The following is a 273,225-nucleotide window of genomic DNA, read 5'->3' on the forward strand; positions in this document are numbered from 1 at the left end:
CAAGTTTTTCATTTTTAATAAATTGTAATGCATTACCAAATTTTGTTATTGTTTCTAACATTTTAAATCTCAAAGACAACTTTGATAATAGTACGTTGAGATATTAAATAAAGTTATTTTTTGAAAAATAATTTTGTGAATGTCTGAAAAGATTTTTTTTGCTAGTAATTTGTTATTATTATTATAAAGTCTATTAACAAAACTAAAAGAAGAGACCGTCACCTAACCGCGAAGTTCAAGACTGAAAGCCACACACTGAGTCAGCACATACGTTAAACAGCATATCCAAGAAGACTTGCAGTGTGATGGTTTATAGCTTATATATTCACCGTATTTGATGTAATACTAGCACTTTTTTACATGAATTTGTGACTTTTCTACTCCAAAAAATCTAAGAACAATTTTGATCCTCCAAAACTCAAGTAAAAATGCCAAAAACTATTCATAAATACTAAAAAGTTTAAAAAACTGTTATGATAATAACAATAGTTATGTTCTAAAACATGGCCGCTAGGCTAGGCCATGGAGTCTGGAGACACCAACTATTCGTGGATGAAAAAATCTTGTCGGAACTATACTCAATTGTACTAAAAATACAGAAAATATTAATGTCTCTATTTTTTTAACTGCTTGAAATAGAAGTGTAGACGTCAGATTTACCATTTTTATATTAGACATAGTTGAAAATGAAATGCATTTGGTATAAAACTAAAAATCAAGTAAAAAAAGATCGGCGGCTATAAATTAAAGTTTTAGAATTTCAGATCGCATGAAGAAGATGACTAGCAAATTTATTAATATACTTTTCATTAATAAATTTGAGGAAAAACCATAAAATGTAAGCCTCGATCGTAAGATATCAACAGTGCTTTAAAATACTCAAGAAATAAAATGTTTAAACCATCAAATGTAATTCGTTTTAGATTAAATATAATATTTAAAGATTCTAAAAACTATTTCTAATTATTATTGTATAAAATATGTTTTTTTTAGGCGCTAATCCATATAATTTTCGATTAGCACCTACTAAATTTTTGTAAAATAATTAATGCAGTAGTATTTTTGAAAAATTGTATTACAAAGAGTTCTTAAACCAAACAAAAAAACAAAAAAACAGTTTGTTCTTTGATAAAAAAAAAATTTGTTAGCGCGTGAAAAACACGTAGAGAAAGTAGTGGTGGAATAGCGCGTGAGGGAACAAAGAGTACAGAAAAAAGCCTAGAGACGTACCACACCGAATTATAAATGGCGGCAAATCCTAGGTTGCTCGCCACGTTACTTCTAGCTGTAAAATGGTAAGATTTTTAACAACCATATAATATGTATCTTTTTTTTACAGATATTATTCCTCTAATTGATTTAAGTAAATAGAAACAATTACATAACTTCCTCAATAAACATTTATATTACCTAAAATAATATCATTTGCTTTCAGATTTAGGAAGAATCATAATGATTATGATACAACGTATTCAAATTTGAAAAATAGCATTTATGAAAACAAAGATTTAACAGTTGTAGACTCATTTAAAGTAAAAAAACATGAGTACGTGACAAGTTGAAAATAGAAAGAGTTTAGAAGGACGAAATTACCCCCGACAATCATCATTAATTACTTATACATGTCGGTCAAAGCCAGTGAAGTGAGAACAACTAGTAGTAAAAAAAAGATTTAAATAAAAAATTTGTTGAGAAGTAGTAATTTGTTATTATTATAAAAAAATCTACTGATAAAAAGTAAATTAAAAAAAAAAAAAAACCGGGACCGGGTATCTTGGGGTCACGTGACATGAATCGCAAAGTTCAAGATTGAAAGCCACGCGCTGACTCAGCACATACGATAGGCAACAAGAAAGGGCCAAATATCTAATATTGACACGTGTCACCATGCGACTTGCTCTCATGAATGCGGCGTCCCGTATTTTTAAACACCGCTCGTATTCCGAAAGTAGCCCTGGTTTAAAATGAATAATATCGAAAATGCCACTGGTGGAGGAGCGGAAACCGGAAAAGAACAGAAAATTAAAATTAAAATATTAAAAAAATAATTACGGCTAAGACTCTCACAAACAAATCCTATAAATGAAGGTTACAAGAGTGAGCTTGAGAAAGTCTTCACATACTCTGCAAATCCTTTAGAAATCACTGTCTCTCCCCCATCAAAGAGAAAGCAATAGAAAATCTTTTCTCACTTTTCTTTTATCACTTTTACTAAATTCTCGTGATAATCTCTCACAAGTTTTTTTTTTTTTTGTGATTCTCTCGAAATCTCTTTCTCAACAACCCAGAACTTTCCTTGAATCGCAAGTTCTTCTTCCTTTATATTCTCTTTTTTCATTTGATGCGAATATAGAGAGATTACATTACAAAAATCAATTTTTTTTTTCTTTTTTTGATGGACGAATACATGGATTTTCGACCACTCAAGTACACAGAGCACAAAACATCAGTCACTAAATACACCAAACCGTCACCGGCAAAAAATCTCTCCGGCGAAACTCGACCTGACTCAGTGAGAACCGTTCGTGTCTGTGTAACCGATCCCGACGCAACCGATTCATCAAGTGACGAAGAAGAAGACTTTCTCTTTCCTCGCCGACGAGTCAGGAGATTCATCAACGAAATCAGAGTCGAGCCAGCCTGCAACAACAACATCAATATCACGGGGGGAGTTTCAATGAAGGAAAGGAAGAGACTTTCCGATGAAACTCAATCTCCGGCGACGTACCGGCACCGTCCACTCAAGGTCTCAGTTCCCTACGGCCAAAACGGGAGGAAGTTCCGCGGCGTTAGACAACGGCCGTGGGGAAAATGGGCGGCGGAGATTCGAGATCCGGAGCAACGCCGGAGGATTTGGCTCGGAACTTTTGAAACGGCGGAGGAAGCCGCCGTTGTTTACGATAACGCCGCCATTAGACTCCGTGGACCGGACGCTTTAACCAATTTCTCTATACCGCCTCAATCTCAAGAAGAAGAAGAAGAAGAACCGGTTATTGATAAACCGGAAAGCAACATTACAACAACGACAACAACAACGTCGAGTTCCGAGTCAACCGAAGATTTTCACCATCTCTCGTCTCCTACATCGGTTCTCAATCTCCGATCATCCGAAGAAATGCAACAAATACAACAACCGTTTAAATCAGCTAAACCGGAACGGGAAATTTCAGATGCACCGTGGTGGCATACCGGGTTTGGTACCGGTTCCGGCGAATCCGACGATTCGTTTCCGTTGGATACTCCGTTTCTCGACAACTATTTCAACGAATCTCCACCGGAGATTTCATTATTCGATCAACCAATGGCTCAGGTGTTTTCTGAAAATGATGATATTATCTTCAATGATATGTTCTTGGATGGTCAAAGTATGTTCTTGGATGGTCAAAGTATGAGCATTGGAGATGAGTTTTGTTCTTCAAGTATCAAAGATATTGGCTCAATGTTCAGTGATTTTGATGATTCATTGGTATCGGATCTATTAGTCGTTTAATATCCATGACCGAGAAGAGTAACCATCAGCAAAATATCTATGGTTCGACTGAAAAATTTTGATGTTTTTTTCCCTAATTTATTTAATGAGCTTTTTTAATTTTTAATAATATAGTGTTGTCAGGAGCTTGTAAAACAGTTTTGGAGAAATAGTGGAAAAATAGTTAATGAGTTTTGTTCTTATTCTTGAACTAATGTGTTATTAGTTGCACGAACGTGTTTAATATTTTAAACCCTATTATTTATAGCATCTGCATTTATTTAGTTTGTTAATTATTTAATTTAGAAAAGCCAAAGTGGCATTCTCTTTGTGAATGTCATACTATGAGGCGCAAATTACGGTCGTGGCCAGTGAACTGAGGGAGTTTTTGGGTTTGGTCTGATTTATGTGTTCGTTTAAGTAGAAGAGATGTTGTATTTTTACTCTCTTTTATTTTTATTTAATGTTGGTAAGTATATTATTATTTATAGAAAGTGTATATAGGATTTCATAAATTCTCTTTTTGATAAGTTGGGGAAGATACGAAAAAAAATATTACCCTCAAAAGTATCGATTAAATCAAATATATTATATATTTAAAGATTTTTCCTTTTATGGTTATCAAACAAAAGAAGAAATTTTTTTTTATGTAAAATATTTGCCTCATAAGAAATTCATATACAACCCAGCTAACATATATTTATAATTTTTTTCATTGAAATTTAATTTCGATGCAGTAAATTTTTTATTTAACTGTTGTTCTAGAAAATACAATATTATACATATATATATATTTTTTTTAAAAAAAAACAACTATCAAAATCCTCCTATAATCCACCATCATTAATTACAAACTTATGTTTTTTGTACTAAATAAATATTATGAAAATGTTCATAATATTTTAATAACACTTTTCAAAATAATTCAAGAATTCTTTCTAAAGTTGTAGACTTATTCTAAACATAATTTTCTGAAAATGTAAGAAAATGTATATGCTTGCTTATTAAAAGAAATTTAAAAATATATTTCATTCTAACTAGTAAACATAAACCAAAGCAACTAAACCGTTAAACCGAGTCTAATATGAAGAGAGCATAACCGGGATATACCTCTCATACAATGTTTGAGATCCTAACATGTTAAAGAGAATAATCAAAGATCTCAATCAAGTGTATAATCAACAATCTCTTTTCCTCTTTCAAATCTCATTTACTTTTTGTATATTCATTTACTCTTTCTAGGAAAGTATTATCTCGTAAATTTCCTTTTCTTCTAAAGATATCGTGTATGTAGACATTGCAAATCAATAAAAAATCATCACGAATCCCCTTAGCCGCTTTGCGTTTGTTCATCACAACTCAAATAGGACTAACATACATGCAATAAATAGAAACATAGTGCCAACGTTAAGAAATGTCAAGCACTGGCCATAAAAACAATGTTGCTCTCTTGGAATGCCAAATCGGAGAAATGATTTAGAGAGAATTTCTCTCCCGAATCTGTATTAAAAGTTTTCATGTGATATGGTGAAGTTATTTCAGTCTATATGCTAGTTCATATTAATGAAATATGTTATTGCAATGCTGAAGAGTCATCGGTGTAAAAACTGGCCGATGTCTATTTTTTTTTCTTTTTTAAAAATCTTTTATCGCTTCCATGCCTATATAATTTACAATCTGACTTATGTGGAGTTTTTCAAGATGGTATACTAAAATCAAATCAATATTCTTTGATCAATCCTCATTTTAAATACGACATCATACAATTCTTAATGAGATTATAAGTTAATGTTGCATTTTTCCCAACAAAATAACTGTAAACCATTGAGCATCGTAAATAAATCAAATTCGGAACTCAATTCAATAACAAATTACTACTGTATTTCATGTTTTCTTAAAAGAAAAAATGGTTGTTGCTACCCTTATATATAGCTATACATGCCAAATATCGAAAACATAGTTTTATCCACACCAACAAATCAACAATGGTGACATGCTCGGGAAAAAAAGTTGCAAACTACATTTTAGTCATCTTTCATATAATATGTTAATTATAAAGTCGAAAATCGAATTTGCATATATATAAACTTGATCCGAACTATAAAATCGACCCGATAAGTAAATCCGACCGGATGCACACACAATTTAACTAAAGTTGGACCAATTACTAAATCGATCCAAATCGTTAAAAAAATCTATCAAAAAACTAACAAGTAAGCTTGCAAGAAATCTAACAATTGATCCGGGAATTCGGTTTCTTCGTCTTTCGACGATTACCAGATAATCACGAGGCGGATCATAACCGTAAATTCTTTCGTTCAACTATTAGACCTCTAAATTAAGTAAATAATCACGCTTTATCAACCATCTTCTAACTTTCTTTTGGCTCAACCATCTTCTAACTTTCTTTTGATCTGAACTATCTTTGAACTTATAACAGCAACGAAGGTTCGGAAGTCGTTTTTTCTACTTTCGTGTTGGCTTGTTGGCTTCTTGCCGGTTGGTATATTTCTTAAAGACACAATAACGAGTGAAAAGTATAAGAGATTTTATTTGAAAATTCGGTCAATGTCGGAGAAAAGTAGGTGGTGACATGCACATAACATATTTCAAAAAAGTATATATATATATATATATATACGTGGATAAAAGTTAAGCTCACACATAGACATTAAATTTTAGATTTTAGATCACATTTAATACGATCTGTAATTTGTATATTTTTCTTCTCCGCCTAATATACGTATTTTCATTAAACATTAAAAATTGCAATACTAATATACTTATTATTATTTATTTTTTGGCTTTCGCTTTTGTAACGTGAAAGGACGTTGTCCCAAGAGGGTTTCAATAAGGTTACCACTTGGTCTGCTATGGCCGAGACAGAAACATCATACGTACGCCTTACTAGTCTTCATTAGGAATTATCATATTGTTCTTTATTCAGTTACATAAACACAGAAAGTAGTACTTATATTTTAGCAGCGTTTATTTTATTCAATAACATAATATAACATTGCTTTTATTATTTTATTTTATACCCATTTTACACAATATCTTGAAGTTAACCGCTCCACCCGTAAGCCTTTTAATTCGAATGATCACACCATCATTACCAAAATGAAATGGAAAAGCCATTCAGGACAGTGGCAACCGAAATTTGTTTCTAGAGATACATGGGATCACATCAGAATAGTTAGACCAAAGGTGAATTGGTATAGAGGTGTGTGGTTCTCCCAGGCCACTCCAAAATACTCATTCATGGTATGGTTAGCTGCACAAAACCGGTTGGCGACAGGTGACAGGATTCAACGCTGGAATACGAATGCTGATACAGCTTGCGTCTTCTGCAAGGATCCTATGGAGACAAGAGATCACCTGTTTTTCTCTTGTTCTTTCTCGAAGGCAATCTGGGAGCACTTGGTCAAGGGACTTTTACGACAACAGTTCGAGTGGGACTGGGAACGATGTTTGACACTGATCACTCAAGCTCCTAAATCCACTACAACGTTCCTACTCAGATACACTTTCCAGGCTACCATATACTCAATCTGGCGGGAGCGAAACAATCGGAAACATAGAGAGAAGACTTCGACGGTTTTCAGGATGGTGAGGATGATTGACAAATTGGTTAAAAATCAGATTTGCTCAATCCGTAACAATGGTGTGAGGAAGTACGAGGATGGCTTAGAGATCTGGTTTGCCTCAAGATAAGAGCAAAGTAGTTTTTCCCTTTGAAATGTAATAGCAAAGCTAAGCAAAGTTTGTAAAACGTTATTTTTTCTTTTGAGTATAATTTAACATTAGATTCAAAAAAAAAATCATTACCAAAATGAAACATATATGTATACATAATAAATATACATAAGTAACATAATCTATCAAAATAGTTGTAGTCTAATTACTCTATTTTTCTTCTGGTATAGATGGTCAAAAATGATGATTTCTAATAGATATATAACACATGATAAACATGGTGATCATAGTCTTTCGGCCTTAAAATCAAGTGTTTTTTTTTTTTTTTGATATATGCCTTAAAATCAAGTTAACAAGGAAAGTGAACTACTTCAATTAATTTTCTTATATGTCTTACATATATTGTCAAAATGAAAAAGCTAACATCTTGACCGATCGATTCCGAATGTGAATTCTGTAATCACTACAAAAAAAACATCATAATACATCATTTATTTTATTTATTTGTATTATTTATAACTGATGTAAAAGAATTTTACATCATTTAAAAAAATGATTCTGAAAGTGGTGATGCAAATACTTTATATCAGTTCATTAATAACTGATGTAAATATTTTAAATATTTACATCAATTAGAATAATTGATATTAATATATGTCAATTGTTTTAAGTGATATTAAATTTTACATCAGTTATTATAAATGATATTAATATTTGTATCAATTATAAATAATTGATGTTAAAAAAACTATTTTGGTATAAATTTTAATTTATTTTTAAAATTTATATAAAATCCCTTTTGTTTTTTTATTAATATAAATATATTTTGTGAACTCTTATACAATAATTAACTAGAATTATTATTAAAAATATTTTTTTTATGTCGAAGATTTTGGTTGAAGTTAATAAAATCATACGATTATTAACAATGATGAGTTTATTTTATAGAGGAACAATTCTCTCCTTTCAAGTTCTCCTAACCGATGTGGGACAGATAAGTTTTGATCAAATTAAATTAAATATATTAATTGTTTAATTCAGTTCTTTGTTGACATCACTTTTTAATTGCTACAAAATTTGCATTATTTTATTCAAGTGATGCTAATATATACATCAATTATCTAATGATGTAAAATTTGGTTTTGTATCAATATTGTTCAAGTGATGTGATTTAAAATAAATTAGTATCAGTTTATGCAATCGATGCCATATAAACTAATAATAACATCATTTGTATTAACTGATGTTAATACTGTATAATTTATGTCACTTGTAAATAAATGACTTTAATTAGTATCAATTATTTTTCTGATATAATTTATTTGATGCTATCAACACTTTTTTTTGTAGTGTCAGTTCTTAATCCATGTACTATTTTGATTTTCTTCGAAAATTTAGACGACTTTTGTTATAATTTTAGATTTTACTTAATTAACATCTACGTAATTTGGATTAAATATTCTAAACTGTCCTTTGATAAATTTAATTTCACTACCAGTATTCATATTTACTAAAAGAAAACATGAAGTTATACCATGTAACAGTCATGATTATTTCCGTTTGATCTTGTATTAAAACCCAACGGATTAAAACTAACATATCCACAAACGAGTGATTATGGCTGTGCTTGTGTGCTTGGTAAGGATAACTTAAATTAGAAGAATTTTGTTATAATTTCATATTTACTTAATTACCATCTAGCTACGTGATTTGGATTCAATATTCTAATTGGACTGACAAAAAAACTGTCCTTTAATAAATTTAATTTTGCTATCAGTATTCATATTTACCAAAGGACAACATGTTTTGAAGCTATGCCATATTGCCATGTAACAATCATGATTAATTCCATTGATCTTGAATTAAAACTAACATATCCATAAACGAGTGATTATGGCTGTGCTTATGCTTGTAATTAATTCATAATATTAATATATAAAAAATCCATACATGCACACATAATATATTAATATATCTGTACAATGATGCATGCTTGATAAGGATATCTTAAACTAGAGATAATTCAAGTGTATTATATAACATGGAAGCTAAGGAGTAAGGATCATGATGTCTCTCTACTCACGTGAGTTCGTGTTCGTTACATTCATAATTTTTCCTTTTCAATATGTATATGCATATATAGTTCCCCTTTTTGGAGTATCGAAAAAGTCACCATATATATGCAAGTTGGTTTCCCTTTAATGAACTGTATCTTAACAAATTCCTACACTTTGAGGTAACTTTCTTCTTTATTTTTTCACCTTTAGAATTACTTTGAGGCATTTTTAAGCTTTAAATTTTAGCCCTTTCTATGTAATTCTTATTGCTTACAATCGTTTGTATGACCGTACGTGGCATCCACAGTCATCAGAACTCAACCCGTTTAGGTGTGTGTAAGCAAGATAACACAATCTAATATTATCACACAAAAAATAATAATAACACAGTCTATATTCTGAAGATCCCAATTTCCAATCGAAACTGGTACTGGAAGATTTATATTGGATATTTCAAAAGAGTTTACTTGACCAGAAGATATAATATATTACTTGATCAAAGTATCACTACAAATCTGCAAATACAAAAAAAAAAAAAAAAAGAAACACACTAACGAAACTTGCTAATGAACAGAGATTTGCTAATGGACAGAGATTGGTCAAAGACTTTAAACCAATCTTATTTGTTGGCATGATGTGTAGCAGCACCTAGACCCCTACCTCATTGACCAACTTTGTAAGCTTTTGAAGCATTTCATATATAGCGGAACAAAGGAAGCAATTTTAACTTATAGTATATTTGTTAAAAAAAAACATAACTTATATATAGTAATATAGTCTAACCAATTGACAATTTCAGCCTAATGACAAAATATACGACATACTATATTATAGAGTAATAAGAAATTTAACGAATTTACAATCGCTTCATACTATATACTTCTATATTTGATAGTGGTAGTAACTTTATATTTGATCAAACAAAGCACATTTGAATTATAAAGCCTGATTCGGATTTGTTATTCAACTTGTTGGTCGAAGTCGAACAGTAGTCGTTTATGTCTTTAATTTTTTTGTCAAATTTGTTATCGTTTTTTTAAAACGAAATGGAATTCAAATCCTAATTAACAAATATAAACCTTTCATATATACATGAAAATCGATTTCTGCTGGCCTCTCTAGTTAATATAATATGTACACCAGCATATAAAAAATAACATTAATACGTCAAATTTCTATGTTACAAAAAAATCTTAATTATTTAAAATTTGAGGATAGGACACACTAGACATTGACAAACGTGAATGCCCCAACTGAGCTGGCCTCTTAGGTAGGCTCATATAACACTGCTAAAGAGGTACACAACTTTTGTCACACTATAGATTCATACAAAATCCAAAAACCATTAATTAAAATTATTTATTTTCGAATAACTATTTATATACGTAGTAAATATATGTTCTGGCCACATAGTTCCACCAGATATAGACAATAAACACATCGACCATCTAATTCTAACCTTTTTAATATAAGCACCGTACGTTCATGCATGATACATATATAATTATATAGTTTTACGGACAGTATACTATATGTACATATACGCATCTCTAGTTAATGTCATTTCGAAGAGCAAAGAAAGAGCACTTGTGTATAGGAAACTAAAAAACGATAATTGTCTTACCTGTCTAGTAATTTCCCCTTTCTTATCACCAACAAGTTCCAACAAATTTAAATCTTAACTTAACTCTGAACTCATAACAGATTAAATGGAACAAATTTTTCTTTGTATTAAAATTCTTCTTTATCTACATAGATAAAAAAATAATATATAAGCGTAGAACAGTGCATATATGAAATTAGCGTGACCTAGTCAATATTATCAACAGAAAAAAAAAAACTATACGATTTTAAAACATTAGCCAAAAAAATAACATTTTACGATTTTAATACACCTTTTGTTGTCTCAGCTTGGAGTTCACAGAGCCGTCTTGCTAGTTGCTATCTATTTCCAGCTAATTTGCCCTTTTTGGTGATTTACAAAAAAAAAAAAGAATAAGAAAATATTAAATCACGCGTCTTCATGTATGGTTTTTTTCTTGAACATTTGGTCAGGTATATTTTGCCAACTTTATACTTTTAGTTTATGATTTACGCGGAAAATCTAACAGAGACATTACTGTCGAGATTCTGACCGAAAAATTAGACATTCCATGCCCTCGGAGAGTGCTTTGTCGCGATCAAGGGCTCGATAGAAAGCTTGATCGATAACGACTATAAGGGAAAGCAAGGGAAAAGTAGACGCCAAATCATAATAAAAAAAAAAAAACTAGACCATATAAAGAGAGCCAACTTAAACAGAATTAAATCGAGATGAACTAAGTATAGAAGTTTTTCAATCATTGTAATAAAATATTTTTCAGTTCAGAATTATTTGATGTTTAAGTTTTTTGTACACAGGTTAAGAATTCATTTAATTTTTATTTTTTCTACATTAAAAACATTATTTATAATTCATTTAAATATAATTCAACCAATAAGAAAACAATATGCATAATATAAAAGGTCAAAACAAAAAAAATTCATTAAATTTTACATTAAAAAGTGAGAACATCAAATAATTTTGAATTAAAAAAAAAATTCTAAAACATCAAATAATTATGAAGAAAAGGAGTATAATAAAACCCTTAATTTCGGTTGAATGTAAAGAAGTTTAAATCTGAGATATACATATCTTAGTTAGAACATTAGTTAAATGTTATTTTGCTTCTGTCCTGATTGAGTTGAGCCGCAATTTAGTCTTCATGTGCATGGGAAATCACATAATTTGGTCTAACGAAAACACGTTGCAGCTTTCCACATGAATATTGCATGTCGATTTTTCTATTTTTCGACGGTCAAAAAAGAAAGAAAATAAAAATTCCAACGACGTAATAATAGGTTATAACGAACTAACAGGCTATAATGACTAAATAGGTTTGCATGTACAAACGCAAGGTGACTGTGTTTGTTTGTTTCTTTTGGCAGATATTGCAATAAAAAGGCAAAAAATCACAATAAGGCCTTCGTATTTTTTTTTCCTTTCCACAAGTGGGTAAATTTTAGCCGCAATTCATGGTATGATTTATTTTTGGTTTGAAACTGTTATGGTCCCCTATCTATTTCCTCCTTTTATCATAACTGCGTATCTTACATTTTTCTGTTATTAAAGATCTTCTGAAATTTGTACCTTTTTTGGTCGGTAATGGATGTATAACGTTGTAAATACTAAATAGTATACAATCTCAACAAAGTAAAAAGAAAAGAGATAGCCTTACTCTACAAATGATATACAATCTCAATAAGGTAAAATATGACATAACAGTCTAGAGGGGGAAAAAAAGACATAACAGTGTAACACACACTACACAGAGAACGTTGACTAATCAAATCAGCTACTGCGAATGTTAAAGCGAAACACGTGTCGTACTCTGAAGCCGTGTGATTTTGTTACCCTGAACGGCTGAACCAAATCACAGCTTCTGATTTAGTAAGTAGTCACACGATGTTTTTTAGTTTCAAATTTGATTTTTGGGGCCGACAAAATAAAATAATTTTTTTGGTTTTTTGGGGTTGTTGTCGAACACATAAGTGGGCCCATTTTATCAAGTAGAAACTGCGCCAGTTTTTCTCGTTCTTTTCTACAAACATTTCATTTTTAGTAATATTTACATTCTAAGCACACAACAAAGGTAACCATATTCCAACTAAACCAAAAATAACCAAAATGTTAAACCCACAACTGACTAGAAAATGTTGTCGAAAGTAGTGTGTTGGCGAGTTTGAACAATCAAATCTTCATCTGGTTCATGATTCTCGTTTCCGGTATGTGGAATATTGAAAACCGGATGAAGATGAGATCGATTGAACCACAAACTTCTTTTTGGCCCAGTTCATAAGAAAAAAACTACTCTCTCCGATCCGTCCAATCATATGGTCATGTGTTCGGAGTACAAGCATGAAGAATCGAAGTATTTTTAGAAAAACCTAACACCAATATCCCATAAACATAACACCAATATCACACCAAGGTGAATACAGAAGATGACACAGTATTAAATTAATATATCAATCACTAAAGCACTAAACTACTCAATTATTTTGTGATTTTTTAAACTCTTTTCGTCGTTAAGAAAAAGGATGTTGAGAGTACAAGGTCACGTGATGTGGTTATGGGCCCTGCAATTCGTAGTGCACAATCACATGATTCTAAAGTATAAATAGAAAAGCCCATCTGTTCAGAACAACGTGTCCAATTTCACCATCCACGTCAGTACTTAGGTTCGTTATTATGGCGAGACGTGTTTTTGATTTTTCTAAAATGGAAAAGAAAAAAAAAAACCTTTTATGGTTTTTGTTGGTGGAAGTATGGGTCGGATCATCCATAAAAGGCGTCTGAATGTCTGAATGTCTGAATGTCTGATTTTTTTTTTTAAAAAACGTCTCTCTGAATGTCTGAATGTCTGATTATTCGTAGATATTATCAGTTCTAAAGACACACATTTTAAAATAACTAAAAGCCTTATTATATGATCTCTACTTAGCATTTCTATGAATCTTATACACTCTAATAGTTACATTTCTGTTCTTGTTCAATCATTTTATCCTGCAGTTAAGAAACCGAATTTTATGCTTGAATCAATGTATGGTACATCAATTGGTTGAAAAATGAATTTTAAAAAAGAAATTATTTTTTCTACTACGATTTTATAGATGGTCAGTTGGTATATAGAGTATAAACGTATCAAATTACAAAAATACTTAGTGTTCACGGGCTTTTCAAGGTTAACATACACTTTGCTTATATGGATAACCCGATAATGTGTTACAACATCATATAATTGTAGAATATATGTGAAAAATTACTTCTAAGTTCTAATAGAATTATCATACAAATCTATGGTGCTCCACCACAATCGATTTGGCCATGTATCAAAATTATATTATATGTTGTTACATTTTTATTGTAGCTAGGGATGACACTACAGGACACACATCAGATTTCATACGTACGCGAACATGTAATTCATGTTCTCTGAGAGTTGGATCCAGAGAAGCTATCAATACTAGTCGGCCTGCTTCAAGATTTACACTGTTTATTTTGCTCGACAAGACAAGATTTACACTGTTATTCTTATGAAAGAATATATAGTGTGACCCATCTGTTAATAATTGTCTAGAAGTGGCAAAACACTTTCTACCCGCGCGTTACATCAGCTTTTGTCGTATCATTATGAAGCAACTTGGCTATTTCATAATTATTAGCTGGTCTAACCCCTCTCTTTTCAATCTATAACCAGCATTTGATAATGAATATCTAATTATATTATTTTCATAGTATCCCGTTTTATAAACTAACTACACACGAGCGATCATTGTCTTATCTTCTTGAACGAGTTAAAAACAGAAGGATTAAAAATGATAAAATACAACTATGATGATGTTGTAGGATTACAAGTATGACTTTGTTTATCATTACCATTTGTTGCCTTACTAAAAATAGTTTTCACTTGATATAAAAAAAGAAAGTTTTCAATTTTCAACCGTGAAACAGGGAGACAACGAATGTCACCAAACTCACAAGTGAATTCATATTTGTAAAGTGACAAATTGACAAATTGACGAAATGCGAATGTGATTTTCTAGTTTTTTCAATTACACAATCTTACAAAATCGTAAGTGATGTTTCTTTATATATTGTTATGCTATTTCAATAATAAAACTAAAAATGTTTTATCTTTCTATTTTTTTCAATTAAATGTGGAAATTAAAACATTTAGATTTATATTATCTTCTACTATGATTTATCGTATAATATTATGTAGTCTAAATGTGAAAGGTATTTTGTCTGCGGTCTCAACCATTGTAGACAAAAAAATATTGGGTTGACCTATTTACACAGAAAAACCGGAGTGACATTTCCCAAAATGCAAACCGGGACCTACAAATACTAAAACGATGTTTGCACGATCCGTTGGGTATAATTTATTTGTCTAATCACATTGAAAAACATATGTTTACAAAACGAAAAAGGAACAGCACACAAAGATAGAAAGAGAAAGAACAAATCATCTATAACATAAGAGTCTAATGTAAAAAAAAAAAAAGGGTCTCTCTAAAGAGAAAGCTATGTGAACCCAAAAAGAAAAAGGAAAAAGAAAAAGAGACAAAACAAATGTTAAAAGGTTTTTGCTATATTCACATTAATGTTTCCTTCATTCCACCAATTTGGACTCATTATAATTTTTCCCTTTTATCAGCTTCATTCATACCTTATCCCTCCTGCTTTTGTTCACATCACAAACTCAAATAAATATAACCAAAAACAAATCACTTAATTGTTTTTATGAATATACACGTTATACATCATGGATATTTTGGACCTTTGTGAAAATTCCCAAATAATTTCGAAAACACAGATCATATACAACCTCAAGAAAACGATATAATTTTTGTCCTATCAAAAACGAAACCGATATATGTTCATCCACTTTAATAACACCGTACGTAAGAGTGATGCGACATCAAAGCAAATGGGCCTATAATGGAACTAACTAGGGCTACATAGTTAAGGAAATTTAGACGGGCAAATAGTGGCCCAATACATTCGCCAGTCTTCCCTATGTCAACAAGAGAATTTGTCAAGAATACACGGAGCGATCCAAGAGAACCTTAAACAATCTCATTAACTTGTGATTACGAAAAAAAGCCTAACCACACTTGAAACCAACAAAACAAAACAAACAACCCTTTTAACCACAGTGAATTATAGTCAAAACGAGAAGGAAGAAAGGAACAACAATATTTGCATCTCAACGAAAGAAATATTAAACAAAAAAAAAACAAAACCCATTAGCTCAGCTCATAAAATTCCAACATTTCGCCTCCAAATTCTTATCTTTTTTGCTGATAACAACGAAACCCAGAAGATCATATGAGAGAGCAAACAACTATCTCTCCTCTTCTTTGTTTTCACTTTTTGTCCTTTATTCCTCTGCTGCAAGCAAATGTAACCTGAGTATCACGTGTTGGACAAGTTCAATCTCTGGTCTTAACCACGAGCCATCATCACGTCCAAATGGTCCAAACTTATTTCAGATGAAGCCATCTCTCTTCTGTATGTTTTCCTCTGCTGCTTTCTGTAAAACCTGTCTCCTTTCTTCTGTAGATGATGTTCACTAGTAGCCACTTGGTGAAGATGCAGCATTGCGACCATGCTAATGGCGAATATAGCAGCGTTCCCAAGCACGCCTCTCACATGGTTGAATCCAAGTGCTCTTTTGGCAAAACCCAAGGTCGAGGCAAAGGCGTTGATTACAAAGTTTGACTTGTTTCCATCAGAAGGACTAGAGTTTGCTCCGGTTGGGTTTGGAGAGTTGTAAACTTGATCAGGCGAAACGTAATGAGTTGCACTTTTAATGCTCCCAACAAATGCAAGAGCTTCCTCTAAGACTCCGTAGCTTTTCCCGTGGTGTTCAGCCAATCTCATTGCTAGCAATATCCTGCTTTGTTCAAGCCGAGCAACCGCTACATCTCTCTCTGTTCGTTGCTGCGTATGTATAGTCTGCAGAGCAAAGAGAAAGAAGTTTTACATAGTGTCTTTCATAGGTGTACCCAATGGTAAGATTTCAGGTTCAGGTTGTAAACGGGTACATAATGAAACTGACCAGAACTCTATTGAGTGGCAAAGCGAAAGGATATATCAGTGAAAGTCTTCTATATATGCAAAGAAACTTCTACAATCTTGTTCTTCCGAGTATAATAATCGCGAAGTGTCTATAGCGTTCTGCAATATGGATTCAACACATCTCTACTTCTTCTGGTCTTACATAAGACTATAGCATTTTTTCCAACCCCCTGAATCTAAATTTTATTGTCATTTCATCACCTTCGCACATCGATTAAAGGTTTGATTCCACGAACAAAGAGTCTGAAATTAGAAAATCATCAGAACCGCACTGTAGGATGATTTTCTGTCTACAAGAACGAAAACTATGCAACTTCATATGGAGAAAGCAATCGGCCATTGTTATTATAAGCAGGAGAGTTTTAAGTCAGTTAATGTTGCTAAGAGCTTTCATAAGAATCTGACAATATCTACCTGCAAACCGAGCTAATGACTTCATCAAACAACAAGCTGATACAATCAGTTTTAGAGACGTTGAATAGTCATTTAGCAGAAGGATTTGCCTGTTTTCTGTTCAGAAACCAGCTAAAACCCTAAGATAACAAGCTATTTTCCCCAAATTCCACAGCACCTTCGTCTATCGATTTTGAAAATATCAGGGAATCTAATATCAACTCAAATGTCAAACACAAATCAATTCCGAGAAAACGAAACTCACATGGAAAAACTCAAGCTGGTCTTCGAGGTTCTCCAAAGCGGTTCGAATTGCGTTCAGGCTCTTGGCCTCTTGAATCGTGGAGTCGTTATCGTCGACGGCGAATCCCTTGATGAAGACATAACCCGGTCGCTTTTCTTCGCCGGAATTCCCTTGACTCTTCCTCTTCTCCGATCTAGCTGTTGGTTTAACGGATTTGAGGAAGTGAGACCGCGAAATCAAGTGAATCTCGTCGCTGAGCTTGTCGTGTAGATCCCAGATTTTCTCAAGAACAGCTTCGATTTCTTCGATCTCCATTTCTCCCATTTCATGACCAAATAAAGTGACGAGCAAAAAAGAGGGAAAAGTAATAAAAAGGAAAAAAAAATAACTTCGTCTTCTTCCTGAAAATTCCCACTTTAATTGTGGACTGAAAATTAGCGCTCCGTTGAATTTGATTTCGGAAACGGGTTGAAATCCACCCGACCCGGAAACGCGAAACAAACAAATTTGGCACGGACTATGCACGTGTTAATTATTTGGGCTCTAGTGGCCCCAAAAATATCTTTCATGGCTTGTGTCTTTTCCCGTTGGTCTCAGACTCTCAGTCTCAGCAATGCATCGAAAGGTCACTCTCCAGTCTCCAATAAACATCCTCGTATGGCCACGTGGACTGTTAAAAGCCAACGTGTCGAGTTAAATAGCAACGTAACGGAACGGTATCATTGTTTTTATAACCGTTTTCTTATAAAATCTACAAGAATGCAAAAAAAAAAAGAAGAGAAACCAAAAGAAGATCGAAGAACTTTAAAACGATGCGTTCTTCAAAGGATGGTGCAACTATCTCCAACGTCTCTGTGGAAGAGCACTTTAGCGTCTCTCAGTCTACTTCTAGTGGACAGGTAATATATATATATATATATATATAGTAGACAGGTAATATATATATTCAACAAAAAGAAAAAAAAAATATAGGTTATTAAATGTTTGTTTTGTATTTTGTATTTTCTACGTCTAGTGTGTAGTAGTTTTAAAGGTCTGTTTTCGTAAATAAATGGTATGTTTTATGTCGTGTGTATTTTGCTAAGAAAACAAAATTCGAGAGCCACGAATTTTTTGCTAAATGAAAACATGTCGTTTGTGTTTGATGTATTCATTTTCTTGAAAATATTTTATAAAAGTGATATTACTATTTTTGAACAATGATACAACTAATGAAACTTTTGTTTCTCGCGTACGTGTAATCGCAAACGCATATTTCATATTTTGTATCATGATATACGAAAAGTTTGTAGGCTCTACAGAGCAATTTTCCACGGCAGCTGAAGCACTTGTAGGAAGATCGACGACCTTAACGGAGGCTCTAAAAGCAGCGGCTATAAATGTTGGCCACAAACCGGTGGAAACAACCGACGTGGCTGCGATAAAAGAGGTGGAAACAAGGGCTACCGGAGGCGAAGGCGGTGGTGGTGTAACGACGGTGGCGAAGGCGGCGGTTGCTCGAAACGAGAGAACAGAGAAGAAAGATGAGAAGACGAAACTCCGAGACGTCATGGCGGAGATTGATGTAAAGGTAACGAGAGACAGGGCAGTGACAAGGGAAGACGCAGAAGCAGCTGTTCAGGCTGAGCTTAATCACTCTCCTTTCAAGCATATTATCCCTGGAGGTGTTGCTGAATCCGTATCTGCAGCTTATAAACTCAATCGCAGTCCTTCTATGAGTTCCCTCTGAACAGGTTTGTATATATTGCTTTTTCTTTTGCCTCTCCTCAAGCTGTTTGGAAGTTGACGTTACGGTCCGAAAAGAATATAAATAATGTATGATGCGAAAACTGTAGTAAGTTTATAAGAAAATTAGTTAGATAAAGAATTGAGATAATTAATATCAATTGTTATTATGCTGATGAGCGGTGAGATATGCGTGAAAAAAATGCATGTAATAAGTGCATTTCTGTTCTCACTTAGGGGTGTCTTTGATGAAATATTTTGATTGAATTGAGTTTGTTAGTATGTTTTTTTTATTTTGATGATTTTAGGTGAATTTTAAGGAGGATGTTGGAATTTGTTTTAAAACTCTTTGATGGTGAAGCTTCTTGGAGGTTTTGTGTCTCATATGTTCTCTGTTTTTGGAAGAGCTAATAAGAGCTAGTAAGAGCATTTCCATTGAGGTATGTTAAAGGTTTCAGGAAACAAAAAATATGCAAAATATATATTAAAAAATGGAAATTAAGCTCAAATGTTGCGAGACCGCTTCTTAAGGATAAACCCGAAGGTTGGGGTTCACTGCCACATATCCTCTTTAAATTAGACGGAAAAAAAATGAGTTTTTCTTATTGGTTTTTTAATAAAAAAAATTAATTAAAAAAAATTTATGAACCCCAAAAAAAAGTTTATTGAATGAGATGGTCTAAAGCCCTTTATGTTAGCATTATTCCATTCAATGTTATATCTCAGATGAGTTTGGAAGAGCCTTGATCAGACGAGGGGGTGGTCTATGATCAATAGCATTGAAGACATATATATCATGAGTGTTAGCGTTGTTCTCCTCGAGTTTCCAGTGAACGAGCTTCTGATATTTAGTAAGTTTTATGCACTCAATTGTTATCCAATAGTCTTTATGTTGATTTCCTTTTGCTCCTTGGCTTTTCAAGATCGTCATCGCTTATCTTAGATACCGTGAGTTGACAAGTTTACAGTTATGTTGGACTGAATTTCGTTTGGATTTTTGGTTCAATGTTTTTATTCTTTTTTTTTTTTTTCATGAAACTAATCTCATAGATTATACTTTTTGTAAAACCAATTATTTGTAATGAATGTTTACAATTTAACAAATAAATTCACGTAAAAAAATTAGTTCTTTGAGAAAAATCTCTAAAACATGAATAAAATCATTATAAACAACGCCGATTTGAGTGTTGATTCGATACACGCATTGGAAGCCTGGTAACCGTTGCCAACTTAGCGACAGACTAGCAAGGTGGAGAAGCTCTCTCACAGCGACTTTAGCAAGGTGAAGAACAAATTAAGACTCTAGAACGACGTATTTAAACTAAACAGAAGATGTAAATCTAATGGCATTATAATATGCGCTGCATTCTTTCAAGCATTGCCTAATTCTATGCCTTAGTTTGTTTCATCAACGGAATAAGAAAGAGCCGTATACCAAATGCATAATAGAAACAGCACGTAGCCGAGGCGAGCACAAAGAGTATAACGATTCCTTTTTTTTTTTTTTTAGTTAATCATTACATTATTCAACAAAAAAAAGATGAATAATAATTATAATTACGCTGTTTCATTAAACAAGAAGAAAGAAATTACAAGAATAATCCAACCAACAAAAACAGAACAGAGCATGATGATGTCCAAAACCTAACTCCCTTTTAATTTTCTACAAATCTCACGTCACAGGTAAAACAAAAAACCACAAACACTAGAAAACAAAACCATTGTGGAGGAAGAACAAATTGAAGGATCCATCAGTTTAATGAATGAAATAAGTCAACGCCAAAGCCACCATCATTAGAACATACGCTATCCCCTGATCTATCGATGTTCCTGCCAAAAAGAAACCAAAAATCAAAACAATATCAATAATCACATTCTTTTAAAATGATTCTTTAGATCCAAAATGAAATTTTTCTTCTTTTAATTTCGTATTAATCGAAGATTATATATTATTATAAATCAAACCGTCGCTGGTGGGTGCGGGAGCTGGCGAAGACGATTGCGCATGAGCAATCGGCAAGAGAATCACGGAGATGATGATGAAGACGGCGAGAATCTCCGACGGAAATTTCAGGGACGCCATTCTTTCTCTTTATCTCCGGTGATTATTCCGGCGAGGGAATATTTTTTTCTTCTTTTTATCTGAAATCTCACCAGAAATCAAGAAAAAAAGACCGATTGATGGAAAAGCAGAGGAAGCTTAAGATTCGCTTAAATAGTTAAAGTCATGCCTCAAGTAATGTAGGGCCCACGCGGCTTGGGACCACATAACGCACAAATCCTCTCTGTCTCAGAATCACTCGTTTGGTTTGGTGCGTTGTCTTTTGCTAATTTGTTTTTAAATTATAAGTAATAATTTTTTAAAAATTAGAGGTTTAACGAGAGAAACGGTTAATTATGTTCTGTTCTTAAGCTGTGTATGAGATGGATAAAATAAAAAGAGAATCTCTCCAGCCTGTTTCTCTCTTACTTTCCTGGTTTTGCAATTTTCCGTTTCAAGATCGGTCCCTTGTAATAACCCGGTTTAGAGATAAACCGAATCAAACATTCCTTCATCAATAAAGATTCGCATCTAATCCAGACAATCTTATTCCATTTACACCCTAAAAGCAATTTCAACTCCTAATTCCATTGTATCTAAGAAAACCAAGATTCCTTTCGTCCAATACTTTGGTTAATCTCTGGTTTTCTTCTTAAACCGTCCTAATATTTACAGCCTCCCCTAACAAAAACCGTTCTCATGATAAACTAGTAGCTGTTGACTTATGCCACATAACTTATGGTCATAACGAACATGTCCACCATGAGGTTTATTACCAAAGTCATGGAGATGGAGGAGCAGCGAAGAACGGATCTTCTCTGTTGTTATAGATCCCGAAGAGCTGTTTCGAGTACCGGCCTGCTAAATGTTCGCAAATCTCAACCGCTCCAGGCTCGAAACTTCTCAATTCCTCCACCGATTTCTTCAAATCACCAACGGGATCTCCATCCGTCAAGAAATGTCCAATGCGACAGCCCCTAAAACCATCATTCAAAAACGTAAATCAAGAACACAAACAGGTCAAAAAGAGGGTTTGTTTAAAGTTACTGTAGTTCCTTGTACCTTTCCGCATCAAACTTGCTGAAACCTCGACCATTAGCGACATAACTTGATCTTGCTGCTTTTTCTTCTTCTGTTTGAAGCCTGTACAGAGCACAAACCGCTCTCATACAAAGCTCGGGATCTTTACCGAAATCTGCCTGCATATCTGTCAGATACTCCCATTTCCGTTTCCCGGGCTTCTTGTCCCTCCTTAACCTCGACATGATCTCCGCATAACCAGTTTCTCCATCAGATACCTCCTCCCGTACATCGCCCTCGGTTTCATCAGTCTTTTCACTTGCACTCTCATCATCAACAATAAACCCATTTAAGCTCTCACTCTCTAGCTCAGACTCTTCTTCTGTCTCATCATCCTCTGCGTTACCGGTCGTTGGGATTCCCACAAGTCTCTCTCTTAGATTTCTTTCACTTGAAGTAGAGATCTCTTCAAGAACTCTCTTTTTTCTCAGCCTTGACGACACTCGACGCTGTGACCTCAACCCCCCGGACTCATTCTCTTCTATGCTCGGTGTATCAACCAAATCTGACATCTCTTCGTTTGGTGGTTTCAGATTCTTGAGTATTGAAATCGGTATGTTGTCTTCATCATCATCATCGTCATTCTCTGAATCGCTGGTAACAACCCGTTTCCTCTTACGAGGAGTGCTTGTGTTAACTTCACAAGCTTCCACATCGTCATCTTCATAGTTCTCACCAATACTTCTCTCCTCTAACGCATCCATACCATCAGATTCCTTCTTGTTTCTCTCCTCTGTTTCGTTATCAGATAAATCATCTACATTAGTCGATTTGCTACCATCGTCTTCAAACACCAACATCTTACTTACTCGTCTACGAGAAGACAGGTCATCTCTGTTTCTCCCTGACATACAGTCTTTAACCGGTGTGGTAATATCAGGTGAACCTACATGTAAAGAAAGAAACAAAAACCACAAAAAACATAATTAAACACATTACACCAAAAAAAGCAAAGCACAAGCATTTCAAGTTCTACTCACTAATGTAACATATATTCTTCTCACCTGAAATTTGATGATTATACGCTTCACAAGATTCTGTTTTCTTTCCTATTGGGAGCTTGACACTAGCTAACTCCAATCCTAGCTTCACATTCTCATCTAATACCAATTCTCCATCTCTAAATGCACCAATTTCATCTAACTTTCGAACCGCTTCCGCGAGTTTCTCAAATTTGTTCTCAGCCAACTGTTTCTCAACCTCCAATGCTCCGTTCACCATCATCTGCTCAAATAAATCAGATTCTTTTAGATTCCTCAACTCTTCTTCCATTACTAGCTTCTCCGATTCCAATTCCTTAAACCTCAATTCAAGTGACTCAAACTCCTTGTTACGATTCTGCAACTTCGATTCTATATCAGTGTAACTCTCCTTAGCTTTCAAGACCCTTTCTTATAACTCAAGACAGCAACAGTTTCGCATCTCCTTCATCACCATTGTCTCATCATCTTCCATCGAATTCCTCTTCTCAAAACAATGATTTCAAACCCTAGCTAGAATCAAACAAGTCTCCGTAACACGAAAAAACCATACATAGATAGAGAACTCAAAACGTACCTCGAAAATTTTCGCTTCTAGATTCAGAAGAAACCGGGAAAAATCACGAATTCATCGCAGTTTTGGAGAGGAGAATTAGACTTAAATCGGAGAAGAAACAAAACTTTCTAATTTCCTCTGTGGAAACGGACAACTGTTCACAAACCCTAGTAAACGCAACAGGCGGGCCACGTGTACTGTCAGTGATCTACACGGGTGTTTAGATTTGCCACGTGTGATGATTGAGATTCCGCACTACACGCCGTTTTGAGCAAGATCAACTGTCACGCATTTCTCCTTTGTTGATAAGAAAAAAACGTCTAAGTGGGCTTAGTTATGGGCTCAAAGTATGAGCTAATTTATTTTCGGCCCATTGTTTAGTCAGGTGGGCGTTGGATTCTTTATGTAAATATTGACTGGAAACCTCTGGATCGTACGGAGAGTTTAAATGAAAACAAGACAAGTGAGTCACTGTAAAGGTCCACAATTTTAAGTTTCAAGCAGACATTCCTGAAGCTTTCTACAAGATTATGCTCTTCGAATTCACTTATTTTCGCTCTTGTCTCTTCAAAGTTGAAAAAGTTGATTGGTTTTTTACCCTTCAGTTAATTCCAAGATAGTGTCTGTTTATAATCTGACAAGACTAATGATTTTGTTACCTCTTTTGCACCAGTGGAGATAAAAATTTACAGAAACTTTTACTTGTTTTAGTAACTGGGCAAGTCAGGCCACTTTAATTTCTCGATTTTGCGACATTTGAAATTCTACAGTGGATCCGTTTTGTCATCATAAAGCAAGCAAGTGCGATTTCTATGAAACTATCTGCGAAAAAACGGTGAGAAACAGACGTTTTTGACTGTTTTCCATAAAACCATTGAAAATCTTTCGTCAAAAATTGTTTATGGTCAAAAAATTGTGAGATATTATTGACCAAAAAATTCTTCAGTAAAACGATCAAAAATAACTGTTGTAAATTTCTCTAAAACATTTTGAAATTATAGAAAGGTAATACGTAAAATATTTCTAATCATAGTCTTAAGAGATATATTTTTTCAGTTCATCGGTTCAATAACTTTGAATTTCAAGAGATATGTACAAATTATAATTAATTACACCAGAATGTAGAAAAATATTATAATTCATGATTGAATACCAAGAGAATTTTCATGTTAACACAAATCATTCCAAATTTTCGATTGAATACACTTCAAAGATTTTTTTTCCTTCTTCATGTCTTTTTATGGGGTATAAAATATAAATTATTTTGAAATAATTAAGGGAATTTTAGAAAACAAGGCCGGAGCTTAGACCCTTGACTTTCACTCTTTCAGAACAAAATTGACTTATTTACTCACTACAATAAGATAGAGTGCTTCGGTCTATAAATAACTTGGAGTCAGACTAATTAAACAACCTCTACTAGAGATACGAATTTTACAAATAACTAACATATATTTGGCTAGTTTATACATGAACCAGATTTACAAACCAAGTTTAAGGTTTTTGCTTACATTGATTCGTCGAGTGGTAGAGTAGAACAAACAAACGAAAAACAAGTTGAAAAAGATGCATGCACTACATCACAAAAAGGTGCATAACCATAACCACTCATTATGGTTTTATTAGAAGATGGGGACATGGCATTCACTTGTGGGCTCTTCAAATCTAATTTGCAATCAAAAGTATTATGGGTCCCCACATTTGTGGGAAGCCATTTCTTCTCCAAAATCTAGCCGTCATTATTATTTCAGCCAGGTTATTTAATACTAATAAAACAATATTTAAAAGTAATGATCATCACTGCTTTAACAAAGTATCCATTGACGAATAAAAGAGCATTATATCTTGCTTTTAACAAAAAAAAAAAGAGCATTAAATCTTGCTCTTTAAGGTCTTGGTCACACAAATTCGTAGCATTCATCAAATTGTTTTTATGGACTGTCTCAAGTCATTAATGTGTCTTACAAATTTAAACATTGGTAGATTTTAATGTAAGATCATTACTAGTGGTTGAAAAGCAACTGTGAGACTCCAAGGAAAATCTCTTGTTAATTTGATCTCATATAAACATGCATGGCATTTTGTATCATGCACTAACATGATTATTTTGTTCGTTGCAACGTTAATGAATCTTGAGATAATTAAAAAAAAGAAAAAAAATTATGATTGTACTTATTTTTTTGGCAAATTGCGTTTCAGATTGACCAAAGTTCACACGAATTTATTTGCAAACATGTAGTTTAAAGAGAATATGATAATAAATAGAAGAAAATCCCATAAGAGCATTTGCTATATTGGTCATTTTTATGGATTTGAAGTTTTGACTTTCCTCTATACTTTATGTTGTTTTCAATTATATTGAAAACTCTCTAAACCTCTCCCTATTACTTTTCTGAAACTCATTATATTCTAAAATAAGTTTTTTTTTTAAAGTACTTTATTTCTCCTTTGATCTTCCGATCTTTAAAAAGTACTATACTCTAAAATAAGTTTTAACATGTTTAAAAAGAAATAGATCATTTTCTATTACTGTAAATCGATAAAGAAAACAAAACTGAGCTCATTTAGGAAACCCATTCGTATTACAAAACATAATCATTACCTACGATATTTGTCTTTCATAGATGATAAAACTCATAATATGTAATCATGCAATATGGCACATTGAAATAAGAGAGAGGAGAGATAGAGAGAGAGAGAGCGAAGCGAGCAATAAAGCGTTGCTCATGTATTTCGTGGTGAGAGTAAATGATATTGCAGATCTTCGTAGTGATTAAAGTTTGAGTAGGTCCCATCTCATTCACCTCTTCAGCTACTTCTACATTTTTGGTTCTACTAGAATCGATTTTATTTTTTTACCCAAAAGAACATATATATTGAAATAAAATTATGATCATTCGAAAGCCTTCGATTCTGCTTCTAGTACAAAACCTTTGCCAATTTATGTGTATATTCACATTTTACCGTTGGTATGTAGTAACAGAGAGAGATGCATACATAGTTTTATACAACACCACATAGTCCTATCCTAGTGACTGCCGAATTACAGAGACGAGAGACGTGTGGGGATGTGATACGTAGGTAGGATGCAGACAGAAATTAAGGAAATTAAATTTTTGTCATGCAAATGTAATAAAGGCACATAGAAAGAGACAAATATGTAATAATATTAATTTTCATAAGAAGTTTGAATTTTAAATGTATCAAAGTAAAAGAAGGTAATGGTTGACTTCGAATCCAAGCTTATATCTTCTTAAACTTCAAAGTTTCTGTTCTTTTCTCGATAAAAATTTACACTTATATGTGCGTATCTGTAGATCATTATATATACTGTTATTCATTTGCTTATCTTTCTAGGGTTCTTCATTATTATTAATTATTTATCTCTTAAGAATCTCAACACGCGAGACCTTGATGAATCTCAAAGAACCATTTAATGCTCGATCGGAGCTAGAGTTTTAGAGCTGATTTTAGTTCAAAGCTACAAACTTAGGGTTTTGCTTTTTTTCCGTGTCTGAATCGAGCGTAGGATGTAGGTCTAGCATTTAGCTATTTAGGGCATAGTGTGTTTTGGTCCCCATTGCGACTCTTACTGTCAAAATTCACAACTACGTGAGTCGTCCCCATACACACATGCAAGCTCGTATACGCGTTTTACTATAACCACTACGTAATGTTTTTTTTTTTCCTTAAGAGAAAGAACACTACGTAATGTTTATATGTATGTGTGCATTAGAGAGTAGTCAGAGTACCTAATGCATATATGTGTTATTTGATGCGTGCTGTTTATAATCTAGACGAGATTAATTCAACTAATAATAAGTATGTCATTTGAGTGATACTAGATCTTGATTCTAGTCTACAATTTGAGAAGAAAAATCGACGTTTTCACATATATTTTTAAAATTTTGAACTTGGTTTTATCTAGAAAGATCGACTACATGCCAAATACCTTAAAATCATACTTAACAAAGGGAAGTTAAGAAATTTTGTTTTTGTGAATCGGGATGAAGTTTATAAATTTTGCCAGAAAAAAGAAACTAATCTCATATTTTGTATCTAATAAATGAATTCTGAAATGACTAAGTAAACACAATAACCAACATCTCTAGATCACATTTTAATTCCGTTTTTCATTACCATTTAAGATTTGGAACACAAGAGATCAAGAATCACATAAAATTAAAAAAAAAAAAAGAGAATCACATAAAATCAAGATGAATGGAATATAAAGATACCTTAGAAGATTTTTTAAAAATATTTCTCCAATAATTGTTTTGCAGTTTCGTAGATGAACATTGTTCATGCATTGACGTTTGTTCTTTTTTTTTTTCGTCTTTTTCAGCAGAATGGATAAAAATTTGTTCTACAATATTTTATTATAAACAGTAAAATCTCCCGTAATTCTATAATTCGGTTTTAAAACGTTATGTTTTGATAACTGAATGCAAGTAGATCAAGTTTCTGATTGTGATCTACGTAGGAAAAAATTAAACATTTAAAACTCTTCATCGCAACGGTTGCAAAAAGATTCATGTGTCAAAAACTCTATAAGAAAAGGTATCAGCCACAAGGTTAACTCCATTTGAAAAAAAAAAAAGGAAATGGAACTATAAATATTCTATTTTGTCCAAAAATAACATATGATTTTCGTTTTAATCAATGTTCATCATATTCGTTTAAGAAAATATACCGTCTTACTCTTACAAATGAGAGTCCAAAACTAAAAGATCCAAGATAATCCAATCTGTAAGACTGTAGTATATGCTATTAAAAATAAGTTTGAAAGTATGTTTGGTTTACTATACACGGTTTACAAAATCAAAACCAAACTGCAACAAGATCATGCATGATCATCAATGCAATAAGGATATATATGGTGCATATATATGTATATATATGTGTAACATGGATGCATGTATGCATGTGGATGAATGAAGAAGTAGAATCTCGGGCACGGAGACGGCGTGTTCGATCATTGAAAGCCGCCCACCATCTTTATTATATATGGTTCCCAAAGTACTAATTTCTGCTCAACTTGCAGATGCTTTGTTCCATCAGCTAACTATCTTTGCTCTCTTCCTCATTCTCAATTTTTATGATTAATTGCTTCGAAAGTCAATTATTATTTTTAAAAGGGCAATAAATTTCACTTATATTTATTCTTTTAGTCTGTCGTCGAGTATTTGTTTGTTTGTTTTTGATTAGTAATTATCGACGCCAACTCAGACTTCTTAATTGAGACTACAGGAAGAATATAATCAACGTTTTCGTTATATCATATGGCTCATTATCATACGAAATAAATTTATTTTGTTTTTGTCATAGTAATGTCAAGAGCAACGCTGTTATGGAAATGTTGATTTCAATTTAAGAAATAAATAGAGCAAGACAAAACTGTACGAAAATTAAAAGCATGTCATAGTCTCCATAAAAGGGTACTAAATATATCCGTATATTAATTTGAATAACCTCTTGGATCCGAGTCATATCTCAAATTAATACCATGCATGCACGCATAATTAAACTTTAGTGACATCTCTTTTCCATTTCTTGTGTTATTGTAGTACATTGGGTTTTCTCTGTTTGGTTACAATGGAACCTCGAATTATATATATATGTAATGTTCATGACAAGTAAAGCGTCTGAGATCATGATATAATAAGAAACAAGAGGTAGTAGATTTTTATTATTTCATGGCATATATAACTATAGAAGCATCGCATTAAAAAGAAATACACATGAATTCCTTAACTGATGTTATTCAATTATCGAACTCTGTTTTTTTTTTTTTTTTTTTTTTATATAGATCTTGATCTCTAATTAGTTTGGGCTAGAAACGAAACATAAAGGAGAAGAGACCCGTAACTAAAAAGACATGGTCAGGTAAACAATATCTGACATCCAACACATTAACTTCAAACCTAACGTCTACCTGGTTTTGTCTTGGCTCCATCTTCTTAAATTTTTCTTTTTTTTCTAAAACATTGTATTGGCTTATTGTCATTATAATATATATACGGAAAACCTATATATATATATATATATATATATTCATGTACACAATCTTTCAAATTTTTTGAAAGGGAAATTTCAAATGAAGGTTGGCTCCTCAAGATTCAATTTGATTTTGAAGAGACAAAATGAGGCACGACTAGTATGACATCAAGTATTTATTGCCTTAGATCTATCCCTTGTCTTTTATTTTCTTAAAAACAAATTGATGTTCTCCTTGTATGAATTTAAGGATGGACTTAAAAAAAAAGAGGAGTCTATAATCTTGTGAAAACATAATTTGCCAAAACTCAGATTTTGTTTTTTTATAGTTGCTTTTGAAAAAGAATTGAATTGGTATGTTATCTGATCACGTCTTTATGAAACGTAGATGATAGGGATCCATTTGAACCAAAAACTAACTTTTGAACAGACATTTTTTTTTCAAATCTTCAAATAAAAAAATATTCAAAGCAAACTAAGAATCCGGCTGAGATGAAAAACAACACCTAAGAAGCCGAATGGGGAGCGCTTTAGAGTACTTAGTACGTGAACTGAAAATAATGAAATGAAGGGGAACATAAAAAAAAAAACATTCTGAGAAGAAAACAGGAATGTCAAATAATTTTGAGATGAATGGAACTGACAAAAAAAATAAAATAAAAAAAAGCTTAAGTGTGAAAGGTAGAGTATAAGGAGAAGTGAATTAAAAAAAGTTTTTGAAATATTAAAATAGAATGAAAAATATTTTAAAACGGTGCACGCACAATCACCAAAATTGTAAAAGAAACATAGTTTGCGAAAACTCAGATTGATTACAGAATTGATTAATGTTGGCTGAAATTAGCGAATGCAAAGTACAGAGCGAAGTATATTCTAAGTAAACTAATAATAATAATTTGTTGACATTGTTATATGCCGATATGTTCGGTTTATCAATCGTAAAATGCATGTGTCTAAATTTTTATAGGTTAATTTTTATGAATAATTGATCCATAATGCGAAATTGCAAATGTACAACATGTCATTCAATTGAGTGTCTCACGAGCGAGGGCGCTAAAATAAATGTGAAATCAGTAATTTAAATACTTATTTCTTTCTTTCTTGTATATCTTTACTCGAAAACCGGGATTGGTCGGACATTCGCAACCCATATATATACGTAAATTAATTACAAAAGAACGTACATGTCCGTGTTTATGTGCATTACATGTTTGTGTGTACAAAAAAACAATTATACCGAGCTTGTGATTATTCAAATTTTTACCCCAAAAAAATCCATAAAAAAGTTTTCCTAAAGAATTTATGTATCTTTCCCTTTACATATATGCAACCTTTATCCCTCTAATATAAAGTATACAATAAAACGTACCCTATATATTTATGTATATTTATATCTAAAACATAAATGAGACACCAAAAAACCTAGATTCTCCCCAAATTTCATCCAACGGCACAAACCGCATAATAAATAACCCTATCAAAATATTATAATAAATATTGAAATTTGATAGCGATAGTTTAGTCCTCGATGAATGCGAGTCCCTCATATTTACTCCTTTTGGCATCCACTCTCATCTCTCTCTCTCAACTTGATATGTCTCTCTGCGTCTCTTTCTTTCTCTAAATCTTTCTTTTAATTTGCTTTTTGCCTCTTTTCTTTTTAAAAAGTTTAACCATAAGACAAAACGAACGAGGAAGAGAGAGAGAGAGAGATTTCTATTCACGATGCAGGAGATAATACCCGATTTTCTTGAAGAGTGTGAACTTGTCGACACTTCACTAGCCGGAGATGACCTATTTGCCATCTTAGAGAGTCTTGAAGGCGCCGGAGAGATATCTCCCGCGGCTGCATCTACTCCCAAAGATGGAACCACTAGTTCCAAGGAGTTAGTAAAGGATCAAAACTATGATACCTCATCTCCTAAGAGGAAGAGGCAAAGGCTAGAAACGGAGAAAGAAGAAGACGAAGACGAAGAAGACGGAGAAGGTGAAGGAGAAGGAGAAGGAGAGGAAGAGAATAAGCAAGATGGGCAGCAAAAGATGTCTCATGTAACCGTGGAACGTAACAGGAGAAAGCAAATGAATGAGCACTTAACCGTTTTACGTTCGCTTATGCCTTGTTTCTATGTCAAACGGGTAAACTTGATACATCCATATATTTCTTAGTCAGTACTTGGTATTTTGAGTTGTAGTAACGCCTGACTAATTAATACTATAAAACATTTGTTCAATTGATCTTTTTGGTATACCTAACTATATTTTATCTTTTCTTAGAAAATATCAATTACAACAAAAGCATCATATCTATGTTCTTTTTAAGAATAATGACAATTATATTGACGTTTGGTCCCACTAATTATCTCTTTTTCTTTTCTTCCTTTCATGTCACAATGTGATAGATAGAATGTCCATATTGGCTTATATTGTCTTTTTCTTTGATAATTTTAAAAGGGGGACCAAGCATCGATCATAGGAGGAGTTGTGGAGTACATAAGCGAGCTACAACAAGTTCTACAATCCTTAGAAGCCAAGAAACAACGTAAGACATACGCGGAAGTCCTGAGCCCGAGACTAGTCCCGAGCCCTCGTCCTTCACCGCCTATCCTAAGCCCGCGAAAACTGCCTCTTAGCCCGCGCATCAACAACCACCAGATCCACCATCACCTCCTTCTCCCTCCCATCAGCCCTCGAACCCCTCAGCCCACAAGCCCATACAGGGCCCATCCGCCTCAACTACCACTCATCCCACAGCCTCCACTTCGTTCTTACAGCTCATTGGCCGGTTGCAGCAGCTTAGGGGACCCGCCTCCATATTCTCCAGCTTCATCTTCTTCCTCTCCTTCAGTTAGTAGTAACCATGAGAGTAGTGTGATAAATGAGCTCGTTGCTAACTCAAAATCGGCTTTGGCTGACGTAGAAGTGAAGTTCTCAGGAGCTAATGTGCTGCTCAAAACGATATCGCATAAGATACCGGGACAAGTTATGAAGATAATCGCTGCTCTTGAGGATTTGGCTCTCGAAATTCTTCAGGTTAATATTAACACCGTCGACGAAACCATGCTTAATTCTTTCACCATCAAGGTACGTACGAATAATCATCCTAATTAATTTTCAGTGGCTTATGTTATTCAAAAAAAAAAAAAAAAATTTGTGTGATTCATACATTTATTTTTCTTACATAGTTATATGGTGGGGAGAAAATGGTAGGGTTCTGTAATAAGTAATATTCACACTCACATAAATTGGTTCACAGTATATAGAAATCTAAGAAATTCATTGTTAAGATACATACTTCTTATCAACATTGTATATATACATAAATGCACACAAACATAGGGTCTGTCAGATTGCTCAGCCTCACAAGCATACAAAACTAAACTGTTCTTTGTTTTATACTATTTTTACTAAAATCTCTTAACACATGCATTTGACTTTTTTATTATAAACCAAGGTGTGAATAGCACGTGTTCCTCCCATATGTTATCTACAAATTAATTCGTTATTCTATTATGTGAACATTGAAGAAAATCCTAAATCTTAAATTTCTATTTTATATATTTCACATTTATTCAAATAAGTCAAGCTGCTGTAGTTTACTGGTTGTGCTTATTGGTCAAGCTAGTTCCTATATCCGGTATATGCATATTTGCCAATAAAGATTTTGTTTTTGGAAGACTAAATTTATTTCTCGGCAAAAAGAATTATGTACAATAAGGAAAAAAACTTGAACAAAACAGAGCATATGAAGAAAAATCAGAACTGATATAATTAAGAGGAATCCAATAAAGAATTGATACAATGGTTGTAGATATAATATATATATATATATATATATAAGTGTCTTTTAAATATTGATAGACAATTATCTATATCTCTCTTTCTATTTTTCTTTTGATAGATTGGAATTGAGTGCCAACTAAGTGCAGAAGAATTGGCTCAGCAAATTCAGCAAACATTCTGCTAATAAAAGAAGGTTGAATACATCTTCGTATAAACCCTAACGAGAGACCAGTACGTACTCACTTTCTCTCCTTATTATCCTTTTGATTATCTTCAAACTTTCCTATAAAAAGTGGAGCTATTTTCAATAATATTGTTATTTAAGATTTTTAAAGGATATTAATTAATATTATTATGACTAATATAGGTCTAAATGAGTTTTTAAAAGTTGCCAGCTTAATATATAACAGCTTCGTCACATGTTTTTTTTTTTTTTTTTTAATTTTAGAGTTAGAGTCAGAGTACTTCTACACGTAACGTTATTCTTGTATTACATAAAGCATTGTAGCTGTATTTGAATATGAATGAACAACAGTGTATGAGTTTCTCATGAATAATAATATTGAACTTGCATCTTAATTTTTGGAGGGATAATATCTTCTGTAGATAGAAAGAAAAATTATACATGCCGCAGCAGATGTTCTACAAATCGAAAAGAGTGGATTTTAATGAGCGAAATATATATAGAGTTGATTTTATAAGGATGTAAAAATGTTCATTGAATTAAAATTTATAACTTCTTTCATAATAGTATGTATCTTGTCTCGGAGTTAAATTTTGAAAATGTACACGTGCAAGAACTTATATGTGAATTTTAAATTTGATTAGATTTGGTCTAATCGACACTAGATTATATTTAGTCTAATAAAAAAAATTTGGATTTGAAGATCAAGAGTATCTTTTGTTATGTCTATCCTGATTAAACATTTTAATAACTACTACTAATGATTATTTAATATAAAATTCTAATGGTATATTTTGTAAAAACACTAAAACATTTTTTATTTTTTAAATTTTCTCCCTAAATTCCAAAATATTATAAAGAGGATAAGAATTCAGCAGAAGTTCAACAATTAATGGAGATATTTTTGGGGGTTTTGAAATTCAAAAACTCATTATCTCATTCATTCAAAATTTTCAAAAGTTTTTTCCCTATATATTATTAAACTAGTTATGTGAAATTTTATTTTCTTTCAAAAATGGAAATTAGAATTTTAAACTAAAAAAACTCATATTTACATTCAAAATATTATAGTATCATTATATTGGGCTTGATTATTAAAAAAAAAACAAATTTTAAACCTATCAGCGAGCAATGCTTTCATCGTTTTAAACAGAGTGTTAATGCATTTCTTCATCATCATTGAAGTTATTATTATGTTAGAGTTGCAACTCTTGTATCCAATTTTTACAAAAAAAAAAAAAGCTCTTGTATCCAATTTGATATAAATAAATGAAGAAAATGTATCGTTAGAAAAGAAGAGGAAACATCAACCTACAAAACAGAACCATAAAATCTAACGCTACGTCAATTGCTTTAACGATCGATCAAACGTTACAAACAAGTTGATCTTATGAAACAGATCATGATGAAACTAAAAAAAATGAAGAAGAAGGCATAAGATTGATATCGGCCAAAAATCTACCAACAATTCATGATGACTTGTTTTCGTATCTTCAAGCTGATCTCTTAAAATCTCAAAGAAGCTCAAAGCAAAAAAGATGATGAAAATTACAGCAGACTAAGTAACCAACACGCATATAAACTTGGTTATATGTTCGAGATGCCAACCGATGTCTTAAACACGTAACCAAAACTTTGTTCTGATGGTTCACCTGATATATCATTCATCATTGTGATGTTTAATCTGGAAGCTGAAATCACCTCTTAGAAGGCTTCAACCTAATCACCACCATCAGAACAAAAGAATCGGTCCACATTTCACTCAACACACTGAAAAAAGCTTGTTTAACTTACAAATAGGCTGTGAAATAAAAAAAATTGAGCTTATGATATTTTTTTGAGAAAAAAAAACTTACAAATAGGCTGTGAAACCTTGACAATGACATGGGCTAAGCGTTTAGGCCCATAATTATTATTCTTCTTTATCAGCTCATATTTAAATTGGGTTAATCTCTTGAATAAACTTCTAAGTTGGCGGAAATAAATATAAAAATAAAAATTGAGCTTATGATATTTTTTGAAACACCTCAATTAGTTTTGGACCTTTGGTAGCTATGGGTTCGATTTTGTAACCATGGATGAAAAGCATATACTGATTGGTAGAGTGTGTATAACGTTATATATATATATATATATATATATATATATAGTGGAGGATCTAGAATTTGCTTTTATCCGGGCAAAAAATTAAATAATAGGACATAATATAATACATTAACATGGTTATTAGAAATCTTTAAGCAGTTACACTAAAATTTAAAATGTTATAGTCGGAAAATGCTCCTCCTTAACACTATGTTTCTTTCTTCAAGCTATATAATAAAAATGAAACCTAATATTATAAAAATGAAAATTACCACAAAAAGAAGACATGGATGATATAATTTCTTCAAACTAATAAGATACTACCTTTTTTATCAAAAAACAAAAGAAAAGGACTACTAGTACTATACACCACTGTTTTTCTTGTTTATTTTTTTTTTTCGGTTGGTCGGCATAAAAACAGAATAAAAATAAAATGAAACTAAAACTAAGAAGGATAAGTAGAAAAGCGTGGACGATGAGGTTTCGTATTATTGTGAGAAGAAGAGGAGTGATGAAGTTGGCGTCGTTTCTCAGCAAAGCCATCACTGTTTCTCATTATCCAATATCTCTCTATCTCCTCTGGTTGTCTTCCTGGCACTCTTCCTGCTATTAAATCCCACCTAAATAAAAATAAAACTCACAATTTACACTTTTATTTATTTATTTTGTTATCATCTAAATTTACTTTGTCAAATCTTATTCCACTTTAGAGCCAGGCAAGCATTTCATAGTACTTTTGTGGACATAGATGTGTATATGTGTATTATACGTGTAGGTATATAATGTAATGAACGTGATAGCTTTAATTCAATGTTTTTTAAGAAAATTAGTGGACGCCATGTGCTTCCTCTACAACATGGTACACTGTACAAACGTAAGTACATACCTAAATTAACGTATGTTAAGTTGGCAATGTACAAGCGAGCATATTAAATTATTTACCTACCAATGTATAAAACATTAAATATAAAATTATCTTTCTTTGGGCTGAGATAATAGAAAACAAGAAGACATTGTTACCTATCACCGACAAGTCTATACATTCGAAAGATGAGATCTTCTTCTTGTTCAGTCATATTGATAAACTCCCATTCTATACTGCTCACTTCTGCAATGGTTATATTCAACCAATTAAACTCGGAACAAATATTAAATCTAGCTAATTTGAAAATTAGTTGCAAAAAAAACAATTATTAAATTGACAAAAACTGGAATGATTTTTTTTGTTAAAAGTATAAACTAATCTTGGAACGTTCTTTCAGTTACCTAGCACGAGGCGTTCAACCAATTTAAAAGTGAACATATGAATCGTTATCTTAAATAAATCACTAAGTCAAATCGTCTCGAATTCAGGCATAGAAAATCGGATCCTAGATAAAACTAAATTTGAAGTGGAAGCCAAGAAAATGCTTTCAAGATGTGCAAAAGCATCTTATTTCGTAATTCTACCCATGAAAATTTACGCAACCAAGTAAAATTCGATGTGGAAAAGAAGAAAATAGGGATTAGAGAGGGACCTTCCGAATCATGGAGAGTAGCTTTTTGTTGCTTACGACGGCGACGACGGTCGGTGTTATTCATTAATATTGGAGTAATGGAAAGTAATGATAAAGGGAAGTAAAATGAAGCTTGAGGTTTCGTTTGGAGAATGCAAGAAAAGAAAAATGTGAGAGATGAGATTTTATAGGGAGAAAAAGAAGAAGAAGAAGAAGAAGAAGAGAGGAGGAGAGAGAGATAGAGATAGAGAGAAATGTCCAACGAACAGCCTTTGCAAACTAATAGTAAGAAGTGTTGTGTGGTCTTGTTGACCTCTTAGCCTCTATGTAGACTTGTCGTTGACACTCTCATATCACACATGGAGAAGAAGTCTTTTATTGGGATTTGTAAGTAATTGAAGGCTAACTTTGTTCTCATTCATAGACAGTTAGATACTAATAATTACAGTATTATTATTTCCATCATTCATATATATATATATATATATATAAAAGTTACTATTATTCAAATTTTCTGAAACTTCTTTCTTTTTATATATTTGATAATTGGTTCAGTTTGGTAATAGGTTTTATTGTTGTTCTTTCCAAATTTTTGTTTGTGAAGTTTTAATTTATTATCTAACAGTTGTCAGAAATTACTAGTTTTCTTGATTTTTACTAAGATTGGGCATAAGTCCAAAATAAACTGAATAAACCAAACTAAGCCGAATTAGATAATTTTAAATCGAAAGCATTATTGATTTTATTTTAAACTGAATGATTATATTTTTTTACCAAAGGTACTCAAAGACGAATCCAAACTGAACCTGATTATTTTTTTTTTTTGTCATCTGATGATTCAGGTTCACTTTGGTCAGAAAATGGTAATAACACAATTATTTTCATATTACAATTCAAATTCTCCGAATAATAACCCAGTTTTTTGTTTCTACTTTTGACGTATGTTTTAGTTTTAGAATCTACCATGACTAAGACATTACATATATATGACGCAGCATGGCAGCTCCTTATACAAGCGATTTAAAGTGATTCTGGAGAAAATTGATCTCATTCATATCATGATATAACTAAAAGGGAGTCCCTTGAATGTTCTAAAACAAACAAAAAAACAAATATCCCTTGTATTTTTATATTTATTCAAAATGTTTAAATTCTATCATAAATTTGAACCGGACCTTTAAAACGTAATAAATTCGAGTGTGAGACATCACATATAAGTACGTTTTTCAATAAATTTGGCAAGAACACGATTGTCATCATACTAGCATTCATGAGCATCCTCTGTGATTAGTTTTATCAAGACATCTTCCAAATTTGGAAACTGTACAGGTGGAATTCGAAATCTAGATAGTTTGTTATTTATTTATTTCTATAAAGTACTATTATTAAAACCCGTAGTCTTTTTTAGTTTGGATAAAAACAAAGAAATTAGCAGATTAATTCGCATGGCTAATGTCAAGAATTATATATAGATACACATTGATAAAGATGTGAATACTGAATACCTTTTGTTATATTGGGAGGTGTTCTAGGGATACTTTGGAGTATTCAAATTAAAATAATTAGTTCAACTTCATTTTCGGACGTCTTAAATATGGTATTATCAACGGCTGGTTCCGGATATATATCGGGGTAGCTAAGAAAATTATAAGAGAACAAATGTGATACTGAAACGAATTGAAACATGGTTGCAGCCGATGGTAAGTCACTTCAACTAACATTCTTTAGTCCGAAATATGCATTTTTTATCCGTAATATGAATCGTAAGAGTCCACATACAAGTGTACGAGTCCCTATATATATTTGTATATATTATATAGTAGTAATTTAAAAAATCTGTTATTTAAAATATCAATTAAAACCACATAGAGTCAAAGCTCGAATTAAATAATTCTTGTTTGTTGAATAGATCTTTGATTGGTTAACAATACATTGACAAGAGTTAGGGTGGTCCAATGAATGTGGATGTTTACGGTCGGAAATGCTATATAAAGAATGAGTAGATACTGTAGAATCATTTAACAACATATGAGTAAGTAGATCTTTTTTACACTCATCCATTAAATGGGTCAAACTCATAAAGTTATCTCAGTTATGAGCCTAAAGAAGCGACTCCAGTTGAATGACTTAAAGACAACGCAAATTGTGGTATATGTGACATGTTTAGTTTACATATTTCTAATCCATATCTATTTCAGAGTTAATCGGATATCATATGTCTGTATTCTTGTTTAAGTTTAGATATCTAACCAAATATATGGATTGCTCCATGAAAATTAACGAAAAACATCTTAATAAATTAAAAATATGAAAATAAGTTTACGTTATGCCATGGTTTTATCAACAACATTGTTTGTAACCACGGAAATGTATGGGCATCGAACACGAATTTCGAGATTATAAAAAAAAGTAATTAAAATATACCAATGCATATTTCTAATATGTATGTAATCGTTATGTCATGGTATTATCAACATGATCTATTTTTTTTTGTTTTTATTTTTATTTTTAATGAACACATTATAAAACAAACAGCACACAAAACCCTCCAATATATTACTGTAAGATGCATGGTGCTGTACATACTCGTGCACAATCTGGGAACCTTCAAACCATCAACGTATTAATGCTGACTACGAATCCCAACATCCCACAATTTGTGAGCTCTTTATTCCTTAATTATATAGCTAACCAAATTTTTTTATATCACCCTAAATAATTGAATGATGCCTGTGAATGATTTCAGCAATTATCCAAGATTTAATAAATGTATTTCTCTGGACTATATTATAGTACTCCAGATCTACTTGAATTAATTTGATTACCGATATTCTATATGTGCCATAAATCGCCAAAATGGAAATTTTTTTTGTAGTAATCTGCAGTGCATATACCAAATTTTCGAAACTTCCTTAAGTAATGAAATGACTGTCTGATTGTAACATTACTGTGTCCTAATTTATTATTGAATTTACGTTTTAGGCAAACATCTGACTTTCTAAAATTAGACCTCAACTACTTTATTCGTTAACCTTTGACCATGGCATTCTTTGACCAAACTTCGTCATGAAACATAATATATTCATATAAAATATGGTTATAAATTTAAAAAAAAAATAATTACAAAAAGCAAAGCACGTAGCCAAGGTAATATACAAATCCCATCTTAACTCCTTTCATTTTCAATCCTAACATTGACGCAAAGTCGCAAACACTACTCCATAGTCCATCCTCTACTTTTTTTTTTTTTTTTTGCTGATACATCGTCCATTCAATCAATTATATAAGAGGTGTCTACCTTGGCTTATGCTTCTATAATTGTTGTTGACACCCTTGAAATCCCAGCTACTTAGGCATCTGACTTTCACACATGTTGTGGATTTTGATATCACAATTACTAAAAGAAACCTCAATCTCTACATCTATCCCAAAGGATGCCTCTCAACCTTGACAACTTAACTCATTCAAGTTTTAACCCATACTGCTACTGGTTCTACATTTTTAAAGTAGTAGAGCATTGGGTAAAGAATATCATAGCGACTAGGAGTAGAGACAAACCCTTTGCTTCTCTAGATTCTTTAGAGGAAGATGTTTACTCAAACGACGGCTCAAACGACGATTCCCAACATGAGAAAAGATGAAATGAATGTTTCGATTCATAGGAATTTGAAAGACAATCCAATAGATAAAACATTCTCAAGGTTCAAGCTTCTTTTCACCTCATGGAGGAAGTCATGGAACCCATGGCCATGGTGAAAAAAAGAGTACGTGAGGGTTGGAGCTACCCATTAATCTACTTTCCCATGATTTCTCTATCGCTTCTGGTTTTAAATCAAAAGTGAGTAGCTTCTCCCATCAAACTTTTATCTCTAAACTTATGACTTTAAATACGATGTTTATGATTTTCTTAACTTTCATATGCTTTATAACCAACTGTACGTATGATCTAAGAATCATATATAGTTTCTAGCCTTGTGTGTTTTTTTTTTTTTAATTTAATGAAATTAAAATCTTCTAACAACAAAATTGTTTAGCCTTGCAGCCACAACTTAGGTATCTCCACACAAAGAAAAATAAGTAAAAAAAACCTAGACATCCACTACAGGTCAAATTCGTGAGTGGTCCATTTCAGCTGATCGAATGATATATATTAAACAATCCAGTCCACTGCTACTAGGACCAGATGTCCAGATGTTTGGTTGGATTATCCGTAAGTCCATTCCTACACTAAAACATTTTGGTCTCTTTTCTCATTTTGCTTTTTATAAATTAAAGTATACGTAGATAGTGCCTCGTGATATTTTACATTAACGTATAATCTAAATAATTACAAAAAGTTGTGTTTTTTTTTGTGGAGAAACAAAATATAATAAGCAAATATGGACACGAAGGAAGAGTGGAAGTCTCTGGTGCCATTTCCACTACGATTCCAACAAATCAAACAACACAGCCACACCTGCTTACGAAAACGTTATCTCTCTTGTCTTTATTTGGTCCTTTAAATTAAATATTCGATAGGCTTAATGCATGCATTATTGTTTTTTTGTTGTTGTTGTTGTTACAAGCATGCATTCATTATTGGTGATAAAAATGTATATATCTTGATAGAATAAAGATGCATTAATTTTTTTTTAACTTCAAATATGCATTAAGTTATTAAAAAAGTTACGCATGTACATAAATATTTTTTATATTATTACATTATTTTTAAATTCACCTAACGATATTGAAATATAACACTTCATTATAATTAGTTTGCTACCTTTTTAGAAACTCAAAATTGTTGCTACTACATAATTCACATTAGAAAATACATGCTCGGCGGGTTTTAGTTTAAAATCTGTTATATAAAGCGTCTGGTTAAAAATAATTTCCAGCTGAATTTTTTTTATTCGGTAGACAAAAAATCCGGCCCCTAAATACACATAAAGTCACTAAATATTTTTTTAGATTAAGTTTAATATATTAAAACAATTAGTATTATCTAAAGCTAAAGATTGAATAACACCAAATCATAATTTTCTGCTAAATTATAGAAGAGTTTATGTGATTAAGGATACAAGAACTGAAATGTTTTTTTTTTTTTTTTGGTAATCAGGAATTGAAATTTCCATTCAATAGGTAATGTTTATCCAACTATCAAGCAAAATGAACAACTAAGACCATTGTCGATCTTGGAATTCAAACAAAAATTTGGCTAAAAACCCAAATTTATTATTTGAAATATCAACTTAGATACAAAAATTTTAGAAGATTAACACCAATATGTTAATATCCCTGATAAAGGACACTAGCTAGTTAATTCGCTCTGTCACAGAAAGTTTCTAGTAACCGAGGTTCCGTTTTATCTATATCTATTTTCTCATTTTCTATTATACTTTCTATAAGCACTTAAACAAAATATTTCTGGGCTGAAAATAGCTCAAGCAAGTCCCCCAGTTTCCCACCTCCTCTTTGCGGATGATAGCCTGCTTTTCTGTAAAGCGGATATCGAACAAGGAGCAGAGATTCTTCGAATCATAAACACTTATGGAATGGCGTCGGGACAACAATTGAATCTGAGAAAATCATCCATCATGTTTGGAGATAGAGTGGACCCGAATCTCAAACGAAGTGTTAAAAATACCATAGGTATTTCTACAGAAGGCGGTTTCGGCATGTACCTGGGCCTACCTGAGCAAATCTGTGGATCAAAGAAGAAGGTCTTTTCTTTTGTTCATGAACGCCTAAGTAATCGTGTTAATAATTGGTCTGCAAGACTTCTTTCCAAGGGTGGAAAAGAGATTCAAATTAAATCAGTAGCTCAAGCCGTCCCCACTTACGTCATGTCCTGTTTTCTTCTTCCTAAAGGGGTTACAGACAAACTTCGGAGCGCCATTGCCAATTTTTGGTGGAGTTCAAAACAAACTAGTAGTGGGATCCACTGGATTGCCTGGGACAAGATTTGTATTCCACAGGACATGGGAGGCTTTGGATTTAGAGATCTAAATGATTTTAATCTAGCCTTGCTAGCAAAGCAACTATGGAGGCTCATTCAGTACCCTTCATCTCTTCTGGCTCGGGTGCTAAGAGGAAGATATTATCGTCAATCGGACCCGTTAGAGGATCGAAATGTCTACTCACCATCCTATGGATGGAGGAGTATGTTGGCAGCAAAACCGTATCTCAAAAGGAGACTAAGGAAGACGATAGGGTCAGGACTAAATACAAGGGCGTGGAGTGAGCCTTGGATCCCTGACGCCAGGGCCCGTCCACCAAGAGCAACCCCCCAGATCGGACTTCAGGACCCAGGAGTGTTAGTTTACTCCTTTATCCGACAAGATACGAAGCAATGGGATGAGCCTCTTCTAAGAGAATTTTTCCAACCTGAGGATGTCTCTCTTATCCTTGGGTTGAGACCTAGTAGGATCCGTACCCTTGATGGATTTGCGTGGAACCATACTAAATCAGGAATATACACGGTTAAATCCGGATATGACATGATTAGGAGAACAAAACTTGAACAAAATTTGGATGTCGTGAGAGAACCGAGTATCACAGCCCTTCAAAGCTATGTTTGGAAAGTACGGACGCCTGGAAAAATAAAGCATTTTATGTGGCAAGCTTTATCAGGATGTATTGCTACTTGCCAAAACCTAACCTACAGGCATATGGGAACGGATAAGAGTTGTCCCCGTTGTAGGAATCCTGAAGAGTCTATTAACCATCTTTTGTTTTTATGTCCCCCGGCCTTACAAGTCTGGGCGTTATCAGACTTTCCGTCCCTTCCAGGTCTCTTCCCGAGTATCTCTATTTATCAAAATATGAGCTTTCTCTTTTGGAAAACAAAAGAGTTAGGCATGACAGATCCTCAAAAGGATATTTATCCTTGGATCTTGTGGTATATTTGGAAAGCGATGAATGACAAGATCTTCAACGGGAAAGAAATTTCCCCGGTAGATACTTTGATCCACGCCAAGGTTGAAGCAGAAAGTTGGAAGATTGCAAACCAACCGGAAGAAGAAGAGGACGGATCAGACGAAGCTTCGCTCACTCCTTTGCTCCTCAGTCCTCTACCCGATGCCAAGAGGTTTCCGATTTGTCAGGTTGATGCATCCTGGATAGACAACGGCCTGGTTAGTGGGTTCGGGTGGAGTCTGAAAGAGGAGAGGGGTGGCGAGACTTTTGGCCTTCAGGGCTGTCGTAGAAGCCTATCGGCCCTTCATGCTGAATTGGAGAGCCTTTTATGGGCTATGTCTTGCGTGAAATAAGATAGACATATTTTATCTGTACACTTTCAAACTGATTGCTCGGATCTGGTAAGCATGTCTGAATCTCCATCGGATTGGCCATCATTCTTATCGGAGTTGGAAGCTTTCCGCATTCTCCGGAAAAGCTTTTTGGATTTCACTCTCTCCCATATCCCAAGAAGTTTAAATGTCCGAGCGGATAGTCTTGCAAAAGGAGCTCGAGCAAGATGATGTATTTTCTCCAAAATCATTCATACCAAGCCAGTTGAAGACGGTTTTCGGATCAGTCCTTTAACGGGTCAAATGTGATGTAATAGTTGGGTTGTGGAAAAAAAAAAAAAAGAACTTAAACAAAATCACCTGCTTTATTTGAGATTTCAGAATTTAGTGTGAAACAAACAAAATAACCAAAGTTTGTGTCGCCCATTTTAACCATCAGAATCGTCTCTTCTAGACGTTCATGTACCTCGTGAACCTTCACAATCTGTTAAATACATCCTAGATAAACCTTATAACGAATATATAGATTATGTCCAATAAAATTTTCTTTTATAAGAAATACTTTGCATATGCGTTTGTAAATTGTGATGGAATGGTTGCTTATAGTTTGTTGAAGCACATAATTTGTGTGATATATCATCCAAAGTTATGCGTAAAAATGTCTTGTATAATATGTGTGTGGTACACATTGTATATATGAAGTAAAAACAAACTATTTAATCTCCACACACGTCTAAAGTGTCTTTTAAATAATATAATGACTCACTAAACGTTTGATATTTAATATAGAAAACTTAAGACGTAAAATATTACAAAATTCTGATCGCTTCGATATGTAATCCACCATCTTTCTAGTTTTGCTTTTTCGTTCATGAAGCTGCATCCGGGTATGACGACTTTGTGTTATTCTAAAATTCTCGTAAAATTTATTTTGTTTGAGTTTTCAAAAGAATTTTCTAATCCAAACTTAATCCAATGTCCTTATGGCGTAAAAATTTCTTAAAAACTAAAAAATCACACCAATATAACCTTTGGAATAAAAAAATTTAAATTATCAAATGTCCCAAACTTGTGATCAAATTTAGAATGTCCCAAACTTGTGAATATTATTTTAAAATGAACACCAAAGACATGTTATTATATATACACACACATTATAGGCGTAACTCTTCTACTTCCTAACTATTCCCTAATCTTCGTTCTGCCGGCCAATCAAAATGGGTGATGATAAACTTCGATTATCCGTCGGAATTTTGGGTATCTTTTCTTTATTATTTTATGTATGTGTAATATTATATTTTCTTCCTCTGTTTTGGATTTCTATAATTTTTTTAACTTAATTTTCTGTCTAACACTATCAGAAACTTTTTTTTGATTGTAACATAATATTTACAAGTACTTCTTCTTGTTTCTAAACTTATTTATGGACTCCCCACAGGAAACGGAGCTTCCTTGTTACTCTATACAGCTCCAATGTGCGTAAAAAAAAAACCAAATTAATTTGAATTAACCAAGAAAGTAAAATATAACTTTTTCCCTTAATTGGTATGTAGATTAACATTTTCAAGGGTGTTTAAGAAGAAAAGCACAGAAGAATTCTCATGTTTTCCTTACGTTATGACACTCTTCAATTGTTTGGTTTACACTTGGTACGGTTTACCAATTGTGAGTCATCTTTGGGAGAATTTTCCTCTCGTTACCATAAATGGAGTCGGCATCCTTCTCGAATCAATCTTCATTTTCATATATTTCTGCTACGCATCGCCCAAAGAAAAGGTTCGTAGTTCATCATAGAATTGTACAATATATATATATATATATATTTTTTTTTTTTTTAATTTAGTAAGATAAATTTAGTGATATATATTCATATATAAACATTTGAATATAGATTAAGGTAGGTGTTGTATTTGTTCCGGTGATCGTTGTGTTTGGGTTAACGACGGCAATCTCAGCCGTGGTGTTTGACGACCACCGCCACCGGAAGTCATTTGTTGGAAGTGTTGGCCTCGTGGCTTCTGTCTCCATGTATGGTTCTCCTCTCGTCGTTATGGTAAGCTATGTATATATGAATATATATGTGCATCGTTGAAGTTAATGTCACAAGACAAATCTCCTTTTTTTTTTTTAACTGATGTGGTAAACTGTGTACAATTTTTTGAAAAAAGATTTGGACCATATTATTATTAAGTTTCGAATTCTCAAATTTTTGAAAGAGATTTTTATTTTTTAATATAATTTTGTGAATATATCAAATGGACATTTGAAACTTAAAGACCAAAATTATTTTGAGAAAATGAGGACCTTAAGCATGGGATTTCACAGTTTGAGGTGGTGAACTAGTTGCCTTAAAGATTACAATTTTGAATAATGGTAACGAAAAGCTGCTCTGGCCTCGAACTGATAGGATATATGAACCTAAGTCTATCAATTTTTTTTTTCAATCATGGCAACAATTAGGTAGAGATCTTATCTATACAATTATGGATCGGGCTAATAAATGTGAATGTGTGTACAGAAAAAAGTGATAGAGACAAAAAGTGTGGAATACATGCCGTTTTACTTGTCATTCTTCTCATTTCTGGCTAGCTCTCTTTGGATGGCCTATGGTTTACTCAGCCATGATCTCTTTCTTGCGGTTCGTTTTCTTAATTCTCTCACTTTCTCTAGTTTATTTCATAATTTAACATATATAGTTAATCCGGCCAAATAAAATTAAAAAAACTAATTATTGATTAGAAATTTCGCTGTTTTGTGTATTTAAAAAGGAAAATACCATTCAAAATATAACGAACGTTTCTTTGATGGTTAGTTTATATATTGGTTAATTATTTAGCTTTTATCTAGTCTACCTCAAAACAAATCTGATTTTAAATAAATCAACTGTGTTATGTGTTACAACGATTAAACCTTTCAATTTAACGGTCTAGTCTTGGTAATTATTGATCGACGGGTGACCAGCAAATTTTAGAACCTTGGTTACTAGTTCTTTTTTGTTTTTGACGGCGGGTTAAACTAGTCTAAGAAATCATAATTCTGTTGTATAACGATTCAAAGAGAGTCCATTACAATTCAAATGTATGTAATGCAATTAGAGAGATAAGTTGTTGAAAATTTCATGTGCATGGTTTTGATGATGGTGTCAATTGATTTTATAGTCACCTAATATGGTGGGGACTCCATTGGGGATTCTCCAACTTATCCTCTACTTTAAGTACAAGAACAAAAGGGAAGCACCAACAACAATGGTGATGGGCACGTGGACTGATGAGAAAAACAAGACCACACTTAATCTTGTAGTTGACATTGATGATGGTGATGCCAACGTGAAGAATTTGAACAATGCATGTTAGTTAGTTTTCAACGTCATCGGTTTATAATTTCTTGGATATGCTTTCCTCAAAAAGCTCTCCTTGTGAGTCCACAGAGATTTAATGTAAACTTCAATTATAGGTCTCATGGGTTGTGCTTTCATTACATGATGTTACATCTCTCTATTGTTTGATCGATCATCATGTGAATAAAACAAGAAGAGCTTTTTGTTTTCGACGAAAAAACAATCCATTGTCATTTAACAGAAGAAAAAAAGATTCCATTGTCGACAAAAAGTAAAAGAAAAAACCAAAGATCGAAGTGAAAAAATGATCAAAGTAAAACAAAATGTATTACTCAATTCACATTAAATACTTCCTTCTTTCTATTTTTCGGCAATTGATTTCAAATTAAATATACTTACTTCATTCATACATTTATCTGTTACCTATTTTATTATGTTGTCATTTTTCTAGATATATATCAAGAAGGTTTGGACTACTGGCAAGTTTTTGGATCCTTCAAAATATATGGGCTTTGCGTTTTTTAATAACGGGCCAGTAAAAGCGTAAAGCCTATTTATATATTGGTTTGGTTTTTAAGTTTTTACCCAACAACAACGAAGACGCTATTAAAACAAACGGCGTTTGAAGAAACCGCGAGATAAAAAGGCAGATTTGGTTTCCGCTATTCCTCCCCAATCCCTATCTCTTCCCTTTCCCTTCTTCTCTCATACATATCTTCTTCCCCAGTGCGAAACCCTAATTTCTCTTCAAATTCCCAATCAGAGATTTTTTTTTGCCGGAGAAAATTTTTCTTCAGGTAAATACGATGTCTCCTGATTCACCTTCTTTCTTTTCTCATTTCGTATTCATAGTAATTGTATTATGTGAACTTCGCTGGTAAATAACTCGTCTCGTTATTGATTTCGATTATTTTCAACGAAGTTGTTGAGATCTAAAGAGTTCTTGATTCGTATACTACGTGTCTTGTGCTGGTTCCATCGAGTACTGTTAACTGTTTTCGCCATTTATAATCTTATTTACAGCTCTAAGATCGTTGGTACCAATGTCCTCCGTTTCAAGCCAGCCACAGTTTCGTTACACGCAGCCTCCTTCTAAGGTTCTTCATTTGAGAAACTTGCCTTGGGAATGCACTGAAGAGGAGCTAATCGAACTCGGGAAGCCCTTTGGTACAGTTGTAAATACAAAGTGCAATGTTGGAGCCAATCGAAATCAAGCTTTCATTGAGTTTGTAAGTGAAAGAGAGATCTGTTTTAAAAAAGCTTAATCTATGTACAAGTTTTGATTTTTATTGGATTTTCTTGCATATATGATGCTTCTTCTTCTCAGGAGGACTTAAACCAAGCTATTCAAATGATTTCCTACTACGCCTCTTCATCGGAGCCTGCTCAAGTTCGAGGTAAAACTGTCTACCTCCAGTACTCCAACAGGCAAGAGATAGTGAATAACAAAACGACAGCAGATGTTGTGGGAAATGTCCTTCTGGTGACAGTCGAAGGAGAGGATGCTCGCATGGTCAGCATTGATGTCTTGCATCTGGTAAGTGGATCACGCACCTTTCTCCGGTTTCGGTTTCGGTTAGAAGAAGTAAACACATTGCTGAAATATGTTTCGGAGACATTCTGATAAATTAGGTTGTAGCATGGTTTTGGAAACTTTCTTTTGACGTGAATGTGAATGGATCAGCAGGGCCATGTCAAGGCAATATCTTCAGTGGCAGCCTAATGCATTAGGAGAAAGAGCACATGTGTGTTTGTTTCCTTTCTCCTTTCCCTGACACTGCCTTTCTCTTCTTCCCTACTCTTTCTCCCTCAAACTTCCCTTTTATCAAATTAACAAATACTCTAGGATTTGGAAGATTTGGTCTTACATAGGTTGTAGTTATTATTTTTGTTTGATGATAGGGTGCAGCCTGATCTGCACATCCTTTTCGATATAAAACTGTACTAAAATGTAAAGATGTGCAGCTGTGATGAATTCTATCTAGAGGTTCATCAGTCTGCCAACCTATACAGAAGTATCTTGTTTCTAGCATGATTGTTTTATATGCTGGAAGACATATCTTTTGCCTTCCAGACGGTTTAACCTGGCATAAAACTTGTCACGTCATATCATGTTGCTATCCTAACTTTTGTGCTGCTGTGTAAATTTTATACATAAAGAGTCTTAGTCCAAACTAAAATTTGTCTTGGAATGTTCCTGCAGTGCAAAATAATTACAAATTCTGCACTGGAGTCTTTAAAGTCGAGCTTCTGGGTTTTCTGTTGTTATTATTGTTCTAATTGCTGGTTTGTAATGCAGGTATTCTCAGCCTTTGGATTTGTCCACAAGATTACTACTTTCGAGAAGACAGCTGGATATCAGGTATATTACCTAGCCATTAATTGCTTTGTATTTAGATTTTTGTTTTTGGTTATAGTACTCATACAGTCATACTGCTTATTGTCTGAATTGCTCTTAGGCACTGGTTCAATTTACTGACGCGGATACTGCGACCTCTGCAAAAAATGCCCTCGATGGAAGAAGCATCCCTAGGTGACAGTTGTATTAGAATTTTTGACACGGTATTTAGTCTAACTGGGAAGGGCTGTATAGTTTTAGATATTGCGTATTGGGTCTGCCATTTGTTAACCTTCCAAGCGTCCATAGGTTTTTCTGTCATCTGATGTCAAACTTGCTCAAGTCATGGATGGTGATGATAGATGTTGGAGAACCAAATTTGCAATTGGTACTTTCGTCTATGAACCTGAGAATACTATTAGGCATCGGTAGATATGGGAAAGAGGATTTTTGTTTTTGCATGTGGGATGCTTGGCAATATCGTGTGTTTATTTTATTACAAATTTTATAGGCTTTGCGTTACAAGATTTTGTATATATATAAGGTATACTTATTACTGACGTCTCTTTCTGGGCATCAGGTATCTACTCCCTGAGGAAGTGGACCAGTGCTCTCTGAAAATCACATATTCAGCTCATACAGATTTGACTGTCAAATTTCAGAGCCATCGGAGCAGGTATGTGTGTTCACATCGTGCGTTGCAACATGTTTTGGTTTACTTGGTTCTGTGATCATATTTACTAATTGTTTTCCCTTTAATATGTAGGGACTATACTAATCCTTACCTTCCTGTTGCTCCGTCAGCCATTGATAGTACTGGTCAGGTAAGCAAGTTGGGAATAGTTTTATTTAAAAAAGCATTTATGATTGAACCTCTTGCTGGTGATGTGTTACAAAGAGATGCATGAAAGTACACACATCGTTTAGTGTTCTAAAACTAATTTGAAAGATTAATGTGTGTCATTCTGACTAGGTGGCTGTGGGTGTAGACGGGAAGAAGATGGAGCCTGAAAGTAATGTTCTTCTAGCATCGATCGAGAACATGCAGTATGCAGTAACCTTGGATGTTTTACACATGGTATTTCTCTCTCCATGTTGAGAATCCTCATTGGATCTGTGTTACTGAAAATATTAATTCTCTCTTCTCCTTATTCTTATTTACGAGTAGGTTTTTGCGGCCTTTGGGGCTGTTCAGAAGATTGCAATGTTTGACAAGAATGGTGGGCTACAGGCTTTGATTCAGTACCCAGGTAAACTATAACATCTTATATGAATCTACTCTCTGTTTCATTGTCGTTGATCTGTAAGAGCAAACACTCAAAATGAACTGGAGGGTTTCATTCAGATGTTCAAACGGCTGTGGTGGCAAAGGGAGCACTGGAAGGACATTGTATTTACGATGGTGGGTTTTGTAAGCTACACATCACTTACTCACGCCACACCGACCTCAGCATAAAGGTAATTGGTTAGTTACTTACTTGGTATTCTCTCTTTTAAACTTAACCTTTTTTAAACACCAAAGTAAAGGTTTCTTTGGATTTGGCAGGTGAACAATGATAGAAGCAGAGACTACACAATGCCTAACCCGGCAGTTGCAATGGCTCAACAGCCCGGACAGAATCCATACGCCGGCGGCAATCCACAACAATACCACGCAGCAGGTGCGAGCCACCATCAGCAGCAGCAGCCGCCACAAGGTGGATGGGCCCAACCAGGAGGAGGTCAAGGTCACAATCCCTACATGGCACCACCGTCTTCCGGGTCTATGCATCAAGGTCCCGGTGGTGGTCACATGCCGCCGCAGCATTACGGTGGTCCTGGTCCAATGCATTAGTAAGGGAGAATTTGAAAGAGTCCTTTTAAAGTCGAAGACGAAGTTGTTTGTTTTATCACTCTCTTTATTTCTCCTAGCTCTGTTTTTTCTTTTCTTTTCTTTTCATGGAACACTTGACCACTTGTGTCCAAACACGATCAGCTTTATAAACCATTCGGTATTATCATCAATTTGCCTCTCAAGAACTTAATCTCTCTGTCTCACTATATCATTTTCATTATCCAAAACTGTCTAATCGTACGATTATTGGCCAAGATTTGAGTAAAAATTGAGAATCTGGATAAGATTACTAAACTCAATTGACTGCACAAATCAATTTTTACAAAAGAGTGAGAAAAAAAAAAAAAAAACAGAAGAGAGAAAGATAAAAGGATCTTGTGGTTCCCAAGTCTCCAAGTAAACTCTTTCTCTTTTGTCTCTCTGAATAAAAAAGGAGAAAGAGAGGAAGGAGGAAGAAGATAAAGGAAATTCAAAAAACCCTAAACTAAAACTCCAATGTCTTCTTCTACTCTTCAAGCTTCTCTTCTCCTTCGTCCTCCTCTCCATTCTTATTCCTTTACACCTCATCGTCCTCTCTTATCTTCTTCTTCTCTACGTTTCAATCCTCAATCTCTCTCCAGTTTCTACCGTCTTTCTTCGACTCTCCTCAACTCTCGATTTCGTTCCCTTCCTTGCTCATTGCGCCAAGACAATGTCGCTTCCGACTCCGATTTTCTCTCCAAGGAGTCTCGGAGCGGAGATACCGACGGGGAGATTACGGATTCAGCAGAGACTAGATTGGTTTCGGATACGGAGGTTACGGAATTCGAGACGACCGATAGATTCTTAGGTGGCGAAGAGACGAGTGAAGGAGGAGGAGACGCGGAGGTTAGTTCTAATGGAGTGACGGAGGAAGACAAGAAGAAGAGCAAGTTTCCGATTGTGGTGTTGCTGATGGGTTTATGGGCAGCTGTGAGGAAAGCTATGGAGAAGGTAATGGAATGGGAGTGGCTAAGCTTGTGGCCTTTCTCTAGGCAAGAGAAGCGGCTCGAGAAACTCATCGCTGAGGCTGATGCCAATCCAAAGGACGCGGCTTTGCAGGGAGCTTTATTGGCTGAGCTCAACAAGCATATGTATTGCAAATTTTTAATCAACCTCTGATTTGATTCTGTAGTTTATGTTGTAGTTGAATCCAATTGCTTTTAATTGATTCTATGTGTGTGGTATGAATTGTCTTCTTTTGCTTCAGCCCTGAGGCTGTAGTTCAAAGGTTTGAACAAAGGGAACATGCAGTGGATAGCAGAGGAGTTGCTGAATATATTCGAGCTCTTGTCGTTACAAATGCTATTGCGGAGTATCTTCCTGACGAACAAACCGGGAAGCCATCTAGTCTTCCCACACTGGTACTCTTACGTTTCTGCTTCTAGAATCTGTGGTTTGGTTGGTTATCTGTTTTTTTGGTGGTCTACACTTCGATTGCCTTTGTTTCGAAATTAGTTTTGTTGTATTTTAATGTTAGAATGTTCCTGATTGTCTTTGTTTCGAAACTAGTTTTGTTGTATTTGTAATAATCATTGGTTTATGTGAAGCTGCAAGAGCTGAAGCATCGTGCATCAGGAAATATGGACGAGTCATTTGTGAACCCTGGTATATCTGAGAAGCAACCGTTGCACGTCACCATGGTAAGCTTCTCTTAGGTATCCTAAGTGCGGGTTTTCATAGGCTCAAAATAGTGCCATCTATATTAAGTTCTTAACGTGTTTTTGCTTTCTTAGGTTAATCCTAAAGTTTCGAACAAATCAAGATTCGCGCAAGAGCTTGTCTCTACAATCTTGTTCACAGTTGCGGTGGGATTAGTGTGGTATGTATCATCTATACTCTAGTTGAGAATTTTTTTATGATAGATCAATTTAAATAGCACAGGCAGTAATGTTGCTTCGTATGCGTAGTTGAACTTGTGATTGTCTCTCCATATTGGTACTGTTATTTATTCCTGTTAAAATTGAACTTCTTTGTTTAGGTTAATGGGTGCAGCTGCTCTGCAAAAGTATATTGGAAGCCTGGGAGGAATTGGAACTTCGGGTGTTGGTTCAAGTTCTTCATATTCCCCAAAAGAGATGAACAAAGAAATAACGCCGGAAAAGGTAGAATTCTGACACAAGTGATGTTGATGTTCTTCACTATTTACAAGTAGTCTAAAGTAGTTGAAGTAGAACTGCGAAGAACTCATAGCATTTGTTACACTGTTGAACGTAAGTAAGAGAAGCATATGGCATATTAGTTGTATGAGAAGTACTGTGTTCTTAGATTTTGGGTCCTCTCTGTATCAATGCTAAATTACCCAGTGCACATTCTAATAGCTCTGTTCATCTATCTCTTGAAGCCAATAAATTCCTAAGACTGGCGTCATTGTTTCTTTTCCTGACAAGTTTGCTTCCTGCAGAATGTCAAAACATTTAAGGATGTAAAGGGTTGCGATGATGCAAAACAAGAGCTTGAAGAGGTGGTAGAATATCTTAAAAATCCATCAAAGTTTACCCGCCTTGGAGGAAAGTTGCCAAAGGTACTTGGCACCAGGTTTTGTCCCTTCTTCTTAAGGATAATCTATTAAAAAGTTAGTGTTTTGCCTTGAGACATTTCTTAAATGTTTGCTTCCAGGGAATCCTTCTAACAGGGGCACCTGGTACTGGAAAGACATTGCTGGCTAAAGTAAGTTCTCACATAGCGTTAAATTGTCCTCTCTTGTTGAATCGGATAGGTATCAAAGGCTGAACTATTTCATTTGTGTGTGTGTGCTCAGTCACATCCCCACTTAATCAGAAAACTCTAATTAAGCTACCGATACTTTGATTGATTGCAATTAGCTGACACAATTTAATTTTTTAAGGCGATTGCTGGAGAAGCTGGAGTACCCTTCTTCTATAGAGCTGGATCTGAATTTGAAGAGATGTGAGCCTTCTACAAGTTTTCTTGAGCAATATTATCATGAACTATCTATCACCATCAGGTGGCTTCTTCGGTAATGGATAATGACATATGATATCAAATTTTCCTTGATTGACAGGTTTGTTGGAGTAGGAGCTCGGCGTGTGAGATCCTTGTTTCAGGCAGCTAAGAAAAAGGTCTGACTCAACCTGTTGCTAATAAGATATGTCAAAAAGAGTTATGTTTGTTTGGCCTTAAAGCCACTTACCATGAGTGAAGTTCTATTTGCTGATAATCATGTGTTGCAGGCACCCTGTATCATTTTCATTGATGAAATTGATGCTGTTGGGTCCACTAGAAAACAATGGGAAGGGCATACAAAGAAGACATTGCATCAACTACTTGTTGAAATGGATGGTTTTGAGCAAAATGAGGTACTTTTTGATGAGGGATAGTGTACCTTGTGATTACTTCCCCTAATTTGCTGCAACATAATAGTACTTCGCTTCTTCTTCTTTTATTCTGCTATACAGGGAATAATAGTTATGGCTGCAACAAACTTGGCTGATATACTTGATCCAGCCCTGACAAGACCGGGTAGATTCGATAGGCATGTAAGTATCCAGCTTCTTACGACTCTTCTCTCTGTTTGTATCAGTACTGAAGATGAAGAAGTGATACCTTTTTTTCTTTTCTTGAGATACTCCTCTTTTGTATATAACTGTCTGAGGATTTTATGTTGAATGTAGCACATTAGGTACAATTTGTTTCCATCTGTCTATTTTCAATCATAATTTAGATAGGTGTGCTGCTATGTTAAGAAAATTGTTCCGGATCTTTCCATAGGAAGAGAACTTACTGACAGATTTTGTTATAGATTGTCGTCCCAAGTCCGGATGTACGTGGACGCCAAGAGATCTTGGAACTCTACCTCCAAGGCAAACCTATGTCAGATGATGTGGATGTGAAAGCAATTGCTCGTGGAACTCCTGGATTCAATGGTGCTGGTGAGTATCTTAAATCTATAACTATAGTTTAGTCATCCTTAAATTCAGTCAAAGTGTCTTCTTTTGTCATTGAGCTATGAAGGTTCAACGACCCACTACATTTTCCCTGATTTCACCAAAACAATTTCCAGATCTTGCAAACCTGGTTAATATTGCTGCCATAAAGGCAGCTGTTGATGGTGCTGAGAAGCTATCTTCACAACAGTTGGAATTCGCAAAGGACCGAATAGTTATGGGCACCGAGAGGAAGACGATGTTCGTATCAGAGGACTCAAAAAAGGTATATCTAATACGCGTGTAGAGTAGTGTTGGGATTTGGAGTTCAAATGCGATGTGGCCTCTCACCCTCTTCTTTGCCTTTACTAGCTCACTGCATACCATGAGAGTGGTCATGCTATCGTAGCTTTGAACACGGGAGGTGCGCACCCGATCCACAAAGCAACTATAATGCCACGTGGATCTGCATTGGGAATGGTTACGCAGTTACCTTCAAACGATGAAACATCAATCAGCAAGAGGCAGTTATTAGCTCGTCTTGATGTATGTATGGGAGGAAGAGTCGCAGAGGAGCTCATCTTTGGCCTGGACCATATCACCACTGGAGCAAGTAGCGATCTGTCCCAGGCCACAGAACTTGCACAGTATATGGTAATGTCCTATTACAACTCCCATTAGTAGATACGTATGCCTCTCTTTTCCTGTCAAAAGAGATTAGTTTTCAGGTTTCAGAGAGTTGGTCTCTGAGATCCTAAATGTTAACTTACAAGCTAATGGCGAGAAGAAATCTCCACTGTAGAGTTGTAGTAACAGATCTTTCCTATCGTTGTAGTTATAGTAATGGTTTTGGGTTTTAATGTGGAAGGTGTCGAGTTGTGGGATGAGTGAGGCAATAGGACCAGTTCATATAAAAGAAAGACCAAGTTCTGAAATGCAATCACGCATCGATGCAGAGGTAGGGATTCTCTTTGTTCATTTTTCTTGTAGTTAACCCGTTCAAAATCTCATTGCTCCTACGTCTGATCATTCGTGTTCGTGTTGATCCTTTTGGTCAGGTTGTGAAACTTCTCCGAGAAGCATACGAGCGAGTGAAATCTCTCTTGAAACGGGTCTGTTTCTGCCAAGTTTCTTGCAAATCACAGTTTTCAATTGATCAAAACCGTTTAACGAAGTTTTTTTCTCACTTTTTGTTGTTGTTATATTTGTGTGTTTCACCAGCATGAGAAGCAGCTACACACGTTAGCAAACGCACTTCTAGAGTATGAAACGCTAACCGCAGAGGACATAAAACGCATTCTCCTTCCAAACCAAGAAGAAGAGAAGTTACAGGAGCAACAACAAGAAGAAGGAGACTTGGTATTGGCCTAATCACATCATTCATTATCCATAAACACACCTTTCTGGGTGAAAAAAAGGAGGTTCAAAGCTTTTGTACAGAGTAAATCTCCCATAGCTTTTCTAAAACAAACATACAAAAAAAAATCAAAACAAAAAAGCAGGTGAAATTATCGATCTCTTGTTATAAGTTAATGTAGTTTCTATTTCGTTAGCTCATTAGTTTCATTTCGAACTGGAACTTTTTTTTGTTCCTATTTGACATTCTGTTCAATTTATGAAAAGAAAAAAAATGTAAAAGTAACAGTGAAAGGAATGTAATAATTGTAGTCTTTTATTCTCTAATGTGATTTTTTAGGCCAATAAATCTTATTATAACTCTTTATGTTTTAAGCGAAATTGTCTAATAAAAATATAAAGACAAACATTATAAATATTTATTTGTAATGATATTGAAAATGGAAGCATTGTTGATCGAGCTACCTGTCCATGTGAGCGATTCGTATACAAATTTAGTTTCATCATTCCAAATGGACAAACGTATAATGAACTCATCCACTATTGTAAATCAAACCCACCGTAAAGAGAAAAAAAAAAAGGAAATAAACACAAATCACAACACAGAGAACACTTTGGTAATGTAAAATACTAAAATAAAAAGGAAATAGCTTTTACAGCTAATGGAGCTAATGTGTGTTTCCTCAATCACACAAGTCAAGACAAAATCTATAAACTATATACAAGAAAGATCCCTTTCCTTAATGGTCCTTGTGGAGATCTTTCACATCCCACAAATGCTATTGGTTCAATAAAGTTACTAGAAAACAAAAAAAGAAATAAAAAAAGACGGTGTGTGACCTTTATGGGTGCAGCTAAAAGTGTTACAAAAAAAAGGGGAAGAAAGAGTGGAACCCCATGATCACACTTTTAACATGTCTCTGCAAATTGTAAGATTCCTGCAAGTGGCAAAAGCCAAACTCCAAAATTATATTTTGGTTCTATAGAGAAGAAACCAAAAACATTCATAAAATTAAAAACAAAAGGGAAGAAGTGAAAAGAGACCCCCACAAAAAAAAAAAAAAAAAAAAGTAAAATAAAGAAACTTATTATGTAACGGTAAATGATGATTACTTTATTTCCCTGTCCAATCCCCAAAGAGGACTCTTCTATTTTCCCTCTGAAAGCTTTCATCCAGGGAAACAAAATCTTTTCACTTTGACTCCATCTCCATTTTTTCAATAGTTTCTTTCTTCTTCTTCAATCTCTCTCTTAGACTCTGTTCATGGACTCTGTTCTGTCTTGAATCGCAAGACGTTCAGAGATATCAGCTAAAGATTTAAGATTGCATTTGATTAGAGCCTCCACAAAGTAACAAGTCTCATCCTTTGTGTTCCCTTCTGGTACATCCACCACAAAAGACTCAATCACAAGTGTCCCTATTCTTCCTCCTTCTATGGTCTCAGGGTGAAGAGATATTATTGACGAATAGTTCTAATCAAAACAGAGACACTTAATTAGTCAAAAAAAAATGGGTTTTTTGATTCATTATAATCAAAGTTGATGTGTGTTTATTTATACCTTGAGTCTATGATCACCACCAACGATTCTGATGCTGAGAATATGCTCATTATCATCAAGCAACTCCAATCTCTCAGTACTTCTAGTTGCTGGTAAACCTGATTTCACATCCACTTCTCTTACTGTACCAATCTCCATGTTTCCTTTCACCACACATCTGCTAATGAATGGCTTGTATTTCTGTGGCTGATCGAATCTTCTCACAAGAGACCACACCTAAAACCCCAAAACAATCAAATTAATCCATTTCTCATGATTTTATCAAACATTGGATTGAGAAAATCATCATAATCAGTTTAGAGATCATCGAATCAGTAAAATATAGACGAATCAAAGCAGAAGAGAGGATTGGATGATAAAATTTGCTACTGATACACAGTCAATGGAAAGCTTCTAAAAACGCACTCCGAATCATCACAAAACCAATCGATACCTCTTCTCACCGATCGTCTTCCTCGAACTCGAATAAGATCAACAAATCAGTAAAATTAGACAAGAGATTTCGACATTTCTGGATTGGACTCGGAAGCAATTGGCTCAAAATATAAGCATCACGACCTAATTAGAGAGCGCATGTAGAAGAGGAACAAGCTTACGATATGAACAGGAGCTTTGATGTGCTTAACCAGCGTTGAGCTACACTGATTCTCCACAAGCTCGTGCTTATGATGCCTCCTGATATACTCTCTCTCCGGATTCGGCTCCATCCCGTTAGCTTCCATCTTCGTCTTCTTCCACGTTTCTGAATCTCTACACCACCGCGTCGGATTTGGCAAAGAGAAATAAACAAACAAACACCAAAACTGTAGCGCAGAGAGAGAAATATGAGCAGGAAAGTGGAAAGAACGAAAAAAAAAGAGGTAAGATCGAGCTTCAGAGAGCTGATCCTTGCAGCGATTTGACTCGTCGGAGATCTGATCTCGGAGAAAGAGTTTTCCGGCTAGATCCTCCGATAAAAGCGTTAATGCGAAAGAAAAATGAAGGAAGAAGAAGATAGATTTCAGTCGCCGTCTTTAGAGGGAGATAAAAGAAGAGAGAGAGAAGACTCCTTCCAACAAACTTTTCTCTTTCTCTCTCTCGATATTTTTAAAATTTTTTAATTTAATTAAATAGGCTCACTCAGCGGTTTTTAAATAGTAAAAAAAAAACACATTAAAATTGATTGATTGGATGGACTAAGGTCTTTTTCTAATTTCACTACTCTCATTGGACAGATTGTGAAAGAGATTGTAAATTATCCTCCAACATGTAGATTATTTTCACAGAATGCCATCCTTTGTCGATTTCTGGGTTGTTATGTTTATTGACGATTTTACCCACTTATGTTTCTGCGGTTAAATTAATTAAATAGGCTCACTAAGTGTTAATTATTAAATGTTGATTGGTGAAAAAGAAAGTTCAAAACCAAAAAAAAAAACGATTTTTTAAAGTATTGTTTTTAGTCTATATAAGCGCTGATATCATAATATTATAGTTCAAGCTTTTTTAATATGATGTACTCTTCGGTTCAAGAAAATTTTAAACCTAGGAGTTAAGAAAATCAAATGCTTTTGTAAGTACCATACAACTTGGTTCTTTTTTTTTTTCGTGGAACACAACTTGGTTCTTTAACCAAATATGACTATGGTTTAGCAAGAAATATGGAAATATTAAGTAATTAAATGTACTGAAATTCCAATAATTACATATCCGATTTGACTTATAGAGTTAGAAAAAAAAAAAAGATTTGACCGGACAAATGTAATTGTTTCTAAAAAACAAAAAAAAAGTACAAAATGGCATATTGACATATTGTTAATATATGGAAAAGTGTTAGAATCTCGCATAAATAAACTAATACTAATATATATGAGACTTAGACCTCTCTATTTATTGCCAATTAGTTTTGAGTTGGAAGTCCAAGAAACTTAACATAATATCAGAACTTCGTTTGTTGACCCAAAAATGATGGCACAAGAAGAATTTATTTATTAGCGGTCTTAAAATGAGATTCGGTTCGAGATGGACTGATAAGAATCATCATCTCGAGGGGTATGTTAGAATTCCACATCGAAAATTTAAAAAAACTAACATTAATATATAAGAGACTTAAGTCTTTCCACTTATCGCTAATTATTTTGAGTTGAAAATTCAGAAAACTTAACAAGAAATACCGAACTAGTACCAACCAGTTATGCGTTTATACATCTATATGATTATTTTGATACACACTTGATGTTTTATCAGTACTTATCTTAATCAATAAAATGTATTAAGTGAGTTTGGATTTGGATGACGACACATCTAACATCTGCAACATAAATCATTATACTACATGTTCTATAGTCGTTTTACCCGTATAATTATAATTTATAACTCTATATTGTAAATCTACTTCCAAATCAACAATTCAATAGCTCACACACAAAAACTATAAACCTCCTAACATATATTTGCTTAACATTCAGATAAGATCCATATAACATCGTAAACAGTTTTAACTTTTACATACATGACAAATTCAGAAAATCCAAATAGTTTGGTTTTTTTAAAAAATTACGACTATTACCCACTCATTCAATGTAGGCTCATAAATTGAGTCGAACACATCTTGTGGGTTTTGTTTTTATGTCCTAGTGGGTTATTCAGAATAGTTTATTGTAAATAAGCGAGCATAAAGAATTAGATTTTGTAAACAGTGTTATTAGGGTTTGCTTTACGTCCTTAACTTTCCCTGACTCGAAGAGCCAATCTCGAGAGAGCGAATGGTCCCACGTGCTTTATCCAACACTCTTTATTTAAAAATTCCAAAGTTAAAAAGCTTTGGCTCCTATAAGTCATATCTAAGAAAAAAGAAAACTCATTGCTAGCTAACTTTGTAACGTGCCAAAGTATTCTCGAAGATACTACTACCTCAAGATTATATGCACACAGATTACATATCCATTAGTGCTTTTTGATATTGGCTCGTTAGTCTCTAAGGCAACCACATTATGATTTGTTTTTGCATTTAGACAATCACGTATCTTTGAATTGAGATATTTTCATATATAAATTTACAGAAACGTATGAAACTATTGAAATTTTATCAATTTATGGTGATCCAAATGTTAAAAACTGTGAAGTACATATTTTTGATATAGATATTATCTTCACATATGTAAGAACTCCTGTCATTGTCAATCTCATACTCCATCATATTTCGTGTAATTACGTTATCTTATTAATTAGCTATCTTTTTCTTTTAAAAGAATATACTTTTCACTAAAACCTATAAGGTATTAGAGCACATTAATGATTCTCTCAACAAACAAAATTTTCTTATAAATCCTTGAAAAAAGTTCAAAGGCAAGTACTTCTTTTTCTTCCTCTTAATAATTTCCTCTTTTATTGACGCTAACTTCAGCCGCCATGGTAACCAACAACAACTCTATACTACCCCTCACCGATTAAAGCAGTCACCAACTTCAATCCTTCTGATGCTCTTAACCCACAATGGCAACAATAAACCATGCATGTCCAATGTTACTAAATTAATTGATATCCAACAATTCTTTTGCAAAAAAGCTTGCTAATATATACTTATATCTCCTTATTATGCATCAAAATTCAGTAATAACTAGAATTTAACCCCGTGCATCCGCACGAGAATTTTTTATTTTTTTATTTCTAATATAAATTGCATTTATTTTTTTTGTTTAGATATAATTAGTTTTTGTTATTTATTTTTTTAATCAAAAAATTGTTATCATGTTTTAATTTTAAACAATAAAAATTTGTTTATTAGTAGAATAAGAGTATGCATTAATTAAGTATACATTGATCTAATGTTAATTATAAACTTTGTTATTATGTGAATTTAAATTTACACATAAACAATCTATATATCTATGAATTTGTTAACCCGTCCATTTAGTTGTTTTAAACCATTTTTAATATCTTACATGTTTGAAAAAGAAGGAAAATCACTTTGATCTCTTGTTTCGGAGAAATGACAAACTAACACGTATAAAACTATAATTATAAATGTATAATCTTATAAATATTTACTAATATTGAATATTTTGACCAATTGATTATGAAAAAATATAATAAGATATTTATTTACTATTTGCGCTATTACAAAAAAATATATATATATAACTGGCTAACATGTTAGTTTAATTGTCTCAAATCATCTTAATATCTTACATATTTTAATAAATTAACTCATACACTTTAAGTATATATATATATATATAACTTTAACCAGCTCGGTCATATTATTGTATAATATAAATATTTATTAATCTAAAATATTTGATATTTTAGACCGATTGATTATGATAAAATATGATAAATATTTATTTACTATGTATTTTTATGAAAAGACTATTTAAATTTAAAATTTTAAATTAAATCTAATAGGTATTAAGGAATTCTAAAGTATAAATTATTAATCTAAATTTTCGTAATAAATTTAATTATAATTTTTTTTTGAATTTTTTGAATTTAAATTAATTTGAATGCAGATTTTTGTAATTAAATTTAATTATCATAAATTTCCAATTTGAAATTTAAATTAAAGATGACCTGGATTTTAAGAAATCTAAAAATATCTAAATTAATAACTAATTTTCGGAAATTAAATATAAATATAAAACAAAATATCATAAAAAAAATTTGGGAATGTTTGGAAGCAAACACTAAAAGTGCTTCTATTTTAATATAATAGATGATCTACATACAACTTATCTATATCAATGACATTTTGTTAATTAACGGCAGTCACATGATCACATTTTTACATGTTTTGATATGGTTATTTTCTTTTAGAAAAAAATTGACGCATTATTTTATAAGTAATTTTTTGTATTTTTATGTTAATTATCACAGATTCATAATCATTCTTTAATGAATTTAACACAATTTTATAATATATTTGTCTACTTTATTGAATTTTTTAATTACTAAAATATTTGATATCCACAAAAAAATTATTTACAAAATAAACGGATTATCGTTTAAGAAAATAAAACTATAAAAGACACGGTTGGGGTCCACACTCTATAGTTTGGATAAAACGCTTTAAAGTAACGTTTTCTAAAGATTGCGTATCTTATATTCACGATTTATTTTTCTTCTTATACATTTTTTAGTCTTCAATCGTTGAACCAACATTCTATTAAAAAAAAAAAGTCAAATGATGCAATCATCTTTCATTATTATACTATGTTATTAACTGAATTTAACATAGTTAGAATGAGCCGATGTCGTGAACTAGGGGCGGGCACATAGATGAAACTGTCAAAATCCTTTAGAAAAAACTATTTAATATTGAAGTCATAATTTTTTTCAAAACCTATTTTGAAAGCACGATGAAACAAAGAAAATGAATAAACGATGTTTTTTCGAGAAACCTTATTTGCTAATATAATATTAACTCTGTTATTTTCTTTTCTCGCATTCGAGAGGCCTTACCCTGCTAATACAGAATGCTATATACAATTCTATATAGTATAAAAAAAGTGTTTGTTGTTCTACTATTACAATTGGAAATTATTAAAATTCTTTGATCCTTTCAGTTCGAACTTAAATATTTTGAGCCACCTCCTTTCATTTCTATTTTTTCATAAAAAAAAAAAAAACTTCTTTGACTGCTGTCGTTCGAGAACCTTAATATCTTATATTAGGACAAGAAGTAAGTGTCTCATAAATAGCAAGTCTATTGATTGGTTAAAAGGACAATCACCTTTGTAGAGTGGGAATGTTTAGATTCACTTCATGCGTCGATATTAGTATAAATAGTATGAAAACGACGATTACAAATTATCCAAATAAAGCTCATTAAAAAAAAAAAAAGAGTGGACCCAAAACACAAAGGCGTGGAAGAGATGAATAAAGAAAAAAAAAACAGCTTATAAAGAGAGAAGCGAGGATCATGTGTTTTGCAACTTGCATCTATCTTCTTTTGACAATTTAGCTAAATGAACGTGAACACCATCAATGACTTATGAATAAAAAATCCCACACTTCTCCAACTTCGTTCTTCACATACATGAGAAGAAGATGATGTGAGACCCATCAATCATCACATTAGTAAAACCTTCTCACTACACTTTCTAAGACCCTGATTGTTTTTAAACGCAGATTTTTTTTGAACCTTTTGTTTTAAACGCAGTTACTACGTAACTTTGATAAATGATTTTTTTTTTTTTTAAAGTTCTGCAATTCGTAAACGCAAAAACAAACAGAATAAGAATGATATATATATATATATATATGTTTGGAATTTAAGTCTACACTCAAACAAATGTTTTGCTTAAAATGTTGAAAAATATGAGTCTATCTCCTTAAAAACATATGAATAAATGTAATGACAAAACGTAAAAGCAAACAAACAAAATTGATGTCTAAAATCCGATAAGATATTGACACGTAACAAACTTGAACCAACGGCTTTCAAATGGAGACGTGCAGGGTCATGGCGGATTTGATTTGAGAGAAAGTGTTTGCAAAAGTAACTCAAATCTGTTCCGGTCCGTGCCAAATCCGCCCGCCCCACACTTCTCCATTAAGAGGCCCAGAGGTTTCTGTTTTGGGCCAGGGTAACCACAAACTGAACACCTTGGCCCGTCACAACAACTATACCACTCAATAAGTTTTAGATTCACTAGACTTGTACCCGTGCATACGCACGGATTTTGTTTCACATAATATTTTTAAAAATATATGTGTTGATATATATATATATATATTAATTATAAGAATATGGTAATTTGTTTTACGGTGTAGTATTAGGTTTTTTAAAAATAAATTCTTTATAAAACAAATAACCTTTTTTAAAGGATTGGAAGTATGGTAATTAGGAAAATTATTCTACTATTCTAAAAATTATAAACATGATATGAGTAAAAAAGACATAGATAAAAGTCATATTTTCTGGTTGAATTACTTGAAAAAAGATAACTACCTCTGATTTTTAATATTCTCAAATTTATGACATGTACAATTGCCTTGATTCTGCAAGAACTACCCCATACTTTATATTTCACAATAAAATGCAGCTATAATAATATTATATTTGACCCATAAAAATAATCAAATCTTTGAATGAAGATAACGCTATATCTTTACATTTTTTCATATAACAAGCTTCGAAAAAAGTGTTTATAATGAGGATAAGTCGGAAGAAAAGTATCAAATTAGTATAAAAAATATTTAAAAGTTTTTAGACGAATACCAAAAAGTTAGAAATGTTTTTTATTTATTTTTATTAAGAAATTGAAAAGCCTTAATATTAATGTAACTTAATAGTTATGAATATAAATATATATGAAATAAACATTAAATATAATAGTTAAATTAGAAGTATAGTGGTATTAATTAGTTTTTAATTTTTTATTTTAAAATTTATAATTTATTAATTAGATGAAATGACAGATGTCCTCCATTCAGATACTGATGTGGCAGCATGATGGAGAGAGTTCACCTAAAATCATAAATATGATTCCTATACCCATAACCACCATATATATTTGATATCTCGAATTGAGTTCTTACAAGATTGTCTGAGTAAATACCAAAAAGATGATACATTAATATTCCCAAAAAAATTGAAATACTCGGCCAATATCTCCGGTATAAATAGTTTCTTATGCCAAAAACAATGAAAAGGTAATAGAGTTCAAATATTTGGGTCAGCCATAGAACCAACAAAAGAAAGAAAAAAGGAAAGACAAACCAGACTTGATTAGTACTGTGCCCTAATGATGCCATATGACATGGATGATATGTTTCTTCCTCCATTGTACACTGTACTGATTGCTACTAGCTTCACACCCTCCCTAATCCATATTCATACCCACTTCTTCCTTTGGAGTTGAGCTTTTCTCACTTTTGTCAATGTCTTTTTGAGATGAATCTTTCGCCTCAGCCTTCTCTGAAAGTAATTCACAAGGAGTTGCAGCCAGGTCTGGTTCTAGACAACCTGCTGGTATGTTATCAGCTTCTTCCCCTGTGAGAATGTAGTGAGGCACTTGGTGAGAGAACCTAAACATTTCTTCCTTTGGAATCTTTCTCACATCGACTGGCCCAGTCTTCTTTTCAACCTCATTCACCTTGCTAGTCATCTTGCTCGTCGCTTTCATGCTTTTCCTCTCTTTTTCAACTGCTTTCACGTCCTCTGCCATTACAGAGATCATCTTCGGAAGTCTCTTAAATATAGCTTCCTGAGCCTTGTTCATAAGCGCTATTGTTATTGCTGGTATATGAGTAGCACGACGAGAGCCTATGATGTTTGGCATTTCAAGATTTCCTTTGGCAGGATTAGAAGGAATGCTAAAACTTGTTTCATTCGAACTCTTGCCTGAAGATGGACCAAACATATGGGAATCATCTGTCTTCGGCTTTTTATGATTCCTCAGATCAGAGTTTGTGAATCCTCTAGAAGCATCCCTTTCTTGTGACACCCCAAACCCTCTTTTCACTCCATCTTGTTCAGGCGGAGTTTTTTCAGCTGCAATGAAACCCTCACGACAGTTTGGACAAAGCAAGTTCTTGTTAAGATAAACCCTCTTGTACTCATATTGCATCTTGCACCTGTTGCACATTTTCCAAAACGTACTACTCTCCTTCTGAACCGAAGCAGGCGAATCCATGCAGGATCTATCCATACGAGCAGAGGGCTTAGCACTTGAAACCATAGACTCTTTTACATTTTGAAACACGTTAGGGTTTGGTGGGCGAGTTGGAATCACACTCAGTGTTGTTGTGGTGAATCTTTGTGGAGCATCTTTAACAACCTGCCTCTTAATGTTATATGTGAATCTCCTAACCTGGTCAGATAGTATACTCCAAGCTTCAGAGAGCAGTTTAAACGCACCTTCTGCTCCTTTGCATTTGTTTTTATCAGGATGGAGCATAAGAGCTAATTTCCGGTACTGTTTTTTCACTTCTTCATCATTAGCCGAAGGATCAACACCAAGGATACCATACCAATCAGATTCTCCATTGATTTGTTTCTCTCCAGAGATATAAACATCAACAGTCATCAACAACTGTTTCAGACCATCCAAGTCAGGATACAAGTCTTGTGCCTTGTTAGCAAACATTTTCGCTCCATTGTAGTCCTTTTCAGCAATCTTCCTCTCTGCGATATCCATTGCCCTTTTCGCTTCTTCCTTGTTGCATTCCATTTCTTAGAGGAGCAAAACAAAAATGAGAGTAGATTCAGTGGAATATATATTTTAAGAAGCATATCTGATGAAGTTAAAGTAGTGCACATATATATCCCTAATAGCTCAATATCTCAAAAGATTTTAGATTTGTTTCCACATGAAGGTTTAACTAGATACAAAGTAAAAGAATTTTCCCATGATTTGATATAGATTCATATCTGATCCAAATGGGTAAATCATAAATGCAAATTAATCTTATCTAGTGGCAATGGTCTCAACCGGTACAAGTACCCCCAAAACCCGGTTCGAGCCTCGTAACGTAACTTTGCATTTAGAAAACAAAAAGAGAACCAATCCTTTGGCCATAGATTATGAAATTACTATATCAACACTATAAACAAAAAAATATGACAGAGAATAAACAAACTCATAAAGGAAAAATCATGGGAATCTAGTGCCATCAAACATCTTTAACAGTGAGTGAGAAGCAAAACTTAAATGAAGACACACAAAATCTAACAACATTTCAGCATTGATGAAGAACCAAATGCATTCAAAGCTCAAAACTCAACAACGATCACATATCTTTAAACTTTAACTTAAGAGAAACCTATACGACAATTCACCTACCCACAAAAGTTTACAATCAAAATCCATAAAATTTCAAAGCAGCATTTGCATCTCCTAATCACTGCAAACCCAAAAACCCTAATTCTCGTTTAAATCAATGTAAACAATATAAGCAGAATCTAGTGAAATCAAACATCTTTAACAGTAAGTAGAAGCAGAATTAAATGAAGACCCTCAAAATCTGACAACATTTCAGCATTGATGAAGAACAAAATGCATTCCAAGCCCACCAAAACTCAACTATCACAGATCTCCAAACTCTAACTTTAGAGAAACCTAAACAACAATTCACCTACCCACAAAATTTACAATCAAAATCCACAAAATTCAAAGCAGCATTTGCATCTCCTTATCACTGTGCACCAAAAAAACCCTAATCCACATTTAAATCAATACAAATAATCAAAGCAGGATTTAGTGCAATCAAACATCTCTAACAGTAAGTGAGAAGCATAACTTAAATGAAGACACTCACAATCTAACACATTTCAGCATTGATGAACAACCAAATGCATTCAAAGCTCAAAACTCAACAACGATCACATATCTTCAAACTATAATTTAAGAGAAAACATATACGACAAAACCCACAAAAGTTTACAATCAAAATCCACAAAATGCAAATCAGCATTTACATCCCCTAATCACTGCGAACCCAACAAAACCCTAATCCACGTTAACCCAGTAGAAATAATGAGACCCGTGAAATTCAAGCCAGGTCAAAAAAAAAAAACGAAAAATGTCAAATGGATCTACAGAGAAACGGTTCAAATCGACTACCCAATATCTATCATTTCAGGGAGTTTTGTGTAATCAAACGAAACTGAAAAATCCTAATCCATTACTGTAAATTAGAGGTTCTATAAAACGTATTGTCTGTAAATTAAGCGAAAAGCGAGAGAAGAAACATGAAATAAGGAGAAAACGTACCCAATTGTTGGATCGCAAGCTTCGAGGATAAGAATATTTTATGAATCAAACAAACTTTTACTACAAAGAGACTTGTTTTGTAAGATACCCTTCTACAAGCCCTACTCAGATTTTTGTTTTTTGTTTTTCTCCCTTAGGATAAGACTACCTCAATTTTATACTGACAGGAAAAGAATGGTATGCCTTTTTAGGGAGGAAAAGATTTATGACTCAAATTTATTATTTTTATCTATTCAAAGTTAAAAAAATTACTCACTATACTTTTTTTCCTAACCATGGTTACTTAATCATAGTTACTTATCCATATTAAATTTTGACCAAGGGTTAAAAATCTATAATTTGGTTAAGAATGAAACAGATTTTTATTGTTTTTTTTTGTCAACTCACACATGCATATTACCAAATTTAAATTACTTATATTGTGAAATTTATTAAAGAAAGTTAGAATACAAAAAAAAAACCACATATGTTTGGGGTATATTAGCTAGATTTCATTTCGTTTCAGAAGAAATTATCAGCCACATCAGGATTTTGATACAAATCTAAAAATACCTGCAAACGAAGCTTGATTCTTGCAAACAACAGGAAAAAGTGACTGATATATTGGCGTATGATATACTTCAAAACAACAACTTATTAGCGATGTGAATAATTGATAATATAATCCGAGGATTAATAATGGTATGACTGATGAAACAGCAAATAAGCGAAAACCCAATTTAAAACTTATGAAAAATTGTCTTTTTCGACAGAATTTTAACATTTTTTCGGTAGTAGTTCGCCGATTTTCTTGTATTGTAGTTAATATTTTATTATGGTTAAGTTTTGACGAAGGTTGAGATTTCTCGGTGGTTAAGCATGAAAAATACTTTCTTAGTTTTTGAAACAGTGATCACGACTGTCACTTGTATCAAAAAAGTAATATTTGTTTTCGACCATTTCACTTTACTAATATCTAGGTTTTCTTCATTTTTTGTATACGATTTCAGTAGTTTTAAACAAACAAAAACAAAAAGATTTGAAACGAATCCTAGTCTCCATGTCGAAGAGAGTAGCTAGCAAGATGAAAACATAAACATTAAACATAGAATATTTTACGAGGAAACATAAATTCTGTTGAAACTAACTAACAAGATATTGCATAAATAATAATAATATATATATACTGATATACATGATCAGTATATATATGATCAACTCACTTCGCCAGTGAAAGCCACCCTTCTACAAAGAGATGATGTAACGTTGGCTCTAGAACATCGTTGTATTTTGCTCTAAAACTTAAAAAAATTTAAGATCTTTTCGTCCAACAATTTCAGTCTTGTAACTTATCTTTTGTGGATAAATTAATTTAATATTTCAACAATTTTTTTTTTTTGGTATGTAACATACAAGATGCAAATTTCAACTTTGGTGATAACACAACTACAACATTACCACACACTGGTAGGGTAGATGCTATAGTCAGTCGTCATGATAAAATAAGAAATCATTTTTAATTTTTTTTATAATTTGTATTCATGCAACCAAATGATATGCATACCATAAATAACATCTATTGATATGGACAACTGTTTTACCATAGAGAGAAAGATTATGAGAGAAATGTTTCTGAAACTTCATCCAATTACATGTTTCCACAACTGTCTTGGAAAATTTATTTATTTATTAATTAATTATTATTGAAAATAAATATGTTATTATAAAATTTATAGTCTATTCAGAATAGTGAATTCATAATATTTTATATTAAAAGATAATCTCCTTCTTATTAAAAAATATTGGTTAAAAATGTTTTTTATTAAAAAATATTTAAGTTCTCTAAATGGCTTAGAATTCTAAACTTATTCGAATTTTTTTTAACATTATTCGAACAATTTTTTTTGGTCAAAGGATATAACATTATTCGAACATTTTGGGTAGTTATCATAATCAACAATTCTTGTACCGTCGGCAACATTGTAGACATCCTTTGTGTATGCTGAAATTAAGAAATAAGCATGTAATGATTCAAACATTAGAGAGCTGACAAATCTACGTAATAGAAACAAAAGATCAAAAGCCTCTTTGAACATCGGTTTGGTATTCTTTAAGAAATACCTAAATGCTCAAGTCACTACTTTTAGACAACGGGAAGTTGCTGGAAGACTCGGAAATCAGTATTTAGTGGTTAAGTTCTAAGCTAGATCTGATAGAAGGTCCGTCCGTAGTTTAATCTTGTTGAACTTCACTCTTTTAAGATATGTTTTCTTTCACTCTCTTTCTTTTAAGATCGATATTTTTTCTTAACATTCATCTTTTTCATTCATTTCTCTTATTTTCATTACATTGCACTCTCTTCATACATATAGGTGATATCCTCTAACTACTCTTACTAACTCTCATCATTACTACACCTCAACTCTAGGACTTTAGACTCTCTTACACAACTGTTCTAACTTAGACTTCTAACAACTCTCATTACTACTTTAGCTACTCATTCTTAGAATTAATGATAACAAGTCCTACACTTACACACAAACTCTTATTCCTGTGTTCTTTTGGGCTTGTGCAGATCCGCAGGCCCATTGACTAACCTTAGCAGCCCAACTTCTTCCTTTGACTAATCTTCAATTTGACTTTTCTCTTCTCCTTCTTCCTTTCCAAAAACACGATCAGCTCCTTCTTCAATTCTTCTTCTGATTGCTTGTTGCTGGTTGATGCTTCTTGTCTTTTTTTTTTTTTGCAGACATACTCAAAGGATCAACACTCAACACTCCCTCTTGAGCCTTTAATAGTTTCCTTGATTCCAACTTAGGGTTTTGTAGCTCGATGTCTTTGGTTCTTCTCTCTTCATCACCTTGGTCTTCAGAACATCAGCATAGCTTCTGGGTAAGTTTACTTTCTCAATTTCTTCCTTGTTCTGTGTTTTTCCGCACTCAATTTCTTCTTTTCTTTTCAATTTCGTTTTTCTCTCTTGAACCATTTTCTCGTCAACTTCAATTGATTTTTGCTTCTCTTCTTTCTGCAGGTTCTTAACTGTGGAGGCTCTGCTCCCTCCGTCCTTCTGCATTTCACGTCCAGGTAATTTCTTTACCTCTTCCTTGTTTGAGCCTTGAATCTTCTGTTTCTCGTTGGTGCTGTTCTTGTTGGTGGATTTCAAGCTTGGATAGTTGAATCCAATGCTGTCAATTTCTTGGATCAACTTCTCTTTCCATGGTGTCTTCTCATTACCCTTGTTGAATCTTCCTTGAGCCATTTTTGCATTTCTGCCGATGATTCCATCAATCAGCTTCTTCTCCTTCTCCTTCAGAGATAAGTTTTCCTTATGTTGATTTGTATCACTCTTGATCACTGTCTTAGTAAGTCTGGTTTCTTGCACAACCTCCTTGGTTTTCTTAATCTCCATTTCTCTTTTGTTGAACTCAGTTTTCCTCTGATTCTCAACATTGATCACTGGCTTCTTCTCCTTTCTTGTTGCAGGTTTCTCTTCAGGTTTCCATTGCAGAGATATCATTGAGCTTGGGGCTTCAGCATATCCTGATCCCTCATAGTCGGTTTTAGCTTCTTGTTCAGACAAAACATTCATCGCCTTCTTGCTTAATGGCATATGAAGGTGAAAGCTTTTCTTTGCCATTTTCACTTCTGCAATCTTCTTTCCAGCTTGATCCAGAATGATGCAGCTTCTGTGTTTGAAGGTAACAATGTATCCATTCTCAATCATTTGAGTAACACTTAGGAGATTTTTAGCAATGTTAGGCACTAGAAGCACATTTCTGATTATCCTTTTGCCTTTAGTAGTCATCACTTCAATGTCTCCTTTTCCTTTGGTTATCAATGCAGTTCCATCACCAACTCTGATTGGTACTCTAAAGCTTGTATCAAGTCTCTTGAATAGCTTCTCATTGGGTGTCATGTGATTGGTGCAGCCACTATCAATGAGCCAAATGCTTTCTTCGGGTATCTTCTCTTCCTCTTGTCTTGCTGAGAACATGTGGTACTCTTCTTCTTCCTGAGTCGCTTGAGCTTGTTCAGCTCTTCTATTTCTGCAGTCCTTGGACAGATGACCTACTTTGCTGCAGGTGAAGCAGCTTCTTGTGTCTCTGTTCCTGTTGAACTCAGGTCTACCTTTTCCATTCTTGAAGTAACACACTTCTTCATTGTGTGTATCTCTTTTACAGAATCCACACCATCTCTTTTCTCTGTAGCTTGACTGACTTGAGTTGCCTCTTTCATTGTTCTCGATTTTCAGGTTTTTGAATCGAGCATGAAATGCTCCTTCACCATTATCTTCATCTGGGAAGTACTTCTTCTCATGTGCTTCAAGGGACCCTATCAGCTCCGCATAAGTAACTGTATAGAGATCCTTATTTTCTTCTATTAATGAGGCTAGACCAGCATAACTCTTTGGCATAGAAGCTAACACCTTAACTACCAGGTCAAAGTTTGATCTTTCTCCTCCTAAAGCTCTCATTTGATTTGCTATAGCTTGTATCCTATCAGAATAGGCTTTAACTTTCTCCCCTTCTTTCATTTTCAAGTTTTCAAACTCTTTTCTAAGAGATTGCAATCTAACCATTTTTACTTTTTCATTACCTTGATAGGAATGCTCCAGAAGATCCCAAGCCTCTTTTACAGTTGTTGCAGAGAGGATTTTGTCAAAGATAGTATCGGCTACAGCATATTGGATGATTTGGAGTGCAGCTGTATCTTTGGCTTTGAGAGTCTTCAGGTTTGTTGTCTCCTTTGATTTGTCAGCTCCTGGTGTTTCTGGTGACTTCGAAGACATGTCTGGTCTTGACAATCTCCCATAACTCCTTATTCTTCAGAGTTGTTCTCATTCTTGCAGCCCAGAACTCATAGTTCTGGCCATCAAATACAGCCACCGATTGAGATGTCTGTAGGTTTATCGCCATTTGATCTTTCTTGTTCTTCCTTTCTTCTGGTTTCTTCTGATTTCTGCTTCTTGGTTTTCTTGTAACAGGTCACACAGACAACTATAGCTCTGATACCATGTTGAACTTCACTCTTTTAAGATATGTTTTCTTTCACTCTCTTTCTTTCAAGATCGATATTTCTTCTTAACATTCATCTTTTTCATTCATTTCTCTTATCTTCATTACATTGCACTCTCTTCATACATATAGGTGATATCCTCTAACTACTCTTACTAACTCTCATCATTACTACACCTCAACTCTAGGACTTTAGACTCTCTTACACAACTGTTCTAACTTAGACTTCTAACAACTCTCATTACTACTTTAGCTACTCATTCTTAGAATTAATGATAACAAGTCCTACACTTACACACAAACTCTTATTCCTGTGTTCTTTTGGGCTTTGTGCAGATCCGCAGGCCCATTGACTAACCTTAGCAGCCCAACTTCTTCCTTTGACTAATCTTCAATTTGACTTTTCTCTTCTCCTTCTTCCTTTCCAAAAACACGATCAGCTCCTTCTTCAATTCTTCTTCTGATTGCTTGTTGCTGGTTGATGCTTCTTGTCTTCTTTTCTTTTTGCAGACATACTCAAAGGATTAACACTCAACAAATCTTCAGTGGTTGAATTTATATGTGGGGAAGTTCACCTGCGTTAGAGTTATGCATACAATGCTATATATATACAGTAAAAACTCTATAAATTAATAATGTTGAGACCATGATATTTTATTAATTTATCGTGATATTAATTTATATATAAATTAATAATTATTAATTTATAGAGAAAATTTGCTTTTTGTATATAATTTTTTTAAAATTTCTTTGGAATAATGTTATATTTTAAAATTTTAACAAATCTTATGATATAAATTATGATTAACAATCATAACTATCATAATAAAATAGTTTTTAACACCAGATTGGATTTTCCATGTAAAAATATATATGTTCATAAGTTTAAAAATTATAAAAAAACAATGGCTACTATCAGTATTAGTGATGATAAAATTAAAGATAATACTACAATACATTTAAAAATATTTACATGTAAGAAAATCAATTATCACATCAAAAAATTATCATAATTTTGAATGTATATAGTAAAACAGCAATAAGAGCTACTGATATAATAATTGGAGAGATGAGAACCAATGAGATTTCAACTCTAAGTAAAAACAAACACATTAGTCATATTTTAAAATATTATATTTAAATATATTTACATAAATTTATATAATTATTAATTTATGTTTTTGTTGGAACCAAATATTTATATAAGAATTTCGAAAAAAAATTATTATCTCATTATCTTATTGAATTTGATGGATTTTTACATTGGCCCCGACTTGGGTCCATCAAAATTTATTAATTTATAATGATTATTAATTTATCGAGTATTAATTTATAGAGGTTTTACTGTATATATATATATGAAGTATGAAACATGAAGCTATTAGGTTTTTGGCACGTAATGTGTAAAAGAGAATGCTTTCAACAGTTTGTTTTACGATTATAAACCACTAGCTTTTTACGTGACCAAACCACTGTAATATTATATATACTTGCAAGTTGCAATCTACAAACAAACAACACACAGACGAGACGAACGTGGAAAACCAAAAGATGGGGAGGAATTGCAATTTCATTATAAGCAGCCTATTGAATCGAAGCTCACATGTAAGATTCTGAGTTTTATTACTTCCATTCCTTATGAAATCTTAACCATGGATCAATGCTTATATGCAGAATGATTAATGTTTCTTCCTTCGGTAATTACCCTATGCATCGAACAAAACATACCATTCGTATAGCATTTTAATTTTTAAATTCGTAAAGCCAATGGTGTTTAGGCTTAGGGCATCCGCAACGCAGAGACAGGCTGCGTTTTTAGTAGAAACAAAATAATAAAGAAGTTGGGCCGTGTCTCTATTTGGCCCGAGATGTTTCTTATTTCGGGACATTTGAAGACGTTTCTCGGGACAGGTGGTGTTTGATGATAGGCTCACGTAATTGGGGAAAAAAAAACTTGTTGCTTCGATTTCATTTTTCCCCGACCACTTCTTTCTTCCATTTTCATTTCCTCTCCGACGATTATGAGAGATTGTTGGTGCTGCTTCTCCGATCGATCGACTTTCCGACGAATCGCGACGTTTGTTCGCATCATCTCCAAAATCGGCGACCACTTGTCAGGGAAAGGCTTCAGATAAGTCATTTCTAACCCTAAAACTCCTCTCTTATTGTTTGTTCTTTGGTCGATTCCATGGTATTTTTTTCGTTTTATTTCAAAATTGAGGACTCCTATGTTTTACGGTTAGATTCTCCGTCTTCTTATTGTAATGAGGATCAGATTGTTCAGATTTAGGGTGATTTGCGATGAAACCCTAATTTGAAAATTGGGGGTTTTCGTTTGTCATAAAATTTCCATGTATAGATCGTAATATCGGGTACATTAGCTTGCAGTATGTACTATTTGAACTGGAAATATACTTTTGATTCACGAATTGGTTGATTCTCTCTTTGTCCATAATTTGCGAGCAAACCCTAGTTACTGAAAATTGGGGCTTTTGTATTATGATGAAATATATTTGTTTTGTTCGTTTTTTCTTGTTAATTAGATGATATCTGAAGAAGAAATCTATGGTTTAGGTGATTTTGAGGTTGAGTGATTCATCGTTGCCATGTCCATTTCATCTTAGACTTCGGTGAAGATATGTTTGGCTGGTTTGTGGGATTTGATTTGTGCTTTTGGTATGTTTGTTTGACCTTAGAGTCTATGTGCTTTTCATTGGTGTGTTTGATCTTCGACTCTGTACTTGTATGTATATTTTTTTGTGTGTTATGAAAACGTTTTATTCATGTTATTTACAGACAAATGCCGATAAGCCATACCAACAGCTCATCGTTCAAAGCAAGCTTTGATAGCGGATGTGCAAAGGCTGATGGGGACTTCGGGATTCCTGAACGATGCTAATGTGGGCTTCGTTGTAGGCTTGAAGAGTCTACAGCTCCAGCAACATTTGGGAGGAAGTTTTATTGTTGTCCTGAAAGACTGGGCGAGGTAAGATGTTATATGTTTTCATTTAATGTATAGTTATATTCTAAGAAAGTCATTAAGGATGATGTCTTCAATTATCTAATCTGCAGGATAAGCCGGATCACATCTGCAAATGGTGGGATGAAGCCATTGAAGAGCAGCTCACCATTCTCCAAATTCGCATTGACAAGCAGAGTTCAAGGATGTTTAGTGACAACAGAACAGCCCTTCTTCAGTCGTATGAGAATCGGCTCTACGCTTTGGAGGATCGCATGACCTTAGTCGAGAAGACTGTTGCCGAGATCGAGGAGTTCATCGGGTACATTCAGAGTGAGATTGCTGGTGTGAAAGAAACACTTGAGAATCGAGGTTCTGATTTGCTCCTTGCTGTATTTTTAGTTATCTTTGCTATTATCACTTGTGTTTTCATGCGATGGGATTTAGCATATTGACATTCGAGTTGTTTAGGCTGATCACTGAATGTTTGTTATCTGACTTTGTTGACTATGATGGTTGGGTTTAATGAATGTTTGCTATCGGATTACTGTGTCGTTTGTATTGGTATTTGGAAATCTATGTTTTGCTTGTCTCATATATCGAAGTGTAGTCTGTGAGTTCGAATGACAGGATCCTAGCCATTTTTTGGGATTACTGAAGCAGATAAGTTCTTGTTCTCTTTATCTTCTCTTTATCTTCTCTATTTAGCTGTTCTATAATAGTCGCTGACAGTTTTATTCTTTTATATGTTTGTTTTCTTATCAGCTGATCGTGTGATGCTATTGGTTCGGGTCTAACTAGAAGCTGGTTAAACAAGAGTCTTTCTCCGACTTCATTTCTAATGGTAAGTTTGGCATTTAGTTTACTCTTTGGTTGTTGTCATTAGTGATTAGAAAGAAATGGGTTTGGCTTTTAGGTTGTCATAAATGCTGATTAGATTTTGGAATTAAAGTGATATAATGGTGTTCATTGCCTTTTAGGTTTGTGTCATGTCGAACTTGTGTGATATTTTGGTAGGTCGTTTGCTTTAACTTCCTTTAATTTTGTCATTAAGTCTACCACTTCTAAACCCTATTTATCAGCATTCTTCCTCTATTATTCCTTATTCTCTTTACTTTGGCTCTCGCTTTCAGTCTTCCAAGTCTCTTTTACCTATCTCTTTCACTCGTTTCTATACTCTTTCATTCAGCCTCTTTCATCTCGCTTCCATATCTCTTTCATTCGTTTCTAAACTTTTTCAAATGGATTCATATCCATATTCGCAACCGGCTAACTTTGTTGACCTACTAAATAGTCAACAAGAGCCATCTTTCAATGATGGCTTTCCCTCAGTGGAGCAACTCCCTGTATTTAGCACGCAGTGTTCGTAACCTGCTTCCCTTCATGAAATTCTCAGTCAGCGCGGTGATAGAAGAACTTGGGCACCGAACGAGGACGTCCTCCTCATAAGCGCTTGGCTTAACACAAGCAAATACCCAGTTGTGGGTAATGAGCAAAAGTCTTGCGCATTCTGGAAGAGGATCGCACTATATTATGCTGACAACATGAAAGAGGCGAAGCTGGATATACCACGCGAATCAGGGCAATGCAAGCAGAGATGGCACAAGATCAAAGACATTGTGTGCAAGTTCTGCGGAGCCTTTGAAACAGCTACGCGAGAGAAGACCAGTGGTATGAATGACAATGATGTGCTCAAGCTGGCTCACCAAATATACTTCCAAGATCAGAAGAAGAAGTTCAACTTAGAACACACATGGAAGGAGTTGCGAAATGACCAGAAATGGTCTGAACTTTCTACTGCAAAAACCGATGGGATTTCAAAAAAAAGAAGAACTGATGCTGTTTCAAATGCACCGACTGCTGAAGTGGAGGAAATAAGGTTCGGTGAACAAGGACAACCTAGCACTCGGCCTATTGGAATCAAGGCGGCAAAGGCGACGACCAAGAAAACTAACCCTGAAGGGAAGACGCTAAGTGAGTTCGAGGGAATGTGGGTCATCAGGGAAAAGGAGATGGCCATGCAAGAAAGGCTTAACGAAATGGCACTACTTGACACTCTAATGGCGAGGAAGGAGCCATTAGCTGATTATGAGGAAACTGTGAAGAAGAAGCTTGTTCAAGAACTATTCTCTGATTAGTTAGGTTTGTACTTGTGATTGTATGATTATGTCTTGCTTTGGTTGTTCTTATGATATTCGAGCATTATGTTGTTGTTTTCAAGTAAATATCTCGCATTATGTTGTTCTTATATTCGACCATTATGCTTTCTTTTCTTTTTCAGGGAATATTTGGGATATGTATGCAAACAGCAATGCTGAGTCAGGGATGCGTTGGACACAACTATTTTCAGAGTCAGGGAATCGTTTGAGTGGACAATAAAGCAGTCCATTTTATGTCTTTTAGTACTTTTTTGTTGTAGACCACAAAGGAATTGTTCTTTTTTTTTTCCAAACCTTTGAATGTAACCGAGACAATGTTATAAAACCATTGCTTTCCTCAAGTTAGAAAAACACTTCTTCATAGTTTCTGATTTTACTCTATTTCTGCTTATATTCTACTTCTTCTAAGTTTAGTTTTTTCCAACTCCTTCACCTAAACCCTTTCTTTACATATTTTTAATCCCCGCAACCAACCGGATGGCCTCATCATCAAATAATCCAAATGATAACCCAGAAGATAACCAAAACGATGGTTATGGTGAGCAAAATATGGAGACCTATATGGGCAACTATATGGGCAAAATGTTCGAGCAATATTTTCAGGAAACTTTCCAAAATATGTTCAACAGTTATGGAGAGGACCAAGAGACAAGCAGACCTAAACAAAGAAGGGCTTACGTTGAAAGAGATCGTCAGGAAGGCCACAATCGTCTGTGGAACGATTATTTTAGTGATATTCCTACATATCCTGCAACTTATTTCAGACGGAGGTTTAGGATGAACAAGTCTTTGTTTGTCCGTATTATCGAAAAACTTTCCAATGAAGTTAGATTCTTTCGTCAGAAGAGAGATGCTTTGGGGAAACCAGGACTCTCTACACTACAGAAGTGTACAGCTGCAATCCGTCTGTTGGCATATGGTGGTGCAGCTGATACGGTCGATGAGTATCTTAGGCTCGGTGAAACAACTGCTCGGTCTTGAATCAATAATCAATTTGTACGGGGATGAGTATCTGCAGAGACCAACATAGGAGGATCTAAACCGTTTACTATACGTTGGAGAAGAACGCGGATTCCCGGGAATGATAGGAAGCATAGACTGCATGCATTGGAAGTGGAAGAACTGTCCAACCGCTTGGAAAGGACAATATACTCGTGGGGCAGGAAAACCAACTATCGTTTTAGAGGCCGTCGCTTCATATGACCTTTGGATTTGGCATGCTTTTTTTGGATCTCCAGGTACACTAAACGATATAAATGTTCTAGACCGTTCACCCGTATTTGATGATATCTTACAAGGTAGAGCCTCGGAAGTAAATTTTTCTGTCAACGGAAGAAATTACAATCTGGCATACTATCTCACCGATGGTATATATCCAAATTGGGCAGCGTTCATCAAATCAATTCCACTTCCACAAGGTGAGAAAGCTACTTTATTTGCTGAGCGTCAGGATTCCGTTCGAAAAGATATCGAACGTGCTTTTGGAGTTTTGCAATCTCGGTTTGCAATTTTTAAAAACCCGGCTCTTTTCTGGGATAAAGCTAAAATAGGCAAAATTATTCGAGCTTGTATCATCCTCCATAATATGATAGTTGAAGACGAGAGAGATGCACGCACGCAAAATAATTTTTCGGAATTTCAACAAGGAGAAGGAACTAGTAGTTCACAAGAAGCTCAGTCGTACTCAACAACTATGACAACAAATATCCGAAATCTGATGGATAATCGGTTGAGAGTTCGTGATAAAAAAATACATGATCGGTTTCAGGCAGATTTGTTGGAGCATATTTGGCAGAAATTTGGATTCACTCAAAATATTACTTAAGTTTTTCATAAAATTTGTATGTTGTATGTTTATTTCTCCCATTTCAATGTATTACATGAGTTTTATTGAATAAAATGTACTTCTTATTAAAACATATTTCTTTATTTTCTAAAAAAAAAGTTCTCTTAGAGACCCAAATGCATCTCTCCCATTGCACACATCACAAATGAGGGTTTCTATTCTACATACAGTTTCTAAATCCACTTTTTGATCAAATATTAATAAAAAATTGATTTGGAGACCAATGGAGGTCTCTACATTGAGGATTCCCTTATACGTGACATATAAATTATAGTGCTATGGACCAGATTTGAATAAAAAAGACCGACGTTTGAATCATTACGGATTTACAGTCAAAGAAAAAATATTGAATATATGGATACTTGGTCTAATAAAACTAGAATTTATGAAAGAAAAAAAAAGAGAGTTAGATAATCAATTTATTAAAAAATTTCTCTTTTATTATATAAGAGAGTCATATTTTAACGAAATATAGTTACATGATTAAATATTTCCATAATGATCTAGAAAAAGTCCAACGAGTACATACGATACGAGATAATAATCTTGATCCTTATATATTTAAAAACTATCTTATGCATTCTTTGAGCTCTTCTGGATTATTTTCGGAGAAGAGACATAGGCTTATGGCCCTTTTCCTCTTTGCGATTTAGAAGGCGGTATATAAATCGGAGGAGGTAACCGAGGAGGTAATTTGTTACCTACATGAAATTGAATAATTAAAAAAAAAAAAGAACATACATTATAAAAAATGTGATGACAAATATAATAAAAGAATGATATGTATACATGAGATGGCGCCCGTAAAGAGATCTATATGGTCATATATGCACGTTATTGCAGGATATGAACCTTGAAAGTTGAGAGATAGAAAATAGATGGAGATATACATAATTAAAAACATTTTATGATAGTAATAGAGTTTTTTTTTAGGTGATATTAATAGAGTTCTAGGTAATTTACTAAAATTTTGGATTAAACACTCCACTGTAATCCTAAACACCCTCAAAATTTACTAAATTTTCGGATAAAATACTCCACTATAATCCTAAATACCCTCAATCGTGGGAGGTCATTGAGAGGTTTTATGTGTATGCTTGCTTTTTAGATTGAGAGAATTGTGCTGGTAAAAGAAAAATGGAAATATGAGAACGCATGTAAATGAGTAAATAATACTCACCACGTTTGTGGCGTTTGGCTTCGGCAACTCCAACTTGAGAAGAGACAAGTAAAAGCAGAAAAAACAAAGAAAAAAGAACCGTAACCAAATTTGATGTCTTTGTAGCCATTAAGCTTAGCTAAGTGCTCATTCTCGCACTAGTTCTTATAATAAAACCTGGTCGTAATATTCTATAATTAAAATGTAGTATCATTCAAACGTAGGTTTGACCAACTATATATATATATATATATATATATATATTTGAATATTTCCATATTCAACGCTTTTACTTTCTACATCTCCAAAAAAAAAGTCCATTTGAAATTTTCAGATGAATTAATACTTGGTTCATATCATTTTCTTTTTCTTACGTTTGGTTTAAATGATATCTTCTACAACTTTACTCAAGTTGAAAATTAAATACATATACAAACCAAACAGCTATCTGAGGTGTCGTAATGTGTTTAATCCTTGTATATACTTTGATGAACATATTATCCGTAGATCTTTTAAGAAAGGACGATACTAGACTAATACGTTAAAACAGAATGAGCCGTAAAGCAAACAGCTTTTGTTCATGAACATGAAAGCGAGATCAATTTCATCTACGGAATTTATGAAACCCATCTATCAAACTAAACTACTTGACCATAAAGCACGTAATCTGCGAAGTGATGCTTTGAACCGTTTGTTTTATGATTAAAACAAAAGATGGGGAGGAATTACAAAACATTGGACGGTATTTTTTTTTAATAAAGATAGAAATTAAAGAAGTGGGAGAAACAGAACAAATGTGTGTGTTTTTTTTTGGTGTGGGAAGCACCAACAAACAAAATAGAACAAAATGAATAGACAAAAATCGAGGACAGGTCAAATGGTTGTCGTTGTCCTCAAGGCAGGCATGTGAATGGCAACACACAACCAAAACCAAAACACAAATCCCCACACACGTTACATGTAGCCACAAAGCACACAACTACTAAGCAATTTTATATTCAACTGTTTGCACATGGATTTGCACACCTTCCCCAGCTACTTTACTCACCCGGCTTCTCACCCTTGGTCTCTGGTTCGGTTTCTGGTTTTGTATCGGGTGTAGCTTCTGCTTTCGGTTCCAGTTCAGCTTTGGGACTTGAATCGGTTTCCGGTTCAGCATTGAGGTTTGATTCCGGTTCTGGTTCAGCTTTGGTGTTCAGTTCCTGCTCTGTTTCAGCCATGGCGATTGGTTCGGTTTTGGGAGATTCGGTTTTATCATGATGAAATTTAACAACAATGCATGTGATGTTGTCTGCGCTGCCACGAGTAAAGGCAGTGTCGGTTAACTTGCGGGCGGCTGCTTCCGGTTCCTCCTCGCTCTGTGCAAGCGATACCGCATCCTGAATCCGATACCGAAGATTAGAAACATCTAAATTCCTGATTAAACCGGAAACAGATACAAGATTGGGTTGAATCATACCTCATTTGGTACTACATCCCATAAACCGTCACTTGCAAGCACAAGTAACTCGGCCTCGTGATCTACTTCTAGATCCTGCAAAACATAAGCAGAGGTGTGTTCACAAAAACTCAGAGACTCAAAGGAAAACTACATAACACCCTTAGGGATATAGCAGTTAGAAGCGGTTACTTGTATCTCGGGTTCAGCAACAACGAATTGCTTCAGCATTCTGTTACCAAAGGCCCGGGACATTGCCAACACCCCACCTACTCTCCATGTTCCTGACAAGCAAATCCAGATTATATTTGTTTCAAGCCCCTGCTGATATAAAGATCCAGAGGAGAATACTAATTTTTCCCTCACAGTGGATGTTTAAAGCATGAATAACCCAACATATACAATGCCTCTCTCTAAAAGCATCTCCAGTGAATCAATTAATGAAGCTAGTGATCTAACTCAGGAGGGAAATTTATGCAATCTCATTATGTCATGTTCAGAAGAAAGGGACGATTTCTTTATAGTTTTAGATTACCTGCCCACATGATAACACCACCAGCGTTTTCAATTCGCTTCCTTTCATCGCTTCTATTCGGCTTATGGTCATCAGATAGCGCGATTGCTGCAAAACACAAAACAGTAATGTTGAAAAGGGCGTCCTCATGGAAAAAAAGCAAAAAAGGCTTGTGACCAATCAAAAGAAACCATTCACTACTCACAGAACACAGTTTTTACTGAAGCTTTTTTTAAAAAAAAATGAAAGACTGACCTTTTCCAGATTTAGAAACTATTGTCCTTGAGTCTCCGACATTTGCAACATACAAATGGTTCCCCACCAACACCGCAGCAGATGCTGTGGAGCCATCATCTCTGTATGTATCCTTTTCCGACTCAAGGAATGCTACATCAGTTTGTTTATATGTTTCACCTGCAAATTTGGTCAAGCTAGAAGGTGAACCAGTGACTTGTATCAATCTATGTGAGCTCATAGTTCTGAGATTAAAACAAATCTTATGTCAAGAGATATAGAGCGCACTTAATGCCAGCTTCGTGTCTGTCAAAAATTGTGGATGTTTCATAAGATTGTTAAAGAGGTGTTCCTTCAGGTACTCAGCAGCACGTGAACCACCATGTCCTGTGATGATTAAAGCTTCAGGTATTAGAAGAAGACAAATAAGGATCAAGTCAATAGCATAGGATTCTGCTGCTGAGTATTATATGAACGCATATTGATAGTTCAGCTGTGTAGTGCAGGCTTTAATATCCTAATCAGTCTACTATAAAACCCAGAAGCAGCAGTCAGCATGTACAAATACGGAACCCTACCTAAGGCAATTCAAGATCCTTCTTATAAAAGTAGACATAGCATATAGGGTGTGGCCAGTTTTCTAAGCTGGACTATGTTTTAGTTCAGCCACTCTACGATTCTACGTTGAGATAGATACAATGAGTATATGGCCAGTTGTAAACCAGACTTTAACACTGATCATATTTGTCCACAATGCAACACTAACATTTCCTCTTCGTTTATATCAATAAAAAAGGAAAACAAAACATAGAATCTAACCATCAAATATTCCAAACATGCAAACTGTTTGGCCATCAATCTTGGAAGCTTTGACATCATAGAAATCTTCCATCGTAGACCTTTTCCCTCTGAAACTACAGTACCCACAGCTCAAGCTTCCTTCATCACTGTCATTGCAAGCAACTTTTATTAAGGAATACTTTAAAAACAAATGATTGATATATAGCCTAGACATTTGCTAAGGCACGGGGATCTTACAAGTGAGATCTTACTCACTTTTTCCAACCACCACCGATGTATCCGCCATCATCAACTTTCTCAGGCGGCATATCAACTAAGGATACTCGTTTCTCTCCGGAACAAGAATCGACCATCATCTTTGCTGCACTGGTTCTAAATTCGATACCAAAACTAAAGGTCTTCTTACCAAAACTAAAGGTCTTCTTAATATGGCTAAACTGATGTCTTCCTTGAGCCAAAACCCCAATATGACCAGCCTGAACAATGACACTCCTTATGAAACTGCTGCATACCATCAGGCAGGTCTTAACTTAATCAGTTTCTCCAATGCAGGAGCTGTGTAAATAAACAAAACAATATTGATATATCATTAGTAAAATTGATCTATGATTAGATTGGAGGATATGAGCTACTTAAACAGTACAGAACATGATCATCGTCTACATATGAGCTAAGATAATCAAATGATGATAAACTCAACACAGATCCTGGATCGCTACGAAAACCAATTTAAGATAGCAAAACCTCATCGATACAGATACATTCAAATGAAGTTGAGATGATTCTGGCCTTGAATTATTCAATTAACTAGATCCTGCTTATTCAGCGATTACGATGGTAGAATTTAACCACCGAATCATGAACAATGACGAAACAAAATTTAAGAAGCGATCCAAATCTTAGTTCCTAAACAATCCGATTCATCAAAATCCGAACAACGAAAACGGATCAAAGTAGAGAAAAACTAACAGGCATCTTCTCGAATCGACTCGAAGAGGAAAAACAAAAAAATATATCAAATCAAATCAAGGATTCCTAGGATTCTCAGAGCTCTGACAATAGAATCGAATCGGATTTTAAGAAATGGATCGGGGAGAAAACGCGATTGTACCACGGATCCAGAATCTGAGAGTGAAGGAAAAACTGCTCCACGAATCAGCTTTTTGAAGCTTCCATGGAATCTGAGAGAATCCAAGAGAGAAGGAGATGGGGAGAGTGGGGAGTAGTGAGAGGAGAGAGAGGATGGCACCGAGCAGAAGCGGCTACGTGGCACTACTCATGCATCCAGATTTTTATTATATATATAGTTTGTAGCTTTTTTAAGGATTCTTTTTCATTGGATTACCTCACTTTACACAACTACTCAACTTTCTTTTTTTCTTCCTTCTAATTTCTAACAAACCATCTTTTTCACTGGATTATTAAACCTTATTCAAAATTTATATCCTCTCTAGCCTCTAGGTTATATACAGTTCATTGGATTATTAAACCTAATTCAAATTTTATATGCTCTTTAGGTTATATACAGTACTTGAAAAATTACACTTCAATCTCCACTCTTCTCTTGATTAGTCTCATCATTTTATAGACAGTATTTCGAATTACACTTCAATCCCACTCTTCTCTTGATTATTCTCATCATTTGATACGGTTAATATGTTAATTTTGAACACAATTATTTTCCAAAGAATCTCTTAATAAAAAAAATTACTTACAAAATCAAAAATATAATAAGAAATGAAGCAAAGACCATTAAATGATTTAAACCAAAAAAAATCATTAAATGATAATGTTAATTAGTTCTCCCTTTTGTTTCTTTGTTCTAGTATGCAGAGACAAAGAGCAATTCAAATAACTAGATATTGAAAAGAAAGCATTAGAACTTCGAACATATATATATAAGGTCCGGATATAACTAAACAATTTGGGTTTAAAATATATGTACATGAGCTTGTAATTCTAGGAGAATCTCTGAAAACACACATAAGTTTACTCAACCAGTCTGTCTCTCACATGTGTACAGCTTTAAATCAATGAACACGACAACAGAAGATGCTGCCAATAGGATACTCATCCTGTATAAGATAAAGCATCTAAGAACATGAGCAATGTAGTGCCAAGATATTGTTTTATCACAAGAGAAACCCAAATTGTTGCAGTGGATTTAAGATTGTTTCAGTTATCCTTTATCAATTGACAATTGGTGAGGGGAAAAAAATAACAGAGAGATCTTCGAGGTTGGTAACATATACAAAATGTCAAAAACCGTCAGCCCACCAATCCGACGTAGCCGAGACAAATCAACCCGTGTCCGGCCCACACAAAGCCCAATCATATGTTTCATAAATAGACCCACTCTATGATAAAGCAAGGGATCGAGGTTTTTCTGATAAACATAAACTAATCATAAACGTTACGTTGAAAGAACAACAAAATAACAAAGTCTTTGACCTGATATTTTTTTCTTTCACCAACTACCTGAACCTGATTTTGTTTAAACAGAGATTATCTTAGGATATAAATATATATAAATTATAAATACATTAAAAAAAAACACAAAGTCAAAACTCTCTTGTCGAATGGATCCATGTTGGATATATAATAGAGAACAGAGCAATACCACCAAAACCATCACTAGTTTTTTACGAGTGATCCTTTTTGAAATATTATATGACCTTATGCTAATTAAGGCTTCACATGCTCTATATATCAAAGCTTTGGGGTGAAGAGTATTTCCTAGTTACAAAAAAAAAAAAACAATGTGTATTTTTTTTTTTGACGTATTTTCTATATATATTAAAGCTTCAATCGCGCATCAGAAAATCGTCGGTGTCGAACAAGGAAGCATTCTCTCGATAAAAATGGTTTCGATTAGCAATCTGAAAAGAAAGAAAAAAAAAAATCTAGTAGCTTCTTGCTTTAACATGAAAGATCCTTCGATTACCAATGTATTTTGCTTGTGATAAACTTACAATAAAGATGGGAAGATATTTAATTAACCTGGTTTTTATTGAGTATACGGTTTTTCCTTTAAAAAAATTTGAGGAAAGTGACGGGTTGCATTATCGCTTCCGGGAGAACGTAACCCCAATTGTTCAAGGTACAGATGATTTTGAGGACTTAAAAAACAAATTATCTACCAAATATACGAAATTTTCATTCGCGCAAGAAATAAAAAAACATAGGTGTTATACCAAGAGAGTATTCCCATAATACAAAAGAAACAAATAAAACAAAATAGATTCATGGTAATGCGTTGACATGAAAGATCCTTTAATTACAAACTTTTTTGCATGTGATAAATTTTACAGATGGGAAGATAGTTGACCTGATTTTTAGGTTGACCATATCTTCCATATTCAATGGTCTTACTAGTTTGAATTCAATGTTAAAATTTTATTTATAATCAACTAAGAATTGAGTTGACTTTGTTTTTAAGAAATTTTGGATTATGAAATACGTTGTTGTACAGTTTGATGAACTATGACAAAATCTTGACACTGCTCTACAGATCCGACGGCTAAGAAAGAGGAGCCGTAAGATAAACGTACGACAAGGGACACGACACAGTCAACGGTCTCTATTTGCACTTAATTAACAATACTATTATTAATTAGCTGTCTAAAAATTTCCTGTTTTAGTTTCCAAACTTATATCGGTCTGAAATTATGGAGCACAAAATTTGGAAAAAAAAAGGAGAAGAAAAAGAGGAAGAGAACACGTGGGTTGGTTCATGAAATACTCACGGACAATGTCTTCTTTTATCACATTTCGATATTTTTAAGACAATAAACAAAAACAAAAACAAAACAAAAAACTCACCAGTACAAAAGAAATTTTAGGGTAATTTTAATTAAAATGTTTTAAACTTTCTAATAATTAACTATTTTTATATGAGATTTAAGTAACGCTATATCGTTCATGTCATTCCATCATCTTAGGAAATTTGTAATAAGCTCCGTTCCAAGCTCCCAATTGAGTTTCATATCCATAAATAGAAATATAGAATATATGCTGAGAAATCGAAACTGTGCCACAAAATTCATTGGTTTCATTTAGATAGAACAATGGGAATGATCAAACCTAGCATACCTTAAACTTCAATTATTTTTTTTTTTGCATATCCACGCATGATTAGACTACATGCATGCAAAATTGCAAATTAAGCTCCCATAAGTGAAAAAAAAAATCTACTAAAAATCTCGTATTGATAATTATGATTGTTCACACTTGCTCAAACATTATATATGATTTTTTCAATCAAGTGGATTTTCAAAACTCAAATAGGATATGTCTTTGATACATGATCGAGTGGATTTATTATAGTATTGCCACTTTAATGTCTGGGAGAGGTTATAGAACATCTAAATTATATTTTAAACATATTTGAAAGATTCAGTGTTTGTTGGAAGTGAATAGAGGCAACGACGATAACGCCAATTGAGAGATGATTTCTAAGAGGAGAAAGAAGTTTGATAAATATTGGGACCAATTAGTATTGCAATGTGTGTTGTTTTAGATCCTATGATGAAATTCAAACTTTTGAAGTGTTGGTATAATGAATTTGATCCACTCACTTCAATAGCAAAAACAGAGCACCTCAAATGTAACTTTATAAGCTTTTCAAAATATATACATTTTTTTACTCCAGTTGTAAGTTTGGTAAGATTACACTCTCGTGTTGCTAGGTGAAGAAGATGAAACTTGGGCGTGCAAGATGTAAGTTTCTATTTCTTTTTCTCCAGATCATAACATGTTTAAGTTTTGAATAATAAAGCATTTACTTAGATGATGTTTCGAATTACTATATTGTAGAAGTCGACTTTAGATATGTCTTTGGAGTATCAATGTAGCTATGAGAAACCATCCTAATTTCAATGTTTTGCATTACTAAAAAGAAAATAGTGTACATTGATTCGGTGCGCTAACATACATGGCAAATCACCACTATGGGTTCTTAATTTTTTTTCAATATTGGATCTCATGTGATAAACAAATATATAACATAGTCGAATTCTATACATAGTAATGTCCAAGTTTTATTATGTATTTGTTCTTGGATATTTGGTTACATGGCGGATGATGAAGGTATAAACACTATTTTCTTTTGTTTATCACAATTAAATTGTTGTAAATTGATGGTGAAGGTATAAAACTATCTCATGCATTACAAAATTATAATGGCGAATGCGAGATGGCTACTATTCAATCGGGTGCAAATGTTGTGGAAGAACACTATTTGGAAGAGGCCAAAGAGGCATCCACCAAACGAATAAGTCTCGATTATATCTAAAAACCTAATGTTTAGTTTTGAAATTTGAAATATTTTGTTTAGTGTTCGAGCAGAATCCTAAGTTATTGGAGAACTAGATGTGCAGAAGGAAACATTGAAGGATAGCTTTTGATAATGATTATGATGGCTATGCAATGTATCTTCGTCTTTTTTTCCTGACTTTATTTTTGGTGTTTAGGGAGACTTTGTCATTATAGTTAGCTCGCTCCAACACGTTTTGCAATATTTATATAATTTATTTATGCTCATTAATCTATTAAATTTTGCTTAGTTGCAGTCTCAGTTTCTTTATAGTGGAATAACGATCATATTTTCAATAGTTTAAAACTTGTGCGATGTGAAATTTTTTTTTTTTAAAATAGAAGTTAAAACAATTCTTTCATCAATCTGCAATTAGCTAGGTCACATGATTACGATTTTCATTTAATCAGTTGTTCTAAAATATTTTAAGGGTCAACTTATTATTAGAACTTATTATGAATTGTGTTAACCCATATTCCATGAAAACCTCAATATATTTGGAAATGAGTTCGTTTAAGTTGGTTTATCTATCTTGACATCAATATATCTATCTATATATCATAAAGGAAATAGAATGATGAAATTTATATATTAAGGTGAAGTATGTCTTTAAGGAAAAAATGTGATGAACATTTAACTACTCCCTCTCCCTCTGTTTTCTAAAAAATATTATTTTAGGATTTTATTTTTGTTTTAAAAAGATTGTCACTTTGTATTTCCAATGTAAATTATTAAACAAAATTCCAATTATAATCTTAGTTTTTTAGTGTATTAGTTAGAAAGAGAAAATTGTTATATGTATTAATAAGGGTTAGTATAGAACTATTACACATTTTCTTAATAGGTGTGAAATGTGTCTAAATAACAATTTTTATGAAACAATTTTTATGAAACAGAGAGAGTATTATTCATCTATTTACCAATTATATTAGCATATTCGACAATTATATTATTAATTAAGCCATGGAATTAATAAATAATCTAAAACGTATAAATTATAAAATATTCAGAAATATATGTTATATAACTACTTAACAAAAAATAACATATATTGGTGTGGAATCTGTAATTTTACAACATAATCGTCTACTATAAATCTTTAAGTTACAGGTCGACGTCAAAAACAAAGAGATATTACAAACGGACTCAGGTTTCTGTGAAAACTCATTTAAAAATGATTTCGTACTAAATTAACAGTTAAGTTCTTCAAATTTGGTCTCCAAATCTCAAAGGAGGTTCAAGGTTGCAAAGGTATAAGTGTCTTTTTGGATGACTTAAAATATTTACAAAAACAGTGAAAAATAATAGAAAATGGCAAAGAAAGAAAAAAAAATATATAAAAAAAAAATAGCCAAGTCTGTGACTTTCGTGGAAACTCCTCCGTCCTCTCTGTCTTCTGATAAAGGCTTAATTTTCATCATTCAGTATCTTCTTCTTCTTCTTCAATCTTCATCATCACTCTCTCTCTCCCCGATTTCTTCTCTGGTACGTTTATTAACTTCTATTCTTCCTCTTCTTTATAGTTTTTTTTTTTCCTATTTTCAGGCTTTTCTTCTGCTTTTGTGATCCCATCTTTCTCTCTCTTTCCGAGGAAAAACAAAATAAAGATTTGATTTTTCTCTTTTGGTGGGTTTAAACAGTGTTCTTTCTTTTCCTTTCTTGTCCTCCTCAACTCTCTTCGAATCTACTGTATTCTCGGAAGTGAAACACTTGTCCTTGTTCGGTTTGATTTCTACTTAGAAAGAGTTTCTTCTCTCTTCCTCTCTTTCTTTTTTTCCTGTTTTACTGGAATTATGTTTGTCAAATTTACTTTCGACTTGTTCATTACTCATTTGCAGTTCAAGTAGAAAAGTTTTGAAATTTGAGTCAAGTTTTTGCCGAATTGAATTTTATATACTCTCACTCATTTCGTCTTGGGTAATTTTGTGGAATCAGGGTTTCGAATTTCCCTCAAATTTTTACAAAGAAGGCACACGAAGTTGTGCATCCACAAATCTTCATGATAGGTGAAATCTCTGCGGTTTGAATCTTAATCTCCGACAAGGCAACAATGAGTTTCCGACAGGAGAAGTTTGTGAGGTCAGTGTTCTTAAAATTTGTCACTTCGAATATTATAGGTCTTGGAGCTTAAATTCGATTGTTTCTTCACTTCGTTGAATCAGGTTTCAGGATTGGAAGTCCGACAAGACTTCCGACATGGAATATTCCGGGAGAAACGAGGCTCAAAACGGGATATTCCGGAGAACAATAAGCTCAATCTCCGACAAGTTTCACAGAAGCTTTGAAACAAGCTCCGCAAGGTTCAAAATGTTCAGGGGAACTTACAAGTCATACTCTTTCAGAGAAACCGTTTCGAAAGGAATCGTCTCCACTCACAAAATCCTTGACCCACAAGGACCTTTCCTTCAAAGATGGAATAAGATCTTCGTTTTAGCTTGCATCATCGCTGTCTCGCTTGACCCTTTGTTCTTCTACGTGCCTGTGATCAACGACGCCAAGAAATGTCTCGGTCTTGACAAGAAAATGGAGATAACCGCTAGCGTTTTGCGCTCCTTCACCGATATCTTCTACGTTATTCACATCATTTTCCAGTTCCGTACTGGCTTCATAGCTCCTTCTTCTCGTGTTTTTGGGAGAGGTGTTCTTGTTGAGGACAAGCGAGAGATCGCTAGACGTTACTTGTCCTCGCATTTCATCATCGACATTTTGGCTGTTCTTCCGCTTCCACAGGTGTGATTTTATTTGTAACTCCAAAGCCATTATTAGCAAGGTTATGTTGTAAGAGTAAATGTGAGTAATTGATTCTTCTTCTTCTTTCTCAGGTGGTGATTTTGATTATCATTCCAAATATGAAAGGCTCAAGATCTTTAAACACGAAGAACCTGTTGAAATTCGTGGTTTTCTTCCAGTATATACCGAGGTTTATAAGAATCTATCCTCTCTACAAAGAAGTGACAAGAACCTCAGGCATACTTACTGAGACAGCTTGGGCTGGAGCTGCTTTTAATCTCTTCCTCTACATGCTTGCTAGTCATGTGAGTCCCTAGCCGTTTCTTGGATCAGAGCTTAAAATATATAATCTTTTTTGGGTTTAAAAAAACCGGTGAACTGTGCAGGTGTTTGGTGCTTTCTGGTATTTGTTCTCTATCGAACGAGAAACAGTGTGTTGGAAACGAGCTTGCCAGAGAAGAAACTCAATGCAAAACTCAATCTGCAATCTCAAGTCGTTGTATTGTGACCATAGCAATGCAGGAGACAATGCTTTCCTCAACGAGTCTTGTCCGTTTCAGACACCAAACGCAACGCTTTTTGACTTTGGGATATTCCTTAACGCACTTCAGTCCGGTGTAGTGGAATCTCAAGATTTCCCTCAGAAGTTCTTTTACTGTTTCTGGTGGGGTCTTCAAAACCTCAGGTATTGAGAATAGAGCAGCAAGTTCTCGCCATTTTGTTTTCATTTTGTTTTCAATGCAGAAAGAAAAAGAAACACGACAATAATAAGTTCTTGCACATTTTGTTTTCATTTTCTTGATCCAGTTCGCTTGGTCAAAACCTTCAAACAAGTACATATGTTTGGGAGATTTGTTTCGCGGTCTTCATTTCTATATCCGGACTGGTTTTGTTCTCGTTCTTGATTGGGAACATGCAGGTCAGTCTCTCATTTCATCAAAATGTGACATAGTGTTATTGCCAAATTCGAGTTTGCTTATTGTTTTTACAAATAAAAATGTGGCAGACATACCTGCAATCAACGACCACGAGGTTGGAGGAGATGAGAGTGAAAAGAAGAGACGCAGAACAATGGATGGCTCACCGTTTGCTCCCTGAGAACTTGAGAAAAAGAATCCGACGATACGAGCAGTACAAATGGCAAGAGACAAGAGGTGTTGACGAAGAGAATCTTCTTAGTAATCTTCCCAAAGATCTTAGACGCGACATCAAACGCCATCTCTGTCTCGCTCTTCTCATGAGGGTAATAACAATAACAAAATACATCTCCTCTCTTTTACTTTGCCAGCATCAATCTTAACCTGGCCACATGTTTCTATCTTGTTCTAGGTCCCCATGTTTGAGAAAATGGACGAACAGCTTCTTGATGCTCTATGTGACCGTTTGCAACCTGTGTTGTACACAGAGGAAAGCTACATCGTAAGAGAAGGAGATCCAGTAGATGAAATGCTCTTTATAATGCGTGGGAAGCTACTAACAATGACAACAAACGGTGGAAGAACCGGTTTCTTCAACTCGGAGCATCTTGGAGCTGGTGATTTCTGCGGTGAGGAGCTTCTAACATGGGCTTTAGACCCACACACATCCTCAAACCTCCCAATCTCAACAAGAACCGTTAGAGCTCTCGTGGAAGTCGAAGCTTTTGCACTTAAAGCTGATGACCTCAAGTTCGTAGCGTCCCAATTCAGACGTCTTCACAGCAAACAGCTGAGACATACTTTCAGGTTCTACTCGCAGCAATGGAGGACTTGGGCTGCTTGTTTCATACAAGCAGCTTGGAGAAGATATGTGAAGAAGAAACTAGAAGAGTCTCTTAAAGAAGAAGAGAACCGGTTGCAGGATGCTTTGGCTAAAGAAGCTTGTGGAAGCTCACCGAGCCTTGGAGCTACGATGTACGCATCACGGTTTGCTGCAAATATATTACGGACTATACGTAGGAGTGGGTCGGTTCGGAAACCGAGGATGCCTGAACGAATGCCTCCTATGCTACTTCAGAAACCAACAGAACCAGATTTCAATAGTGATGATTAAGTTAGCATATATGTATATGAATGATTTTTCTTATTAAAGAACAACAATTCATGAAAAGCCAAGCTGTTTGTAGAGCCAGCCAAATATATAAATAGAAGTCTTTAATATAAAGGAGTGAGCTTAGAGATACAAGCCTCCTATGATTTAATTATTATCCTCTTTTAAGAGTTCTACAGAGTTTCATATAAAATAAAGTAAAACCGGTAAGCCAAACAGAAAGTCAAGAAGCCATAAGTGAAGCCACTTCTCTCCGCAGGAATGTGGGCAAAGCGAAAGCTGCTCTGTGCATCTGTTTTAGAAGAAAAAGACAGATTAAGATCTTGTCTACAGTACTCAGTGGGGAAGTCACAGTTGTGTTAAAACTTACTTCCGAGTTATAAAACTTCATTTCTCGTTTATGGGTCATGGCACCGTCTAGTTTCTCGATAGGGTTGATAGGGTTCTTGAAATCAACAGCAGGTCCCTCGGTGGAGCACAAGACAAAACCAATCACGCCGCTACAATAAAGATTTTTTTGTTCACTTCACATATTCTTTCCAGTGAGACCATGGGAATGTGATTAGGAGAAAACTACAGTTACCTTGGATATGTTGGGACGCTGCTCCACGCATATTGAACGTTTTTGAATGTTTGACGGCAAATGGAGATCATGTCTTCAATAAGATGAGTATGGAGCCACATACTTTCTGCCATGTTACAAAGAATTCCTCCAGGCTTCAATGCTCTAGCTAACGTTTCAAAGAAAGGCTTCTCAACAAGCGCTTGAGCAGGACCTATTGTGATTATATAGAGTGAAAAACGTGAGTTTTGTATCTGAACCAAGTCATGATTCAGAATCTAAGGTAAAACACATCAACTACTACTCAGATATCCAAAGAGAATCATACCAACAGGATCTGAAGAATCGACAATAATGGCATCATACTTCCCTTCAGGGGATTTACGAAGGAACTCAACAGCTGCCAAAAGAAAGTGATATCAACACAAGGCAAATTTTCAGATAGTTTTTTTTAAACTGGATAAAAGTAAGGATGTTAACTTACCATCACCAATGTGAAGTTGAACACGAGGATCCTGGAATCCAACTGCTAACTCGGGGAAGAACCTCTTAGACACCTACAAAACCAAAGGAATCCCATTGACTGAGTTAAGAGCATAACCTAAAAACTGCTCAAACTAATGATAGGCACAACAAGACCATATATACTTACATCTATGACCATCTTGTCTATCTCACAAATGTCAATAACCTCAACTGAGCTGTGGCGAGAAATTTCCCTGAGAACACCACCATCACCTCCACCAACAACCAGTACCTGCAAATATTTATGCAGCCAAAGTCCAGCCTTACAAAAAGGTAACAAAAATGTATATGCTTGACACGCCGTAATCCAAGTTGATGTGAATCAATGTTTCAATGTATTTGAATGATCAACATTGGCGAAAAAAGCCATCTCATGAGATGAAATAGCAACACGTGATCTAAAACAGGCCATCATCACAAACTGTATGTACTTTTACTTCGATTGCAAGAGGCCACAAGATATTTGCAACCAGAGAGTCTAAACTTTCAAGGTGAGAAATTACATTTTTAGGTGAAGGTGTAGAGCATAGAGGCAGGTGGGCTATCATCTCCTGATATGCAAATTCATCTTTTTCAGTCAGCTGTACAATACCATCTAGAACAAGCACTTTCCCGTAGGTAGCTGACTGCAAAAACAAGAACAAAATTGAGGTTATCCTAAAGCAGAAACATTACAAACTACACAAATCAGTACACTTAGAAGCTGACAGATTCAGAAGATGATAAGAAAAGTCTAACGGAAAGTTATTTCAAACCTCAAACACTAAGACTTCCTGATAATCTGACTTGTCTTTGAACAGAACTTTCTCAACTTTCAGTGAATGTGCTTCACCTACAATCAACACATAAAACAGCAAAGCTGCATAAGTCACATGTACAAGCACTACTTAACGTAAAAAGCTTATCATATAAAACAAGCAGAAAAACAAGCAGCAAAAACAAGCCTATTAAGGGGTAACCTACCTGGCCACATAGGGTTATTGAAGTACACTGCTTTGCCTCTTTTCCCTACATCCCGTAAGAACAGAAACCAAAATAAGAGATATGAGAAAAATAGAGAAGCTTGACAAGAAAAGAAAAGTAAGGTAATATCACCAGAGCGAGGGTGAGGTTCCGAGAACCAGCCAGAAACAACAGTGGAGTGGCACTTAGCATCCTCCTCTGGTAAGCATGCCATGGCCTTGAGGCAACAAGAAGGTACAGTCTTCTCTAAACCATTCCCATTACTCGCCTTCCCATCCATAGTCTTCTGGCATGCCAAACCTTTTACGCCGTCTCCCTCCATAGACAATCCTTTTCTTCCCCAGCTCCAGCCTCTGTATACTACACAAACAAAAACAATCACACAAGAGAACAAAAGAACAAAAGAGAGTTAAAAGGTTTACCCTAGAACCAGATTAAGAAGGGGATGAAGGAAGAACAGATTTAGCATTAATTAACGAATCTTACAAACTGGAAAGTTGAACACTTTTTTCAGAAAACGATGGGTACGAATATTGAAAGTATATAACTTTAGGAAGATTCATCTACTCAAAAAAAAAAGAGGAAAATTTCGTATTGCACCACCAAATAGCTTGTATTTTGTAAAACATCTAGCAAAAAATTTGATCTTTTTAATCTGGCAAGAGATTTGATTGATTAACAAAGTGAATGAGAAAAGAGGATCGAAGAAAATCCACATAACAAATTAGATATAAAAAAAAGGAAAATAGGGTTTCCAAAAAACCCAGGATCGTCACAAAACCCAAACTTTTCAGGCAGCATCGAAGCAACAAGAAAACAAAAATCAGACAGAACAAAAAAGCCCAACAATCAAGTTTCATCCACATCGGAACAATCAAAAACCTCCGAGATCATGCAAGGAAGCAAAATCAAATGCCAACAAAACAGATTAACGGAGAGAAAGAGAGAGAGAGAGAATGAGACCTCGTGGTTAACGGCGGAGAAGAGAGAGACAGAGGGACGAATCGGAAGCTAAACGTGATCTGAAGAAGAAACAGTGAGCGGGAAAGATTTAAGTAATTGAAAAAAGAAAAGGAGGAAGAGAGAATTTGTTCTCTGTGTTTCGAATTTGGTCTCTTTCTCTCCTTTTTTTTTATCTTTCGGTGTTGCGTTTCCTCACTTCTCAGGCTCTCTCTCTCTCCGCTTTTTAAAGGTCTATTTGTTACTTTTTCTAATTTTCTTTTCTTTTATTCCCGTGGATGTAATATTTTTTCATATTATATATAAAAAAAAGGAATGGAGTACTATTTTTTTCCAACACGTATTGATGTATTATGTTGAATTTAGCACAGATGATGATGACACTACTACATTAAACTCTAGAATCCAAGATTGGTCATGATATATGTTTGATCTGTTGGTGAATACTGAATAGTGAGTAAATCTGATGGTGTTAACTGTTTAGAATAAGGAGCATAGATATGGCTATAGTTTTGATCTTATATTGTTGATAACCATGAGATAATCATATACTAAAAATTTGTTACTTTTTATCAATATGAATAAGAATTTGTTTATTTATCTCTAAACTCTTGTATAAATCATACAAACAAAGGTTATAGAGCAATAAATATGAAAAATAAACTGAAACAGTAATGGCCAAAAAAAGGCTATCATATCCAACTTACATAATTACTAAAACCAAGTGTTTTGACAACTTTTTATGGGAGTTTAAAACAACCCATAGAATAGAATATACATGCATCAAAATAGCCATTTCTCATAAAAGTTCACGTTAAACTATGTTAATTTCACCACTAATATTTTCTTAACACAATACTTAAAAAAAATATGTGGTTCCCGAGTAATTACATTCCAATCCGCAACCAATATTATAAGAATAGGATTTAGACTTTCTTTTTGGTCAATGCATTTTATTATCTTTCATTTTGTTTAGTGTGATATTGCTCTCTTTGTCAATTTCTAAAAGTCTCACTGTTATTATTCTTTGCCAATTGAAAATGTGCAACCAATAGGAACTGGTGGATGAAAAGTCATTATCATATACATAAAGATGTGAGACACGCGTCGTTAATTGAATTATATTCTATCTCTACAAATGTTTGGCAATTTTCATAAACATCAAACGACATAATAACAAGAGACAAAAAAATTTAAACAAAACTGAAAGAGGTCCCACGGGCACGGAGAATGAGTGAGAAAATGTCGGTGTCTTTAGTAATTGGACACATTTTCATCGTTCGAGAATCTTCACCTTTCGACTCCGTCCTGATCTTCAAACTAGTCGACATAAAATACCACATCAATCTCGACAAACATAAGAAAAACATCAAATCCAATTTTACTTAGACAAAAAAAAAATCAAACTTTTAAATTGCAAGTTCTCCTGAATGAATTTTCACTATAATGTATTGGTGGACCATCCTACAGTAGCTGAAAATTATATATAAAAAAAGAACTATTCCACTTCAAGGGAATAATGCTCTTTCACTTCAAATTACATTTTTTGTTTTAAGAATATGTAATTTTGCTCTCATTTTGATTTTGAGTCTGATGGTGACTCATGGTCATGGACCCAAAAAAATAATAATGTAAAAAGCGGCCTCTCGACCAAAAAAAACTTCAATATCTTAATATATATGATTATAAACTAACTACAAATGTTGCCAAAAAGAAACACGAGCCACTAACTAAGAATTTAAGTTCTCACTTGGAAGAATCTGCTCAGGAGAGTTCCGACACACCGGACAAGTGCCGTTTAATTTCAGCCACTCGTCGATACAATTGGCGTGAAAACAGTGTTGGCACGATGGTATTGTCCTAAGCGTCTCCTTTGGCTCGTACTCCGAGAGACATATAGGACACGTGACATCGTCTGTTTTGGGCAGCCTTTTACTCTCTCCCAATACTATTTTTGGGTACGAATCTATAGTCGGCCCATCTAAACCCATTATTGAAATACCAGACTGGTGAAAATGAGCTCGAGTGTTGTTGATTTCTGGGTGTGGGACGAGACGGTGTCGTTTGATGCAGCCGTTGATTTTGCTGTACACAAAACAGAAAAGACCGAAGAGGATTAAAGTTCCTGGGATTCCTGCACCGATTGCTATTGCGTAACGAGCTCTTCTCGGGATAGCTGAAAAAAAAAAAAGTTGATTAGAAAATATTGTAAGAAATAGAATTTTAGGCTTTTGATTGGTAACTTGTATAATGGCACGCAATTTTGCAAGTATTTTATCAATTAATAAAAAGATTATAAAATTAAAAAAATTATTTTTGCTTAAAAAATACAAAAAAAAAATTACTAAAACGGAAAACGAGTTTTAAGTATATTATTTTATTCCGCAAAAATTATTGTCATTCCGCCATTCTACTCTATTTTGTTCGTTCATTTTTTTTCAAACAAATTTGGGTTCATTTATCTTATAATTGAATCCTTGCCACTAGAATAGTAAAAGACTTCAATGGTTGGCCTCAAAATCTTCTGCTTATAATGTGGTTTAAGGCAGAAGCTTTATTGATCTTATGAAAAGGCTGGGGCCGACTATTGTTGATTTTTTGTTGTGTTATCATAAAAAGAACAAAATGTAATTGGTAGAAGAGAAGACTCTTAGTAAATGGGTAACAATTGAATGAGTTGACTAAGTAGGCCAAACAAGGCAAAGTAAGGCAAAGTAAAGTGGAGAGAAGTCAACACATCGGAGCTTTCATTATTATGGCAACGACCTCGTGTCCTCGTGTCCCACTTTACTGATTATCTCCCAACTTCTCATTATTCTCAATTAATATGTCTTCCTTTTTTTTTTTTTTGAGATAGTTAATGTCTTACATGTTATTGATATAATTAAGGAAGAATTTGATAACGATCAACAAACCATTTTTTGGTTTTTGTTACTTTTAGTTTTTTTTTTTGACGAATATAGGTTATCTTATAATCATAATAAACTTCTTGTAATTTTAAATAAATTTCAAACTGTAACTGAAGATTTGTTATGATAAAGACTTGCTACTATAAAAATAATATTATGTACCATGTACAGATATACTATCCTAACAAAATGATCAGTAATAAATTCCTGAAACTTCTTCCATTATTAGTGAAAAGGTTCAAACAAAAAAGAAGCAAAAGTGCTTATGTGAAACTTACAATTCGTTATTTCTCGTTCTGACTTTTAAACGTTTTAGGGGTTTTTTTCTGTCGTCAAAAAACGTTGCCTCTACTTTTCTAATATCGTAGGTTTATGAACTTTTTCTACTAGATTTGTTTGTAGAATATAATGAATATGCATGTGTACAGTGTGCAATATATATATATATATATACGTCTATTTATTTATTTATTTACATATTGATTCATTAGTCAATATATGTCGTGTTGAATCGTCTCATGTGGTTTTCGGATTTCAACAATTAGAACGGACAAATATATTTGGTTGTATAAACTCGTCGTTCTTCCAAATTTGTTTATATTCATAATTCTATATAGACACTGACACACACAAACACATGACTCATTCAACATAAAATTTCGTCATGGTGTACGTCAAATAAAACATACTCTAATCGTCTCATTAGTTGTATGTTTGACTTCATACTATAAAGAAATTTTGAATTGTATTCTAAATTCAAAAATCAAGACCGAAGATAATTAATCAGTGTAATATTAAAAGTTAAAAGATAATTTACCTGGTTTATGAGCATCAGAGCAGATGATTTCACTAGATGAATTACTCTTAATCCCACACTTACCACCTCTAATCTCACACCGGAAACATCTCGGAACCCTCCAAGTGAGCCAGAGGTTATCACTCAATTCCGAAAACGACACGGCCTGCTCATAAAACGGCCAACGAACTGGAATCTCAACGGTTTTCATTAACCGGCATGATTGAGACGACAGGTAGTTCACCACTCTAGGCGATGCAGTCGCAAACACCGTGCTGTTCTCATCGCTCAAACAAGTTATCGGGTTTAACGGCCTCAAAGGGAGATACTCCGACGTCGGGCAGTTAAAAAACGAGAATCGACGTGAGTAAACGCCACTAAACGGCGTAGACGTGAGGTTTAGCGTTAAGATCCGTTTAGGAAGACAGTTATTAGGGTCGTTGATCCAAATCTCTTGAGCAGCGTAATCGATCATCTCCACGGTGAAGTTACCGGAAAACGGCAGCGTTATGGTGGTTCTGTTAACGCCGTTAGTATCGCACGTTAAGTCGAATTCTTTGTCGTAACCGCAAGATTGGGACTGGTGGGGTTTTAAACGGAAAGGAAAACGGATAATCGGATCTCCACGGCGACAAACGGCGTTAGTGCATGTGGCAGTGATCCTCGTCGGGATTAGGAGAGAGAAAATTAAGAGCGAGAAAGTTATTATTTTTGTGAAATCCATAATTTTTTTTTTTTGTGAATGGAGTTGGTGTGTTGGAAACTAAAGCAGTGACCAAATCCTTTTTGTAATTGAGAATGGACCCATAATGTACGTAATCATTTTTAAAAAAAAATTTTTACGACAGTGTACGTAATCATTTTGATTATATAGTATTTAATATTTTATGGTCTATTTCGTGTATTTATTGCATAAAATATGGATAGAATGTCTGAGTCATAAAAACGATTTCGATTTCGAGTATATTCATGTCGACGAAAGGAGAAAATTAATTATGGTCTTATGAGGGAAAAAACTATAAAAATACTAACCAAAAATGGAAATTTACAGAGAACTATCGTAAAATCCAATGTTTTTGGCGTTAAATAAGAATATTGAATTATAGAAATGAGAGAAATATTAAATATACTATTTTTGTTAAATCCTTTCAAAAGTCAACTCTTTCGGAACAAGTAAGAGAGACTATGACCAAATTCCAAAGACTTTCTAGTGGCCATAATAGTCAGATAATGCTACAACATTGGAATTTTTTATTAATTATAAAGTCATTAAAAAAGTTTCCACAATTTACGAAAAGTCAAACCACAGATTTATTGTTTATTGTTTATGAATGATCCCATAACGACATTGTACTTGTTCTCCTTGTATAAGCTTTTCCAATGCATCAAGAGGAAGACCAATAAGCTCTAACGTCTTTTCCCAAACTTTGTTCGATGTTTCTATGTCCTGAGCTTCTTCTGAAGAACTTGTAGGTTGACAATTTTGAGATATGAATGCGCAAACGAATTTGTTATCGGTTTTTAACTTTTCACAGTATTTTGGAATTTGAGAATCTGTCGCCGAGAAAAGTGAGCTTCTACAACCTTCTTGTGGCGAATATATGAAATATGGCAAGGCAGAGTAAAGATGTTGAATAACTCTTGGAAGATCTCTAGTCTGCAAAATTTGAGATATGTCAAAAATGTTAATATAAAATGCAAATTACAACCACACACGGAAAGTGTGTTATCATTTGTGATTTACGTTTAACGTTTTTTAATTAAGAAACCAACATATTTGCGTTTAAATATAAATATAAACACAAACAAACGAGGCTTAATACTCACAATGTTAGTATGGACAACACCAGGGGATAAACAAACGACGCTAATGCCAGTTTCCAGAGGCAGTCTCTTGGAAAGAACATTGTTAAACATAACCTGACACACGAAAAGAACATTAAATTGTAATCCGTGTAAGATTAATTATAGAAAAAATTAAAATTTAATCAACTGTTTTTTCTGTTTCTATAAAAATACCTGAGCAAGTTTGCTGCTCGAATATCCAATCAAGCTTGAAAACTTTCGTTTACCAGAAACAACATTTAGATCATTCGGATCAACAAAACCAATATAATGCATCTACAAAACGAACACGCAGGAATTTTAACCATAAGTGATAAGTTCATAGAGATATATGAAGTATGTACCTAGTATAACTTTAGATGATGTATGATACTCACAACAGAGTTGACATAAATGATTCGGCTTTGAGAAGCTCGGATAAGCGAAGGCAAAAGGAGTAGTGAAAGCAGAGCTGGAGCTAAATGGTTCACTTGCAAGTGCTCTTCATTTCCATCTTTTGAGAATTTTTGTGTCCCTTTACAAAAATCAACATGAACGCTATCCAATTTAGCTGTTTTTTCCTTCCCTTGTCAAAGTTCCCGATTGTTTTAGCATATGTATTTGTGTAAAAATGAGCTAGTGAGAGAAAAAAAAAAAGGTATATTCATTTTATTTTTCATTTAACATTTCGGTTTCGTGAGTTTGGTTCGAATTGAAAACAATCCAAATTCTCGTTTAACATTTGTGATATCATTTGCATTTGCGTTTTGCACAAGCAAATTCTTTCATTTAGTGTTCTTAAAGTTTGCATATGCGCTTCCAAAATCTAAAAAAATTGCAATTTAAAAGTGGTTTAGACGTTTAGTTTACCAAAAAAAATTCCCATTAGACCTCCCAATAACCTTGGGCCAGCTATGGTAAGCACATTGTTATTATTTTGTATCCAAAAAATATCAACCTCGACATCGAAAGTCGAAACTACTTTGACAAAACGAACAATATTTGGATGACCGTCGGTAAATAACACTATGTCCCTACCTTAGTGGCAGTATGCAGAAAACATTGCAATCCAAATGTCATTTGATTGCTAAACAAATTCGTCCAACATCACAATAGAAGAAAATTGACTAACAAACCGCTCTATGAAATTGGAGATCCTAATGAAAAATAATTCTGTGGCCCATTATTAATTGATATATTTTCTTAAAAAACTGGAATGGAATTGTACGAGGTTTTAACCTCTACCTAAACACTCATTATGTATGCCATTAACCAAACCAGCTCTTGCTTGGACGTCATATGTGTTAATATGAGCGTCAAGATGTGCAGACGACATCTAAGTCTCTAACACATATGTGTTAGAAGTTTATAATGGCCTGGCCTGGTTTATAGTTATCAACCTCTAAAGTCTAAACCGTTAACCCATTGGACTAAATGGCAACATGAAAGTAAGATTAAATACTTATAATAACAGATAGAAACATGTAATATAGGAAAAAAAAAAAAAAAACAAACGAACCTCCCATGGTAAACATGCCGGCATTGTGCAGAGGGGCTAACCGTGCGTTCCACGCATTGCTAAATCTGACGACAGAATCTAAAGAGAGAAGATCAAGTTCCATCACCTTGAGAAAAAAAGTGTATAATTGTTAACAATCTGGATGTTATGGTAACAAAAATACACTGAAGTTTATTGTCACTATTATTAATCCAATTAATTAAGAGAGTGATCCATCTTAACATTAAAGCAAAATTAAACAAAAACTAGAGAGTGATCACTAGTAGTTCTTACATTTTTTTTCCTACTTTGTTAAACGAAAATTAGAATCTTCTTACGTTATACATTAATTCTTGACTATATCTAGTTACTCCAAGCTACAAATACTATTCTTTTTACACAAATGATATATATCCTTTCTACACTTCTCACACAAATATGTTTCACAAGTATTATTCTTATACTCCCTCTGTTCAGAATTATTTGATGTTTTATGAGGTTTTTTTTGTTCAGAATTATTTGATGTTTTCACTTTTCAATGTAAAATTTAATGAATTTTTATTGTTTTTGACTTTTTATTCTACAAATTGTTTTCTTATTGGCTGAATAATATTTAAATAAATTATAGATAATTTTTTTAGTGTAGAAAAAATAAATATTAAATGTATCTTTAATCTGTGTGCAAAAACCTTAAACATCAACTAATTCTGAACAGAAGGAGTACTATTCTTTCTGTCTTCTTTTTACACATATATAATGTATATGTTTCAATACTATCCTTTTTACAATTTTCATACAAACTGTAGCAAAGCTGAATAATCTAATAAATCCCTCAAAAGCAAACTCACTCTTGATATTATGTAATATTTTAAATAATTTGATAGTTGTTACTTGTTAGCTAGATATTTTCTTATAAAAATAACTTATAAAACGAGATTGTTTTTGAATCAAAAACGACATTCATTGTGAAGCGAAGAGTGTATTTATCAAAACATGTGGTGCATCCCCACAAAGAATTTAAAAACTGCTATGATCATAATGTACTATGAAGCTGATATATAGGAATTGACCAGATTTTACCTGAATATTAAGTGGGAGTCCTTTACCACTAGCAAACCACTTGGTCTGCCATTGTTGTATCAGCTCATGGGCAACTTTTATGTTCCTTACCGCCATAACAACATGAGCACCAGCCTCTGCAAGCTGCCTGCCAATTCACGCAACAAATAATCTATTATAAGATTCACATCTTTCTCTCGCAATATTGAAAAAATGAAAAACAACATCAAAAACCCTGAAGAAATTGTTTTGCTTTTAATTTGGGACCTAGTGGTCTCAGAGCCAATGCCACTAGAGGAGCCAGTGACAATGCAGGTTAAATGGTTTAGAGAAGGAAGAGGAAATGGATTGTGTAAGTGAGAAGCCATTATTCTCTGCAAAAAAATCTCTTGCAAAACATAAGCCCATCCTTTTAACCACACTATCCACCCTAAACCATCCTTCTTCTTCTTCAACGACACCGTTTCACTACTCATCTTCTTCCTATTCTTCTCTAGGGAGTCCACAACGCAGAGGTAGAGAAAGGCAAAAAGGGATTATATAATAAATTTTATTTGCGTCAATATTTAGGAACGTGATAAGCAATTCTGATTAGTTAAAGCCTGTGACGCCTCGGACTTGGTGGTATACGCGCGTAACCCGTCCTTGCCGTTACTATAATGATTAGCTGGTCATTAGTTGGCCATTATTAGTTACTTATCATATTTATTAATTTTACTACAAGAGAGCCAGCCTCTATTATGTGTGTTTATTATCTATGGTCACGTTAGAGATTTATTAATTTGTCTGTTTTATTTTAAAAAGGAACAACATTTCTATATTCTAGTTCTCTAAGTAAATTTGTTGTTATGCAATCATGTGTATTTAATGACAGTATAATAGTTTGCGAGTTATGGCAATGTGATCAGTAAGATAGACTGTATTTGCAACTATGCATGCAGTGTAATTACTAAGATATCAAATTTCCAAACAAAAGAAGATTGTAAAGCAAAAATACAGATTTATTTATCATAATATTACATGATACATACCAAACATAGAGATACTAGTTGATTTATAATTTCTATAAAATACATGAAAGCTATTTCCCTGAGACTCATCCTTCATTTTTGGAACGTGTGTAGTGTAGTACTATAACGGAGCTTTGAGGTCAAGTTCTAGAAGCCTCTAACAAGTATAAAATGGAGAAAAGAAGAGAGAGATTTGCCCCCAAAAAACGAAGAAGAGAGATATTTGTAAAGAAGCTATCACCTTGTAATAGACTTGTGAGCAAGACAAAAGACTTATTCCTGATAAGTCCCATAACGGCATTGCACCTCTTCTCCTTCTATAAGCCTCTCCAATGCATCAAGAGGAAGACCAATCAGCTCTATCGTCTTTTCCCACACTCTGTTCGCTGTTTCTACGTTATGAGCTTCTTCTGAAGGCTTTGTTTGTTTGCAATCTTGAGATATGAATGTACAAATGGGCTTATCACCGGTTTTTAGCTTTTCACAATGCTCTGGAATCTGAGCGTCTGTCGCTGAGAAAAGTGAGCTTCTACAACCTTCTTGAGGCGAAAATATGAAATAAGGTATCAGCGCGTATTGTACTTGAACAGATCTCGGCAGGTCCCTCGCCTGCATATTCAGATGTCAAAAAGGTCAAAATGCGATATAAGTTCTGAGGAAAGAGCAAATGGAGTGACACTTGAAGTAATATACTCACAACATTTGTTAGGACAATCCCGGGGGATAAACAAGCAACGCTAATGCGAGTGTCAAGAGGTAGCTTTTTGAAAAGAACATTGCTAAACATAACCTGACCAAATGAAATTGAAGGGAAATAGAAAGTGAATCCGTTAGTTTCCGAGATCAGGAATCAAGGAAAAAAAATGTAAAAGCTATTTTTGCGTTAAGTTACCTGTGCAAGCTTGCTGCCTGAATATCCTACAAGGCTTGTATACTTTCGTCTACCAGATACCACATTCATGTCATCCGGGTCAACAAAACCGACATAGTGCATCTACCACACAAAAAAGGTAGAACCAACAACTAATGACCTTGCATGATATGGGAACAACTGCAAACGATATCTAACGTTGTCATTCGTATTCAGATTCAATTAAAGCAGAAGTGCAGCAGAATTTCACAAAGATAAGTAAATGAAGTAACCATGTTACAACTTTCGGTTTGTTTAAGTTCTGTATACCCAAAAATCCAAACTTTTCAACATCATTACTGATGCCAGAGAGATTACAAAACTATATGACAAAGTTTTGCAGCTGGCCGTTAAAGTGATGGTGATACTTACAACAGAGTTCACATTAATGATTCGGCTCGGAGAGCCTCGGTTAAGCGAGGGCAAAAGAAGTAGTGAAAGCAATGCTGGAGCTAGATGGTTCACTTGCATGTGCTGTTCATATCCGTCCTTTGAGAATTTCTGTTCCTCTGCACAAAACCAAAGTGGCAAGAAACTTAGCTGGTATTCGGTATTCCTCGACATATATGCAGCAACTATAGTAATCTGAATGTCATTCATTACAAAATACACACTTTCAGACCAGTGAAGAAAGCAAGAACAAAGAAGCTACCAGAAGAATTACTAAATATACATGCAAATTTCACCAATTGGGTCCGTCTATCATGTCCAATTTTGCAAGAACCGTAAGCTCGCTAATTAGAGCTGAGAAAGCTCAAAGCTTTACAGATAAAAATGCAACAAAACCAACCTCCCATGGCAAATATGCCGGCATTGTTAATCAGAACATGCAAAGGGGCTGACCGAGCATTCCACACATTGCTAAATCTGACGACGGAATCTAGAGAGAGAAGATCAAGTTCCATCGCCTTCAGTAAAAGAAAACATAGTGTGTATCATCATCATCATCATCAGCCATTTGGATGTTAAAACCTATCGATTCTTATCTAATTAGATCACAAGTAGTTCTAATTCCATTCTACAAAAAGGGGAGAGTGTACTGTGCACATTTATTTCTCTATTAATCTTCTGAATTGCGCATTCTTGACAAGACTTCGTCCAAAACAAACATATGTGATCATCAGATTCTTCTTACCTCGATATTAAGTGGGAGGCCTTTACCAGACCAATCTTTCTGCCATTGTTGAATCAGCTCATGAGCTGCCTTTGTATTCCTCACCGCCATTACAACATGAGCACCAGCTTCTGCAAGCTGCCTACAATTCCAAACAAAAAGTAAGATTCTCACATTCCTTCACTAACACAAATATCTTTCCAATTCCGGAGAATTTCGTCAAACGCAAAACTGGGTTTCAAAAATAGGAAGAAATTGACCTAGCGGTTTCTCGACCAATGCCGCTTGTGGAGCCAGTGACAATGCAGGTGAGGTGATTTAGCGGAGGAAGAGGAAACGGGTTCTGTAAATGAGACGACATGAATCTCTGGAAGAGAAACTCGTGGAATACGCAAGCCCATCCTCTAAACCACTCCAACCACCCTAAACCTTCCTTCTTCTTCTTCGTCCTCCTCGACGACACCGTTTCACTCCTCATCTTCTTCTTCTTCTTCCTGAGATGCAGCGAGCGAGAGAGAGAGAGAAGACAAACAGAGTGTATTTGCGTGATTAATGGTTGGATTAAGATTTTGATTATTCATTCATTTATCTAAATCTAATGGACACGTGGCCTATTGTATAATTAACAACAACCAGGTCGGGTCGGGTCGAACCAGGATCAAAGAATACGACCCGAAAGGGAGATACAAATCAATTAATTTATTCATATGTTCTACAAGCTAAGACTCTGCTTGTATCTCTCTCTAAGCAAAGCTAGCCTTCTCCTAAACTTAAATTTCTCATCTTTCATCTCCAATTTCTCCAGAAAATGCATAATCTTCTGGAGAGTAACAATGAGTTCTTCAGCTGAAGACCCAAACTCTTTCTCTTGGATCATCAATACCCTTTTCAGCAAACCCAGTACTTCTCCATCGTCTCTTCCTAATCTCGCCTGGATCGATACCAGACAGTCCAGTGCCTCACCTGCATAGGGAAGATATAAGATTTAACAAAAGCTTGAAACTTTTATCCAGAGAAGTCAGCTTTTCAATCAAGTTTAGATGACATAGACAAAACAAGATTCATAAACATTGATGATGATGATGATGTTGTGGAGAGAGGAAAGGTCTATATACCAACAGGGAGAGAGTCTTTGCCAAATGCGTCCTCACGGATTCGTAGGACCTTTAATGCTACTTGCTCGGCTTCCTCATCACGGTTTAGTTGAGAAAGAGTGACTGCAAGATTCAGCATTGGGAAGGTTATGGACTGATCCTCTGAACCAACCGACTTCTCCATGATGTCCAAACAAGTTCTCAGCAACCGCTCGGCCTCCACATAATTCTTGGAGCGTGAATAAGATGCTGCAAGGTTTATAAGATGTGTAGCCATGCTTGGATGGTTTTTCCCTCTGTATCTCTCGTTTATTAATAAGCATTCTTCTAGTAGCTCTCGTCCTTCGTTTCCCCTGTGGACAGAGCCAAATGAATGCAAAAATTCTTGGCTTAAACTGAGTTCCTCAATCACAGGAAAGAAGATCAGAGGAATAGAAAAAAATTACCTTCCAACAAAATGAAGCAGCTCAGCAAGATCTATCCTCATGTTTTCTAAGATAGCATCGTCGATGGCCATATAATTTGAATCTTTGATGATTCGTAGAGCGTTTTTGTAGAGATCTACTGCTTCATCTGCATCTCCTGAAGAGAAAACCCAAGATAGATACAAGACCATCTTCTTCAACAAAATCTTTTGATCACCACATCAAGAGAGAATGGGAAATTTAAATAAAACCAACCTTTTGTGCACTTTGCATTAGCAAGGGAACACATGGCCATACCAACTCTTCCATCTTTCACTCCGTATGTCTTCTTGTATATATTTAAAATCCTAGAAGATGGAAAAGGTGATAAACCATATGGATCACATAATTTGCGAAAATAAGCTTTGACCAAAAGCTGTACCTGGTAAAAGGAATCTCTGCCTCATCTGCTTTACCTTCTTTAAGCAAAAGTTTACCGAGTGAAAATAAAGGCACCACTAGATCCTCACTTTCAGAGCCTCTATTCCGTTCCAAGATGGTCACTGTACGCTCGTAAACGCCGATAGCTTTAGTGGCTTTTCCATACGAACCAAAACTCTTAGCCAACCCAAGTAACGGTGTGACAAGTAGAGTACTGCATTCACCTAGCAGAGAAGTAATGCTGGTTAAGCACAAATGAAGACAAGACGAACGCACATACACGAAACACGGGTTTAGGAGATCCATTACCGAATCTAATCTCTAATATACTAACAGCTCTTTGATGCGCGAGTACAGCGTTTTCAAACATCCCTAGTGCCGAGTACATACTGCCAACATGCATAAGTACTGAATCCAAAAGAGGTTCAGTGTCCTTTAACTTATCAACAATCTTGTTTATCTGCATTTGTCAACTTAATGTTTAGACACAAATAAATACCGCCACAACACAATCCAGTTAAAGAATGGTTTTTCTGATAACAGACATTTAAACTGACCATATCAAGCAATGCCGGAATAGGGTTCAAGTCTCCAAGAACCATATACCCCAATGCAATGATGTCAAGAACAGCAGCTTGTTCGATACCTTTCAAACCCGAATCCATCTCTTCTTTCACAGCAACATAATTAGCTCGAAGTAGGTCCACTGCGTCTCTTTCCTTCCCAATCTTTACCATGGATTTGACTTCATTGAACAACTCTTGCAACTCCATCTCAAACTCTTTCATCTCTTTGCTATGAGTAGACCTGCATACACAGACAAAAAAACTCATCTAAATTCTTCTTTTTAAGTTTAATCAAAAGACAGCAATCAATAAATTTCTCACCTTTGAACCTCAGAAACACCGGAAGTAGTAGCACGAGTCTTCAGCTTCGTTGAATCAAGTGGAGTTGATAAGAAATGACGGGCGGGAATTAGGTAGAGCTTAGGTTTGCGTTTCTGCTTACGGAAGCAAACACACTGCCATGTCGAATCTCTCGAGGAAAGACCCGGCTGAGTACATATTTGATTCGCCCTGAAACCCAAATTCGAAACTCAGCAACACAGAGAGACCCAATTTTTAGCTGAGAGAGAAAGAAACGTTTACCAGTTGATGAGCAAAGTGGTCGAAGGGAGGAGAGAAGTAGAAGACACCATTAGTGAGAGAGAGAGCAAGCGAGGGAGTGTGAAGCTCTGGCCACGGTTCCGCCGAGTCGCCGACCAGAGAGATAACGCCGGTGATCTATCAATATGACTGAGATGGCCCAGAATAATTTAATCTTTACAAATTAGGCCCAAAGTTTCTAAATTGTGCTAAATAGACACCATTCACATATGTGGGCTTCTAAATAGTTGAACAAAACCCAAAAACTTATTAATTTCCTTATCCTTGTGTTCATACAAAATCCGAATCATGGTTTTCATTAAAACCGGATTAAACCCGGTTTACACAAAAAGATAAATTGCAACTGATTTGTGTCGTTAAACTACAAATGCTTCTGCAATTGTTACATGAAACAGATTGAAGTAGAGAAAAGAAAAACTATCAATGAAGAGTTTCTAAAGTTGATTAATGGCCACGGACTTTGACTTTGAGAATCCATTGAACAGTTCCTTGTGGCAAAGGAATAGTCTTAGGGAATTTCAAAGGCACCTCATACTCGCCAAAAGTTGCCAATGGCGTTGGTAGAACCACATTATCAGGATCGATCTTCACACAAAGCTGTCTTGCCACCTTGGAACAAAACCAAACACAATCACTGATCATGACAAGATCCTACTTACAAAGGTTTGCTTAACGTGTCATCTAGTTAAAGATGTTAGAAGGAAGAAACGATTTACCTCGGAGACTATCTCTTCCTTTGTCACAGGTGTTTGTACATCCGGTTTGTCTTCTTTTGAAGAGCGACTTTTGAACTTTTCTTTATCAATTAACTTCCTCAGTACCTGTTAATCAAACAAATAGATCTCATGTTACTAAATCCATACACAGGTTCTTGAATAATTCCCACAAGACAAAAATGCTCAAGTACACAGCTAAAAAGAGGGTTTAGTAAATAACCAAATTGGCATTGGCCAAGCGCTTTGCGGCCTTTTCAAACTCTTTTGTCTGGACTTCAGAAGTTTTGTGAACCACCTTAACCTCTTCCTTTTCTTCATAATTACGCATCTAAACAGATTCCAATCAATAAATCAGATGTCTATAATGAAAAGCATCCATAAGGTTTAGTACCACAACACTTATCAGGGCCTGTCAAAAGTATCTGCTTTGCCCACTTTACATCAAGAACTATGCATCATCAAGAACACAACCGAGGTACAACAACAAGAGCAGAAAACAACTAGAAAGATGCTACAGCCTAGTATCAGACAAGACAGACTAAAATCGATTTTGCAAGTTAAAAGCAGAGAAGAAGAAAGTGTGAAGTTGAAGTATATTACCTTGCGTTGCTCTCGGATGAGATGAGCATACTTGTCAATGTTGGGAACAGCAAGGAGTTTGGGCATAAGGTGATTCCTGAAGTATCCAGGAGCTACCTTCACCGTCTCGCCGGCTTTCCCAAGCTTCTCTATGCCCTAACAAAAAAAACAGATTCAGATGACGAAGAAACACAAATCAGAAACAAACCCACGATCTGAATTTAATTCAAATCCAACGAAATGAGAGAAAGGAATTGACTTTTGTTAACCCATAACTCAAAAATCAAAATGGAAAGAAAAAGAGAAATGCTTTTCTCCAGAATCACTTAAACCCACCGTTGTAAGGATAACTTCCAATTTTCTGTATCGAACTCCTTGACAGGCGAAAAGGAGAGGATGATGGATCGCATTTTCAGATTTGTGGAAAGCTGTTCCTCTAGAAACTACATGCCGAATCACGTTTCGGCTTTGCGCAACATGAGCCATTTTTTCGAGATTCTGCGACGGAATACAAGAGATTCAGCCACTAAAAGAGGTGAGCAAAATCCTAGAAAAAGACGGAGATGAGAGAAAAACAGAACCAGAAGAGAAGAAAAGGAATAATAACCAGTGACACGGCAACGCGACGACGGAGAAACGGCGACGGCGGGTGAGATGCGACGTCTCCTTTTCACGAACTCGAAGAAAGGGAAGTAGCCGCAGGCGAGGTTTTAGCAGTGGCAATTTTTGTAAAATACGACTTCAGATTTTATTATTTTTTGTACCCCTAAACTTTCTGGTTTAACAAAAGTAGCCCCTATCCAAATGACGTCAACTGAAATCTGAAAAGAAAATGCAGCGTTTAAGTATGTCTTAAACGACATGGTGTTACAAGGTTTAACCTCTTACGGAAAACACTAATCTCTATGTTCTTCTATCACTGAACAAATATGCATGAATATGAACAGACAACAAAGATTTGACTCTTTGATGAGTTACAATTTACAAAACAAGAAGAAAGTCTAATAGAAAATCATAACATAGAATTAGAAACCAAAGAGTGAAAGTTCAATAATATTCAGAAACCAAAGTAGCAAAATAACAAAAGCTAATAATATCATTATCACCTGACAACTTAGTAAACAACCCCCATGAAACTAGTAAAGCATTTTTCACTTTGTTTTGACACCAAAATTCATCTTAAAACCTCACTATCTTCTCTCTATTAATTACCAATCTAAAATTACGACTTCACATTTGGTAGAGCGTCTTGGGATCTTGCGGAGTTTCTTGATGAAGTCAGGTTTTGCTGAATGATGACCATGCCAATGCAGAAAGAGTTTCTTGAGGTTTGCCGAATTCTCCATGAAATACCTTACAACCTTCATTTCTGGAGCAAGTCGTGACCTTGGGACATCGAAATCAACATGCTCGAGAGACGATAGCAAACACTCAGGCACAGATGGAAGACTGATTTGATTCTTCTTCTCGATCTGCAGTTCCTCATTCTCAGCGTAGTAGCAAACCTGAGGAAAGAAGAGAGGATTAAAACGCAATGAAAAGATACGCCCAATCTTCATAGAAAGAAAACAAAAAAACAAAAGCCATAGCTAGGGGTTTAAGCTAGCAGAACATTACCAAACGGAGGGCTTTCAAGTTTGGACAGCTCTCAAGAAAGGCTGGTAGCCATTTCAAATAGGAATAACAGACGCCGCGTAGATTCAGGCGGGACATGTAACCAAACTGAGGCAGCAGTTCTAGTTTTGAGTATTCACAGAGAAGCTGGAACAAGAAAGGGTCAGAAACCATCTTGAATAGATATTGTACATGTTCAATACTGGAAATTGACATGCATATACCCTGAAAGTGTCTCCATTTGTTGTCATATTCCGGACCTTCGAAATCCTTAGGAGAAAACAGCTTAATCTATTTCTCTGAGATAAAAGGTTTGGTTCAACAAAACCCCTCACTACAAAGCCGAGAGAAAGACCGACATTGAAATCCATATTGGTAATTTTAAAGCTTTTTGATAGGTTAACTTCGATGATCAGAAAGCGTAGTCGAGGAGCATCAATCACAACTTCATATTCACTATAGCGCATTAATATAATGAGCTTCTCCAACGACTTAGAGAGCACACGAAACACCGGTGCAATATCATTGACACCTCCGATAATCTCTAGCTTTTCCAGGACAGGGCAGGATGAGACAAGTCTCTCGAAAGTGGACTGATTGAGATACCAAATATGTTTTAAGCGCATAGTCTTCAGAAAAGGTAAGGAAACAAAGCCTGCATTAGGCAAGTGCACCCCAAAGAGTTTTAAAGATACCAGTGTCTCACAGGTATAAAGGCTTAAGGGCATGGCAGAAACATAACCATGAACATGTAGACGTTGGACCTTGCGCTTAATCGCAGCTTCAATCCATGGCATGAGATTACATGGATATCTATATCTATCAGCGATTAGCTTGAGCTTGTCTATGCTGGAAACTCTGTCGGGATCGAAAAACCGGTCAACAAAACTCACAAATGTACTCGTAGATGAGAATTCTTCAGAATCCAACACCAAACGAGGAAGCCAAAGCCAGAGATTTCTCCATCTGGTGGATAAAACGCTTGTTCTTCCAGCTTCTTTGATGGGAAGATGAACAAGTATCTCAGATATCAAAGCATCTGGTAAATTGCTTATCCTATCTAACTCATTTAACCTCTGACTCAACTCTTTCGATTTCTCTCTACCAGCCATGTCTTTTCCTTTTGAGGTTAACAACTACTTACTCTGCATAAACAAAATTGAACCCAAAAAAAAACGATCTTGATGCCAAGTTGACTTATTTAAGAAAAATCTACATTTTTTGACCAGATGAAATGAAACCCACAAATTAACGGTCGCTAAAACTCAAAACATTCATCGCGAGAGAGACACTGAGAAGCTAGTCAGCCTAGGGTTTTTCGAACCAAGGAAGAAGAACCAAAGAGTGTTTCGACCGAACGGAGTGAATTCACTTACCGGAACTGTAGATCGTGATTTCGCCGACTGGAACCTTGAATTCGGAATCAGTCCGTCGCCGGAGCTGTGTTGCATTTCTCTGAAGAAAAAAAGAAGCGCATTTCTGTTTCTTAAGAAAAATCAAATGTTCGACGACAAAAAAAGAAAAGAAAATTCAAATGTTCTGTTTTAATCTAAAACGAAACTGGATTTTAAGATAAATGTCGACAATTACTTTTTTTTTATTTTGCATCACTAAATTTAGTTTGGGTCTTCAATGAAAGTACATTCGGATTTAACTTTGATGACTTTTATAAGTTACAAAACAATGGAAAAAAGAGACTGATAGACAACAACATAGTAGCCAAAGCGTGTAGCTCAAAATGTATTCATCTAAACCTTCTTCCCGTTACTGCTCACACTTGCACTGAAATCCTAATTACTCCACAATTCATACAAACACCACATTTCTCAGTTTCTTGATCTCATTCCTCTGTGTGTTATCCTGATGTTCCGTCCAAGTTCATGGTCCATCCTCTTGTACTGAACCAAATAATGGAACAAAGATCATGAGTCCTGTAGCTCAAAAGTATTTGATATTTAGTTTGAAAAGAGAGAGAGAAACTTACTGCTCAAGATGAAGCCTTGAAGCAAGCTCTGTGCTCTCTCTGCCTGCTCTGGTGTACCCGAGATTCGAATGATATTCTGTGTCTCTTCAGGTCGGTCTTCAACTAAGGTTACACTTGCTCCAGACCACTGTGATCAAGTTGAAAAAAAGAAGAGAATACAAGCCGTCAGAGATTTGAACTAAAGACATGATTTGCAACCAATCTACTTCTAGTTAATAGAGAGAGTTTCACCTCACTGATTTGTGCAAGCTTGTTTCTTGATTTCGTAACAAGCTTAGGAATAGCCTGGTCTGGTAATACAACTTCAAGAGTGCTCCTAGTAACAAGCGGCATTCTAGAAAACAAAAACAAAAAACAGAAACGAGAGCACTTGTTATATCCTAAGGATATATTTGTGTCTACGTTTCAGAACGAATAATTCTAAATTTGGGAGTTTCTCTACCTGCTGGTAGTGACAGGAACCTCATCCCGGTGTTCACTTTCACCCGCCTTTGCAAATGATCCTTCCTAAAAGAAACAGGAGAAAATATCTGTAAATACAAGAACATTGCACTGATGGACAATAAAGGTAGGCTACTTCCCGAGTATTCAAGTCAATCTGCATTGCCAGATTGCAATATTACATCGCTTCCATGTCATCACAGTCAATAAGCCGGAAACTAACTGATCATGGATGCATTTGTATTGACAAGATATGAGATATAAAACCTTAAATTGTGTAGCGATTGCGCTAGCTTGCAGCAACATCAGATTGGAACTGGTAAGACCTTCACGGGATTGAGTTGTGTTGTTTGATGAAGCTACCTCTATCACTCCTGCAACACCTTCAAGAGGGCCAGTTGTGGATGTAGAAGCCGGTGGTGTATCCTTTTGAGAGAGATGACTCCTCAATCGTAACGTTAATTCAACAAGTGCATCCCTAGCTGCTCTGATCTCGCCAGCAATCTACATTCCACATGAGAATTCTCTTGTCAGACCAGAACTAAGTTTAGAAATATGCTCAAAATCTAGACAAAACAAACCTGTACAACAACATCATTGATGGAAACACATCGGGGAATTTCTTCCCTGGCTAGGATCTGTACGCTTGCTCCAGTTAATCGTGATATCTCAGATACAGATCCTGCTTTCCCTTCCAAACATACTGAGTCTCTAGATGAGACAAGCAATCTCGTTGTTATAAGGTTATCTTTATCCGGAATAAGGTCTACGATCCGAGTTTGAATGTGCAACAAAGCTTCTTGCGCAGGGAAAAGCTGGTCATCAGGCGCCTAGGCAACATAAGAAAACAGAGGTTCAAGAACATGTAACAGACAATACTGAAGAGGATCTGGGGATATTTAAAACACCTCTTCTGAAGAAATGGTAATTATCTGTTCATCAGATCCAGCAACAGGTTCAGACACTCTAGTGTCCACGCCAATCTCGTTTTGAAGCAAATCTATTATTCCTTGTGATTCTCCAACAACACGAACAATCTTGTCAACAGGGCATAGAATCCGGAACACAAGCTCTTCGGTGTAGAGAGGCTGTGCATTCTCACCAACAGGAGCTGCTGCTGGAGCTTCTGCTGCATAGTTGGACTGACGAGAGCTGAAACTGTTGCTCCTGTAGTTGCCATGATGAAACCTCTCAGATGATTGTCTTCTTTGCTGAGGAACATAATCATCAGCAGGCGGCAAAGGCCGTTCTGGTGAATGCAAACGGCCTTGGAATTGACTGCGATCACGATGTTGACTCTCTCTTAGACGCGATGATACAATGGCTAAAGCGTTCTTCACTGCTTCAGGTTCACCTACAATCTGAAAGAGACAAACACAACAATCTGACCAAGGCTTAGACATTACTCTGAATTCAAATCAATACCATTTCATACGAACTCTAAAACCAGATTCAAGCAACTATTTTAATTTCTCAGACCTGAACAATCTCTTCAGAGAGGGAAACACAACGAGGTAAGTTACTTTCTCTAGGCAGGATCCTAATATGAGTCTTGGTTTCGATTCTCATCTGCTCGATAATCTTCCCACCTTTACCCAACAAGCAACCAACATGCATCCTCGAAACCACAAGCCTCGTCACAACTCTCCCTCCTCCGGGCCTAACTCCACCGTAATCCTCCTCCTCTTCCGGCGGCGGAGCAACACCGTACCCGAACTGAGCCTCGCTCTCTAGAATCCTGTCGTGGACGCTGAACAAAGCCTCCTGAGCAGGAGAGAACGACGGCATTCTCCCGTCGGGGTCACGACGACGGTTATCGGAAATCTCGATGATACGCTCGGCGTCTCCGGGAACTAGCTCGTGAACGTTAATCCACGCGCCGGTGTGCTGCCGTATCGACTTGATGATTGTTCCGGATTTTCCAATAACGCCTCCTGCTTTAGCGTCGAGGCAGAGGACACGATAAGTCGTCGTCGCCATCGTTTCCGGGTGTGACTTCGATGGCCGGCTATTTCCGCCGCCGCCACCGCCGCCACGGTATCTGTTATTTCCTCCGCCGCCAAAGTGGTAATTGTTGTTGTTGTTGTAGCGAGGTTTAGACCTGCCCATGGAATCTCCATCATAGTCTTGGTCATAGTGATAGTTCCTCTTCGATCTAGATCTCTCCATTAGAACTCAAAATCAAAAACAAAGTCCAATCAACTAATTAGTCCTTAATCATCAATCTCGCCGGGGAAAGTTCCGTCCCCAAATTCGAAGTCGAGGATTTCACAGACCCTAGAAGTACAGTAACCAATTACTTTCCTTTTTTTCTCGGAAAACGAAGCAAGTTTCCCGTCAATTTTCTCGGGAATTTGGAGAGGGGCTGCGAGAATATCCAAATCGGAGCAATGCAAAAGAGTTTCGTCTTGATAAATCACAAAAGGGAGGTTTTTAAAAGTTTGAGACGCTCCTTTGAGAGTAGAGAGACCGTGCAAAGGGTAGTGGTGAACGCTAATTACGGTCTTTGCTAATACCGTAAAACGGTATCGTTTAGAGTGTTGGAGATCGGAGAATTTGGAGATGCTTCAACATCCCTCATTGATTATAAATAAATGTGATATGATTAATACTTAATTGATATATACGAGTGTTGACTTCAGATAAACCGATTTGATCTTAACTTAATCCAACAAGTTTATGTATTTGGCAAAAATGGTTTTTTTCATATGCCTTTTGTTACAAGGATTACTAAATCTTCACATTAGCCCCATTTTCAATTCTTTGCAGGGATATGAAGCTGAACTGTAATGCTTAAAATTTTGTAAAATGGTAACGCCATTTATAGTTATCAACGGTTTTGCTTCTTTACTTTGAAGACTATCAGAAAATGTAATAGAATGGCGGATCTAGCGCGGAAACTGTTTATTATGTTCTAAATTATACTTCCTCAGTTTCGAAATAAAAGTTAATGTAGTTTTTTCATACTGATTAAGAAAACCATTCAATTTTCAATTTACTTCACTAATCTACTATTTTTATGTTCTCATTAATTAATTAGTTAAAAGAGTAGGGATAAAGTAGAATTGTTTTCAAATATTTGCATTAAAATCTGAGAATGATTTATATTTTGAAATAAAAAATTGATTTTAAAACGACTTATATTTTAAAATGGAGGGAGTATTATTTAGTGCTAAATTGGGTAACTAAATTATGAGGATGATACTTTTGTGTTGTAAAAGTGTTGGATTAATATACATATTGCATGTCTTACATACAGAGCCGTGCCTGAACACAGGCTGAGAGCCGTGCCTGAATACAGGCTGATGAAGCATGTGTTTCAGGTCGGTGACTTTAAAAATTATTTTGGAGCCAATTTTCCAAAACTTAAGTTAGTTCAGTTGGTATAATTTTATAGGGGTATAATTTTACAAATAAAATTAGATTCTAACCCCGTGCAGTTGCACGAGAATATTTTTTATTGTTTAACGAATTTTGTAATATAATTTGTGTTTTTGAGTTTAGATATAATTATTTTTATAAATATATTTTTTAATAAGTGAAAATATTGATTTTTGTGTTTAGATATATTTTTATAGTATTAAAATTAATTATAATTATAAAAATATAATTTTAACCCATCTGCTAATATTAATTCAAAATGAACTATTATAAAAACATAATTCTAAATTTTCCGTTTATATTACCGTATAATATAAATATTTGTTAAAAGTTTGAAATGTATTAACAATATTATTTAGCATTATAGTTTTCTAAAATTTAATCAACGAATGGATTGTACAACTGGTTTTTCAAATCACATTATAGTGTATGCAATAATTTTTAATTTTTTATGTTTTTATTTTGTAAGAAAAATATATTTTCGATATACATGTATAATTCAAAATTAGTGATTTTAGTTACCAAAATATTTTTAACCCGGTTTTTATATATATTTTTAGTTCTATGAATTTTAAAAAATATATTTTTAATATTTAAATTATACATTTGAATTTTATCTATTATTTTATTATTAGTTTGTAAATAAATCATAATCGTAAATATATTATATAAGCAACATAAATATCATATCATTTACATCATTATAAATATTTTATATTTCAAATATGACCATTATTTTTTATATGTGAATTATTTTTCAAAAATTTTAGATATTTTTGATAAAAATATTTAATAGTATAGAAATTATTTAAATTAGAATCTTTAAATCAACTCTAAATTAATATCTGATTTATTATTTTTAATCAAATCAAATCAAATCTAAATTACCTATATTTAAGGAACCTTAAAAATATTTAAATTAATAACTAATTTTCGAAATTAAATATAAATAATTATTAAAATTATTTTTAAACACTTATAAAAAAAATAGGAGTGTTTGGAAGCAAGTACTAAAAGTGATTATGTTTTACTATAATAGATGTGTTTAATGTTTCTCTTTAACTAAATTTGGTCTAAATTATTTAATTTGATATAATAGTGCATGTTTCCGTTTTCGTCTATATAACTGAAGTCGACGCTTTTGCTGCCATAGGAATTGCATTTGCCTGACATAGTCTTGTGGTCAAGCAGTTATCTTTGTCTTCAATTACTGACCTCAAAATAAATAATAAAATCTGAAAAATAAAATGGAATTAAAAATTAAAAAAAAACGAATATGAGGAATAATTCATAACAACATGAGGGTGATCGAGCATACCGACTACCGAGTCTAACTAGCAAAAATAACGTAGTTAAAAATTAGAGTAATTAACCTGTTCTGTTTTGTTTTTTATTTAAATAATGAAAACAGAGGATCAGGAACCTGTTTCTGTTACTGTTAAATTATGTTATAACTTAAATCAGTTTATTTGATAATCAGCTATACACCAAGTTGTATGCCAAAAAACACTACATCAATTTGCAATAACTTTTAAACTAATTCACAGTTTAATTTTATGTGTAATTGGTACACAAATTTTTTGGTTACTATTGGTGGTACACTTCGCTCCCTAGTTCGGACCGATTAAAGACCAAGACCGGGCCAATTGACTCTGGTTTACGATGGTTTTAACCGAAATGGGTCTGACCTGACAGCGCGGCCCATGAGAAAAAAGCCCAGCAACAAGAGGCGGTGAGAGCTGAACGAGAAGCCCTAGAACATCTCCTCGCTTATGTACTATAAATAGTAGAATTGTTACTGTAGAAGAGATTTTTGGGGACCCGGAGAATAGAGACCTGAATATTGTATCGAGTTCGTCGAGAGACCTCCGAACTGAACGAACTGTAATTGAGAACTTAATAAAATTTAATCAACTTAATCTTCTCCAAACTCGAATTACCGAATCGACCCTTGAATAGTTGAGAACGACAATCAACAATTGGCGCCCACCGTGGGGCCGATTCGGTAATCGACCTCGAAGACATGACGACCGATGGTGGACAATCGACCTCAATCCAGGTCGGGAGTCCGACGACCCGTGCAGACGGCGGACAACCGACCTCAGTCCAGGTCGGGAGTCAAATGACATGTGCAGACAGCCCCGTCCAGTTCGGAGGACATATAGGAAAAGACGACCGTAGTCCCGTGCGACCTCAAACTGGAACGCAAGAGATTAGAGCAGAGCCGAGCTCAAGCACTCACCAGGCTTCACCAGCTGCCTTCGATCCCACTGCACTCATGAACGCCTTCGCTGCTCAGATGCAGGAGCTAGTCCGCAGCAATGATGCCTAATTCGCGACTCTCACCACGCAGATCTCTAGCCTGCAACAGGAAAGCCCGCTCCGACGACGAAACCTCATCAGCGATTTCCAAGGAGAGCGAGACCCGCAGTGCACGGTGGCGCGATCGGTAATACAGCAACAGCAACAGTCCGAGAGCCCGTCCCAGCACATACGAGGTCAACCAATAGTATGTCCCCCCCCCCCGACCTGGAAATCGAACGGATGCAGGCCCAACTGCGAGAGATCAGTTCCAAATTTCACCAAGCCACCAGTTCGGCACCTGAGATCGACCGCGTAATCCAGGAAGCACAAAAAACACTGTTCACTTCCCGGATCACCAACGTCCCCGTCCCTAACCTGGAAAAGTTTAAACTGCGTTCGTACGAAGGGAACTCAGACCCAAGGCATTTCCTTACCTTGTTCGGCATCGTGATCAACCGATTGAAGTTCACCTCGGCCGAGCAGAAAGACGCGATTCAATGCCAGCTGTTCGTCGAGCACCTCGAAGGCATAGCTTTGGATTGGTTCTCAAGATTGGAAGCCGACTCCATTGATAACTACAAGGAGCTCTCGACTAAGTTCGCAAAACATTTTTCGATGTTCATTGGGCAGAAAACCCGTAACTCCGAGCTGTGGGAGATATCGCAGGGTGAAAACGAATCACTCCGAGACTTCATGGCGTGTTTCAAGCAGATCGTGGCGCATTGCACGGTGGACGACGAAGCCGCCCTCGAAGCTTTATACCAGAAAACATGGTACAAGTCACCCTTCCACAAAGAGCTTCGCAGGAACAGACCGCTCACCCTCGAGGACGCGCTTCATAAATCCAACATCTTCATCGCGGAAGAAGAAGAAGAGGCCGCCAAGGATCGGCAGTATTCAACGACAAAGCCCGGCCAGACTTTGACCGCAAAGGATAATTCGGAAACAAAAGTCCAGTCCGGCAAACCGCGCGGAGTAGTGAACCAGGCAGGACCGTCAAATCAAAAGTCAGGACGGCCGCCAAAATCTTGGAACACATGGCATAAAGATGACGATACGCCGTTAAGCGAACGTTTTTGCGAATATCACGAGCGATATGGGCATAGCACAGAGGAATGCCGACATCTGAGGGACTTCTTACTTCAACAGTTCCGCAAGGGCGAGATCGACACCGCAGACCTGCCTAAACCGGGACCACGGCGACCAAACCCCCGACCAAACAAACCCGGCAATCAAGAGACTACTAAGGCAGCCGACTCTGATGAAGAACAGGTTGTGCCCCCTAAGCGAGACCGCGAAACACCGAATAGAGAAACGAACGTACCTAAAACTAGGAAGAAGGTCAATATCAATATGGGAGCCCTCGAATCATGCAATTATTCCGTTCGAGCCCTCAAAGAGTACAGCCGGCAAGCATCGAGTTCGTAACCCCAGACAACGGTTACAATCGTACCACTGTTATTCACCGAAGCCGACCAGCGGGGAGTACATATGCCTCATAAGGATTGCCTCGTCGTGGAGCTTCAGCTCGGAGACATTGAAGTAAGCAGGATATTAATCGACACGGGTAGTTCGGTAAACGTTATATTCAAGGAAACACTCAAGAATATGGACTTTCCGGATTCCGAGATCAAGCCTTATATGGAATCATTGACCGGGTTCACCGGAGAAAAAACAAGGACAGTAGGAACGGTGAAGATACCCATATATGTCGGCGGGTCAGCCCGAATGATTAAATTCCTGGTTCTCAACAAACCGGCAATATACAATGCGATTTTGGGGACGCCATGGCTGTTTGACATGAAAGCCATCGCTTCAACGTTCCATCAGTGCGTCAAGTTCCCAACCCCGTCAGGAATTTTCACCCTCAAAGGAAGCCAGACCGCGTCCCGACTATGTCATCTCACCGAGTGCAAGCTCAGTCTCGCACGAACATGCGTCATCAGCCCCTTTTCGGAAGATCGTGCGGCCGCAGTAAGCTAGTTCGGTCGACCCAAACAGAGCCAGGTCGACCAAGTCTGCATTGATCCGACAGATCCAGAAAAATGTGTCGGCATAGGGGCCGAACTCGACAACAATATTCGGGAAGCACTCGTCAGCTTCCTCCAGAAGAACGTCTCCACATTCGCATGGAATATCAGCGACATGCCCGGAATCAGTCCAGACATCACTTGCCACGAGTTGAACATCGATCCTACATATAAACCTATCAAGTAAAAGAGGCGCAAGCTCGGACCCGAGAAAGCGCGAGCGGTCAACGATGAGGTCGAAAAATTGCTCAAAGCTGGTTCGATCACGGACTGGCTAGCAAACCCGATAGTCGTGAAGAAAAAGAATGGGAAGTGGAGGATCTGCGTCGACTTCACTGACCTGAACAAAGCTTGTCCAAAAGATAGTTTCCCACTACCGCACATTGATCGGTTGATAGAGGCAACTGCCGGCAACGAACTGTTATCTTTCATGGATGCCTTCTCGGGGTATAACCAAATCCTAATGCATCCGGATGATCGGGAAAAGACTTCGTTCATCACAGATCGAGGAATCTACTGCTATAAGGTCATGCCGTTCGGTCTCAAGAACGCGGGAGCCACGTATCAAAGACTCGTGAACCGCATGTTCGCCAGTCAGCTCGGAAAAACGATGGAAGTATACATTGATGACATGCTGGTTAAATCCCTGCACGCTAAGGACCACGTATCTCACTTATCAACAAGTTTCGACATTTTGAACGAGTACGAGATGAAACTCAACCCCGCCAAATGCACCTTCGGCGTAACGGCGAGCGAGTTCCTGGGTTACATCGTCACCGAGCGCGGCATCGAGGCTAACCCAAAGCAGATATCTGCAGTTCTAGACCTACCTTCCCGGACTTCAAAAAGGGAAGTGCAAAAACTCACAGGCCGAATCGCCGCTCTGAACAGATTTATCTCTAGATCGATGGATAAGTGTCTGCCTTTCTACCGGTTGTTCCGAGGTAACAAGCATCATACCTGGAGTGCCGAGTGCGAAGATGCTTTCAAGCAGCTGAAAACGTATCTCTCGACTCCCCCCATCCTAGCTAAACCCAAGAATGGCGAGATGCTGTTCTTATATATCGCTATTTCCGCTTCAGCGGTTAGCAGTGTTCTAGTCCGCGAAGATAGGGGGAAACAGCGTCCCATATTCTATGTCAGCAAATCGCTAAGTGACGCCGAAGCCAGATACCCGACTTTAGAAAAGTTGGCGCTCGCAGTGGTGACTTCTGAGCGGAAACTTCGGCCATATTTTCAGTCCCATTCAATCACAGTCTTACCCGACCAGCCGCTCCGAACCATTCTACACAGTCCAAGCCAATCAGGTCACCTCGCGAAATGGGCCGTCGAGCTAAGCGAGTACGATATAGAATACAAGAACCGAACTAGCGCGAAATCCCAAGTACTCGCCGATTTTCTGATCGAGCTCCCAAAAGAGTTCGTTGTCGAACAGCCGCCCCCCGAGCTATGGATTCTACATGTCGATGGATCGTCATCGCACCGCGGATCAGGTGTCGGAATCCGCCTAAAGTCTCCAAGCGGCGAGATCCTCGAACAGTCGTTCCGCCTTGAATTCCCAGCATCAAACAATGAATCTGAGTATGAAGCCCTACTTGCCGGACTACGATTGGCTAAAGGGCTCGGTGTGCGACATGTTCACGCTTTCTGCGACTAGCAGCTCGTCGCGAGTCAATTAAGCGGGGAATACACGACCAAAAACGAACGAATGGACGCGTACCTAACAACGACTAAGGCACTCATCTCGCAGTTTGAGACGTTCGAACTCACCAAATCTCTCGCGGCGAGAACTCGTCCGCCGACGCGTTAGCCGCCCTAACTTCTAGTTCCGACCCGCATATGAAGAGAAAAATCCCGGTCGAGAGTATCCTAGAACCAAGCATCAAGACCGCGCTAAAATGCAATGTTGCCACCCGACGACGGAACTATGAGGATAATCCGACCTCGTCAAAAACGCAACGCAAGAATGCCGAGCAGGTTCTTGAGGATAATGCCGAACAGACTCTCGAGGACCCAGCCGCCGATCATGACTTCGAGCACATAACTGAAGGAATTCATAGCCCATCAACCAGTGAAAACCAAGGGAACGAGTCCGCCGAAGATTGGACAGCCGAACTGCGAGAATACCTCCTCAACGGCATAGTCCCAGAAGACAAATGGGTTGTTCGTCGTCTTAAAGTTAGGGCTGCTCTCTACACAATGCATAAAGATAAACTGTACCGTTGGAGCGCATCCGGAGTACTCTTGGTCTGCGTCTCAGGGAACGATATAGTCGAGATCATGCGCGAAATCCACGAAGGATCAGGTGGTAATCACTCGGGAGGTCGATCCCTTGCTCTGAAAATAAAAAAAGCCCGCTATTTTTCGCCGATAATGAATGCGGACTGCGAGAAGTTTGTCATGAAGTGCGATAAGTGCCAGCGCCATGGTCCAATGATTAACGTGCCGACCGAGCTGCTGCAAACCAGTACGGCCCCTTACCCTTTCATGCGGTGGGCTATGGACATCGTTGGCCCTTTATGCCGATCAACAAGTCAAAAACAGTACATCTTGATTATGACTGACTACTTCACAAAATGGGTTGAGGCCGAAGCGTACTCGGAGATCACCGCACTGGATGTACAAAAATTCGTTTGGAAGTATATCATTTGCCGCCACGGGGTCCCGCACGAGATCATCACGGACAACGGACCACAGTTCATTGCTGGGACGTTCAATGATTGGTGCGCGAAGTTCAAAATTCGTCTTAGTTTCTCACCCCGCGATATCCGCAAAGCAACGGTCAAGCCGAAGCAACCAACAAAACCATTCTGGACGGCATAAAGAAGCGTTTGGAGGCTAAGAAAGGCACTTGGGTGGACGAACTCGACGGAGTCTTATGGTCGCATCGAACTACTCCCAGACGATCGACCGGACAATCCCCTTCTCCTTAGCATACGGACTTGAAGCACTCTGTCCGGCAGAAGTCAGCATCCCAACATTAAGATATTCCGTGCTCCCCGAGAACCCCGACCTCAACGACCAGATGATGCTCAACAACCTCGATAACTTGGAAGAACAGCGATGCTTAGCTCCCTCCGAATCCAGAACTATCAAAAGCTCGCTGCTCGCTATTACAACAAGAAAGTACGAGGTCGACATTTCAATGAAGGCGACCTCGTTCTGCGCAAGGTGTTCCACAACACCGAGGAGTTAAACGCCGGGAAGCTGGGAACGAACTGGGAAGGTCCTTATCAGATAATGAGAATCGTCAGGCCCGGAGTTTACGAACTCATGCAACTTGACGGAACGCCGATCCCGCGATCATGGAACTCAGCCAACCTCAAGCGATATTACTACTAAGTCCCAGCTACCGCGAGCTCGGACCATCCATTCTACCGCCACCAGCGATTCAAAGAAGAAGAAAAAAAAAAAAAAACAGTCCGGCTCCTGCCGAACTCACCCCTGTAAATTGAACTACGAGTGGCTTGATCCCTTGCAAAAGGGTACGTAGGCAGCTTGATTTCGAGTCCAGCTACAAATCCAATAAAAATCCATCTTTTTCGTCTTATCTCTAACTCCACATACCGACTCCCCGGCCAGGAGATCGAAATTAAGTATTCCCCATGAATACAATCTCAAAAGCCGAGATCTGTCTCGCCCGCACCCCCTTGGTGCCCACTATTCAAAGCCGGAACCCAATCCGCACTCACTCTTCCGAATAGTAATCCGCCGACTGTGATTCAAGTTCGGAGAATTTCCCGAGTTCGACCGCATCGTCACAATAACATCACGAACTCCAAATTTAATCAAAACAAGCCGAAGTCCCAACAGTTCGTAACGAAATATTAAAGGAAAATTCAAAGTAAAAGTCGAGATAAATAAAAACCATGTTCATTTCATTAAATATCCGAAATTGCCGAACTAGACGGCAACAAATACAACGCCTAAAAATGGCGACCAAAACGAATCGATAAGATAAAATCCAAGCTATGCGGGTAAGATAGTCTTTACAACAACAAAATAAAACTAAGGAAAACTAAGAGCATCATTGGCGAGCGACAGACGCCGGACTCTTGAGACTCGCAGCCCGATCAGCCGAGATGGACCTAGAGTTCGAGCCGAACTGGTCCAAACCCTCCGGAACCTGCATCCCCGGCGGAAGCACAATCCTGGGAATGAGATCGTCGTCACTCGGGAGGAGGAAGTCTTCGTTCTCAAACCGCGGAAGGGGGATATCATCGACCTCCTTCGTGCAGTTCTTGACCCTACGCGCGTACGTCTCCACGATGTGCGACAGGACGATCATATTGTGTTCCCTCCTTGGAAAGTCGCAGAAGCCGACCAGAGCAGTCGCCTGGTTAAGCTTGAGGAACGGCGCCTTTCTGAGCTCGAACTTGTCCATGAAGTCCTTCATCTTGGCGAGCTTCCCCTCGCACTTGCCCCTAAGCGCGGCCAGCATCTTTCTGCCCTTGGACTCGGCATCTCGGTACCTCCGCCTCTCTAGTTCGCTCGTCTTGAACGACTTGGACAGAGCATCCATGTCTCCCTCCAGTTCGGCAGTCCGCTTCCCTAGAGCCCCGGCCTGCTCCTTCAAGGCAGCGTTCTCCTTCTCCTTTTCAGTGAAGGCTAGCACAGCAGCCTCGTACCTTTCTTTCTCGTCCCGGTACGACGCTTCCAAAGACGCCCTCTCAGCAGCAACCTCGGCGTTAATTTTTCTCAGCCTCTCGACCTCGGAGTCGTACTCGCGAACAAGCTCGTTGGTATCACAGACGAGCTGAAAGTGGAAATCGAAATTAGACATTCCAAGATTAAGAAATATCTAAGTATTCAAGATAGAGAGAAGCTTACAGCAGAGGCAGATTTCGCGACCCGAGCATCAGACTTGGGGCGGAAGAGGTCCTTTGTCTCAGGCATCGGAAACTAAGCCGGCACGATCTGCCTAAAGAGCTCAGCGCAGGCAGTCGAGTCATCAAAAAAGGACCGGTCTTTGTTGTACTGAAGCCGGACTGAAAAAGAGGACGAGTCAGAGGTCCGACGCCTCTTGGGTGACCTCGGGTTTCCGGTCTCAGCTGCCGGATCCGCTGGGGGAATCTGAGTCAGAGTCCCCTCGCTCGCAGCCGTCTCGGGATCACCACCCCTCTTCCGAGACGATTTCTTCGAGGACTTGCCTTTCTTCCTCCAGGCACGGTCGGCAATGGTGAGCTCGTCCTCATCCTACTAACGAATTTCCCCTTCCTCCATTTGAGGCTGAGGAGTCGCCTCAGGAACACTAGTTCCCGCCACGTCGCCCTCCGGTTCCGCAACTGGGATCAGAGGGTCAACCGGGCCGAGCGGAACATTGTCGACTTCGTCCCCGATAGCGGCTTCAACGCCATCACCGGCCTCATTCCCGTCGAGACCGACAATATCGATCAGGGCATTATCTTCTTCCTCGTCAGCCCCAAAGTCCATCATGGGAATGTCAGATCTGTCGAATGCCATCTTTCTCCGACTTGACTGGCTGATTTTCCTCGTTTTCTTCTTCTTCGGTACCGGCCTCGACGAGCTGGGTTCCGCTTTAGTTTTGGCTACCAAAAAAAGACAAGTGTGTCAACCATAATAAAAAAAAAAAACTAAGTGATAACAAATTCAAGACGACCCGAGATCTCATACCTCTATCCTGAGCTCTCTTTATCTGGCGGTCGATCTTCTCCTGATAGGCAATGGGCCAACGGCGCTGTCCGGCGAGACTTAATTGCTTCGCAAGGTCGGACGTGAGGGAGTGTTGAATGAATCCTGGAACGTGACGATCTGCATAAGCAAAGAATTTTTATCAGTATCGACCAAGGAACAGGAGAGTCAACCATGAGATATGTACCGAAATCGACACTCTAGCCAGTCCGGAATGTGCTCTCCGGATTCTCAGCAGATGACGAGTCAACGCGAACAAAGAAGTAACTCTGATCCCAGTTCGGAAATTTGCTAGCCTTGTTCCCTGTGACCAGGTCGAACTTCGGGTTGCAATTCACCGACAGAAACCAGCTTTTGGCCGACGAGACCTTCATAATAAAGAGCTCCTCGAATTGGGCCACGTTGATGTGAGCCTGGACGTCACGCCCGAGCTGGAGAATCCCAACAAAGTTTACGATCGACGCCGGCTGAAGTTGCGATATCGCGCAGCCACGACGATTGCAGTAGGCGAACAACAAGCGGGGCAAAGGGAAAGTCAATCCGGCCTCACGGAAATATGCCTCGTAGACACAGATGAAACCCTTGGGTGCATCCCAAGGGCGCTCTTCCGGTTCAGGAACTTGAATAATGATTCCAGGAGGGGCTCCGCCGATCAGCATAGCAGCCCGAACCGTCTCCGGAGATGACAATCCACGATCAACATCATATCATCGTCGTCTGGATCCTGCGCTCCTCCTTCCCCGACCTCGTGCAATGGAGCGTCCTCATCTGTCTTCACATCAGGTTCCCGCCCCTGGACCAGGTCGGTAGGAACTTGGCCTTCGGGCTCGCGGAGATCTCGATCTATCCGCTCTGGAGCCCGAATTGGAACTCGGCTACCAGAGCCGACCTCGACGACACGGGAATTTTTGCGAACCAGGGAAGCGTTCGAAGAATGTTCTGTAGATCCCGAGCTCGAGATGTCAGTAGAAGTTACCTCCCTATGGTGTTCGGGAAGAATGGCAACCTCGGAATTGGAAGAAGAGTCGGAAGACATCGTCGGAGAACTCAAGAGAACAACCGTCGACGAGAGAGCACGACGGACGGCGACCGGAATTCTAGAGAATGAGAGAAGAAAATTTAGAGAGAAAGGAGAGCAAATACCTTGGCAGTATGAGCGAAAGTGAGAAATGGGGAGAGTTGAACCCTATTTATAGAAGAAGACTGAATCATTGCGACTTCTCGACTTCCGCACCTCGTAACGTCCTGATTTCCCGCCTAAACCGACGCGCCTTTTCAGTTCCCCGCGAGTGAAAATACTTAAATATCCTTGCCAGGACACCGGAGAAATGAAGAAGGGTGTAAGTCGAGAACTCGACGTCACCGACCTCGGTCTATAACCGATCTAGCTCCAATTCGGCAAAAGTCAGTCAGGTCCATTTGCCGAACTGGGGGGGACATCCTGTTGGTGGTACACTCCGCTCCCCGGTTCGGACCGGTTAAAGATCGAGACTGGCTCAATTGACCCCGGTTTACGATGGTCTTAACCGAAATGGGCATGACCTGACAGCGCAGCCCATGAGAGAAAAGCCCAGCAACAAAAGGCGGTGAAAGCTGAACGAGAAGCCCTAGAACATCTCCTCGCTTATGTACTATAAATAGTAGAATTGTTACTGTAGAAGGGATTTTTGGGGATCCGTAGAATAGAGACCTGAATATTGTATCGAGTTCGTCGAGAGACCTCCGAACTGAACGCATTGAGAACTTAATAAAATTTAATCAACTTAATCTTCTCCGAACTCGAATTACCGAACCAACCTTTTAGTTGAGAACCACAATCAACAGTTACCATCAGAGCGAGTGGGTAACGAGTAACTTGAAGTTTCGATTTTGCACAAATATCATTCGAAGAGATGAAGTTTTTAAGACCATATCCTCCTTGAGATTTTGGTTGTGGAGTATTACATTTCACACGTGCTATTTTTCTTCTAGACACAATATTTAATTGCCGTTTATAAATTTTGACCATTGACCTTTTTAGATATTACCCGCCACCCAGCCGACGAATCCTACGTGGCAGTCCTTACCTCCACCCGAAACCAAACCGAAACCAAACAAAAGAAAACCAAACCAAATCCATCGCCGTCCAATCTCTCCATAGAAAAGTCCTTTTCTTTTCTTCGTTTCCTCTTCTTTATTTCCGGTTGCTAAATCCGATCTCTCAGAGGAACATTTCGTTGAGAAAGAAAAAACAAACGATGCCGTATTGCGAGGTTGTGAAAGAACACGTCGACGCAGAAACGACGCTTAACAATGCCGGCGTCAAGATCTTCTACAGAACGTATGGTCATGGTCCTTCCAAAGCTCTTCTCATCATAGGTAGATATTTCTATGTTTCCTCTATTGAATTTTCAATTGGGTTTTCGATTAAATGCTCAAATTTTTCCCATTTTTTTTGTTCAGGTTTAGCTGGAACCCATGAATCCTGGGGACCTCAAATCAAGGGATTGACCGGAACGGAAAAACCCAACGAAGAAGACGAAGGAATCGTTTCCGATGATTCACGAATCGGCGAAGGCATCGAAGTTTGCGCCTTTGACAATCGTGGTATGGGTCGAAGCTCTGTGCCTACCCACAAATCAGAGTACACGTGAGTGAGAACCTAATTCTCTGTTTTTGAATTGGTTTTTTCTTCGATTCAACAATCACGAAATTGGTTTTTAATTAGCTTCGCTCAATTTTTGCTTTGATTTTGTGTCGCAGGACGACGATAATGGCAAATGATTCAATTAATTTGTTGGATCATTTGGGATGGGAGAGAGCTCACATAATTGGGCACTCTATGGGTAACTTTTTGTTTTGATCAATTCAAATTCCAGACAAATTTTGTTCGAGCAAAATTGTTTTGTCCTAAAGATACTTTAAGAAGTCTTATTGTTTCTTCTTCTTCTTCTTCTTCTTGGGTTTTTGATTAAACAGGAGCAATGATAGCTTGCAAGTTAGCTGCAATGGTGCCAGAACGGGTTCTTTCTCTAGCGTTGCTTAACGTTACAGGTGGAGGTTTCGAGTGTTTCCCCAAGGTACTTGAAACGAAACACATGGCGCTAATTTCTCGAATCTTCCTTCTTTTGATTGCTATGGACTTGTTCATATGTGTTGGATCTGTTGGTTTCTTACATGAAGACAAAGCTAGTTGTTTTTGTCATGATTTGTCGACAGGACTTGGATACAAAAGAGGAAAAGAAAAAAAAAAAACTTGAAATCTGATTGAAACGAAACACATGGCCCTTTTTCATGAATCTTCTTGTTTTGATAGCAATGAACTTGTTCATATGTGTTAAATCTGTTGGTTTCTTACATGAAGACAAACTGTTTTGTTTTTGTCATGAGACAGACACTTGGATACAAAGCAAAACAAAAACTTGAAATTTGATTTCAGCCTTTTGTTTTTATGTGTTTCAGCTTGACCGGCTAACGCTATATATTGCGGTACGTTTTTGGATGGCGAAGACCCCTGAACAAAGGGCAAAAGTTGATTTGGACACACATTATTCACAGGTGGGTATTTTGAGCTTGTTCTTTGATGAGCTAAAAATTCTAAGAACAAACTTGACAGAGAACAAGTGTTATTGTGTTGTTGAAGGAATTCTTTTATTGCAATTATCTTTCTTTGCAAAATTTGGTGTTGTTCGATCAGATGGTTGAATATGCTGAGAGATCGAATCATTCGTCTTGGATAATTATGTTAGTAGTGTAATTTGGTAATCCTAAGAGTGATGTATCACTGTCCAGAGGAAACTTGTGAGGCGATTACGTTCTTATGCTTTTTATTATACGCAGGATTACCTAGAAGAACGCGTAGGAACTGACAGAAGACGGGATGTGTTATACCAGGTGGGCATACTCGTTTTAATAAAGTTACATATTAACCATATGACTAATGATGATCTGAGGGAACTAATGTTTGAGTGATGCGATGCAGCAATATGTAAAAGGAATATCAGAAACTGGAATGCAGTCCAAGCACGGGTTTGACGGACAACTTAATGCTTGTTGGTTACATAAACTCACAAAACCAGAGATCGAACGGATCCGCTCCGCTGGATTTCTTGTCTCTGTCATTCATGGAAGGTATGCATGCGACATTGTCTTGAGTTTGTGTGATCTAGTATAGAAACTTTACCTTTACTCAATCGTTAACTTGAGTACGTGGTGAGTGATATGCAGACACGATGTGATTGCTCAGATATGCTACGCAAGAAGACTGGCACAAAAGCTATTTCCTGTTGCTAGAATGGTTGATCTTCATGGTGGTCATCTTGTAAGCCATGAGAGGACAGAAGAGGTACTTTTTTGTTGTTGTCTTATTTAGTTATGTCTTAACTTGGCTGGGTTTCTTGCGTGCGTCTGATGGATATATAAGACTTAATGCGTCTTTGTCGTTCCCTTAATCTCCTTTAATCTGCAGTAAATGTACCGTAACTTAACATACAAGATATCAGACAGAAATAGAATTAGACTATTCCGAAATTAAGAATAAGTTGACTATGAATTTGATTAACTTATTTAATCCATATATGGCGAAATGGTTAAGGCAGCCAATTTGAAAAAACTATCGACTGATGCAGTAACTGATCGACCATTATAAGCAATCATACTGTTACGTACCAGGCTTTTGAGGCCTTGTAGAAATAGCATTGCTACAACATGCAAGAGGGAACAAAGTTTTCTTTCTTCTTGACTGTATCACCACTACTTACTCAGAACCTGAAAAAAAAAGGATTAAGATACCACTTTCTACTCAATTTCAGGTTAATAAAGCTCTTATCGAGTTAATCAAGGCGTCAGAAATGAAGAAAACACCAACTGATTGGACTAACCTCACCATTGAAAATCCAGGTATAGAAGAAACACACAATTTCCATTGCTTCAGACCATTCTTCTTCTTCTTCTTCTTCGAAGGTTGTTCGGAGACTAACATCAATATTCCACTATTTGCTTGCTTTTGTTTCGTTTTCTCTCAGGTTATTTCAAGAGGAGGATAGCATTCATTAGAAGCTCATCAGAAGGCAAGAATGCTGCCTCTCCTTCGTATTTCCTCCTGGAAAAGTTTCATCGCTGTCTACTTTTCCTCTTCGGGCTTCTGGTTTTGGCTTTTGAGTATGCAAGAAAAGCTTTCAGGGTCGTAAAACCCGTCAAAGTTGGACCTTCTCTCACATAACAAAAAAACCCTTCACATATTTCAATTTGTCTACCAAGTAAGCTTCCTCACCGCTTAGTTATGTCACAATCTGGCTATCTTTAAGCTTTCGTTGAGTCCTCATCGACAGAGTTTTTTTTTACAGGCAACTATATTGCAGTTTCTTCAATGATCAAGCTGATGAAACAGAAACGCTCACAGAAGCTAGAGAAGGAGAGGCTGCTTTTAAAAATGGAAGAGAGATTACAAACTGTTAAATATACACATGTAGAGAGGATCATTACAAACATTTGTTCCACTGTACCTTGTTTACAAATGTAATATTGTAAAGACACGGCATATAAATCTCTAATATAATTGTTCTTTCAAAGTTTCTGCATAAAAGTAAGAATTACAAGTCCTACACAATTGCCTAAAATCATTCACTAGGCTGATTATTATCTCTGTAAAGGATTAAACGCGTAAGATTTTGTTGATAAGGATAACACTAGAAAACAATATGAATGCACTAGAAATCTTGGGTTTTGATTAAACATTCCAGGTTCCATGAATCACCATGTTATTAATACATCAAAGACATGAATCACCCTGTTATTAATTAATTAATCACCATAGTTTCTAGCCACGAAACAATCCTTATTATAAGATCATGAACAAATTAAACGAGCTAATTCTGAAACAGCTACAAGAAACAAAAACAAAAAAGATAAGAAGAGATGATGAGAAGAGGACATACCTGGTACTGCTTCTTCTGTCTGAAACCAAAGCTCAAAGATCTTCTTAGGTGAATGATGTTATTTAGGCTGGATTGTTTAATCTGCAAAACCAGAGAGAGAGATAGAGAGAACGAAGAAGTAGCAAAATGAGTAGACAAGACGAGATTCTGGTTTGTGCTCGAAGTAATATTCCTTCATGCAAAGATATACTCCTCGAATATACCCTTGACATGCCTTTGTTAACGGACAAGGGTATTTTTGTCAATTACAATCACTAGGACAACAAATATTGGGCCGGGCCGGTAAATAAGAAGCTTATTTTGGTAGCCCACTCAAAATCCTGCTTCTGTGTTTTTTTTTTGTTTGTGCTCGTCGGGAAAAAAAAAAAAGTTTCAATTTTTAGGCCGAAACCTCCATTGACGAAGGGAGGAAGCAGCTAAAAAATGGCTGCGACTGTTCCTGCAATTGCTCCTTCTAACCAAACTTGGGATTTTAGCTGGTATGTTCAGTCAATTCTCTTACTTTCTGTTCTACGATCATCTTCTTTGATTTGGGATTCTGTTTTTCAATTCTTCTCCTTTTTAGTGATTCAGCTCTTAGTTTGCGGTTGTTCGTAACGTTTTTGCTCTGTATCTGATGATAGAACATACGGAAATGATTATAGAAATCTAGGGTCTGACACATTTGATTTGATTTGAAGAAATTTCTTTGATCTACATTCCAAAGTTTCGATCTTTACTCACATTAACAGCAACACGACCAAGTTTCATGATCTCCGCTCAATTGGGTCAATTTGAAGTTATTAGACTTCAAATTTAGGGCTTGGCTTAGAGATTTTGATATTAGGAACACACTGTTATAGACTTGATTAAATTTGGTTTATTTTCAATGGGATTTTATGTTCAAAAGTTAGGGATTGTGGTTATCTTTGATGTAACAGAGTTTTTTGTTTTTGCCAATTTGCAGTATCTTGGATGTGAATTTTGAATCTGAAGAACATGCTTTGATTGCTTACACAACATTGGCTGTTGATAAAGAGGTTTGAAATCTCCCAAATCACACTTCGTTTTGTGAATAATTTTTAATTTCCATCAAAAGTAATCTGTTTTTCTCCATCTCACTTATGTTAGAGAATTTGACCATTATTGCAGTTGCAGCCTGATAAAGTGAGAAGAGTTATGTCTGTATCAAACAACAAGCTTTCTGTGTGAGTTTTCTCAAAGTCTTTCATCGTCTTATTTGATCGTTGAATCGCTTAAATCGAATTCAATTAGGCATCTTCGGGTCCATAGAACCTTAGTTTTGATTTTTTTTCTCACCGGATTATAGGCACTTTGAAGCAATAGAGGCAAGGCTTCTTCGAGCATCGTTCTCTGCGTTTGTAGACGTTCTTACGTTGGCCACAAGTACAATTCAAGAATTTGGGCGAAACTAAAACACCAATGTGAAAAAAAGAAGTTTGATTCTTTCTTCATTGCCCTTCAAGAATGCAATTATTGTAGTGTTAATCAAACAATGTATTAGTATCGTGTGACTGAATCTAGACAGATGATAACATTTAAACCTTTTTTAATTTGACTACGTTTTTTTTTTCTTATTCATATTTTCATTTACAAAGTGAACTATAATTAGCAAAGACTCTCATAAACTCTGAGTCTCTGACTATCTTCTCAATCCTCTTTTTCACATCACATGTATCTATGATCATAACATGTAAAACACATGCATCATCTAATACGAGATAACATAAACACTCCATTCATTTAATATCGATTATGAATTTTCACCAATTTAGATCTTATCTACTTTCATGCATTGACTTTGACCAAAGGACGAAGAAGGAGAAGAAAGTATAATCCTCAGCATCATTAAAGAAGCAACTAACTCACAATTCAGCCCCCATGATCACACAATTAATTAAATCACACGGTAATCTCTTCAACTAATTAATGATTATACCCTTTGGGACTCGTAACTCCCATTACATTGCACACAATTTCCTACGAACATTGCAGAGAATATATATGCCTTCGTCAACACACTCCTCTGTTTCTATCTCATAACTGTTCTGCTCTGTTTACTCTCACATCCTCTTCAACAAATGGATCCTAACTCTGTCCTCCCACTCGTTTCTATGAAAATGGAAAACAAGAATGATCCAGATTCGTTCTACGACATGCTCGATAAGTAAGTTGGAAACACATGAATCGTTTTCTTGGTAAACAAGTCATCATTGGTTTGCCCTAGTTTTTTTTGTTCTTTCCTTTGTTAATTGTTTTTCCATCTACAGGTTGCCTCCGCTTGAGTCTCTGCTAGAGACCGATGATTTGAAACTAGATGCAGCGTTTCATTTTCAGTTTCAGTTCAATGACTTTGGAAATTTCTTCGAAAACATTGAAGTGAATAACACAATCTCATCTGACGTGCTCATGTTGACGCAAGAACCCTACATCTCAAATGACTCCTCTTCACCAGTGGCCGTCCAAAACAAAGACTGTCTCAGTTCAACTGAGAGATGCGAGAAGAGAACACGGAGGAAGAGGAACTCTAGGACAAAGAGACAGGACAAGTTGGAGTTGTCTGAGATCAGAAAGTTCTTCGACAGACCAATCATGAAAGCGGCTAAAGAACTCAACGTTGGACTCACCGTGTTGAAGAAGCGTTGCAGAGATCTAGGAATTTACCGGTGGCCTCACCGGAAGCTCAAGAGTCTTAACTCTCTCATCAAGAATCTCAAGGTACAAAACATCATTTCATTAATTAATAACCGTTTCCTTGTGATTCAGTGGCGTTGTAGGGTTTATTACGTTCTTGATTTAGAAATTTAATGAAGATCGGATCAAAACATGGTTTGGTGACAGGGTGTAGGAATGGAGGAGGAAGTGAAGAACTTGGAGGAACATAGGGTCCATATAGAGCAGGAACCTGATGCTGAGCTCACTGTTGGAACCAAGAAACTAAGACAAGCTTGTTTCAAAGCTAATTACAAGAGAAGGAAGTCACTAGCCGCCAATGGTGATTACTACTGAATTATTTTAGTGTTTAATTTCTACAATTCTATCTTATGTCTTCATTTTATTTTAGACTGATGTTTTCTGTTTTTCTAGTGACCCAATTGGTCAATCTAGAATATCTAGGGATTTGTTTTTTGGGTATTTGGTCAAAAGAATATCTAGGGATTATTATTAACTTATTCAGATCCATTTATATGATGAAAATAAGTGGAACGCTTTTATAAATCATTTTGATGACTGAAATCTAGGTTTGGTGAGTTGAATAAATGATTATAAGTTGCCTACGATATAATTCACAAATGTCGTAGTATAATGATTGTATAGAAATGTCTGCTCTATAATAAAACTGCGATTTCCTAACAACTTTGACAAAATTTAGAAAAACTAGCGAAAGTCCATTATAGACAAAGATGTAATATAAGAAACTCTTATTCACCTTTTGTTTTCATCATTTCACATGAGAGAATCCTCTTTATTATCAGATGAGTAGTGATTTAGTGAACTTTTTTTATTTTATAATATTAATTAATATGAATTTTATTTCATTTCCAAATCATTCCAAATTTTTTTTTCATTTTAAAATTATAAATTATAAAATAGAGTAAGGCAATCATGTGATTCAAACTTTTAGAAATCTCCAGGGATTTAACAAACATCATATAAAATGAAATGTAAGGAAGATAAAAAGTGAAACCCCTAATTTTCATTGTAAATTGTACTTAATATAGATTGTTTCCTTGACAGATTGTATATAAATAAAGTATACACAAGATCAGACTAGTTAATTAGTATATTAATCAGTTATAGAATTAGAAGAAATTTTTAAGAGAGATTCGATTTAAATAGTGGAAGAATTCATCCTTTACAGATTCTCTTGCTTACGCCTCCATGGAATCACTTGCTTAAACCCTTCGTAAACCCTTGCCTGCATTTTTAAATATCGAATAATTGGGTTACACAATAACTTCCTCCACCCAAAACTCAAAAGATGGTACACTATTTTTTTAAAGTATATATATATTTTTTAATACTTTACTATGAAAATAGTCTCTCTCTTTTTTCTGTTGTTGTTGCAAAAAATGATATTTCACTGAAAGTTAATCTTTCTAATTCGGAAAATCTCACAAAGTTCTAGAGCTGGTTTGGAATTAGTAAATTACTTAATTAACTCAACTTAAATCGGAAACTGAAAAAGGTTTTGAATTTTGGGAAAAAGTATGTAACTTTGATTTTTGCCTAGCTGGAAAAATGAAACTTACCCAGAAATCTGACTTTGTTGTGTGAGAGAGATTAAAAAGGCTTCCTTTCCTTTTAACCGTAAAAAGTTTCACTTTTGTGCCGTCGTCGCCGGCGAAATAACCTCCTCCTCCGGCCCAATCCCTCCGGCAATCACAACCTTCGTCTCTGAAACGTGAAAAGTCGAAAATACCCTCCGAAGCCTCTTTGCATTTCCCAAAACTTCCCCATCTACTTGACCCAAACAATCTCTTTTCCTTCGCCGGCGCCGGAACACCTCTCAGCTTCCTAATTACAGACGCCGACCTCGGTAGCGACAGCGAACGGCGACGTAAATCGCAAGGACCATCGAGAACAGTCGTCGGAGAAGGCTCGTTCGCCGTCGACGATTTACAAGATTCTCCGGGCAAAAGCAGCCTCGGAGGAAGGTCCAAGCATCTCGCGGCTCCTCTTTTTTCTCCGGTTTGGTTCGATCTCGCCGGTTTTCTGATGGAAGAACGAGGCTTTCCCGGAGCTTCTTCCCATAGAAAAGGAACAGATCCCGCAATATTAACCGGCGGTGTAGCTAATCCCGGAGTTTCATATGCTCTGTTCATCGGATATGAAAACAGAGGAAGCTTAGGCGTTGAACAGAACCGATCTTGATCATTAGCAAAACCCATTTTTGTTTAGTTGTTAATGGAAACCCAATAATGTTTTTGACGTTATATGAAATGGGTTGAGATTAAATAGGCGAAAAGGAAAACCTTTTTTGGAATTGGATTCATTTGAACAAGAAAAAGGAAAAGTTAAGGAGGATGAATAATGGGGAGAGAAGACATGAAGGAGAAGAAAAGAAAATAAATAGTATAAATGAATTGAATTTAAATTGAATAAATAAAAAAACGCTCCTCTTATGAGCTTCTTGTTCACGAGGGATAACCCTTTTGTTTGTTTACTATTGAAAACGACTTGTAAAATTAAGTACCTTCACTATCAACAATTCTGGAATTATATAAATCCCATAAATTATCTGATGATTTCGTTATGCCAAGTTAATGATTAGGTCTCAAAACGTTAAATTTGTGGGCATTTTATCATAATTACTATTACAATATACATGCTTTGTATTAGGCAGTTTGGAATTTGTAAAAAGTAAAAACATAAAATATTATTGGTAAGAAATACAGAAAGGTAATCACGATGGACGTTGAGGAGGACGTGTTAATGGACAAACGGTCAATTTGGTTTAGGGTTTGAAAAAGTCAAAGGCAGCTTCTTTGTTGATGTTCAGTCTCTCTCTTTCTTTGTCGTTGCGTCAGTTATGTTTGTAGCGACTTTTGTGTAGAAAATGAGTGCGAAGATTAGGAGAATCATGCGAATCTCCTGTCTCTTCGCATTCTCTTACTTTCATCTTTCATGCACATATATTTGATGTATGTATATATGTCAGTTTTACTACATGTTGAAAGTTGAAACTGCTAGTATGTGTCTGTTAGAATCTATCCAAAAGTTAATATCACTTCTTTAATTTTTTAATTGTGATGATTCGTTAGGCATAAGGTCATACAGCAACACATTTTCGAGAAATGAAACGATACTAATTTTTAGAAAATCATACTCTTATAATTTTGTCAACACTTAGATTATGAGCCTCTCAAACACAAATTGACCTTCTAAACTAAACTAAAGCTTGGACCATTACCACGACTTAAATGATTGAGATTATTTTTACCCCTAGCACTCAGCTTTATCATTAATCGAGATTGCATAGTCAAAGTATAGGTCATATATTAATCTAGACTTTTCAAATTAGTAAGCAATAAACTTGAAATTGAATTCACACTTTGTTTTTTACCATAAATCTTACTATTCATTAATTATTTTTCGTATAAAAAATCTCATGTAGTGTTTTAATCTGTGTTTGGAGTTTCGGTTCTCTTTATATCTAAATTAAAAGATCGATAGGTTTGATTTTTCATAAACAAAATCAAAAAATTGTTTATTTTTTCCTCTTTTAAAACGAATTGGTTTGCTTCTTAAGTTCTTATCCAAGAGGGAAAAAATTACAAAACTCAAACGAAGGTCAAAATAATTTTTGGGGGGCGAATTTTAAGGTCAAAACTTGCGTTTAATTTTCAAGGTATTTGCAATGCTTATGTACACATTACACTCATGATTACAGATAGTATGATAAATATAATGATTATATAAGTACATAATATGAATCTAGAAAGTGAAAATGACAGGTGTCTCATGTTTAGTGGAATATCTTTTTACATTTCGGGTTTTATTTGGACACGGGATTATATTTTTTTAGAATTTGGTCTACGCCATACAAATTGAATAATAAAAGAACTGTGTTGTGTATAATAATATATTTGTAAGTAATATAAAAAAAAATCATGGTGACTCACTAAGAACTCATCTTGAAAACTTATAGACCATAGTTCAGAGTTTCAACCGTAATTTCAATCATCTTTAACTATTGTGATTATCTTAAAACTTAAAAGACAAACTATATCCAGCGATTTACATAGATTAGTATGAGCTTTTGGCTCAGATTTTCGTTATAAAAAATATACAAACAAAAGTAAGTGACGTTGGTAAGATGAAATTTGAGGACTGCTCTGATTTTAACATGTTAGGTTATGAGAAATTGAGAGGCCACTCACATTAGTCAAATGTTACTTTCTTCTCTCAACTTTGATATAAGATAATACTTAATAGCATATGAGATTCTATGCATCCGTTTAAGAAATAGAAAGAAAAAAACAGTAAAGGGGGAATTATAAAGATAACCATAACGAAGGCCTTTTTTTATTTTTGGCACTTGTGTGCTTTATAGTTTTTAGTTTTATCATAAAGCAATTTGATTGCGTTTACGAAACATGAAGTGTTTACAAATGCAATTTGTAAAGTTGTGGAGAAAACCTTTCTTGCTATCCGCCGGAACCAAAAGTACATATTTTAAATGTCATTTTGATTTTTCTTATGAATTAAAATATCCGAAGAGACCTAAAAGTATAATAATTTTTTAAAAAAATGATTGACTATTGTCTTAACGCATTAGTTATACCTTTTATCAAATATCTCTGTTCTTATAAATATCATATATATTAGAAAATCTTATCTTATGAAGATAATAATTACTAGACTCAACTACCAAACATTGTAGATTGAATAATGTTTGAAGCTTTAACAAAATAAACAAGAGCCAAAGCAAAAACACACATGCAAATGCTTTTTACTATCACTTCCAAAAGCGACATATACATCCAATTTAAGCCCCATCCGTAGCCTCATTATCTATCTAATTCTCTCTATCTTCTCTTTATAATACTTTTTTTTTTTATTTAGTGCTCTTCTAATTAGTTAACCAATACCAAACCGAAATTATAATCTGTAAACCAAACCAATAAGCAGATTGAGCATCTCCACTTTGTTATATTGGAACATAATTTTTTTGAGTAATGCTAGTGCAGAAGTTTAAACACAACCAATTTATCCCTGTATAAATAAGTGAAGTCTCTATATACAAAACCTAAAGAAGATCTGAGGAGGAATTGTAAAGAATTTAGTTTACACGTTTTGTAGCTTCTCATACTCGTTGCTCCATGTGACCCTTCGTTTCAAATGTAACATTCCCTCACGAGCTAATGTCCCTTCAAGATCACCTATGATTCGAGATATCCTAACTTCAAGCCCTCTCTGCACTTCCTGAAACAGACTTTTGATGCTTTCTGCAAAACGTTCTGGATCAAAGCAGCTACTAGAAGTGGAGGATTCAGTACTGATTAAGCCTACTAGAACCTCAACAAAGCCAGAAGCGATCTTCGATTGGATTTCCATCAGTTTCTGTCCTGTTGCCACTATGTATCTTTGAAGCTGAAATGTCTCATCTAAGAAATGCTCTAGTGATATTTTCGCTTCCCCATTTGCTCTGATATTTCCGCTAATCTTCTCTGAATCATTCACATGCTATATATATAAGACAAAAAGAATCAGTTTATGTTAACAGAGATAGTAATGTAATTGATATGAGCAAATGATTGTTTACCATTCTTTTGCACAAATCATCGATCTTCTCTTGTAGTGATTGATACCTAGTAACTTGTTTGTTGAGCAATGTAATGAGCAATAACAAAGCCCTTTTCCCGGTTTCACTGCTGCTTTTGTCAGTCTCTTGGCTCTCTTGTTTTCTGATATATCTCTCAAGCATCATAAGCTGTTGTTTCAACCTTTTGATCTTGAATGAAACTCCAAGAGCATGAAGATCCATTCTCCAAGGTGGATTGCGTGTGATTGATGGCTTTTCTAAGCTCGCACTCTCCTTACCATCTGCATTTTCTCTTTTGGTAAACTCATTCTCTGGTAAGAGACTTTCCTTTTCAGATTCTTCTTCAGCATCAGATTGAGCAGCCTTCAAAGTTAAATGTCTCAGTTCATCGGGAGAATATGATTCCCTTCCTTTATCGGTCGCAAGTTCACTTTCTCGCTCTTCTCGTGGTTCTGTTATTGTGTTCTTTCTTTTACAACTCGTATTGTTCTTGTGGGACACCAAGCTTCTTAGCTGTGTCTTGAATTGCTGCTTCTTCAGGGCAACCGGTTCTTCACCTCTACGGCTTACCAGGCTTTCCAGTTTTGTGTTATTGTGTCTCAACTGTGACATTTCTTGGCTCAGTCCTTCAATACAAGATCTTAACCGGTGTGATTCTAACTCAGAGTTCATCAGATGCAAACACAAAGCTTCAACCTTTTCATCTTTTAGTTTCAAATTCTCTGTAAAACCCTCTAGCTCTATCTCTTGATTCTTCCCTATCACTCTAATACAAAGTTCTTCCTCTCCAAAACTCAAATTCTCACGCTTCTTTACGAATCCATCGATTCCTTTTAAGATACACACAAAATGGAGATTCAGAAGCAATTTTAAATTTGAAACAAAAGCTATAAATGAAACTTGACTTACCTAGTTCACTTAGTTCACCAATAGAGTAGGAATCCATGATTTCTGGAATGACATCAGGATCTTGATTCGATTCCAATTGTTCAATGTGAGTAATGGAATCAACATTGTTAGTCTTACTCTTGCTTGTCGCTTCAAAAGCAAACATGCTTCTTAGTGACCGTCGCTCGTGTTTTCTTGAATTCGATCTCCATTTCTTTGCTTCATTTTCATCTTGTTTCGTTTTGGCCTCTCTATGTAATGTCTGCTTCTCGGTCATGTCCGGTTTTGACTTCTTCAACATCATTGCCAAGATTCGATCTTTCTGTTCCAAATCTTTTCGCATCTTAATGATTTCTAATGACAAGTCTTCAAGTTCATACCCTTTAGCCTCGATTTGCTTATGTGCACGACTCAGTTCAGCTTCAAGCTGTCTCTGGCTAGAAGCAAGCTCAAGGAATGTCTTCTTTTGCCTCCATAGCTCAGAAGAATGTTCTTGCACATCTCTCTCTTGTGTTTCCCTTAAATCTTGTACTTCTTTTTCTGCTTTGACCAGCTTTTCCTCTAACTCTACGCATTTACGCTTCTCTTCTTCTATTGCCTTATCTTTAGATTGCACTAAACCTTCTTTTTCTTTTAATCTTTCTTGCAACTCCGATAAGCTTTTTCTCTTCCTCTTCTCCATGTTCCTTAGTTCCCTCATCAGAGCTTCAATCTGCAGCCTAAATTTGTACCTTTCCTTTAGCCAAATCTGTTTTTGAGACGCGATAATGCGAACTACCTTCTCGTTAGCTTTTGCATCTTCGTTTCTCACTTTCTTCAACTCTGTAATTTCACTATTGGCGTCCTCAAGCCTCTGAAGAAGCTTACCCTTTTCCTCATCAAAGATTTTCTTAAACAGTAAACCAAATAGCATCATTTTGTTCCTCATCTCAATCTGTTTCTCATCTCTCATGGACATGGTTGTTGCTCTTAAAAAGCAACAACAAAACCAATCTCTGTAGAGATGACTAAATTTGAATCTCAGGATGCATTTTGCCGATTATCATCCATCTGACAGGAAAAAAAAACCCAAAGAACTCTTATCTGAGCAATTCCTTCTTAAAGAAATCCAATTATCCAAAGCAAAAAAAAAAAAAAAAAATCAGAGAACAAAATCAAATGCAAGAACTAAAAGGGCTCAAAATGACAACACAAGAAAGTTAAAGAAATCAGAAAAGAAGTTTCCTGAGATCTTACGCAAGATTTAAACAAAGGTGGAGTAAAAATACAAGCCGAAGCACAAGAAAACTGTCTGCAAGTTCATGTGATATGGCATGTTATATTGTTGGGTGGGAGTTACATAAGCATTTTTTTTTTCTTTCTTTCCAGATGGTAATGGCAGAGGAATAAAGTTTGGTGAATAAAATATCTGATACACATGTAAAAACACTGTTAAAGAATCATGTAATGTAGATCATCCTTACAGATAGATAAAGCAAGAAATGTATGCTTCTCCTGGTATTCTGTTAACACAAGGCCCCTAAATTGTCCCCACTTGCTCTCACTTTTTTCATTCCAATAATTTGTTTTTTTTTCTTTTTCTTTCAGTTACATTTTTCTAACAATTGCTTGTTATTGGGAGCAAGAACAAACTAGATTCCTTCTTCTTTATCATCAATTGTCAATAGAAGCCATCAAACAATAACTTAAGTTGGTAATATAGTAAAATCCATTTTTTTCACTAAAAAAGTCAGAATCAGATTGCCACTTAATGAGAACTTAAAAGTTGAAAATATTTTTTAAACTTAAAAGTTGAAAAGGGTACAGAGCTAGAAAAAGAGTTTCTATCTTTTATTTCTGCGACATAAATACTCTTGATCAAGCTGTTATGAAATGATTGATGATTTAGAAATAAAAGAATTTCAAACCACAAATGTTTTTAGAGATATCTAAAATGGACCAAGTAAATTCAATCATTTCATTCACTATCAACATTAACACCATTAAAGCTTTTTGTAATTTCAATAAGAAATTCTGGACTTTTAGGCTTTTTACTTTTAAAGACCTTTAAAAGCCTTTATTGAAGCATTATTGCAAACAACTTGAGAACTGTTTCATTCACTGCTCAACAAACAAAACCACGAATCAAATAGTGAAAAACAAAGAGACTTCCAAATACATACATCCACAATCTAAATCCAAACGCATTTTTTTTCTTTAAAATGAAATGAAATTCAGAAGCTTCAGTATATATGAAGGAGAAAAATGTGATTGCTTGGATTGGAAATGATATAGGAGAAGAAAAGTAAATCAGAGTGAGGAGTGAAAGTAAAGTGTTGAAATCAGAGAGGAAGGATTTGTGAGGAAGAAGAAGTCAACTAAGCAATAGTGCAATACAAAGCTTTTCTCTCTTTGGATCTTGATTCGAGAACCAATCAAGCTCTTTTTTTTCTCCCTTTTGATGAAATTTGTAAAGTTGGGAACTTTGATGGTATTGAATTGAAGTAGCCATTTTAATATATAGCCAAAAAAAAATCAATTTCTATAGCCCAGAATATGAAATAACCAATTTATAGCCCAAAAATGTATATATGTATTTTCTGGATGCATACAGAGAAATTGGAAAAATCCCTTTATATGAGGTTGTAATTTTTTATAAGCACTCTTTTTTAAATAGTACTTATTTATAAATGAAATGTCGAAATTATATTTTTAGATTTAATTTTTTTCGTACTAAAAATCATTGTTTGGAATTTGTCTAGAATAAGATTAAGAAGAGATCCATATGTTTTGGTGTAGGGATTTAGCAGAAATCGAATTGGTGATTTAGGGCTAGAAGAAACAATTTGGGGATTTTCGTGATATGGGGTTTTAAGAAGATAGACGAGGTCATTTCATTTCATGTAGCTGTGCTATGCAACAGAATTTTTAACACCGTTAATCTGTTCTGTTTATCGATAGTTTTTTTTTTGGTTCAGTCAACAGAACTTCATAATTTCAATTTAAAATCAGTTTTAACTTATCAACATCGGTAGACAAAAACAAAACTTATCAACATATATAGGATACTCAAGAAATCATTGTTCCAGGTTCCAAAAAAAAAAAAAATCATTGTTCTATTAAACAAAAATATCATTTTATTTTAACCTTAACCTTGTTTTTGTATTATTGTTTTTTTTTTTCCATAAGAAAGCTGGAGTAGTAGATGATATATGGAGCCCTCTTATGTTAGACATTAACACTTAACTAAGTCAATATTAGAGAAAGCTAACATCAGTGCTCAAGTATTGTATATTTGGTAAGAAGACTTGATCTAACTTTAAAATACGTGATTTATAGAAAAAACAAAACATCATGTATGTTATATGCAAACAATTAATCTTTATATTGCTCGCATTATCCATGGTGCTCATCAACTTATATTGGTTGCATCAAGCCAATCAACCATGCTCATTATTAATTTTCATTTCTCTTTCTAGCTTACAACTGGTTTTTTTTTTCACCATCCAAACTCTGATGTGCTTTAGCCGTATCCTTCAGACTCCTCTCCACTAGTCTCCTACACCATATCTAACTTACCTCCTTTATTTTCTTTTCTATCTTTTCATCGTCATTTAGAACTTCTCTTTTGTCCCTTCTCAGCGACGTCCTCCCTTCTTTTTAACCCATTTAGAGCATCTCCAACCCAGTTCTTAAACCCTCAAATTTAAAGTTTTTTGTGCTCCAACCCAACCTTCAAACCCTCAAAATTTGAGGTTTTGAATAGTAAAACCTCAAATTTGAGGATCCACTATTCAGATCTTTAAAAAACTGTTTTACTTTACTTTTTAGTCCTTATAATTGTAGATCTTAATACATTTTATTCTTCTTTTCATTTTAGTCCATATAATTAGATATCTTGTAAATATAAAAATATCATTTAAATTTAAATATTATTAATAAAAATCAAATAAATACTTAAAATTTAAAATTATAATTATCAATAAAAAAGAAATATTACATAACATTCTTATAATTAAACATAATAAAAATACATCAAAACACATAAAGTAATTCAACACAAAAATTAAAGCTACATAAAAACATAAGTATTACACAAAATAAACCAAGAAATTTATTCATGTAATTTTATAATTTGATTTGTGTGTGTTTTATTTCTTATTTTATATGTAATTTTCTGTTATTGTGTAATTTGTTTTATATATAATTTTTTATGTGTTCTATATTTATATATAAAAGTTGTATCATTATAGTTAATAATTATAAACATTGAGGACCATAATGTAAAATACAAACTTTCTTTAAAATAGATTTGAGGTTTTACTATTGAAGCAATGCATCTTCAAACATTCATTTTAGAGATTTGTCATCCTTAAAATAAAGGTCTGTGTTGGAAATGCTCTTATAAAAGCATATAGATGTTAGATGATGCATTTATTTATTAGTTTAATCTTTAAAGAATTAACATTGGCTCTAGGCTCCAAAGACAACAAATTAAAGCACGTTTTACCAAGGGAAATTAGAGCATGCAGTGTTCCCTTCCAAAACCTTATCGGATGATGAAGCGAGCAAGAAAAATATCTGTAATTTGATTTGGTTTCCGAAGCTTCTACAAACCATCCTAAATTGTTGATGATGAAGCAAGCAAGAAAAATACAATTTCATGCTAACTCAACATATTAAACTTTGTAAACATATCACTATATAACCGCACTTGGATTCTCGAGGCTTAACTGGTTCGTTGTCCCTTGTAATCATCGATAATATCTTTCAAAAAGAAAGACAGAAAAATACATGTAGATCTTTTGATGCCATGATTTGATTTCAGAGGCTCTTTGAAAAGGGTTTTGCTTTCTCAATAGGATTGTGGAAGGTAAAGTTTTATGAGTTTTTGAAAGAGAGGTCATCAATATGAGGGGAGTGGCCATTAGAATCATTGAATTAAGAGGGATAATGATAAGAATATTAGATGTATAGGTGGTTAAGTTTCCTGTAGCTTGATCACTTGTATCTATCTATATATTTTTTGTACGCTCATTTCATTATTTGGTAACGTTAACTGATTTTTTGAGGCAAGAGAAATCAATTTCATTATCGAGCTAGTACCAATTCGAAGGTTACAGAAAGAAGAAAAGATCGGAGTTTCTCATATCTCAGGAGGTTTGAGATCCTTTCTTCTAGGCTGTACTTTATTTGGGCTCTTTTTTTACTGTACGCATATAATTTATACGGCCCAAAGATTATTATTCAAAGTCTGCATGTGGCTTTATTTAAGCTAATTGCAGTCTTTTAGACCAGCTCCATCAAGGTCTCGTACCCACTTTTCAGTCCAGTTTCCTAGGCAAAATCAATTAAATTTAAATGAAAAATCCAAAAATTTTGACAGACCGATTCTTAGCTAAAGGGCGCAGGAGACAGTCTCTTTGGCGATGTGGAGGAAGGTGATTGGTCTTTCAATTTTAATTTTGTCAAACTCCCCTAATTTACGCCTCTGCCATCATCTTTCAATTTTAGTTTTGTTAAACTCCCCCAAATCAACTCCTCAAAAAAATTAATAAAGAATTCCTAAGAGATTTGTATTGAGTTACACTGATGGAGTTGCTTTTAGGTGGGAAGCTTCGGCGAAGCTTCTTAAACAATACTCGTTTCTAAGTATGCTGAATTGCTGATGTCAAGAAGTATGCTGAATTGCTGATGTCAAGAAAATCACGAGGAAATGTTGGATATGGCAAGAAGATCACGAAGGAATGTTTGAAAAACAATTTTCTTAAAAAAATATATATATACAAATACAAATACAATTTTCTTTTTTGTTCTCCAACCCAATTTTCACACGCTTAAATTTTGAGGTTTTTGTTCTCCACTTCAGTTCACACACCCATAAAAAACTATTTGCTTTATTTTTTAATCCCTAGCTGGAAGATATATTTTATCAAAAAACTTATTTTTTGGGTCAAAATCAATAAACTTGTTTTTTTTTTCATTGTAATCCATATAATTCACTATCTTTTAATGCAAATCAAATAAATACATTAACTTTAAATCAAAGAAGCAAAAAGACGTGAATAGAAGTCCACAGTTAAACATTAAAAAAATGTATTGAATGTAATGTTGCATGTACCAAATATTACGATGATTAACACTCCAACCACTACCAGTTGTTTTCATAATAGATACTTGAGGTCCCAAACAACAAATATAGTAACAAAAGTTTCGAAAATTAACTGACACAGATTACTACTGTTCTACATGTACTATTCATGTCTATTGTCTAAGATACAGTTATAACAAAAATGGTAATATGAAGATAACATGTGTACTATTTATGTCTACAATACATATATTTAAGATGTGATATATGGTCAATCAAATATAAGAAATGATCAACAAAATCTTCCATGAAACTTTGCATGTACTTGACTTCTTAATCAGTAGCGGCGAAACAAAGAACCCAAAATATAGTCAAAAACAATATGGTCAATCAAATGACCGAATCATTTAAATGATCCATCAAAAATATCACATCTCACTTTTTTTTTCTCATATTTTTAACGCAAAAGACGGAAAGAAAAACAAAATCATAATCTATAAAAATTGGATCTAGGCTTTGAAACCATGATAAATTGATGAGAGTAAGAACACAAAAGTGTTTAAAAAGAATTATATTAGACTCTCATGAAAATAATGTTACAATATGCATAGACTTATATAGAAATGAATTAGACCTAGATTCCTAAATTAAGATACATACAAATATAAATAATATATTTAAAGAAAAAGTTAAATTTTTCTAAACTAAGATCTTCCATAATCTTCTATATTTTTCTTGATCTTTATAATTTCTATAATATCGGTATGGTCGATCGCAGCGATCTTCCAATAGTTTTATCATCATAAAAAATCAGATTTGCCTTAAGGCGTTGTATTACGAGTCGGTTTTTGATCATCCAATTTGAAATGCTCGAGGAATAAAATGAGCATTTTTGGGTTTACAATTTTTTATCCTAGTAATTGGCCCAAAAGTTTATCACGCGTCTTTTTAAAAAAAAAAAAGATTTTTCTCATCTTAAAATATCAGATTGTACGAATTTACTGACTGAAAGGCATCGCGGAAAAAAAAACAGAATCCAAATCAGTACCACAATATAAAATAAGCGAAGCGTTACACATACAATGCCACAATTTTTTAAAGATTAAAACTTAAAAGTTTAAGGTTTGTCTCCAAGAACGATACACATAATTAAGACGTCCCTGTGGTTCGCCACTAGGAGAAGCCAATAAATTTCCTCACTGATGGTGTTTTTAAGCTCTTAACTGTGGAAAATGTTTGAAAACACATTGTAAAAAGAACATTTGTTGTTTTTCTTGGAATATAATCTAACATTTTATTCAATAATAATAATAATAATAATAATTAAAACGTTCCAACGGAGATGTATTTTTTTTTCCCATACGGTTTGGCGAAGCTTCCCTCAACAACACCAAAGAGCAAACGTGAACCGTGTATAGGACGTCCCCTCAAGGCCTTGATACGTATGCACCACTCCATGTGGCTTTTCCGTTTTTAACAGATATACGCATATGTTATATATATATGTTTGACCAAAAAATATATACCGATATACATATATATATATATTATATAGATATTTGACCATTCGATCGGAATCCCAGAGTCCATCCAAAGACATGCCGAGAGTCCATCCAAAGAGAACGTAAAACTGATTTGTGAATGTTCAGTTTATCCGAGAGTCCATCCAAAGACATGCCGGAAGATTTAGAGTTTGGTTTCGACGGCTACTTTGTTTCCAGAGCTCATGATGATGTTGAAGTTCCACAGGATTTGGAGACCGGTCTTTATGGCTCTGCCCCTGCACCTGAAGACGGCGACTTTGAAGCTCATGTTCGCCGGAGTGATCTTCCTTCCACGGTAGGAATGCATATATACATATCTGTTACTCTCGTGTGTTTAATTCAGTGCTAATAAACTCTTCTTACAGTGTACGTTGTTAGTGTCGAGGAGCAACAGAGCAAATGATCAAGCAGTAAGCTTATAATATAATATTTCTCAATTTAGTAAGCTGCCTGATTCAAAAATCACAACTTTTATTTCCTAATCTGGGTTTTCAATGTTCGTGTGCTATATAGTCTACACATGATCAGCCCGAATCAGCAAAAGGTATAATATTTAATTTAGCTATAATTTTTTTATTTTTGTACCTAAACTTACTATGTTCATTGGTAAACAATATCTTTGAGGCTAAACACTTTTTTTTTCCTTCCAGGCTATTTAAATGTAAAAGGGGCCAAGATTTAATTTTGCTTATAATCTTACGAAAGTCAAGGACCAAGATTTATGACTTTTTTTGCTTATAAAAGGGTAGAAGTAGTACCTTTTTTTGTCCTTTTATTAAAATGAGCTTATAAAAGGGTAGAAGTAGTACCTTTTTTTGTCCTTTTATTAAAATGAGCTTCCAAATACACTTCGGGGGTGTTATTCAATCATGGTTTTTAATAGAGTTTAAATCCATCCACAATCTATTGTTATTCAATAATTGATTTTGATTTCTCTTTCGAAATCCAATGTTATTGGTTCATGTATTTACAATTTCTTCATTAATAAAGTTTGAAATCCATTGTTATTCAATTAAAGAGTTGAATAAGTCAATTAAAATCTTATGTTATTCATGTTTAACAGATTCTTACAACTGATTTTAAGTGAAAGATTTTAACTGAATTTGAACCTATTTTTATGTGTTAAATGTAGCGATCAAAATCTAACCTTTTACCCTCAGATTTTGATAATTATAAAATTCAACACAAATAATTATTAACCTTGTTTTTTTTTTCCTTCCCTCCATGTATTAGTCGATCATCATTCTCTCATCCCTCTAAATTTTTTTTTCCCTCCATTTTGTCTTTTCATTCTTCATACGTTTTTTTTTCCCTCCTCCATTTCTCTCTCCCTTATCTCATCAAACAATTTATTATTATGAAAACTCAATTTCACACTATTCTCTCTATTCCTTAACACATATCTCTCTTCCTTCTCTATCTCCATAAATCATCAAAGAAAAGGTAATATTTTCTGGATTTAGCAATCGTTCTGATTTTTGTTTTTAATTATTTAATTTTTTCGCCATGTTTATAGAGACTAGTGAGATTTTTTACTTTGATTATTGTTAAATTTTTGTGAATTAATTTATTATTATGTCTTCTCTGATTTTCTGATCCATTAGCAAACTCTTCATGCTTTTATATGTTCAGATTTTACTTTCTGTGAGTTTTAGATTTAACTTTTGATTTTATTGTTATTTTAGGTTTTTCAATGGTGAAACAAACACTTTATGAGGAAGATGACTCAGATGTTTATGTTATTAATGCTTGTGGGATCTTTAACTACGTATGAGAATCAGATTGAACGTCCGATTCGGCGACAAATCACGAGAGAAGGGCATGATTATATACAAAAAGCTTTGAAAGAGAATCCTATTCATTTTCGGCAATTGTATCGTATGTATCCTGATGTGTTTGCAGATTTATACTATCTTATCAGAACAAAAACAGGTTTAGAAAACACACGATATATGTGTGTCGAAGAGATGCTTGCTACTTTCTTGTTGACAGTTGGCCAAAGTTCAAAATATTGTCACACGATTGACACTTTTAAGAGATCAAAGTTTACAGCAAGTACAAATTTTCATAAGGTTCTCAGAGCTTTGAACACGCTCGCACCAAGTTTGATGGCCAAGCCTACTCATACAGTACCTGAACAAATAAGCCAAAGCACAAGATTTTATCCTTACTTTAAGGTAATTCTCTTTTCTGTTTAAATATTATTTCTACTAAATTTATATATTGATAACTTTAAACTAATTTAGGATTGTATTGGAGCTATTGATGGCACACACATTTATGCAATGGTAAAAGGTCATGAAAAAGCTAGTTATCGTAATCGAAAAAGATTCCTTTCGCAAAACGTACTAGCTACCTGTAACTTTGATCTCGAGTTCATGTATGTTTTAAGTGGATGGGAAGGTTCGGCTCACGACTCAAAAGTTTTACAAGATGCCTTAACAAGAAGAACTAATCGACTGCAAGTTCCGGAAGGTAATTTCTAATTCAGGTCTAACTAATATGATCATAAATGATGTAATATTTTGAATTTAAATGAGTTATTATGTCTTTTGGTGTTTCAGGAAAATATTATTTAGCTGATTGTGGATTTGCAAATCGTCGTAATTTCTTAGCTCCATTACGAAGCACACGATATCATCTACAAGATTTTCAGGGTGAAGGACGTGATCCAGCAAATGAAAATGAACTATTCAACCTTCGTCATGCGTCTTTGAGAAACGTCATCGAGAGAATTTTTGGTATATTTAAATCTCGGTTCTTGATATTTAAATCTGCACCACCATTTTCTTTCAAGACCCAAGCAGAGATTGTTCTTGCGTGTGCGGGTTTACATAATTTTCTTCGTAAAAGGTGTCGGTCAGATGAGTTTTCTAGTGATGACGAAGAAGATGATGATGAAGAAACTGAAAATCATAATTCAGAAGAGAATGATGATACAGGAAATGTTGAGCCCCAAGATCAAGAAAGAGAATATGCAAGACAATGGAGGGCGACCATAGCTGCAGATATGTGGAGAGATGCTACTATTATTGGTAGCCAAAGATAATTTATTCATTAGCTTTTTATAAGGTTTACGTTTTTAGGATTTTTGTTTTGGTGGCTATTCTTTTAATGTGTCTTGACTCAAAAATACTTTCTTGAACCCTTTATGATTTCTTTTTAGAATTTTTTACTTCTTGTTTATTACTTGCTGTACAAATGTAGAGAACAATTTTGCAGATGAAGATGATCCATGTCTTGCCTGTTTAACAGAGAGAGAGAGGGAGATCAATTACGTACTAAGATTCCAGATAGAAATAGATCTTGCCGAGGCTATCTTAAGGAACAACCTATTGCAAAATTGTTCTCTACATTTGTCATGAACTTTGGGAACTTACTCCATCAAAGAAACGGATTTTTGGTGATGGCTTACGGAGACCTGATGGTTTCATGGATGTTGGAGGAACCAAACCACCATTGATAGCTGAAACTTTTGTGCCCTCCTTAGCATTAGCTTGAAGAACAGATGCATCTTTAGAGTTCTTGAGAGGCTTCACAGTTTGCAACGTGTTATCATTTGCATGACTTTTTTCATCAGAGACAGATTCTGATTATCTTTAGTCATTTTGCTAGTGGCAGAAGCTCGTGATGACTCTGATGGACGTTCACTGATCAAACCAGCAGATGGATATTCTAGGATCCAAAGGCTCTTTCCCTGTATACTTCAAGGTCTTGGACGATGTTGATTATAATTGAGTTTGTGTTATATAAAGTTAAGAGTCGTGTCTGTTAAGTTAGGATGTGTTATTTCTTTAAGAGTCACAAGTAGAAAAGACACAACTCTTTGTTAAATCATGTATGTTGTGTCGTGTCTGTTGTGTAACTACTTAAGATGTTGTAACCGTGATGTAAAAACCAAGTTTCAGATTCAATAAAGAATCAGTTTCTGTTCTTACTTCATACTCTGTTTTTATATCAAATTCTGTGTAGAAAACAGAGTGTTTTATCAGAATACTAGGTATCTGTCCGCGGCGCGCGGACACAATCAGCATACAAATCTTATTATAATTTGATTTTAGAAATTCTTGTAATATAATCATCATATTTTTATTTTTAATTAATTGAGACTAAAATATTGTATAAACATAAATCATAAAAATACTAAATATCCATTACTATTATTTTAAATCGATTAATATCAATCATATATTAGATTATTTAAAAAAACCTACGTTATGAAACATTTGAATTTTTTGATGAGTTTCAAATAATATTTGGAGAAGGTGTTGCTACCGGGAAAAATGCAATTGGATTAAGTGATAATACAGATGCACGTACAAATAAAGAAGAGTATGTGCATGGTATTGATGACTTATATGACTTAGAAAGAACAACTCATCGCCATGAGTCTCCAGAGCATTTTGTACCATTTGATTCCCAGACAACTTCAGATCTTCGTAAAGAGAAGTTTCAACCAAAGAAAAGAGCTAGATCTGAGAGAGGTACTTCCAAAAAAGATGAAAATCCAGTGATGACGATTAGCAATCAAATCTTGAATTTAATATAGAAAAAAGAAGAAAGACAACAAAGAGAAGCGGAGAAAAATCAGAATAATGTTTGGGATGCTATAAAAGAAATTTCGGATTTAGAAGAACGTATTCGTTACAAAGCACTTACCAAGATTTACCATTTGGGAATATAAGATGTTTTTGTTAGTATGTCAGTGGAAGAAAGGTTAGGGTGGATTCAAATCAATATGGAGTGAATGTGGTTTTTTTTTTCTTAGGTTGCAATTTCTTTTTTTATTGTGTTGCTTTTTTTCTTTGATTTTTTTTTCTTACGTTGTGGTTTTAGATTTTTTTTTCTTTAATTTTTTCAAATCCAAAATTTATTGAGAATTCTATTCTATTAGATTTTAAATGATAACATGTGATTTTCTAAATACACTGCTAAGTAATTTAAAATTTTAAACAATTTATATACATTAGATTCTAAATGAATTAAAAAAATTTTAAAATCTAATCTACTATAGTCTAGTAGAGTTGATTTCAACATACAGATTGAATAACACTCCCTTCGTGGGAAGTTGCCTTTTATGCTCAATATATAAACCCAATGGTTTGTAAATCTTGGAGAGCCCAAAACGAATACGAGACTACTTCTACCCTTTTATAAAAGACGCGACATTGGTGTCCCATAACCACCTTCACGAAATTTAACGACCGTCGTTAATAGATCGCCGACCAGAGGTTAAAGGTATCGCCGATCAGAGCAACTGATTTGTCAATCTGTCCATCCAAAGCCATGCCGGGAGATTCAGAGGTTGGTTTCGACGGCTACTATGTTTCCAGAGCTCATGATGATGTTGAAGTTCCACAGGATTTGGAGACCGGTCTTTCTGGCTCTGTCCCTGCACCTGAAGACGGCAACTCTGAAGCTCATGATCGCCGGGATGATCTTTCTCCCACGGTAGGAAAGGAATGCATATATACATACCTGTAACTCTCGTGTGGTTCTTGTTTATTAAAGAGCTGATTTACTCGTTTTTGGTGTCGAGGAGTAACAGAAGCAAATGATTAAGCTTTTAATATAACATTTCTCAATTTAGTATGCTGTCTGATTCAAAAATCACAACTTTTTTGTTTCCTAATCTGGGTTTTTAACTTTCTTGCGATATGTAGTTTACAAATGATCAGTCCGAATCAGCAAAAGGTATAATATTTTATTTAGCTATACATTTTTTTATTTTGGTTCCTAAAGCTTACTTTTTGTTTTTGTTTTTGTTGTTACGCGCCTCTAAGCTAAAAACTGGGTTTGTTCATTCTTTTCAATAGCAACCTCAGTTACTGGCGGCTTTGGGATTGGATTGGACGAACTCGTCCAAGTGGTCGGAGGAGTTCATCGCCTTGAAGCTTTAAACCAACATAATGGGGTAATTCTTCTTCAATCGATTCTTCCTGCGTTGTCGATGAATTCTATGTTTCTTAGCTTAGGGTTTTGTCCTCTGATTCACAATTTGATGATGCAAAAAGGTTGGAGGATTATCATCTCTGCTCAAGAGTGACCTGAAAAAGGGAATTGATCGGCGCGACGATGAGATACTCAAGCGTAGGCAGGCATTTGGGTCGAACACTTACCCTTGCAAAAAGGGAAACACTTTCTGGGTATTCAATCTACATTTTATTAGACAAGAATGTTTTGGTAAATCTTTTCAATTGAAAACCTTTTTTCGGTAAATCTTTTCAATTGAAGATCTTTCTTTGTTTGTTTTGTGTCCATTGACTGTTGTTGCAGAGCTTTCTCTGGAAAGCTAGCCAGTTTCCTCCTTCTCTGTTTATCATCATTGCTGCTGTAATGAATTATCTGCTGCGAATGAAAGGAAAGGTGAGCTTTTTTTCTCTACAACATGATCTAAATCTCTTCGTAATTAAAGATTGTCTGCTCGCCTTGACTGCAACAATTCATGTACTTATGCACTTCTGTCTAATTGGTTTCTTGTTTCCCAAAATAACTGTCATAACCAATAACACTGTTGCTATGGTGTAGATTCATCCTTTTATTTAGCCATATATCATGTCTCTTTTCTTTTGTCTGGGGGATTCTTTTGGATTTGGGCTCTTCTAAATCTTCCCTCTGAATTTATCTCCTATATCTTACTCTCATGACAGGCTATCCACGATGGATTGTATGTCGAAGCTTGCGTCATTTTGGCCACTGCCCTTGGCATCGTTGTTAAAGGTATCTTTGATGCTCTTAGTTGCTTAGCCAACTTTAAAACTTGTTTTTATGCTTCAATTGTCAGACAGAGTACAAGCAGTTGATTTATTTTGTTTATCTCCCATCTTGCAGCTATCACCGAGTTCAAGCAGTCTCGTCAGTTTAAAAAATTTAGTGAGGAGAAGAGAAACGTACCCCTAGATGTGTGTTCTTGTACACAGATTTCTCTGTTATTTGTCTTTGGTGTTGCCCATAGTTTTTGCTGAACGTTTTTTTCGTTGCAGGTTATTAGAGGTGGAAGAAGACTCTCGGTTTCTACTTATGATATTGTTGTCGGCGATATTGTACCCCTCAAGAACGGTTGTCAGGTAAGCATCACACTTTTAATAGTAATCATCGTTTGGCTTTTTTTTTCTTGAGCTTCAGTTTTCTAAATTATGATCGATGCTGCAGGTACCTGCAGATGGTGTCCTGTGTGTTGCAAACTCATTGAAGATTGACGAGCAAGAAATAACCGGCTCACACGTAACTGTATGATGTGCCCCTGTTGATGAGCTAAATCATTACTTCTCCTGTATTTCTAATCCCTTTTTTCAATCAGCAGGTTCAAAAAGATCTTATAAACGATCCATTTCTATTATCTGGTTCGAAAGTGCTAGAGGGCATAGGTACAATGCTGGTAAGCTCTCGAGGCACGTCTTTTATTTTTATTTTTATGCTTAACACATCCACCTCATAGGTATTATAGCTGGTGTTAGTAAAGATGAGGCCTATCTTGATAGTGATAAGTCACATTGACATGGATGCGACTATAACCATAATAAACTCTTAGCAACAAAAGAATGCTGCACTGGAAGCTTTTACGTGTCTCTGCAAACAGCTTCTCTTTCTTTGCCTCAATGATCTCTCTTTTTCTAGTGCCAGCTTTCGCCCTTGGTTAAATTGAGGTGCATTGGTTCCTTTTACCGCATAATCTGGCTCCCCGTTGTAGCATATTTCTGCCATTTCCAATTTCTATGGTTTCTGCGAGTTTACTATAAATTTGACACTTGTGCGGCCAATAGTTCTGTTGTTCTGAACACTGTTCTATCTCTGTAAAATTATAATCATTGATTTTCTTTATCAGAGAGAAGATTGGCGTCCGTCATTGCTTTCTCTGTACATGGTTCTTGATCTCCTAACTCACTTTATTCTTTCTCCGTGTGTTGAAGGTTACAAGTGTTGGAATAAACACTGAATGGGGGTTGAAGATGGAGAACCAACATGAGACTGATGAAGAAAAGCCCTTTCAGGTATGTTTTATTGATTACTAATTCCTTGCCGCCTTTGATAGTTTGCGCATTTATCACCTGTGATTTGTTTTACTAGGTGTACGTAAAATGGCTTGCTACTTCTGCTAGCTGGTTAGTCGTTTCGTTCGCTTCAGTTGCCTGTATTGTTCAGTTGTGCCGGTAAGTCTTGTCTTTTTTCACGATGTATCCATCGCGCTTATGTTCTGCATTCAAATCTAAGATCTATTGCTCCATACTGACAATAACAACCCTTTTTACTCCCAGATACTTTTATGGCCAGACCAAAAAATCAGATGGAACTCCAATGTTTATTCTCGGAAATACCACTATCGATGAAGCAACAGAATTTGTGATCACATCCCTGAGTTTTGGGGTATGGGAATGCTGAACTTTACCTTCGTGGCTACAGCAATGGTAATTCTTTGTAACCTCGTCGCCTAAAAAACATTAATTTTGCAGATCGCGACAATAATAGTGGCAGTGCCTGTTGGACTTTCTATAGCTGTTCTCTTGAAGTAAGTCTCCTTTCCTTTTAAACATTTGCTTAAATTAAATACATATCAGAAGAAGCCTGGTGAATACCTAGGTCTTTGGTCAGTGTGGCAAAGCATTATGGTTCCACACTCCATTGCTATTCAAAGAGTGCCATAACCTTAAGTATGCATACTTCTAGTTTTGTCATAGTTACTTCTTCTTGTTTCTCATCAGCCTTGCAAATACAACGAGAAAAATGATGGCAGACAACGCTATGGTACTCTACATTCATATTCCAAATTCTTCAATGTCGTCAGAGCATCAACATGTGCTAAACTTCCGTTAATGTCTTTCAGGTTCAAAGACACTCTGCATGTGAAAGAATGGGATCTGTTACACATGTATTGTGTCATAAAACTGGAATTTTAACTTCTAATCAGGCAAGTGTTTTCTTTTATATGCAATCAGCTCGTTCCTGCTTCATATTTTTCTTCCTGAGTACCCATTTAAGCATTCATTTTTTATGCTAAGCAGATGTCGGTGGTTGATGTCTGGGCTGGAGGAATAAGAATGCAAGATAGGAATGATGATTCATATGATATGGATAACGTTTCACAGTTGCCCTCGATTCTTAAAGAACTAATCGTAGAAGGCATTGCCCATAACACAAATGGCAGTGTTGTTTTTGAGACGGTAATTGTGTCTTGGTTCACGGTGTTCAGTTAGTAGGATTATTTGAATATGAATTATTCATAACAAGTTCATAATTAATTATAGGGAGTCACTGAACCAAAGCTTTATGGATCGTCAACAGAACAAGCCATTCTTAGCTGGGGGAATAAGGTATAGTTTCTTTCTAATCTTACGTTACTACTTGCTATAGCTATTAAGTTTATAACTAGTGACTGTTAGTTACTCCTATTATGTAGTTGGGAATGAAATTTGACGAGGCTAGGTCAGCATCATTACCTTATCCTATACCATTCAATCCAAACAAGAAATATGGAGGCGTGGCACTACAGGTAAACATAACCTTATCTATGTTGTTGCTGAGCGTCATATATAGATCTATATTTATGTCTACCTGTTTTCACTTGACACGGATATTTTGGGCCAGCTTTGTTAGAACCCCATTATGCATTTTTTTGTGCTATGTTTGATTCTTATATATATATTTTTCTTCTTATTCATTTATAGCTTGGTACACGAGCCCACGTACATTGGAAAGGATCTGCAAAGGTTATTCTTAATTCATGCAAATGGTATATGGATGGGGCCAACAACCGCATAGCTATAGATGAACAGAAAGGGGTATTTTGTTTATGAGCGTAGATTACAAATTCACAACTATACTATAATTTCTTGTTCGATTTTTAAAAGTCCATTCTCTCTATAGGAGATTGAAGGAATAATTAGAGACATGTGTATGGGAGGACTGCGTTGTGCTGCACTTGCGTATCAATCCTATGAACAGGGAAGTCTTCCAACCACTGAGGAGGAACGTTCTAAACTACCTCAGGACCTTGTTTTGTTGGCTATAATTGGTATAAAGGTAACATTTCCAGCACTCATTTTAAAACTTAAGTTTGTATCAAGGACAAGGTACCTGATCCCACTTTATTCAAAGCCTATAAAGACTTATTATTATCAATATTTATCCAATGTCTTGAATAACATGCAGGATTCCGTCCGGCCAGGCACAAGAAATGCGATCCAAATGTGCAATTCTGGAGGTGTTAAGGTGCCTGTTTTACCATTCTTTCTCTTACATGAAATTTGAAGCTTTATGAACTTATATTAGTAGAGTGAAATTTTCTTCTCGTCCTGAAAATTTGTCATCTCTAACTAAGTTTGGCGTAGTAATATTTTCTGAGTTGCTATAAATTGTATGGCAGCACCAACCTACCAATTGTGTACTTTATAATATGTTGACTTCTTTTTAAAATATATGATGAGGAAGAGAATAAGTTTAAGCAATTTTCTTTCTTTGGATCAACCCCTTTTATCGGTCTATTTTCTAAGTGGAAGATGTTGACTATCAGGTCCGCATGGTGACGGAGGATGATATTTTGACTGCACAAGCAATAGCAAATGATTGTGGGATACTGGAAGACTCATCTAACACTAATATAATGACAGGAGCTCAATTTCGTGATCTTTCTGATCATGACAGAGAGCAGATCGCCCCAAAGATCTCAGTATGTATCCATTTTTCTACATTTATGCTTTAACATATAGAACCATCTGTGCACGTCTCATACATCGACTAGTAATATCATGTGAAAAGATAATTGTATTCAGTATCACTTGTCACTGTCGCAACTAGCTGAGTGAACTTGTTGTTCACATATATGTTGATGGGAAACTAACTAGGTTGGTTAGATTGCTTGGTTTTCTCTGGCTTCGACATAATATTTTATATGTCTATATGGGCCGACCAGTTCGTGAACTGGACTGAACCAGAAGTTAACACACTACTATATGTGAAGGTTTTGGCTCAAGCCTCTCCCACAGACAGCCTTCTGTTTGTCAAAACACTGCAGGAAAAGGGGTATGTTGTTGCAGCCACTGGGATGGGAATACATGATACAAAGACTTTACGCGCGGTCTGTCATTATTATCATATTAAATGTTTAAAACTCATTACGTTATTTCAAAGAGAAAATGAATTCTAAACACTGAAAGACATACCATCAATTATTGTTTTCCTTGCACAGGCGGATGTTAGCCTTGCAATGGGAATAGGGGGGACAGCAGCAGCAAAAGAGAATTCCGATATCATTATATTGGATGATAATTTCGTCACAGTTCTCAAGGTTGGTATCATATGCATGGTTGAAATGACGAGCTCGGCTTATAGAATGCATGCAATAATGATAAGCAAAACTTGACTTTTTGGCAGTGAAATTTCGTTAAAAGTCATTTTGATTGTGCCCTGGCTTATTTGAATGATGCAGGTTATCCAATGGTGTAGATCACTATACACCAATATCCAGAGATATGTCCTATTCAGGCTCACTGTCAGTGTATCAACCGTGGCTATCTGTGTGGTTGAGGTTGTATTTTATGATGCATTTCCACTTCATGCCGTGAAGGTGCGAAAATGTTATCCCTTTGTTACTTCATTTTCTTGTAATCCAGTTATTATCTAAACCCAGTTTTGGATTCCCCTGATGCAGCTTCTGTTGCTTAATCTTATCATCGACATTGTTGGAGCACTAGCGTTGGCATACAGACCAACAGCTCGCCACCTAATGGAAAAGCCACCAATTAGTATAAGGTACACAAAATCTGAATAGGATCAAGAATATGAGACTTGATTAATAAGTCAATACTTAGTTGTTTTAGAAAAAGACACTCTTGTATCGGTGCCTAAATCCTGGAAGAAACACTTGGTTTTGGTGTGTGAATATACACAAACTGATCATAGACATGCATATCTTTTTATCTTTATTTTTTTCAGAGACCCTCTTATAACCAAGGCGATGTGGTCCAAGTTGGTGATACAGGTATGTTGCCAAAAATCCTTGAGTTGTTATTTATGAACATTAAATGTCTCTATACTTTCCAGAGACTTGGTCATAAGTATTTAGATTAAGAAAAAGAACACGACTAAAGAATGCCTCTGACATGAAATGACCCTTCCTCCAGGTGATTTACGTTGTGCAGACTCTGGCGTTCTTAGGTTCCGATAGTATACTGACGCTGAAGCATGGTCACACCGGTGATGCTGAAAAAGTGAAGAACACATTTAAATTCAATTCCTTGGTATTCTGTTTGGTAATGTTTTGATTTTTCCCACTCATTTTATTAGTGTGTTCATCCGAGAATAAGTTGATCATCTCTGTCTTCAAAAAAAAATGCAGGTATTTAATGAGTTTGAAATCCGAAATGGAGACCAAATCTTCAGAGAAATCCTTAGGGATAACATGTTTCTCATTACAATGATGTCAACTATCATAGTTCAGGTAAGTGAACACATCATTTATCTTCTTTATATACATATATATTAATATATGTTTCCCTTATAAACCATATATACTTTTTGTTTGTTCCTTCTTTTTTTTTTTTTTTGACAACATTTTGTTTGTTCCTTCTAATATCACAGATAATTGCAATAGAGTTGCTTGGCATTTTCAATCCTGCCGTTAGGCTTGGCTTGATAAAATGGCGTACGTCCATTCTCCAGGGGTTTATCAGGTTCTGCTCATAATGATCTTCGACTACTTTCTATAATAAGTTTTGAGTTTTTTTTTGTTGTTGTGTGTGTGTGTGTTTCTTACATATATATACAATCTAAACTTTTTCAGCCAATTTGCCACTCGCTTCCCTTTCGAAGTCTTTCATTACTACCGTAACTAAGTTTTGTCTTAATCCATATTGGCGCCAATTACTGTAAGAACCTTTCACTCCCCTAATCTCCTAATTAAATCACACATGAATGTATATATTTTAAATTTGACCATTAACTTCTCTATATACTTACAATTCTTATATTTCAGGTCAATTTATTAATTTGAAGCATCCCGCTAGCCTTGCCCGCTTTGGAGTTTGCAGGCTGTGCTCTGTTGTGAGTGCGCGAGAGATGATTCTTTCATTTGTAACTAATTATCCCAGCTTGTATATGTTTTTTTAATTTTGTTAAAAAGTGTAGGTTATATTTGGATTAATACAATACTCCTTTTTTTTTTTAACGTCACAATACTCCTTATTTATTTATTTGTGAACAAATTAAATTTTGCGGGTTTTTTTTTTTTTTCCCCGACTAATGAATGCCATTTTGATTACCTATATAGCCGTCCATTTTTTTTTTTAAATCGTGATTAGCGAGCGGGAAGAAACCAATAACGTACGGTTTTACGCTACACCCGCCCGCACCTGATCTTTGGACTTGGTGTTTTTTTTTTTTACAACTCCGTCGTTCGAGTTTTTTTCCCACAGATCTAACGGCTGATATGACTTCTGACTGTCTTTTTCACATGACGCGGCATGATCTCATCCATAGTTTTATAAAGCTTTTCGCAGTTACATCTTCCTCTGGACCCGGTTAATTCGTCATATTTCGATTAAAGCCCTAACAAAATTCTCAGATTTCACCGATCCACTTCTCGAAGAAACTCGAATCTCGTTTCGTGAATTCATTTTGAGTGAGAGAAATTAGAGATATTGTAAATTCGTCTTTGATGGGTGGTCTAGCTATGGAGGAAATGCCTTTATCGGCGTTGTTCGAGCAAGCAAGGAAAATTCATCTCGCGGCTTCAGAGTCTCGTGCCGATCAGGTTGAAGCTTCTAGCTTTTTTTTTGTATACGATTTCGATTAGGGTTTTTTAATCTGAAATGGCTAATTCCGAATCCGCGAGTTTTACTGATTAGACATTTCTGGGGGTGTGCTTTGTTCTATTTGGTTTGATTAGGATGTTGTGAAGAAAGGATGTGAGATTTTACAAAAGTGCGAAGACATGGTCGGGAAGCTGGGTTTGTTCTCGTCTAACGAGACTAAAGAAGATATCAGCACGAACAATCTCAAGTATCTTTTGGTAAGTTTCTCTGCAATCGATTTTCTGCTATTTGATTTTTTGTTTTTGTTTTTGTTTTTGTTTTAGTGGTATGTTTCTATGCTAGTTTTGTTATTAGGTTAGTGTAGAGAGAACAACGTGAATCTAGAATCTTTCAGAGATAAATATAAGCCCAAAAATGGTTGAATTCTATACCTTTGGCAAGTTCTATTGATTTTTAGCTAGTGAAATTTTAATGTAGAGTGTGAAGTTTGGACTGTGTTCTCTTCAGTTGGACTTATAAGTCACTTTGCGTGGAGATCATAAGATTGCGTGTTTTGAGTTGACATTCCCTTGAAAATGGCGTGTGATGATAGGTGCCTTACTATCTTGCGGAGTTGACGGAGAAAATCATACAGGACGACCGGATTCCGATCGTCAAGGCTTCGCATGCAAAGTTGAAGGTGAGTTTTCTTCTGAGTGTTTGCTGGTTGTTGCATCCCTTTGATGTCAGTGCTAGTGGAAATGAGGATTTAAATGATTTTTAGAGATTGATGTATAGTCTTATCGTGTCTAGGAGTTCTTTTCATTCTGTGAGGCAATGGAACTTGTTCCGGAAGAAGAGTTGGAAGCTTCTTCACGAGGAGGTTCTGCTCCACCTGCAGATCGAAGAGCTCTGAAGGTAGATCCAGCCCCGTTCTTTTGTTTAGATATTGAAGATTTATGTTTTCCGATTTTGAAATCCATGTTGTGTCCTCATGGTTATGTTTCTTTGATAGATAGCTCGGTTCAAACGTCAAAAAGCTGCAGAGTCGAAGCTCCTTGAAATTAAAGAGAGGAAGGAGCGACGTGGACGTTCAACTAAAGCAGCTGCCTTGTCCACTCCGGTTGAATCGGGAGAAGAAGATATTCCAGATGATGACAGTGAAGAAGAGAGAGAGGTTTGTCTCATTTTTGTTTAGCTCGGTGATATTTCTAAATGAATTTCCTGCTAAGCGTGGTTTTTCTTTGCAGGCGTGGCTGTCCACAATTAACTTGGCCGTTTGTAAGGTTTGTCTAAATATCATATATTGGAACAAGTATGGTCTGTCACAAGTTGTGGCTTTATCTGATGGTTAAACGCCGTTGCAGGCTATTGATCTGATGGAAATGCTAAAGAGAGAAGAAGAAATGCTCTCTGCTATAAAGGAAAAACAGTTGAAGGTAACTTTACCTCCGTGTTACTTTTTTCTTAACGTCGAATGGCTCTTTGATAAGCATACAAACTAAGAAATTGCTGTTATGAATCCCATTATCAGGATGGAGAGGATGGGTTTTCTCGAGATGCGCTTGATGATCGCACAAAGAAAGCCGAAACCTGGCACAGAGATGCAGCTGCAAGGGTACAGTACTCTAGACCAGCACAACCAATCACTTGTGCCACATTTGCACAAGATGTGTTAGAAGGAAGAGCTTCAGTATCACAGGGTCACGAACACAAGCACCAACCTCTTATATTCGGTCCAGCAAGCATCGTGGGTGGAGCTCTCTCTACAGAGAGAGAGAGGATGATAGCTCAAGTTTTCCAACCAAGTCACAGGTAAGCACAAAATCATTGCTCATCACAAATCTTATACCCTTTTGAGATTTGAAAAAAGGTGATTAAACTTCGGGTTTGTAGAATGCCAACAATGAGCATAGAGGATGCTGGGTTAACAGAGATGACGATTATGAATGATTGGCAAGAGCAGACGAAGAAAGCCATTGAAGAAGCAAGCACCTCATGGTACAGTGATAAACCATTGAGAAGAAAAGAAGAGGACGATGAAGAGGATGACGAAGACGAGGAAGCTGTGATGAAAGCCAGGGCTTTCGATGATTGGAAAGACGATAATCCTCGTGGTGCTGGTAACAAGAAACTCACACCTTGTGGCTGAGATTGAAACTTACACACACATAGTTAACACTCTCTCTCCCTCTTTGTTTTTATTTCCAAACTCTCATCTTTCACTGTCTGTAATTTAATCATTTTTCTACTGTAAGACATAGACTGTTACATCATAAGATTAACTAATGGAATTATTTTCATTCTCGTATTTTCTTTTTGGAATATTATTTATAAATACGCCGACTATAGATGGTATGTACTATATTTAGTAAAATATTAATGTGTGACTGGATCTAAAACCAGCTTTCTCTGTCCTCCATAATTGTGTAACCCACGTTCCATCACAGCACAATTTATGGAATAGACAGCAAAAGAAAAACGAGAGAAACGAATCAAAATATAGTAAAAAAGAGAGATACAAGTAGACAACACAACACACATGTTGCTGGTGATTTGTGGATAATAACTTTCAAAGTACAATGAACATCACTGACATGTAAACCAGGATTCAACCTAAACCTAGTTTCCTCCTGGAAACAACACTTTTTGTGATTTTACAAAAGAATTAAGAAGATAAAAAAGAAAGATTATCAAGAAAACAGAGGAAAAAGGGATCAGATTCGATCCAGAAAACGAATGCCCAGATGAATTTTACATAGGAAGAAACCCAGAAAAAGAAAAAAAACGAACTAATTTATGTCTGATGTGAAGATGTCAATGATCAATGTTGACGAAAGAATATGAATTTGGAGATGTACACAGAGATGATTTACTTTACCCATCGATGCATTGAAACCCTTCACAAACCCAAAGCCAGATTCCGAAAAGAACAGCACAGATGCAGAAATCGAACATCAACACAACCCAAACATGCTTCTTCCAAATCTGCTTCGCCTTTTGCCTGTGATGATGATCCGTTAACAAACCATTTCTCAGTTCCTTGCGTGAGACTCCACTGTTCCCATTCCCACATAAATCAACCTTCTTCTCCGACGTCTCCTTGATCGTATCAACGTCACCAGAATCTCCCCCTTTTGCTGCTTCCGTGTGCAACCTCTTCTTCTTCTTCAACGCCTTCCCCAAAAGCGGCATCAACGCAGCTCTTCTCCCTTTAGTCGAATCGATGCTCGGGTTTCGACTCTCTCTCGCTACGCTCCTTGGCGATCCAACCAAATCCATGTCCAACTCCAAATCCACATCGACAACGCCAACGATCTCCGCGAAAACTGGATCGAGCTTCGATTGTAGACAATGCGGAGCCGGATTAATCAACTTCTCGGCGTCGGATCCGCCGATTCTGATCAGATCCTCGATAGCTGATCGCAACCGATTCAAGACCCAGAAGGATTCCGGTTTCTCCATACTTTCGTCGAGAATCGCGAAATACACAAACGAATCGTCGATCGCGAACGTGTACGTCTTCTTGTGAACTGTATGAGAGAAGATTGAATGGTGAGGAGGCGTGTTCTCGATGCATCTCAAAGCTACTTCTTCGATTCCTGGTTCTTCCTTTGAAGCGAAATCGGCGAGAACCACGGTTCCTTTCGCAATGCAAGTGTAGGACAATAGACGTGGATTCGAAATCATCTTCAATGGATTTGTTTAGATTTAGCCACAGCGAACCCAGTTTTTCATTCGAATCTCTTATCGCAACAAAGGAAAATGCTGCGATCTCGATCGAATTAGAGAGATCAGAGGTTTTTTCTCTCTCTAGAAATCCATCAACTGTTCCCAATCTGTTTCGATGGGATTTCTCTTTCTCTCTCTCTCTAGGGTTTGCGGAATTTTCTAGGAAAAGTAACAGAAATGGAGAAGGAGATCCATTATTGGAGAAAACGAAACGAGAAAAAGAAAGAGAGATACAGAATATAGAATATAGTATACTGACTCAGTTCGTGAAACCACCATCGTAACATTTCATATTTACAAAAATACCCCCCGAGCTTTCACACGTGGAAGAATGGTCCAACTAACTCTGATTGGTAACCTGCGGAATAGCGAAATTACGTTTTTAAACACAATTCCGCCGATTTTTTGCCAATCAACAAAAATCTGTGTAATGAAAAAATACACACAAAAACGCAGATTACGCTTTTACTTAACAAAAATACAAAAGTCAATCCGCAGAAAAGCGACTTATAAATCACTTAATTTATTCCACAAAATTTTTTACGTAATTTCGCAATTCTGCAAAAGTTACCAAAGCCTAAACCATTCACGTGATAGGGTAACGCCACGTAGTGCTTTGTGAGTCGAATGACCCGACCCTGCTCTTATCCGACCCGAGCTATCCGAGCAGGATCTAAAGCCCAAAAACGGAGCCCACGTCTCACGTGCTATTGTTGGCGCGTGATTTCACACCGAGATCTTCTCGAGCGCGTGAGAAACTTCGCTTAAAGAGAGAAATAGCGGTCGCCATTGAACCCGATCAAAGATGGATCAACCCGACCCGAGAAATGAATCTGGGCTGATTCTCTCCGCCACCGAACCGATGCGGTCGTTTCTGGCGTTGGCCTGCGATGATCCTCGGCTCTCCGAGGAACTCAGAGATATTGCTTCTGATCTGCGGTCGAGGAACACCGTTCCTTACAAATTGCTCCGTGCGATATGGACCGGATCCGATCCCTCGACCAGACCGGACTTGTTGGCTCTTTTCTCCGGCTCCGGTTTCGTCTTCACCAGTCCCAAACCCAGGGAAAAGGTATGCGAAGCTCGAATTCTACATTTCGATCTTATCGTACTCAGGATTGAATAGAATCCGGTAATAGAAGAGATTATCTTTTGGTAATTTAGAGGAATTCATGGACTTATCTAGTCAATATGAGCACAATCGTGTTTTGTTTGGATTCTTGTAAAATCCGAATAGCCAAATTGTGTTTGGTAAATGGGAATAATCGAGGATGCTTGTGGGTTTCAATGTTTGAAGTGTTTCCTTAACTCACATGTCTTGCCTGAGTTTATTATGTTTGATTCCGGTTTTGCTCTTTGGTAGAGTGAAGAACTGAAACAGAGATTGCTAAAGCTGAGAGAAATAGCAGAGAGGAAGGAATACGCTGAGCTTGTTAAAGATATAACACCTAGGAAACAAGTCGAAGAGCCTTTCTCGTCTTACAAAGACCAGCTCGGTTTCGGTAAAAGCATTTATCGCTCTCGGTTCTTGATAGACTTTTCCTTGGAAAGAATCAGACTTTGATTTTTCTTGCAAAACTCAATTCTTGTAGGTTTACACGTTGGTCTTACCATGTTCACTGGATATTTGGTTGGATACGCTTCCTTCAGAGCTTTATTCAACCGCAACCCTGCTCTGGTATGTTTTGTCTGTGTGTCTCATTCATTTTGTCGAATTCTGGAAACCTGTTTTGGTTAAGTGGATTTTTGAATCATGGGTGTTTTGGATTTCAGAGTGCTGCTGGTGGGATTCTTGGACTAGTTTTGGCGATGCTTGTTGAAACGCTTCTGTTTATAATCAAGACGTCTAAAGATGATCAAATTCAGAGCTCTAAATCTTTCACTCCCACTACTAAGAAGAATCAATAGAACTTGTAGAGATTTATTTTTGTATACAAAAAAAACAAGAAACACAACATCTACGTTTTGTTTGATTATTGAATGAATTTTGAGATAAGATTACGATGTTAGCCGACTTAAGATAGATAATAAAACCACTTTCAGTATTTTTTTTTGGTGATACTTCACACACATATACTATATATGACCAAGACACATTCATAAGAGTTTATAAATTTGGAAAAAAATTGAATGGTTATATTGCTAAACTTTTACTTTCTTCAAAGATATGAGATCACATTTTGCCAACCAAGATTAACATTAAAACTTAAATTAGACTTTGAAGCTAATTAACTACTAGATAAAATCAACAGTCATTCTTGCTTTCAATTGTGTGAAGGGGACTTTGGGACGATGCGAGCACAATTGTCCTTGAGGAGAGGAGGGAAGAAAGGATTCAACGGAAACATTTGAGGCCAACAGTTTGCATCTAAGGTCGAAAACACTTTGCAACATGCTGCTTCAACATTTTCAAATTTTCCAGAGAAAATTGATTTGGAGATTTCAAGCACACATCCTTCAACGTTGAAGAGGGACGACCAACATTTGACAAGATCAACAGGTACTAAGCCAGGTGGAAAAAGTCCCGGAAGTGTCGGAGGTGTTTGCGTTTGAGCTACTCCTTGGGAGACAAAAATGGCAGCAAAAAGGGAAACAATCAAGTAGACTGACACAACTTCTTTGCTCCCCATCTTTCTTGTTAATTTATTTTCCTTTTCCTCTATTTTTATTTTTTTGGTTTGTTTTGGTTTAGAAGATGCGTATATTGGCTTTGGATATGGGAGGAGAATTTATAGGATCAGGAAACACGTTTTTTTTGTTAAACATATCAACTTTAAGTTTTATTTCAAAATGTAACTCATGTATAGGTTTAATGAATTAGGTTTTCGAACATTAAGTTGAGTTGACTAATGTAAATTTTTTCTAACGTATCATTAAGAAATCAGTTTATAATAGAATGGTTTCACTTGGCTATCAAGAATTTAGCCGCTATTACGAAATCTTGTACTTTCAAGTCCGAGGTATTCATTAAACTGGATTCTTCTTCCCATTTACTCATTATTTCAAAATTTTACATCTGAAAGATTGGCCTACTCTTCGTACATAAACATTCTTTTTCTTTTTTGTAAAATAATAAATCTAACATGCGAAAAACAATGAATTTAATTATACAAAAACCTCTATTTGTGGAAATGATATGTCATGATTAATAAACGTATTGTTTAAAGTAAATTCTGCAAATTATTATAAAAAGTCTTTTCTTCAATGGAATTATTCCAAATCGTCTTTAAAAATATAAAACTCAAGAGGTTACAAGTTGAAAAATGATAGAGTTGACATGTTCTGATACACATTTCACCATGTCGAAGAAATTTTCATTCAAAGATTCGACTTACTTAACTTAATATACTTTTGATCCTCTCCACTAGTATCCGGATTTATTTAAAACAGAGTAGTGATGGTAAAGCGAAATATAACAGAGACATCTTACCACAAAACAGAGCAGAGAGTTTCTCCATGTCTATCTTTTTTAGTGAAACATGGAAGCAGTAGGACCAAGAATGTGTTTTGGTCCTAAAACTCTCGGTAACGTTCGAAAGGTCCCTCTCTGTCTTAAGGAAACATCTCTCTCTTTCCTCGCCGTTTGCTTCAAAACCAGACTCTTTCCTTCAAGAAACCCACAAAACACGACTCGTTCTGTGTTAAAACTGAGACCGAGAGTAGTGGTGATTTTGAGGATTTGACTATATCAGTTTTGTATAGATGTGTTCGATTAGATTAAAAGGAGGAGATGAGAAGTTTAAGGAAAGTGTAGCAAAAGATGTTAGACGGATCATGGATGCTATTATGAAGCTGCGCATCTGAGGACACTATTGTTAGTGATATTTTTATAATCACTATCATATATAATACTAAAAGAGAATAAATCTACAAAAACAAACTATATCTAAACATAAAATTAAATCTTTATTATTTATTAAAAAATTATATATAAAAATAAATTATATTTAAATACAAAAACACAAATTATATTACAAAATTTTGATAAACAAAAAATATATCATCATTTGGATGCACACATTAGAATTTAGTTATAAAATTGTAAACAATACTCATTTTTAAGCTGATTCCACTCTATTTCAACTATAGTCTTCTTTCTAACTTCTATGTTCTTTAAACTCCTTAAGCCATTAATTAATCTTTCTTCATTTTGTTCTCCTCCGGAAGCACTTCGTGACGTTAATAATCACCATGTCTAGATCCACCCGGCAGACTCGATGCAGTACATCAGCTTTCCATACTCCTGCGATGGTTCTTGGAAGTTGCAAAACGAAAAAAAAAATGTTAATAACTTCATATTAAATGATTTTTTTCTTATAGGAGTACTACATTTTTGGCAATATATACATTTATTTAATACCATCAACTAAATGTAGTTAACTTAATTTTAAAAATTCAAAACCATATGCGAAACTCTAATATTTATGTAATATGTATTATGTTATATTTATGTAATATGTATTATGTTAAAATATTTTTTTTCATAAGTCCAAAAGCATAAAATAAGCAAAACATAAGCATAATACAAGTAAAACATAAGCAAAATATATTCAAAAAAAGTATTATGTTCATATGCATTTAGATAGTTAAATCATATCTCTGTAAATTTATTTTCTAGGTCAGCTACTGCAAGTTAACTCCTTTGTTTAACTAGAAACAGTTTAGAAGAAAAGGCTTCTGATTCTGAATCATTAAACAAACTGCTTTAACCAAAACACAGTATTTCAAGAACATGCTGTCGCTATGTTTTCATAAACGTATTATTTAAAGTGAATTATACAATTTATTTCAAAACTCTTGTATTCAATGGAGTCATTCTTAATCAGCTTTAAAAATAAATATTCAAGAGGTTATACAAGTTGAGAAATGATATACAATTGACATTTTCCGATGTCCATGTGGAAGAAACTTTAATTCAAAGATTTTTTCAACTTACTTCCTTAATTATTTTTGATCTTCTCCACTAGACTCCGTATTTATTTACAACAGAGGAGAGATGAGAAGGCGAAATAAAAACAGAGACATCTTAGATCTCACCACAAAACAGAGCAGAGAGTTTCTCTGTGTCTATCTTTTTTAGTGAAACATGGAAGCGTCAAGAATGTGTTTTGGTCCTAAATCTCTCGGTGGCGTTCGAAAGCTCCCTCTATGTATTAAGGCCAACATCTCTCTTTCCTTGCTGTTTGCTTCAAAACCAGACTCTTTCCTCCAAGAAACCCACAAAACACGACTCGTTCTGTGTCAAGGCTGAAACTGAGAGTAGTGGTTATCTTGAGAGCACTCGTCCATTGACTTCCTTTTCTCCATCTTTTTGGGGAGATCACTTCCTCTATGTTCCTGTCGATGAATCCGTAAGTACACACCTAACCCGAATCAGTCTTGGTTGCAGAACAATGATTTCTTTAACCATACTGTATCTTTCTAGGAATTCGAGGCCGTTGAGCATGAAATCGAATCTGTGATGAAGCCTAAAGTGAGAGACATGCTCATGTCTCTTCACATCAGCGACAAGGAGAGGATTCGTCTTATCCATCTGCTTATCAGCCTAGGTATCTCTCATTATTTAGAGAGCGAAATAGAAGAGATTCTACACCAAGATTTCCAAAATCTACACGGCTTGATTTCGAAAGAATATGATCTTGAAACAGTCGCAATCATGTTTGAAGTTTTCAGACTACACGGACACAAGTTGTCGTGCGTTAAAACACATATAACACATATTAGTCTCCTTGCATGTTATATGTTTGACTATATCGGTTTGGTATAGATGTGTTCGATAGATTCAAAGGAGAAGATGAGGACTTTAAGGAAAGTGAAGCAAAAGATGTTAGAGGAATGCTACAGCTTTATGAAGCTGCACATCTCGGGACACCATCGGAAGATATAATGGACGAAGCACTTAGCTTTACACGGCTTCACTTGGGGTCTTTGAACAAGCAAGAAACAAGCTCCAATCTCTTTAAGCATGTACAAAACGCTTTGTACAGCGCTCGGTACCATAACATAGAGATACTAGTGGCACGCGAGTACATCTCTTTCTACGGCCAAGAACCAGGCCATGACAAGACGCTCCTCAAGTTTGCAAAGCTCAACTTCAATCTTTGTCAGATGCATTACATCAAAGAGCTGAAGATTATCACCAAGTAACAAAACATTCTTGGTGTGTTTATGTTTAAGATTCTCATGTTCTTGTCATCTTAACTTAAACTTTTGGTTCCAGATGGTGGAAGGAGCTAGGTATAGCGGCTAAGCTACCTTATAACATAAGGGACCGAACTGTCGAGACCTATCTTGGGTTGATGGGGATGTTTTTCGAGCCGAGGTATTCACTAGAAAGAGTCATTGCGACTAAACTTACAATGGTCATGACTGCTGTGGATGATACATGTGATGCATATGCAACTCTTCCCGAAGTTATAAGTCTTCATGATGCTTTCCAAAGGTAATCTTATCTACAAGCATACATACCAAGATCTCTCATGCATCTTTGGTGATGATTAATGTGTTTATCCAATCAAATGTCTCAGGTCGGATCTTGGTGCTGTGGAAGAACTACCAAGCTCTATGAAAATCGTCTACCAAAATGTGATTGAAACTGTGGAAGATATTGATCGAGAAATGAGAGCTCGAGGAAAGTTTGGTAGATTGCAACAAACTATAGATGAGGTAGGCACTCACTCAATGTTTTAGAAACCAATTACTTGCAATAATCTGAGTGGTGATGATCCTTTGCAGACTAAGAGTCTGATGAAACTGTATCTAGTGATAGCAAGATGGGCACGCGCAGGTCACGTGCCAAGCTTTGAGGATTACATGGAGAATGGAGTCCCTGCGGCTGCAATGGAGGACTTGGCAGCCTACGGGTTTATAGCCATGGAGGAATGTGATCAAAAGAGATTGAACGAGTGGTTCTACTCAAAACCCAAAATCTTCCAAGCTTTGAATACAGTTTGGCGTCTGAGAAATGACATTGGCACCTACGAGGTGTGTGTGTATCTGATTTTTCTGAATCTTGGATATCTAATGAAACATCTCAAACATTAAGCAAACTTGTCTGTTTATATGATTGAACAGCAAGAGGTGAGCAGAGGAGAGGTGGCGAATGGTGTAAACTGTTACATGAAACAACATTGTGTTTCCAAAGAAGCAGCGGTTGAAGAGTTGAGTAAGATGGTAAGAGAGAATTACAAGATAATGATGGAGGAGTTCGTGATGTGCAAAGCTGTGCCTAGACAGTTCTATTGCGGCTTGTCAACATTGCGCGAGTGATCGATTTGTTTTACAAGGACGGTGATGGATTTAGCCAGCCCGATCAAAAGCTCAAAGACCTGCTTGTCTCTTTGTTCCTTCATCCAATTCCCCTTTGAACACTTATCAAAGCTATAATGTAAATTCGAAGTTTTCTTTTTTGTTTTTCAGAAACTTTGTTTGACGTGTATTGACAATTTCTTCCCTTGAGAGCAAGTTAGCTCCTGTGTTTAACTAGAAACAGTTCTGAAGAGAAAGCTTCTGATTCTGAAACAGAAATCAAAATGCTTTAACCTAAACAGAGCATTTCAAGAACATGCTCTCGTTCTGACTTTAAAACTGTACAAATATACTAGATTGGTTGAGAATATTCTGTCATGATTCATAGCTAAATCTTTATGAGCATATAAATTTTTACATTCACATTTCAAGACTTCGAGAATTTTACTGGTACCTGCTAAAGAACCTTAAACTAAATTTTTGCTTTCTTTTTTTGGTTTTTGTTTTGGATCAAAGAAGCAGACGCATCATAAAATGGAAAACGGAATAGCATAAGTACAGTGTGTTATCAACAAAGATGTTCAACAAACTCTTGGTTATTCAAGGTCCTCCAAGTATGGCATTCTCGGTATCTTCTCTGCTCAATGCATAGCTAAACCTTCTTTCCATGTCTCTCTCTAGACTTCCCGGTCCGCTTTTCAAGTACCTGTGTTAAAAATGCACAATCTCGTTTAGTCCCACTAGGCGGATTACATACAGAAACTCCAAAAGAAAATGATCAGGAAACAGCAATGTTTCCTAAAACGCATCAACATCATAATCTTCCTAGTATATATAATACACATAATCTTCCCACAACGAGCTAAGACTAAATATAAATACTTTAACTTATCCAGGCTAAACACATTCATCTTCAAAACATTACCAGAATCAAAACTCCACCAAAGCCACACACTTTAACAAACCAAGAATCACTTGATGAGGAAGTTAAAGCCAGTATCTCAGAACTTATTACAAGAATCGAACTTAAGGAGTTTAGTGAGAGAGACTACAAAGATGAAATCAGTTTTATACCTGATGCAGAGATCTGTGACATCGAGAGATAATTGGGCGTGCCAATCAGGTTTCTGAATCAACCAAACAGCTCTATCGTCTTTACTTTGGTAAAACCCTAATTTCCTCAGCCACGCCTCGATACAAGGCAAGCTATGCGAATACAGTGGCTTGTTCTTCTCCGGTAGCTTCTCCAGCCACTCGTCCTCCTCCGTATCCGACACCTCCTCCGCTTCCGATGATTTCGAAGAAACTAGGGTTAGGGTTTTCCTTCGAATTGGGGAAGAAGAAGAAGAAGCGTAATTACGCCATCTGGGAGAAAACGAGGGTTTTGAGCTCGAAATGTGAAGAAATTTCGCAGGATTTGATGATTGTGCACAGGGAATTAGAACGATGGATGGAGTAAACTTGAATGTAGAGACACAGTTCATGATCAAAAAGTCTCCGAGAAAATTGTAATTTTCCCGGAAAATTCTGGCAGAGAGAATAATCGATCGAGGAAAAATCTGAAATTTCGAACTAGAGGAAGTTCTCGTCTATCTTCAATTTTTAGCTCCTCAGACAAAAACACATTACCCAGTGATGTGTCTAAATATTGCCACGTCACCAGATTCGATTTACTTTTTGGGCCTTCTATTTTCAACTCAACTGTAAATGGGCCCAATAACTCTCCCGCAATAGTTTTTTTCCCGCCAAAACCGATAAAACTCATTGCTCCCTCCTCTCTTCTTCAATCCAAATCCTAAAATCGAATCTCTGTTTCATTTCAATGGCTGGAGATTCGCTATACGCCAAAACGCAGCGTATCGTGCTCCTCATAGATCTCAATCCGCTTCTGGTCACACCCAATACGGAGCAATACCTAGCCGTCGTACTCTCCGCCGCCGAGAAGTTTCTCTCGTTTCCTCCTCTCTCCGCTTCTCTTTTCTCTTTCAAGTTCTTCCTCTCTTCTCTTTCTTCTCTCTTGTCTTCCTCGAAGCTCTCTGAACTCTCAATTTCATCTTCTAAACTTTCATTTGACCTCCCTAGCCCTACACTCGTCTCTCTCAGACGCGCCATCGACGCGGTCAAACGATGCGAGCTTCGATTTACTTCCACGGCGGCAACGCCTCGTGGTATCAACGTCGCGGCGTCTTTGCGACAGATCGTTTACGATTACGCTTGGGAGCCTGTGGTTCGAGATCCTGAGATAGGTATGATTCCTGGATTTACGGATCGTGGGTTAGAGATCGTTAGGTCGAATTTGGTCGTGATGTTTTCCCCAATTTCTACGGATTTGAATTGGGTTTCTGAGTTTTTGGATGTTAAGAGTGGCGATGAGTGTTTGAGCGACTTGGATCTGTTCAAGTCAAAGTTAGGGGAGATTTTTGACTGTGTGAATGACTTATTTGATGATAGAGATATTCTCTTAAGCTGGATTGATGTGAAATCTGGAGATAGCTTTGGTGAAAGAAGCGAATTGGGATTAAAGTCTGGGTTTTTCGATAGTGGAATTAGAGAATTGGGTTGGGGACATTGTTCTACGGATTCAATTGTTTTTGGTTCTTTAATCGTTCCCTTTGGATTAATATATCCAACAATTGGTATTCGCTCAAAGCTATCTACTAGCCAACACTTCACAGTTCAGGCCAGTCTCGAGATTGCAGATATTAATGGTAAACCTATGGAATGCAAGTGCGGTGAGCTAGAGTTTTCTTCTTCTGAAATATCTAGTGGGAAGAGGTGTAGTGAGTTCATCAGCTTGGGTAGTACACCTGAGGAGCCCCATTCAGACTCTCTAGTTGAGCAATTCTGCGATGGTGTCACCAAACTCAGTATTAAAGCCTTGAGGATGTGTGATGATCTTATCGAACTCGATAGGTATACTTGCGGTAGTTTTGTTGTTCATGAAGTCTACCATGAATCTGAGCAAGAGCAGGAGCAGGAGAGTGGGTTTTGGGCTGATCGGGTCCTTCAGATACTAGAGAAGGAGTCGGGTGAGAAAGTAGCGAAAAAGTCATCACCTATTTGGCAGGTCTTGTTAAGTTATCTCTACAGGGAAGGTTACTCAGCTTCGGTATCTCTAACGAATAGTAATGGTAGTTCACGGACAGGAATCCTCAAGCCATTTACTCTGTCCTCGGCTTTAATCTGTGTTTTTGACAATGAAGTCTCTCCTCAAACTGTGGATCATGAAGATAGCAGTAAGAAAGTCAGTTGTTGCGAATCTAAAAGAAAGCCAAGCAAAAAGATTCTGAACTCACTTCATGATATTAGCTGGGAGGAGTTCTGCAGATCGGTGAAAGGTTATGGTCAAATAGATCTAGAGGATGTATATTTTTCCAAGTTTAGCAAGTCGAAGAAATTTAAGTTTCTGAAATGTTGGATGAAACAGATTAAGAAACGGAGGGGTTGCAGCTTATCCGTGGCTAAGAATTGCAATGCACATGAGCATGTGGAAGCAGAACCAATTGAGAAAAAGCTTAACTCATCTGAAGAGACAGAAAAGACTATCTCTTTACCTGTATCTGAGGATGAGATTGCTTTGAGTGGAAATCGTATATCCGTTAGGCAGGAGAATGATACATCTGTTTATGCGTCAGAGTCATCAGAAAATTTCTTTGCTAGTCTTCCTAGTAAAATCAAGCAAGGGATTGAGTCTGAGGAAATAGACTTGGCAGCTCTGGCCGAGCGGCTTGTCAAGTCATGTGTCCTTCATTCCTCTCAAAGACTTGAGAAGGATTATAGCTGTGAGAGTGGAACCCTCTTGTTGGTCACTGATGAGCTATCCAAGATGTTATTGAAAGAACCGAAAGATTTAGTTGCTAAGTTTAAAAAGAAACATTCTTCATCCACGGCAAGTGAGCAGACGTCTGATGAAGCTGCACCCAGTAGCATCATAAGAGAGTATCCTTTTTTTTTTCTGTTTGATTAAACTACCCAAACTTTTTGTGTGCTTTCTTGCATTATTGTTCTGTTTTCTTTAATTAGCTATAAGATACGAGCTGCAGATTCTTTTCCGAATGGAGATTCTAAGATCAGAGATAGGTTCGGGAAGTGAGGAGTCTGTGACTCAGAAGTTTGCAAAACAGATCTGTATGCTACTGGAGGCCATTCAGTGCAAGTTAGACGGTGGATTCTTTAGTGACTGGAGCCTTGATAAGTATGTGGACAAAACTATAAAAGCCAGGTATAAATAAATCCCATTCTCAGAAGAAAAAAATTGTTGTAGTTTGGGGTTATATGTGTATACATGCTAATGCCTTGGCTTGCCATTCTCAGGTATCATCATATTCTTCCAGAAGCTGTCAGTTTAATTTATACAGAGATGGATCTGCTTATGTTCAGTGACGAGGATCTTGAAGACAGTTTCATGAACAATGAAGACAGTAGTCAATCAGGGAGAGAAAACATCCATAGCAATCTCAAGAGTCATCAACGTAGTCAAAGAAGTAAAGACGTTCCCGGTACGAGTAAGAAGACCTTTTTGCAGAAAGACACCAAGGAGTGCAGAGAAGGTAAGAAAGAGGTTGAAGCACAAGAAAGGAGAGAAAGAGCTAGAAGATTCTCGAGTTTCACGAGCTGGATGCCTGATCTTTGTAGAGTTTGGGCACCGAAACAAGCGAAGAACTCTAAAGACAAAGCGGATCAGCAGAAGAGAGTGACCAAAAGGAAGAAAGAACAAAGATCAGTGGAATATGACAGTGTATGTGAAACACCAGTGACAACAGATAACAAACGAACACGAACTGGTAACAATGATGGACACGAATTATGTGGGACACCTCGTAGTTCAGTACCAAAAGCTTTGTTTCAGGATGATTCCTAGGTAAACAGTTTCTCCTTTGTATATTTTAAACACTTGAAACTGGAATTAAGTACATTGAAGTCCCGCTTACAATAAATGAAGCTTAAATTAAAGTGGAAATGGGAAATTGTACTGATCACTAAGAAGTGGAAATGGGAATGAGCAGAGTCGTATTTGTTAGAATCTCATTGTTTGTATGTCTATTTGATATTACAAAATCTTGTCAATACCAAGTGTAGTTAGCAAAAAATTTGAACAATTTGTGTTTCCCTATTTCTTTTTAAAAATGTCATTTTCAGATAAAAATCTCAATTATTCCGATTAATTGATTTCAATAGCCAAGACCAGATTTCTAGGATTTTGGTCAAAACTAGATAAGTATACATATCCAGGATTCTCCATTGTATCTCTTTACCAATAACCGTGTGCTCTGTCATGTCGCCGAGTTTCAGACTCTATTCTGAGAATTTGGTCATCATGTATCGATTCTTGATCCTTACACAATTACTTAGTTGCAACAGCATACCCGTGTATTAGAGGATTGATTCTAACACATTTATTACTCATCTAAATTAACATCTGTTTAACAAACAACTAATGAGCTAACAATAACGTCTGCTAAAAACACAAAATCGTAGTAATAGCAAACTGAATAAAGATACAGTAAACAGCAAGTCTTAGAGTACACATGCAACGTGCAAGGAAAACTAACCGGAAACCGGTTTTACAGATAAATTAAAAAACACACTGACCAGGTGAGATATTGAGACGCCTTAAGAGACTTTTACACCTTACGGACTTGGATGTTATGAGTCGATTGAGATCTCCAGATTGGTTGTGACCCGCTCTGTACAATAGCTATTTCTTCTCCTTTCTTCACCATTCCTTGTTTCTGTTCATTCAAAAAGTTACCAACTTAAAAAAAAAAAAATAGAAAATAGAAGACTAAATCTTGTTATTAACACTGAGTTTCGTTTTAGAAGATTCTTTATTTACCAGTAGGGTAGCCAAAGCATTAGCGAAAGTGTCTTCTGCATCATCTGAGAACTCCATATATATGGGGCATACACCTTGATACAAGGCTAATCTTTGCTGTATTCTTTTCCTGCAGAGCAAAACCTCTAGTGTAAGTTCTCGAACACAGAACAGTTTGTCACGGTCATTTGTTCTGAAACAATAAACATGGCATACTCACTCATTTGTGAAGGCATAGATTGTGCCGGAAGGGCGATAGTGACTTAGTAGTATGGCCATGAAACCAGTTCTGGTGAAGACAACAGTTGAAGTTCCAAGTGTGTTTGACATCATGGTTGCATGGTATGCAAACATCTCACTCATATGGTTCTGTATAGACAAAAAACATTGTTCTTGTTAGTATCGATTCGATTGCAAAGTTAAGACTAATACTACATATATACTCAATGGTGCAGAGTTATTAAAAAAGAAGAAAATCAGGCACGGCTTACCTTGAAGGCTTGACCAAGGTTAGGTGGCATTTCACCACTAGTAGTGATGGTTGCCTCTGTTCGCAATGCAACAGTGTGCATGACTCCGGCAGCTTTCAATGGGAACCTGACAACAAGTAAAGTTCAGTTTCGTGCACATAAACCTTCAGTGCTTTTCAATTCTATACCATTGTAAGCAAAATCAGTAGATTGTATGAATAGAATCCGTCACTTACTTTCCGTGAGCAGTTTCTCCTGAAAGCATAACTGCATCAGCACCTTCTCGAACAGCTATAGCGATGTCAGAAACCTCTGCTCGGGTTGGAGTTGGATGAACTATCATACTCTCAAGCATATTAGTCGCAACAATAACAGCCTTTCCCATGCTACGGCATAGGTTAATGATCTCCTCCTGAATATCAAAATAAAATCTGAGTTTTGACGGCAGGAAAATTTCACATGTTCTGAAGCTGTGGGAATTGCAAACTCGTTCTTAAGTTTATCTTAAATGAGAAGCAAGCACTAACCTGAAGAATAGGGACTTCTTCAATAGGAAGCTCTGCACCAAGATCACCTCTTGCAACCATTGCCTGAGAAAGTACACAAATCTCACTAAGCAATGACATGCACAGGATCCATTCTGTCACAAATTTATATTGCGGTAACACCGAACTTATTGTCGCCACAATCCTCTACATAATTGGTTCATAAAACACTCTCCACTCTATTCTTGTTATTAAAGGAGATAACCGACTGTAAACGACACGAAAGGGAAGATTAAACTAGAAGGTTGATGGAAACGATTACCCCGTCTGATGCTGTGATAATGGAATGCAAGTTAGGAATGGAGTCTGCACTTTCAATTTTTACTATGACGTGTATATCAGCATCACAACCTGCCAAATATGTGTAACAACAATATCATGATCTGAACAAAAACGAAGAATCATAGGCAAAGCATTCACTCAGGAAAAGATAGGTTTCATGTATTTACTTTTAAGGTACTTCTTTAATTCATGTACAACTTGTGCATCTTTGACAAAAGAAACTGCATAGAAGTCAACTTTGTTCTCAACTCCAAACTTAATATCCTCCCAATCTTTCTCTGCAAATAAGGATCAAAAAGTACGAGTGTAAAGATTTAATTAATATTCGACGTTCCCCAAAACAACTAGAAAAAGTGAAAAAACAGGCTGAAGAGAAAGTCGAACCAGTGATTGAAGGTAATGTTGCACTTTTTCCTCGGACATTCAAGTGTCTCCTAGACTTAAGTTCTCCACCATCAACAACTTCACATTTGACAGAGTCTTTAGTCTTAGACTTCACCATAAACGACATCATACCACCTGAAACATATGAATAGAGCCATTTGTCCATATTGATTCTGAATACAATGGAGAAGAATTAAAACAGACTGAAACAAAGTACATTTCAGAATGAGATACCTCGTAAAGAGATGTAAACCCGTTTACTACAAGTACTAAGATTTACTTACCATCAACAAGGAGCATGTCACCCGCTTCCACGTCATTGACAAAATCATCATAGTTAACACTGACACAACTCGGTGTGCTGACTCCTCTCTCAATTGTAAAAGTAAACTCTTGACCAGGGTTTAGCATAATTGGTTGGGGTAAATCTCCACTCCTAACTTCTGGACCCTACAAGCAATGAAACTAAGCTGTCAAGTACATGGATAGATGGCAGGAAAAAAAAAATCAACTTTGAATAAGTGGGAAACAAAAAACAAACCTTGGTGTCAAGCATGATAGCAATAGTGTTGTCTTTAGATTGTGCATTGTATTCTTTGACCAAATCAATAACCTTCTTATGTGAAGCATGATCCCCATGAGACATGTTCATCCGAGCAACATTCATCCCAGCTTCAGCCAGTTTCCATATCATTTCTCTTGTGTTGGTAGAAGGACCAACGGTGCAAACAATCTTTGTCTTCCTCCTTACTGTCGGTTTCGACCACATCCCTACGGATGTGTCACTAAACTGCTGCATTTCCAACAACCGCTCCAGTTGCTCCTCTCTCTAAATACACATTGAAGGGAAACAAATTTTTAGTTCAGAAGTCACAGTATAAGCATGGAGCATAATATAAAACACAGCCAAAGGAGAAAAACTAGCCACTCTATAACCTCAGTCTCTACCATACATTTACTAAGAGAATTCATCCCAGAAATTGTAATCAGCACAAAATATATCAATGCACATAAGTAATCTGACTGATAAAAAAGACAAAACCATCAATTTTACAGATTGTAAAAGCTATATAACTCATCAAATCGAAATGGATAGTTTCTGAAAAAAATCAAATTGAAATGCTTTCCCATCTACAAACTAACTTGAATCCAAAAAAAATCTTAAGCTCACATTCAACAATTCATTTCAGAATTAAAAAAAAACTTGAATCCGAAAACAGAGAGAACGAAATGGAGCTACATTTAACAAGTCATTTCTGAATAAAACATAAGCTCACATACGTTTGGAACATCCTCGGGAGACACTGGAATCACTTCAGTCTCGACACGAGCGGATCTCACAGTAGTATCAACCACTCTTCTGCTTCTCACAGCGACTCTTCCGCTTCTCTTCGCTTCGTTTCCTAGAACCTTCACTGCAAAACTCGCCGGCTTCAAAAACTTCTCGGATCTCGTAGACACAGATCCGCCGTTGGGACATAACATCGAGCCTTGAATCGACCTAGTAGCAACCACCTGAGCCATTTCCGTTTCCGCCGAGAAGGATCAACGAACTCGAGAGGTAGTTGCAGCCGAACGAGAGAGAGAAGTGAAGATTTGATTTCTCGGCGGAATTTACGAAGACGAAGAAATGAAGAATTTGCTTAGTTCGTATCGAAAGAGAGTGACAAATCATATAAAGTAAGTTGGGAAAATTAAAGGGCACACAATCTATAAAAAAAACGGCGTATAAATTCGATTTTTGTGGGCCCATTTATAAGCCCATTAAGTTATGGTCCGTTTTAACCTATGGGCCAAATATCGTTGTTTCTGTTTTGACCTTTTAGAATAAGGAAATGGCGGGAAAATTTCTGGAACTATACGCGCCACAAGAGCCCTAATCACTGAGATTAATAATACTGGAGATGATGGCTATCGTCTCTTCGATGTTTATGTTTTGATCCGAAGTTTATCGTTCGCTATAATCTCTGATTAGTTTCGTTGAGCGTTTGACTTCTATTTCGTTTGAGTGGAAACCACAAATCTGCGGAGGAAAATGGATATGGAGGAGAGAATCTCTACCAAAAAGAAGATGGATTTGGAGGGTTTATCAGTCATCTGCAGCGATCTCGGTGTTCCCGAGGAAGACGACGATAGAAGAAGAATTGGGTACTCCAAAAGTGACTACTGTCTCGGTAAATCAATCTAAAATTTCCTCGCCAAATGATTTTGCCGATATCTGATTCGTGCTCGATGAGTTTCAGCTCTTCAAATTTCATTTTTTCGTTGTTGTAATGGCAGACAATCTGAAGGATTTGCTGAGATTTTTGAGACGGGACGATCCTCAGAGCAGGGAAGTTTTCAAGCAGGTCTGTGCGTGGAATATAGTCTCAAAAGATTTGATTCCGATTATTGAGCATTACCAAGATGAACATAACTTAGTTTTAAATGCAGGTACTGCTCTTTTTTCTTCGTTTCGATTTTCTCACGATTGTTAAATTGATGTAATGTTTCTGATGATATTGTAATCTGATGATTGTTCAGTTAAGGTGTTGGTGTTTCTCACAATGCCTATAGAGCCTGATTCGGACGATATTCCTCAGCAGATTGAGTATTTATGGGGCTTGAAGTCTGCCATTACTTTCAGTAACATTATTGCTGTGATTGTGTCTTTGCTAGAATCCCCCCTCGAGAGCTTAGAATTGTAAGTCTCCAAACTCAGATTTCATTCAGTTTCTTATTGTGTGGACTACTTGCTGTGTGGTGTGAACCATTTTGTGTAATCTGATCTTATGCTTTGCAGAGACGGATTCAACGAGGAAGATTGGAAATTGGTTCAGCTTGTGCTCACTCTGTTCAGGAATTTACTGGCTATCCATGATATTTCGCCGCTTCAAAAGGCGGGAGAGTCCACTTGTTACTTTTTGTCGCTGAGGGATCAGTTTCTTGAACTCCTGTCCCGTGAAAATGTGATGGACATACTCCTAGTAATCACTCAGACTATAGAGGGCTTCGACAGTTTGTTGAGACATGACAACCTACTTCTGCTGGAGATTTATCACTATATTCTTTTGGGTCAAGACATGGAGCTCATTGCAAAGGCTCCTGAGGTCAGTGTTTCGACTGGCTCAATACGATTTCCGAGATCTAAACAAATTTCTTTGGTACTGATGATGGTGTCAACGATCTTGTTTTGGCAGTTGGATCAAGGGAAAAAGGCTTCTGTAGACAGTTTGAAGAAATTAATGGAGGAGGAGGAAGCCAAACGAAAGCTCGTAAGACTCCACAATGCGAATCAGCGTCATTCACAATTGGGTGGGACATTTACCCGGGTTACCATGGTATTGCCTCTCGCAATTACTCTTAATATATAATTTATGTCGAGCAATTTTTTTTTTGGTAACTTCAATGAGATTTTTGATAGGGTGGCACTAAAGCTGTACTAAAGGGAATACCTTCTACTGAGGAGAGCACAATACTAAAGCCTCACAAAGGCCGTGGAGCCACAGAAAAGATTGTCTGGGAACATGGACCAATGACCGTGACAAATGACAATGTTTTGAAGTTGCTGCATGATTTCATCATTCAGTTTATGTCTGGAGGATATAATGGTATGTGACACATTTAGAGGAGTGACTTTTGCAGATACTTTGTTTTAAGTACCTTGATGTTGATTCCAGTGTACCAAATCTGGTAGTTCTGATGCAGTCAGTATGTGAAGATATAGAGAAGGAACATCCCTCCATTCAAAATAGCGACATTGTTACTTTCTTCCAGGTTGCTCAGGCAGTCACCTCTTTTCAGTTTCATAAGTGTTCGGCTTCTAATGTGAGTTTAGAACTACTTTGGTTCTGTCTCCCTTTCATTTTCGTTTAAGTTGCTCGGCATTTATTTTTCTGTAGTTTCTACAATGCTTACCTGGCCTATATTCCTTCTCAGCCAGCAACAGGAACAGGAGGAATGTCTGAACTTTCTACCGATCAGAATGCCGGAGGAAACTTTTCTAAGAGTGACATTTGTGCTCCGATTGCAGCAACAATTAATGACAGAATGTTTTTGCTTGTCATTTCAAAATGGCGCTTTGCATTTGATGGTCTGAAGGAAACTAAAGATTTTAAGTTTCTATCTGCCGCAGGCTCTCTTTTGAAGACTATGGTATGAAATGTGCATGCTTCTTATTCCTTAAGACTGCTTCTGGATGTCTTTTTCTTTTTCTAATGTGTTTCTGTAGCTCATTTTTTTCTGTAGATATATATGCATGTGTCAGCGGTTTACCAGTAGGAGAGATGAAAAAAATTATTGTTGACTCCTGCATTTTATTTAGCAATTAATAGCGGATACTCATGGTCTGCATTGTTTACGTGGTTTTTTCAATGCAGCTTTGCTTGTTAGATCTGGTACTTAGATCGCTACCTGAAGACTCTAGAGAAGCTTTTACTGTCCGCATCTTGCTTTATAAGTTGTTTTACGACCAAACTGATCAAGGGATGTGTCAGTTCATCCTGAATCTGGTGAGAAGTTTTGACACCCACAAGCAACCCAAAAGGTTGGCCTCTGTTTCTTCTTATTCCAATATCTTGAGGATATGAAGTATCTTGGAATGAATGATTTGATAACTCTTGTAGTGTGATATATTTAATTACTGAATCTTGGAACATATACATAACCGTGACAGTATGCGTGTGTTCTTGTTTGACTTGTTAAATGTTTCACTAAAAAAGCTCATTTTAATCTTTTTTCCCCTGTATGATGGTGCTTGGCAATTACCTAACTTGTAAGCTTATCTTGCTTGAATTTACTTTGTTTTCAGCGAGCTTGGAGATCTGGTGGAAAGCATCCATATAATAGTAGGCCTTATGGAAAACCTTCAAGGGCGTGGAACTTTAAGGGTACGTTACTGTTTGGATATGAAAGTTTGATTAGATGATTTACAAGGCCTATAAACATGTGTCAAGGGTATTTACGTTAATTTTTTTCAACCAAATGTCTGTTTCATGCCCCAGGTTTCAAAAAAGTCAAGAAAGGCAAGAAAGAAAAAACACAAGGGAAATAAGGAGGCCATAGTGCATGAACTGTCTGAAAATCATCCAAGTACATCAAACGAAACTAGCACCGCAAAAAGCACACCAATAATTGATTCATCAGCTTCTAATGAGGATGGACCAATGGATGTGCCTCCTAATAATCCAGAGGATTCCAACCTAGGGACTGAAGCCGATGAAACTCAACAAACGCACAGCCCTAAATCAAATCATGTGGTCGATGATCTGTCTTGCGGAACTGAGGATTCATCTGATGGTGAAGAGCAAACTGCAACAGATGAAGTTGATTTTAAGGTTTCCACTTTTATATCTGCTTTTGCAAGCAACAGCATCATTCAAAACATATGCTGGTTGCTAAAGTTTTACAAAAGCAACTCAAAACAGACGAATCACCACATAGTAAGCATTTTGCGGAGGATTACAGAAGAGTTGGAACTATCTCCCATGTTGTATCAGGTTAGTGATTTAAATGACATCCCACATTTGATAAAGGTTTTTTTTTTTTTTTTTTTTGGATCTTCCTCACTATTTTATTGGTTTAAATTTTGCAGCTGTCACTGCTAATAACATTCCATAAGATCCTTGATGAGCAGAAAGCTTGTCCTTGTCAAGACTATGAAAACATAGTTACCTTCCTGACAGATCTGGTAAGACATATGTTGAAGAAAATGAAGTCACAGCCTCTTCTCTTTGTGGAAATTCTCTTCTCAAAGAGTCGCAAAGAATGCCACTACATAAATGCTGAATATATGTTGCATGAGCTTGGCCATCTAAGAAAACAAATGGGAAATCGAGAAAAGGTCTCAGGAACTGAGGAAAATGTCTCGCCATCGGACAAAGGATGGGCCCGCAGAAATTTAGCAGATGCTCTAGGTGATGATGAAGCTGATGTGGTGATATCTTATGATCAAGGATTTCAAAAGTAAGAAAGGTTTTCATTTATAGAAGAGAAAGATGTTAGTTTGAATACCTTATGTTTCTTGTTAGCTGAAGATACTTCATTTTTATCTGCTAATGCTTGGGATTTTTGCTTGGTGCAGTAAGGACGATAACTCTGTGGAAAATGAATCTGCAGGGCCATCTAAAAGAAAGCGAAGACTTGTTCTTGATGCTGACATGGAGATAAAAATTAAAGAACTATATGAAAGGTATGTTTTGTTCAATGCGAAGTTGCTGAAGGAAGAAACACAAATCATTCTGCATAATTTCTGTTATTTCTTACTTTAGTAACATAAGCATTGATCCATGGTTTAGATTTCATTAGCATTTGAAGTTGTAAAACTCCAAATTTTACATGTGAACCGTGGTACTTTACAGTTTGATTCCGTTGGTTGCTTATAATGAAATTGTTACAGGTTCAAAGATGATAAGAATTGCAGCCAGCTTATTGCCGAAACTTTGGATCCTGATCGTGGAATTTCTGCTGCACAAGTAACCAACAGACTTAAACAGCTAGGTCTAGAAACAAGGAAAAGACTTCGGCGTGGTAATAGCTCTGTGGAAGCAAGTGAAGGCAAGAATGGAAATGATGATCCAGCATCGGATCGGCAACCTTCGTGAGTATCTCTTCGAGTTACAAAATTTCCAAACTTAACATATATAGTTTTGGATTTAAATGACTCTCTTCTACTGCCTTTGAAACAGAACCACCAGGAAGAGAGTGAGTTCCTTTAGCAAAGAACAAGAAGCGCTTATTAAGGAACTATACGAGAAGTGAGTGTCAAACTTCGCTTCCTCTGCATAAACTGTCTGTGCAACATGTTTATTGACCCCTTGTTTTTCTATTGTTGTCTATGTGCAGGTTCAAGGACCAAAAACGCTGCTGTTATCTGATTGCCAATGAATTGGGCTCTGAAAATACATTTACCACTGCCCAAGTTTCACATAAATTAAAGCAACTCGGTCTACGTATCCCTCGTGGTAAGAAGTCAGAAACTGGCATGATGCTGAAAGATGACCAAGATGATTCTTCAGCAGATGATTCCGACAACGAAACAATATTAGCTTATAAGAAAAGGTAAGTTAACGTTATAATAAGATGACTCCCATGAAGATTAAACTTGGTTTCTTGAACTATGCAAATTGATACTTGAGAGTTGTCTTTTGTAGGAAGATCAGAAAACCACAGAAGATTAAGAAGCACACAAGATCGAGCAATGAGATTACTCCGGAAGGTTCTGAAGACAACACAGAGAGGTAAAACTAGCCACTCGTTTTTGAATCTTCCTATTTATAGACTGGTTTAACTCATAATTAGACGAACTTCTGAGATTGATATTATGAGTAAGTCCCAATAACTAAACTCACTCTTCTTGTGATTAGGAATGAAACTAGTGATATGCCTATCGCTGGCAAAGAAGAGAACAATCATCAAAACTACGTCATGGGGCAAAGTAGAGAATCCCAAACAGATGTTCATATCAGCGAGACTGCTCCTTCTACTTCATCTCCAGAAGATCCAAATCTTTTCTCAGATCACGAACTGGAGGATGATGACTTGGCAAATTCGGGTGATGACACTGCACCTATTTCTGTGTCTCTTACTCAAAGTCCGCTTAGCAGAAGGAAACTGAAGATGGTACTTGACGAGGACGACGAGGATGAATAGTTTTGACTGTAATTCCTTGTGGAAAGAGTTTGTATCCAATGTTAATTAGTTTGACCCTTTTCTTGCTCAGGTTGACTTTATCTCATCCCAAAGTGATTCTGGATTCTCTTAGTCAAGCCTTTGAAAAGCTCTTAAGTTGTATAGATTCCTCCACATTCCTTGGCTTGGACTGTAAATTAGATGATAACAACGCTAGTGTAAGTAATTGCTTGGTCACCGAGGTATCTTAAGAGTTAAGAGGGCTTAAGTAATCTAATTTTTTTAAGAATTTTGTTGGTCTTAAATTTTACAGGTATAAAGGTTTGGTTATAGAGGCATTCACAATCCAATGATTCAGTTACACTGTATTTAATTTAGAAATACAAACTGCACAGAGAAGAATAATTCAGATATAAAAAGGTAATTTAATTCGTATAAAAAAGGGTAATTCGCATTCGTAAATGAGTCAACAGAAACATGTCGATTAACAAAAGAAAATTAACAATAAAAAAAACATGTCGATTTTTCAACGTTTAACATAAACATGGTCGCAATGCTCGGGAAAGTAAATATAAACCATGGGATAGCAAAACCGGGAAAGACAACATATAGCAAAAAGCATCTTAGAACATCCAAAAAAGCAACTGGAGGAAAAGATAGACCAAGCATTAATGGCTTGAGGACTCACACACACATACAATACGGCATCCACTAGTTTTTTTAGTTCAATTGGATCACTCGAGTTGCTTTATTCCAAAATCGTGAAGCAACTCGAGTGAATAATTCTCTAACATTTTTCTAAATAGCAACGTGAAGCTACCTTTTGTCTTTTTTTTTTGCTGATATATTTTAATAAGAAGCAAATATTAACATTGTGGTTACAACTTATACCATTGGTATCTAATCACAGTATACATACGATTTTTTTAATAAAAACAAAAAAACTTAACTTTTCTTCTTATATATGTTGCAATTGCTTGCACTAGGAACACACAAGCATTCATCAAAAATGGCAAGAAACGATCTCCAAGTTTTCCCTAGATTTGGAAGTAAGAGTAGTTGATTTTTTCTCTTGATTTAGATTTTATGGATTGCACAAATAAGCTGAATGTTTTTTTTTTTTAATTGTAAAGAGTTTTGTTGGTTTCAATTTTGTAGATGTATAAGTTGGGTTAGTGAGACATTTCACAATCCAAAGATTCAGTTACACCATAACATAAGAAGCAATATTTATTACAAAAATAAAATCAGAATTAAACCATTTGTCATTTATTAAAAATTATTAAAATTTTTATGTTCGATAAAATATCAACGGCTGAAATAATTTTCTCATGTTTTTGATGTCGTACGTTTTGTAATGACAGTTCTACTTCTGAAGGTTTGGTTTTCACCAAAGCTCATGTTCATAAAAACATGCCAAATGAGATTTGTAGAATCAAAACTCCTACTTTTAGAAAGACTTTTAGAAAGATTTTTAGAAATTAAAAAGTTGAAATGATTTTGAGAACGAATTACTCATCCCCAAATATTCATTTTTCCCTCAACTTAAGAACTACTTTCATGAAATTGATGTGTTACTACATCAAATTGCTACACATCCAAATCATCTACATAAATACCTTTCTAATGTGCAGTTGTTGGGCAAATCTGTTTAGACTTGGTTTTTGACACAACATAGTATTTGTGATTCTTGTTTACAGCATAACATTGCAAGAACCATATTGCTGCTTGGTTGATGTGAACAACATCAAAGTGATATGAACTTATGGATCGTGATTGGTTCTGAAAGTTGTTTTGGTTTGTAAACTTCAAAATTGGATGAAACACAATGTGATATCCTTCTTGACCAACTCTTACGCATCCACAACAAGTGCTCTTATAAAACGACTTCACTAATGCTGATTTTAGGGCCGATGAATCATTTTCTTATGTTTTTGTACACGAACCTTAAAGTAAAACTGGAATCTGCAAAAGATTTAACCTTTTAATCCGTTTGTTTGTAAGTTTTAGGGAATTGTCAAGGCCTGCAACAACTGATTGGTTTTGTTCTATCAATATGTAACGTTCAGTTTTCTCGTCATTATTATGATTGTTTGGGTGACTGTAATAAACAAAGAAGTCTTAAATCATTTCTTTGCTTCAAAGCTCTTACAAATCTTAAGAGATTTTTATACACTTTGAGATTGCGACCCATCGAATAGAAGAACCTTCAGTCACATACCTTGTGGGGTTACAAATCTTGTAAAGAAATTACGAAAGAAGTTATCTGGTTTGAGAAAGTTGGAGGAGAGATTATCAGATGGGAACGAGAGAAGATTCTATTTCTGTCGGAATGGGCTGCGGTTTGTTAATGGGCTAAACTGATGCATAAAGTCCAATAAGATGATATCCTCAGTACTCTTATGGATTAAGTTCGAGTCGAGAGATCATCTAACAGTACGAAATTTTCTTCATCTTTCAACTATCTTCTTCTTCTTGTAATCTCTTTGCATCTGTGCGCGCTTCTTGTGGATTCTCTTGTGAGTGGTTGAACTTACTGAAACAATATCTTGATCATATTGATCTTTTAATTGAACTTGTAAACCTCTGTCGATTCTATTACCTTCGTCTTGCAGCACAAGTAAACATTGTGAGCTCACTGTTTAGAGATTCTTCTGCTTTCTGTGGACTCAACTCTAAGATTGGAGCCATGAAGATCAACTAGAGACGATGATAATAATTAGGGATGATGATGTGTTGTAAACAGGATTTCTCCAAAGTATGGGAAGTTGAACAGTAGCCAGTAGGGTTTTGTTGGTCTTGTGTCGGTTTTTGAATCATTGAATGTACACTGAAGAGTGATCAAACTCTAACATAGGGAATCTAAGATTGCTTGGTCGCGAAGTTTTCTGTTTAACCAGAGCATAATTTGAATATCAATTTTATTCTTCATTGGGTTCAAATATATATAGGTTGGTCAGAGAGACATTTAACAGTCCAAGTATTCAGGTAGACTGCATGAAGCAGAAGATGCATGATTCGGTCAAGCTAGTAAAAACCTTTCTGGTTGATTTTCTAAAGGCTGTTTTTGTTTTTTGGTCACGATTTTTTAAAAAGCTGTATATTTAACTACTTTTATCAGCGTATTTTTTCCCCTCTCAATATGGCGTGCGAATAAAAAGAAAAATATTAAAATTGCCATATACGAAGAGAATATGTTTCATATTGAAATTTAAACTATATGTATTCTACATAAGGAAAATAATCAAACTTTGACCGCAATGATTAAAAATTGGTTTTTTATTTTTGTTCACAACAACTGATCAATAGCATTTATTGAATTCGTGTATATATACACAAATATATATTTTATCACACCGTTTGCAACAAATCACATATGATTTAAAGAAAAAATTACGAAAAAAGAAATTTTATTTTGTTCATGATTGTTAAAATTTATTTGTGGAACTATAAATATATTATATGCTGCATATATATATATATACTCAAGCAAACACTATGACGAACAGTACTAGTTTGGCTCGTAGAATTGTTTGGTTTGTATATGTATTTCAGATTCTACTTGAATATGAATATGAACCAAGTCTTAGTCTGAAAATTCAAATGAAAGACCATTTTTGTTTGCATGCACAAAAGTAAAAGCGTTGAAAATGGAAATGTAGTTGGTGAAAACTACACATGAAGTTTTAAACGAGACTTCAATTTTCTTATAAATTATCAAGAGCTGGTTTTAATATAGAAACTGTGAGATATTGAGCACTTAGCATAATGGCTACAAAGACATCAAATTTAGTTGCGCATCTTCTGTCTTTGTTTCTTCTGCTTTTATTAGTCTCGTCTCAAGTTGGAGTCGCCGAGGCCAAACGCCACCGACGTTAGTACTTACATGCATTCTCATACTTTTTGTTTTTCTCTATTTCCTTAACAACACATTCTTAATGTAAAAATAAGAATATTTTCATTGAGTGTATTTTTCATTAGAATGGAGTATTTTGTCTCGAAATTGAGTAAATTACCTAGAACTCTAATATAAAAAAAGTTGTTATCTCCATCTATTTTCTTAATCGTCTCTCAACTTTCATGGTCCATGTCGATCCCCTTACGGTCATCTTATGCGTACATAATCTTATATATTGCATTAATTATATTCGCTTCTTTATATATAATATATGTTCTTCTTAATTTTTTTTTGTTTGAAGAAACTAATTAATCATACAATTTCGTGAAGGTAACAAATTGCGGTTACCTCCACCTCCTACTACTCCTCGAGTTGCAACTTCTATTTATGTACCGCCTGAAAATGTAAGAGTAGTAATATGGGAACTAGAACAGAACAGAACACAGGGATTTTCTCTTCAAAAATATTTCACTAGTAAATCTGTTTGTAACTTACAAGTATACAGAACCCAATTTAGAGCAACATCAAGACACACATTGATTTACTACACTAGCATCATACGTGATTCAAGAACCTCTTACCCAAATCCCTTAGCACACTAGCTCACAAAAACTCTCACAGATTTTCGCTCACCCTTTGCTAAGAATTCTCTCAGTTTTGTTAAAAACCCTACAAGGTTTTTCACACGCCTATTTATACACAATAGGACTTGCGGCTACTCCTAGCCCAGACTCTCTTTACGATTTCTCCAAATCTTCATGAGAATCTTTACCTTCCTTATCTTCTCCTAAGATAGAGGAAACTTGATATTTTCTTCAAAGATCCTCCAAGATACTCCAAGCTTCCTATCCACGTCAGCTTCTCGTCTCTTGAAGTGTCCAGCACGTCCTGCAGCTCCAGCTCAGCTTCCAGCTCACATCCACGTGTGTAGATTGCTTCGCAAGTCTTCCCGTATCAGTTCCAGAGCTAGTCGGACTGCTACACGTGCTGCTCCAGCCTTGTTTGCATCTTCAGTCTCCCCCTTTTTAGCATATGTGCTTCACAAGTACCTGTCCAAGAAATAGAGACCACAAACACAAGCCAAAAGACTACAAGCAACACACAATTCTGAGGTAATTACGATTAATCAAAAGAACTCCAAGAAACCAATGGAGTGTCAAGTCTTAACATCAACAAGTTCAAGGAGATAAAAGATAAAACACAATGTAACAAAAAATCTCTCTTCTTACTCCCCCAGAATTCTAAAACCCCCAAAATACCCAAAAAAACTCCCCCATAGTTCATGCATCCACCGATTTCAATCTTCTCCCCCTGCTTGTGAGCACAGATGTTAAAAAATAATTGATGAGCAAACATATGTGTAAGTTCAGAAAGGGTCTATGTGGACTTACTTGTGACTGCCGTGCGTAGCATGGCCGTGACTACCCCGAGTTTCTCAAGAACTGACGCCACATCTTCAAGTGCTGTCCTGATTCCATCTGCATCGGCTCGAGCCTCAGGCACTCAAATCACTCCCAGACTCACGCTGTTGACTCCTCCAGTTTGCATGTCCGGCTGGGCAGCTGTCGCAGGACGCAGGTTTGACCTTGGTGAATGTGATGTTGATACTGATCCAGTCTTCTTCCGAACCTCTTTCTTCTCTTTTCCCTTTTACTTCACCTCGGTAGCAGCTGCTGCGGCTTCTTTCTTGAGAAAAGTCTCTCCACTTCGTGGATCCTTCTTATACTTTGTCGGAAAGATCCACATCTCTCCTTCTTCAAGCTGCAGGATCTGTTGTCTCTTGATGACTTTGCTGATGAGACAGGGAAACATTAGCCATCTCCGATCCCCTTTGATCACCTTGCTCAGATCGAGCATCTGCTGAAAGATCATCCGGCCTATGTCTACCTTGACCCCGTGTGCCAGTTTATAGACTAGTCTTGCTCGCTCTTCGGAGATATGGTGCTTGTTTGTTGACGGCATCCAGTTGTACAAAGCAATGACCATTAGAGCAGTTATCCTGGGTGGGAAGTCCCTTGAAGTCAGTTCGGACCAGACAGACTGATGTCCCTGTGACAGATACTTCGATATCTCAGAGATTAGCACAAGGTCAGCCTCTGCCTCTTCTTTTCTCTCTGCATCAGTCAACGGCTCACGACGGAGTGTCTCATTAATAATTCCTGGCGAGATCCGGACCTTGGCTCCTCTGATCCTTACTATGAACACTTGAGACGGATCACTTGGTGACTCAGGTGGTAGTCCGGCGTAGAACTCTCGCACCACTTTACTCATGTAAGGTTTAAGTTCTGTCACTGACCATCGCATCCCACTCTGTAAAAGTACCTCATGATACTTCCACTCGTCTACCTCATCCACATCCACAATTCTTTCGCACCAGATGTGCCGGTCTTTAAACATCTGAATCCGTTCATCAGACACCGCTTTCTTTTTGCTTCGGAGGTTTGCCTACTTCTTCTTCTGTTTCTTGGTGTGACTTGACTCAGCTTCTGGACAAGGAGCGGTTGGGGTTGATTCAGTTCTTGGCTCTGAGGTTTCAGTGGATGTGGCTCTTTTCTTTTCTTTCTGAGCTCGCTTTGCAGCAGGAACTGTCACCATTGCCAAACTCCGCTTTCTTTTGACCTCGTCGATTTGCTCCTGAACTGACATCTCCTCTGGTCGTTCGTCTGTCTCAGATGGCAGACCTCTTCCTTCTTCGTCCTCAGAAATCACCCTTTTGTTGACCTCGGGCTCAGCCTCTGTTTGGGTCTCCGATGCGGCTTCTCTACCCTCCCTCAATTGAACGGCTCCTTGCGATTCAGTTTCGACTTGAGGGCTTTCTTTATTGTCTGCTTCGGACTCATTCACAGCACCGTGTTCCTCCTCTTTGCCACCGATTCAACCTGGGCTTCGTCGGGAAGCGGATTCTCTTCTCCAAGATCATTCGGTGATTTGGCTGACGAGTTTCCGCCTTCGTCTGCAGTAGCAAATGACTCGCTCTCGCTTCCGGTCCCCTTCCCTGTTTCAGACTTTTCTTCATTCTGAATCACCGACGGATTATGTTCTTCCCCACTTGATCCACCGATTAGATGAGGAGACGAAGCATCACCTGTTGCATGTGCCATCTTTGATTTCGATTTCCTTCTGATGAGCCCTCTTCGTGTCGCAGACACCATTTTATGAACGGATCTAGACTGAGATGCTTCGAATTGAGTCACACGAGTTCTTTGCACCTAGGGTTTTGACTTAATTCAGTGTTGCGTCTCTTCCTCTTCCTCTCCCGTAAATATAGCAACTTCAATTTACCTCTCCTCTGTTTTGATTTTCCTTTTTCTTCATGGGCTGTTGTTGGGCCTACCTGCATAAGCATCATTTGTCCAAGGCCTACTTCCTGTTCAACCATGACAAATTTTTCTAAAAGAAAGAAACCCATTAGTACACCACGAAGAACACGACAATCATTGACACATTTAATCCGAAGAATTTGTGATGACTAACATAGACAGTAACCGTTCATGTCATTACCCCTTAACTGGCTTTTGAAAACAGTTTTTGAGTTCAGTTTGTTTACCCAGGTTCACAGATGATACATAGGCTGACTCAGCACATGACTCGAATGATCACTCAGCTTCTTCTTGATTCTTTGTGCCTTACCAGGTTTGATGCTGAGACTAGCTTTCACCCTATCTTGTCTTTATCAGACTGTTCATCAGTTTTAACCTTTATTCAGCAAGAGAGAACCCTGGTTCATTGTCACAGTGTATTTTTTCTTTTGGCTGAAATACACCGTGACTTGGCAGCTTCCTTTCTTTTTCTGCCCTGGGTTTTTTCTTAAGATTCGGACAGGTCTTTTTTTTTTTTTGATGTAGAGCCTGTCTCAGCAGCACAGATTGATCTGTAGCTCAGTCTTATCACTTTGACTTCTCAAAGACCGACTTACATTGGTTCCAGGTTGTTTGGTTCTCTCCGTGAAACCTGTACTGATGTCGAGACATGACGACAAGATAGGTAGCTCTTTTTCTCTAACCTTTAACCCTCAAGGCTGAATCGAAACTTTATGTTCATCCTGAGTCTGTACCTGTATCAGTTATGCACATCTCAAAGCACTTGTTAGATTCCACAAACACCAATCGCATTTCTCAAAGTGACAAAACGGTTAAAGTCCAATGGTTTTATGAATAAATCAGCCAGTTGAGATTCAGTGACAACATGCTCGATCACTACCTGTTTTTCTTCCACTAACTCACGAATAAAGTGGTGTCTTATGTCGATGTGCTTAGTCCTTGAGTGTTGTACCTGGTTCTTGGAGATGCTTATAGCACTCTTGTTGTCACAGTATACAATAAATGGACCTGAGTCCATCCCATAGTCAGCGGACATCTGCTTCATCCACAGTAGTTGGCTACAGCAGCTCCCCATGGCAATGTGTTCTGCTTCAGCAGTGGAGATAGACACTGAATTTTGCTTTTTGCTGAGCCACGAGACGAGGTTTTTTCCGAGGAAGAAACACCCACCACTTGTGCTTTTCCTGTCATCAGCACTTCCTGCCCAATCTGCATCACAGTATCCCACTAGGTTCTGATTCGATCCTTTCGAGTACCAGATACCTAAATCAACTGTGCCCTTGACATACTTGATGATCCTCTTTACAGCCTCAAGATGAGATTGCTTAGGTTTAGCTTGGTACCTAGCACAGATACCAACACTTAGATAGAGATCCGGTCTACTTGCTGTGAGATAGAGAAAACTCCCAATCATTCCTCTATACAATGTAGGATCAACACTTGTTCCCTCATCATCTCGTGTGAGACTGGTGGTTGTGCTCATTGGAGTCTTTGCTTCTCTGGCTGAATCAAGCTTGAATCTTTTCAAGAGATTTCTAGCATAGGTGCTTTGTGATATCAAAACACCTTCTTCCGATTGAGTGATCTGAAGCCCCAAGAAGTACTTGAGCTCTCCCACCATACTCATCTCAAATTCACTCGTCATGCTTGCCACAAATGCATCGACTAGCTCTTGAGAGGTCCCTCGAAAGATTATGTCGTCCACGTAGATCTGGACAATCATTATCTTATCTTTCTGCTTCAGGATGAACATGGTTTTGTCCACACTACCTCTCATGTATCCTTCTTGAACTAGAAAGCATGTCAATCGTTCATACCAAGCTCTGGGTGCCTGTTTTAGTCCATACAGTGCTTTCTTGAGCTTGTAGACATGACCCGGGTTGCCTGCGTCTTCAAACCCTTTCGGTTGCTCCACATACACCTCCTCATGAATCAGACCGTTCAAGAAGGCACTTTTGACATTCATCTGCTATACCCTGAAGTTGAGTATGCATGCCATTCCCAAGAAGATTCTGATTGACTCAAGACGTGCCACAGGTGCAAATGTCTCTTCAAAATCCACTCCTTCTACTTGGGAGTATCCCTGAGCCACTAGACGAGCTTTGTTTCGAACCACTGCTCCATTCTCATCAATTTTGTTCTTGAAAATCCACTTGGCTCCCACAATGTTGTAGTCCATCGGTCGTGGCAGTAGTTCCCACACGTCATTTCGAACAAACTGCTCGAGTTCTTGTTCCATGGCAATGATCCAGAACTCATCCTGCAACGCTTGTCTGTGACCTTTTGGTTCAATCACTGACACCAAGCAGGAATATATCACTATCTCAGAGAACTTCCCAACCATTTTCTTGAAATCCTGTTGAATGCCACGAATCTTCCTCCCTTCATTCACCTCACCGATGATATCTGAGGCTGAATGATTCCGATGAACTTGCTTGGTGATCTCCTGAGTCACGATCTGAGGCTCTTCGGTTGACACAGATGGTTGTTGCATCGCCTCTGCTATCTGTGTTACCCGATCCACTTCATCACCTTCAGAATCACTCCCAATCAGAGGCTTCTCCCATTCCATCTGAGCGTAGTCATCGAACACCACATTGACTGACACAACCAGAACCTTCGTCCTCATGTTGAACACACGAAAGGCTGAGCTATGACCTGAGTAGCCCAGAAAGATGCCTTCATCACTCCTTGAATCAAACTTTCCAAGATGATCCTTATCATTCAAGATGTAGCACATGCATCCAAAGACATGAAAGTAAGTTACGTTAGGCGTCTTTCCTTTCCATAATTCATAAGGAGTTTTTGATGTTCCCTTTCGCATGTACACCCAATTGATTATGTAACATGCTGTGCTGACTGCTTCTGCCCAAAAATGTTTGGGAACTTGATTTCTATAGATCATCGCACGAGCCATCTCATGAAGTGTTCGATTCTTCCGTTCCACTACGCCGTTTTGCTGTGGAGTTCTGGGTGCAGCAAACTGATGGGCTTTTCCATGACTTTCACAGAACAGCTTCATGAACTCGTTCTGAAACTCTCCTCCATGATCACTCCTGACTCGTTTGATTGAACCTCATTCATTCATGAGTTGTAGAGCCCAGATTCTGAAGCTGTCCGCCGTGTCAGACTTTTCTCGAAGAAACCTGACCCATGTGAATCTGGTGAAGTCGTCAACTAGCACAAACACATACTTTTTACCTCCCAAACTCTCTGTCTGAACTGGCCCCATCAGATCCATGTGAACTAGATCAAGTGGTGCTTTGGATTGTACATCAGGTACTCGTTTGTGTTGAATTTTGACCTGTTTGCCTTGATTACACGCTCCACACACAAACTTATCTCCTCCCTTAATCTTTGGAACTCCTCTAATGCTCTCCTTTGAGATGAGATCGTTGAGATTCCTGATGTTCATGTGTCCAAGTCGCTGGTGCCACAGCTGTAGATTATCACAGGCAGTAAAACAGCTCATAACCGACCCTGACTTGTTCCACATGTAGCAATTGTTGCCTGATCTTTCTCCAGCTAGGATAATTTGTCCATCATCATTCACTGATCTACATCCTTTGTTGGTGAATATCACAATTAGCCCTTCATCACACAGTTGACTTATGCTGATGAGATTCGCCTTAAGTCCATGTACTAGGTATACATTGACTAGATCAGGCTGATCTTCGTCTTTTGTAATACCTTTTCCTTGTATGGCACCGACACTTCCATCACCAAACTTAACTCTTCCTCCCTTAATTTTCTTGACATTTCGGAGGTAGCTTCGGTTCCCAGTCATGTGCCATGAGCAGCCACTATCGAAGTACCAAGGCTCTGACTCGTCTTCGTCGCTTTCAACTTGTGCCATGTTGCACTTGAATCCATGCCACAGCATTGACATTGGATCAACTCTGGAAGATTTCTTAACAGTGAATTCCCTCGGCCTGATGGGATTCTTTTTCAGTTGTCCCTTAGGTTCAAATCGCAAATCCTCCTTCCTGACCCAGACTTGATTCCTGGATCCATTCCAACTGAACTTCCGTTCCTTCATCAGTTTCTGAACCCTGTTCCATTTGCTGTAGCAGTATGCCTTGATATGTCTATTCTTGCCACAGTAGTAGCACTCTCGTCCTTTTCACGGTTTGGTGGCAGATCTTCGTCCTTCAGGCTGGTTGTATCCGGATGAGACAAACTTGATTTCATCTGAGCTCCTCTGTTCTCATCCACTGTATCCCAGCCCATGCTTTGTATTGGCTTGACATCCGTAGCTCAGGATCTTGTCTAGTTGATTGGTCCATATGAACATCTGAATCTACTTCTTTAGCTGATCTAGTTCTGACTCCAGCTTCTCCGATATTTGCTTTTCAATCTTTAGATGCTGCCTCAGACTTTCAGCTTTGTTGGCTAATTCCAACTTCTCCTTGATCAAGTTGACACTTCCCTGGCCAAGTGCATTTGCTGCTTCGAGATCTTTGCTGAGCTTGTCTGCTAGTACGGACAGTCTCTGGTTTTCTTTCTTCAATTCACTGTTTTCTTTGTTGAGGCTAACCAGGACATGACGCACTTCCTCGTAGCTGCTTATGAGATCATCCTCCTTTTCTTCTTCAGGCTCTGACTCTGACTCCTCAATTTCAGTGATCCCGATAAACGTCACAAAGTTGTTTGTCTCTTCAACTGAGTCATCCACAGAGTCATCATCCGATTCTTCCTCAGCCAACATGGACTTGTCCTTCCTGCGATTTTGATCATTGACACATTCCAGCTGAGTGTGTCCAAATTCTTTGCAGCCATAGCACTGAATCTCCCGTCGCTTGATAGTAGGACAGTCATTCTTGAAATGTCCATATCCCTTGCACTCGTGACACTGCACCTCACTCTTCCTGTTTGGCTTGTCCCCCTCAGTTGTCTTCTTGAAGGAGGCAGCCTTTTTCTGAGATTTCCCAGTTTTCCGCAAAGCACGATCAAATCTTCGAACCAGAAAACTTATGGGATCGTCTTCCTCATCTTCAGTGGTGCGGTTTTCACATTTTAGAGCTAGACTTTTAGGTTTCTTCAGAATGTCTAGCTCCATCTCATGAGCTTGCAGCATGTCCACAAGTTCACTGAATGGCATGTTCTCTGTGTTGCTGAACACACTGAGTGCAGATTTGTACCCCATAAACCTCGATGGCAGACACCTCAAGAATTTCTTCACCAGCTCCTTATCTTTGTATCTCTTGCCTAACACAGCTGCTTCTTGTGCCAGAGCACTTAGTTTTGAACTGAAGTCAGAAATGGTTTCATCCTCCTCCATTTTTAGATTCTCAAAGCGAGAAGCAAGCATGTCCTTTCTGGAGTTTTGGACCTTTGTTGTTCCTTCAAACTGCATCTGAAGTATGTCTCATGCTTCTTTGGCAGTCTCAACACCTTGAATCAGCTCAAATGTCTTTCTTGATATGTTGGTGTGAATGGTAGTCAGCGCCTTTGAATTGTACTTTGCTCTTTTTGACTCCTCTTCAGTCCAACTTTCTTTTGGTTTTGGATGAAAGACTCCGTTGGCATCAGCTACCAGTGGTTCTTCCCATTTATCAGTTACTGCCTTCCATGCCAGTGGATCAATCCCTTTGATCATGGATCTGATCCTAGTTTTCCAAAACTCATAGTTCCCAGCATCCAGGATGATCCTGGAGTTGTTCACCATTTCCTTATAGCTCTCCATTTTCTTCGCAGGATCTCACCTGTTTGTAATACACACAGATGACCGCTCTGATACCAAATGAAAATGTAAGAGTAGTAATACGGGAACTAGAACAGAACACAACACATGGATTTTCTCTTCAAGAATATTTCACTAGTAAATCTGTTTGTAACTTACAAGTATACAGAACCCGATTTTGAGCAACCTCAAGACACACCTTGATTTGCTACACTAGCCTCACCTGTTCTTGAATCGATACGTGATTCAAGAACCTCTCACCCAAATCCCTTAGCACACTAGCTCACAAAAACTCTCACAAATTTTCGCTCACCATTTGCTAAGAACTCTCTCAGTTGTGTTAAAAACCCTACAAGGTTTTTCACACGCCTATTTATACACAATAGAACTTGCGGCTACTCCTAGCCCAGACTCTCTTTACGATTTATCCAAATCTTCATGAGAATCTTCACCTTCCTTATCTTCTCCTAAGATAGAGGAAACTTGATATTTTCCTCAAAGATCCTCCAAGATACTCCAAGCTTCCTATCCACGTCAGCTTCTCGTCTCTTGAAGTGTCCAGCACGTCCTGTAGCTCCAGCTCAGCTTCCAGCTCACCTCCACGTGTGTAGATTGCTTCGAAAGTCTTCCCGTGTCAGTTCCAGAGCTAGTCGGACAGCTACATGTACTGCTCCAGCCTCGTTTGCATCTTCACCGCCTTCTAAATCGAGCAAAGGAAAAGGCACATAACACAATTTCCATTCTCCAGAAATAAGTTCAGAAGATCAGCTCAAAGAATACATCAGATTATTTCCAAACCAGAAAAAGAACCATATGACTCGGAATTATGCAAGCTTCAGTTTCTTTCCTTTTAATTACCTTAAACTGTACACAATAGTAGTTTTGCAGTTTAATTTAGATTTCATATTATTGTAGTTTATTATTATGGAAACTGTTTATAATACTCTTCTTGTTGTTATTGTTCGGCATAAACGAACGGTTTAATGGCTGAAAAGCCATAAATGAGAAAAAAGAAATCTACCCTGCCATCTTTGAGTCTGTGTGCCATAAGGCATGTGTTATTCCGAAAATACCCTTAATGAAAAGGGGAGATGGCATTCTTGATTATTTTTTTTGTTTGTTATTGAAAATCGAAAAATTGAGAAAATGGATATTGTAAAACCAAAACCGATCTGGTTTCAGAAACCCGAATGCTTGTGAACCGTTTATCAAACCCGAAATCGAAATTCTCCCCAGAAATCATCCGATCTGCTCGACTCAATCTCGAATCCGTTTTTGTTTATTAGCGCTCGGCGCGGTGCGCCGGCCTTCCCTGAACCCGTTTTGTTCTTCAAATCTCGTTTCTCTGAAGTCATTTCGTAATTAGGTAAACTTCTTCTACAATTTGGGGATTAGGGTTTAGTTATCGATTTGTCAATTCCGGTCGTTTTAGGTTGCACATTGGATAGTAGAGTGGCGTATATATGTCGATTTAGTCTTCTGAATGTTAAAATATAACTTGTTGCCGTTGAATCGAGCTGAATCGTAGGTTTGTATAGTGAATCAGTGAGATATGGGACAACTGGTACAACTATGTTAAGTGAATGGAAATGGACAACTGGTACAATTGGGTTAACTGAATGGAAAGGGACAACTGGTACAATTGGGGCAACTGAATGTAATGGGAAAACCGGTACAATTCGGGTAACTGAATGGAACAGGACAAGTGGTACAGTTGGGTTAACTGAATGGAATGGGACAACTAGTACAATTGGGATAACTGAGTTGAATTGGGTTAACTGAAATAAATGGGACAACTGGTACAATTGGGATAACTGAGTTGAATTGGGTTAACTGAAATAAATGGGACAACTGGGACAATTGGGACCCGGAATGTATTGGGACAACTGGTACAATTGGGATAACTTAAAGAGATATGTGGGACAACTGGTACAATTGGTATAACTGTGAGTAAATATTAATTTTCTGTAAATCGTAAATGCCTATTTTTTTTTGTATTTATGAACAGAAGAGGATGAGCGGCCACACAAACATACATTTTGGGATGTTATTTTAAGGAAGGAGAAGAGTTTAAATGGATTTCAAGGAGTTCCATCTATGCTATATCATTTAAAACATCTTTCGACGAGATAACCTATGCGATGGTTGTTCAAAATGAAGTTCATGTGAATGTGTCCTACTCTACTGCCTTGAGAGGAAAAAAACTGGCGATTAGTCAAGTGAGGGGTAGTCCGGAAGAGAGCTTTCAAAGATTGCATTCTTATCTGTATTATTCCGGAGGAGGTAGCTAATTTAGTTGTTTACCCACCAGACTATACCAAAAAAGCAGGAAGAAAGAAGGAGAAGCGGTTTCCTTCCACCGGAGAAGCTCGCAGGAGTCAGAAGGCCAACCCAAACATAAACATTGGCCGTTGGTTTCAACCACTAAACCCAAGGGAAAGCCAGGGTGAAGAGGGTCAGAGCGGTCAGGGCGGTGAGAGCTAGGTCTAAGGAATATTTTCATTATCTTGGATTTCTTGCAATACTATGTAATTTGGAGTAATTTGTATTTTGAATTTCTTGGACTTGGATTTCGAGAATGTCAACAGGACAACTAGGTGCAATTAGGTGCAACTACGTCCAAACCCAGACAAACTACAAACAAGTAGGACAACTAGGGCAACTATGACAAATAGCACAAGTAGGTGCAACTAGGACAATTATGTGCAACTAGGACAACAGAAGGCAAAATAGTATAAAGTGGACAATTGGTACAATTGGGATAACTGTGGGAAACAAGGACAACTATGACAATTTGGACAACTAGAACAACTAGGACAACTTTTCCAATTTGGACAACTAGAACAATTAGGACAACTATGATAGCCAGGACAAACTAATTTCTTTAAATTATTAAACACTAAACAAATACAGCCATAAACCCTTAACTACTGTGTACTCAACGACTACCACTAAACACTAAAAAAAAACCCATTATTTTCTGAAAATAAGATATACCATTTGTGTTTCTAATGAAATAACCCTTATGGTATAAGATATTTTTTGACAATGGTTTCCATCTTATAAGAGGTTACACGTAAAAATATGGGAAATACAAAAGTAAGGGCGCGAAACCCTTGGGGCATGTATAAAATGTTCAAGGGTTAAGGGGACAACTAAAAAAAGAATGTTCTTGTTAAAGGACAACTGAAAAAACTTAAAAATCGTCCAAAGGACAACTATGACAATTTTGGGACAACCGGACAACTAGGTACAACTATGATGTCAACATAAAATGCATGTGTGAGAATGGCGGCTGAGGATAAAATTATAAGTTTTGCCGCTGCACGTGTGGGATTTATTTTGAACTATTTCTCCTAAATAAAACTACGTAGTTGTACCAGTTGTCCTAATATATCGCAGTGAGTTGTACGAGTTGTCCTAAATAAAACAAGGAAATTGTACCAGTTGTCCTAATATATCGCATATAGTTGTACGAGTTGTCCTAAATAAAACAAGGAAATTACACCAGTTGTCCTAAATAAAACAAGGAAATTGTACCAGTTGTCCTAAACCCTAAACAGATTGTACCACAAAGAAAAACACATAATCTTAAACATAAAACATTCTACTTCTTGGCTTTCTTGGCTTTTCTCGCAGAAGTATAAGGCGACTTCTTGTACTGTGAATTCTTCCTGGGCCTCTTAGTTCCACCTCGACCTCTAACGGTCTTTGAGGAGGATGCTTCTCAGGCACCATCGGTTGACTACCATCATCGGCATCCTGAGAAAAAAAAAAGAAACACAATCATGAGATTTAGTTGTCCCAGTTATCCCAGTTGTCCAAATGCCAAACGTAATTTTGTGCAAATAGTTGTCCTAGTTGTCCTAGTTGTCCGAATGCCAAACGTAATTTCGTGCAAATAGTTAGTTGTCCTAGTTGTCCTAGTTGTCCAAATGCCAAACGTTATTTCATCAGTCACAGTTATCCCAGTTGTCCCAGTTGTCCAAATGCCAAACGTAATTTTGAATCACACATAGTTATCCTAGTTGTTCTAGTTGTCCAAATACCCAACATAATTTCATTCAAATAGTTATCCTAGTTGTCCTAGTTGTCCAATGACCAAACATTATTTCGTTTAGAGTATACTTACCTCTAAATCTTCATCTGCCTCTTCGCCATCATCTTCTTCCGCTGCATTTTCTTCCTCTTCATTTCCTTCCTCTTCATGTCCTTCCTCTCCTTCTCCCTCGTCGTCTTTCTCGGGTGTCCCCCCTCCCTCTTCGTCTACTTCTTTCTCGGACTCCTCTTCTCCACTATCTTTCTTGGATTGCTCATCCTCGACTTCCTCTTCTCCTGTTTCTTTCTCGGATTCCTCTTCCTCGGCTTTTTTCTCTGATTCCTCTTCCTCGGCTTCTTTCTCTGATTCCTCTTCCTCGGCTTCTTTCTCTGATTTCTCTTCCTCGCCTTCTCTTCTTGAAGCCTCATCCTCAGATACATCTCCCTCGCCTTCTTTCTGGGATTCTACCACACACTCTTCCTCGGCTATTGTATCCGCTGAACCCACTTTTCAGGTTCTTCGCGAGATTCCAACCGCTCCTCTGGTTGATCCGTCGCACTTTCCTCCATGGGTGTTGGTGCGGTTTCTGGGGCTTCTTTGGTGGTTTTCGTACCGGCTGGTTCTGCTTCCGTCAATGATTCTTCTTCACCCCAAGTTTCTTCATGGGTTGTTTCTTCATCATTCGCCGGAGGGTTTGGTGTTATTCCAGGTTCTTTATCTTCCATATTTGCTTCTTCGCTGCGCTTGGGTACAGATTCGTTCGAATCATAGTCCACACCCTTAAGTTGAATTTTAGCCATCGAGTTAGGCAGGATTTAGGGTTTGTCTTGATGGAGTTAGAAGGCTAAATTATGTAATATATAGTACGGGAATTGAAGAAAGGGAAGTTGAAGAAGGAGCAGTTACAAAATCGAGCAAGTGTCGTTTCAAGGGGGAAGTTAGAGAATTATCGGAAGAGAGAAGGAAGTGGAGATAGTTCGGGGAAGATGATGAGAGAAAGAGGAGAACAAAATTTGATTTTCGTTTTTAAGGTTATGTTTGGTTTTCAAAATTAAATTTGTTTGGTTCGGTTTTCTTAACCCAATTTTCGGTTTACCAATTTCAATTTCCTGATTTTTTATTTCAAATTAAATAAAGTTTTTTTTTTTAATAAATTTTATTTTACCCGGGTATTCGGGTCGAGCATAAAATGGGTAGGTTTAACCCAGGTATTTTCGTGATTTTTAAGACATATAAGGATAAGAGTATAATTAACCAGATTTTTGTTAATAAATTTAATTCGAAAATAAAATTGTTTTTGTGGACATGGCTTTTTAGCCAACTTTTTCTCCACTTATGGCTTTTCAGCCTCGCACTCTAAACGAACAAGTTTGATGTCTATCAGGAATTTCATTTTGTCTCAAATGTCATGTATATCTACTTTTCATGAAAGGTTGACCTCTGTTTCGGTTCCTTCTTATACCAGAATATTAGAGGGCATGCAATATTTGAAATAAATGATTTTACAACTCTTGTAGTGTGATGTATATAATTAGTGAAACTTGGAACATATACAAAATCGTGACAGTATGCATATGTTCATGTTTGACTTGTTAAAATGTTTTACTGAAAAACTCATTTTGATGTTTTTTTTTTCTTCTTTTATGATGGTGGCTGGCAATTACTTTTTAACTTGCTGAATTAACCAGAGGATACCAAAACTTGTAAGTTTAACTTGCTTGAAATTACTTTTTGTTTTTTTGCCAGTGAGCTTGGAGATCTGGTGGAAAGCAATCCATATATAATAGTAGGCCTTATGGAAAATTTTCAAGGGCGTGAACTGCTTGGATATGAAACTCAGATTAGATGATATACAAAAGGTTATTTATACAAAATTTCAACCAAATGTCCGTTTCATGAAAATCAAGAAAGGCAAGAAAGAAAAAAAACCATTGGAAATAAGGAGACCATTGTGCATGAACTGTCTGAAAATCATATAAGTACATCAAACGAAGCTAGCACCGCGAAAAGCATTCTGATGGTTAGTTCAACAGATTTTTACTGAGGATATACTAATGGATGTGCCTCCCAATAATCCAGGGGATACCAAAAGTACATGCAAGATATCAATTTGTTTCCGAGGAAACTCCACAAATGCACAGTCCCAAATCAATTGATGTGGTCGATGATCAAACTGCAACAGATGAAGTTGATTTTAAGGTTTCTACATTTTTTTCTGCATTTGCAAGCAACAGCATCATTTAAACTGGTTGTTGCTAAAGTTTGACAAAAGCAACCCAAATATAGACAGAAAGCTTATGTAACCATTTCGAATAACTCGTGGCTGATACCAATCTTCCATCGTGACGCTTTGAGCTATTAGAAATTTTCTCATGTTTGTGGACGGTGGACCTTGTGGTCAAACATTCAGTTAGGAATTTCTACAATCTGAATAACATTTTATCACTTATTTTCTGAGTTTAGATTTAATCTGTTAATCAAATAGATATAATTTAGAAAATAGAATTTAAAATTTTAGAACTAATATTCCACAAAGGGTTATAAATCATATAAGAATTAATATTACGATTAATATTAGTAATTATGATATAACTTTTCACTTGAAAAAACAAACATTTTCAATTTAATTGCTACTACATTTTCGGAATGTAGAAAATAAGTGGATATTCTATATTACTAACCAATCACATTTAGAAGTAAATTACATGATAATTCTATATTCACTAACATATCCGAGAATACTTTGGGAATCTCTATACTATCATTTGGAAAGCATTTTACGAAAAATAATTTAACAAAATAAGATATTACAAACAAATGTTACTCTCTCTGTTTCTAAGAGAATAATTTTTGGGAGAATTGGAAAGAATTTTAAAGCATTGATAAAAGAATATTTTGTTTCATAAAGATAGATTTTTAGGTTTTATGTATTTTTATTACTAATGATAAGTTGTAAACTTCAAGAAAAATAATTGAGTTTATTGAAGTACTACGGGTTTAGAGTTATGAGAAATTGTTTAGTAATATAAGATGATGTATTTTATTATCAAGTTTTAATGTTCAAGCGGTTTGGACTCAGTTGTTTTCTTTGCTTTATGGATTTGACATTTTGGAATCTTTCTAATCTAACATGGCGGCCAAAGATCCGTCTTAGAAGATCCTAAAACCTTTTTTTTTTTTTCATTTTTCTAAACTATGAAACCTTAAATTTAAAACTTTGTTTATATGTTGCGCTTTGAGATCAGTGGACTTTTAATCAATTTTCCTAATAATTAACTGTAACTCCGGAGAATTTACACAAAGACCTCAAGTTCAAATGAGTTTGGAATTTTTTCATTGGATATTTTTTTTATGGCTTATAATATGTGTCTTATGGATCAATTCTACAGAAAGAATTTTGGAGCTAATCTATTACTCGTAGAGCAATCTATACCCATAGATTATATACCCTATATGGTTATCTTCGTCCATGAAATTACATAACATCGTCTATACAGATTCTCAAGTGCTCTGTTATTGCACATCAGTTTTGTGTGAGGAGATCACTCCCGATGATGATAGCAAGTAGCCTCTTGTGTATTTTGGCAACAACCAAAGCCTAACTGTAAGAGTAGTATTTTCCAGGAAACAAATATTAAAAAATTCCTCATACATGCCAAATATCTTGGCAAGATAGGTCTTGGTGTTGGAATCAATTGCTTTAGATAAGTACTTGAAGTAATTTAGACCAAAAATAGTAAAAGACTCGTACTCACCCATGCTGATCTCTTTCATAATAAATTTTTCATCCATGATCTTCACGAAAAGAGACTGGCTTTTCCCACCTTTGGCTTCCTAGCTTTTGCACCTACTCAAAGATGTTATATATTGTACTTCTGAAAGCTTGCATTTGCTCCTCAACAAGTACAACTCATCCTTATATTGAAAGTATACATAACTGGATTTGAGAGATTGTTGAAGTTCAAAGGCAAAAAGACTTGAAATCTCCTCTCTGAGAACTGAGACTTCAACTGTTTCAACCATCTTCAGTTGTTTGAAGATCAATGGTGGAAAAACCAGCAAGTAAGAGGTTGTAGCAAGAAGCCTGTTTCATAGAAGATTAAAGCCTGATTGAAGAAAACTCTTCATCACCTTTAGTTCATACGAGCAATGGCCTTTCAACAGAACCTGAAAAAGCAAGTTTCAATAACAAAGTCTTTTCCTTCTGTAGAATACATAGTTTAGATTATAATATATGTGATAGAATGTGTAGACTAATGCCAGTTAACGTCTTTGATTCCCTCATTCTCACCGCAAGATAAGAACTTGTCACTCGTCGATGACCTAATGAAGTTACTACGCACAGCTTCTTCCAAGTATTTCTATTTTATTCAAACCTTGGTCACCCATGCTGATCAAGGTTTAACATAATTGTATTCGTAGAGTTTAACATTATATATTGAATGATACTCATTTAGGTATGGACTGGTTTGTGTTGGTTTAACCATTTTGACACTTCTAGTCCAAGGCAATGTAATTAATTCCCTTTTTTCAACACTGGAAGATTTTATTGATAGCTGAAATTTAGAATTACACAAAGCTCGAAACAAATGAACTCGTGGAACCAAAATCTAGCAGAAGACATCTTGATTCACGGATTTGAACTCTGGAGACTCTTGAGAAGACAACCAAGCCACAATCCTTCTATTGAAGAAAAAGCAAGGAGATGTACTCAACGATGTTGAAGGCCTCCACATCCAAGTCACATAAAGAAACCAGTTTTGTGAACCAAGGCAATGTAATTTATTCTTTTGGAAGAAATTTTATGTGTTCAATGTTAATTTGACTTCTTCTTGCTCATGTTTTGACTTCTTCTTGCTCATGTTCTGACTTCTACAAACTATAAATCGGTAGCGAGTTTTCTTTCTATAGCTAAGTTTCTTCTTTTTCTCAGAAGCATAATCTTATTTTCTCTTTTGTTTTGAATATTTTTGCTGAGTGGATTTAAATTTGGTAAATTTGTATCCAGTCGCGTTGGTTCAATCGGTAGAAGCATATCAAACTTTACTTTGGTTTGAGTCTCCCAATTTGACTTGTACAAATGCAACTAGCCATTCATGATTCATATTTGATATTGGTTAAGTTATTAACCCCCTTTTTGGTGGAATTTTTAAAAAAGTTTTTCTCTCCACAATTATAAAAAAAAAACTGTACATTAACTGCTTTGATCAGTGTTGCTTTTCATATGGCGTGTGAATAAAAAGGAAAAGATTCATTTTACTAGATATACGAATAGAAAACTTTTTATTGTAGGGGTCGGCAAAAAAACCGAACCGAACTGAACCAACCAAACCAATCGAACTTAAACCAAACTGAACCGATTTATTTTTAATATATAACTTGTTTGGTTGAAGTTTTTCACAACTCGAACAGTTCGGTTCGGTTTGGTTTTAAACCGAACCAAATCAAAAAAACTAATATTCTTATTTTATTTAACTTTTTAGTTAGTTCTTAATATTAGTTTTTTGAAATATGGTGAAATGTAAAATTTCACCTAAACCAACACACCATTTTTTTCTTCAAACTAATTTTTTTAAAACTGAATTAAAACAAAACCGAACTAAAACCAAACCGAACTAAACCAAACCGAATTCAAACCGAACCAAACTTATTTCAGTTGAGTATGGTTAGAATTTTATTGAACCCGAATTAACCAAACCGAACCAAACTCAAACCGAACCCAAAAATAAACAAAAAGTATCCACCCCTATTTTTTATTGAAATCTAAATAATACACTACCCCAGAAAAGGGACTAAATGTTCATCTTTGACTGCAATGATTCAAACTTCAGTCTCTTTTTTTTTTTCAGTCTACAAAATATAAACTTTGGTCCATAGCATTTAGCCATTCACTAGAGTCTATGTGTATCTATGATCATATTTTTGTCTACAATAATTTACGTCGTTCATAATTTGGTATGTTATATCTACAGTCGAATATAGAAAATTCATTTAACTGACGATATTTATAAATCAAATGACTAAGAGATTTTCAATTTATTAAGGTTTTATTTTATAAAATTTTAACTTTGGTACTAATTAAACTGCTTGGAAATTATGCGAATGTAATTTTATTATTGAAAATATGAAATTTTTTTTTTATCTCACTAATTTAAAAATTATAGAAATGCACATAAAAGAGAAAAGAGCAAAGACCAAATTCACATTTTCCTTTCCACATTTCTGTTACATTCCAGATTTTTTAAATTTAAATGGCAATTGTTTAGCTCGTAGAACTAAAATCCATTTATGTGAGTTGATTGAGTTGGCCAAACCGTTCGATTAGTCTACGAGTTCTTACACAAAAGTCAAATATATATATACAGGTTTGTTGTAAAACCATAATTAATAAACCTCTCTAAAACTAGATGATACTTATGTCTCAAGGTTATCAATTATACCTCGTGTTATCATCAATAGACGACCAAAAAACATTCCCTTCGAGATTTGAGAGATTCATATCATTAAATGCACTTCTCAAACTACAAGTAGTACTAATTAAAACCTTATTTTCCGAGTCTTTTAAACGTAACCCATAAAAAGACCATGCAAAATGGGCCAGAGATAAGACTTTGATTCATCTCCACGTCATTTTCTATTTTCGGCTTTTGTCCCCTAAACTTTCGACAACATTCGTCTCGCACCCCGACACTTCCCGGGACCTCTGTCTCCCCCCTCTCTTTCTCCTCTCCTCTCCCATTTCTCTATTTTTTTTTAACATTTTCTTATTACTTTGTTTTTGGTTATAAACTTTTCTTATCTATGAAAATGACTTTCTTATTATAGTTTTCTTTCTTTACGTTCTCTTATTTCTAACTCGTGGTCCTCTTCGTTCGTAATGCTCTGAAAATTTCATCCTAAAACGTAATATATACAGCTATTTTTTATGTGTTTCATAGTAGTTTTTTTTTTCTTCCAAAACAAGTAATCCCATAAGATATGTGTCAACATGCATGGTTTTTTATATGATTTACGGATAACTTTAAGTAAACTAAAATAATCATGGGTAGTGTTTTGCGATTCATAAATAAAAGATAAATATGTTGCCATAGGGAATAAAAAAATTAAAAGAACCTTATTTATGGAGAGAAAAAATAAGAGAAAACTAAAATAATAATAAAAAGGAAAGAAATGAAAGCAACAGCACATAATGAGAGGTTAGTATGGGCTCGCAAACTCTTATGTTTCTTTTCTTTTTCTTTTCCCTTCCAATTATTAATATCTATTGTTTCTTACCAAACTAACCACATAAATATTTATATATTACCGTTATAAAAAATAAAAATATAATATATCTTTGCTCCTATGTGTGTATGTCCCTTCCTATATATATATTTACACTGAAACATATGTTCTCAATACAAACATTGTTTTGTCTCAAACAAATTTCTCTGAACACACTCAAACAACATTTCCCCAAAAAAACAAAAAACAAAAACAAAAATCGGCAATGGAAGAAAATCAACAAGAAGCTTCAATGCCACTAGTTCCTATAGACAGCTTCTCTTACAGTTGGTTAGTTAACTTTTCTTCTTTAGAAACTTCCATTGATGATCATCATCAAACCTACGAAGATTCTTCTTCTTCTTCTTCCTTCATCGAGATGGATCCAAGATTGCCTCCTTCTAGAAGATTTTTCATCAACAAAGCCCATGAGAGTAGCTTCAAGTTCGATAACTTCGTTTCTTTCACCGACGAAGATCACTCTTTAGTTCACGCCGACGAGCTCTTCCGTGACGGCTACGTCGTGCCTTACCGATCAAAAGCCACGTCAGCAGCTACCAAGGAAGAATCTCAACCGTTAGATACGACGACAGGGAAGAAGATGGAGACACGTGGCGTTCAGAGCAAGTCATGTAGAAAGTTGAGGAGAGTGTCAAAATGGGTTTTGTTGAAGTATCTTGATTTTTTAACGCCATTGTGTAGAAGATTAAGGAGACGTAGATCCGCTGGATCATCCGGAAGTATTGGTATCGACTCGAGGATCCGTGTAACGACGTCGTCTAGGAGAAGAGTTTATTCTGATGAAACGACTTCGTCACCAAGAATAAGTGTTGCAGATGATTATGATTGGAGAAGGTCTTGTGACTCCGAGAGCTCCATATACGAGGCTGTTCTTCATTGCAAGAAATCATTTGGTACGTTATAGATATCTTTTTTAAAAAATCTTGTTATAATTGTGAAAAAATTTTGATTATGTGTTGATTAGTTTTTGTTAAATTTTTTAACAGAGAAATGAGAAGAATCCATGTAAAAGGAGCAGGTAGGAGTAGAGATGGAGAATATTAAACTTGAGAAGAAGCAAATTGCATTAACACGTTACACATGGAGTGGGAGAGAGAGAGAGAGCTACTTGTGATGTGTCTTTTTTTGTTTCTCTCTCTTGAATTAAAGAGATTGATGTGATGATATCATGTGAATGTGTCATCTGATGTGGATCAAGAATGTTTTTTTTCTTTTTCCTTTTTTTTTTTAACATGAGTGGGCACATATATAGGTTATATGGGCAGCTAGCAGAATCAAGAAATATTTTCAGATTTTCTTGGCTATTTTTCTCCACATATGTAAGTTAAACTGTTTCTTTTTATATATGTAAACCTATATGTGCCTACCCATGTTTTACTTTCTGGTACCAATTGTGTTTGAATATTCTTACTTTTTTGTACAAATTTTGTCTTTTCTTGTCTTAGAGATCATTTGGAGATGTCATCATGCATGATTGAACTCCTTTTCTTATCATAATTGTAACTCAAATAAATTATTCGAATAAAAATATATAAAAGAGAGGGAGTTCCACAAAAAAAATCATATTCAACACTATATCAATATATTTCATATCCAAGTGAAGATAGTCCCATATACTAGTGGTTCTAATGGTTAAGACTAATGATCTAATTATGTTCTAAAATTTAGTCTAGAATCCGGGATAAAATTTAAAAGTTAAAAATTACGATGACACTTATATGATATATACTAGTAACAAATAACAAATCAGTATAAGAGAATGAAAGAAAGCTAAAAAATGGTGGTAATTTTGTGACTTCTGGAAAAGTGTAGGGTCAGAATTCATTAGGTGAAACTGTTGCTTTAGTACAGAATTTTGCCCTTCAACAGCAGAGTAATTATGTCAATATGTGTATCAAAATACGTCTGAATCAGTAAATATAAGTAAATACATATGAGCAAATTTTTTTGTATTGATATGTACGTAGGCATGCCAACAGCTCTTATAAATTTTATACATAGTTAAATGAAGCACTAACGAAAAATAAAAAGGCGACTAAATGGACTTAATTTGTCACTTAGCAAAAGTCAATTAATGAGTTGAAAGTTACAAGCAAAGTGTTTGCGTTTGATTTTGCTTGTTTAGGAAACATAATTTGCAAATTACAGAAGCAAATGTGGATCAAAACGTATAGCATAAGGCAACACCTTCTTATTTTTTATCTACGTTTCGTGTCTGAGTTTTATTTGTTTGTTTTCTTTTATTTTTCCCTCTCACATAAACAGAGCTAAACATGCCTATTTACATTTCTACATACTTACAAGTTACAAGCGAAGTGTTTGCGTTGATTTTGTTTATTTAACCAGCACAATTTGCAAATGACAAAAGCAAATGTTGATGAAAACGTATAAACAACACGTACCTGATTTTGCATGATTGTATCTATGCTTCGTCAGACATATTTCTCTTTTATGATATGTTCCCATTTATATATGTACATAAACATAGCTAAATATGTCTTCTTACATTCTACACAATTGCATTATCAATAATTTCAACTAGACCTACAAATTAATATACAATGCATATTTATATGTATATACATTTACGTACAAAAACACAAATAAAAATATTTCTGTTTGAAAGAAACAATCTTAATGATAAGTCCAAAAGTGTTTAAACAAAAACCATGGCGAATTCAATGAATTCGTCCCTTATATTTTGCTCACTTTGATCATCAGCTAAGTTTACTCGGAAATCAGAAAAGGGTAATCATAGAAAACAAAATCGCAAATTAAAAAAAAAAAATCTTTTTTTTTTCGATTATAGAGGTTGTTGTTGGGACAATTTTTGGTTCGATATGAATATGATCCATTAATTTAACTAAATTTATTCATATATTCATAGCTTCCATAGCATTTTTTGGGTACAAGATATTATAAGTAGGTGGATATCGTGATCTACATATTCTTTCATTTTGTATGATTGTGCTTGTCATTTATATGAAGCTTTAGCATTTTCTGTTGGATTAGTATAAATACCGGACAATCAACAATCTATCACATGTTTAAATATACCAGATAGTACATATACATATGCAAACATAAAGTGAGAATCTTTGAAATCGATAACATAATATTTCAGATTTTAATCCTTCTATATATATTTAAAAAATAACGGAAATCATGAACTGGTGGCTAATTCCAAAGCTGAGCGAAACTTGAAGCTTGTATCAAACTTAGTCGCAAAATATTGCGAAACTCAGGAAGACGTCAAGGTCAAGTCCCCTAGGGTGTGGGATTCAATCGTATTATCGTTGGTTTACATGTATCAGGGATTGTTTTGTATTTTTCTTTTGGTAACCGAGATGTGTAAATCTAAGATGCAAACCTAGACTAATTCCCAAAGTTTATAGAAAACTAAATATTTTTACGGCTAATAGAAAAACCATAACAATTTTTTGTATACAGTAAAATTTGATCTTCAGTATTAACCTATGTGGTCAGTTATCTTCAAATTTGAGCAAACCACTAGACCACACATTGTATTTTGTCTATAGTGTATGAGTATGTCAATTTTTGTGTATGATATTGCATTTTCTTAACAATATCATACGCAAAAAATAAACATCATTTTACCTTTACAAAAAAATTATTGATTATTGTTTCACTTATATTTACAGATATTTACATTTTCCGCTTCCCAATTTAGTCAATAATTATTTTTGATATTTAGATTGTGTTTCAAACTTTTACTGATCATTTTAACCTCATATATTTTTTTCGTCTATTAATCGTTGGTGATTATATAGATATTTTTTTAAGCAAGATTATGTTGATAATACAGATCAAAGGTTACACATTTGGTTAATTGATTGTTGTGTAAGTGTGTTAATCACGTTAGATTTGCATTTAATTATGAGACCATAAATTACACTATATATATATATATATATATATCTGTCGCATTTTAATTAGTTAAAGCTGCATAAATGTAGTCTATAACCCGGAAGGGGACAAACCTATGGTTTCTTTCAAGCGGAATGTAAGAAAGTGCCTTAAGTTCGAATATATATAGACTTAGGACCGATTTAAAGTAATTCACTTTTGTAAAAACAAAATTGCTGCCCATATCTTTGCAGCAACTTTGTAGCAGAAGATTTTTCCATCCATATTTAAAGGGAATAAAAACTAATAGACCCTATAACATTAGAGACAAGATAGATTCCAAACCAAAATATTTATTGAAAAACACATATTTTAATGGTTGAAATTATTATGGCAAAGGACATATTCACCCAAAAAGACAGGCAAAAAGATTTGCCTAGGCATCATTTTTTCTTCCTTTCTCCTTCTGCAAATTTATAGGTCCAAGAAGATTTTGGGGTACATGCACAGAGATAGTCCATTGGTTACATTGCATCTAGATCCAAATCTTACAACAAAATATAATGAAAACCTCAAAGCATTTAATAATATTTTGTTTGTCTTGTAAGGCGAGATGATGATTTTGGAACGGTATAAAAAAAAAGCCATCTTTACCTACTCTTATGAGTTATGACCCTATTCCTAAAGCTACCATTTGGATCAGCTCTCTAGTTATACTGGTCGTTAGTTTTAAAGTTTCCAAAATATTCACTGTCAATTGATTTTAAATTGGAAACCAACGAAATTTAAGATGGTATCAAAACCCAAATTTGATCCAAAACTCCAATAGCCAATAGATATGTTGTCAGTTTTTAGAGCATGTACATCAGGGGATCAAGAGGAGTTCATGGCACAGTTTTTAAGACAAAAGAGCTTAATCTTGAAGAGACAGTATCATCCCGACGAACCTGAAGAGACGGTATCATCCCGAAATGGAACATTCTGATTGGTCAAAAATTATAATTTTTGAATTAAATAAACAAAAACTAAAACCAAAAAAAAATATTATTATATTCTGGTGAACCCCTCTCTTAGGGGTTCACTGATGTACATGCTTTTAGAATGGAATTTTGTTTGCTTTGGGACAGAATAACCATTATCTGAAGGGGTGTCTCGTATAGGAAATGTGATAGGAGGTAAAGTAGTATAAAGTAGACATTAACATATTCATTCGTTATCAATATAGTTTGAGTTAGAAATTTATAAATTACAATAAATAAAAGACATTACCACTTGATAATACCACATCATAGGGCATTACCAAGATTGAAACAACAACAAAAAAACATGTCAGATCCTCCAAGTGCTGCTAGCTCACGTATTATATGATGAATTCCAAGTGTGATTTGCGAGTATCAAAGAACTATTTTACAATCATACTTCTTACTATCAATTTGCTTAATTTCTATAATGGTGATACCATTTAGAATCATTGTTTAATTTCTTTGCAAACACTATGTGTGACGTTTTGAAAACCATATTTTGATAACAAGGGGAAACAAAAATATCTTTCTCATCAATTGGAACCACACCATACTGGAGACAAATACAAAATCAAGATGTCCGGAACATCACCTAGGATCTTTTATCCCTATACCGAATTATATCCGACAAAATGCAAATAGAGAAATTAGGCAACAAAAACCGAAGCTTCATGAGGATTAGCCGCTTGAACAGTGACACACCAAAGAAACCTTTTTAAAATGAGAGAAATATAATTCTAATCTCACGTGCTAGTGAGACAAAACAAGGAGACATAGACAAGATATGTTCCGAGAAGATCCAAAGCATTCCTCGTGACACTGTTCCTATCTCCTATCTTCATTTCTTTTTCATCTTCTTCTCATTTCATCTTCTTCTTCCTGGGGGACCAAAAACACTTCAAACGTATATAAGGTCATTTTTCCTTTGTCACAATCTGCTGAGAGAGATATACTAGTGTTTTCGGTATCTGTCGTCAATTTTTAACGCTCGAGATGTTCATATATGGAAAATAAGTGTATATTTTCTTTAAGTACTGTATGTATGGGTTTACTTTGTTAATTTGATTACCTCTAATGCTTAAAATTTTCATTTATGAACGATTCATATAGCAGTAAATAGTCACATAGGAACAAATATAATAGTAGAGTTGTATCGTGAAACACATGTATAGTGTTTTTCCACGGATTATCTGAACCTCAAGTCAGAAAATAACCATGAAATCATGTACAATACTTTGTACGTATTGGGTAAAAGAAAATTCATAATTCAATCTTTTATATAAAGCTCTTGCATAGTGTCGTCTAAGGCTAAAAATAAAAAGACAAGAAACAAACTTATTTGCCTTGCATCTTTCCGCTATATCAGTGACATTTATACGAAATATTTTTTTATCAAATAAATATTTAGTCGTTGCACATCGCTAATTAGCTTCAAAATAGTGACATCTAAATGTGAAATTAATTTCTTGACTGATCAATTTTATATATGATTTAAACAAAAAATTATATATGTGGTAGATTTTTCATTTGTCTCTAATCCATCTACATCACTAAATGAACGATGGATTTATCACATAGGCAAAAAGATCATTCACAATGAATGTTCGGGGACAACAACAAAAAGTTGCTAAATGTTTAGCATTGATTTTCCATTACGTTGCTAATAAACAAATTTTTTGTATGTAAACTCGGGGTCACTGTTTTGAATTTGTTTTGAATTTTTAAACTGTTGTAGGTTTTTTTATCTGTTGTAAAAAAACTTGTGTGAAAATTTAAACGATGTCACCCACAAGTAATTATATATATATATATATATATAAGAATGATTTAGAAAGATGACTCGGTAACGAATGTGAAAGAAGAATTAGTTCGATATCGAAAGAGTTTACTATATTTGGCATGTATTGGACCCGAGTAGACAAATACGTACCAGATCATTAGATCATACCTTTGACCGATCATAAGATGGAAAGCTAAAGACTTGATCGGTATCAATCGTATCGTAATAGTGACTCGTTTTTATTTTTCATTATCCAACTCCTCCTTAGTGCAATGCCCAATTAAGTTGCATTCGTGTCTCAATCAAAATTGGACTATATGTACATTATTGCACGTAACGTATTTGTTGCACTTGTGCTCCCTATACTAGTCTTCTGCCAACATGCATGTTATATGTGAACGATAATAAAATATACGAAAATACTAATACTTCACCTACGTTAAGCTATGGGGGTCATATGATATGGTAAAATTGTATATTAGTAGTTTTGCTGTATGTAATTAAAGATTCTATATATTATTTGGTTTAATAATTCATGGTTTGACACCCCTCCCAGAGTTCAATCACAAATACATGGTTATTTTTCAATTATTTTTATTATGGGTTATATATTATGAACCCCCTTCACTTTAATCCTTGTTCCGCCACTATACGTCGGAGTGGAACTCTGATTGATAGCACTAAACATTTTTTTCATTTTATTTTACAATAGTATATGATCTTTTCATATAAATACAGATGCACTAGAAAAAATAATTTACAAAAAACATTGGTTATAAATGAAATGAAGGATTATTGTAAATAAAAACAAATTGATTAGAGCTTATATTGGTGTTGTTTCCGTAAAATAACTCGGATTCAAATTTTGTTGTGTGACTATGTGAGTTTTTTTTTTTTTTAAATAATAATAATCGGGCTGACTAATCTAATATGGATGAGCAAGTCCCTTCGTTTTACAAATCCATCATATTTTTTTTAAAAAAAATAGTAATAGTAATATGAATAACAGCCAAAATCTGTGACTTAAAGTGGTCCATATATAGGTAGCTCGGTTGTTTGATAGAAAAAAAGAAATCAAATCCGGAATCTGTACGAGTTTACGCTATCAGACATAAAATTGTCAATTACTCAATTTCATATACCACGACATACGAATTTGTAAGTGTGAGTTGTAAACGAAATAAAAAATAAAATTTTGATGATACTGTATGAGAAGGAACATCACAGCTAATCAAGTCCCAGAATACACCATTTAATATTGTTTCATACCAACATTTTTTTGTTTGTAAAATTAAATCAGACAGAAAGTAGCATCTACAAACACTAGCCATACGTCGTCCGAATCATTAAGTAAATGACTTTTCATACAGTAGTAAATAAAAGAAAACAGTCATAAGATCTTATTTAAATCGGATCTTATTATTAAAAACTGCTCTAATAATCGTAGCCAATAGTTAAATATAAACTATATATAGTCGCCAAGAATACATCTGATAAAAGTTTGGCCGACGTTGAACTCTAGAATACAAGTCTACAATCACTTAACATATCTTTGGACAGAAGAAACAACAACAGGAAAATAAAATAAAAACAATTTGAGAAGGAACCAAATGTATGTGTTGTTATAATTATGCCGATAAATCCCGACAAGAAAACATTAGAACTAGCTAGATCATCATTCATCACGTCATTGTACTTGAAAAGTTAATTACTAACCAAAAAATATGGATTCTATTTTGTTAAACATGAAATGTGTAATCTTTTCTATAAAAACAAAATAATGTAAGGGTTATATGTTGCTTACTGGTCAAGTCACGATTTACAAACTTGATTTTGGCCGAAAATATCAATTAGATTCAAATACTAATAAGCCAACGAAAATCATTATCTTAATTCATGCCTTTTTTCGGGCGAGAATCAATTCGTTAACTTGTCATAATATTCGATTAAGCAACTGTATATATTCATATATGCATAAAAGCATATTAGTTCTCACAAATTTACGTGATTTATGAACTCAGCATATATATACACACATATATATAATTATTTGGGCAAAAATTTGTAGACCAAGGGAATCGTTCAAGGAGATGTGGATAAGATATTAATTAGTTTTGGCATATATTCTCCCTGACAAAGTTACATATTTTCCCTCATTTTCTCCGACTTTCTTGTAATCCGAGCATCATCTACAAGCCAATTCTTCAACGAAACATAGATAAGGATGTGACACCAATATATATTAATAAAACTGAAAAAAAAATGTAAGAGCTAGAGGTTGAGACAACATAATTGTTTGCTTGTATATATATATATGTATTATTAATGTATACTGAGTGTGTACTTTTTTTTATAATACTGACTGTACATATATATATATATATATATTTTAAAAAATTCTTTAAATTAAAAGAATACACGCTTCTGATTTTTTTTTGTCAGCTGATTCTAATTTAATTAGAAACATACAAGATTTATTTTGTTTTTACTTCACATTTCACACCACCAAGCCTTTTCAAAACGGATTTTTATTGATGTATAGGGTTTATTGGGCTTAAATAAGAAAACCATTTATCGGCCCATATCACTAAATTTCAAATTAATATTAATTATTCACATTCCCCAAAAACCAAAAAACAAAAAAGCCAAGGGAGAGAGATACGAAGAAGAGAACAGAGGGAAAGGTCAAACGACGAGAAAGAGGAACCAAAGGAAAGGAGAATCTACGGATACTGTTATACGAAAATACGTATACAGATACGTATACTCGTGTGTATTTGTACTCATTTTTCTCAACGTAGCGTTAGACACAGTGATTTTCCCCGGAAAATCAAACCCTCCGATTCCGGCAAATAAGCATTTTCGGCTTCGCGAACCTAAGCGGTGAGTGTTTCTTTCCCCAGTTTATTTTCCCGGGAAAGTTTCCGTTTCTTGGTTAATTAAGTATTTTATTGGCATTTCGGAATCTAGGTTTCTACCGTCATTCTTCTGTTTGTGTTAGAGATTCTCGAAGATTTGTTTCTCTCGGGTTATCTTGTAATCTAGGTTTTTACCATAAACCGTTTTGATCTTTGAATCTTTGAATTTCATGAAATGAAACTTAATGTTATGCGTTGTGTTCTGTGTAGATTTAAATCAATTTCCCTAACAATTAGTATATTTCAGCAGTTAGCGAACTGTATGATAGAACAAAAATGGCAACTTTTTCCTTAATTGAATGTTGTAGTCTTGTAATGTGGGTAAAAAATTAGTTCTTTGTAGCGTTAAAAGTCTATCTTGAGCATCAAATTGTTCATTTTTAGTTGAATAGGATTTGTTTCTTTCTTTTTTCTTTAAACTCCATTCGTTAGGGTGATCTTGGTTTGGGTGGTATATGAATTGTCATCTACTTCCGCTTGATTGTTCTGAAGATTCATATAAACAGCTGCTTTATTCAGATAAGTTAATGATTGAATTTTGGCTCTAAGTGGTAAACTATGAGCACACCCATGAAACTAAAGAAGATACTTTGTTGCTGTTTAATTTTTCGCCAGAGGACAATTGTTGATCAAGAAGAAGTTTTTGAAGCTGAAAAGGTATGGAATTTCCAGAGAACATGGACCAACAGAATCAAGGCTCGGACTCATCATTTCAAAATAAGCGTAAAAGGGGTCGTCCTCGCAGAGATGAAAGCCAGACTCAGCAACAACTGGACCAATCTGATGAGAATCTGATAGGTCAAGTTGTTTCTGGTGTGGTAGAAGGTTCTTTCGAGGCAGGGTATTTTCTCAACGTAAAGGTCGCAGACACAGAGAAGCAACTAAAAGGCGTCGTTTTCTTGCCAAATAAAGTCACTCCAGTTACGCCAACTACTGATTTGTTTCCTCAAGCTAAGATGTATGCAAGAGAAGATGTCCTACTGACTTCTTTAAACCAACAAGCTCCACCTCAGGGGAAGGAAAACGCTGGGAATCATACTGTTGACATCGGTTCTGAGCCTCGAACCGAGGACATGATTGCTGATAAAAACCGTTCTGCTACACTGCCTGATAATCATCCAATGAGCGATGCGGGTGTTGGTTCTGAGGTTATTGGTGAGAGGAATCTTCCTACTGATACTGAGATGAAAGATGTTGGTGGATCTTCTGCAGAAGAGAAACTCATTGAACCTGAAGGCCAAACCCTCTCTCTGATGCCACAGTTTGCTAGTGATGATGTATCCAAAGAGGATCACACTCTCTTGAGATCCGAAGCTTGTGGAGCAAGTAAGACAGAATTTACAGTCACTACTACTTCACCTAGAGATTCATTTGCTAAAGATTCTACTAGTTTTGTTGATTTCTTTCCAGCACCTGGTACGAATCAAAAGCAATCTACGGGATCCAGCTCTTCGCTGAGCCTTGAACTCTTTCAGAATGAGACTAAGCGATCGGGAACTGAGGATGTGAAATCTCCTGCAGAAGCTGAGCCTCGTGGACTGGAGGAAAAGCCTGCTTCTCCCGTTGATGATGTGCCAGAGGAGCTTCAGCTAGAGCTTGGCAACAAGAAGATGGGTGCTGCAGCCATTGCTACTGAAGCAAATCCTGATCAGTCTGTTTCATCAAAAGGTGGGTTCTTGGCGAATTTGTTTCAAGGAAGAGAAGAAACATCGAAAAAAGCAGAAGATTCTAATGCAGGTTCAGAGAGTGGCTTCCCAGAGGCAACAACACAAGTAGATGGTAATGATTCTTGAGAAGTGAATTGCGGCATCAAAGAAAGCTGTTGGTATTATTTAGAACTGAACAACTTTGGTTTTCCTTTTTTGGGTTAGAATAGTTAGCAAACTTATCAGGCTCTGTCTCCTTCTCTCTTTTGTGGCATTATGTTTTTTGCTCTTTTTGCCAACAAAAACACACACTTTGGCTAAATATTTTGCCTTAGGTTTTTCCCTTTACGTTTTATGCAACTTTGGTGGTTCTTTCACATTCCCATTTTCATGAAGAAAAAGACGAAATACAGGTTTCTTAGTTCTTAGTTCAGCTGAAACTAATTTTTAGATATCGAAATTTTATTTTTATTTTTTTTTCCTTTTTCAGTTTATCTTTTTGTTTTTCGACGCAGACCTGGCTTCGGAAATTCCCAAAAAAAACAGGGTAATTGGATTGTTAGTGTAGGCCAAAATTCGAAGCCCATAAGTTAAATAATTAATCTCTAATCCGGGTTTACTAAAGTACGTAAACCATAAACGTTGACATGGTCCACTAGGCTAAAAAAGGTTATGACAAATGACAAGCTTACTCTATATTTTTCCTTTTAGCATTCTTTTTCCAACTTGAACCACCATTTTAATTTTAATAACCGACAACAAAAAAAGAACCACCATTTTAATTAATCGTAACAGTAAATAAGTTTGTACTGTCAAGTAAATTCTAAAATTGTATATGAATTCATAATTACAAATATCTTATAGGCTCTTGTTTCTCTGGTCTTTGAATGTTGATAACTCTGCTATATCGTGGATGTGTTGTCGGGTTTAAGAGCTCAGGCATAAATTAAATTCCCAAACATTGTATCACTGTGTGGCTTTTCACTCTAAACTGTAATCTTACTCTCGACATAGTTGCTTCGTGATAATTTCCTCCTTTGTTTCTTTGGCTCATGTTTCCCATTGCTAGCTGATGCTGCTTGTTCCCTTCCCATTATAATCAAAACGTCGACATAACCATCTGGTAACTTCAATGGTTATAATGGTTCATTTCGATTTCTTTAATTGTAAACTCTTAATATTTATGTTTACGTTTTTTTTTAAAACAAAAAATGTTATTATACAATTTAGCTAATAAATCAGTAACAAAATGATCTTTCTCCTCTTATGTACAAGAACGAAAAAAACAAATTGTATATATCCCTTTAATTATCAGATTTTTTCGGAAAATTATGTTTGTCTTTCTTTCCTTTACGTTATCCCTTTAATTATGTTTTGAATTAACGTTTGTCTTTCTAACGTTAGATCTAAGATTAATAACTTAAGTATATTTAGTGCATTTGTCGCTTTTTGTAAAGCATAACATAGAAATAAAATGTTAAAAGAATAAAACAAAATAAGAGAAACCAATTAAAGGCCAAAACCAGGTAATGTTGAGTTACGATTTGGACAAAGACAATAAGGCGTATCCCAAAAAGAAATGAGATCTCAAAATGTCTGTTCTTCTCACTGGCTTGGTAGTTGGTCCTTTCACGATATTGAAAGGTTAGTGCAAGAAAAAGTGTTTTGTTCTTCAAACTGTAGTTTGGTATTTGTCTCAATCTTTTTTTTTTGTCTCATTGTTTCTTTGTCCAATCACAACTCAATATTCTTTGGAAGTATATACTTTTAAGCTTAAATTAGAAAATCACTTGATCAAAATGATATCAAAATTGTTGATCTTGTTCAGAATTATTCACTGACAAAATGTAAGAAACTCAAGCTGGCTTCCGGAAGCTGGATCCAGAAAATAATCAATCAAATATTTAAATTGATCATGATTTTATTTATGAACCATAGTGAGACTTTTTTCAAGATAAATAGTTATGGACCAACTTAGGGTTAAACGTGATTATGTACATTCGAAACATACAATGAGTCAGTGACACAAAGACTTTCATATAACGGCAGTTTAGTAGCTGAAATCACACACAACAAAAAAAAAACACTGTTTTTCAGTAAACACAAATTATTTTGGTTGTATTGGGCACAATTTTAATATCAGTTATAAAACATCAATAATTATATTTATCAAAAAAATTGTTTTAATAAACTTCCATTCATTTTTTTCTAGATGTGGTAAACTAACTTTTTTTTGGAAAGCTAGTTTTATGAATACCACGTTAAAGCTGGAGATTGGAAGTGCCAAACTAATCTGGGTTGTATGGACTCAATCATATGACTAGTGAGATATGACCATATCATGAATGAGTAAGGACATGCAAAAAACATATGGTCTTCAGTCTCATTTCGTTCATCGCACATTCTTAAATTAAACAAGCCTTATTATGTAGGGAAAAATGCCAAAAAAATCTCATTTATTTAATTTTTAGAAGAATCACACACAAATTTTTAGCGTTGCCAGAAACTCACATAAATTATTTTTTCAATGCATACAAATACATAAGTTTTTTAAAAAATTATTTTCCCCCCTCTGATATCACGGCCGATAACGGACATAACATAATCAATAAACAGCGTTAATTTTTTGTAAAAAAAATACTAAAGATACCCTAACTATTTAATTTTGCCGGAAATCTACACAAACTATTTGCATTGCCAGAAATCCACACAGACTATTTTTTAATTTATAAAAATACCCAAACTTTTAAAGTTTCATTTTCCCTCCTCAAGTTTCACGGTCGTTATGTTAATTTTTCGTAACACGTGCTAACTACTCTAGGATTGATATCATTGTTACCCTTATAAAATCTTCAAATCGATTTGGGGAATAAAAATCTACACCTTAATTTTTCTCTCTCTTTTAGAAATTGAGTGAAATCGGTTGAAAAATATGGTTGGTAGTATAAATCGAGTAAGAAACAGTGTATGTTGTGATATATAAGACTAACAAGAGCAATTCGAGGAGATGATGTATATGTTCTAAACATGATTTATTGCTCTATTAATCATATTTCAACAGATTTCACTCAATTTCTGAAATAGAGAGAGAAAAAAATTAGAGTTTAGGTTTTTCTTTTTAAAGGTAATAATAATATTAATTTGACAGTAATTAACACGTGTTATGAAAAATTAATGCAGTTTTTCGATTCTGTTATGTCTATATAATGACCGTGAAGCTTGAGGAGGGAAAAGTGAATTTTAAAAAGTTTGTGGTTTTTTATAGATTTAAAAAATAGTCTGTGTGGATTTCAGGCAATGCAAAAAGTTTGTGTGGGTTTCTGGCAAAATTAAATAGTTGATGTATTTTTTAGGATTTTTTCGTACAAAAAATTAACGATGTTTATTGATTTTGTTATGTTTGTTAACGGCCGTGTAATTAGAGTGGGAAAAATGAAACTTTAGAAAACTTATGCATTTTTATGCATCAAAAAATAGTTTGTGTGGATTTATGGCAACGCTAAAAGTTCGTGTGTAATTCTTCTAAAAATTAAATATATAAAATATTTTTTAGCATTTTTCCTTTATTATATAGTATGAACTCATTGACGAGTTCTAGCTCCGAGTAGGTAATCATCGTGAAACAAGTGATGAAAGAATAATGTAGTACAGTCTGCGCAGACTAGATAAGTCAAAACAAGGAAATTTGACTGCGACTCGCACGGATCTGTTACCGAATACACTTAGCAGAAAAGTTAGGCTTGTAATCTGAACTAGTGTATTTGAGAATATCTTAGTTATACAACCTAAACAAGTTTTTTAGTTTCAAAATACTACTGTATTTAACAAACTTTGGTTTATGAAGGGTTATTAAAATTTGAATAAAGATTAATGTATATCTTGAGTGTTTACACGCACTTCCTAAAGTTCATTTAGTACTTAACCTAACATTTGTGGTATTTTGGAATTATAAGATTTTTATTGTAATTTCCAAAAACAAAAACATAAAATGTGACTTATAAAATTATCAAATAAAAATATGAAAAAAAGTTTTCTTAAAATTTGATAGAATTAAAGTTAGTAAGCGCTTAGGCTTAATATGTACAAATGCAAAACGGGATGATGGCCTAACTCCTTGGTGGATTAAAAAAAAAATGAATCCGAGTGGATTATATACGTCAATAACTAATAATCAACAGATTATTGTTCCACGCAATCCATATAATTCTGTAACTTTTATTTTAGATAATTGGGATATGTGGAATAGCAGAATATTCTTTTATATTTTAAAATCATAATAGAAGAACTCTCACATAAAAGGACATGGCAAGTTATGTTCGGCTCATCGGCTGATAGACCCCCAATGAATTGTACATAATTCTTCAACTTAACCACTGAAAACATAAATAATGTCAAAAACTGGTTCATTTGTTATATAGCACAAGTATACATGCTGAAATAAAATGAAAACCTTATCATTGTGAATATATTGGAAATCAAACGGGCAATTAATTTATACTAAAATGGAAAAAGATTCACTTCTTTTTTTTCACCGTCAAGTCTTCCACTTTACCTTGCAAAATTGAGAATTTCATGGAATATCAATCTTACTCTATAATTTTAAAATATAAAGTGAAATGTCTTCATGACTTGAATGCGTATTTGTGTTTCACTGGTTGTTTTTGATAATATTTTTTTTTGTGTTGTTTTTGTAGTCTTTTTTGGTATTTTATTTTGCATGAGGTTTTATTTTTAGAATTACACGGTTCTAATATTCAATGTAAAGGAGATTGGTATTATAGGTTTTTTTTAACAAACACTATTTTTCTAGTTAAAGATCAAACACTATTTTCTACATATAAATATAACTTTTAATATGTAAACTAAAAATAAACACAAATTTTTTTTGTCAAAAATAATCAACATCCTATAAATTATATAGTTTGTCAATTTAATAGAATGCAAAAGTACGAAAAAAATTGTATAACAAGAAAATAATGTGGGGAATAAAGTTCAAAGAGATGCATTACCGAAGGAAACTGTGACTTTTAGTGGCCAAATAGAAAGGCTGAGTCGTTTTGCGTGTCATCCAAAGTTAAACTTTTTTCTTGTTTGTCTTAGTCATATATTTAGATCACATTTTTTCGTAAAATAAATTGATTGGATTCAGAATGAAAGAAAAAAAAAAACATATGACGCTGATTTGGGAATTATGTCACAAATGCTAGAAATGGAATTTTTCAGCAAATGCATGTCAAAAAAGAAAATATATATTTTAATAAAGGCAACGTCTAGGAACATACATCTATATGATCTATTATTCCGCTCAAATACAGTAAAACATTTATAAATTAATAATGTCGGAACTGCAATATTTTATTAATTTATCGAGTTATTAATTTATCGATATAAAAATCAGTTCAAAAAACTAATTTAAAACTAAAAAATGTATTAGTTTATCGAAATATTAATTTATCAAGTATTAATTTATAGAGATTATATTGTAGTTAAATGAACAAAATAGCCACTCAATTCATAGTATATCAATATTTTTAAAGGATTCTGAACATGTGAAGTCTCAAATCATCACTCAGATTCAAAACTTCAAATAATTTGCTAGATAAGAGGTTTAAGAATTAAGTTTTGGTTTTCTTTTTTTATATAATATTTAATGGTTGATTCTTTGTCTTAGTTATCACTCTTAATAAAATCTTCATGCTCAAAAGAAACCAATTAGACTTATACCAGATCCAATATGAATTTAAAGAGGAAAAAGAAAATAGTTTTTCGACCCTTTTTCTGTTCTTGTTTTCAACAGCTTTTTGGCATGTGATCATATTTTAAGTTAAAGATCCACACACACATACACACAAAAACACACAAAATCTTAACTTTACATGCTAAAAAGGATACATAATATTTTAATACTGAATTCAAAAGAAACCACAATTGTTAACATAACTGAAAGCAATTCAAAGTGTGTATCCCACTTGTCACAACAGACAAATTGACATGAATTAGAAATAAGTAACATTGACCATACGATGTGTATCCCACTTGAACCCATTTTCTGAACCCGAAACAGGTTTTTTAAAATGGAAAATCACTTCAGCTAGCCTTACTATGTTTACTTCGTAAATCGTATCTTAAAATGTGTAATCATTTCTTACAGAAAATGTATTATACTAAAAAATGTCAGGGAAAACTATTAATACATAATATAGGTTTTTTCTCCTGTGGTACATTTGGTGGGATTTAAGTTTATATTTTAAAATCAGGAAACTTAGATGTGAATAATTGATTTTTTTTTTTTCACAATGTGAATAATTGATTGGTGCTTTAAATTAGAATAAAGCACGAAGAAACATGCCAATTGTCATCCAGGTCAAGGCTAGTTTTCTCGTAGGCCACAAATATAGTATTATATAGCATTATAATATTATATATTGTCATATGTGTTTTTTTATAAAGACGAATATATATTGTCATATACTCATATTAGTGTAAAGCATATAATACAGCACAAACAAAATCAATGGTTCTCAATATTTTCACCTAACTCGAACGAAATTCCTGACTAATTATTAATTAGAATTTTTAATAAAATTAAACTCTTCTTTTGAGAAAATTCTGGGGAAACCTATGCAACACTTTGTTCAGTTACTCTTCCAAAAGAACTAAAGTTGATATAACTCATTTTTTTCTACTATATGATAACATAGCTAGGAAATTTATGTAATATGATTTATAATTCGATATGGCCAATTAGGTAGATAACTATATTGTAAGAGTGTCATTAATTTAGTAAACGACTATGACTTTTTTTTTACAAAAAACCATAAAAAACTGTTTCTCCAATATGTGGATTGATATTATATTTTTATGTTATAATAAGTGTGAAGTTATGAACATATAGAATGCAACATAAATTTAATGGCTTTTACCCCCAAAAAAACAGAAAATTTAATGGTATTTACTGACGTGTTGGCTATCCAAAAAGACTAATTTATTAATGAAGACAAACAGTTTAAAAATACATTATAAGTATAAGTAACAAGATTTTTCATAGGTAACATCTAGTTAATCCTAATCGTATTTGGATTTGCTCGTTTATGTCCATGTAGAGACATTAAGTTAATAGTTGCAATTAATCCATATAGAAATTACCATAATCGGCAATCTTCAATATGCTACATAAATTGCTCCTACGATCTGATATATAAAGCTTACACCTCATGTGATTTGCTATGTGGCTTACACCTCATGTAATCTTGTAATGTATTATTTAGCTTACATCTTCTGCAAATCTACTATGTTGGTGTAAATATAGTTCGTTATGTAGAAAATTAATTTAGTGGCTCTTCCATTATTATTTTAGTGACCTAATTTAATAAAAGTTAGTAGTGATTTAGAGTAATTAACAATAATTTCGATATACCTAATTGTCTGTACGGAGAATTCGAGATGATGTAGCTAGATAAACATGAAACTCCACTATATTTATATATATATATATATATATATATAAAAATAGCTACTGCATATACATATTTTCTTGTTATGATGAAATGTGGTAATCATTGTTTATAAAAAAAAGTCGCATTTTGTTTACAATTACCAACAAACAGTTAACAGATGGGTAATTCAGCTGCATTAGAAAGAAGAAAAAGACATGTATGCGCAACTTGTTTCCATTAATTTGTTGGAACTTTTTTACCGGTATATTTAAATTTAAAATTTCAACCTAAAACTGCAAAATTCTAATCATATCAAATTAGTTATATATACATGGATAGTTGTGGCTTTTGTGTCTGGTAGACTAAGAACTTTTCTTAGCAGTTGATTACTTGATTATATGTGATATATGTAGTATTATGCGTAGAAGTGCAATGATTTGGCATCATTTTTATGCACTAATTAGTGCTGTAATTAGTCACAAGAATAAATAAATAAATAAAGCATATGAATTATTATATATATATATATATACTTTTTTTATTTGATTATCATATATATACTTTTTATTTGATTATTTAATTGTTTTATCGTTTAAAGCCGCCTCTAAAAGATGAAAATGGCGTGTAAAGCGATTCATTTTGTTAGTTGTTTTTGAAGGAAACAACAAAAAATGCAAAGTGGAATTAGCCCGCAATTAACCTTTTATTATAACTCAATCTCCATCCATGTGCTGCCTTCTAAAGCAACTACACACGAATATTCTATATTATACATATATATATACATGCATCTCTCTCTCTCTGCATGTAAAATATCTGTATTACTATTTTCGACGAGACGAGCATCATCGTTACCAGTGTTAAAAAATCGGTTTAGTCGGTGACTAGGCGGCCGCTAGACGGCTAGTCGGGGTTAACCGACCCGATTTTCATAAAATCAGTGAAGCAAATCCGATTTAGTAAAAAATCGGACCAAGTCGGAAAAAATCGAAAAAATCGGACCAAATCGGTAAAATCAGCCAAATCAACTAATTATTTTTATCTTTTTTTCAGTCAATTTTTACGGTTTTGGATAGTAAACCAACATCGGTTTACAGAAAAAAAAAGATTTGAAATGTGGATTAGGGTTAATAACTTAATATAATCATCCTCGTTCCTCCCCACTACTTCACATTCATAAACTACAAGAGGCGATCATTATTCTTTATTGCTGAACTCTACAAATTTGTTTAATCTTCTCTTTATCTATCTGTATATATTATATAACTATATTGTATTCTCTTAATTTGTCTTTTCATCTTTGTTTACTTTGTTTGTGCTCTGTTTCAAGTTTCAACTTTTAATTTTAACGATGAGCCTAGAAGAAATATTGATTCCGACGATGAAAATGATATAGCTATTGATTTTGGTCTTGAATTTGAGTCTGAAAATGAGTAGGTGGTTGATATGGATGTGTTTGAAGAATAAGTTAGATAGATTTCATTTTGCTTTACATCTCTAAAGTTTTTAGATTAAAACTTATTTTAGTTTGAAAAATTTGATGATTTTTAGTTTGATTTTTTTGTTGAACTTTATTTTATATTTTTTTTTATCAATTTTTTTTACTTTTTTATTCAAACATAAATTTTGATAAAATAATTTTTAAGAAAATAATTAAAACTTTTTTAAAAATATGATATATAGATAGAAAATTTATAAAAATTAATAAAAAATTTGCTAATGTCTAGACTCCGTATAGTCTCCGACTAATCCGCCTAGGCGCTAGTCTCCTATCACCCGCCTAGCCACCGCCTATTAAAAAAAGATGGTACGCGATTAGAAATGATGAGAAATAATATATGGTAATTTATAAGAGATAACAGTTTAATTAATGATAACTTACTAAATGAAAATATCATACAATTGTTAAAACAAAACAAATAAAATACAACTTGATAACTTTAAAATAATATGTCGATATCATGCCGCCTGATAAGCTACAGGTAGCAAGCAAACCATCCAAAATATCTCTCCCTACCAGAAAATTTGATTTTAGAGAGCGAAATAATAAGTCGTTCAGTAACTTGTGTCATTGGGACGGAAGATGAAATATTACTTATTCGTTAAATAAACTTTCACTGCTAATTTGAAACAATTTTCTGTTATATAATGATAATCTCTCAAAAAAAAAACTAAGTAGGAATGTTATTGTATTGGAAAAACACGTGTTTGGCTATAACTTTTACTTTTCAGTTACTACAAGGTAGACAAGAAAGAGTAAAGTTAAGCATGAAAAAGACTGCGTTTGCGTTCGAGACTAAGGAATCTAATTAATACGAAAAGGGACCTCTGAAATCACATGCCAATGAGATGATAGATTCTACAAAGAAAAAAGAATATTCAGAACCTCCAATTAAGCAAGAATTTCACATCTCAGTCAACAAAGAGGGGATAAAAGAGAGATACATATATAATACATAACATTCGAACACTAAATACTATCGAATTACATCTATTTTTGGATATTACACAGGTTAACTTATTTAGTAAAAGTAACTAGCTTAAATGGAAAAAAAAAAAATTGTTCCTAACCCAAATGACATTTTTATAAAATATTAAATTTTGGTAAAAACGTTTAAGAACTAGTAGTGTTTAGAACTGATATATTTTATTGAAAATGTGAATTTTAATTTTAATGTTCTTGTCATTCCCCTACACTTTCCATTTGATTTTGGAGATATCTAAGCTTTAGCTGCACGCAGAAATCTTCAAATCTAAATATGACAACACATAATTATCTTACATACAGAGATATTATATCACTAATTATGCAAGTAATCTTATCATTTTGACAAATCATACACTCCACGACTTGTGTGGTTTTTATTGTGCTACGTTGACTCTGCCATATTCGTAGAATCATTATTTTACTAGTTTTACATCTCTTTTCATATATTTTCGTTAACCCATGATATATAAACCATATTCTTCAAACTTCTTTTTCAACTATCTTGTACTTTATATCTTTTGCCAAAACGAAACAACCAGTAACAAATATAATAGAGATGAGAGATATATGTAAACTATATATGAAGAAGTACTTCATGTCTTAATTGAGACCATTCCCTTTCATTGAAAATTCTTCCAAAACTTGTGAGATGATTTTGATCGTTCACGCTTATTGAGACATGTGAATTGTGGTACAAATTAGCATATGTATGATTTACTTGCAAAGTCCTCACATGCATGACTTTGATAATTCACCACAGAACTATGGCTACATTGAACACTTTTCAAAAACTATTGCTACATTGTTCTCATGCTTGGACCACATAAATACACTATACCATGTCCATATTATGTAGTTTCAGTTCCAATAGAAACTAAACGAAAGATTTCAAGAAAAGGATTTTGAGTAATCGATAACCGGGAGAAGCAGGTCATCTGGTAAAACACTACCAAACTTTTATTCACTTTATGTTTTAAGAAAAGGGAAGACCGACCAAAAAGACCGATTTTGAAAGAGAGAAAAAAAAAGTTAAGAAAAGTACGTGAAAACTTAGAAAATCAAAGAATCCGGTTACCGGTTAAAAAAAATTCTTTAAATTTTTTAATTTTTTCCCACTGACAGAAAAAAACTTAACTAATTAAATAACAAGTAAATTTCTGTTTTTTAATATTTAAATATATTTCTCAGAAATGTTTCCATCTGAGTTTGCTTTTTCCCGGGAAAGGGTTAACGTCCATAAGACTAACCCAAACGTCGCTATAAATAGAGAGATCCCATCTTCTCCACACCCGTCAAACCCTTCTTCTTCTTCTTCTTCTTCTTCTCTATCCTCCACCTAAAATCTTATTTTACCCCCCAAGTAAAAGAAGATATTAATTTTGACACAAACAAAAAAATTCCATTTTTTTAATATTTCCGAGGAATGCTCGTTGAATCACTCCTAGATCGTGTGATTTAGAATCGAGGGTTTTGTTCTGATTTGTGATAAAAAAAAAATGGAGCAGAAGAGCGTATTGTTATCAGCTTTAGGGGTTGGTGTTGGATTAGGGATCGGGTTGGCTTCGGGTCAGAGTTTGGGTCGATGGGCAAACGGGTTGGGTTCCGTAGAAGATGGACTAACCGGAGAACAGATTGAACAAGAGTTGGTGAGACAGATTGTTGATGGCAGAGAGAGTACTGTCACCTTTGATGAGTTTCCGTATTTCTTAAGGTAACTAAAATAAAAACTCTTGTTACAAAAAAAAACTAAAATAAAAACTCCTCTGTTTCTCTTCGAAAAAAATAAAGCTCCTCTGTTTTTCTGTTCTTTGTGTGTTTTCAGATTTGATTATGATAATAATTTATTCATACTATGATGTGAATGAGCTAATCTTGAGCTCAATCAAGAAAATTTCAATGTTCTTTCAGATCTATGGATTTTTTAGATAAGAGTGTGATTGAAATTGTGACAACTTGGCAAGTTGAGTTGAATATAATTTACTTCTTCCAGCTGTCAAAAATATTGAATCTTTAGAGTGATTTTTAGTTTAATTTCTTTCAAATTTGTAAGGATTAGATTTACCATCTCTTTATTTTTTGTTTGGTGGTGAAAGGATCTTAGAATCTCTGGGTATCTAGATTCAGAGAATGTAGAGATGGGAAGTTCTATGAATTAAAAGTTTGCTTTTTCTTTTTCCCGAGAAAAAAATAGCTAGAAAGAGACGAAAGAAAATGATGGAAAGTGGGGTAGGTTAGTTGCACAAGAAGCATGTGGATGATTTGGCAAAATTGAGACAGTGAGAATAGAAAGATTCTTACATGTGATTCTACTAATTTTGTTAAAAACCCTTTTCATTATTTATTTTCTTTTATAATTATGCTTACCACTTATGATCTCACAATCTGGTACTCCATACTATTGAATCCAGTCTGTAATATACCAAGTTCTTGCATTTCTAAGAATGTGATGAAATTGAATACAACAGTATCAAAAATCAATTCTTCTATGATAAGATTCCGAACTGCATCTTCTATGTGAAAAATAAAAAACATGAACTTTTGATTCTAAATTATGCATTTGGCTGATATAAATGTCTACATTTTTTAACTTAATACTTAATCATGCCTTTGATTATTATTGTTTGATGGCAGCGAGAGAACTCGAGTATTATTGACAAGTGCAGCTTATGTTCATCTAAAAGAGTTTGATATCTCAAAGCACACTCGGAATCTTGCACCTGCAAGTAAAGCCATTCTACTCTCCGGACCTGCAGAATTCTATCAGCAAATGCTTGCAAAAGCTTTGTCTCATTACTTTGAATCAAAGCTTTTGCTTTTAGATATTACTGATTTCTCTATTAAGGTAAATATCAATTAATCAATCAATGCATATAGCTTTTTTTATAGTATTACTCACAATAAAACAGAATAGCTCATAGGCTTTCTCTATTATTGGGAACAGATACAAAGTAAATATGGATGCACCAAGAAGGAACCTGTAAGTTACTTCTAGTCCTATCTATGCTTTGTTATGCTATCAGAGTAATGACTCTGTTTTTTTATGCTCTCTTTATATAGTTTCAAAAGAGGTCTATTTCTGAGTTAACATTAGACAAAATGTCGAGTTTGATGGGTTCATTCTCTATGCTCTCTCAACGCGAAGTTGAACCAAGAGGTAAAAAAGAAACAAAACTCACTACTTTTTCTTTTTAGTACTTCATTGTTGAGCTAAAGAGTTAGATTTCTTGTAAATATTAGGGACATTGCGTCGACACACTAGTGGAAATGATCTTAAATCAAGGTTTGTCTCTGTTTCCTTGTGTTAGTTTTATCGGTCTTATTTGGTCTTTGTGAGCTCATTACTTCCTTTAAATTCCAGGAGTTTTGATAGCTCTAATCGTCCTCCAAGACACAAAAGAAATGCTTCTGCTGCTTCTGATATCAGTAGCATATCCTCCCGCTCTTCAAGTTCTGTTTCAGGTTTGGAAACTGATTATTATAATATATTCTTTTAACATATTGTATTCAGCTTCAGGTTCTTACTTCTCTCTGCTTCATATATGACTTTTAATGGCTTCTAGCTTCCAGCAAACGCAGCACAAATCTATGCTTCGATGAAAAACTTTTCCTGCAGTCACTTTACAAGGTAAAATGCTTAAACCTCTTCACTAGTATTCTACATTGTTACAATGGTTTTTTATCACAATTGTTGTCTTTTTCTGCAGGTTTTGGTCTCTGTCTCGGAAACAAATCCGCTAATAATATACCTAAGGGACGTTGGGAAGCTTCTTGAGTCAGAAAGATTCTACAAGTTGTTCCAGAGGCTGTTGAACAAGCTCTCTGGCCCAGTCTTGATTCTTGGCTCAAGAGTATTAGAACCAGAAGATGATTGCCAAGAGGTAGGGGAAGACATTTCCGCTCTGTTTCCTTACAACATCGAGATCAGACCACCGGAGGATGAATCTCAGCTCATGAGCTGGAAAAATCGATTAGAAGATGACATGAAGATGATTCAGTTTCAAGACAACAAGAACCACATCACAGAGGTTCTTGCTGCTAATGATATCCAATGCGATGACTTAGCTTCAATATGCCACGCAGATACAATGTGTTTGAGTAACCACATTGAGGAGATTGTGGTTTCTGCAATCTCTTATCATTTGATACACACCAAAGAACCGGAATACAGAAATGGAAAGCTTGTTATATCTTCCAAAAGGTAAGTATTAGAATCGGTTTCTTTATTCGCTGATTTTCCAGCTAATTAACTGATTTAATTATGATCTTCCAACAGCTTGTCACATGGACTAAGTATATTCCAAGAAGGAGGAAGCAGAACATTTGAAGACTCCTTGAAGCTAGACACAAACACAGACTATAAGCGAAAAGGAGGAGAAGTATGTTCAAAGAGCGAGTCAAAATCCGAATCATCTTCTCTTGAAAACAAAAACGACTTGGAGAAATCGCTCCCTTCAAACAAGAATGACAATGCATTGCCTCCAAAAGCACCTGAGGTTGTTCCTGATAATGAGTTTGAGAAGCGTATAAGACCAGAGGTTATACCAGCAAACGAGATTGGTGTGACATTTGCAGATATTGGTTCTTTAGACGAAACAAAAGACTCGCTTCAAGAACTTGTGATGCTTCCACTTAGAAGACCGGATCTCTTCAAAGGCGGTCTTCTCAAGCCATGTAGAGGAATCCTACTATTTGGTCCACCTGGCACTGGCAAAACAATGCTTGCAAAAGCAATTGCAAACGAAGCTGGAGCTAGCTTCATCAATGTCTCCATGTCTACAATAACTTCGAAATGGTTTGGAGAAGATGAGAAGAACGTGAGAGCTTTGTTTACTTTAGCAGCTAAAGTATCTCCAACGATTATATTTGTGGATGAAGTGGATAGTATGTTGGGGCAAAGGACTAGAGTTGGAGAGCATGAAGCTATGAGGAAGATCAAGAATGAGTTTATGACGCATTGGGATGGACTAATGACCAAACCTGGTGAAAGGATTCTTGTTCTTGCAGCGACTAACAGACCGTTTGACCTTGACGAAGCTATCATTAGGAGGTTTGAGCGAAGGTACTAAAGCAATTTTGGTAAAACTGCAAAAGCTCTAAACAGTCTTGTATGAAGGCTATTATTGTGACTGATTTAGTTTTGTGTTGGAATTACAGAATAATGGTGGCACTTCCTTCAATTGAGAGTAGGGAGAAGATCCTGAGAACTTTGTTGTCAAAAGAGAAAACAGAGAATCTTGATTTTCATGAGCTTGGACAGATGACAGAAGGCTACAGTGGAAGTGATCTCAAGGTTTTTTTGTTGTCTCTAACAAGAACTCAAAACTCTTTGTGTGAAAAATTTTGGTATTTGGAAACTGACTGTTTGTTAAACATTTGTGCAACAGAACTTATGCATTACAGCTGCGTATAGACCAGTTAGAGAGCTGATTCAACAAGAAAGACTGAAAGATCAGGTACAATACTTATTTAAGACCCTCTTTTACCCTCTTTGTCGAATCGAATTCTCTGCACATTTCTGAAACTTTCTTGGTGGTTAATTAAGGAGAGCAAGAAGAGAGAAGAAGCAGGAAAAAGCACGGAAGAAGCAAAGGAAGAAGAAAAAGAAGAAGCTTCTGAGGAGAGAGTCATTACTTTGAGACCTTTGAACATGGAAGACATGAGACAAGCTAAAAACCAGGTCTAACATCTTTTCTCATTTTGACAAGAAAAGACGAGGAAAAAAAAACCTAACTCTAAGATCTGTTGTTTGTGTTTTTGCAGGTAGCTGCGAGTTTTGCATCAGAAGGATCAGGAATGAATGAGCTGAAGCAATGGAACGACTTGTATGGAGAAGGAGGGTCAAGGAAAAAGGAACAGCTCACTTACTTCCTCTGAAAAATGAAAAACCCTACAAAATGTGAATGTATGTTTAGTTTCTTAGTGCACAAGATATCAAACAGACCCGTTTGGTATTTGGCACGCCAAAACAAAGAGTCTTCTTTTACTTGATAGGCTATTCTATTTTCAGATTACTTTTCTAGGTCCGTCTTCTTCTCTTTCATTTTTGGGCTTTTTTTTTAGTTTTTCTCAAACTGTGATTTTTTTTCCTATGTTCATATTTATGTCATTGTGAATGTGTAGTTAATGTATGTAGTAAACATATTTATATAAATATTTTCTTGGTTGGTCAATTGCTGGTAGATGTTGAGATTGTTTTTTTTTTATAAGAAATTGTATATAGTGAAATAGATGTTGAGATTTAGGAACTAGGAACTTCTAAATTTGTACACCTTTTAAATAGGGACTAATTAGACGAAAATTTTTCAGAATGTGCAGTGAATTAATTCTAGAAATTAATTTTTTAACTCGGAAATGTTAAACTGGAATTTGATTTAAGATTGTATTATTGTATATAACAAAGTTTCATTAGTTGTTTATTTTTTTTGTTACAAGTTTGTTGCTGTCAAAACAAAATGCAAAGGTCTCATTTAAAATTATGTATATTTTCTATTATTATTTGAGAAGGACACTTAAGAAAAAAGTATTTATATCATGTGTTATATTAACAATTTTGTCATGCTGATATCTCAATCTCAGAGACCTTCTCAAAGATTTTTTGAAATTAGACTTAACTTACTAGATTAATTACATCATATGCTATTAATATTAATTTGGTTAAAGATTAGTTTATATCAAATATATATTTAATATTCAAACATTTAATTTGTAAAAATATTCTCTCTCTCTTTCTATTTCTTATCAACATGTTTATAAAAATTTAATACATAATATTACTTATGTTACTAAACATTATTTTCTTATATCATCTTTCTTTAATCTTAATTTTATTAAAAATAATTATATTATCTATTTAATAATAATAATATTATCTAAATTTTTTTATTTATATTATAATTCACGTTTTTTATATCAAAGCAAAGTATCTTGATTTTAGATCGGTTAGATAGAACATATTAATCTAATTTAGTATTTTAATGTATAATTTTATTTATATATAAATATTACTAAAATTAATTAGAAAATCAATAATTATCTAACATTTATGCAATTATATTATAAAATAAATATGACTTTTGATCATTATTTATAATTGCATAATTATCATATATATTTACAATATCAGCTAACATTTTATAGTTGTATTTATATATATATATATATATATATATATTATATTTACATATTCGAATAAGGGTAATCAACTAGTTTTTGTTATAACACATGGATATAAAGTTATTCACCATTTAAGTTAGTTTTTTAAACAAATAACTAGATTCTAACCCCGTGCATCCGCACGAGAATATTTTTTATTGTTTAACGAATTTTGTAATATAATTTGGGTTTTTGAGTTTAGATATAATTATTTTTATAAATATATTTTTTAATAAGTGAAAATATTGATTTTTGTGTTTAGATATATTTTTATAGTATTAAAATTAATTATGATTATAAAAATATAATTTTAACCCGTCCGCTAATAATAATTCAAGATAAACTATTATAAAAACATAATTTTAACTTTTCCGTTTATATTACCGTATAATATAAATATTTGTTAAAAATTTGAGATGTATTAACAGTATTATTTAGCCTTATAGTTTTCTAAAATTTAATCAACGAAAAGAGTGTACAACTGGTTTTTCAAATCACATTATAGTGTACGCAATAATTTTTAATTTTTTATGTTTTGATTTTGTATGAAAAAAATATTTTTGATATACATATAAAATTCAAAATTAGTGATTTTAGTTACCAAAATATTTTTAACCCGGTTTTTTTTATATATTTTTAGTTCTATGAATTTTAAAAAATATATTTTTAATATTTAAATTATATATTTAAATTTTACCTATTATTTTATTATTAATTTGTAAATAAATCATAATCGTAAATATATTATATAAGCAACATAAATATCATATAATTTACATCATTATAAATATTTTATATTTCAAATATGACCATTATTTTTTATATGTGAATTATGTTTTATATTTTTGATAAAAATGTTTAATAGTATAGAAATTATTTAAATTAGAATCTTTAAATCAAATCTAAATTAATATCTGATTTATTATTTTTAATCAAATCAAATTAAATCTAAATTACCTATATTTAAGGAATTCTAAGAATATTTAAATTAATAACTAATTTTCGAAATTAAATATAAATAGTTATTAAAATTATTTTTAAATACTTAAAAAAAATTAGGAGTGTTTGGAAGCAAGGAATAAATGTGCTTCTGTTTTAATATAATAGATGTATTTTACAGCAAATTCAAAAACCAAAATTCTCGTAGTTATTTCCATAAATAGGAACCAATTTATTTAAGGTTTTCAAATGTAATTACGTACACAATATTTCCATAAATTGGAACCGATCTATACCATACCGATTCCGGTTTGATGACAATTTTAAAAAAGTAGCGAAAACACAGAATAAGCAGGAACACAAACAAAAACTCGGATAGATCAAACCTTAGACGATGTCTGATCCCAGAAAAATAATGAGAAGATACCAAAATCTAATGGTAGGAGAAGCTCTCTCGAATAATCATCATTACCCAGTTGCTTGCAATGAACTGAGCTCCATTTTAAATCTGGGTTACTCTCAATTACCCAAAAATCTCAAAGCTTTGATCTTTCGAGATACTCTCTCCGCTTTTCGCCTTCTTCCTGAGTAAGTTTTTCTATTAGAAATTCGAAATTCGAATTGGTTGTTTCTACATGATACTCATCTTGATTGATGGTATGTAGGATTTTACGAGGATTGAATCTATCGCTTCTGGGGGTTTATTTGATGTAATTATTTCTTACAAACTATGATTTGAGAAGATTAGGGATGTTGGCGGTTGAGATTTTGTTCAATTGTTGTAGCCTAACTTGTAGGGTTGGTAATCTAATTCTAATGGCTGCTTCATCATCCGCTTATGTAAATCCTGAAAACAAAATCGAAAAATTTAAATAGCAAAGTTGTGAACTTTCAACGAACCATGAAGCAGAGAACTTTGGCTAAAGTAGTAGTGGTTTCATCTTTGAATCGAATAGCTTTGATTCTTTGTGTTTGCATATATATAGTTTGCCACACAAAAAAAAAATGTTATTGTTAAAAAAAAGTAGAAAGTTGTTTTTTTTTTTTTTTTTTGCTGAACATTAGCAGATAATTTTAATCATCAAAGTTGGGAACTTTCTCAGATTATACCCAGGATGATGCAGAGGATTAAGTCTAATAGATTATGTGCTTGGCTGATTCTTCGCGTTTGAGTTTACATTTCGCTTTTGCTTTGTCAATTTGCGAAAGATTTTTTTTTTTGTTACAAAAGCTGGAGTGTTCTGTTTCATAATGTAAACGTAAAGGCAAGTTTTTTCGATTGGAACAATCAAACACTTTCTTTGACATGAGACTACTTGTCAAGACCACATTATTCTTATAGCACAAATCTCCTGGACTCTTGAATTATCTTGCAGCTTCATGGGAAATTATCTTCTCAAGTCTAATACTTTTCAGATTCTGTATCTTTTTTTTCTTTCAATTAGCATGAAGACATCAGCTGCTGTTTCAGCTGCTAACCTTCTCCTGAAGAGCGTGGAAGCCGTGCTCCCCAAACAGAAGAAGAACTTAGCCATTGTAGAATTCAAGAAGACAAAAGTAGCACTGAAGAGACGCAGTAAAAGCCACGAGGAAGATATAGGTATGTTTTCTAGTTAAGTTTTCTGCAAATCTCTTCTCTAATAGCCTCGAGATAATCCTTCACTACGTGCGAATCCATTTTTTTCCAGATTTACCTTCACTTCCACAAGATATTCTTATTCACATCTTCAGCTTCCTCGATGTATCGTCCTTACTTTCCTCATCTCAAGTGTCTCGGTACTACTTCCTCCTAATATATTTCCACATTGCAGAGTCTTTTGCTTAGGCTGTCTTCTTTCCCCTCTACATATCTGTTTTGTTTTGTCTCTTTTTGTGTAGCTCATGGAACCAAGCAACGTGTGAAGACTCTCTGTGGCGATTACAATATGACATTCACTTCAATCACAAAGCCTTGATTCGTATTCAGTCTGGTGTTAGCTGGAGAGAAGCCTTTAAGAACGCATATATCGGTAAGGGCTTTTTTTGTCCACTGTTTCATCTTCTCTCTTTCAAAAAAATCCGCTTTCTTTATGCAATCTGGCGTAACCTTGCAGGGGATAATTCATCAAAGGATTTAAGATCTGGTCGGGGATACTGTTGTTACTGTGACTCCGTTGTTTGGCACGAAAACTTGAGATGTCCGAACAAACAATGTCGGTTGAAATCAGACAACGAGCCACTCGAACTCATGTCAACTCGCCAGGTAAGCTTTTTCCTCTTTTTAAGAAATTTTTATGAAATGTTTCTCGGTGGTCTTTGTTACTTCGTTTTTGTCACGTTTTTTTTTGGTACTTGTCGAGCAAGTTATCTATCTGCTTTTGTTTCTTCACAAGTTGTTCACTATTTACTGGAGACAAATGAGTTCGTCTGATGAAAGTGAATGAATCTTCACAGGTTGCTAACTTTTTACTGGGGACAATGAGTTCGTCTGATGATGAAAGTGATCCAGACGATGAAGCCTCTCGTGGCCTATGGGCTTTTACGCTATACTAGTTTTGTAGCTTTACCAAAACATTTTACTATCTGTGTATATCTATAAACTTTGTTACTCACTCATATGCACATTCATATTCATAGTTAGGTACATATTTCAAATTCAATACAAAGAAAAGTAAACATCTCTTACTAGGCTTGCGAGTCCTTCATTAGCCTTGTTGGGTTGATGGGCCTAAATGGTGGAAAACAAAACAAACTGAAATAATTGGATAGTTTTTTTGTTTTGTTTATGGAGACGTTCTAATTGTAATAATATTCTGTTTCTCCATAAGAAGTCTCATGTTCCTTCTAGATCTCCAAGCTATTATGTTCTGATCGGTGATCACTCAAGAAACTATAGAACTCAAAGAAAACAATAATAACAACAAATCAAAAGGAACAACAGGAATATGTTAGTTTAGACTAGCAGTGAATTGTCGGTGGTAATTAGAAATGAAGAACTAGTGGTTTTAAAATATAAAAACGCATATAGAAAAAAAGAAAAAGAAACATAAAGAATTCAAATTTATATGTTTTACAAGAATGAGGAACTTGAGTAAGCTCATTGGTAAATAAATGTAAGTCTACGTAACGTTCATTATGTACATCTATTATTATAAATAACCTAATGATAGTCGTGGAAACCACTAAGGTTTTATCTTTAATGAAGGCATGCAGCACAGTGTACATTTTTAAGTTAATATTGAATTATATCTTCAACGTTTCTTTTATGTTATTAATTTTCTTTTCATTATCACCTTTTTAGACCCCAAAACATAAAATTTCCGTTCAATACCTAATAAACAATAATATTAGATGTGATGATGCAAACACACATTCCATGACGATTCCGTGGATTTAGTTATCAATAGGCATATCTTTTGGATTATTCTATGAGTCATTTTTAGGTATAAGCACTTTTAGTCGGTATAGCTCAACGCTATCCTTTGAATCCTTTTCTTCTCTTTTCACCAACTATTATATAGTTTAAGTGTTTAACTACAGCCAAACATAAACTAAAATCTAAAAACAAGTGCGTTTAATTATACTAACAAAAAACAACCTAATGGAACGAACGGAACTGCATTCTTTTAGTTTGTCGGTTATACATTTCCAGTTTGCTGCATTGAAAACAACAAAACCAGAACAAGTGTAGAGTCTTAAATTGAATCAAAATACAGAAAAGCAAAGCTGATAAAGTTCTTTTTAAAAAAACGTATGAAAACATAGTTAGGCTAATCAATAACTTATTAATAGTTTAAAACGAATGTTTTGATTCTCACTTGTATTAAAGCTAAAAACAAAGTGTTAAAACAAAACAAAAGTTTATAAAGCAAACTGTTCTTCAAACTTTAAAGTGAAAGAAGGTCGAAATTTTTGAAATTCACGAAAGAAACAGCTTTTCAAGTCAAAGCTTTTGAGGTTAAAACCTTTGGGGTCTACATAATATAAACACATACACAACTTATTTTTCAAAGTAGAGACAAAAGGAAAATTGAACTATGTAATGGGCCAAATATACTTTTGTCATGGAAAGAACACGAGCGTAACTTTAAGCACAAAACTCAGAACGTGAGAGAGCTGAACTCTTCTTCTTTTTCTGTGGAGTAAATGTATATTTTTGTCATTCTAATTTATTTATTTATTTCCGTGTTCTTCGTTTTTTTTTTTTTTTTTTTTTGCTATCTTAGATATAAGTTCGTTGGGGGACCTGTTGATACTCTAAAACAATGATATTTGAAACATGTTATTATGTTTTATAACTATTGTTATCGTTAATTTGAGGGTTTTTACAATAATACTCAAAAGATTGATGAAGCTATTGACAACTCTTGCATGATATTATATTATCATATTATAATTGCATAATACGATAAATATTATTGAATAATCAAGAAGTTTCTGTTCTCATTAGTTTTATGTAGCTTTTTGATAGTATCATGTATTCATGTTAGATATTTTTTTAAAAAAAGTTCAGCTTACATGATACATATAATTAGAGCATTTCTTGATGAGAAACTTAATCAATGAAATAAGAAAAACTAAGTCGTTGGAAAGGGATTTAGTAATGGTATTGGTTCTAATTTTCTTAGCTTGAATCTTCTAAGACTAATAGCACAGTTGGAGCAAGGAAAGAGTATAACTATCAAAGACATTTATAATAGGTATCTCTTAACTGAATTAATTACCGAACTGAATCGAATTATATTATAAACAGAATCGACCAAAATTTGATGCAAACTACATGAATCGATAATTGGAAGAAAAAAAAAGACATTTCGATACGTATCAATATGAAACTTTACTTATTTAATCCAAAACCAAAATGAACTTGAGAATCGAACCAATAATTTTCGAATCGAGTCTATATAAAATCCAAAAATACTTGATGACGATGACCACTATATTTTACCTTTGTCTTTACACATATTGTGTTTTTTTTCTTTTTTGGTGTAAGCATGATACAGTATTTGGTAATATTGTGGTTAACCAAGTTTTTCAATATTTTTACGCTCTTCGTGTTTGATTCAGTTTCTTTTTCTGTCCAGATATGATTTGTTATCGTTTGAGATGTAAAAAATTGTTATTTTACATGAACAACAAAAATTAAAGCACTTTAGCTACCACCATATGTGTTATCGCATGTAATGATAAATAAATGAAGACAATAGATGAAACAAATGTTCATCTGTGCAATGGAAAAAAAAAAGTAAAGGAAAAGTAAAAAAGAAAAGGAAAAAGATTAAAAAAAAAAGATAAAAAGAAAGAAGGAAAGGAGCGGTAATATCATAAAGTACAAAGAAAGCTCAAACAAAATATAAAAAACAAACAATAATCTTTTTTTTTCTCTTTCTTTTTTTATCAAAATCCTTTTCTTTCTCAAATGGCATTTTCATTCTACTTTTTTCTTCTTTTACAAAATTAAAAAAAAAAAAAATCAAAAAGATTAAACCCATTTCGAAAAGCTCACCTTCTCTTTCTTCTTCCTTTTATATAAAACCTTCCTTGCCTATTCCCGTTGACAAATCCAAGCTCTTACTCTCTCTCTCTCTCTCTCTATATCTCTCTCTATATCTCTAAATCTCCATCTCTCTCTCTCTCTCTAAATGGAAGCACTTAGCTTTATGAAATTCTGGCTAACCAACGCCAACGGCAATAAACCCCGCCGTGAAATCAGAATCTCAGAATCCGCCGTCGAATCTACTACCGCATTTGGAGAAACCGAAACCGAAGTAGATCTCTGCGGCGGCGAAGGAGATGATTCCTTCTTCGAGCTCGAGATCTCTCTCTCCGACTTCTCCTTAAAGGAAAACAAAACCCCTGAAGAGAGAGAAGAAAAACAGACAACGACTTTCTCTGGAGTCTCCAAGAGCAAAGTCCTCCCTTTCGTCGAAATCGCTTCCAAACCTCAATCTCCGATCACTCTCTTCAAATCCGGTCAAAAGTTTCGTGCTTTCTCCTTCAAGAAGTCAAAACCCGTCGAAACTGAAAAGTCAACGACGTCTGAGAAGAGAGAAAACACCAGCAGAAGCCTCAACGTAAGGTTCAGAATCGAAGACGAAACAACAACAAGCTTCAGAAAAACGGCGAGCATTGCGAGGTCACAAATTAAAGACGACGCGACGTTGGACGGCTCTGTTTCCCCTGTTTTTGTTTCATCTTCTTCTTCTTCTTCTTCCTCCTCGAAGAGATTCTTTGATCTAATAAAGCCTCTATACACTAAAACAACGAAGAAACAGAGCACCAACAGTGTATCTACATCTCCGGCGTCTTCACCGGCGGCGAGAGAGAAACAGAGGAGTAATATCCCGTCGGGGATTCGGAGCGTGAGGAGGCAGCTTGGGAAGAGCCGGTCGGCGTCTGCGGCGGTCGGAGGTTTGTCTCCGGCGAAGAGATTCGACGAGTCTTTACAAGTGCAACAAGATGGGATTCAAAGTGCGATTCTCCATTGCAAGAAATCGTTTCATGGTTCGAGAGGTACGCAAAAAAAAAAGAAAAAAAAAAAGAGATTCTTTCTCTGTGTTTTGATAGACTTGATTTGGGTTTTTGTCATGAATTTTAATTGATTTCTCTTTGATTACAGAATTGTCTATGTTATCGCGATCTACTAGTGAATCTTCTTCACAAGAGAAACTCAGTACTTCGTCCTCTGAAGGTAAATCATAAATTCTGTTTTAACTGATTTTATTTTGTCTTAAGAAGATTATGTACAAAATGCTAATTAAAAATCTGTATATGATTTTTTTTTTTGTAGATTCGTATTTATTTTCAAGAATTGGAAGCGATACAATGTCGGAGAAATCAATCGATAGCCTGACTTCAATCAAGGAACAGAGGGAGAAGATTAGCGATTAGGTTTTATATTGGAGAAGAAAAAGAAAAGAAAAATTAGGTGGCAGAAGTTTTAGTTAAAATCAAAAAAAAAAAAAAGTTAGTTTAAAATGACGATGATGATGACAAAACAGAGAAATCTTGTTGCAGGATCAGCATAGTCTCTGATTAATTAAGAGTCTTGTTTTCGCCTTTGTATAGTGATGGATCATTATGTGATTCCTGACACCTAGAAAATTGAAGGAAAAAAAATTCATAGTAAATGTATATTTATTACATATCTGTGTCGTCTTCGTTTGTCACACAGTTTACAAAATATGTCTCGTATCTAGTATATAAAAGTTGAGTTGTGTTTCACTGACACCTCAACATTTATTATTTTAACATATCAAATTTTAAAAATAATTTATAATTTATTTTATTGATTTATAATTTGTTTAAAAAACACCAAAATCCTAAATCATTAAATACAATACAAAAAACTCTTAGGAACAATAAACTTTTTATCTTCTTTTATTTTTGTTTGGTTAAAATTCTTCTCCTTTGATTATAGTGAAAGAGAATATACCATTACTTCTTCTTATTCTATTGATTATTGATGAAGATAGTCTAACAAAAAATCAAATGTAATTTGAGAAAACAAAAAAAATCAACTGCATAATCTCTGAAAAAAGCTTAATCAATATCAGGAAGTCAACAACATAAAATTATGGAACTAAAGGTGAATGATCATCTCTTTGTTTATAGCCTGCATTTGGATTACAAATCTTTTTAGTTTGTTTGTTGCCTTCAGATTTTAAATCTTGACAAATTTTTGTTCTGCTGTAATCAAGCTTATTTGTATGCTCAAAAGTCCAAATAATATCTCTTTAAAAGGAGTCAAGGAGATGATTACAAAATATTTAAAGAAAAAAAATATATTTTTAGTTGTAATGACTAATGATGACTAAGGAATTTTTGTTTTGTAAAAATTCGTATTTCTCTCATGCAACAAATTATTGGGAAGTAATTGTAAAATTTACCAATACGTTTCTCTTATGCATTAAACTTCGCAATTTTAGACGTAAAAACTAAAATTTGTAACCAAATGAAGGGACTGATAAATCTTATTAACTTTAAAAATTAGAAATAATACAACTAAAATCATGGAAGTAAGTAACTATTTTGGAAACAAATTTAAATAAAATAAAAATCCCATAACTATAGAGATTGGATTTTTAAATTATTTTTTCGTATTCTATAGTCTTTTTCAGACAAATTTCATAATTGTAAGATTTGGATTTTTAATTTGTTTTCAATTTTTATATGTTTCTTTGCATAAAGTTGTAGATTTGGGTTTATATGCCAATTTTCTGTACCAAAGTTTTCTACTTCTACATAAAACATCCCAAAAAGTAAAAGAGATGTTAAGAGGATGAAATTATGTGACCAAAGGCTCGATAATCTTTTCAAGCATGCAAGTGTTCTTAAGATTTAGCATATGGAACTATAGAACCATAAGACGTCACTTTGAAAAAATTTGGGCTGATAGTTTTTAAATTCGCTTTAGTTAACGAATATTAAAGTTAGTGATTAAATTCAAGTGAAAGATTTAGCATAGAAGACTATCTCCAACGTGAGATCTATAGTGATTTCATACTAAAAACTTGGTGAAGAAAAGTGGTCATGGTTTAATACAATTTGGGATATCATAGTTAGAACTCCATTATATTCATTTTTGATTTCAGAAGAGTTTGTGAAAGAGTTTACCAATTAAAATAGGAAAATCCGAATAAATTTATCTATTTATTTATAGGATATGCCTCTTGAGTTTATAACCATAAGATGATATTTTATACTTAGTATTTGTTGGATTATCAGCTCTAGATTTTGTTTAGTATAATATGTGTTTGATTAGCTTCTTTGAAGATAAAATAATAGCTACAAATAAACTAATAAAAAATTATTATTAAAAGAACTAAATAACAACTTTTTTTTAGATGTATATGATAACCTCAAAAAGCATATTCTGAATTGAGTTTATTTCAAATTACAAAAAATCTTAAAAAACATAAAAAAATATATAAAAAAACTCCGTGCATTTGCACGGGTAAATATCTAATTTAAAGAAAAAATTCACTCAGTGATGACCCCAAAAAATCTCTTGGTAACACTTTTATACTACAAATAAAAGGTGTTGCTTTGAGCTTTTGATTATTTGGCAACAAAAGAAATGTATAGAGATCGAAACTGAATAATGCGTTCAGTATGTTTTTGAGGCCTAATTCATTAAAAAATTAAACGTTGTTAATGTATAAGATTATGTGTTTGGGCGTAATTAACTATGGTAATATATAAATAGATTACTGAAAATTTCCTCACTTGAGCATTTGGAAGTGACTTGACAGTAACTGGTCCATTATTTTCTCACTTTCTCTCCTTTTCCTTCTACTTTTTCACTTTCCAAGAAAATATACATGAAACCTACCTGACAGTACTAATTCATCCCTATATTTATCTGTGTATATCTATCAAATACTCCTACTCATTATTCACATTAATCTCATATTTGAATGTACTGTTCAAAATTTTTTTGTCACCTACATCTTCGAAATAAATATTAAATCAGGATTAAGCAGCGGTTAATATAACCATATTTTTGCTCCATTTGAAAGTTTCAGATTTTTGGGCGGCAACAAATTGGCTTTACCAACAAACATACAAAAATTGGTTAATGGGCAACCACGAAGAATGTTTTCGTATGTTTTTATCAGTTTATTATGTTTGCCTGTGCTAACTACATATAAATTATTGAGATAGACTTTGAGTGCAGAGTCAACTGATTATTGTTTGTTAATTTGTATTAGAAAATGCATTTCTTTCTTGACTAGAATTATATATTTTTGGTTTTGGATTGATTACATGTGTTAACAAACGACCATAACGAGTGACATATTTTTAAAAAAATTATTGTTTAAGGATATTAGAAAGATCTTGCAAGTGAGAGTTTCGGATCCCACCACAACAACCGACCAAAGTCACCTAACCAGGTCCAAACACTAACTTTAGAAAGTCGAAAAATCAGACGACATAAAAAAAAAGTTGAAAAATCATAATATTTATTTCTTCAAACGTAAACAAGGGAGTATAGCCAGTTTAATGAGTGTAAAAACAGAAAGTGAGTCGACAAAAAAATTTCTATGTTTTACAATGTGTCTATTTGCATTTTTTAAAGTTCTATATAATATAAAAAGGTATTCGTAAGCTGGATAAACCGAACACTTAGCTTAAAAAAATTTACAGAAAACTTAGTCTAAGAGTTTTATGAAAAAACTAGACAGAGCCGTGCTTAGATTTATAGAGGCTTTAGACAAAATTTAAACATGTGGCCTTTATTATAAAAATAACACTTTTAGAAAAAATTATAACAATGAATTAAAACATACAAAAATAATGATAATAAGAAATAGATAATATATAAATTCTAAATTACAATTATTCTCATTTTTCCTAAAAAAGCATTTATCAAATTCACATATTTAAAATTTGTAATCAATTTTCTTTATTGATATGATAACCAAGCTGTTTAATTTATCTTCTAACAATAAAAATGTTTAAGATTATGAACTTTTTCAAACAAATAAGCTAAATACATGTATTAAACTATACTAGGAGAGAACCCGCGCATATATGCGCGGATCTTGTTTTAATTTACATTTTAAATAATATATTTTTATAATTTGTATTGAATTTTATGTTTATAATCAATGTTTGTGTTTAAAATATTATATTTTCTTCATTTTTTTCTTGATGATATATTATTTGTAATCTCTTTTACACCTAATTGTGCTAAATAGTATAATTTTTCTTATAAGATAATAAGGAATTAAAAAACTACTATTTTAATTTTTGTATAAAAACGTAATCGTTCATTTAAAAATATACGTTGAATATCAGAGATAAATATTTATTTGTTATTCGATTCTCATATTTTTCATTCTTGTAAATCTTACTAATGTAATATTTGTTAACTTTCTTAATTTTATATTTTGAATTTTTTGGTTATATATATTATTGATTTCAACTTTTTTTAATTAAAAAGCATGTATGATATTTTTATGTAGACGCCCTTCTTTTTACTATTATTTTTAATAACTTTTTAATCATGTATTTAATATTCTTTGTGTTTTATAATTTTATTAGTTGGAGTTTTATAAAAGATTATTTTAAACTTTAAACTTATTAAGTTTTAATACTTTTTTACTTGCATTAAAATTTTAATTATATTTTTAATTTGAAAATGAAGTTTAAATCACTTAAAAAAGAAAATAGAATGGTGCATTTAAAAAGTTTTGTATTATATAATATTTATAAATTTTGTATATTGAAAATAAATTTGAATTCATTGTAATATATATATATTAATGTTTATTTATATGTTTTTAATGTATTTATTTTAAATTTAATTAATTATTTATTTATTAATATTTTAAATTGACATATGTCAGTCTCTCTATTGCTGATGTGTCACTCAGCTGGAGAGAGTTGATTGTCTTTTATATATAAGATATGTAAACCTATTTTTGAAATAAATGTGGTCTTATAATTTTGTTAACTTTGATGTGGCCTTAAACCATTGCCTAATTTTTTATACCTAAGGCACGGTTCTGAGGCTAGAAACCAACCATTTTACGTTAACAAATTCCTAAACTGGTAACATAATCCGGCATGAGAAAAAAAAACACAAATACCATAAATTGATTTTAAATAGGAAATCAGAAATTTAAGAGCCAAAACGCCAAACAGCCATAACTAAAGATAACTTTTTTGAAGAAAATCCCAAACATACACAATCTGATTGACACACTGTGTTTACTTGCTGAACATTTTATTATCTTAAGATACTTTAAAAATATGTTTCAAGTCTGTTATTAAAATTACTAAATTTATAATCCGCGCGTTACACAGATTTTTATTTTTAAACAATTACTTCATTATATTTGTCTTTTTTATATTTTTGATTTTATTAGACTTATTTTTTATCTTTATATTATCATAATTTGTTATTTTCATTTTTTGTCTTTTTCTTATCTACAACATTTTTGTCCTCGTATTTTCTGAAATTTTTTTTCATTGTTTTGTGTTCTTTTTTTTTTCTTTATCTTTCTTTTTCTTCATCTTCTCTTTCATCTTTTTCGACTTCTACTTCTTTCTTTTTTTGTAAACAACCTCAATATCTAAAACGGTTCAACTTCTTCTTTTTTTGGTTTTTCTTCATCATTTTTTATTTATTTTGTTTCGTATCTTATTTTTATTCATCTCGTATATGTATTCTTCTTCTTTTATTTTGTCTTCATCTATGGTTTTTTTTATATTTTGATTTTTTCATTTTTCTTATTCTTTTTATTATTTTTCATCAGCTATGATTTTCATTTTTATCATCATCTTTTTCTTTAACTATGATTTTTTTTTTTAATTTTTCTAATTTTTACTTTTCTTCTTCTTAATAAAAAATAACAATTATAAACAATATATGAATTAATTAAGTCATTAATTTTAGTACTAATATTTTTCTTTTATTATTAAATAAAATAATACTATTTTAAATGTGTGAATTAATTAAATCATTAATTTTAGTTTTTTGTATACTGATGTGGACACCCTAGATGAAGAGAAAACTCTGCCATTATATAATAGATTTGACTTTAAGACAAATTTTAGATTAAAAGCTAAATAATTATAGAAACAAAGCTATTGATCAACATAATGATATTTACAAGAGAATTAAACACTTGTTATACCTTCTAAACTTTTTATTTTTTGATAATTAATTGTATGGTCTCCGTTACTTTTCTGTGATTGAAAGTTGAAACTTATTTCTGCAGTTTCACTTGTTTTGGATAAAATTTATGTCAATATTTTTATTAAAAATAAGCTATAATATTCAAGTAATTTTTAAAATAACTTACCTATGTAAAATCACTTTGAGATTTATTGGTAAACATTAATCACCAAAAAAAAAATTCAAGTACTTTCAAAGTTTTGTAATAAAAACAAATTTCATTAAAATTTATAGATTATTGTTAGGGTTTTACTTTTCTTAAATATCTATATACTATTAAAAAAGAAGGGTGTTTTGTGTCCAAACAGAATTTTTACTTGGTTTTCTACTATTCTGTTTTTGGATAACTATTAATTTGAATTTACCAAATAAATTAATTTAGTGTAATATTAATAAAATCATATATTTTTAATTTATATTTTAATATAAATCCGAAAATTTAGTTTTTAATTTAGATTTGTTATAGATTTTCTTAAATATAGGTTATATTATCAAAAATTATAAAAAATTATTATTATATCTTTACAAAAATAATAATCTAGATCTTAATTTAGATTTAATTTAATTATTAAAATTTAAATAATATTTTTAATGACAGAGATAAAAATGATATATTATTGTATATTTTTATTAATAAGTCTAAATTTTAAATTTGAACAGACATACTTTATGTTTTAATAATCTTGATTTTTTTTAGATTAATATTAATGAGCATGTTATAATAACTTTTTTAATTATGGTATTTTTAAGATTAATATGAACAAATGGATTAGAATAATGTTTTTTTAATCGCAATTATATATAATACTAAAAAATAAATCAATAGAAACAAATTATATTTAAATAAAAAATTATTTTTTATCACTTAATTGAAAATTATATATAAACAAAAACAAAACAAATATTATATTATATAAATAAAAAATATTCTCGTGCGGACGCACAGGATAGAATCTAGTTACGTTAAATATCACTTTCTGTATAAAATAATTCCATAAAAATCGCCTTGATTTTACCCAATCATATTTTTAGCATTATTTACTATGGATACCTACAAAATTACTATAAATTACTCATTCGACAAAGAAGAAAAAAAAAGCAACAAAATAAAAATAGAATGAACTTTCAATAAAGACCACGTGGTCTTCGACGCACATGCTCAAAATAAAAGCGGAAGGCTCGCAGATAAATGGGTTGAGCCACGAGATGAGCCATTTGCTTTGTTACACCTAAATGAACAATGGAACCTCGGTCAAAGCTAAAAGACCGAGATGATCTTGGTCAAACTTACATTTTCATAAAACTTTTTGTTAAATTATGATAGTATATAGTTTGAACTAATCTATACGTAACATTTAGGTGAGTAATAAATGTGGAATTGAATTATCAACAAGAGTTATGACATTTTTATATTTGGGTTGTATGAAAGAGAGAGATGCTTGTGTTGAAACACATCATTAATTAAAACAAAACAACTTTACGCGTTTCATAAATTTCTGCAATTTCTCCACTTCAATTTGGCGTTCGTTACAAGCTCCGACCATCGTGTCCACTTCTTCCTCCACTCACTATTTTTTTTTCGCCTCGTTAATTTAATTTCATGGGATTTTATATTTATCAATCGTTCAAGTTACAAGAAAATGGCTTCGTGTATGGACCTTATTAACTTGAGAGATATGTCAATAATCTTTGCGTTAGTGTCAATACATTTTTAAAATGTGATTTTAAGAAGGTGTAGTATCTGTTGTTCTCTCTCTCTCTCTTTTTTTTTAACGTATGTATTATCTTTTTCGAAATATAAGAGGAGAGAGAGATACAGTAGTGTGTGATTGTTGACCTATCAAGTAGCCCGACTTAAAAGTGTTGGGCCTAAAGTCTAGGCAGAGATGATAACCACTCAAATGAATATTTGACCTACTTTTTTTCGGTTTCTTTAAATCCATTTTCAGTTCGCATACTAGAAAAAGTATCAAGAAATAGAATAGTGGAGGATTTCCGGATCTATGGTTCAGACCATTTTTTTCGACTTATCAAGTCTCTGTTTGTTGTCTAAAAAAGAACCAAAAAAAGTCTGTGTTTGATTGATTAACCGTAAAAATCAACTGATATAGTTACCAGAAAAGACAATTCAATGCAATGAGAAAACTTTAAATTTTACAAAATCATCACTATGTCAATTGTTGGAAATATCTGGGTATTCAGATATTCAGTTCGGTTTTAGGTCGGAACCGGTCGGATCTAAGTCTTTCGGGTATAAAGATTTTGTATCCAAATAAGAATCGATAGGTTTTTGGTTCGATTTCGGTTCAATACCAATTAATTTCGGGTCTGTTCGATTTCAAGATTGAAGAATCAATAAATATCCGAAATTTTTTGACCAGGCTTAGAAATATCAAACATAGATCGAGAAAGTAGACGTAGTGATAGCTTGTCAAATTATGGGAAACTGTAAATTTAAATAGCAAGTCGAATTTGTACACCATACCATACTGATCCATACAATTCAACGATTGGGTACGAACTTAGCTATATATATACATACATACGATATAGTATACCACATACTTCAACTTTCCGATATTGCAACTTAGTCAACTACTTTTTAACTCAATGTCATTTCTTTGTATGTCCAATACTTATTTTTCTATTTTTTTTTTATCTCAATACTACAAGAAAGATCGGGTTTTACGTCGGCAGATATCGACGTAAAATCGACGTAAAAGAGCATTTACGTCGAATTAACGACGAAAAAAAAAATCGTCGTAAAACAATCGTCGTAAAACATAAATCATCGTAAAATCGTCGTAAAATTACCAACCCAGGAAAATCGTCGTAATATCGTCGGAAATTATTCGTCGTAAACGCGACGTAAATTTTCCAACGAAAGTACAATGAAATAAGTCTATCATAAGAACGACGTAAAATCGATGTAAAATTACATCGATTTAACAACGATTAGGAGACGAACAATTTCAATTAAGGGAAACTAATTTTTTAATTGTCGATGTTAATTCGTCGTAAAGTTTCGACGTAAATCCGACGTAAACATATTCGACGTAAATCCGTCGTTAAATATTCGACGTTAGATCGACGTAAATTTACGACGAATTTACGTCGATTTATAAATTAATTATTTAATTCGATTTTAATTTAATTAATGAATTTTTAAAATAATCAAAAAATTAAAAATAGAAAAAACAATTTAAATTGAAATTTAAATTCGAAAATAATTTATAAATAAAAGAAAAAATTTAATACAAATTCTTTTTTACAAAAAATTTAATCTACAATGTGATTTCGTAATCGTCGAGGTTGAGATCGACGTCACGAGGAGGCTCTCCGTCTTGGCCGCCCGTCGCTGCTGGACCGTCGTTTCCCTTCTGCACTACCGGAGCGGAAGACTGACCCTGCGTCTGCTGGTCCGATGGTCCAGAACCGGAAGTACCACCGGTCTCAAAGACCCCTCGTGCTCGCTGTTGCCTCGCTCGGATTGCGGTGGCCAACTGCGGAACCGCTTCCGCAATGATGTCGAAGAGACCGTGCATCTCGGTGAGCTCCTGCTTCTGGGCCACTTGCTCATGCCTGGGAGTGGTGATCTCAGCATTGGTCGTAGCAAGCTCCTGGCGAAGATGACTCGGATCCTCATGCGTGCGAAATCCGGAAGCCGAGGCGGCAGGACAGTCTCTAATAGAGCCCATCCCTTAGGTTCGGCCCTTCTTCTTCGGAGCAACCTACAAATGGAAAATAAAAACGTTAATTATTTATTAAGTAATAAATATAATAAATTTAAAAAAAATTGAAATAGATCATACCTCCTCGAAAATCTGGTCTTGCTCAGCGACGGTCAACGGTACTTGGATAGTACCGTCAGGTGTGGCCTGGGTCTCCCGCTCGGCGATCCGCTGCATAGCGGCATTGTAGATCTCCTCTGACCGAGCGTCGACAAAGCTCCCGTCCCTCTTCCGGTGAGTGGTCTCGAAGAGCTTCGTCATTGGAGGTAGTTCTCCTCCGTTCTCCTCGGCCTACCAATAAATAAACATTAGTCAAAAATATTTAATAAATTATAGCAATAATTAAAAATGAAATAATAATGAATTTTAATTACTTACCATCATGAGACGTCTTCCCGCAAAAGATATTTGGCCAGAAGTGTGCGGGGTCACTAACTTCTGACCGTTAGGACCGACCTATTTCTGACGGCCGAACACTTAGCCGCAGTGGTTTAGGCATGCGGGTCCAGCCAATACGCCTTCAACCCGTTCCAACAAAAAGTGGACATGGAGCTCGGCTTTGCGTCGTCTCCATCGGTCTCCCACTTCCGCTTCCAATCGGAAACGGTGTTGACTAGGCGTTTCTGCGCCTTCAGCCGGAAAGCTTCGCGGACCGTCTCGTTGATCCCGATGTCCCAGTTCCACCGTTGCTGCAAAAAAAAACAAAAAATTATATAAACAATATAAAAGTAAGATTATTTAAATTTAAAATAATTTAAAATGATATAAATAAGATTTAAAAAACATTACCGCGAAACACTTGTACCAGGTGTTGAACGTCTCTTGCGACACCTTGCTCCAGTTGTAGTGCGGCTCAACGAAATGACTCTTAATTGTGTCGGAAACGCTCCGACCGACACAATTATCCAAGTCAAACCTATGAAACCAAAAAAAAATCATTACATTAATATTTAAGAAAATTAAAGCATTAATTTAAAACAATATAAAAAACAAAAAATTTTACTTACCAATAAGAGCCTGGTTTCGCTTTTCTGGGAACCAGACGTCGTAAAGCCCCCCGTCCCGGTAGGGCTAGTAAGTTCTCAACCGTAAATTGGGCATACGGATGAGGAGGGTGGGCCACCGGTTCGGGAGCCGGCGGTGGAGGTGGTGGTGGAGGTGGTGGTGGAGGCGGTGGTGGAGACTGCTCCGCTACGGTATTCGGAACCTGGGAGGCTCCAGAAGATGAAGGGACATCGGTCCCGGTGTTTCCCGAGGCAGACGCCGGAAAGAGTGTCCGTCCGCCATAAAGTTGATGTAGTGCGTCCTCCGTCGAGTCATCGTCTGCAAAACCGGAAAATTTTTATTTTGAAATTACAAATTAATTTTAAATTATGATCCTAAATCTAACAAACACCTTAAATCCTTAATCTAACGAATTCCGATCTTAAATCTAACAAATTCCGAGCGTAAACTAATTTCCGACCTAAACCGTTTGTATTTCTAAACTAATTAAAAATAAAAATTAGATTTTAAGTAAAAAAAAAAAAATACCTGATTTTTTTGGGTTTGCAGGGAAGCAACGAAGTGAGGAGGAAGCAGGGAGAGGAAGAAGTTGAATGAGCGACGAAATGAGGAAGGGGTGCTTCCATATATATAGAATTTTTATTCGTCGTAAATCCGACGTAAACATTACGACGGATTTACGACGATTTCGACGTAAACATTGCAACCGTACAACAAAGTGAATAAGACACACACACACGTGGCTGTATCTGGACTTTGCGACGAATTTACGACGATCAGGGTTATTCGTCGTAAAATCATCATAAAATTACGACGAATTTACGACAAATCCTTATAAATCATAAAAATTATAACGGCTATGTATTTACATATCGTCGTAAAATTGTCGTAATATTACAACGATTTTACGATGGTATGTACAAAAATGATGAATTACAAAAATTGAAACACCCATAAGCACATACAAGCATGCCTATACATGCTAAATGTGGTCTGTATAAGTTTCTAGCATGTTTACATAACATAATGAAGAATTTGGTTTGATCTAAGATAAATTCTTACATCTTCTCTAAATGTATATAACACCTTAAGATTACTTGATAAACACATATATGTCAAATTTTGAAATTTTTTTTTTTGTTTAGAAAGTTGTTTTACCTTATGAGATAGTAAGCCATATCATTATCTTCATCTAAATCCCCCCGAATCCCAGAAAAGATTGATTATAAGATTTAGGGGTTACATTTCGTCGTAAACTCGATGGTATTTTACGACGAATTTACGTCAATGGGTGTGATTCGTCGTAAATTCGTCGTAACATAAACCACATATCTACAAGTTCTTTAATCTTATACTACAAAACCTTATATAATACATTAGTTTACTCAGGAAAATGCACCCAAAAACCATTCTGTGAGTTGGGAAAGCTAAACCCTATAGGGTTTAGGGTTTACATTTTACGACGAATTTACGACAATTTATAAATAATCGTCGTAAATTCGTCGTAATAGTCAACATATGTCCAAGTCAACACTTAAGCAAATTTTCTTTTCATTAATTGTCTTTTATTTTTTAAACATTTAAATTTAAACAAATTTATCAAATTTGACAAATGTTACATTTTAACGTTCAAAGCATGCAATTATATAAATGCCAACATCATACTTAATTAGTCTTTAACATTTTCCTCGTTCTCCTCATCATCATCGTCATCATCACTGCTTGTTTGAAATTCGTCAGCACCTTCTTCTGTTTCGTCCCCATGTAGATCTTCAACTTCTCGATTACGTGGATCAATTAAAAGAACATTTTCTTCAACATCAGGTTCTGTAATGTCGACACAATCATCTTGTTGCATTGGCGGGAGATCTATACCATCAATTATACCCCTTGGATCAACTTTGACAACCGACACAATCATATTTTACTTAAACATTCAAAGACTCAAAAAATTTGTGTCTTTATATGTTTTTTTGGGTTGATGGAATAATGAGAGAAGAAAGGGTATATATAGAATTTTTTGTTTAGTTACCAACATATTACCATTGCATATTTACATCAAATTTACGTCGAAATAAAATTTACATCACATTTACATTGATTTTACGTCAATTACAAGATAGAGGACAATTAGTCGTATTATCGATGTAAATATTACGACAATATTACGACGAAATAAAATTCGTTCTTCATTCGTCGTAATATCGTCGTAACATTATGACGATTTTAAGAGGGTCATTTTTTACGTCGAATTTACGACGAAATTTTTGATCGTCGTAAATACGACGTAATGTCGTCGTAAATTTACGACGACTAAAAATCGTCGTAAATAATTCGACGGAAAAACCCCTCATTCTTGTAGTTCAAGATAATTTAAGACTTATGGAAGGCTCAGACTAATTCGTGAAAAAAATGTAATCTATGGAAAGCATTCATCCATCCCATATAAGTGTCCAAAAACAATCTGTTGTACTTTTGCATAGCATATCAAATTTGAAACATGTTGACTTTCCAATCCGTCCTCTTACCACTTGACAACAAGGCTTGGGACTATTTCAATCTTGGACTAAAAATAATTGAATCCCTAATTGGAATGAGGCGTTCCTCCACTTCAGTTCACTACACAGAGGATTCGGCAATGACATTTATGCAAGGGTTTGTATGACAACATCCTGATGCTATCTTGATATCGTGCATGAATTTAAACCAAAAAGAATAAAGATTGTATTTTCTAGTTTCTCAAGTCCACTACATAAATTAAAGTTGTACTTTTACTCCGAATAATGACGCAAGTTTATACGTGTTAAGATGCTTTTGAAGAAATAGCGTCAAGCATAAAAGAAACTCAACGCGTGCAATGGATCAGTTTCATAACATTCTGTGCAAGAATCATTATACAAGATTCGCTCGAAAGTCAAGAAAATAAAATACTATAACTAACACTTCGTTTACTCTTTTGTTATTTTATCTTCGTCTAAACAATGATCATCCCTATCATGTCAATTAATACAGAAATAAAACAATCAACACTATCAATTTCATGTCGAAAACATTCACCTCACAAGGAAGCAAGGAGCAATCGACACCGGAGAACCATACACGTGGCAATGTTCAAGAGTCCCACAAGAGGAAGAATACGTTGCACCTTAGAAACGACACGACACCGTTTTCTACTACATAGATAGAACAAAAAGGAAGTTCTTTAAATCTTGTTTATTTAGTTTCATATGACTTTTAAATAGATTTGGTTGTCCCCTCTTCTTAGATTTTCTTGTCTCCGACCAATTTAGCTTATTAACGTTTTCAAGTCTGTTTGTCCCGCGAAAAATTCTAACTGTCTGTTTTATTCATGTGCACAAATCCACTAATCACCAGTCATCACATATTGAATTCTAAATTATCTGTATTTAGACACTATTCAATTAGGGAAGATAATAGTTTGAGTTGAGGTTCTTTTACACTATTCGAGGTCTATGCTTATCATGGGATTTTGAATGCGTTGCATGTGACTGCTTGTGATTAAGGCTGTATCTTATTATATATGTTTATGGACTAATTTTGCATAACACTGACATAGCAGAAGAATAAACACTATCAGAAAACAAGGCTCTATCCTACAAAAATACCAGTTGTAAAATGGTGAAGAAAGTCTATTTCCAATTATTTTCCAAAAAAATCAAAATGATGGGAAATTGATTATTGCAAATTTAAAATAGTGGTGAATTCGTGGGAAATTTTCTATCAAAATTTTTGTTACAAAATCAGTCAAGAATATTGGTGGAAAAATTATCGGGAATTAGCCACCGTTTTCGTGACGGTTAGCCAACCAAATGTTCCCACCGTTTGCCAACCAAATATATCCACGGATTGCCAATCAAATATTCTTACAGTTTGCCAACCAAAGACTCCCATAATTTTTCTACGGTATCTACGTTAATATTTTCCACGATTTTCCCACCTTTTAATATAAAATGTAAATCTAAATGTTTTTAATTTAATATTATAATTTGCAAAATTTCTTAATTAAATAACAAATTGAAAACATAAAACTTCATAGATAATAAATTTCATAACATAATAGTCTTCAAAAAAAAAGAAAAAAACATAAACTAAATGTTATAACTTAACAAAGTCTTCAAAAAATACATAAACTCCTAAAAATTCTTACTCTTGAATGCCATCTTGGATTGCATCTGCATCATCCTTGGTATTTGATAATGTTGTTAATAGTAAAAATAGCAAAATCAAGTGAAACCAAAAAGAAAAGGAAAAAATCTATACAAGGGCAATTCTAGTTAAAACAATTGTGGAGAGTGATTCAAACTTCTGATGGCGAGTGTTACTTCTGTCATGTTGAAAAATTGTTGACAAAATCGCAAGAAATAAATATAAATGAAATGAAATTAGATTTAATACAAAGAATGTATACATAAAATCATTGAAATGGAAACCTTGGAGATAGCTGTTAGAAATAATGATAATTCATAAAACAAACAAAACTAATAAGAATATAAGACTGATGTTTGGCTTTTGTCTCCCTGCAATGAAACATCATTTATGCTATTTTATTTCAATAATTGAAATCCTATTTTCCATTTGATTCATTTTTGTAAGTTTATTTATGGGGCTATAAATGAATTTCAGAAGGCCCATAATGTACAGGCCTATGTAAATTTTCAATCTTGTTTACTTGGCCTCGTAAGCTATACCCTCCATTTATTTCCCAACAAGCTATAAAGTTTATAAACTTTGCCATCTATTCAAGTTTCTTAATTTTTAACTAGGTATCTGCTCGCGTCGCGCGGACACAATCATTATATAAACATTATTATAATTTGATTATTGAAATTCTCATAACATAAACATCACATTTTTATTTTCAATTTTTGTCAAGCACGGGCTTTATATATTTAACAAATCGTATAATATTTTTATATTTGAGTTTATGAATAATAGTTAAATTGTATAATATTTTTTGTCAAACTTTCGGTATATATCATTTTTTAAGATGAACAACACTTATTTACAATAATAAAATGAAATTATACCATTAATATTAATCAAATATATAAAAAATTGTATTTTATATAATAAACGAAATAAAATCTAATAAATATTCCTTCAGAAAAAAAATTTCTATATCTAAGCCTCTAAAAAACTAGTATCACAATTATTATCACAATAAAATAAATATTAATAATCATCACAATTATATGTCATTTTATCACCTAGTAATGATTCTGATGAGGTTCTTTCTATTTTTGATTTTCATAATTATTATATTATAATTATAACAAAACATGACATATATAGTCAACTAAATTAGCGATGGTAAATATGACCGTTATTTTTCAAAACATTGCAAACACTACTATTGGTTGTCGTAACGGTAAAATTCAATTTAAAGTAGTACCCATTTGTTACTCGTAATTAGATTCTATTCATTGTTAAGAATAACTGCATCTATTTTTGAAAAAAATGTCTTCTTGCATGATGATTTCTGATTTAGGTATAGCATCTGATCGATCTTCTATCTGTGTTCAAGTTATCAAGAGTGTCGAGGAAAGCCTAGGTGTTCACGGTATTCAGCGATCGTTTATATTCGCAGACGAACATGTAAGTATAACTTCAAAAATAACATACTGTCTGAATCTTAATATATTACTGTCTGAATCTTAATATATTATCAATACCATCATTATTTTTTAACTGAAAATCTAGGGTGATCGAATACGTGCATCGATTCCGAATCGTTTAGTAGACCATTATGAAGGCATGATGTGTGATAAAGATTGGTATTTCATTGGTAACTTCAAAATTACTCCACACATAGGAACTTCGAGGATTACAGTCAATGGTCTCCATATCTGTATCGATGAGGATACTCATGTTGACAAGACATCGCCTAAATCAGATGACCAGTTGTATTCATTTGTTAATTTTAGAAATGTCCTTGACAAATCTCTGATGGAAAACATAGACGTTGGTATGTTTTCTTAGTATTTCATTATACTCAATTAGATTAATTAATACTCTACTTAATTATATGAATATATTGCTTTATGCTAGTTGATTTGATCGGAGGTATTATCAAAGTTTGTCAATTGGAACGTCAAGATCAATTTTAGATCGGAAATCAGAGAATCAACTCAAGTGTTCTAAAATTTACAATAAGAGATTTTGAGTAAGAATCCATTGATACAAAGACTAATACATATATAAATATTTACTATCATATTCTCGATGTTAAGGAAAATGATGTATTAATTCTGATTTTTAGGGGTGTCGACATCAATTGCATAGCGTGGGGAAGAAATGCTGAACATTTTGAGTCCTTATGGAAAAATACTCCTCGTTGCAAAATCGTTTTCTGTATATTTAGATTTTGGGAGATGTGTCGATATGGAGATTATTTCTCATTCTATCGACCAACCATATATCAATTTATATTTATATCAATTGTAGCTAATATAATTTTCTATATTGTACAGATGAAATATGTGTTTGTTCTGGTCGAGAATTCTCTGAAATATTGTTCGATCCTCCAATTCCTGAAGTCGAAAATTCTCATTTTATGTAAACATTGTTCACCGTTATCATCTTGTAAATTTACTAAACAAAATTTTTGAATATTCGACTCATTATTTATCTTGTTCTTGCAGGCTTGACTACACTGATGATTTTAACAACATTGAAGATGGCTACTTTTTTGATCACTCACCTATTTTCCCTAGCCATTGAATCTACCAATTTCATTTGATGTTTTCATTTATTTTGTTTGACAATTCTATTTGACTTTTTTCTCATTATTTTGAATTTTAAAACCCTTTAATTAGATGAAAGAATTATTATACGTAATAAAATTAGAAAATATTAAGATAACACATTAACAATATGATTGATATTGAAAACATTATTAATTACTAATAAATTTAATAGATCAGGGCAATAACCGAGATATTCATAAATTATATGACTAACCTCTTGACCATCTAAGACCATCACAATTTATTTGTTAAAAGAAGAGTCGAATTTTGGTTACAACACGAAATTTTTTGGCCCATAAGATGTATACAAATTTTGGGCTCAGATGATATATAATTTAAATGTAACATAATAAATTGTTTACATCAAACAGATTTAGAATCAAATCAGTTATTATATATGTTATTGACATACTTTAATAATCCAACACGCGGTATTTTTTGACAGAACATTATTAAGAATAATGACATATGCCTGATTATCCATTCCTTTATTTTATTTACACTCCAATCGATTAAGACACAATCGTTTATCGTTTACATGCGGTTTAAGCATTAATATTATATATATAATCAAAAATGTTAAGTTTATTGTATATTGAAGGTATACATCTACAAAATATTATACATATACATATATCAAAAACAATAGATATCCATCTATTCAAATCTATCAGAAGTTGTCAGATATATTTTCAAAAACGCAATGAATACTTAGCCCTTTGAGTAGATTATAGTTTAAAAATCAACTTTTCAAATCACCATACATCACCAAAAAAGACAAAACACTACAAAACCATTGATATACAAATTTATTCTAAACACTAAAGACATGTAACGATATCATTCATAACATTCATAATATAAATAAGACATAATCATTCATAACATTCATAATATAAATAAGACATAATGCAGTATGCATAGAGTCAAACCAAAATAGTAGATTAAACAACCGATATCATTTAATAAGTATCATAATATAATAGTTTTACAAACATTAAAAAGAAAGATAAGGAATTGACATTCCATCGATTGTGCATTAGTTAAAACGGTATCGCCTACAAAAAAAAAATCGATATGTTAGATCAATATATCTAAAAATCAACTAACAAAATATGTCAATAAAGAAAAATTAAATTTAAGACTTACTTAGCCCTGAAATCGTCAATCTCGTCATCAACAGGATTACACAGGAAATCAGAGCAATAAGGGTAAGAGCATAGGACAACCGAATTCTTATCAACACCTATCATTAATTTTACGAATCGAATT

At 35.0% G+C, this 273,225-nt stretch overlaps 47 protein-coding genes, 1 long non-coding RNA gene and 1 pseudogene across 67 annotated transcripts; 27 read left to right on the forward strand and 22 right to left on the reverse strand.

The window, feature by feature from the left end:
- Positions 1-2,335: 2,335 nt before the first annotated feature.
- Positions 2,336-3,572, forward strand: LOC18017867 (ethylene-responsive transcription factor CRF3). Its single transcript, XM_006401660.2, has one exon. It carries the CDS (start codon positions 2,396-2,398, stop codon positions 3,488-3,490), a length of 1,095 nt encoding a protein of 364 aa, XP_006401723.1. The 5' UTR covers positions 2,336-2,395; the 3' UTR covers positions 3,491-3,572.
- Positions 3,573-6,589: 3,017 nt separating this feature from the next.
- Positions 6,590-7,183, forward strand: LOC112086499. The gene has a single exon (XM_024155456.1). It carries the CDS (start codon positions 6,590-6,592, stop codon positions 7,181-7,183), a length of 594 nt encoding a protein of 197 aa, XP_024011224.1.
- An 8,714-nt stretch (positions 7,184-15,897) lies between these two features.
- On the reverse strand, positions 15,898-17,911 carry LOC18017868 (plastid division protein PDV1). The gene is made up of 2 exons (XM_006401661.2): positions 17,547-17,911; positions 15,898-16,765 (listed from the first exon to the last, which is right to left on the reverse strand). The coding sequence occupies exons 1-2, from the start codon at positions 17,847-17,849 to the stop codon at positions 16,253-16,255; spliced, it is 816 nt and encodes a 271-aa protein (XP_006401724.1). The 5' UTR covers positions 17,850-17,911; the 3' UTR covers positions 15,898-16,252.
- Positions 17,912-18,302: 391 nt separating this feature from the next.
- On the forward strand, positions 18,303-19,254 carry LOC18017869 (late embryogenesis abundant protein 49). Of its 2 annotated transcripts, none has more exons than XR_002899685.1 (2): positions 18,303-18,424; positions 18,818-18,934. XR_002899685.1 is itself a non-coding variant. In XM_006401662.1 (2 exons), exons 1-2 carry the CDS (start codon positions 18,338-18,340, stop codon positions 19,252-19,254), a joined length of 531 nt encoding a protein of 176 aa, XP_006401725.1. The 2 variants fall into 2 exon arrangements, 1 of the variants encoding a protein (XP_006401725.1); XM_006401662.1 differs by having other exon boundaries at positions 18,338-18,424; positions 18,811-19,254.
- A 1,544-nt stretch (positions 19,255-20,798) lies between these two features.
- LOC18017870 (arabinogalactan peptide 22) lies at positions 20,799-21,505 on the reverse strand. The gene is made up of 2 exons (XM_006401663.2): positions 21,216-21,505; positions 20,799-21,080 (listed from the first exon to the last, which is right to left on the reverse strand). The coding sequence occupies exons 1-2, from the start codon at positions 21,331-21,333 to the stop codon at positions 21,007-21,009; spliced, it is 192 nt and encodes a 63-aa protein (XP_006401726.1). The 5' UTR covers positions 21,334-21,505; the 3' UTR covers positions 20,799-21,006.
- Positions 21,506-21,790: 285 nt separating this feature from the next.
- On the reverse strand, positions 21,791-24,056 carry LOC18017871. 3 transcript variants are annotated; one of them, XM_024156634.1, is made up of 4 exons: positions 23,929-24,056; positions 23,376-23,595; positions 22,354-23,257; positions 21,791-22,268 (listed from the first exon to the last, which is right to left on the reverse strand). In XM_024156634.1, the coding sequence occupies exons 2-4, from the start codon at positions 23,593-23,595 to the stop codon at positions 22,073-22,075; spliced, it is 1,320 nt and encodes a 439-aa protein (XP_024012402.1). In that variant the 5' UTR covers positions 23,929-24,056; the 3' UTR covers positions 21,791-22,072. The 3 variants fall into 3 exon arrangements, with proteins under 3 accessions (XP_024012402.1, XP_006401727.2, XP_024012401.1); XM_006401664.2 differs by having other exon boundaries at positions 23,376-23,860; positions 23,929-24,052; XM_024156633.1 differs by having other exon boundaries at positions 23,376-23,835; positions 23,929-24,051.
- Positions 24,057-31,589: 7,533 nt separating this feature from the next.
- LOC18017872 (transcription factor SPEECHLESS) lies at positions 31,590-33,977 on the forward strand. Its single transcript, XM_006401665.2, has 3 exons — positions 31,590-32,040; positions 32,356-32,985; positions 33,803-33,977. Exons 1-3 carry the CDS (start codon positions 31,630-31,632, stop codon positions 33,866-33,868), a joined length of 1,107 nt encoding a protein of 368 aa, XP_006401728.1. The 5' UTR covers positions 31,590-31,629; the 3' UTR covers positions 33,869-33,977.
- A 2,279-nt stretch (positions 33,978-36,256) lies between these two features.
- Positions 36,257-37,754, reverse strand: LOC18017873 (transcription factor TRY). Its single transcript, XM_006401666.2, has 3 exons — positions 37,471-37,754; positions 36,974-37,061; positions 36,257-36,573 (listed from the first exon to the last, which is right to left on the reverse strand). The coding sequence occupies exons 1-3, from the start codon at positions 37,532-37,534 to the stop codon at positions 36,399-36,401; spliced, it is 327 nt and encodes a 108-aa protein (XP_006401729.2). The 5' UTR covers positions 37,535-37,754; the 3' UTR covers positions 36,257-36,398.
- Positions 37,755-45,895: 8,141 nt separating this feature from the next.
- Positions 45,896-48,031, forward strand: LOC18017874 (bidirectional sugar transporter SWEET3). Its single transcript, XM_006401668.2, has 6 exons — positions 45,896-45,935; positions 46,117-46,153; positions 46,232-46,454; positions 46,570-46,731; positions 47,197-47,316; positions 47,837-48,031. The coding sequence occupies exons 1-6, from the start codon at positions 45,896-45,898 to the stop codon at positions 48,029-48,031; spliced, it is 777 nt and encodes a 258-aa protein (XP_006401731.1).
- A 640-nt stretch (positions 48,032-48,671) lies between these two features.
- On the forward strand, positions 48,672-52,369 carry LOC18017875 (polypyrimidine tract-binding protein homolog 2). Of its 4 annotated transcripts, none has more exons than XM_006401672.2 (11): positions 48,672-48,812; positions 49,039-49,244; positions 49,343-49,552; positions 50,315-50,377; positions 50,475-50,548; positions 50,934-51,029; positions 51,120-51,177; positions 51,327-51,431; positions 51,522-51,603; positions 51,699-51,811; positions 51,900-52,369. In XM_006401672.2, the coding sequence occupies exons 2-11, from the start codon at positions 49,059-49,061 to the stop codon at positions 52,185-52,187; spliced, it is 1,275 nt and encodes a 424-aa protein (XP_006401735.1). In that variant the 5' UTR covers positions 48,672-48,812; positions 49,039-49,058; the 3' UTR covers positions 52,188-52,369. The 4 variants fall into 4 exon arrangements, with proteins under 4 accessions (XP_006401735.1, XP_024011931.1, XP_024011932.1 ...); XM_024156163.1 differs by lacking the exon at positions 48,672-48,812 and adding an exon at positions 49,700-49,760; XM_024156164.1 differs by lacking the exon at positions 48,672-48,812 and adding an exon at positions 49,703-49,760.
- A 260-nt stretch (positions 52,370-52,629) lies between these two features.
- On the forward strand, positions 52,630-57,730 carry LOC18017876 (ATP-dependent zinc metalloprotease FTSH 11, chloroplastic/mitochondrial). Its single transcript, XM_006401674.2, has 17 exons — positions 52,630-53,299; positions 53,416-53,569; positions 53,756-53,848; positions 53,942-54,027; positions 54,187-54,310; positions 54,610-54,729; positions 54,825-54,875; positions 55,054-55,115; positions 55,231-55,288; positions 55,400-55,525; positions 55,625-55,705; positions 55,969-56,098; positions 56,230-56,378; positions 56,465-56,746; positions 56,961-57,050; positions 57,151-57,204; positions 57,314-57,730. The coding sequence occupies exons 1-17, from the start codon at positions 52,683-52,685 to the stop codon at positions 57,461-57,463; spliced, it is 2,427 nt and encodes an 808-aa protein (XP_006401737.1). The 5' UTR covers positions 52,630-52,682; the 3' UTR covers positions 57,464-57,730.
- Positions 57,731-58,061: 331 nt separating this feature from the next.
- Positions 58,062-60,089, reverse strand: LOC18017877 (abscisic acid receptor PYL8). The gene is made up of 3 exons (XM_006401675.2): positions 59,605-60,089; positions 59,009-59,224; positions 58,062-58,921 (listed from the first exon to the last, which is right to left on the reverse strand). The coding sequence occupies exons 1-3, from the start codon at positions 59,728-59,730 to the stop codon at positions 58,700-58,702; spliced, it is 564 nt and encodes a 187-aa protein (XP_006401738.1). The 5' UTR covers positions 59,731-60,089; the 3' UTR covers positions 58,062-58,699.
- Positions 60,090-66,591: 6,502 nt separating this feature from the next.
- Positions 66,592-69,826, reverse strand: LOC18017878. Its single transcript, XM_006401676.2, has 2 exons — positions 69,706-69,826; positions 66,592-68,165 (listed from the first exon to the last, which is right to left on the reverse strand). The coding sequence occupies exon 2, from the start codon at positions 68,161-68,163 to the stop codon at positions 66,814-66,816; it is 1,350 nt and encodes a 449-aa protein (XP_006401739.1). The 5' UTR covers positions 68,164-68,165; positions 69,706-69,826; the 3' UTR covers positions 66,592-66,813.
- Positions 69,827-72,254: 2,428 nt separating this feature from the next.
- LOC112086771 lies at positions 72,255-75,443 on the forward strand. Of its 10 annotated transcripts, XR_002899628.1 has the most exons (9): positions 72,260-72,576; positions 72,716-72,768; positions 73,168-73,382; positions 73,528-73,644; positions 73,737-73,806; positions 73,937-74,122; positions 74,289-74,416; positions 74,514-74,584; positions 74,669-75,442. XR_002899628.1 is itself a non-coding variant. In XM_024156501.1 (5 exons), exons 2-5 carry the CDS (start codon positions 73,295-73,297, stop codon positions 74,066-74,068), a joined length of 378 nt encoding a protein of 125 aa, XP_024012269.1. In that variant the 5' UTR covers positions 72,255-72,576; positions 72,716-73,294; the 3' UTR covers positions 74,069-74,277. The 10 variants fall into 10 exon arrangements, 2 of the variants coding, with proteins under 2 accessions (XP_024012269.1, XP_024012270.1); XR_002899627.1 differs by having other exon boundaries at positions 72,259-72,576; positions 72,716-73,382; positions 73,720-73,846; positions 74,669-75,443; XR_002899626.1 differs by having other exon boundaries at positions 72,259-72,576; positions 72,716-73,382; positions 73,720-73,806; positions 74,669-75,443.
- A 505-nt stretch (positions 75,444-75,948) lies between these two features.
- LOC112086744 lies at positions 75,949-80,303 on the forward strand. The gene is made up of 3 exons (XR_002899605.1): positions 75,949-77,685; positions 77,772-78,502; positions 79,940-80,303. It is a non-coding gene; the product is annotated as an uncharacterized LOC112086744 (long non-coding RNA).
- A 3,264-nt stretch (positions 80,304-83,567) lies between these two features.
- On the reverse strand, positions 83,568-87,081 carry LOC18017879 (probable protein phosphatase 2C 76). Its single transcript, XM_006401678.2, has 9 exons — positions 86,921-87,081; positions 86,065-86,364; positions 85,828-85,955; positions 85,297-85,395; positions 85,030-85,188; positions 84,796-84,882; positions 84,453-84,544; positions 84,282-84,356; positions 83,568-84,201 (listed from the first exon to the last, which is right to left on the reverse strand). Exons 2-9 carry the CDS (start codon positions 86,322-86,324, stop codon positions 83,863-83,865), a joined length of 1,239 nt encoding a protein of 412 aa, XP_006401741.1. The 5' UTR covers positions 86,325-86,364; positions 86,921-87,081; the 3' UTR covers positions 83,568-83,862.
- Positions 87,082-93,173: 6,092 nt separating this feature from the next.
- LOC18017880 (cyclic nucleotide-gated ion channel 1) lies at positions 93,174-95,884 on the forward strand. The gene is made up of 7 exons (XM_006401679.2): positions 93,174-93,202; positions 93,286-93,853; positions 93,946-94,158; positions 94,240-94,538; positions 94,661-94,772; positions 94,860-95,096; positions 95,183-95,884. The coding sequence occupies exons 1-7, from the start codon at positions 93,174-93,176 to the stop codon at positions 95,882-95,884; spliced, it is 2,160 nt and encodes a 719-aa protein (XP_006401742.1).
- Positions 95,885-95,908: 24 nt separating this feature from the next.
- LOC18017050 (spermine synthase) lies at positions 95,909-99,099 on the reverse strand. Of its 2 annotated transcripts, none has more exons than XM_024156008.1 (11): positions 98,895-99,099; positions 98,064-98,284; positions 97,932-97,976; positions 97,724-97,800; positions 97,472-97,594; positions 97,096-97,200; positions 96,928-97,000; positions 96,772-96,843; positions 96,465-96,657; positions 96,252-96,381; positions 95,909-96,173 (listed from the first exon to the last, which is right to left on the reverse strand). In XM_024156008.1, exons 2-11 carry the CDS (start codon positions 98,251-98,253, stop codon positions 96,105-96,107), a joined length of 1,077 nt encoding a protein of 358 aa, XP_024011776.1. In that variant the 5' UTR covers positions 98,254-98,284; positions 98,895-99,099; the 3' UTR covers positions 95,909-96,104. The 2 variants fall into 2 exon arrangements, with proteins under 2 accessions (XP_024011776.1, XP_006401743.1); XM_006401680.2 differs by having other exon boundaries at positions 98,064-98,291.
- Positions 99,100-100,093: 994 nt separating this feature from the next.
- Positions 100,094-103,345, reverse strand: LOC18017051 (putative RING-H2 finger protein ATL21B). Of its 2 annotated transcripts, XM_024156951.1 has the most exons (3): positions 102,618-103,345; positions 100,642-101,067; positions 100,094-100,211 (listed from the first exon to the last, which is right to left on the reverse strand). In XM_024156951.1, exons 1-3 carry the CDS (start codon positions 103,318-103,320, stop codon positions 100,207-100,209), a joined length of 1,134 nt encoding a protein of 377 aa, XP_024012719.1. In that variant the 5' UTR covers positions 103,321-103,345; the 3' UTR covers positions 100,094-100,206. The 2 variants fall into 2 exon arrangements, with proteins under 2 accessions (XP_024012719.1, XP_006401744.1); XM_006401681.2 differs by lacking the exon at positions 100,094-100,211 and having other exon boundaries at positions 100,550-101,067.
- A 569-nt stretch (positions 103,346-103,914) lies between these two features.
- LOC18017052 (dehydrogenase/reductase SDR family member FEY) lies at positions 103,915-107,482 on the reverse strand. Its single transcript, XM_006401682.2, has 7 exons — positions 107,245-107,482; positions 106,999-107,125; positions 105,940-106,045; positions 104,819-104,955; positions 104,616-104,717; positions 104,424-104,516; positions 103,915-104,253 (listed from the first exon to the last, which is right to left on the reverse strand). The coding sequence occupies exons 1-7, from the start codon at positions 107,451-107,453 to the stop codon at positions 103,915-103,917; spliced, it is 1,113 nt and encodes a 370-aa protein (XP_006401745.1). The 5' UTR covers positions 107,454-107,482.
- Positions 107,483-107,978: 496 nt separating this feature from the next.
- Positions 107,979-110,682, reverse strand: LOC18017053 (dehydrogenase/reductase SDR family member FEY). The gene is made up of 7 exons (XM_006401683.2): positions 110,272-110,682; positions 110,033-110,153; positions 109,688-109,805; positions 109,270-109,406; positions 108,880-108,981; positions 108,685-108,777; positions 107,979-108,596 (listed from the first exon to the last, which is right to left on the reverse strand). Exons 1-7 carry the CDS (start codon positions 110,487-110,489, stop codon positions 108,261-108,263), a joined length of 1,125 nt encoding a protein of 374 aa, XP_006401746.1. The 5' UTR covers positions 110,490-110,682; the 3' UTR covers positions 107,979-108,260.
- Positions 110,683-110,688: 6 nt separating this feature from the next.
- On the reverse strand, positions 110,689-113,213 carry LOC18017054 (nephrocystin-3). Its single transcript, XM_006401684.2, has 9 exons — positions 113,099-113,213; positions 112,838-113,026; positions 112,508-112,757; positions 112,260-112,410; positions 111,952-112,174; positions 111,786-111,877; positions 111,552-111,687; positions 111,127-111,458; positions 110,689-110,974 (listed from the first exon to the last, which is right to left on the reverse strand). The coding sequence occupies exons 1-9, from the start codon at positions 113,146-113,148 to the stop codon at positions 110,724-110,726; spliced, it is 1,674 nt and encodes a 557-aa protein (XP_006401747.1). The 5' UTR covers positions 113,149-113,213; the 3' UTR covers positions 110,689-110,723.
- A 129-nt stretch (positions 113,214-113,342) lies between these two features.
- Positions 113,343-115,140, reverse strand: LOC18017055 (50S ribosomal protein L9). The gene is made up of 6 exons (XM_006401685.2): positions 115,019-115,140; positions 114,748-114,909; positions 114,433-114,567; positions 114,053-114,160; positions 113,833-113,937; positions 113,343-113,725 (listed from the first exon to the last, which is right to left on the reverse strand). Exons 2-6 carry the CDS (start codon positions 114,895-114,897, stop codon positions 113,561-113,563), a joined length of 663 nt encoding a protein of 220 aa, XP_006401748.1. The 5' UTR covers positions 114,898-114,909; positions 115,019-115,140; the 3' UTR covers positions 113,343-113,560.
- Positions 115,141-115,450: 310 nt separating this feature from the next.
- On the reverse strand, positions 115,451-117,532 carry LOC18017056 (putative FBD-associated F-box protein At5g53635). The gene is made up of 4 exons (XM_024156166.1): positions 117,402-117,532; positions 116,250-117,170; positions 116,029-116,172; positions 115,451-115,916 (listed from the first exon to the last, which is right to left on the reverse strand). The coding sequence occupies exons 2-4, from the start codon at positions 117,135-117,137 to the stop codon at positions 115,620-115,622; spliced, it is 1,329 nt and encodes a 442-aa protein (XP_024011934.1). The 5' UTR covers positions 117,138-117,170; positions 117,402-117,532; the 3' UTR covers positions 115,451-115,619.
- A 125-nt stretch (positions 117,533-117,657) lies between these two features.
- On the reverse strand, positions 117,658-120,888 carry LOC18017057 (RNA-binding KH domain-containing protein RCF3). Its single transcript, XM_006401687.2, has 8 exons — positions 119,930-120,888; positions 119,359-119,811; positions 119,032-119,280; positions 118,718-118,954; positions 118,452-118,516; positions 118,241-118,343; positions 118,010-118,136; positions 117,658-117,923 (listed from the first exon to the last, which is right to left on the reverse strand). The coding sequence occupies exons 1-8, from the start codon at positions 120,617-120,619 to the stop codon at positions 117,904-117,906; spliced, it is 1,944 nt and encodes a 647-aa protein (XP_006401750.1). The 5' UTR covers positions 120,620-120,888; the 3' UTR covers positions 117,658-117,903.
- Positions 120,889-124,375: 3,487 nt separating this feature from the next.
- LOC112086500 lies at positions 124,376-125,563 on the forward strand. The gene has a single exon (XM_024155457.1). It carries the CDS (start codon positions 124,376-124,378, stop codon positions 125,561-125,563), a length of 1,188 nt encoding a protein of 395 aa, XP_024011225.1.
- An 8,381-nt stretch (positions 125,564-133,944) lies between these two features.
- Positions 133,945-137,369, forward strand: LOC18017058. Its single transcript, XM_024156578.1, has 11 exons — positions 133,945-134,175; positions 134,260-134,446; positions 134,560-134,642; positions 134,776-134,876; positions 135,259-135,354; positions 135,637-135,690; positions 135,779-135,927; positions 136,024-136,141; positions 136,608-136,695; positions 136,821-137,054; positions 137,142-137,369. Exons 1-10 carry the CDS (start codon positions 134,055-134,057, stop codon positions 137,015-137,017), a joined length of 1,194 nt encoding a protein of 397 aa, XP_024012346.1. The 5' UTR covers positions 133,945-134,054; the 3' UTR covers positions 137,018-137,054; positions 137,142-137,369.
- A 708-nt stretch (positions 137,370-138,077) lies between these two features.
- On the forward strand, positions 138,078-139,307 carry LOC18017059. Its single transcript, XM_006401689.2, has 4 exons — positions 138,078-138,211; positions 138,679-138,751; positions 138,864-138,919; positions 139,042-139,307. Exons 1-4 carry the CDS (start codon positions 138,156-138,158, stop codon positions 139,145-139,147), a joined length of 291 nt encoding a protein of 96 aa, XP_006401752.1. The 5' UTR covers positions 138,078-138,155; the 3' UTR covers positions 139,148-139,307.
- A 429-nt stretch (positions 139,308-139,736) lies between these two features.
- On the forward strand, positions 139,737-140,741 carry LOC18017060 (protein RKD4). Its single transcript, XM_006401690.2, is given in 4 exon segments — positions 139,737-139,793; positions 139,796-139,899; positions 140,003-140,450; positions 140,574-140,741. Coding segments are annotated over 4 exon segments (777 nt in total).
- A 642-nt stretch (positions 140,742-141,383) lies between these two features.
- On the reverse strand, positions 141,384-142,724 carry LOC18017061 (uncharacterized protein At4g00950). The gene is made up of 2 exons (XM_006401691.2): positions 141,986-142,724; positions 141,384-141,651 (listed from the first exon to the last, which is right to left on the reverse strand). The coding sequence occupies exons 1-2, from the start codon at positions 142,622-142,624 to the stop codon at positions 141,589-141,591; spliced, it is 702 nt and encodes a 233-aa protein (XP_006401754.1). The 5' UTR covers positions 142,625-142,724; the 3' UTR covers positions 141,384-141,588.
- Positions 142,725-145,454: 2,730 nt separating this feature from the next.
- On the reverse strand, positions 145,455-148,244 carry LOC18017062 (golgin subfamily A member 6-like protein 6). Of its 2 annotated transcripts, XM_024156217.1 has the most exons (4): positions 148,126-148,244; positions 146,911-147,939; positions 146,002-146,831; positions 145,455-145,922 (listed from the first exon to the last, which is right to left on the reverse strand). In XM_024156217.1, the coding sequence occupies exons 2-4, from the start codon at positions 147,845-147,847 to the stop codon at positions 145,524-145,526; spliced, it is 2,166 nt and encodes a 721-aa protein (XP_024011985.1). In that variant the 5' UTR covers positions 147,848-147,939; positions 148,126-148,244; the 3' UTR covers positions 145,455-145,523. The 2 variants fall into 2 exon arrangements, with proteins under 2 accessions (XP_024011985.1, XP_006401755.1); XM_006401692.2 differs by lacking the exon at positions 148,126-148,244 and having other exon boundaries at positions 146,911-147,959.
- Positions 148,245-156,611: 8,367 nt separating this feature from the next.
- LOC112086501 lies at positions 156,612-157,552 on the forward strand. The gene is made up of 3 exons (XM_024155458.1): positions 156,612-156,680; positions 156,750-156,978; positions 157,392-157,552. The coding sequence occupies exons 1-3, from the start codon at positions 156,612-156,614 to the stop codon at positions 157,550-157,552; spliced, it is 459 nt and encodes a 152-aa protein (XP_024011226.1).
- A 1,167-nt stretch (positions 157,553-158,719) lies between these two features.
- Positions 158,720-159,250, forward strand: LOC112086767 (annotated as a pseudogene).
- A 492-nt stretch (positions 159,251-159,742) lies between these two features.
- Positions 159,743-167,662, forward strand: LOC18017063 (calcium-transporting ATPase 10, plasma membrane-type). Its single transcript, XM_024156483.1, has 33 exons — positions 159,743-159,954; positions 160,167-160,197; positions 160,320-160,417; positions 160,518-160,649; positions 160,780-160,869; positions 161,154-161,223; positions 161,335-161,405; positions 161,487-161,570; positions 161,656-161,733; positions 161,807-161,881; positions 162,414-162,494; positions 162,571-162,653; positions 162,759-162,867; positions 162,954-163,009; positions 163,203-163,245; positions 163,325-163,408; positions 163,503-163,661; positions 163,746-163,811; positions 163,898-163,990; positions 164,166-164,279; positions 164,365-164,520; positions 164,650-164,709; positions 165,011-165,166; positions 165,458-165,574; positions 165,686-165,784; positions 165,926-166,063; positions 166,148-166,248; positions 166,432-166,477; positions 166,620-166,748; positions 166,835-166,936; positions 167,077-167,168; positions 167,279-167,363; positions 167,471-167,662. Exons 1-32 carry the CDS (start codon positions 159,790-159,792, stop codon positions 167,328-167,330), a joined length of 3,030 nt encoding a protein of 1,009 aa, XP_024012251.1. The 5' UTR covers positions 159,743-159,789; the 3' UTR covers positions 167,331-167,363; positions 167,471-167,662.
- A 373-nt stretch (positions 167,663-168,035) lies between these two features.
- On the forward strand, positions 168,036-170,538 carry LOC18017064 (PP2A regulatory subunit TAP46). Its single transcript, XM_006401694.2, has 9 exons — positions 168,036-168,247; positions 168,383-168,505; positions 168,841-168,927; positions 169,041-169,145; positions 169,243-169,404; positions 169,478-169,513; positions 169,595-169,666; positions 169,762-170,042; positions 170,124-170,538. Exons 1-9 carry the CDS (start codon positions 168,152-168,154, stop codon positions 170,377-170,379), a joined length of 1,218 nt encoding a protein of 405 aa, XP_006401757.1. The 5' UTR covers positions 168,036-168,151; the 3' UTR covers positions 170,380-170,538.
- A 208-nt stretch (positions 170,539-170,746) lies between these two features.
- On the reverse strand, positions 170,747-172,146 carry LOC18017065 (phytolongin Phyl2.2). Its single transcript, XM_006401695.2, has one exon. It carries the CDS (start codon positions 171,915-171,917, stop codon positions 171,105-171,107), a length of 813 nt encoding a protein of 270 aa, XP_006401758.1. The 5' UTR covers positions 171,918-172,146; the 3' UTR covers positions 170,747-171,104.
- A 525-nt stretch (positions 172,147-172,671) lies between these two features.
- LOC18017066 lies at positions 172,672-173,950 on the forward strand. Its single transcript, XM_006401696.2, has 4 exons — positions 172,672-173,031; positions 173,323-173,461; positions 173,552-173,637; positions 173,733-173,950. Exons 1-4 carry the CDS (start codon positions 172,765-172,767, stop codon positions 173,865-173,867), a joined length of 627 nt encoding a protein of 208 aa, XP_006401759.1. The 5' UTR covers positions 172,672-172,764; the 3' UTR covers positions 173,868-173,950.
- Positions 173,951-174,223: 273 nt separating this feature from the next.
- On the reverse strand, positions 174,224-174,589 carry LOC112086831. The gene has a single exon (XM_024156811.1). The coding sequence runs from the start codon at positions 174,587-174,589 to the stop codon at positions 174,224-174,226; it is 366 nt and encodes a 121-aa protein (XP_024012579.1).
- Positions 174,590-177,045: 2,456 nt separating this feature from the next.
- On the forward strand, positions 177,046-179,326 carry LOC18016417 (terpenoid synthase 25). Its single transcript, XM_024156563.1, is given in 9 exon segments — positions 177,046-177,131; positions 177,133-177,310; positions 177,385-177,657; positions 177,726-178,102; positions 178,180-178,401; positions 178,487-178,625; positions 178,695-178,943; positions 179,034-179,193; positions 179,196-179,326. Coding segments are annotated over 9 exon segments (1,815 nt in total).
- A 262-nt stretch (positions 179,327-179,588) lies between these two features.
- LOC18016418 lies at positions 179,589-180,816 on the reverse strand. Its single transcript, XM_006401698.2, has 2 exons — positions 180,282-180,816; positions 179,589-179,913 (listed from the first exon to the last, which is right to left on the reverse strand). The coding sequence occupies exons 1-2, from the start codon at positions 180,689-180,691 to the stop codon at positions 179,808-179,810; spliced, it is 516 nt and encodes a 171-aa protein (XP_006401761.1). The 5' UTR covers positions 180,692-180,816; the 3' UTR covers positions 179,589-179,807.
- A 213-nt stretch (positions 180,817-181,029) lies between these two features.
- On the forward strand, positions 181,030-184,128 carry LOC18016419. The gene is made up of 3 exons (XM_006401699.2): positions 181,030-183,146; positions 183,238-183,429; positions 183,522-184,128. Exons 1-3 carry the CDS (start codon positions 181,030-181,032, stop codon positions 184,066-184,068), a joined length of 2,856 nt encoding a protein of 951 aa, XP_006401762.1. The 3' UTR covers positions 184,069-184,128.
- Positions 184,129-184,588: 460 nt separating this feature from the next.
- On the reverse strand, positions 184,589-188,374 carry LOC18016420 (plastidial pyruvate kinase 2). The gene is made up of 12 exons (XM_006401700.2): positions 187,985-188,374; positions 187,245-187,532; positions 186,988-187,153; positions 186,704-186,838; positions 186,487-186,597; positions 186,300-186,388; positions 186,020-186,082; positions 185,729-185,904; positions 185,514-185,619; positions 185,243-185,391; positions 185,044-185,152; positions 184,589-184,939 (listed from the first exon to the last, which is right to left on the reverse strand). Exons 1-12 carry the CDS (start codon positions 188,225-188,227, stop codon positions 184,832-184,834), a joined length of 1,743 nt encoding a protein of 580 aa, XP_006401763.1. The 5' UTR covers positions 188,228-188,374; the 3' UTR covers positions 184,589-184,831.
- A 244-nt stretch (positions 188,375-188,618) lies between these two features.
- On the forward strand, positions 188,619-194,545 carry LOC18016421 (protein timeless homolog). The gene is made up of 18 exons (XM_006401701.2): positions 188,619-188,877; positions 188,984-189,136; positions 189,227-189,386; positions 189,486-189,792; positions 189,883-190,023; positions 190,107-190,293; positions 190,380-190,510; positions 190,622-190,837; positions 191,062-191,228; positions 191,493-191,571; positions 191,686-192,180; positions 192,276-192,646; positions 192,765-192,872; positions 193,080-193,280; positions 193,369-193,437; positions 193,526-193,741; positions 193,834-193,920; positions 194,047-194,545. Exons 1-18 carry the CDS (start codon positions 188,739-188,741, stop codon positions 194,330-194,332), a joined length of 3,513 nt encoding a protein of 1,170 aa, XP_006401764.1. The 5' UTR covers positions 188,619-188,738; the 3' UTR covers positions 194,333-194,545.
- A 16,258-nt stretch (positions 194,546-210,803) lies between these two features.
- Positions 210,804-212,051, reverse strand: LOC112086502 (cilia- and flagella-associated protein 251-like). Its single transcript, XM_024155459.1, has 3 exons — positions 211,811-212,051; positions 211,345-211,748; positions 210,804-210,974 (listed from the first exon to the last, which is right to left on the reverse strand). The coding sequence occupies exons 1-3, from the start codon at positions 212,049-212,051 to the stop codon at positions 210,804-210,806; spliced, it is 816 nt and encodes a 271-aa protein (XP_024011227.1).
- A 6,621-nt stretch (positions 212,052-218,672) lies between these two features.
- LOC18016422 (probable membrane-associated kinase regulator 6) lies at positions 218,673-220,072 on the forward strand. Its single transcript, XM_006401702.2, has 2 exons — positions 218,673-219,428; positions 219,522-220,072. The coding sequence occupies exons 1-2, from the start codon at positions 218,741-218,743 to the stop codon at positions 219,527-219,529; spliced, it is 696 nt and encodes a 231-aa protein (XP_006401765.1). The 5' UTR covers positions 218,673-218,740; the 3' UTR covers positions 219,530-220,072.
- Positions 220,073-227,859: 7,787 nt separating this feature from the next.
- LOC18016423 lies at positions 227,860-230,062 on the forward strand. 2 transcript variants are annotated; one of them, XM_024156341.1, is made up of 3 exons: positions 227,860-228,087; positions 228,738-229,448; positions 229,533-230,062. In XM_024156341.1, the coding sequence occupies exons 2-3, from the start codon at positions 228,782-228,784 to the stop codon at positions 229,913-229,915; spliced, it is 1,050 nt and encodes a 349-aa protein (XP_024012109.1). In that variant the 5' UTR covers positions 227,860-228,087; positions 228,738-228,781; the 3' UTR covers positions 229,916-230,062. The 2 variants fall into 2 exon arrangements, with proteins under 2 accessions (XP_024012109.1, XP_006401766.1); XM_006401703.2 differs by having other exon boundaries at positions 228,738-230,062.
- A 10,965-nt stretch (positions 230,063-241,027) lies between these two features.
- LOC18016424 lies at positions 241,028-245,858 on the forward strand. Its single transcript, XM_006401704.2, has 13 exons — positions 241,028-241,403; positions 242,324-242,534; positions 242,634-242,669; positions 242,750-242,846; positions 242,930-242,972; positions 243,051-243,151; positions 243,253-243,317; positions 243,397-243,890; positions 243,966-244,751; positions 244,847-244,982; positions 245,077-245,145; positions 245,235-245,369; positions 245,453-245,858. Exons 1-13 carry the CDS (start codon positions 241,189-241,191, stop codon positions 245,564-245,566), a joined length of 2,502 nt encoding a protein of 833 aa, XP_006401767.1. The 5' UTR covers positions 241,028-241,188; the 3' UTR covers positions 245,567-245,858.
- Positions 245,859-248,136: 2,278 nt separating this feature from the next.
- Positions 248,137-250,495, forward strand: LOC18016425 (F-box protein At5g52880). Its single transcript, XM_006401705.2, has 6 exons — positions 248,137-248,371; positions 249,229-249,383; positions 249,472-249,559; positions 249,662-249,792; positions 249,877-250,025; positions 250,217-250,495. Exons 1-6 carry the CDS (start codon positions 248,178-248,180, stop codon positions 250,313-250,315), a joined length of 816 nt encoding a protein of 271 aa, XP_006401768.2. The 5' UTR covers positions 248,137-248,177; the 3' UTR covers positions 250,316-250,495.
- A 2,855-nt stretch (positions 250,496-253,350) lies between these two features.
- Positions 253,351-254,902, forward strand: LOC18016426 (probable membrane-associated kinase regulator 5). Its single transcript, XM_006401706.2, has 3 exons — positions 253,351-254,275; positions 254,382-254,453; positions 254,553-254,902. Exons 1-3 carry the CDS (start codon positions 253,405-253,407, stop codon positions 254,651-254,653), a joined length of 1,044 nt encoding a protein of 347 aa, XP_006401769.1. The 5' UTR covers positions 253,351-253,404; the 3' UTR covers positions 254,654-254,902.
- Positions 254,903-273,225: the final 18,323 nt, after the last annotated feature.

This window comes from Eutrema salsugineum, unplaced genomic scaffold (genome assembly GCF_000478725.1).
Source record: "Eutrema salsugineum unplaced genomic scaffold, Eutsalg1_0 scaffold_2, whole genome shotgun sequence".
Lineage (NCBI taxonomy): Eukaryota > Viridiplantae > Streptophyta > Magnoliopsida > Brassicales > Brassicaceae > Eutrema > Eutrema salsugineum.

Coding starts and splice junctions, on each gene's coding strand:
- LOC18017867 (XM_006401660.2), top strand. CDS start 2,396: ATGGACGAATACATGGATTTTCGACCACTCAAGTACACAGAGCACAAA.
- LOC112086499 (XM_024155456.1), top strand. CDS start 6,590: ATGAAATGGAAAAGCCATTCAGGACAGTGGCAACCGAAATTTGTTTCT.
- LOC18017868 (XM_006401661.2), bottom strand. CDS start 17,849: ATGGGAGAAATGGAGATCGAAGAAATCGAAGCTGTTCTTGAGAAAATC. Junction 16,766..17,546: donor ACCAGCTTGAGTTTTTCCAT/GTGAGTTTCGTT, acceptor TTTGCTCTGCAG/ACTATACATACGCAGCAACG.
- LOC18017869 (XM_006401662.1), top strand. CDS start 18,338: ATGCGTTCTTCAAAGGATGGTGCAACTATCTCCAACGTCTCTGTGGAA. Junction 18,425..18,810: donor AGTCTACTTCTAGTGGACAG/GTAATATATATA, acceptor ATATACGAAAAG/TTTGTAGGCTCTACAGAGCA.
- LOC18017870 (XM_006401663.2), bottom strand. CDS start 21,333: ATGGCGTCCCTGAAATTTCCGTCGGAGATTCTCGCCGTCTTCATCATC. Junction 21,081..21,215: donor TCCCGCACCCACCAGCGACG/GTTTGATTTATA, acceptor TCTTTTTGGCAG/GAACATCGATAGATCAGGGG.
- LOC18017871 (XM_006401664.2), bottom strand. CDS start 23,643: ATGGAAGAAGAGTTGAGGAATCTAAAAGAATCTGATTTATTTGAGCAG. Junction 23,258..23,375: donor GTATAATCATCAAATTTCAG/GTGAGAAGAATA, acceptor CTTTACATGTAG/GTTCACCTGATATTACCACA. Junction 22,269..22,353: donor AGCAAGTTTGATGCGGAAAG/GTACAAGGAACT, acceptor TGATGGTTTTAG/GGGCTGTCGCATTGGACATT.
- LOC18017872 (XM_006401665.2), top strand. CDS start 31,630: ATGCAGGAGATAATACCCGATTTTCTTGAAGAGTGTGAACTTGTCGAC. Junction 32,041..32,355: donor CTTGTTTCTATGTCAAACGG/GTAAACTTGATA, acceptor TAATTTTAAAAG/GGGGACCAAGCATCGATCAT. Junction 32,986..33,802: donor TTAATTCTTTCACCATCAAG/GTACGTACGAAT, acceptor TTCTTTTGATAG/ATTGGAATTGAGTGCCAACT.
- LOC18017873 (XM_006401666.2), bottom strand. CDS start 37,534: ATGAATAACACCGACCGTCGTCGCCGTCGTAAGCAACAAAAAGCTACT. Junction 37,062..37,470: donor TACTCTCCATGATTCGGAAG/GTCCCTCTCTAA, acceptor TAACCATTGCAG/AAGTGAGCAGTATAGAATGG. Junction 36,574..36,973: donor TATAGACTTGTCGGTGATAG/GTAACAATGTCT, acceptor ATTTTTATTTAG/GTGGGATTTAATAGCAGGAA.
- LOC18017874 (XM_006401668.2), top strand. CDS start 45,896: ATGGGTGATGATAAACTTCGATTATCCGTCGGAATTTTGG. Junction 46,154..46,231: donor TTACTCTATACAGCTCCAAT/GTGCGTAAAAAA, acceptor ATTGGTATGTAG/ATTAACATTTTCAAGGGTGT. Junction 47,317..47,836: donor GCCATGATCTCTTTCTTGCG/GTTCGTTTTCTT, acceptor TTGATTTTATAG/TCACCTAATATGGTGGGGAC.
- LOC18017875 (XM_006401672.2), top strand. CDS start 49,059: ATGTCCTCCGTTTCAAGCCAGCCACAGTTTCGTTACACGCAGCCTCCT. Junction 49,245..49,342: donor ATCAAGCTTTCATTGAGTTT/GTAAGTGAAAGA, acceptor TCTTCTTCTCAG/GAGGACTTAAACCAAGCTAT. Junction 51,812..51,899: donor ACACCGACCTCAGCATAAAG/GTAATTGGTTAG, acceptor TGGATTTGGCAG/GTGAACAATGATAGAAGCAG.
- LOC18017876 (XM_006401674.2), top strand. CDS start 52,683: ATGTCTTCTTCTACTCTTCAAGCTTCTCTTCTCCTTCGTCCTCCTCTC. Junction 53,300..53,415: donor GCTGAGCTCAACAAGCATAT/GTATTGCAAATT, acceptor CTTTTGCTTCAG/CCCTGAGGCTGTAGTTCAAA. Junction 57,205..57,313: donor TGAAATCTCTCTTGAAACGG/GTCTGTTTCTGC, acceptor GTGTTTCACCAG/CATGAGAAGCAGCTACACAC.
- LOC18017877 (XM_006401675.2), bottom strand. CDS start 59,730: ATGGAAGCTAACGGGATGGAGCCGAATCCGGAGAGAGAGTATATCAGG. Junction 59,225..59,604: donor TCAAAGCTCCTGTTCATATC/GTAAGCTTGTTC, acceptor TTGGGGTTTTAG/GTGTGGTCTCTTGTGAGAAG. Junction 58,922..59,008: donor GTGGTGATCATAGACTCAAG/GTATAAATAAAC, acceptor TGTTTTGATTAG/AACTATTCGTCAATAATATC.
- LOC18017878 (XM_006401676.2), bottom strand. CDS start 68,163: ATGGAATGCAACAAGGAAGAAGCGAAAAGGGCAATGGATATCGCAGAG.
- LOC112086771 (XM_024156501.1), top strand. CDS start 73,295: ATGAAGGTGAAAGCTTTTCTTTGCCATTTTCACTTCTGCAATCTTCTT. Junction 73,383..73,613: donor TGCAGCTTCTGTGTTTGAAG/GTAACAATGTAT, acceptor TGATTGGTGCAG/CCACTATCAATGAGCCAAAT. Junction 73,847..73,936: donor AAGTAACACACTTCTTCATT/GTGTGTATCTCT, acceptor CTCGATTTTCAG/GTTTTTGAATCGAGCATGAA.
- LOC18017879 (XM_006401678.2), bottom strand. CDS start 86,324: ATGGTATGCAGCAGTTTCATAAGGAGTGTCATTGTTCAGGCTGGTCAT. Junction 84,883..85,029: donor AGTTTCTAAATCTGGAAAAG/GTCAGTCTTTCA, acceptor TGTGTTTTGCAG/CAATCGCGCTATCTGATGAC. Junction 84,545..84,795: donor TGGTGTTATCATGTGGGCAG/GTAATCTAAAAC, acceptor TTTGCTTGTCAG/GAACATGGAGAGTAGGTGGG.
- LOC18017880 (XM_006401679.2), top strand. CDS start 93,174: ATGAGTTTCCGACAGGAGAAGTTTGTGAG. Junction 93,203..93,285: donor CGACAGGAGAAGTTTGTGAG/GTCAGTGTTCTT, acceptor TCGTTGAATCAG/GTTTCAGGATTGGAAGTCCG. Junction 94,773..94,859: donor TCTTGATTGGGAACATGCAG/GTCAGTCTCTCA, acceptor AAAATGTGGCAG/ACATACCTGCAATCAACGAC.
- LOC18017050 (XM_024156008.1), bottom strand. CDS start 98,253: ATGGAGGGAGACGGCGTAAAAGGTTTGGCATGCCAGAAGACTATGGAT. Junction 97,595..97,723: donor AGGAAGTCTTAGTGTTTGAG/GTTTGAAATAAC, acceptor TTGTTTTTGCAG/TCAGCTACCTACGGGAAAGT. Junction 96,844..96,927: donor TCAACTTCACATTGGTGATG/GTAAGTTAACAT, acceptor TTCTTTTGGCAG/CTGTTGAGTTCCTTCGTAAA.
- LOC18017051 (XM_006401681.2), bottom strand. CDS start 103,320: ATGGATTTCACAAAAATAATAACTTTCTCGCTCTTAATTTTCTCTCTC. Junction 101,068..102,617: donor CTCTGATGCTCATAAACCAG/GTAAATTATCTT, acceptor TTTTTTTTTCAG/CTATCCCGAGAAGAGCTCGT.
- LOC18017052 (XM_006401682.2), bottom strand. CDS start 107,453: ATGAGTAGTGAAACGGTGTCGTTGAAGAAGAAGAAGGATGGTTTAGGG. Junction 107,126..107,244: donor ATTGGCTCTGAGACCACTAG/GTCCCAAATTAA, acceptor GTGAATTGGCAG/GCAGCTTGCAGAGGCTGGTG. Junction 106,046..106,998: donor GACTCCCACTTAATATTCAG/GTAAAATCTGGT, acceptor TTTTTTCTCAAG/GTGATGGAACTTGATCTTCT.
- LOC18017053 (XM_006401683.2), bottom strand. CDS start 110,489: ATGAGGAGTGAAACGGTGTCGTCGAGGAGGACGAAGAAGAAGAAGGAA. Junction 108,778..108,879: donor CAGGCAGCAAGCTTGCACAG/GTAACTTAACGC, acceptor TCATTTGGTCAG/GTTATGTTTAGCAATGTTCT. Junction 108,597..108,684: donor GGATTGTCCTAACAAATGTT/GTGAGTATATTA, acceptor CTGAATATGCAG/GCGAGGGACCTGCCGAGATC.
- LOC18017054 (XM_006401684.2), bottom strand. CDS start 113,148: ATGGTGTCTTCTACTTCTCTCCTCCCTTCGACCACTTTGCTCATCAAC. Junction 111,878..111,951: donor GCAGAGATTCCTTTTACCAG/GTACAGCTTTTG, acceptor TCCATCTTCTAG/GATTTTAAATATATACAAGA. Junction 111,459..111,551: donor CTGCTTCATTTTGTTGGAAG/GTAATTTTTTTC, acceptor CTCTGTCCACAG/GGGAAACGAAGGACGAGAGC.
- LOC18017055 (XM_006401685.2), bottom strand. CDS start 114,897: ATGGCTCATGTTGCGCAAAGCCGAAACGTGATTCGGCATGTAGTTTCT. Junction 114,568..114,747: donor TGGAAGTTATCCTTACAACG/GTGGGTTTAAGT, acceptor TTTTTTTGTTAG/GGCATAGAGAAGCTTGGGAA. Junction 113,726..113,832: donor AGGAAGAGATAGTCTCCGAG/GTAAATCGTTTC, acceptor TTTTGTTCCAAG/GTGGCAAGACAGCTTTGTGT.
- LOC18017056 (XM_024156166.1), bottom strand. CDS start 117,137: ATGGCTGGTAGAGAGAAATCGAAAGAGTTGAGTCAGAGGTTAAATGAG. Junction 116,173..116,249: donor CAAATGGAGACACTTTCAGG/GTATATGCATGT, acceptor TTCTTGTTCCAG/CTTCTCTGTGAATACTCAAA. Junction 115,917..116,028: donor ACTTGAAAGCCCTCCGTTTG/GTAATGTTCTGC, acceptor TTCTTTCCTCAG/GTTTGCTACTACGCTGAGAA.
- LOC18017057 (XM_006401687.2), bottom strand. CDS start 120,619: ATGGAGAGATCTAGATCGAAGAGGAACTATCACTATGACCAAGACTAT. Junction 119,812..119,929: donor TCTCTGAAGAGATTGTTCAG/GTCTGAGAAATT, acceptor TGTCTCTTTCAG/ATTGTAGGTGAACCTGAAGC. Junction 118,137..118,240: donor AGCTTGCACAAATCAGTGAG/GTGAAACTCTCT, acceptor ACTTGATCACAG/TGGTCTGGAGCAAGTGTAAC.
- LOC112086500 (XM_024155457.1), top strand. CDS start 124,376: ATGCAGGCCCAACTGCGAGAGATCAGTTCCAAATTTCACCAAGCCACC.
- LOC18017058 (XM_024156578.1), top strand. CDS start 134,055: ATGCCGTATTGCGAGGTTGTGAAAGAACACGTCGACGCAGAAACGACG. Junction 134,176..134,259: donor CAAAGCTCTTCTCATCATAG/GTAGATATTTCT, acceptor TTTTTTGTTCAG/GTTTAGCTGGAACCCATGAA. Junction 134,877..135,258: donor GTTTCGAGTGTTTCCCCAAG/GTACTTGAAACG, acceptor TATGTGTTTCAG/CTTGACCGGCTAACGCTATA.
- LOC18017059 (XM_006401689.2), top strand. CDS start 138,156: ATGGCTGCGACTGTTCCTGCAATTGCTCCTTCTAACCAAACTTGGGAT. Junction 138,752..138,863: donor CATTGGCTGTTGATAAAGAG/GTTTGAAATCTC, acceptor CCATTATTGCAG/TTGCAGCCTGATAAAGTGAG. Junction 138,920..139,041: donor TCAAACAACAAGCTTTCTGT/GTGAGTTTTCTC, acceptor ACCGGATTATAG/GCACTTTGAAGCAATAGAGG.
- LOC18017061 (XM_006401691.2), bottom strand. CDS start 142,624: ATGGGTTTTGCTAATGATCAAGATCGGTTCTGTTCAACGCCTAAGCTT. Junction 141,652..141,985: donor CAACAAAGTCAGATTTCTGG/GTAAGTTTCATT, acceptor TTAAAAATGCAG/GCAAGGGTTTACGAAGGGTT.
- LOC18017062 (XM_024156217.1), bottom strand. CDS start 147,847: ATGTCCATGAGAGATGAGAAACAGATTGAGATGAGGAACAAAATGATG. Junction 146,832..146,910: donor TGGTGAACTAAGTGAACTAG/GTAAGTCAAGTT, acceptor GTATCTTAAAAG/GAATCGATGGATTCGTAAAG. Junction 145,923..146,001: donor ATGATTTGTGCAAAAGAATG/GTAAACAATCAT, acceptor TTATATATATAG/CATGTGAATGATTCAGAGAA.
- LOC112086501 (XM_024155458.1), top strand. CDS start 156,612: ATGGCCAAGCCTACTCATACAGTACCTGAACAAATAAGCCAAAGCACA. Junction 156,681..156,749: donor GATTTTATCCTTACTTTAAG/GTAATTCTCTTT, acceptor AAACTAATTTAG/GATTGTATTGGAGCTATTGA. Junction 156,979..157,391: donor TCGACTGCAAGTTCCGGAAG/GTAATTTCTAAT, acceptor GTGATGACGAAG/AAGATGATGATGAAGAAACT.
- LOC18017063 (XM_024156483.1), top strand. CDS start 159,790: ATGCCGGGAGATTCAGAGGTTGGTTTCGACGGCTACTATGTTTCCAGA. Junction 161,571..161,655: donor CCCTCAAGAACGGTTGTCAG/GTAAGCATCACA, acceptor TCGATGCTGCAG/GTACCTGCAGATGGTGTCCT. Junction 161,734..161,806: donor TAACCGGCTCACACGTAACT/GTATGATGTGCC, acceptor TTCAATCAGCAG/GTTCAAAAAGATCTTATAAA.
- LOC18017064 (XM_006401694.2), top strand. CDS start 168,152: ATGGGTGGTCTAGCTATGGAGGAAATGCCTTTATCGGCGTTGTTCGAG. Junction 168,248..168,382: donor CAGAGTCTCGTGCCGATCAG/GTTGAAGCTTCT, acceptor TGGTTTGATTAG/GATGTTGTGAAGAAAGGATG. Junction 169,514..169,594: donor TTAACTTGGCCGTTTGTAAG/GTTTGTCTAAAT, acceptor ACGCCGTTGCAG/GCTATTGATCTGATGGAAAT.
- LOC18017065 (XM_006401695.2), bottom strand. CDS start 171,917: ATGATTTCGAATCCACGTCTATTGTCCTACACTTGCATTGCGAAAGGA.
- LOC18017066 (XM_006401696.2), top strand. CDS start 172,765: ATGGATCAACCCGACCCGAGAAATGAATCTGGGCTGATTCTCTCCGCC. Junction 173,032..173,322: donor GTCCCAAACCCAGGGAAAAG/GTATGCGAAGCT, acceptor GCTCTTTGGTAG/AGTGAAGAACTGAAACAGAG. Junction 173,462..173,551: donor CAAAGACCAGCTCGGTTTCG/GTAAAAGCATTT, acceptor CAATTCTTGTAG/GTTTACACGTTGGTCTTACC.
- LOC112086831 (XM_024156811.1), bottom strand. CDS start 174,589: ATGGGGAGCAAAGAAGTTGTGTCAGTCTACTTGATTGTTTCCCTTTTT.
- LOC18016418 (XM_006401698.2), bottom strand. CDS start 180,691: ATGAACTGTGTCTCTACATTCAAGTTTACTCCATCCATCGTTCTAATT. Junction 179,914..180,281: donor GTCACAGATCTCTGCATCAG/GTATAAAACTGA, acceptor TTTTTAACACAG/GTACTTGAAAAGCGGACCGG.
- LOC18016419 (XM_006401699.2), top strand. CDS start 181,030: ATGGCTGGAGATTCGCTATACGCCAAAACGCAGCGTATCGTGCTCCTC. Junction 183,147..183,237: donor CCCAGTAGCATCATAAGAGA/GTATCCTTTTTT, acceptor ATTAGCTATAAG/ATACGAGCTGCAGATTCTTT. Junction 183,430..183,521: donor GACAAAACTATAAAAGCCAG/GTATAAATAAAT, acceptor TGCCATTCTCAG/GTATCATCATATTCTTCCAG.
- LOC18016420 (XM_006401700.2), bottom strand. CDS start 188,227: ATGGCTCAGGTGGTTGCTACTAGGTCGATTCAAGGCTCGATGTTATGT. Junction 186,598..186,703: donor AACATTACCTTCAATCACTG/GTTCGACTTTCT, acceptor CCTTATTTGCAG/AGAAAGATTGGGAGGATATT. Junction 186,083..186,299: donor TTATCACAGCATCAGACGGG/GTAATCGTTTCC, acceptor GTACTTTCTCAG/GCAATGGTTGCAAGAGGTGA.
- LOC18016421 (XM_006401701.2), top strand. CDS start 188,739: ATGGATATGGAGGAGAGAATCTCTACCAAAAAGAAGATGGATTTGGAG. Junction 191,572..191,685: donor AAGGGCGTGGAACTTTAAGG/GTACGTTACTGT, acceptor TTCATGCCCCAG/GTTTCAAAAAAGTCAAGAAA. Junction 192,873..193,079: donor ATTAAAGAACTATATGAAAG/GTATGTTTTGTT, acceptor AAATTGTTACAG/GTTCAAAGATGATAAGAATT.
- LOC112086502 (XM_024155459.1), bottom strand. CDS start 212,051: ATGGCTAAAATTCAACTTAAGGGTGTGGACTATGATTCGAACGAATCT. Junction 211,749..211,810: donor ACCAACACCCATGGAGGAAA/GTGCGACGGATC, acceptor AAGTGGGTTCAG/CGGATACAATAGCCGAGGAA. Junction 210,975..211,344: donor AGGCAGATGAAGATTTAGAG/GTAAGTATACTC, acceptor TTTTTTTCTCAG/GATGCCGATGATGGTAGTCA.
- LOC18016422 (XM_006401702.2), top strand. CDS start 218,741: ATGGAAGAAAATCAACAAGAAGCTTCAATGCCACTAGTTCCTATAGAC.
- LOC18016423 (XM_006401703.2), top strand. CDS start 228,782: ATGGAATTTCCAGAGAACATGGACCAACAGAATCAAGGCTCGGACTCA.
- LOC18016424 (XM_006401704.2), top strand. CDS start 241,189: ATGGAGCAGAAGAGCGTATTGTTATCAGCTTTAGGGGTTGGTGTTGGA. Junction 242,670..242,749: donor GATGCACCAAGAAGGAACCT/GTAAGTTACTTC, acceptor CTCTTTATATAG/TTTCAAAAGAGGTCTATTTC. Junction 245,370..245,452: donor TGAGACAAGCTAAAAACCAG/GTCTAACATCTT, acceptor GTGTTTTTGCAG/GTAGCTGCGAGTTTTGCATC.
- LOC18016425 (XM_006401705.2), top strand. CDS start 248,178: ATGTCTGATCCCAGAAAAATAATGAGAAGATACCAAAATCTAATGGTA. Junction 248,372..249,228: donor GCTTTTCGCCTTCTTCCTGA/GTAAGTTTTTCT, acceptor TCTTTCAATTAG/CATGAAGACATCAGCTGCTG. Junction 249,793..249,876: donor CTTTAAGAACGCATATATCG/GTAAGGGCTTTT, acceptor GTAACCTTGCAG/GGGATAATTCATCAAAGGAT.
- LOC18016426 (XM_006401706.2), top strand. CDS start 253,405: ATGGAAGCACTTAGCTTTATGAAATTCTGGCTAACCAACGCCAACGGC. Junction 254,276..254,381: donor ATCGTTTCATGGTTCGAGAG/GTACGCAAAAAA, acceptor CTTTGATTACAG/AATTGTCTATGTTATCGCGA. Junction 254,454..254,552: donor CAGTACTTCGTCCTCTGAAG/GTAAATCATAAA, acceptor TTTTTTTTGTAG/ATTCGTATTTATTTTCAAGA.